The following is a 254,871-nucleotide window of genomic DNA, read 5'->3' on the forward strand; positions in this document are numbered from 1 at the left end:
GTGTTTATTTGTATATTGTAAACATTTATGTATACCTACTACCTACCCTACCTATTATTTATAAAAATATTCATCAGTTGTCTTAGTACCCATAACACCTACGCTTACTTTTGGGCTAGATGGCGATGTGTGTATTGTCGTAGTATATATAATACATTAGTTTCTAATGATTTCTCATACTCAATTTTCATTTAATATCTATGGAATAATATAGTTTTCTTTCTATTCCACTACAAGTCGCACCTAATAAAAGTGTGATAATGACCTTAGCTTGACGACCTCCACTTGAATATTGGTTAGAAGCAGGCGTTACTTTGCGGAAATCCATGATATATTATGAAAATTAAGCTTAATTTTCTATACTCCGCGAAAAGCAGAATAATCTGTGTGCTGTAATTTATATTTTTTTCAATCCTTATACTCCACACCAAACAGATCTTCGGCAATATACAGTCTACTCACGTTTCGATCCGAAACCGGAGCGTACTCCGTTGACATGTTGTTGAAATGTTGACTTTACTATGAATAATTGTTAAAAATTAACAATTATTTAAGTTTAATTTTCATAACTCCTCTTGGTTATTAATAATTGATTGGGAGTACAGGTTTAATATAACTGCCGTACCCCTAAAAGGTTAGCTCGTTAGCTCGTCTACCATGTAAGTCTTCAACATGACTGCCAGCTGGGGAGATTGCAGTCAAGAGCTAGCCTAATGACTGGAAAAAAAATAACGAATAACATAACTGTGCCACATTACGCAACATAAGCTATCTCGCGTCGACAATTAACGTCCCCTCGCCCCCCTTCCTGAGTTAGTTGACCTCTCCCCAACGGTTACTGAGGGGACGCAATAAGAGGTTAATAAGAGCTTACAAGTTATAACTGGAGATAAACTATATTTCATATTCTTATGCCTATGATCTGCCTCGGTGGTTTATTGTTTTGCGTGCTCACCAAGCCCTGGGTTCGATCCGACCAATAATTTTCACTGGTAAAAAATCTCATTAACAGCCCTGAGTTAGGAACTTGGCAGAGTCCACCTGATGTTGGGACCGATTATAATAACATACATTGTGATAGTAATTGTTAGAGTCCGCCAAAACCTAACTAAGCAACCAATTAATTTCATTTCTGACATAGGGTTAGTTGAAAGCTCAGAAAGTAACATAATATGTAAACTGTTATAAACGCACAGAATTAAGAACATACGGAATCCGTGTACACGACTTATATTGAAGCATCAAAAACCACTCCACTTCTAACAGGCGGTTAGTCACTTTATCAAATTTTTGACAGTAACTATTTAACCTCTAATTTTCTAAACATTAGCCATAAAAATGAGGAAAATGGGAAAAGTATGCGATCTACTAACATTCCGCTGCAGTGAAGTGAGACGTGCTCGGGACGCCTTTCCTTTTTTGGGCACAATGCACTGCATAAAATAATCGCTGAATGAGGATTCTGTGTGTTCTTAAATCTGAGAATAAACGCGGATGATGAATCGTAGAAAATAATTTTAGATTACCTACTTATTTTTTAATACAAAACCGAGTTACACCTTGGGGACTATCTCAATAAACTCACATTTTCTTTTCTCTTCAAAGGAAGAATCTATCTGCAATAAACCCATGCTCGATAAATAAAAATCATTCGAAACACAATAAATAATAAAATGTGATAAAGAAAAAGAAACTTTTCGGAATGGATGAAAAGCAAAGTTAGTGAAAATGGTGATACAATGGCCGGGTCCGGAAACGCTATGGTGTGCGGTGATGGTGATGGTGTTGGTGAACGAGGTGGTGACGCTGAGTGGACCAAACGTGTGCATGGTGCAGCAGAAGTGAGTAAAAATAAAGTATATAAATTTAACATTTCAAACCCCCTGACTTTATTTATATGTACCTATTATCTTATTTATATCAATTTAAGTGTTTTTTTTATTTTAATTATTTATGTATTTCATACAAATTGAGGATGTTATATGTTATATATTTACATTAATTATGGGTAATTTCATGTATGTTTATATCTTATTTGTATTTATATGTAATATATATATATATATAATATATATATATATATTTTTATTTCATATATATATATATATATATATATATATATTATTTATATATTTGTATAATTTTTAAATCTTATTTATTGAACCACCTACCTCTTACGCATTACGCATTGGTTGCCTGGAAGAAATCGCTATGTAGCGATAAGGCCACCAAATGGTACTCTCTTGCTATGTATTAATGTCTCTATAACTACATTTTTCTTCGGTGTACAATAAAAGTGTATTCATTCATTCATTCATTCATAATAAATTTATTTATGTTCTACTTCCTACCAAGCTTCCGCAATCGCCTTTGGTTGCCTGGAAGAGATCGCTGTATATTAGTGGCGTGCACTTCATAGATGCACAAAAGCACTGCATACCCTAAAATTGATATATAACTCGTATAAAAGGAGAATTTTGCCGTTTTATGCCATTTTCCTGCTGTATGCATACCCTGGTAAGAAACCCTGTGCACGCCTCTGCTGTATATATAGCGATAAGGCCGTCAAATTGTACCTTCTACCTTAACGCTCTATTATATTATATTTGTGAATTTTCTGTGGGTGGTGTACAATAAAAGTGTATTCATTCATTCATTATAGCCCTTGGAGAAATAATAGATAAGAATAAAGAATAGATTTGCGAAAAAAAAAATGTATTTCGCCAATTTGTGGTGGCGACCATCTTGTATTTTGGAAAATTTGTCGTAGTTTATAGTACTCTACTAGCCATTCTATTTAATTGTAAGAGTTGTGAAAAAATATTGTATCCGCCATTTTGTGGCGGCAGCCATTTCATTAAAAATAAAATTAAAAATTAATTTATTTCAACTAGTGACTCTACAAAGGCAAGGGGTAGGCAGATTATTCAGAGAAGAGCTGGCAAGAAAGTCAGCAGATTGCTCTTTTTTAACATCATTTTACAGTTTACAATCTTTAGAATTATTTCATAGCTAACACACTCGGCTAATTCACTTTTCAAACACAAAAAAAAAATCAAAATCGGTTCATCCTTGATCACGTAGAGACACTCCTACAACGATAATATTATGGTGTTTAAAGATACTCCGACCCAGTTGCATGGATTGCGTTCCCGTCGTGACCACGTTATCGTGGTATGTACGCATCGGACTTCTTTTAAGAAATGTTGATTATCCACTAAAATTTTAGTTTAAAATCTTTACCCACTGCCGCCATGCATTAATTATAAATACTTAAGGGTAAGCATTTTATAATTCTTGCAATGTCTATCCTTAACTTTTTTATAACTCGTACTGGAGATTTTCATCATTTTATATCATCTGCATACTCTGTGCATACCCTCTATGCACGCCACTGGATAAAGGCTATTGATTGATCATCATCATCAACAGCCTATTACAGTCCACTGCTGGACTAAAAGCCTCTCCCAACGGGAGCATTTGCCCATAATCACCACGCTGGGCAGGCGGGTTGGAGATCGCAGTAGATGGTAGTAGTACCACAGAGGACGCTGCTGCCCGCTCTCCGTTATATTCCCTTAGTCGCCTCGTACGACACCCGCGGGAAGAAGAGGGGTGGTGACAACTGTATTCTGATCTGCCGGTGGTAGAAATCCCCAAGAAATAATTCTTTGATAACAAACAATAAATTTCCACAGATACAACATAACGAAGCGTGTGAAGTACCGTGCGCCCATGTCCGTCCGTACGTACGAGTGGTGCTTCGCCATGCCGCCCAGGTGCTCCAGGTGGAACACGGAGATGAGAGACCTCACTAGACTAGAGGTGAGCACATAAGAACATTACCTACTAGTCAGTGGCGTGCATAGAGGGTATGCACAGAGTATGCAGATGATATAAAATGAACAAAATCTCCAGTACGAGTTATAAAAGACTAGATAGGATAGGTATTGTAAGAGTTATTAAAAGCCTAATCTTAAGTATTAATAACTCGTACTGGAGACTTTCTTCATCTTATATCATCTGCATATCCGGTGCATATCTTTTATGCACGCCACTGCTACTAGTAATAAAAACGATTTTGAGCAAACAAAAGTTTCAGTTTTTTAAACACCTTTTCCTCCCTTTCTTTAGTGATATAATATAAGACTTTTACCTGGTGGTAAATATAATAATAATAATTATAAATACAAACAATACACACATCGCCATCTGGCCCCAAAGTAAGTGAAGCTTGTGTTATGCGTACTAAGTTGACTGATGAATATTTTTTAATGAATAATATAGGTACATAAATACTTATAATATACATATAAACTACCAAACACTGAAACAGTAATGTTCATCACGCAAAAAATTTCCAGTTGAGGGAATCGAACCCACGGCCTTGGACTCAGAAAGCAGGGTGGCTACTCACTGCCGCGATCGGCCGTCAAACCCACGTATTTGACGTAGTTGTAACTGTAGCTATGGCCAAAGCCTCACAATAGATCATACTACAGAAAATTCAGAAATAACATATTCCTAAATTGCCCCCTCTGGAGACTTTTTTTTTTATATCTCTACAAGTTAGTCATTGACTGCAATACCACCTGGTGATAAGGTATGATGCAAGATGGCAGCGGGCTAAGCTGTTAGGGGGTACGGCAGTAATATTTAACCCGCACCCCTAATCGGTTTCTAAGCGACATCATAAACACTAAATAGCTTAAAAGCACGTCTTTGTCTGTCACCAGACAATTTGTGAAATTGACTCTGAACCTCTTACTCGTATTTTATAAAACCACAGCGATAATAAATGCGCCGGACCCACGACAATTTCCAGGTATAAAATATAAATGACTAGGATTTCACCGAATGGCCGATGATTTTAGACTGAGGAGCGGACAGCAGAAGTGGCAGTCTGTTGCCCGGGATACAAGATGAAGGAAGTCTCCTGCGTGCCCATTTGCCCCAGCGGGAAAATGGGTCACGGATGCAATGAAGGTAATGTCACATTAGCGTGTTATCATTCCATCGATATTAAAGTTATCAGAACATTTTTTCTTTTTAAGATTTAGCCATCTATCTAATACTGGCTGTTTAAGTTACAGCCCTTATGAAAACTAGCTACTAGTTGCCTGTAGCTTCTTCATAAATCCCGCGAAAATCGTAAATTTTTCCGGGATAATCCATCCACCCAAATAATCTAACTCAATTTAAAATTTCCACGTCAATGTTAAATTGCAAAATGCTAATCTTAGACTAGAAGAACTGCTGAGTTCTTCTCGGTAGAGTCTATTAAGAAGTAACCGATCTTCATCACAAAGAGACAGACTTGATGTTTTAAAAGTGCTTATCTCCATAAGCACTTGAAAAATGAATTTTGAATTCAACGTTAAATCAATTTTATTTCACCAAATGCCTTGTTAAATAAATTCGCAATTTAGTATCACCATCATTATAATATCAACCAATGCACTTCCACTGCTTGACATCAGACATGGGTCTTTTGTCTGATAACCTCGTCGAGATCTGCCAACGCTGCGTTTACCGGTGTGTTGCGCATTCCAGTACCTTAAGGTCCCAACGCCCATCTAACGAGCTAAGTGCCCCGCCTATTGCCATTTCAGATTAGCTTCAGATATTATAAAAATAACTATTATAATAAGTTATAAGTACGTATTATATAACTAGCTTCTGCCCGCGACTTCGTCTGCGTAGACTTTAGAATTGTTTCTAAATCTTCGTTTAATTCTACCACGGGAACTATTTGAGAGATCGGTATATAAATTACATGCCTTTTTCCATAGCATAGGTGACATGCATATCAAATTTCGAAGCTCTCCGCGGCTAAGGTCGTAAACAATTTTAAATTTTCCCTCGGGAACTTATTAAGGAATCGAGATAAAAGGTAGCCTATATTCTTTTACATGTTAAAGTAAAAGAGTATAAAAAATTTCATCCAAATTCGTTTAGCCTATTTTGCGTGATTGAGTACCAAACATCCGCACTTTTACATTTATATACTATAAACATACTAAACATATAGTGGGATTAGGATATATAGTGGGAGGAGTATATTAAATATATAGGATCTATTATATCAAAATCTTTTCAACCATTTTAGCATAAGTAATAACAAAAGGATCGTGCTTTAGGTTTATCCTATTGAATAATACGAAAACTGTAAAGAAACAATTATTGTTTCCAGATTGTCCCCCTGACAAGTGGGGTCCCAACTGCGTGAACGAGTGCCCGGAATGTCTGAACGGGTTCTGTGTACCCTCGACCGGAGAGTGCGACTGTGAAGAAGGATGGCAAGGTGAGAGGTGGGTTACCCCTCTTATATTTATTTGCCCAGCGGTTGCGCCCGCGTAGTTTTGTGTAATTGTCACTGCCTCGTTGGTCATTAGTGCTACTATACAGTGCGCTCTCATAAAAGAGCGAGTCGGCTATGTACGTACTATGTTTATTTTTGTAGTTATAATGGATTGGTATGTAGAAAATCATCGCCTATAAACAAAGCTACACTTCGCAAAGCATGCAAAGAAAGCTTCTTCAAAGCAGGACATGCTTTGAAGAGTTTTCTTCCATTCCAGTCCAAAATATCTTTATTCAAGTAGGCCCATAATTGGCACTTTTGATGCGTACATGAGAATTACACGGTAGTGAGATGATGGCGATAACCACATTCGTAAACTTAAAACTAAAGCTACGAGAGTGCAAAACGCGTCCTGGTCTAAGAAGCCCACAACAAACTTGCCGGGTGTTTTTTTTGTTATCACATTGTCATTTAAAAATATTAGAAGAGCAACCTGGTTAGAGCAATAATTCACACCCAAGCTTTTTATGGATTACATAGTCCTTTATACTATAATAGGAACTCGGTGATGCTGCTTGGCAACAGAAATAAGCATACCTAGTGGTAATACTTCCCCGGGCAGGCACGTGCAGAGCACGAGGGCAGAACAACACCAATTTCTTAATTCCAGGTACTAAGTTAGTGAAAGATTCTTGTTTGAATATTTATTCAAACAAGAATCTTTATCTCTAATAAATAGTGCCAATTCTGTTGTACGAAAACATTTAGTTGTACATAACATGTCTGAAAATAGTGCTATCCTAATAAAAGCACGGCACGTCTGTAAGACCTATAAATTAAGTTTATTATAACCTTTGTTATTTTATTTAGTTATAAGGTTGAAAAACACTTACAACATTAAATATTATCTATCTTTTAATAACCCGTGCACATGTACGTGTTATTGAAATGTCCCGGAAATAGAACCCAAGACTATGTGGATCATGATCAGTAGCCAACCACGCTTACCACTATACCAACGAGGCATTTTATAGAGTCAGTAATTTATTCTTACAAAAAAAATGTACTATTTTAACAATATGTTACTGTATTTTCCAGTTGTCAAATCAGCATGTCAACAGTACAAGCCGCACCCGCTTTGATGGAAGAATTACTAACTACCACCAAATCTACAATAAAAGCTCTTACCACCACTAAACCAACTGTCCCGACGGCTAGAATTACAGAAATTTCCACTTCCTCGTCAACTCCTAGAGTGACTATTAAAGATATTTCAACTACACCAACTCCTTCAACGACGACAATTATGATAACTTCAACTAAAATGACATTTACACAAACTGTTAAGACTGAAACTCCGTTATTAAAAACTCAACCTACTAAAGCTACCTCGTTTTTTATCTATGACAATGTAACAACAGCACCTTTTACAACAGAATTTGTTGAAACCGAAACGACTTCAAAAGTACCTAAAGTGACAGTTATTAATTTAATCTACAATAGAACAGAAACTCCTGAGGAAGGTACGTCGAAAACGTCAAATAACTATTCAAAAGAGCATGTTACTTCGACTGTGTTGATTCCAATAACTATTAAATCTTCTATAGCGCCATTGACTTCCCCATCAACTACAACCACCGATAACATTTCTACTACTACTACTACTACTACTACTACTACTTCTACTCCTACTACTCTTAGTACTACATCAACTACCATAACAACTCCGTCAACTTCTACCACAACCACTTCAAGCTCAACTGTAACCACTCCTAGTATCACTACGATAAAAGTAACAACTAATCTTTTGGAGGATTCTACGAAGAGTGAAACTACCAAAAAACCAGAGACAACAACTAAGAATCATTTCACTACTCTGAAGTTTAAGCCTAAAGAGATATGGATAAAACCTACTCAAAAAGGTGTGCCGATTTATATAGAAACTAAAACAAAAAATCATGAAACACATACAAAACCTAAGAGTGCCACTAATAAAAATGAAGCTGTATCAGAAAATACAACACCGAAGACAATTATAGTTTCAATAATACCCACTTCAGTGTCTCACGCTACATTTAAGAAGATAGCCTTAACTACAGCATCGTATATGTCTCACAAAGTTAACGCTGCAACGAACAATAATAAAACAGAGCAAAGTTTCACTAGATCGATGACGTCACAAGCATCAACGGCTATTCCGTTCACTATAAAATTATTAACCACTGCCAATATCCAAAAAAGCTCTTCAGCATTTTCGACTCGTTTCCCACAGAGCAATCCAACTTTTAAAGCAACAACATCAACTAAGAAAAAAATTCTGAACACGACTGTATCTGAAAAGCACACAACCTTGGCAATATTAAACTCATCTATGGCAATCTCAAACACAACTATGGCAATATTAAACTCAACTATGGCAACAAGTACGACTAACAGCATGTCAAGCACGTTGAATGCAAATAAGAAACTGAACTCTTCTACTTCCCTAACAGTCAAGCCTCCGACTAACAAATATAAACATCAAAGCTCAGATGAGGTTACAAAAGAATCTTTTGTAAATAAAAAAATATTTGTAAAAGATGAAGCGATGAATAAATCTGATAACAATTTCCATATTAATACCAACGGTACAGCAAAGGTAGAAGTTACTAAAACCAAAGAAAAACTTAGATATAAAGTAACCAACGCTACAAAACAGATTAGTACTAAATGGAGTATAACAAAAACTACTAATAAGGTTATAGTTACCACTCAGGAACCTGTAGAGGATGAAACGTTTCATATTTTAACAGAGCCTGAACACATTACCGCTGTTATGAATGAGAAGGAAAGAGACAATACATCAGTGGATCTGATATCTGTGATAAGTATTGCTGGTGGTGTGATGATGGCTGTTATCACAGTGGCTGTCATCATAGTGATGATAGAGAGGTGTAAGAGACCTAGATATGATGACGTGAGGAAAGTGAACGATATTCGCATGAATGTTATGATTGATAATAAGGACCCACCGCCATATGTGAGAAGCATTTTCCACACTCCGTTGCCAGGTGCGTGCTTTTATGATTCCTTTTTACCATTTAACTAATACTGAATGCTGAAGGCTTCGTGCCTGTAATAGGCCTACATGATTAAAGAATTTATGATTTCTAGTTAAATTTCATTAGTTACATATATAGATAGAATCACTTTAATGCAACAAAACACAAAGAAAGACAAAAGTACATAGTGTTAGGGTGCAAAGGCAGCCTTGTCGCGTAAAGTTATATTTTACAAGCAACCTAAGCGTAAGAAGGTATCAGTAAATTAGATACATAATTATATTTATTGACGTTGTGTATCTTTGAATTTAAATAATCAAACCTCGATTTGATGACAACGGTTATTTCTTTCTTGGTAGTTTAAGAAATATCACACATATTATTTATGGATTCGGATAGCAATTGCTGGATTAGTATTGTTTGAATTCTGATCCGTAGGCGAAGACTTAATTATCATACGAGTCATGTTTGAATGTCATTTAAAATAAATAACCATGTAATTATTCCGAAGGTATTATGCTAATTGGAACTGGTTTATTAAAAAAAAACTCCATAATGTCAAAGGTGTGTGAAGTCCACCAATCCGTACTTGTCCAGCGTGGTGAACTGCGGCCTAAAGCCTTCTGATTCTGAGAAGATACCCGCATTCGCTGGGTCTATAACATTGGTTTTTCAAAAAAAACATATTAACTGTCAGACGCTCTGATTCTATATTACATTATAATTCCAATTTAAATCACATTGTAACAACTTACGACGCACCGATTGTGTGTGTGGATATGTTTGTGTCAAAAAAAATTGCGTCACACGTCACACTCAAATGTATTGAATGTGTGTATGTGCTATACTTTGTATAAAAGTAATGATTATATTCCTAAATTACGCCTGTTTATTCGTCGGCCCATTAGCTCAGTTGGTTAGAGCGTCGTGCTAATAACGCGAAGGTCGCGGGTTCGATCCCCTCATGGGCCATGTTTTTTTGCCTTTTTTTTATTATACGTTTTTTTTAGATCCACCACCCTTAGACAATTGTCACTACCAGCCAATATCGACTTTGGACAGGAATTTGAAACAATTTATGAGACCTGTTGTTGTACAAGCGATATCGCCAATAATGTTGGAGAATTTCCGAGGTAAATAACAATATATTCAATAGACCTTAAATATCTACTTACATAATTAAACTAAATAAAACATTCTTTCAGGTATCCTCGAATGCCACTACGACCATTTACCGAATAGAAATCATAGTATCAACCATGAATTCGGAACAATGCCGACTCGGTGTTCAGTGTCGCCATCTATGAAGTGCGACGATGAACTGCTTAGACAACGACCGCTGTCAGTCGCGGAATACACTATCGAGGCACTAAAATGCGAAGCGAAGATGGACGTAATCGACAGTACCACATCAGAACCGTTATATGCAGAAATTCCATGCTGGAGACCCCCTTCAGAGCACGCCATTGAAGTTATGAACTTGAATGGAGAAGCTGTTACTGAATTATGACGAGTTTCCGCGAAACGAACCGTTCAGTATGATATGAACCATTGAGTTCTTCGAGTTACCACTAGATGGCGCGATTTATTTTTAAAACTCTCACTAGATGGCACATATTGATTTATGTAATAAAATTCGTTTTAAATTTTAAAACAATAACTTTGATCAGTTAATTAAATTATTTATAATTATACCAAAGACTCTAGTTAACAATTTAAGTTTTGTGAATGGTATATAAGGGCATTATTTGGCCAATGTCGTAGATAATTTAAGGTAATGAAAATAAATGATTCTAAAGATAACAATTTCGAATTATTTTAATTACCGTTCACACCGTACTTATCTATAATATTCCATTGCTGGGAATGCCTCTTCTTTCCACTTTTAACACAGTGTACATGTACTACAAGTCATACCCAAAGAATTTAAAACATACAGAATCCGTGTACATGACTAACATTGAAGCATTGCAAACCACTCTTTAGACACTGTATTCAATTAAGCAGTTAACAGTAATTATTTTACCATAAAATGGGAAAAAATTTTTTAGCTACCAGCATTCCGGGGGGGCGTTTTCACTGTTTTTGGACACAAAGCACTGTATGCAATAATTGCTAGATGGGGATTCTATTTGTTCTTAATTCTGTGGTACCCAAATTGAGGGACTTGTGAAAAATGTAAGTAGCCATTTTGTGGTGGCGGCCATCTTGGACCGAATTTCATCAAACATAGACCTAAGAACACTCCGAAGTAAAGCACCTTTCAAACAAATGAAAAAATGTCAAAATTGGTTCATCTTTTGAGAAATACAAAGCTACAGATAGTCACACACACAGATACTTCTCTGTTACAGGGGGTTTTACCTATTAGCTTTGATTCAACAAGACGCAACTACCATAAGAGAGCACTAACTCTCTCTCTCTCTCTTACTCTTATGCAAAGGATGCGGAAAGAAATTGATGAATCTTGGCGAATCTAAACAGGATAATCGGATATTTTAATCCAAATATTGTATTGGTCTTTGACAGGTTTGCAAAATTTTAATGAAATCTGGCCGTTTAAAGTGGGTCAAAAATCGCACCCTAATAAGTCGCTTACCAACATACAAACAAACATGCAAGCATACAAGTGAAGCGAATATAAAGCGTGTAAAAAAGGAAGTAAACAAGTGGGGTGTTAGTAGGAATTGGGATCAAAAGCTCAAGATTACCCAGTTGTATTAGCGAGAACCAATACAAGTAGGTAATTGTATTATTTTGCAAGATTCATGGAAGCTGATAACAGAGCGGGGTCAAGCGTGGGTGCAGTCAATCATTATCGTCTCACCGCACCGACAATAATATTTGCCTGACATGTACTTGCGTATCTATAATTTTCGGAAACCCTTCTGGACTTCTGGGCTTGTCAAATATTCAAATAGGCCGACCGATTTACGACCTCCCTGGTGCAGCCGTTATCGCGATGGTTGTAAGTGGGAGGTCCCGAGCTCGAACTCCGGCAATTTATAATTTCTGGATCTTCTCAGGTCTGGTCAAGTGGCTTCGGCTAGTTACCACCCAACGCAGACGTGCTCCTAAGCGATCTAGCGTTCTGGTACGATGTCGCTTACAAACCGATTAGGAGTGGATTATAAACCGATTAGGAGTAAATGAATTGAATATTATAACTGTCATCCTTCCTAACAGGTTAGCCCGATGCCATCTTATATCTTCTCATACTGTATGTGTGTGTGTGTGTGTGTGTGTGTGTGTGTGTGTGTGAGATCTAACTTGGAGTGGAATAAAAAATAAAAAAACCTCCCTTTAAGTTCTGGTACGATTCTGCGTAATAACTGACTGTCGCGTAAACCGACCAACCGGTTTTAAAATTATTGTCTGTCTTTCTGTCTTTTTGAATGGTCTCATATTTGAATCTGCTGAGTCGATCCTGACCGAAGGCCAAGTAGGAATAACATGGGTTAACTGAATTGGAGCATCGGTTGAGTCGTACAAAGCTTCAACTAGCCTTGGACTACAATCTCACATGATGGTAAGTGATTGCACAGTCCAAGCTGTTTGCGGGCTAAATTAGGGATATGACAGTTATATTAAACCCACACCCTTTAATATTTATACTCTACATCGTACCGGAACGTTAAATCGTTTGGTGGCATGTCTTTTGCGGTATGGAGGTACCTAATACTAGCCATGGCCAAAGCCTTTCGAACAGATCGGCGAAAATTCTGAAACTATAAATTCAAAAAAAAAAACAAAACTCATTTATTTCAAGTAGGCCTAATATAAGCACTTTTGAAACGTCAAGTCTGTCTGTGTGTAGTGACTCTACCAATTCTTAAATTATCTTAAATTATCTTCTCACTTAGAAGCTCCAGCACAGCATATAGTTGTGAGCTAACCTAACCCTACCTATAATATCAAGTAGTGACAAACGCAAAATTAAATATGCTATAGGTAAGATGTATTAGTTCATCGTAGATCTGAGCGATGACTCCTTTAACTAGAATCAGGGTTCAGTTAAACGAATTCTCATAGACCTAGAAAACAATGTAGGATCGGCTTATCCTTGCGGAATCCTCTTTTCAGAAGAGCGGTTTAAATTTAATAAGAAAATATTCCATTACTTAAATAATTTTTATATATATATTTCATGTGTGCATGTGTATGTCACTGAACTCTTCCTAGACTGAATTTTTCGGTATGCGTTTGGGTGGCGCCCTGGATGGTTTAGATTCACAAATCAGCCCGACAGATGGCGCTGCGGTCAGCTAATATAATATTTATTTAAATGAAGCACTACAAAAATGTATGCAATGTATGCCGTCCAAGATACAGACCGACAAACAAAAATGACAAAAAAAAAATCGGTTTCGGATTCAGTATCGACTCTTGAGAACACTCTAAAAAATATTTCTCAAAAACAGCCGCGGACGATCTAAACATAAAAAAATCACACATGCCCACCATAGACCGTTATGCTTGCCCCCCCAAGACCAGAAGCTGGGTACGCCTTGGTGTGTGCTACTAATAAAAAACCAGTACCAACGGCCTAACGTCCTCTCTGCGACGCGTTAGGTGAACAATCAATTTCCTGACAATTTCTAGCCCCAACCTGGATTAGAACTTAGGACCATGAGATCCGAAGTCAAGTAAGCTAACCACTAGACCAACGAGGCAGTGAACTTTAATCTATAGAGATTAAAACTATGCGGGACATCTAAATCGATCTGTGGTTCACGCTTATCGAAGTTTTGTTGTCACCATGTCATCAGCCGGCGTACTTTATATAATTATCTCAGTAAGTTGTCAGTACAGTTCTGAATGTATAAGTGTACACTGGTGTATAATTAAGTTGACATAATCGACTCCGGTAAGTGGACATGCATCAGGTCATGATATATCATAACCATCATTATCAACCTATTAAAAAAAATCAAAATTCATTTACAGCCAAACCTGGCTAAGTGAGAACTGGATAAGTGAGAAAACTCTATAAGTGAGAGTAATAGCCAGGACCCGTCATTTTAAGGTCCCAAAACCTCTATTAGCGAGAAACAGAAACCTTTGTAAGAGAGAGTCGTTTTTCCTTCATGGTCCTCCGTAAGTGAGACTGCTACTTATCTATACCTCATAAGCGACAGTCGAGCAAGCAATATTCGACAAAATTTATGAGTTAGAGAAAAACATTCAAAATACAAAAACAGACACCCAAACGAAATTGACGGATTTTTTAAAATGTAAATAAGTTCTAAAATTACATAGTGCATGAATATATGTCTTGTTATTGCTGCGTACCTCTATAAGAGAGAAACGCTACCCATGTACCTGCATTAGCGAGAAACTCGGGTTAGTGAAAAACCTCTATAAGCGAGAATGAGATTCTGCTCCCTTGAACTCTCACTTATCCAGGTTTGACTGTATTTCAAGTAGGCCTAATTAATAAGCACTTTTGAAACGTCAAGTCAGTCTGTTTGTAGTGTCTCTACCACCGGTTCGGAGAGATTCCACTGAGTAGAGCTGGCAAGAAACTCAGCAGATTGCTCTTTTCCAACATCATTTTAAAGTTAACAATCTTTATGATTTTTCTGTTTTGTGAGAGATGAGAGCGGAGTGGCCTGCTTCCAAGCAGACTTGTCGTTAAGGAGTTCATCAATCGTGTAGTAACCACGATTTTTTAAATGTGTTTTAATATATTGTTTAAACTTAGGTAAAGGTAGATCTAATATTACCTTCGGTATCATGTTATAAAAGCATATACCCATCCCCACAAAAGATTTCTGTACTTTTCTCAGACGATATGCAGATATCACTAAATTTATCCGTTTCTAGTTAGTCGACTTTTTATATCGACTTTTTGTTTATAATAACTTATGTTTTGTTTAATAAAGATTATTATATTATTATAAATATATTGCGAGGCTACTGTTAGTATACCTATTTCTTTAAATTTGGTACGAAGGGATTCGCGTGATCCAAGTTTATATATCGATCGCACAACTCTTTTCTATAGTATAAATATAGTTTCTATATCAGCAGCTCTGCTCCATAACAAGATCCCATAAGATATTACACATTCCTGGCCCACTACATGGCACGGGTCTCCCTCTAAAAATAAGAAGGTTTAATGCCGTACTCTATACTGGTTTCCTCGCAACGTTTTTTTCACCGTTACAGCTAGAGATATTTTGATTGCTTGAATTAAAAACGCACATAACTCTGCTGGTTTTTCGGCTCCGTTCCGACGTCGGCCGGGATCGAACTCGGTCCTCCCCGAAAGGGAACTCGAATCCCTTATCACTAGGCTATCACCACGTAATCACTACACGCGCACGTGTACAAATAAACATACATATAAAAGAAAAGGTGACTGACTGACTGATTGATAAACGCATAACTCAAACCTCTGAGCCAAATTTCAACCCTATCGGTCTATTAATATAAATTGGAAAATTTTGTATTTCATACAGAGTGTGGAGTTGGATTTAAATGATACTCAAATTGTGGGACAGCGATGAGATTTCAAATACTTTTTATGGAATGAAGGTCCTACAATGCAATGCTTGTGATTTTATACCGTTCAAAATGTCGATGACAAACCAGGCAAATAATACTATGAAATATTAGTTTCCGGAATGGTTTCACACCAGCGTGAGGAGTGATTCATCGTTTATCAAAACATAACACTTTGCTAATCATCTCTACAGAATTTTTTATTTTTATTAACCACAATAAAGCATACAAAAACAAAAGAATGGAGTGCAACTTTGACATTTTTTTCTGTAGAGAAAATTTTACTGAATCTTGCAAAACGGATGACCATTTAGCCAGTAATATGGTCAAGTATTACGAAAATTAAGCTTAATTTTGTTATACTCCGCAAAAAGTAGGAGAATCTGTATTGTGTAATTTATAATTTCTTTAATCTTTATACTCCACATCAAACAGATCTTCGACAATCTTAAATAAAGTTCAACGGGTACATACCACAATAATATTTTTAGATTTCAAGTTAACTATAGTCAAGTTGGACGTCACGGGCAGAATCTGACTAACCGCTTTCGTGTTCTTTTTTATTTGTATACATTGCGTAGGGGCCAGTCATTACCTTTATTGTATAGAAACTATAAAATAATTTAACTTATAATTAGGTATGATACTGTTATTCTTCGGAGCCCTGCTGATAAGCTGCGCCAGCGCCGACGATGCTCAGTGGATCAATGTGAAGTCTGGAGTGAAAGGCGGAGTCAAGGGTGGACGAGGGGGAGGCTACCCGTATTACAACCCTGGGGCACCCAATAACACGTAAGTAACTAAATACAACATAGGTAGACTATTTTTTAATGGAGGCCTTTTAACAATACATATATCTGAGTTGAGTTTGTATACTCATTGACAGTACAAGCGCGCAAGCAAAGCCGACCTGACAGTGCTGTACACGCGCTGGGTATTGATTATAATAATCACGAAGTCATTAGGGGCATTTAGATAACTAGACCTTCCTAGCTTTAGGTTTAAGTTAACCAAAGAAGATATCACCATCATCTCGCAATTATGTAAACATATTAGTATAAAAGCTTTATAAGTACCTGTGATAAGCATACATGAATATAGAATTTTTAAATTTGAATTTTTAATTGAATTCTCATTATTCCATTTCCAAAATAGCCTGTGGGTGTACTGCATATAATTTCAGCGGGCGACCAAAACCATTTGAATGTTTATTTATTTAGTTTTTTTTAGCTACCGACAAGATGACGCTTATGGCGGTTACGTCATGCGATTCAACATGACTCAACATGGCTCTGATGCCCATGGCAGAACTACAGACTTCCGTGAAGTCGGAGTATGCTATATAGAAGTGCCGTAAGTATTTTACTATGATGTTTTATAGGTGCAAATTGCATTGAGTGTTAGTTATATAGAGATGAGGAGCAAAACTAAATTCTTATGCTAAACTTTACCTTATTTTCAACATGCATTAATGCAGACACTAAGCTCCCAATGTCTTTCTAGGAGTAGGAATAAGGAAAATGAGACACGTCCTACCCTATACGCAGCAGTTAAACAACCAATATTAAATGCGAAAGTGAGTCCGTTTGTTTGTTTCTTTTCCCCGCTTTCACTGACCAGCAACTTTTAGTCTGCGCACCGAGATCGTACCTCTACCGATCGTACCTCTATCGAGCTACCTCTGGTAATTCTAGACAGAAGTACCAGAGGTAGCTCGTGTCCTGAGGGTGGATACGAAAAAATCTAAAAATTGTTTCTGCGGGATTCAAAACAATATCCTTTGTCACCTAGTTTACGCACGTCCAACTGTTAATAACTCTAAATCTTAACAACAATTTGCGTGGAGAAAAATAGTTGGAAAATCCAAATCCGCACATACAACCACACGGACGTCCAAGACAGAACATTTTTAAACAATTTTTTAATTAGTTCAAATAATAAAAAGAGATGTCAAAATATCACAAGTGTTAAAAATAGTGTTTTTTCTCAACATTTGTCTATTTATATTCACTTATAACAGCAATACTGACAGGAATACCCACCTCAACGCTTCGCTTATGAGGCGTGCAATTGCATCCTAAAGACAGTCATATAATATTCTTGGCTCTGGAAAACAAACTAAGCTTCAGCTAAGTAGTAATAGAGTCAGGAGAAGAAACATTGTGGGCAGGCTGCGAATGCTCATTGTACACGCGAGTCTCTGTCGCTTGTGTCATTCAAATAGATCATGCCCTCAATGCCTTCCCAAAATGTAGGTATAAACCTTCGCATATCATATCAACTAGACGCCAACTCGATACACATCCCACTTAAATTTGAGCACGGAAAAGTGAGCACAAAGTAAATTGTTATAAAAACTGTGAAATAGTTGACACTCGTTATTTACTTAAAACTACCTAGACAACTTACCACTCGTTGCCAACGCGATGTCAGTTCGCGTTGACCATACGCTGATGGGGTAAAAATGCTAATCCATTGACGTTGTGAACACTAGGAATACTAGACACATTGCGGGTAATTAATGAACGAAAAGTTGTCCACTCGCTGATCCTAAATCAAAAATGAAACCGGCGTTGAATCGGTGTTTATTCGATAAGTGAACGAAGGCCTTAAACATTTTGCCATTGTCATCCACGTGACCAATGCACCGTTCCGTATGTCTATGTATAAGCTGTGACGACACATATTTTAATGATATTATTAGTTTTATTGTACCTAAATACAAAGCCGATTTAATTTTCTTCACAGAACAGCATCGTTGGCTAGAGATCCCGCGCATATTCCGGCTGGAAATGGGGTAAGAATGAATTTTTCTTACCTTTTTAAAATACCCTGTTACTCATCCGTTCATAAGATTTTGTTAACAGAAATAAACATAGCACTTGCAATACTTTTGTACTCTTAAAATACATTTTTTTTACAAGAAAACCGACTTTGTTATACAACTAAAAGAAGAGAGGGCATTGTGATCACTGTATTCTGATCCACCATCTACATACGACAGTTCTAGTCTTAGCTTATTGTAATTTAAGTTTTTTATCCGTTAACTAACTAATTGCTTCCAGTCACGTCCAGATCTGAGCCGGATAAGAACATGCTGTAAAGGCTACGAGAGGAACATCGAGCTGTTCATGGTCTGCGACCCAGTCTGCAACCCGGAGTGTGTTAACGGTCTCTGCACAGCGCCTAACACCTGCTCATGCTTCCCCGATCATATCAGGGTAAGGTATAAACCCTGTTATGAAGCTTAGAGTTGCTCAGCGGACGATAGATGGAGGAAGATTCGCACATGGAAGTGATAACCTAGTGGCTTGCCTTCCAAGAGTCCAAGGTCGATTGCCGGCACGCATCTGATTTTGACGACCTTTCTGGCACTGTAGTAAGCGCTGTGTTATAACAATGGGAGATCTCCGGTTCGATCCGTGGCAAGTCTGGTCTGGTTGGATGGGAGGCTTGGGTCGTGGCTAGTTACCGCCCTACCGAGAAAGACAAACCACCGAGCGACTTAGCGATCCACTAAAAGCGGCTTGGAAATCGATTAGAGTACAGGTTTGATAAATCCGCATACCCCTAACAACTAAGCCCTTGGACTGCTTTATCTCTTAAAACAGGTGGGATGGTAATGGAGGGCTAACGTTATTACAAAATCATTACCGACCCGCTGGCATTCTGTCATACCGACATACCGTCATACCGACAGCTGTCATTCTGAGATGAGAGCCGTGCCGTGCCTCTCAGGAGGGCTAAGGCTGTAGTTCGCAACGAGCTCTAGCATTTTTGGGGGAATTAAAAAAAACGGCGAAAATGGAAAAGGCTCGCGCGTGAGTTAACGGAGGGAATAACGACTGACGCCATTATTTATTTATTTATTTATTTATTAGCTTTTCAAGGTAAACCAACAGTATAATTATAAATACATGACTTTTTTTTTCAGAACTTGGGTGGGTTTTGCATGCCGACGTGTCCGATTGGTTGTCAGAATGGCCACTGCAGTGGTGGCGAATGCTTATGCAAAGATGGATACACTTTGGATTCAGAGGGCAAGTTCTGCAAGCCAGTGTGTTTACAAAATTGTGGTGGAATAGGTAAGAATATTTTTTTATATTCGCATAAAATTTAGCGATTTTTCCTCACGCTTAATGGTAAATGGCAATTGAGTTTGTCTTTGACAATTACAAGGCTACAAGGCTAAGTAAAATAATTGTGTTTTACATTATTCATAGTAATAAATAAACATGGTTTTCGCATTTTTTTTCCTGAGACCAATATGTCTTATAAAGAATTTACTGAATAAAGTTTTCATGACGGAAACACGGTGACAACCCATCAAAATTCAAATTCTCAATTGATTTATTTCAAGTCGGCCTACTTTTAAAACTACAAGTATGTCTGTTTGTAGTATGTTTACCACCGGCTAGTAAATCAGATTCTATCGACAAGTCGGCGAGAAACTCAGCTGTTGCTCTTTGCCATCTATACTTTTCTATATTGCGGAGTATCGGCTCCGCTCTCATCTTATAGAATATAAGATCAGCTGAGTCTACATTCATACGTGCAAATCTACACGTGAAAATGCGATTAAAAGTCATTATGATTTTTTTATTCCACTATATATTTACCGCACTACACGGTGCGGGGTCACCATTCCGGCGCCTTGGCGCCCCCAACAATTGGTTCTTCGAGCTTCATGCCCCGCCCATTTCCACTTCAACTTCACAACTCGTTGTCAGCTTCCACTCAACTTCTCTCAATTGTATTTCTTCTACAAATTTGCTCATTTCTGATTTGAACACGTAGAGATAATCCTAGCATAGCGTTCTCGATCGCCCGCTGAGTGACTTTTAGCCTAAGAAAGCCTATGTAGACCTTACAACTTTTTTTTTTAATGTATTTTTTCACTAGGTAATTGCACCCAACCCAACACGTGTGACTGTAAGCCGGGCTACCAAGCGACGCCCGAAGGCAACTGCAAGTCAGTGTGTACAAACCCGTGTAAAAATGGTTGTATAACCTCTAACGAGTGCCGCTGTGAACAGGGTTACAGAAAAGATTCTCAGGGACAGTGCGAACCCGAATGTTCTCAGTAAGTATTATGCGGTCGTCAAAAAGTATTCAGTATTTTTGATTTGAAACATCTTACAAATGGTATGACTCTCCTTATGCCGCCATGTTCCATCCGCGCTCTTGTTAGTGAATTCAGAAGTAATAAGAAAAATAATAGATTAAATTTATGATAGAAACTCTTTCTTATTTTTTTTTTTTACTTTATATTTTTGTAAAAATTCAATGGGGGAGAAGCGGGAACCATCGATTTTCATAGAAAAATATCATCATCAAAACCGATTCAGCTATACGAAAGATTAACCTGTAATTTAACAAGTTACTGTACTGCACTTTCCATAAATTTTAAACTGCGTGTTTTGGTTACGCTTGCTTTTATGTTTACCTATATATCCAGTGTAATAACGTGTAATTTAATCCTTATTTTCAGGAGTTGCCCGCATGGCCATTGCGTTGCACCAAATGTCTGTAAAGACCCTTCTACATCTCGACAACCCAATGTTCCCCCATACTATCCGCCATACCAACAAAACAATCCCTTATACCCTGGCAATCAAGTACAAAATGGTACGAACCCTGCACAGACGTACCCTGGCCAAACATACCCACAACAGACATATCCTGGTCAAACATACCCCCAACAGACGTACCCTGGTCAAACATACCCTGGACAAGCAGTCCCTGGTCAGACATATCCTGGCCAGACATACCCTGGACAGATGTACCCTGGTCAAAGATACCCTTATCAGACATACCCTGGACAGCAAAACCCTGGTCAAAGATATCCTGATCAGACATATCCTGGACAGCCATCCCACGGACAGAGATACCCTGGTCAGATATACTCGGGACAGGCAACCCCTGGTCAGAGGTACCCTGGCCAGACATATCCGGGACAGACAAACCCTAATCAAACATACCCTGGTCAACAAATAAATGGAAATGAATACACTCAGGATATTTCTAGAAATCAGCTTAACACCGACAGTCAGGTATCTGGCCAAAGTCAAAGAGGTGACGTTGAGCAAACTGGATATCAAAGTCAAACTGGGTTCCAAGACCAAAGCGGGTATCACAGTCAAACTGAATACCAAGGGCAAAGTGGATACCAGGGACAAACCGGATACCAGGGACAAACCGGATACTATGGTCAAAGTGGCTACCAAGGTCAAAGTGGTTACCGAGATCAAAGCGGATACCAAGGACAAGGTGAATATCAAGGTCGCTACCCAGTTGTAGGGCCACAGTTTCCAGGTCAACCAAATTCCCAAAGCCATACTTACCCCAGTTCTCCACCACCACCGACCAGCCAGCGGCCGTTGAGCCCTGATGGGCAACCCGGCTGTACCACGCCATGTCTCAATGCCATTTGCATAGAGGACACTTGTCGGTGTAATCCTGGATATGTTCCGGACCCAACTGACGTGACTGGATCAAGGTAAACCCACTTTTTTTATTAAGTGCAACAATGGTAAAAAAAGAATAGAGCTTTACATAGACACTCATCTCACTAAGACTGCGATTTTTCTTGGCTTACCCCAATAAAATGGAAAATGTCGAGATTCCTCTTATATACATTTCTAAGGGAAGATACTTAAACCATGATAAACGCTTCTTAGATCATCCACGCGAGGTCACCTGTCTATCGGTATAAGATAAGGTATATTTCAGGAAGAGTGTTAAAGACCAAAGAGATCTTGTCTAATATTTTAAACATCGAGCTATGCGGAATCTCAATTAGTTTTTTCCGGATGAGCTCTGTCATAAAAAGCTCTACAACTAATACACCCACACATTTAGTTAGCAACGCTACTCGAATATAAAACTAGCGCTAAACGAACAAACGTTTACGTCGTTTGTAAAAAAAATTGCCAAAACAAAAATGTCATCAAGTTTGAAGGCAATATTTCGTGCTGACCTCGGATAACATGGGATAACGGCATGAAGAAGAAAAAGTAAATTAGGCTGCATAAGCATTTCTACAGTAGTAGTAGTAGTGCTTTTTGTGCCAGAGCTCGTCTGGGGAACTACTAATGCCACGCTTACTACTGCCTCCAAGCGGCATTGCTGTATTCCGGTCTAAAGGGTTAATTACAGACACTTTAAAATCAACGGCTCAGGTTGATAGACCACGGCAGTACGTTGCAGGATGTTTTCCTTACTTGCTTGTACGTACGTTGCCCTGTCTATGGGTGCCGCTTGATTCCCACTAGCCCTCCAGGTCCAGGATAAGGATAAACTGACCAAGCAGGGCTGTCAGCTTGGTCCGCCAGTCCTTACTAATATTAGTGTGTTTTTAATTTGTTTGTCCATCCTTCACGCCATACATAAGCTATCAATCAGTTTTGGTACAGACTAATTTAAAAGGACGGTTACATAGGCTACTTTTTATCCCAGAAAAATAGACGGTTCCCGCGAGTTTTGCAAAAAACCGTAATGAACGCCGACAAAGTACGCGGCAACAGCTAGAGAAAAAAGTCCAGCTCTAGTATATAAATTTTAAAAAACATTTCCAGGTGTATACCAAACTGTCCGGGAGGCTGCCCTAATGGCACCTGCTCAGCACCCCACTTCTGCATCTGTAATCCCGGCTACCGCAAGGACACCAGCGTGAAAGGTCGGCCGGCGTGCGTGAAACGTATCCGAAGGTCGATCGAGAAGCCAACACCCGAAGAAATTGCTAGTCGATTAATATTTGACATCCCGGAATACTGAACATTATCTGTACTCTTATAATTTCTGCGTTGTGCTTCAAAACATCCCGTGAGTGTGTGATGGCAAAAATAAATGTTCTAATACGAGTGCTGAAGTTATTGTTGGAGGTTATATTTGTTGGTAATAAACCAATAAAGCAATAGTTAAACTAGTATATAAAAAAATTGTTTGAATACAAATATTAAGTAATATAAGTGTTCAAAAGTACAAAGCTCAATAGATAACATATGTACGTATTGGTAAAACTCTAAAATACTCACACTAAAATTAAAGAAGTACCAATTTAACTGTTTTCTTATTGAATCCTATTAAGTTGTCCTAGTAAGTTAAAAGAACAGATGTATCAATGCCACACCTCAGACTTTCCGTTTAATATGTTGAAAGAATCATTGCATCACTATCTTTTATACCTGTACTTATATCATAAGTGTCTGTATTAGGCATTATAAGTACCCACGATTGGAAACATATTTGGGTATCTAATTTATTGAGGAAAGTTTTATACTATGTAGATGCGGCCCTTTTTTAACTCGGGCGAAGTCGCAGGGTCAAAACGACGGTTCTAAAGATCTTCAAATATCCCAAAACAATTAATTAACAACTTTGTTCCATCTTGACTACCGATTTCCATGTTATGAACTATACTATAAAAAAACTGATACGCTATCCAATTAGCCAGTTAGACAAGTACTACATGTAAACAAGTTAGAAAAATACTCTCGCAATTTAAAAAACAGTCAAATCACATTAAAAACTAGATCACATCGGAACAAATACAAATTATAAGGCATAAAGAGACTTTTATAGAAAAGTCGTTTTTCAGCTCCAAGAAAAAATTAATTGCCAAAATTTATAACTGTTTAGCTACCTAATTATTAATTATTTGTCTTTGTAAAGTATTCAACTCACTGATCGAAGCAATTAAATAATAGTGAACAGTATGTTCTTTGGAGAATAAAGTTTTATAACTAACGACCAAGAATTGGAGGGATAGAAAAATTTAATGTCCTGAGTCCTAATGATCTATAATCAATTGCGCCGATGACGTTGGCAACTTCATCGTGACGTACGTCTGAATTTCACGTCGTGCCTTTAAGTAACTTGTCATTCACAGTCAATATCACTAACAGCTTTAGTAATCTTTACCTCATTGTCTACAAAAATAAGTTTCCGAACGTTTTCGTACCATGCGTTACCGGTAAATAAAGTTCAGAGTCTTTCAACTTATATAATACTACGTTAACAATCTTCAAAATAAAAGGTCGTTTATTTTCAAAAACATATTTTATTTTATTCTCATACATTACACTAGCATGACCACCAATTGTCTTTTTCAGGGATCAAGTTTAAAAAATTCTATTCTTTTTTATATTAAATAAGATTGACAGTCAAAAAGTAAATTTTTGTCCGAGTAGGATTCGAAACTAGTGGGCATTCTTCATCGATTTATATGAATAAAAATACCAGAAAGCCCTGTTCTTCCGATCATTAAAACAAATAATTTTTGTTCTACCATTTTTCTAAATTCAGTAATAATTTATTTCATCCAGAATAAAATTATAAATGATGCTGTTTCTGCAAAATGATATTACTCTGTGAAATCTTATACATGTGATGCAACAACGTCGCGTAGTAGGTTCGCTGTTGCTGATGTTACATAACAGAATAGTAACAAGTAGAGTATCGAGATATGAGTTAAAAAAAAAAGTCGAAGAACTAAAGTTGTTAATTTTAATGTTAGCAACAACAGGCCCAGAGCTTGTATAATTTATTTAGCCCTGTTTATATAGACTAACGAAAGTAGTCGGGCACTCGCCGACGAAAATCCACAGGATTCAGCACTGTTTTATTTTACCTTATATTGCTCATCAACACTTAAATATATTTTGAGGCACCATTAATTGACCCCTGTCCTATTTTATAAAAATAAAATTTATTTAAAGCCCCCTGAGTTTTATTAGATCTTCCGTTGCCCCCTTGAGGCGGCGTTATCGCTCACATCGAGAACCTTCGATACTCCCGTGGCATATCGAAGTAGGTATATTGTAAAAAACATCGTTTAAAAATTTGCAATATAGTATGCATCAGATATAGTAGACACGTGGACAAAGTTGCGGGTAATTAATAATTAATAATTTGAATTTTTCGTTTATGAAAAGTTTTTACGTTTTTAAGTTTAAACTCTTCGGAAAGCAAAAAAGGTAGGTAGTAAAAAAAATACACCTTTACCTAAAGTGGAAATTTATTTTATTTTTTTTATTTTTAATAAATACTTTTAAAAAGTTAGTTTAAGTATAATACACATTATTGTTTTTGATAAAAAATTTGAATCAATTAATTAAGTATATAATTTATAACTCAGCATGATTAAAATCTGCTTAGGTTTTATTTAAATAAATAAACCGAAAATGAAGGATAGTCTTACAAAAAATGTGACATCATTTTTACCGAGGAGTGTTTTGTTTCGTATCCGAAGTTTCTTTAAGAATTCAAGATTTTTAAATATATAAAAAAAAATCCACTCCAGTAGGTAACAAAAAACTGTTTGGATAGGCAATGTTTTTCTGCATTCATTGAGAACCCACCACTGGCAGATAGTAATAGAAATTACATTTATCCATTAAGTAATTCTTAAGTGTTATGCTACTATTAAATAAAACTTTTAACAAAATAACACAATTATTTTGTACAAGAAACTTGACATAGGCCATAGTTAAAAACATATTATAAGATAGGAAGATTCTTCGCTGCTTCCTACAACACAATAGTTTGAAAATATTTCTAAGTACACATTGCTTCCTAATAATACAAAACAAATATGTTGATATTGAGATTAAAATATCTTTTCATATTTGAAAAGTTTGAATTTAAATACGACGTAAAATTTAAAAATTAAATAGTATTTAATTGTCATATTTGTTTATTTAATTTGAAAATTTGTCAGCGCATTGCGCAGGAGCTCGACTTTCCTTTCGGGGGGCCCAGTTCGAATCCCAGCACGCACCTCTAACTTTTTTAAGTTATGCTTTTTGATCTATCTTGATTCAACGGTGAAGGAAAACATCGTGAGGAAACCTGCATGCCTGAGAGATCTACATAATGTTCTCAAAGGTGTGTGGAGTCCACCAATCCGCACTAGTCCAGCGTGGTGGACTACGACCTTAACGCCTTCTCATTGTGGGAGGAGGCCCGTGCTCTGTAGTGAGCCGGTACTGGGTTGGTGTGATGAAATAGTATTTATTTACGATTAACTGGTAGTGGCATGCTTTGTTCTTGAAAGTCGCTACAAAATAAAATAGTGTACGTCATACATATCTCATGGTATAACCACCTTAGGTTTACGTTACTTAAAGCAAACAGTTTTAAATATAATATGTTTCGTTGAGTTCTTCCATACTAATTAACTATGTACTTCATGAAAACCGTGGTTTTGCTCGAGACATAAATCGCAATAGCTCAGATTTTTAAAAAGTACAAAACAGATTTATCTTATCTCTCACATATTTTTCGCACACTATTTCACATAATATGATTTCCATAACTTTATTGCCATTTTACTACATATATGATAAATATGCCAAAAGTTCAACAACCCTTATCGTACTTTGCACATCAGAGAACCTAGAAAATTACTCGTATAATATACTCAGGTTCTTACTCTTTATCATTGCCTACATCTTCAATGCAATATGAATTTGAAATAAGTAGTGAGATTGACAGGGCATTGTTGTATTTCTACGAAAAGTCACACGTCTTTTGAATACTAATTTAAATATTTAGCGTTAATGTTTATTAATGTCCAATTTAACGTCTATTTTGAGTCAGTTAATTATATAAATCGATTTTCAAATTCAAACTGAAGAGTCAGTTCGAATTTCGAAGTCGATTATTCAAAATACAGATAAGCTTAATTAAGGCAAATTCGGGATGTTCGGACAAATTTCGACATGGGATTAAAATAATAAATAAATCCATGAGATACACATAAGAGCTAATAATGCACCTCTTCGCTCTGCTTCTATCAAATGGTATTTTTATGTAGCGACAAGTTAGCCCTTGACTGCAATCTCATCTGGTGTTAAGTGATGATGCAGTCTAAAATGGTGGTGGGCTCACCTGTTTGGTATGGCACCCCATTCTACGCGGTAGAAACCGTCCGATCGAACTGGAACGCTAAATCGCTTAGCAACACGTCTGTGTCGGTCATGTGGTAACCTAGCCAGATCAGACCAGAGAAAATTCGGAAATTATCCATTCCCAAATAGCCCCCGCCCGGTATTGAACCCGGGGACTCCTCTTGTAATACCACAGCACTTACCAATGCGTCAGGGAATGTTTCTTTTGTGTACACTTTATTAATAATTCCTACATGCTCTCGAGAATTAGCACGAAGATGAGTCAAACATCCCAATTTATATAATAAATATTCGCTTCTCGTTATTGTCAGTACTCGGGGTTGATATGTCGGTATCGATAACATAAAGGAAGCAAATCACGTCACTATAAAATTTACGCCCCAACGATGATCGGTTTGCTTCGCTCTGATTTACAAAAATGGTATGATTAGAATTTTTTTTGAATATTATCAAAAGTTACATTACTGGTTGGTTGATAAATGTTATGTATGGTTTATTACTCTTTAAAATAATTCTTTGATTTTAGCAATTATAATTCGTAGCAACATGACGTAGTAGCGACATGGTGTACATTAGATTTGAATTTTTATTTTTTTGGTATTTTAAATTTTGATATACACCAAATATACCTATTAATGCCAATAAAACGTACCTACATGACATTATTTATCCAACTGTCCGCATATCCGCACTGGGAAAGCGTGGTGGACTACGGCCAAAACCCTTCTCATTGTGGGAGAAGATGCGTGTCCTGAAGTGGCCTGGCAATGGGTAACCATAATGATGATGCCATTCTTAAATTTTTTTTTTATTAATTTAATTATATTTGTAATTAAGTGGTGGACATGTTTAATATATTAATATACTTTAAGATTTGATATATACAATATTTTGTCATGTTTTCAGCAAATAAATGAATATGAATTTGTGTCCTATATCGAAAGTTTTTAATTGGATTGAAAAAATGGCGCCTCTTAAACAGCTGAACGAATTTAAGGTTCTTATCAGATTGTTTTTTTCAGTAAACATAAATACATATACAGCGCTGCGAGACAGTATGAGCATGTTTCTCAATGCACCGAACTGATAACCATTTTTTTTTATCCGACCCAACCCGCACTTGTGAAATGTAGTTACAAATGTACATAAACAACTCGGCTACATCTGATTAAATTAGTATTAGCAAGATCTTTGTGAAATTTACAATTTTTCGTCTTCATACCTAACATCGCCATAAAGAAGTCCTTCTGTTGTCTGTTCGTTTTTATCTTCTTCTTCGTCGTCGTATTCTTTGTCGAAACTGCTGTACCGATCTTCATCAGCTTTCTTGTCGTTGAAGATTAATGTACCAGGCGCCGTGAATCCAACGCTACCGTTCCGGCTTTCTTCTGGAATAGTATTACAATAATAACATTTATATTTTTTCTTTTTTATATTTTACTAGTGACCCGCCTCGGCTTCGCACGGGTGCAATGTATGTAAGTATGTGTGTATAATGTTTTGTCGTTGAAGATTAATGTACCAGGCGCCGTGAATCCAAGCTACCATTCCGGCTTTTTTCTGGAATAGTATTAGAATGATAACATTTATTATTTTTCTTTTTTATAATTTACTAGTGACCCGCCTCGTCTTAGCACGAGTGCAATGTATGTAAGTATGTGTGTATAATGTATGTAGTTTGATTTTCGGGAGTTAAAATTTTTTATCCGGGAATTAAAATTTATATCCACATAAAATGCAAAACGTATGTAATATATACGTGTAACCGAATTATGAAATAATTTCAACCTTTGAAATTATTTCATAATTCGGTAGTAAATTTCATAAGGAATCACCCTGTAAAAATATTCAATGAAAAGAAGCATATTTATTTTCCCATACAAACGAATTCAATACATTCTAAGTGTTAACTTATGTCAACCCTATTGAAGATAAAAGACCGACACGTGTATATAGTACCAATGCTACGCGACGCTTACCTAATAAAATGACACGAGTCACTTGATTTTACTTTTGCATGCTGTTAGGGCTGTGTCTGATAGTAAAAACTGTGGCAGTGGTTTACTCAAAAACTATTAGCGTTTCGGTTTCACAGATAAGTTTCAGAGACAGTAAATAATGTACCTCTATAGCCTCTGAAGTATTATTTCGGCTTTTATTTACACGTTGTATAATTGGATAAGTATGTATTGTTTAAAATAGTTTTGAGTTGTAAATAATCCATATTTTTTTGTGAAATGTAAAAGATAAAATTTGTTACTGTTATCCTTTGGTGATAAACTTGGGGATAAGTGGGGATATAAATTTTTTTCTCCTGCCTGTGCTAGCCCTGCTGGTGTGACGTTTTGTTATTAACGACTCGAAATGCTTCATCCTAAGTAAATAGACCATAGCATAGTATCAAATTGAGCGAATTAACTTTCTTCGAGAACGGTTTCTCACGTGGATTTTTAGTATGTAATACAGCGAACAAGGAGTACTCTAAAAATCCTGCTTCTCCAAACGTCATACTAAGCAGAGAGCCGAGCCTTACTGGAGGCATTCTTTCCTTGATGTGGTCCCGATTTCTTTGAGCATTATGCTTTCACCTTTCCAATCCGATCAAAAACTTAAACATGAGTCTTTTATTGTTGTACTAAATCTACAGGTGAAAAATAATATTTTCTTACCGGCATAAGTTGTTTTAGCGTTCGGTCTTTTTCGCCACATCTGTCCCATGATTGCGATGACAAAGATGAAGAGGAGTCCTCCGATACATGCGCCCAGGATCCATGTCAACTCCAGCCCAGCCAACCTGTATTGCAAAATTGGAATAAATATATTTTTTAATAATACGCTTTGACTGAAATCTTACCTGCTGGTAAGTTATGATTCAGTCTATAAATTAGCTTATAGAAAAGTCCTATTATACTATAAAGGACTACGTAATCGATAAAAAATCTTGGGTGTTAATTATTGCTCTAAACAGGTTGCTCTTCTAACAACTTGAAATGACAATGTGAGATGGCGATAACAGAATAACACCCGTTTAAGTTTGTTGTGGGCTTCTTCTTAGACCAGGACGCGTTTGGCGAGTTGGACCTACTATTTTTAACTTTGACTTTGACTTTGACTCTATCAATTTTAGTGTAATTAGCTCGCAGCTTCAAGTTTTGTTTTTATACCTCTACAAATAAGCGCTTGACTGCAATCTCGCTTACTGATAAGTCATGATGTAGTCTAAGATGGTGACGTGCTTACCAGTTAGGGGTATGGTTATGTTAAGACATCCTGGGTGACGGTGGTCCCGGGTTTGATTCCCGGCAGGAACAATTTGGAAATTTATAATTTCTGAATTTTCTCTGGTCAGGTCTGGTTGGAGGCTTTTGCCGTAACTAGCTACCACATTACCGACAAAAACATGCCGCCAAGCCATACACCGTTAAGCCACGATGTACGATAATAAAACTCCCATAAACCTAATAGGTTAGCCCGTTACCATCTTAGACAGCATCATCACTTACAATAAGGTAGTATTGCAGTTAAGTGCTAACTCGTAGAGAAATAAAAATCTACCTCCTGGGTGCGAGTTTACTGTGCCAATTCCACCATTAATAATGCATTCATCTTTGACAAAATATAAAAATTCTAAAGATTGTGAAACTATAAAATGATGTTGAAAGAATTATTTCTTGGTAGAATCTGCCTTACGAACCGGTGGTAGAATCACTACAAACAGACTGACTTGACTTTTCAAAAGTGCTTATAAACTAGGTCCATATGAAATAAATGATGTTTTGAATTTTAATTAAAAAAACCACAGATCGGCGATCACGTCACGTAGAATATATTGCAAAATTTTTAGGTAATAAAACCTCACTTACCCTGTTCTCTGAGCTTTAATAACCAATTCACACGTTCGGCCATCCGGGCACTTGCAAACCTCATCCGTACAGTTTCCTTTGCAGCTTTTACAATCGATCCTGCAAACAAACAACAACAGCATAACATCTTGTTATAGGCATACCCGTAACAGTGTGCCTTCTAACCAGCAAACGGTCGTATCGCAGCACGTTTAATTAAAATCCGATTGAGAACGTAGTTGCGGCCTAAACATATCCTTTACCAATCCAATACTGACGATCAGATACCTACTGACAACGCTCGCTATCAGGACACACAATCAACTTCTGACCTCATTCGGACGTGGGCTCTCACCACGGCCCCAGAGACGTGCGAATTTCTGTCACTTCAATCATCGCCTGAGCCGAGGTTCAGCCTCAAATGAGGCGCCCTTCGCTTCTTGAGCTCTAGGTTTAAAATTATTGGCAGAGCCTCATTCCGAGGCTTGCCAACAAGCCCGCGTTACGCTGTTAAATTAATTAGGGTAAATCAGATATAATCTCAAAAAAAAGGATTCCGACGGCTTGTGTATCCAAGTGGGCTGTAGTGGACGGCACTGCGACTGCGAGTACTACCTACTATGGAAAATATTTTAATCAGCTCCAACAGCAATTCTTGGAGAGCGATGGACGGTGGGGTTCCAAGGTTTTGGAATGGCGACACCGAACCGGTAAACGCACCGTTGGTGAGCCTCCGACGAGGTGGACAGACGGCATCAAACGAGTAGCTGGGAGCCGCGAGAAAGCGGCCCGGGACCATAGATTTTGGAACTCCGTACATAAGACTTATGTCCAGCATTGGATGTCAAGCGGTTGAAGTGATGGTGATATTCAGGAGGATTCCTATACTTTGAAGTAGAAGGTCAAAGGTTCTCCAAATCCTCTTAGAAGTGAGATGGAAAATATAAAAATTATATAAAAACCTTCTAGATACTTACGTTTCGTTATTCTTCTCAAGGCATCCAGTATCATTGCTGTAACCATAAGTGCAAATACATTCTCCATTGATATTACAGATTCCGTTATCACAAGGATTCAGGCATGGTTTATAACAAACTGCGGAATCCATAGTATAGTTCATTTTGTAGCCGTCGTGGCAACCACACTGGTTAGGTGACTTACAATAACCATTTATACACGGTTCTGAGCAAAAAGGTATGCATTTACCATTGCGTCTTTCATATCCTTCATTGCAGAAACACCGACCAGGGGAAGTACATTTGCCATTCTCACAATCCGCACATTCGGGTTTACAGTTAAACTTGTCGTTGTCATCTATGATGTAAGTTGGGAGACACGTGCATTTATCTGGTTCCGAGCAGAATCCGTTGACGCAAGTTTTCGAGCAAACTGGCTTGCATTTTTTACCTATCATTACATACCCTTTATGGCAACTACAGACATTAGGTCCAATGCAATCCCCATTCGTGCAATAATCGCATTTCGGTTTACAAACAGATGCGTTCTTTGTTTTAATGTAACCGGGGGCACATAAACAGTGGTTCGGTGAAATGCAAGTCGCGTTGAGACAACTAGGCTCACATACAGGACGACAGGTTAGTTTGTCTGTCGCATGGTTTGCATATCCTGCATCGCATGTACACTCACCAGGTTGCGAACAATGGCCATGGGAGCAGTTTCCTTTGCAGATTGGAACGCATTTGTCACCTTGCCTAAAATAACCTTCGTTGCATTTACAAATGTTTGGTCCAGTGCATTCACCGTTATCGCATTTATCGCAATAGGGTGCGCACTCCCATTGGTTCTTTTGTGTGTACCCACGCAAGCAACTGCATCTATCAGGAGCTGCGCAAAAGCTGTTAATGCAGGATTTTCGACATTCCGGCTCACAATACGTTGCGTTTTTGGGTACGTAGCCTACGTCACATGTACATGTATTATCCTTACATTTCCCGTTTGTACATGGAGTATCACATGTAATGGGTGGAAGGCAAGTTCTTTCTCTCCACACGTAAGGGGATATACATTTGCATTTGTTGATACCGACACACACTCCGTTTATTCCACAGCCGGGTCTACACGACGGCTTACATAACATGGTAACTTCATCCCAATAATATCCATCGCAGCATACAACCTGAAAAGTAATTCTTGCAGTAAAACTTATCTAGATATGTAATCGGGGGAAAACTCGTAGAACCGCGTACCTAGGCAATGTCCGCTGACGCGAATCATTTACAATAGTAGACTGTTCAACTAGGGGGTAAAGCAATGACTTACGGGTGGGATCCATCCTAAGAAAACGTGGAATTTTAGAGTAGCTCTCGCGTAGCGAGGGTGTTGTATCTAGAATACTGAGTGTAGCGAGGGATTTAGGGGCGCCCGAAACTGAGTTGAATCCTCTCCTTTTCACACCTTGTGAATCAATAAGAACAAGTTTTGGAGTGATGTATTTACAAGCTTTTCTCTATAGTTGTCAGGGACGCCGTCACACGTTAGAGCAAGGTAGCAATATTAGAATCAACAGATTTTATGTTCGCCTCTAAGGAATCCGATACAACGTAACTTACCCGCTTGCCTATTTACGCTTGCCCATGTAGTAAGGTATTGTAGAGCGAGTGGTGTGAAAATTTTAAAACAATGATAGTATCCTTAATTATATACCTTATCATGCTAGTTTTGGTATTATATAAAATAGGTATTCATAGCCTCCAGACGAAACTAGTTAAAGTTATTATATTTGTAGGTGTACCAATACGTCCAAAACAAATTTTAATAATTAATTATTAATACAGATTACTAGATTTTCTTATTATACTATATCTCTCAGGCAAGAAGACATCAGTGAAAGCAGTGGCGTGCATCGATGGTATGACCAGGGTATGCAGATGATATAAAATGGAGAAAATCACCAGTACAAGTTATAAAAACTTCTGCGTCGGCTTTTTATAACTCTAACAATGCCTATCCTTACTTTTCTTATAACACGTACAGGAGTTTTTTTTTTCCATTTTGTACAATCTGCCAGCTTAAATACCCTGTTACAAGCTACTGAGTAAAAGAATGGTAATTCGTAGAGAAAATGCGAGAAAATGACTTAAGATCGAGAAGCTGTGCATGTTAGCTGGCAATCAAACTTTACATACCTCGTTCGACCTGTAACAAAGAGACATTACATTGTAGCACAGTGTATTGTAATAGTCAAAAACTAAAAAACGCGGACGATGTTAAACAGCTTATAATACCTCTATATACTATACCTATTACTATCCTATAATTAAAAATACTCTAGTATTTCAGTTTGTTTATTTGTTTGTCCTTTCTTAACGCCTAAAGCAACCCATTAACTTTGTTTTAAACACAGATTAAGTTGAAAGAATGGAGTGAAACGTAGGCTTCTTTTTATTCCAGGGTCCAATCTCTCAGGGTCTCCAAGAAATTTTTAGAATAACCGTAGTAAACGCGGACAAAGAATGCGGGCAACAGCTAGTTTAAATTATTAATATGTAAGCAGTGCAGCAAAACTGTAGTAGCCTCTTTGTTACTGTAGCCACCCTCTTGACAGAGTTCGATTCCTCTAAACGGTGTTAAGTGCGTTTTAGAAAATTAAATATCTAACGGCGTCAGTGCCTTAGTGGAGGACTACATCACGTTGAAACCTGCGTGCCTGAAAGTTGTTCTCAAAGTGCCATTTCGCAATTTTCCGGTTTGCCACCTAGTGCGACCCGTGAGCGATATTCAAACCAAACTTATTTTAATTTCTCGTTATCTTCTTAACTATCGAAATTATCATCGTCATCAAAGTTAATCCATTACCGGCCCATTACAGGGTACGGGTCTCCCTGTTCGATGCCGTGGAAGTTTTTAGGTTATACCCCTTTTAGAGGAGGGAGTCCCACATAACCTCCGTCCTGCCCAAGGGTCGGAGGTAGCAATAAAGCTTTTCCACACGCCAAAAAAAAGAAGTAGTACCAGTACCCGTAACACAAGCTATTGTCGTAGTATATTTTTATTTATTTTAAACGTAATGAATGTGTCAAGTAAAATGTAACTCACTCATCAAGCTCCTCACACGTACTAACATCTTGCTGGAGATCCCCGATACACAACACAGGCACAATAGTCAAATATAACACTAATCGAAACCCATACTCCATTTTGCAAATCACTTGCTAATAATGGCGAGCAACATAATAAACTGAGCATTGAGACATAAAGCTGTGGCGATCCACGATAGCGCGTTATCACTTCCGCTGGTACCAACTATTGCACATTAAAATAATTTTAATATACATTAATTAACGGTTTCCCACATATTAGTTATCGCTAAGCGTGTATGTATCTCCGAGTATTTTCCAACAGAATGAGGCTTGCTTAAGGGACCCGAAAAACTTTTGTAAAACAACTTTTTCCTGATATCAAAACTTTAAGAGAAAGAACTGTCCAAAGTCATGAACGATACGCAGTGACGCAATTCAAACAACCATTTTTTTTATTAATCATTGACGGACCAAGTACCTGTAAACAGAGCAACACTTTGCAAGAATGAAAGTAACACTATTGGATAGAAGCAGGCGTTACTTTGCGGAAATCCACAATATATTATGAAAATTAAGCTTAATTTGCTAAACTCCGCGAACAGCAAGAGAATCTGTATGGTATAATTTATAATTACTTCAATCCGTATACATTACGTACAATTAATTCATGATGAACAATTCTGCTTAGCGGCAGAAATAAGAATGGAAGTTTTTCCCCGGATGAGCTTTGTCACAAAAACAAAGTAAAAGATTGGATGGTTATCGTCATCACCTCACTATCATGTACACAGTTTTCATTACGTAACATCAGTTGTCATTTACGGATCCTAAGTGCCATCTATGGACCTACTTGAAAAAATATATTTTGGATTTTGACTTTGATTAAATTCCAAAAGTTCGTTCTATATTAGGTTCGAGTCCCGGGTCGGCCCAACAATTGACAGGTTTTTTTTTGTTTATTTGCTTTCTCTTCTTTTTTATATAATTCCAATTAGTAAACACATAATAATAATGACAAACTGACATTAATATTTACAGAAAATATAAGCCGTCTAACAGTTCAAATTTGCAGATATAAGTTCGTAGATAATATTCCAAGAATAATTCTCACGCGACGCACATAGGTATGTATTTTTTTTGGTTACTTATGTGCACTGAAGTACACGTATTTTCTTTAAATCGGACGTTAGGGGTAGAAACCTACTTGTAGCCTTGTTAATGTAACCAAATTATTCATTACGATTCACAATGGAAAGAATATGGATGAAAGAATAAAGATATTATTAGTGAGATAATTTGCATTAGATCACAACAATAATCATGTTTTAGTTAAAATTTATGAGAAAATGTAAAGGTTAAACAAATTCTATTTTAATTTTTAAGTAAAGCCATCAAGAAGTCATTATTGAAAATAAACTATAAATTATCATGATTAACGTTTCCCACTTTAATTTAATCTACTTTTACTCAAAGAATAATAAAGCACTTAATCATTTTTAAATTAAAAAGAAATATTCTTAATAAATATAAATGTGAAGTCAGCGATTCTTAAAATTAGATTTGTGCACATTCCACTTTCTCAAAATTTAAAAATTTGATACCGCGCCAACTTTCCAAAACTTTATATCCACTAAACTTTACAAACTAGCACTCTTTAGAATAATCTACGAATAAACTAAGGACATTGACCGTAAGAATTATTAATAGTCATCCTAATAATTTAATTATATTAATATTGACAGTTACTTGTTTACGTTAGCGGCACTTGTGTTGAAAGATACTTTGATAGCGTACACACTATTAATAAATCATTTACAGATTATTATTATTATTTACTATTATATTATTAATTTATTCAAGATAATTGACTAACACGATCGGCGCCGTACGTTCCAAGGACGCAACTAAGTATAGTACACTAACTACCCTAAAACAAAATACTATGGCAGAGTCATATTAGCGTTTTTAGACATGCCAACTTCCATTCCAACTTGGATTGATATCTGACCTTTTTCACCTTCACACATTCCTTAGTTTGACAATAAAAGTTGGTGAGCTATAGCTCGTTTTATTCGCGAAGAAACGCGTAAGCCACATTTATTTTTTCAGTAAATAAATAATGAATTGAGCTTTAGGTGGAAGAAGTAGTTAAGGATTCTTTAACTTGAGCTTGACGGTTATCATGGAAGATGGAAAACAATTATAAGGTATTGGCTTATGCACGAAAGCCTATTACATAAGTAGGGTGCTCCTGAGTAATGGTTTTTGTTAACTAGATTCAATTGCCATGGTAACTTCATTTGTAAAATTTAGGATGATTATCAACGAATTAACTTTCGATTATATCTGTAGCTATATATTATATTATGCCAAAACCCAAATAAAAAGGCTGTCATCAAGTCAGAAAAGGAGGCATGCTGTACCAACACCACATAAAATGGCATAAGGGCAAGGAGAAGAATATATTTATATTTCCGGATAAAAAGTTGTCGCCGACTTGTTGGCACGTCTTTAAACGCTTTATGGGCGATTAATATACAGGACGTTGTGCGTTGTGAATCATTAAGTCGGGATCGTAAAAAAACAGTTTCTAAGCACACGGGATCCTTTGTCTGATCCGACTGAGCTTCAAGCTCATCTTTAACGATATTAAAATGCGAAAGTGTTCGTTCGGGGTCATGTTTGCATTGTAGGGATAAATGTCAAGCATCATCATCATATCAACCCATTAGCGACCCACAACAGAGGTCTCCATAGTGGGAAAGAGTAAGGCATTAGTCCACCACGCTGGCCCAGTGCGGATTGGTGTACTCCACACACCTTTGAGAACATAATGGTGAACTATCAGGCATTGTCCTTCAATGTCCAAGCAAATGATATTTTAATTGCTTAACACGCACATAACTTAAAGGTGCGTGCTGGCCGTGCATTTGAACCCGGCCCCCAGAATGTGAAGCCGAAGTTCTAACCATTAGGCCATCACCGCTTCAGGGATGAATTTCAATACAACATACAAATGTTTTTTGGTATATTGACAAATTAATTATTTATTTGATTATCTCTAAAATATAATTTTTATTAATACATAACTATAACCTAAAATAAACTATTTAAAAACTAAATAAAATCTAAAACGTCCTCGAAACCACCGCAGCGAGGCACAGTTCCTAAGATGCTGGCAGCATTGCCCCTCTGGATGGCCAAAATTGGGTCCGGAGGCAAGAGCCCTTTTCAAAGAATTATCGAAAAGGGTTATCGAGTCTACCGGTGATCCTAGAGCGGGCAGTTACCTTGGCCAACGAATTAGTTTGGTATATTTGCACAACATTTGTTGTTGTCATTATAGTATCAATTCTGTTGTACATAAACCTCAAACTTAACTTAACAGACAGATCTGAAGGAAGGGCTATCATATTTCTAAATGGTACATTGTAAAAAGTATAGCGACTTTGACGACCTTCCTGGCGCAGAGGTGAGTGCTGTGGTCTTATTAGTGGAAGATCCTAAGTTCTATCCGAAATATTGGAGCACGGCAATATTGTAATTTATAATTTCTGAGCGCCGAGTGAGTTCAGAAATTATTAATTCCTGGTCTGGTCTGGTTGGAAGCTACTTCAAACCAAGCATTCCAGTATGATGCCGCGAAACCGAATAGGAGTATGAGTTTAATATAACTGCCATACCGATAACAGAATAGCCGGCTACCATCTAAGACTCCAGCATCACTTACCACCAGGTCATTATTATCAACGGCTAACTAGAGATATAAAAAAAAATCGATTCTGTGCTAGTAATTCGACGACCTTTAGAAACGCGCATAAAAACGTCATCCGGGGACTCTTTTTATTAATACCGTCGCCACCTAACTGAATAGTTTTTTTTTTATTTGCAAATAATTTAGCAATTTAACTAGAATTGAAAATACCTTCGATCCTTTCCGCTATAAAGTTATTTACCTGTAAATTTAAAAGTTTTCTTAAAGAATTTTCTTTTTTAAATTTTAATCTCAATGGTCTTGAATAAGGGTCGGTAAGGCTCGATTTTCGTATATAATCCTTACTAATATTATAAATGCGTTTGTTTGTCCGTGTTTTACTCCCTAGCTAAGCAACCAATTGGCTTTATTTTTTGGCATAGAGTTAGTTAAAAGAACGGAGAGTATGTAACTTAAGCTACTTTTATTTCAAGAAAACTTACTGTTCTCACGGGATTTGTAAAAAACCGTTATAAACGCAGACCGAGGATTTTTTTACACTATTTTCGTTTTTTTAGATTGATATAAAAATATTACATTTTAAGGATTAATAGGTTGAAAACCGTATTTTTATTATTATCTTTGTTTAATTATCGATAGCACAACAAACATAGAGAAACTTTATTGCAACACAACACCATAGGAAAAACGCAAAGAAAACAGTAATAGTACTTAGTGCTAGGGTGCAAAGGCGGCCTTATCAATAATGGTGATCTTTAAAAGGCAACCTGAGCGTGCGAAGACTATAAGAGTATATGTGTTGCTAACAAGTCGCTAGGTGTAGCGAAACTGCGCAAAGAACAATGACATTTTGCATAACGCGAAGAAGTTTATAGACATCCGCCGGAACGTGTTTATGTTACGAGACGTGAATACTGCGCTTGCGTCGTGCACTAGTGTACACGAATGGACAGTGGGCGTCTTTTCTCCCACGGGTACAAGAAAATTTGGTTCCATACTTAGGGGTACAACAACCCTATTACTCTAAGACCCGCTGTCTGTCCGTCTGTCACTCAGATACCGTGATAGTAAGATAGTTGAAATTTTCACAGATGTATTTGTTTTTCCGCTATGATAACAAATACTTGAAAACAGAAAAAGAAATATTATTTAAGGCGGCTCCGATTCAACAGATATGTCTTTCTTTGCCATTTTTATAGATGGTACGGAATCCTTAGTTCGCAAGTTCTACTCACACTTAGCCGGTTTTTTTCTTACCTCCTATACAAGCGGTGATAGCCAAGTAGCTTTGGCTTCTCCTTGGGGGTACCGAATTCGGTCCCTGGACATCTAACTTTAACTAGTAATGTGCGTTATTAATTTAGCAGCAATTAAATATCCCCTGCTTTATACGTAAAGGAAAAGACTGTGAGTAATCTTGCGTTCAAAGACACAATGTTATAAGTTGACCGGACTAGAACAGTCCGGCCAATCTCGTGATTTGCAGTCGAAAATGATCAAAAAATTTAAAATTCAAGATTCATTTATGTCAAGTAGGCCTACTTTATAAGCACTTTTGGAACGTCAAGTATGTCTGTTTGTAGTTCAGTAGTTGCTCTTTTCCAACATCAACATCTATTTCCAATATCTTGTGGGAGATGAGAGCGAAGCTGGCTGCTTTCAATCTAACTTGATATTAAGAAATTGATCAAGTGTGTCGTAATCTCGCTGTTCACCACTAGACCTGCGAGGCAATCGCTCTAGGCATTTTACTGTATAACATTAAAGGTTGTGTTTATATCCTCTTTATAGATTATGCACGTTACTTAAACGAAGTGTGTCAAAGAACAATTTCGCATATCATAAATTAATCTAACTGATTGCCGATCGACTATAAAATTTACATTCCGCACGCGTTCCCACAAATTCGATGGGTTTAATTGCTGGCGTGGCCATTCGAATTCTAAACAGCGGCCTTAAAACAGACCAATCACAAAACACGAAATTGTTCGCGTAATAAATACACCCTGTTGACTATATGTCGATGGATATATATGCGTATCTTTCTAGCGTAGTTCGCGTTGTGACTTCTGAGTACTTTAATTATTACATGACAAGTTAGCCCTTGACTGAAATCTCACCAGTTGGTAAGTGTAACGGGCTAACCGGTTTTTAGGGGGTTTTAAGTGAGAGGTTCCTTGTCCTATCCTCAGCAGGGAAATTTAGGAATTTATTATTTCCGAATTTCCCCCGGTCTGTTCTTGTGGGAGGTTCTTAGGTCGTAGCTAGTTACCAAACCGACAAAGACGTGATTTTATGCAGTTAATTTATTTAAATAAACAAATAAATAAATAAAGGCGAGCGAGACCTACAATAACATAACGAAGTTATTAACTTCACGTAATTAACAAACTGAGTTCTTTATATGAATACAAAATCCTTTGTAATTAGCTATAATACATTGTCATTGAAACGTTTCCTTTATCCCATACCACATTACTGTTAAGTGCAGATAATATTAAAATATAAATTATTCAAAAAAACTCTAAACAAAGCCCCGCATTTGTGTAATCATGAAAGCGGGAACAAATAATCATTCATGAAGAGTCAATTATTTATAATGAGTATGATAACAAACTTCCAGCAAAGTTACCAACTAAAACAGTACCTAAATATAAAATATATTCAAATTAAAAATTCATTTATTTCAAGTAGGCCTAATTAATAGGCACTTATGAAACGTCAAGTATGTTTGTAGTGACTCTACCACCGGTTCGGAAGGCAGATTCCACTGAGAAGAGCCGGCAAGAAACTCAGCAGATTGCTCTTTTCCAACATCATTTTAAAGTTTTTCAACAATTTTTCCGTTTTGTGAGAGATGAGAGCGGAGTAGCCTGCTTCCAAGCAGCCTTGTCGTTAAGGAATTCATCAATCGTGTAACCACGATTTGTTAAATGTGTTTAATATATTGTTTAAACTTAGGTAAAGGTAGATCTAATATTACCTTCGCTATCATGTTATAAAAGCATATACCCATCCCCACAAAGGATTTCTGTACTTTTCTCAGACGATATGCAGATAGATCACTAATTTATGTCCGTTTCTAGTTAGTCGACTGTTTATATCGACTTTTTGTTTATAACTACTTATGTTTTGTTTAATAAAGATAGTAATATTATAAATATATAGCGAGGCTACTGTAAGTATACCTACTTTTTTTAAATTTGGTACGAAGGGATTCGCGTGATCTAAGTTTATATATCGATCGCACAGCTCTTTTCTGTAGTATAAATATAGTTTCTATATCAGCAGCTCTGCCCCATAACAAGATCCCATACGACATTACACTATGGAAGTATGCAAAATAAACAAGCCTAGCAGTTTTAACATCTTTTAACTGTCTAAATTTTCTGACAGCATAAGCAGCTGAGCTGAGATAACCCGCTAGTGTCTCGATATGGTCACACCCACCCATTGTCTTTATTTCTGTCAGTCATGAAAATTAAAGATGTCTCATCTGCAAACAGTACAATGTCACAAGTGTTACTGACATGGTGTGGGAGATCATTTATATACACCAAAAATAGAAAAGGACCTAAAATTGAGCCTTGTGGGACACCCATTAAGGTTGATGTACCCTGAGACTTTTATCTGTCTTTTATGCATACCTTTTGTGTTCTATCACTAAGATAAGAGGCGATCAAATTAAGTGCAACATTTTTGACGCCGTAGTGGCTTAGTTAAAGTAAAAAAGGTTTTATGTTGTAATATACAATGTTAGCGATGTAAATAATCTAAATTAAATAGATAATGAAAATTAAGCATCATTTGCTATACTCCGCGAAAAGCAGGAGAATCTGTGTGGTGTAATTTATAATTTCTTTAATCTATATACTCCACACCAAACAGATCTTCGACAATGTACCCTCTACGCACGTTTCGCTCCCAAACCGGAGCATCCTATGATCCTCAGGAGATTTTGACTTTACAATGAATAATTGTTAAGTAACAAGTGATTGTTAAGTTTAGCAATCTAATCCAAAATATTAATCCAAATAAAAAAAATCCAAAATAGTCCATGCTAATATTTTGAGCGGTGAAAGCTTTGTGGCTTTTCTTTCGGGGGTAGGTACCGAGTTCAAGCCCCGGCACGCACCTCTGACTTTGCGGAGTTATGTGCGTTTCTAATTTAAGCAATTAAATACCACTTGCTTTTCGGTAAAGGAAAACGTCCAGTGGAAACCTCTATGCCGTAGAGTTGTCCATAATGATCTTAAGAGCATCTGAACTAAACTGAATTCTACTAATAAGCACTATTCTTAAATATAGTTCAACGGGTATATAATATTTTGGATTTGTCGATATTTCGACCAAGTTGCATGGATCGTGGTCACGACGGGACAGTGTAGGTACGAGATGTCAAGTTGGATGTCACGGGCAGAATTTGACTACCCGCGGTATGAACTACATTTAAGAAATGTTGATTAACAACGAAAATCTTATTAAAAATCTTTAATAAGCACTTTTTTTTAAATAAATATACTACGTCAATATATCGCCATCACACACATCGCCATCTTGCGCCAATGTAAGCGTAGCTTGTGTTATGGGTAGTAAGATAACTGAGGATAGTTTTTATGAATAATATACATAAATACTACTATACAGATAAACACCCACTGAAAACATTCATGTTCATCACAAACATTTTTCCAGTTGCGAGTATCGAACCCACAGTGTCTGTCACTTGGCATGGTGGGCAATAACCCTTCTGAATCTGTATAAATTTAATGGGTTGATGGTGATATCATAATTCAAGAGGTACTCAACGATTTAACGAGTTACACTACTTAAATTTTTACGTCGATATTATCATCAGACAGCGAAAATACTCCAACTGACATCAATCCCTACTAATATTATAAATGTGAATGTAAGTTTGTTTGTTACGCTTTCACGCGAAAACTACTAAACCGATCATCACGAAACTTTGTACACATATTCCTGAAGGTATTAGAAGTAATATAGGATGCTTTTTATCCCGAAATTAAGCTCAGTTCTCTCGGGAGAGGGGACGAAAGTGTTTGACGATTTTACACCAGGCTGAGCTATCCTAAATACATAAAGTGCGTTTATGAGGCACATGTCTTTCGAAAAACAAAAGCAGAAGAAGTAGCGGGCAACAGCTAGTAAATAATAATTCAAATTCAAATCCAAAATTTATTTATTTCAAGTAGGCCTAATATAAGCACTTTTGAATCTTTCAGTCTGTCTGTTTGTAGTGACTCTACCACCCGTTCGGAAGGCAGATTCTACCGAGAAGAAGCCGGCAAGAAACTCAGCAGTTGCTCTTTTCCAACATCAACAATTTACGTTTTACATTTTAACATTCTATTTCCATCTTGTGGTAGATGAATGCGGAGCCGGATGCTACCAAGCAACCTTGTCATTAAGAAATTCATCAATTGTATAGTAACCTCGCTGTAATAAATGTGTTTTAACATATACAATTGTTCCATGGAATCATTAAGGTTCATCAGGTTTCCTTACAAACCGTGAAGCGATAATAGCGCATTGGATAGGAGCTCGACTTCACTTTCGGGGGGCCGAGTTCGAATCCAAGCACGCTTTTAAGTTATTAAAATATCACTTGCTTCAACGGTGAAGGAAAACATCGTGAGGAAACCTGTATGCCTGAAAGTCCTACATATTGTTATCAAGGGTGTGTGGAGTCCAATCCGCACGCACTGGGCCCACGTGCCCAGAAGTGGGCCGATAATGGATTGATGTGATGATGATGATAACCGTTATACCACATTTAATTGCATAAATAAAAAAAAACAGTTGCATAAATAGCTACTATTAATTTATTTATTCATTACGATGTACTTTATCATTATTTAAGAACATATCCTAGTTCGTTATGACGCAAGAGTATAACTTCACATAGGGAAACATAAACAGAGATTGCATTTATATAATTGCTATTTACACTGTTATGCATATTATTATCAACCTGTAACTATTCTGATAGCGAGATTCAGGCAACTATAGCCTTTATGGTATTATTTTAGGTATAAAAATCCTCTGTGCTTCTAAATGGGAGAACTATTGTTGTGGTTGGCGGTAATGAAACGATTCCATGGTGATGGAATATTTCCATGGATAAAACTTTAGCACTAATGAGTTTCCTAGTTAACTTATTACTAGGGTAAACTATTTATTAACGCCAAAACTCCTCCTGACTCCTTCACTCATAGTCAGTGGCATGTACGGGCTTTTTACCTAGACATAAAACAAGAAGATGGCATAAAATGGCGAAATCACCCTTCTATCAAAGTTAAATAAAAATATTATGATAATTAAGCTTAATTTGCTATACTCCGCGAAAAGCAGAAGAATCTGTATGGTGTAATTTATACTTTCTTCAATCCATATACACCACATCAAACAGTTCTTCGGCAATGTGATGTTTGCTTAACAATTATTCATCGTAAAGTCAACATCTCCTTGGGATGTGGTTTCGGAGCGAAACGTGCGTAGAGGGTACATTGCCGAAGAACTGTTTGGTGTGCAGTATAATGATTGAAGAAATTATAAATTACACCATACAGATTCTCCTGGTTTTCGCGGAGTATAGCCAATTAAGCTTAATTTTCATGATATATCATGGTTTTCTGCAAAGTAACACCTGCTTCTATCCAATATTTAAATAAAAATGTTAGGGTAGGCAGCGCCTGTGTGCATGTATGAAGTGCACGCCACTGCTCGAAGAATCATCCTCGTCAACTCATTACCAGCCCTCTACAGGGTCTCCTCTTAGAATGAGAAAGGTTTAGGCCGTATTCTACTACGCTGGCCATGTGCATACTGGTAGATTTCACACGCCTTTGAGAACATTATGGAGAACTCTCAGGCATATCAGGGTTCTTTCACTGTTAAAGCAAGTCATTTTTAATTAATAAAAACGCACGTAACTGCTAAAATTTAGAGGATTGAACTCTGTCCCCACGAAAGGGCAGCTTAAGCAAACTAAGAAAACGTAAAACTAATTTTTTACTATATAAAACTAGAACCAATTATGGAATGAACAGAATACTGTGAGGGAGTGCTGTTGTACTATAATGTACCTGAGATAATCGTTAACACTAAAAGTTTACCAATATTTAAAATCTTGTTTTTGAACTTTGTATTATCGCTCGCTAACTTTTTCTTTAACCACCCGCAAACATTTTTACTTTTTAATAATATTGTACATTTTTAACGCACTTGGATTGGATATTGTGTTTACTAATTTTAAAATATTATTGTATTCTCACTGTAAGTGAACTTCTTTTTGAGAAATAAATGTCTTGAAACCGAAGTCGTATATTTTCCATTAACTTTCATTTAAAAACCATACGACTGAACCAATTTTGATGAAATTTCTGCAAAGGCGGTATCGTCAGTAAAAGTTATCTTCTAAAGGCAACCTGAGCGTGAGGGAATTAAATAAAATATAAAATATAAACAGATATACTGCGACAATACACACATCGCCATCTAGCCCCAAAGTAAGCGTAGCTTGTGTTATGGATACTAAGATAGCTGTCGAATATTTTTATGAGTATAATACACATAAATACTTGTAATATACTGATAAACACCCAGACACTGAAAAACAATCATGTTCATCACACAAACATTTTCCAGTTGTGGGAATCGAACCCACGGCCATGGACTCAGAAAGCCGGGTCGCTGCCCACTTCGACAGTCGGCTGCCTAGATCCGAATCGATTGATAGGTAATCCCAGTTCTTTTATTTAAAACAATGGGGAAAACCGCGCTGGGCTAGTGAATTATATTTGATATACAGATTATTAAAAGTATAAAGGCCTCATTCGAGGAGATGACGCCTTTTTACCCGAATAGGAAAGCCCGACCAGGAAAATAAAAAACATATTCCGGGTATTGCCAGATTTGCATGGTAATACATTAGGCAATATGGCTTTATATTTTTTTGTAAAGCAAATCGCACACTTCCGCGGCGCCATCGTCCTTTTACGGATGAATGGTGATTTGAATGCTCGTCTGATGTGCGGTGATTCATACTTTTCCTATATCTACTTACTCGTTAATTATATCGCTAACGACATTGTAATTATTCCGCCCACGCAGGTTCGTCGTTGTAATATAAAGTCAAAGTCAAAAATATCTTTATTCATGTAGGCCCATAGGTGGCCCTTTTGATGCGTACATTACATGAGAAGTACGGGGTAGTGAGATGATGGCAGTAACCATATTCGTAAACTTAAAACTAAAGCTACGAGGGTTCCAAACACGTCCTGGTGTAAGAAAGAAGCCCACAACAAACTTGGCCGGGTGTTTTTCTATTGTTATCACTTATTCACATTGTCATTTAAAACTATTAGAAGAGCGACTTGGTTAGAGCAATAATTTACACCCAAGCTTTTTTATCGATTACATAGTCCTTTACACTATAATAGAACTTTTCTATAAGCTTACGTTTAATACAAACTTTGAACTTTTTAAGAGACATCAACAACAAGATGTCAATGGGTAGTTTGTTGTAGGATTGTATGCAATTTCCTTTAATTATAAATTTTATGTAACCTAGTATATTGCACTGTAAGTTTATTCTTACTTCTAATGTTCAAATTATTGCAGTCACATTTTATCTCATATTTAGAAATTGTTACAAATGTTTGACTCCAACGGTAAATTTTCAGCTTCCAATGCATAATTTTAAACTCATTTATTAAAGCTAGGTTAAGTTTGTTAACCTGACAAGTTAAACCAGGGGTGCAGATTATCACAGGGTTCTCTCGCTCTCGGCATTCGGGTCACAGCATATCAACGCAGGATGCTTATGACATTTGCATGCGCGTGCGTGCGGCGTTGACGCACTCATTTCATAAACATCATAGAAGCTGCCAACTTGCCCGGGGACATTGAATTTAAATACATCATGCTTTATGATAATACTAGTTGCCTTTCTTTGTCCGCGTTTATTACGGATTTTACAAATCTCTTGGGACCCGCTTATTTTCCACGGATAAAATGTAGCTTTTTACTAAGTTAACTTACTTAGTAAAAGGCTACAATTTATGTTATTTAGTTATGGTGTGAAATACGGACGAACAAACACACCTTCGCATTTATAACATTAGTAGGGATTACCGAACCGCCCTCACTTCGCACGGGTATACATAGCATGCACTTCCTAGACTTTGATTTATAGTTTACTATCTGTTGCCCGCGACTTCGTCTGCGTTTGATTTTGTTTTCTGATGTTGCATTCAATTTAGTAGTAGTTCTTATAAAAATTATAGTATTCAGTATCGGTATGCCTTAAATGAGGGGTTTGCTGCTGTCCGCAGAGGAGTTCTGTCCTCTATCTCTAACCACATTCAGATCAACACAAAGTTTGGGCAAAATTAAACACATATTATAACCTCTATAGTACAGAAATAATTATTTAAATCGGTTATAATTTGTCGGAGTTATGGTGTAAAATCGTCAAACACTTTCATCCCCTCTCCCAAAGGAACAGAGCTTAATGTCGGGATGAAAAATATCCTATAATACTTCTAACACTTCCAAGAATATGTGTACAAAGTTTCATGAGTATCGGTTACGTAGTTTTCGCGTGAAAGCGTAACAAACAAACTTACATTGACATTTATAATATTAGTAGGGATAGGGATAGGGATAGGGATATGGATGTTAGTCTTTCTTTCTTATCATTATTTTGATGAATTTCTTTATAATAACAATGTTTACGGCTGACTTTTAGTTACAGAATACAAACAAAATAGGCGGCTGAGCGATTCGTGTTCGTGAATATTTTTTTGGGTTGCTTTTTTAACCTATGGTTTAATCTAAGGTATTTAGATATAGTGTAACCGACGATTATAATCTATATTAAATGCCGAAGTATACTACTATATATGTACTACTACTACTTCTACTACTACTATCATATTCATCATCCACTATCATCCACTATTCCCACTTCTGGGTACAAGCCTTAACACCAACAGGTTTTCATAACATAAACCTTAGCATTTTTGCGTTCCGATACGATGCCGTATTGTAACCGATTAGGGATATATTCATATACGTTGTACCACCCGTTGGGGGTACCTGGTACCCCTAACAGGTTTGTCTAAAATATCTTAGACAGCATCAAGATGACCCTTTGAGATTGTAGTCAATGTGTAGGTTAACCGATCCAAGGGGAACTGGGAATCAAGCCCGGCACTTCGTGCTCCGTAATTGACTATACTAACCACTAGATAAAAGAGGCAGTTTAGTATGAACTAAAAAATTAATAACCACTTACCCGCAATTATTTTTGGATGTACAGTTTCCGCTAACATCACAAACTACGCAGTCTTCACGACACGGCTTATAACAACCATCACTGTCATTTTTATACCCGATAACACATTTACACTTATTTGACGTCAGATTTACGTCATTCACACACAACGGTTTACAAACACCATCACTTTTGGCATAGCCTTTTAAACAATTGCAGTTATTTGGGGCACTGCAGTTGCCATTTTCACAATTATTACATTTTGGTTGGCATGTATTGTCAACATTTTCGTAGCCACGTGAACATGTACACGTGTTGTTCGCCGTACATATTCCATTAATACATGGAGGTTGACATATAGGCAGGGAACATAAGCCATTCTTCTTTATATAGCCTTTATTACATTTGCAATGATTCGGAGATATGCACTGGCCATTTGTACAAGAATCACATTTTGGTTGGCATGTATTATCAACCTGTTCGTAGCCAAGTGAACATTTACACGTGTTGTTCACCGTACATATTCCATTAATGCATGGAGGTTGACAGATAGGAAGGGAACATAAGCCATTGTTCTTTATATATCCTTCATTACATTTGCAATTATTCGGAGATATACATTGACCATTTGTACAAGAATCACATTTTGGTTGGCATGTATTGCCAACATTTTCGTAGCCACGTGAACATGTACACGAGTTGTTCACCGTGCATGTTCCATTAATACATGGAGGTTGACAGATTGGAAGGGAACATAAGTCATTCTTCTTTATATAGCCTTCATTACATTCGCAATTATTCGGAGATATGCATTGACCATTTGTACAAGAATCACATTTTGGTTGGCATGTATTGTCAACATTTTCGTAGCCATGTGAACATGTGCATGTGTTATTCGCAGTACACAGACCGTTGATGCATTGGGGTTGACATGTGGGTAGGTAGCATGCGTTTTTGTTTTCCTGGTCCAACGTAGCTGGGGGCTCACATGTGCATACATCTGGGGCGGTACATTTACCGCCTAAGCAGCCCCTGCTACACAGAGGTGAGCAGGCGTCCAAAGTGCTTGAATACGTATAACCCGTACAGCATAATATATCGTTCTGCGTAACTATGTAATCCTGTAATAGAAAAGAAAGAGTTTTTAGTTTATTTTAAAGTAACTTTTTTTTTGTTTGTTTATTATAAATATGATTGAGCGATACGTATAATTTTTAACCGACTTACAAAAAGGAGGTTATCAATTCGGTTTCCATCTTTTTTTTTAATGTTCGTTACCTCAGAACTCTATCGTTTGTTTATAAGTTCTATGAGCAGTTGACATTTGGGACAATAGTGTAATCTATATGACATTGTTATGGACTTGTAATTGAATAAATAAATAAATATCTATTATTAATGTTAGATGAACACATACCTTTATTTTACTTCTCCTGGTGGTGCATATTTTCCTGCCGCATTTATATTTCACGATGTACACACGTCTTTGCGTTTTCTTTACACTGTAACGAAGAATAATTAATTGCATATCAGGGTCAACGAGAGGGTTAGCCCATCTTCACCGCTCATCAGGGCTAGCACGGGCATGAGAAAAATATATAAGTATATTACGATTATATTCCCTCACAAGGGATACTATAAATGAATTTTGAATTTTATAATTAAACTTTCAACTTGCCAAAGCATGTGAACATGGAATAGGAGAAGTTTACCCCGTATAATACACATATAATTAGACTTACGTAGAAACAGCAAGACTTGCTTACTTTGCGTACTTTCATAGTGTGATGTCTTACGGGATCTTATGGGGCAAAGCTGCTGATATTGAAACAATATTTTTATTGCAAAAAAGAGCTGTACGGTCAATATATAACGTTATAAACTTAAATAACGTGAATCCCTCCGAGAAAAATTTAAAGATATAGGAATACTTCCGGACTCCGGTAGCCTCAAAATATATTTATAACAATATAGTATATGTAAGACAACATATTAGTCTATATAAACAAAAAGTATAGTAAGTAAGTAAAGTAAACAGTCGACTTATAAGAAATGGTCATAAATTAGTAACATCTGCATATAGTCTGCGAAAGGTACAGAAGTCATTTGTCATTTGTATACGCTTTTTGTAATATGATTCCTAAGGTAATTTTGGACCTACCAATGCATAAGTTTAAAGAATATGTTAAAACACATTCATTACAGCGAGGTTACTATACAATTGATGAATTTCTTTATGACAAGGTAGCTAGGAAGCATCAAGCTCCGCTTTCATCTCTCACAAGATAGAAAAATGAATGTTAAAATGTTAAATGTAAATTGTTGATGTTGGTTAAGAGCAACTGCTGAGTTTCTTGCCGGCTTCTTATCGGTAGAATCTACCTTCCGAACCGGTGGTAGTCACTACACACAGACAGACTTGACGTTTCAAAAGTGCTTATATTAGGCCTACTTGAAATAAATGAATTTTGAATTTTAGTTTTTATTTCCACTTGTGCGTCAGTGCTCTGAGATTTGATAAAACTGTTTACATGTACACACACACAGTTTCCTTGACCGATTTCGATCACGTTGGTGAATCTCCAGAGATTTTACTACTACACGGTAGATTTAAGTATAATTTACTTTGGGTTGGGTTTATGTTTAATTGGGTGCGCAAAAACGGTGTGTCTATTCCCGCCCACACGTAGTCGAAAGAGATAGGCAAAGGACCGATTAACGTTCTTCCCGAGGGCTGAATCACCGCCAATTTCCAAACTGTGGGCTGGTACCAAGAATTTCTTGATAGAAAACCCCAATCTATTCATCGGCTCCGCGACTCCCGTGATCCCTGGATCGAATCCAGTACCTCGTGATCTGCAGTCGTACATGCTCACCACTGGACCAAAGGCATGTACAAAAAACAATAAAAATAAATAGTCCCGATTATTAATTGTTACTAATACCTAGCATAAATTTTGTAAATGAATACACTTTTATTGTATACCAAGAAATTTTTTTTTTTTTATATAGAAGTACGAAATGTTATAGTAATTCTTTTACAGTTAACTGTGTCAGACTCTGGAAATCTCTACCTGCTGACATACGTCAGGCCTTGCTTCTATTTAAAAGTCGTTTAAAAAAAACTATTTCTTATGTATTCGTTATAGTATGTTGTTTATTATAAAATTCAAATTTCATTTATTTCAAGTAGGCCTAATCAATAAGCACTTTTGAAACGTCAAGTCAGTCTGTTTGTAGTGGCTCTACCACCGGTTCGGAAGGCAGATTCCACTGAGAAGAGCCGGCAAGAAACTCAGCAGATTGCACTTTTCCAACATCATTTTAAAGTTTAACAATCTTAGGAATTGATTGGAAAACGGAGTGGATTACAGTGGAATTATTATATGTATGAACAATATGTATTATATATAATAACTAGCTGTTGCCCGCGACTTCGTCTGCGTTTGATTTTATTTTTAAAAGTATTCAGTATTGCTAAGCCTTAAATGAGTATAGTAGTATATATATATATATATATATATAACATGTGACTGTCAATTAATTAAAGACAAATAATTTGCAATAAAATAAAATTGCGACTATAATTAAAGATCTAAGCTATCCTATCTCTTAAGTTGGACCAGACTGCTCACGGTGTGCCAATTTAATTTAAAATCGGTTAAGTAGTTTAGGAGTCCATCGCGGACAAACATCGTGACAGGAGATTTATATATATTAAGATTATATGTGTAGTATACAGGTAGGTATACATTTTTATTTCCGCACCACTCATTCCTTATAACAACTACTTTCGCCAAAGGTTGCCTGGGAGAGATCGCTTTAGCGATAAGACCGTCTTTGCCCTCCTAAAATAGTTTTTTTTTTATTTATTTTTTTTTTATTGTATCTATTGTGTTTCTTTTTGTATTTTGTTTTTGTGTGTAATAATAATAAAGTCAATACCTTCTGGTCACGGCGCACACCCCCGTATCATTGGCCTTCAATCCATACACATAAGTGAAATGTATGAAACACAGCACTAAGACCACACCAAGAAGTTTTAACTGCATTTTACTAATCACATAACCAAAGCAATACACTTATTAAACATTGTTTAATTTATTAAAAAAAAAAAAAAGAAAACCAATCAAAAATTTCAAATTTGTCTCAATTGTTCATCGACTTAGTTCTTATAAAAATATGTAATGGTGTCTTTTTGTTCTTAGCTGTCTTATAATGTAAACTATGTTTTACACCACTTTTTAGTGTAAAGTTTATTTTTAATTTTTAAGAAAATAATAAAAACACCCAAACATAAACAGAATCTCTTTTTATTTAGTTTTTATTTTTTTGTCTTTACACTAAAATGTAAAAAATAATGTTTACATTAAAAGACAATTAAGAAAAAATGGAATATCAGTGAAAACTGTTATTATTTTGTTTAAATAAACGTATTTAAGTACGAGCAACGACTGTTATACTTGAATCCGAATTATTATTTAGTTGGCACGAATAAACAACAATCTATATTAAGGTTAACACTTTATCACCAAGAGTTATAAAAATAAACTTAAATTTAAAATTTTCCGGTTCAGTTATTATAATTATCACTAATTTAATGTAGCAAAAACCTTATTTTCAGACGAAAGATAAAATCTTATTTCGTCCTGCTGAAAACTTTGATCTCCATTTACAATACTTTATGTTTATGTATACGTAGTTATGTAATAACGAATCTATCATTCACTTTCTTGAATTTACATTTCTATTAACTTCGCTAACTAAAGCCTGTATAAACCCTTTGGTTTTTTTAAACTCACTCTACCAGTAGTGTACTGGTCAAAGACAATAACACAATAAACTATCTATCGGGAATCACAATGCCTCGTATCCTTTATGGGTGTAGGGCTCGAAATTGTATTTTAATTACACACGATAAGAATTCATTTGTAATGAAGGGTGGGGGACGCCATAAGTGTGCATAATTATAATTAGTTAAGTGCTCACACGCAGCAATTATTGGAGGAGATATCCTGAACAGATTCTTGGTATTTGGTGATTATAGGTAACGACGAAGTTTTGTATGTTTGTAATGAGAAAACTTAAAAAAAAAAAAAAAATACGATAAGAAACAAAGTGGTATCAATATATCGCTGAAGCCTTCTTTTAAGAGTAGTACATCATCTACTACTACAAATCATCTTCTAACACATGGGTAGTAACCCATGTGTTAGAAGACTCCGCTCGAAAAGTACCAACTGAGCCGATTTCAAAAAATTCTTGCACCAATGAAATGCTACATTCCTGAGTAACATACTCGTAGGCTTTATTACTAGAAAAAAAAATGAAGATTTATTATCTACCGAATTACGATGTGGCGGTGAACAAAAGGCTTTTAAAAAAAATAAAAATTTAATTATAAAAATTTATTGAAAATTACAGAAATTATTTAAATGAATAAAAATAACAATTAACAATTAAATAAAATTAACGCGTGTGCAGGTGACTTCAGACTGTCGTTCTTTTCCATTGTTCCCTGCGCGGTTCAATTTGCGCGGTGCAAGCTGGCATTCCTCTCTGGCTTTTATTATTCGTGAGGCTTGCTGCATCAGAGGGATGCCATGGTTACGGCATGCTGGACTGTAACAATTTACTGATGAACGAAAGGCCTCTCCCAATGGGAGGGTTTGCCCATACTCACCAAGCTGGGCAGACGGTTTGGTGATCGCAGTAGATGTCAAAGTCAAAAGTATCTTTATTCAAGTAGGCCCATAGGTGGCACTTTTGATGCGTACATAAGATGATGGCGATAACCACATTCGTAAACATAGCGAGCCTGATTAATTAATTTATTTATTTATACTCTTATTTGTACACCACTCAGAAAAACGAGACAAAAAAAAAAGAACAAACACATGAAGAATGAAGCAGGATACAAAAGGCAATATATAAAGGATAAATTTATTGTGTATTTTAAAGAGATTTACGGCTATACTTCAAAAACGCCCGTCCTTTATCTCCAAAAACCTTCATCAGATGTTCAGTTTCAGATCGAGCGATAATTCATTTTTCACAAAAACAAAATCCTAACTAAAAACAGATGTTTTCTGTTTATACCGAGCTACAAATAAAAAAAAAAACAAATTGTCAATCTCAGATCAATGACACACATTGTCCTGTGAACGGATGCCATATCAGAAGGGTACATCTTCAACATGACCGAATAGGACTTTGGTCTCTACTTCATTAGTATAAAGGTTGAAATAGCTTGCATATTTTTAGAAATATGACTTTATTTCAGAATTTACTTGATAAGATAAACGATTCCATTCCGGGCTTGAATGCCTTTGATTTTTTTTTACTAACACGGTTTACTTCTATTGTGGTGGTGTGGCCCAGTTCCCTTGCTGCGACGTTAAGGCCCAGGGTACAGAGATCAATTTATTACCGAGGATCAATTTACGAGCTTTATTATTATTTGATGGTTAAATAATCTTAGCTATAGTCATCATCATATCGAGACATTACTGGCCCACTACAGGGCACAACTCCTACCACAATGAGAAGGGGTTAAAGCTGTAGTCCACCACGCTGACCCAGCGCGGATTGGTAGACTCCACACCTTTGATAACATTATGTGGAACTCTCAGGATGCAGGTGTCCTCACGATTTTTTCCTTCACCGTTAAAACAAGTGATATTTTAATTACTTAAAACGCACATTACTTAGAAAAGTTAGAGGTGCTTGCTGGGATTCGAACTCGGCCATCCGAATGTTAAGTCGAGCCAATGCGCTATCACCGCTTATAACAATTAGGTGAAGGAATTTAAATTAAGATTTTCGTGGTTTATCAACATTGCTTAAATATAGTTCAAGGGGCCACGAGATAATATCTGATAATATTGAGTCCCGTCGTGACCACGATCCATGCAACTGAGTCGAAATATCAACAAATCCAAAAATATTATCGTGATATGGAGCCGTTGAAGGAAGTGAAAGGAAAACATCGTGAGGAAACCTGCACGCCTGAGAGTTCACCACAATGTACTCAAAGGCGTGTGAAGTCTACCAATCTGAAGTTATTCAGTGTGGAGGACTACGGCCTAAACCCTTCTTATTCTGGAAGGAAACCCGGGTAGTTGTCCAGTAACGGGCGAGCCTATTATTCCATTAAATTATAATAGTAATTATTCTTGATACTGGAAAAGATAGATAGATGGATAGATAAATTCTTTATTGCACACAATTAACGGACAAAGATACTATAAATTGAAAACACAAATACAAAAAGAATAAAAATGCGCAAAGGCGGTCTTATCGCTTTAAGCGATCTCCTCCAGACAACCCTTAATGAAAGAAAAAAATGATTATGGATACGGGATAGTGCAATTTTAAAAATATGTCAGAACATAAACTACATCCACTATAATATATAATTATAATACATAAATAGCTAATAGAAATTCAAATAATATAGAAATAAATACATATACATATATATATGTACAAATACATACAGAGCAAATACATAAGTTTATGACTCCGTTGATAAATAATATTCTTTTAAACGACTTTTGAAGATGCTTCATGATTTAGACTGTCTATTGTCTCTCGGCAATCCATTCCAGAGTATAACCACTTGACTGTAAAATAATTTATCCAGGTTTATATAAGTATATGAATATGAACGTTTTATGTATCTGTTAATTAATGCCTATAAATGACTAAAAATAGACACTTATTCATTTAATGATCAAAGAATAGGGAAAATGTGTATAAATTCTGTCTATACCATACACGTATGATTGTTGTACAAAATAATGTTAAGCGAATAGCTTTAGTTTAATTTTAATGGTTAAATAAAACAAATAGTGTTAAATTATTGTGTTTAAAAACATCAAACATGTGTTTAAAGAAGTCCAAAATAGTGTTTTTTTGTTTCTTGGTAAGTTCTTCTATTGTCTTTTACAACTTCTAAAAACTTTTTTGATTATTCAACCATCTTTCAATAGCCAAATGAGAATATTTCTTTTCAACTATAAAAAGCAAATTATCTATTTGGAAAGATTTCAACTGAATGTGGTTTTCATGAAGATATTCAGATGTATAAGATGGAACTCCTGCAGGGTAATTGCTCCTGCAAGCAAATCACTCGCAATCACATCAATTGTTTCTAAAATAGTAGATTTTTCAGTAGCCGGGATAAATCTCAACAAACGAGGGGTTTAAACAGCCTCCGAGCGTAGCGAGGGTTTTGCATTTAGAATCCTGAGTGTAGCGCGGGTTTTAGGGGCACCCAAACTCGAATGCAGAAAAATAGAGTATTCAAGTCAGGGTTAACCCTGACTACTCTATTGTCCACAACCCTCAAATCCATAATATTTAATTTTGGAGTGATTTTTTTACAATTCATACTCTATGGTTCGCGCTTCACAGACTCTGGTGTGTGACAGGGACGCCATCACACGTTAGAGCGAGATAGCGATATTAGAATGAACATATCTGTTATTATTCATATACGACGCGATGTTACTTATTCAAATCATAAAAGCCCCTAGGAACTCCAGTAAAACATCACTTATCCATTATCAAAATTAAGCTTAATTTGCTATACTCCGCGAAAAGCAGGAGAATCTGTGTGGTGTAATTTATAATTTCTTCAATCCTTATACCCCACACCAAACAGATCTTCGGCAATATACCCTCTACGCACGTTTCGCTCGTTGACTTTACAATGAATAATTGTTAACAATTATTCATTGTAAAGTCAACATCTCCTGATGATGCTCCGGTTTCGGAGCGAAACGTGCGTAGAGGATAAGGATTGAAGAAATTATAAATTACACCACACAGATTCTCCTGCTTTTCGCGGAGTATAGCAAATTAAGCTTAATTTTGATAATATATCATGGATTTCCGCAAAGTAACGCCTGCTTCTATCCAATACATCACTTATCCGTTGGACCTTGTATTGACGTTATTAACCTTTCAATACTAGGCTATGAAATATGACATTGTCGAGCGAGTGGTGTGAAAAAGTATTTCAAACCATTAGTACCTACCTACGATTAGTAGTACAGCTTTTGTGACAGAGTTCGTACGGGAAGTAATACCGCCATGCTTATTTTCGCTGCCAAGTAGAATTGCTCTGTTCTGGTCTGAAGGGCAGTGTAATTACACGCACATGAAGTTTAACGCCTCAGGTTAATAGACACAGATCAGAAGGCAACTTTTTTTAGACCAAGGCCGTGGGTTCGATTCCCACAACTGTAAGATGTTTGTGTGATTAACATGAATGTTTTTCAGTGTCCGGGCGTGTATATGTATATGATAAGTATTTATGTATATTATTCATAATCTTACCAATTTTACCATACTTACTAAGCCATCAGTCATCTTACTAAATATAACAGAAGTTACGCTCACTTTGGCGCTAGATGGCGGTGTGTGTATTGTCGTAGTATATTTATTAATTTATTTATTTATAATCATAGGACATGTTTCTTGCATGCCCTGCGAAGTGTTTCTTTCTTTGTAAACGTACACACAGGTGTGCCATAAGCAATTTATTTATTTCTTTAAATGCCAATTATTACTGAAAACCTTGACTGCAATCCCACCCGGTGGTAAGCGATGAAGCAGTCTAAGATGGCAGCGGGCTATTAGGGAGTATGGTAGTTATAACCTAAAAGGTTTCTACGCGACATCGTACCGGAACACTAAATCGCTAAGCGGCACGGCCAAAGCAGACCAGACCAGACCAGTGAAAATACAGAAATTCTAAATCAAACCCGGGGACTTACTTAAATTCTTAGCGCCCACCGTTGCGTCAGGGAGGTCGTCAAAATTTTTTATTAATTATTTATATATAATATTATTTATTTAATATAATATAATTATTATTTATTTCCCGTAAATGGTAAATTTAATTTCGACAGGTCTGCGTTACCTTCCGTCGAGGAACAATAGTGGCAGCTAATGAAACCCGTGTATTTGAACAAACCTTAACCAACTTGATTTTGCTATATCAGTAAGTGTTATTTCTGTCTGTCTTTCTATTCTACGCGACTTATTGTTCAATGTAAACTTAATTTAATTTTTTTTTTTTTATTAACTGCCGCCCGCGTTTTTACAAAGCGTGGAACCATTAAGTTCCAGATGAAAAAAAAACGTGTGTGTACTTATGTACACGCGTTAGAAGAATTATTTCAAAAATTTTATCTTTTGCCTTATTCTAAGTTTGTAGGAAAAACGACACTAACAATAGAAAAAAGGAATATACATTGAAAGTTTTATTATAATGCATTGTCAAATTAAATAAAGTGTATTTAAATATCACAAAAAAAAATATTTCTCATAATTAAAGAAATGGATATAATAAACATACTTAAATTGGGAATACTAATGGACTCATTATCGGACAATCAAGTTCCACTCAACATTAAAATTTGAGATTTTTGTACAATTAAATCAATTACATCACCGGAATGAGCCCGCAGACTTTGACAATTGAAAGTTTACACTGTCAAACCTTATAGCTAACTTCATGGTGACGGTTTTTTGTGACGTTGCGCGCGCGCATCATAAAGATTTACTCTCATCATTTTTCCATAATGCGCCAAAATAAGTATAACTTCGAAAAGCATGCCTTTATTACTCTACGTCATTTAAACTAACTCAATGCCTAAAGTCAAATTAATCGGTTGCTTAGTTAGGGCGTAAAGAACAAACACACTCTCGCATTTCAATTATTAGTTAGTATACACATATGCAGATCTTCCTGAATACGCTGTCTACACACGTTCCACTCCGACAGCTTTCAGCGTAAGTCTTTCAGCGTCCTCGTAACTAACAAAGGTTGCCTGTAGTAATAAGGCCGCCTTTGTATGTCTACATTGTGTACTGTATACTCCGTACTGTTTCTTTTCCGGTATGTAATACGTTCAATAAATTGTTTCTTCTTCTTCTTCTTATTCTTAATATCTCTGAACTACTTATTTAAGCTGTTTTTACATTGATATCGAGACATTTTCATAAACGCTTTAATTTAGTTGATGAATGCAAAAGTGTATTTGTTTGTTTGTCCTTCTTTTACATAATAACTAAACAACCAATATACCTACTCGATGCCTTAGCAATATGAAGTCAACGTGCGTAGAAAGTTTTTGGTCATTGTAGAAGATCTGTTTGGTGTAGACTGTGGGGTATAATGATTGAAGAAATTATAAATATGTACTCCTCTCCTGCTTTTCGCGCAGTATAACAAGTTAAGCTTAACATTCATTCTAGATAAAAATTTCAGAACCGTCAGGAATCGAACCTGCATCTGCCATTCGCGGCCTGGGTGGTTTAAAAACTAAGCTACAGCTTTCCACCGATGTTGAAATATATTAATTTTAATATGCATTTAAAAAAAAATCCTCCTTTTTTTTTAGAAAAGAAAATGCATCGAAAGAATACAATGCATCTGGTATAGACGACGCACCCGATGTATGCACAACGCCATTTCAAAAGTCTATTAGCGAAAATGATTTTATTAAAAGTAAACTTTTTGAACAGTTTCAACTCAAAGATTATTTCGCTGGTGAACCGAACTGTAGAAATCTATGTTTAAAAGTTAGTTACAAAATCGAAGAAATAGTAAATAATATTATCACCAATGATAATACACAATCTGCAAGCACAGACAATCATGCTAATGACAATAACATAACAATCAAAGAAGAAAATGCAAGCCACAACGTAACAGATAGCGAAATTAAAAATGGTAATGCCAACCATAAACAGTGTCATTCATTTACTTCAAGTAGGCTTACTCGTAGAACGAAGCTGTGATAGCGACTTCACTTTCGGGGGGCCGAGTTGAAATCCCAGCACGCACCACTAACTTTTGTGCGCTTAAAGTAATTAAAAATATCACTTGCTTCGACGGTGAAGGAAAACTTCGTGAGGAAACCTGCATGCCTGAGTGTTCTACTTATTGTTCTCAACGGTGTGTTAAGTTTACCAATCCGGACTTGGCGAGCTTGGTAGATTATTCTGAGAGATGACCCGTGCCCTGTAGTGCAATAGGTTGATGATGATGACGCAAATAGTAAACCGCACTCCTTGACAAACAATCGCAAATTACCCGCTTAACTAGCGCAGTTATAATTAAGTAAGCAGAATAACTTCTAAACACCTATAATACAACGAAGAAATACAGTTGGTATTTTGTTTTTTTAATCCTATTATGTAAGTAAGTAAAGTTACTTTAATAACTAATTAGTTAATGTGTTCAGTCATTTTAATCTTCTTAGTGCTTAATAGACTTTAATGAGAAATTTTGTCGACCACTATACCAAAGGTGAGCGCTGAGGTCCTAAAGTGGATTCATATGGTGGATTCCGGGAGCAGTTTAGGAATAAAAAAAGTGCTGTCTGTTAGAAAGCTGAGGATAATGTTAATCTTTCAATAATTAATAATGTCAATATTACAGAACACGATCACATAGAAAAGACGGAGAACCGTGAAGACAATACAAAAATAGACAAAGAAGCAGAAAATACGATAAATAGTCAAAATGTTACGGCTCGCGCAATAAATGAACCAATACAAGACGAGGGCAAAGAAGGACAAGGTATTTTGATTTTTTCATTAAGTTTGACATTTTAAAGGTATTCTATGAGCTGAATAAGAAAGCTTAAAAAGCTACGGGTGTGATAAAGAAGGAGACTCCGCTAGTTTGCTTTTCTATCGGTGTTTTAGAACGAAAAAAGGTCTTGATCAGTTTTTTGAAGTGAAAACTTTTTATGTAGGGTAAACCTAGGGAGGTAAAAAACTAACCGCTTCGTTACGGCGCCAGTTGTTCAGCTTCCCTTTCTCTTATGCATACGGCAGCAGTAGCGGCTGATTTACTCTTACACGATTAAATAAAGATACTTAAAATGTAAATACATAACGTTGGGATGAAGATATTAAAAAATTCAAAATACTTTTTTTTAAAGTAGTAGAGTATTTATAAGCACTTTTGAAATGTCACTCGGTCTAAGAGTTCTACAAAATTTTCTTAACGGTGTGTGAAGTTGACCAATCCGGACTTGGCGAGGGTGGCAGATTTTTCTGAAAGAAGGCCCTGTAGCGGCAATAAGTTGATGATGATGACTCTACTACCGGTTCGGAAGGCAGATTCCACTCAGAAGAGCCGGCAAGAAACTCAGCAGATTCCTCTTTTCCAACATCATGTCATAGTTTTAGCAATCTTTAGAATTTTTCTGTTTTGTGAGAGATGAGAGCAGAGTGGCCTGCTTCCAAGCAGCCTTGTCGTTAAGGAATTCATCAATCGTGTAGTAACCACGATTGGTTAAATGTGTTTTAATATATTGTTTAAAGTTAGGTAAAGGTAGATCTAACATGATAACGAAGGTATTACCTTCGGTATTATGTTAGATCTATCTATATATGATATGATATGAAGAATATGTGATATTCAAGAATTGTAACTGTGAATAAAATATATTTTATAATCAATAAAATAATTTATTTTCTCTTTTTTTCTCAAGTTAAACAACTTCAATATTATTAAATATTAATTGTTCAACTTAGGTTTTTTTTTATTCCACTACCAGTTAGCCCTTGACTGCAATCTCATCTGGTGGGAAGTAAAGATGCAGTCTTAGATGGTATTTTATTAGATTTTAAAAATTTAATTAGATTAAGTTATCACTTTTGTAGGGGGTATTCTGACGCACACGTTTTCTATATTATTTTAAACCCTAATACTATCCTTGGTTTTAATACTTGTTTTTTTTATTAATTTAAGGAAAAAAGACAGCAATAATCGCAGGCGCCACTGTAGCAGCAGTAGGGACAACTGCCATTGGCTCGTTTCTTGTTTATAAATGGGTGCAGACACTGCTACAAGCTGGTAGCTACAGTGAGTATAATTTATAGCAACTAAGCTACGGTTTGAAGCGGTTTGGTGGTGCACGCACCTCCAACTTTACTAAGTTATATGCGTTTTAAGTAATTAAAAAATCGCTTGCTTCGACGGTGAAGGTAAACATCGCGAGGGAACCTGCATGCCTGAGAGTTCTACATAATGTTCTCAAAGGTATGTGGAGTCCACCAATCCGCAGTGGGCCAGCGTGGTGAAATACGGCCTTAACCGCTTCTTATTGTGGGAGGAGACCTGTGCCCTGTATTGGGCCGTTAATGGGTCGATATGATGAAGCTACGTTTATAGATTTAGACTGCTGTTTTCGTTTGTTTGACTGTTGCGTGTGTGTCGGTTTTTTTTTGGTTGTGTGTTGGTTCCTTTTATATGTTTCGTTTATAGGTAATCGTATTTTAATTATTTTTTGATTGATTTTGTAAGTAGGATAAGGAGCAATAAGGGATCACATGAAATGCGTTGTTCAGAACGCCGAGGACTTCCGGGAATTCCAGTAGTTCCTCAGTATACAAAACCTGTGTAGTGTATTAGTGTTTCGTCCGCCTTTGCTTACTCTGTAATCTGTCAATGGCTCCTGTAATGGAAAGATACCTGTTTTTTGTTTGTGTTTTTGATTCCCCAGCTTTCTGCCCCCTATCAAGCGCAGTTGGTGACTCAGTTGATGGTTTAGATTAAGGAATACATCCTGAGTCTGCAGGATAACCTATCTACTGGTCTAGTTTCCTGACCTGTATAAGATGCGTTGTATAAGACCAGATGTTAATGTTGCTGCTATAGACATGGTGTTGGAGTCATCATCATCATCATCATCAGCCTATCAACGTGCTAGTTCTTGACATTGGCCTGTTTTTTAATAGTAGAAAGAGTTGTGGGGCATAAACCCACCACGCTGGTCCTATGCAGATTGGGGCTTTATCGATTACTATCACAAGTGGTGGAGTACACTTTAGTATTGAGGATATTAATGACATTCGGCCTGGCTGATAGTCTTAAGTACCTACTATGAACCTCGACTCCTAAAGAGTTACCTGCACAGATTATCACATATAAATTTTATTTCCTTTCAGGATTTCCAGCATAGAAAAAAACGTCCCTAACTAAATCTTCTGAAGAGATTCAGAAGAAATTGACTTGGAGTAAAAACTTGAAAAATATTTTTACGATTGCCCGCGACCTCGTCCACGTAGAATATCCCCATATTTCCCGTAGGATAAATTTTTTCTAATGCGGAAGTTAGTGCCCTCAAGAAAGCAAGCTACAGCCAAGTACCAAATTTCATCAAGATCGGTTTGGTGTTTGATATTTGAGAAGGGCACAAATCAATTACATGCTATTGATTTATTTATTTATACTCTTTATTCGTACACCACTCAGAAAAACGAGAAAAAAAAAAGAACAAACACACGAAGAAGGTAGCAGGATACAAAAGGCGGCCTTATCGCTAAGTAGCGATCTCTGCCAGGCAACCTTAGGATTAAGAAAACTAATTTAGATATTTTTAATGTTGCGTTGTATAAGCTTAATTTTAAAAGTAGATTCTTAATCCTTAAAAATAAACGTAATAGGACAATATTTATTGAAATATATCTTACCAAAACAAACCTTACGACCTTACTTTATTAGAATATTTAACTTGAAAGTGCTGACTGCTGAATACATAGGTTATTTTAGGTTATTTTTGTTCACTAAATAATAATTAAGAAATACACAGAAGTTATTCTATACGGTTTGACAGTGTACACTTTCAATTGTCAAAGCCTGCAGGCTCATTCCTATGATTTCATTGATTAAATCCGAACCAAAAGGTGATCACACCAAAAGGATTCTGAAATTTCAGCTTTTTTAGTTCCAGCTGGGAGCTCACTACTCTCACTTGAAGTTGTATTATTTTTATATTGTTGACGTTTTGTTTCAGACTTATAATAATCACACCAAAAGTATTCTAAAATTTCAGCTTTTTTAGTTCCAGCTGGGAGCTCACTACTGTCACTTGAAGTAGTATTATTTTTATATTGTTAACGTTTTGTTTCAGACTTATAATAATCACACCAAAAGTATTCTAAAATTTCAGCTTTTTTAGTTCCAGCTGGGAGCTCACTACTGTCACTTGAAGTAGTATTATTTTTATATTGTTGACGTTTTGTTTCAGACTTATAATAATTATATAATACTGCTTTAACCACTGGTAGCAAATATTCCATGATAACATTCAAAGAGTGAAATTTCGCTTTCAAATAAATGTATAGCCCACGAATTTTAGAATTTGGAATTCGTCCACAGAGCGCTACATAAATTATTATGATTTTAAAATATGGATTTTAGTCAACAAGAATTCGATCGATGTCACATGATACGCTGCGTAGATATATACCTAATTAACAAATTCTCAAAGGAATCAGTAATGTAACGGAATACCTATTGTATTTTTTTGTTATGTTATGTTAACGATGTTCATAAAGTAGCGTTAAATTTTTTACCTTTAAATGGTTAACTATTTTATTTCTTCATTTAAATTATAGTACAATCTATCACAAATATAAAGCAAATCACTCAAAATCATTAAACTTCCATCCGTTGGAAGTACATTACAAAAAATAAATCGGATCAGTTAATACAAATCAGACTAGTTTAGTTACTTTTGCCCAGCCGTGGGCTAATAAAACACAGGTACTTATTAACAACACACGTCTTGTGTATAACCTTTCCCATCGATGTCTTTCCAGCGCATGCTCAGTACTCCCGAACCCATTTTATCCTGACATCTGATTCAGGAGTAGTGTGCGTCTTTTCCGTCTATTAAGACAGAGTGGCGCGGGACATGGGGGGTCAAGATACAGTGGTCAAGTGTGTCTCAAGTCAGACAGGTCGCTTCGAGCGACATCGGACCCCGTCGGCTCCACTCGTAGTTAGTAGAGGCTTCGTAGTTTATGTAATGGGACGGATTCAGGAAAAATAATTTAAATTTGTCTAACCGACTTCAAAGAGATAATAAATGATTCCAAAAAATTTTGTAGCTTTAAAATAGATTTAAAAAACCAACTTATCATCATCATCATCACTTCGAGTGATTTATATTTTGTAGAGTTCCAAAATCCACAGTCCATGGAAGCTTGTTTCCAGCGATTCCCAGCGACTCCATTTTTATCATCTGTTCACCATTTTGGTCGGCCAACTCTGCGCGTACCGTAGCGGGATCGCCATTCCAGCACCATGGAACCCCCACGTCTATCGGTGTCCCGCCCATTGCCACTTTAGCTTCGCGACCTGTTGAGCTATCTCTAGATCCTCTACTGATCTCCTCATTTCTGATTGGATCACCATCACTTACGATATGGGTATATATAGTATTTATGTATATATATGTATGGTATATCGCTATGTAGCGATAAGGCCGCCAAATTGTATACTTTTCGTTAAATTCATTCATTCATCCCCATTCCCACCAACGATTCCCATTTTTATTAGCGGTTCTTGTCTAGCGCTTGGAGAAGTTTTGATCCAATAATATAATCCTGGGTATTCCTTAAACAAAATTTCGCTTTCAGGTGTCCATCCGGGTACATACTCTTTTTTTATAGCCACAGGGAATATTTTTCCTTGCAGCTTTAATTATGAGCTCGACAAATCTATAATAGTTTGCAAAGTTACATTGCGAATCTGGCCATGATGTTAACGTACTCTCCGAGGCAAGGGGGTGGGCAAAGCCGGTAGGTAAAAAAGAAAATCCTTCAGCCCCGAATCCATCCCTGCGCGGGGGTGCAGTGTTCGCGCATGCGCCCCGCCCGCACCGACTCCGCCTCGAGCGCGGCACACAGCGTGCACACACACCCCTGAAAAAGATACATTTCGCATTTTTTATCACTCGAAAAATCCTCCGGAACTAAATCAAAGAATTATACAAAACTTTTACCCCGGAAAATATAAATAATAATTACGTAAACACGCATTAACTAAGCTTATACATAATTATAGTCAGTTATCCAAAAGTCCGGACTAAAAGTGATGTGATGTATGCGATATCGTTTTATTAGTATTAAGATATTCATGAACTCGTTACATAAAGTGTTAGTAATTTGATCGCGAAGGGATGTGTCGATGTTAAGCGATAGGTTTTGTGTTGTGATATGAGGTGTTCGCCGGAGGGGCTTGCGTAACTTTGGCAGGAGTCGGTAAGTACTAATAATCGGATGTAACTTATAAATCCCGGAATATTTTAAATGCGAGACTGTTTGTTCGCCTTTTTTAGTAACAATGCAAAATATTGGCGTGTTTTCTAGCATGGAGAAAATTTATGACTATCATCTCAGTATAATTTAAAAATATATACATACTCGTACATATTATGCCTGAAAAAATGCCTTCTTTAGACCTTTTTAAATAAATAAACGTTTGACATAAAATTAAAGTGCCGTAGGGTACCATACCGCTAATTTTTATCTAATAAAAATTTAAGATTCTCATAAGATGTAATGCCAAATTTTAGTTTCAACTCTTAAACTACATTATATACTAACTAGGTTTTGGAATAATTTTCATCCAGAAACTACTGTTAGTAGTTGTTTCTTTGTTGCATATTCGAAAGTGAGTTTTTGGTTTAGTCCATCTTTGTCCAGTACATTACGCATTTATATCATTAGCACGAAATCAGTCGTATCTACTAATATAAGTGAGTCCACCAAAATCGTACTGGAACAGCGTGGTGGACTACGGCCTAAACCCTTCTTATTGTGAGAAGATCCATACCCTGCCGTGGGCCGCTAATGGCTTTATATGATGAAGTGATACTACTGGTAGTACTGCTGGACAAAGGTCTTATCTCATACGAGTGAGGATTTTGGAAGGATTCGCGAGCTAGAAGGGATACAGTACACAGTGGCCTTGCCGTGAGTTTATTTTACATACCTAGTATTCAGTGATATTATACCTCGTCCAAAAATTCAGAATCGCTAAACGTGTTATGGAGAGAGCTATATTATCAGTGTCTGAGGAAAAAATCCGTAGAACTAAAATCAAAGGATCAGTAAGCTGGATTAGGCAGTTCTGATAACTACTGGAGCGGACGAATTCTGGAGTGGGGACCATGTGCCGATAAACGTAGTATTGTACAACCCTCATCAAGATTGACCCGTGACCTTAAGAATGTGGTTTGATTCGTTAGCTTAAGTGCCAGTACGAAGGTCATGTATGTCGCAGTACAGACACCGGAGCAGACGATTCTGTTGTGGGGACCGCGTACCATTAAGCACACTGTGGTACGACTTCCAGCTCCTGATAACCTAAAGAAGGTGGTTTTATTAGAAGGTAAGCTAAAGTAGCAGTTGGCAGGTCATGTATATCGCAGACCTATGGCGGTCGTAGACGAGTTCTGGAGTGGGGACCGTGTGCAGGTAAATGCAGTGTGGGATAGCCCCATTGACCTGGACAAGGTGATTTTATCAGTAAGCTGTAATGGAAGAAAGGCAAAGAATGAATCAGAACTGATGGTCACTTAAGCAAACTTATTCTGTAATAGGGTTGCGTAGTAGTAGGCACCGTGAGGGAAGACCTCCAGCTTCATTGAATTCATATGACCTTAAGAAGGTGGTTATTAAGTAAGCTTTAGTGGAAGAGGTCAGGTTTCCACGCGATATCGTACCAGAACACAAAATCGCTTGGCCGCATGTCTTTGCCGGTAAGGTGGTACCAGGGGGGGGGGGGGGGGGGTTAATAAACATTCATCATCATCATCGCATTACCGGCCCACTACAGGGCACGATGGCCTCCACGCTGGCCCAGTTCAGATTGGTGGGTATGTGACTCAAAAGGCTTGTGACCTATAAGAAGTCTACGTATATGACTTATGAGAACATTACCGAGAAATATCAGGCATGCAGGTATCGTCACGATTTGTTCATTCACCGTTAAAGCAAGTGATATTTTTATTAGTTAAATTAAAAACGCACGTAACTTAAAAAAGTGCTGGGATTCGAACTACGGCCCCCGAATATCCGCAGTCTTACCACTAGGCTATCATCGCTTCGAATAAACATTACATCCATTATAATATATTAACAAACAAAGGATTCGACTGATTCACAGTTTGGAAACTAGGCCACACCACACTTATTCCCACCAACAATTATCTAATGAACATAAATATGATTCTGTACATACAAATAAATAAAAATGGACGGTCAGTTTGTAATTACGTAAGAACTATTTATTTATCCTGTGTCTGTTCGGGGAGGCTTTGGGCATGGCCCGTGCCCACACTCCCGACAAAGACGTGCCGATGTCGCGTGGAAATACAAATAAAACTGCCATACCCGTAACATCTTAGACTGCTTCATCGTATGAGACACTAGTAGGGCTTAACCTTGTTTCGAACTGCTTTACAAAAACAACTACCGAAAAAAAAGCAGCCTTATCGCTACTAAGCGATTAGACCGCCTTTTGTATTCTGCTATTGTCTTTGTTTTTCTATTCTTCTTTTGTTTCTTTAACCTGTAGTAATGTGCAAATAAAGACTATAAATAAACACCAGCCAGTATGGAATATTACCGTAGAGTACCGATAAGGCGGTGCTATTTTCTTTGTTCACTGATCCAGCCCATATATATATATATATATATATATATATATATATATACCTATTGATATATATATTTAACATATATATATCAATAGGTATAAATATTATATAAGTATGATCCAATGATTTGAAGTTTAGACCCATCTTTTGCAGCATGTACAATTGATGAATGTCTTAATGAAAGCAAAGCCAGGTGCAAGTGCAGCAAAAGGTTGGTTGGCTCATGAACTGGGTCATTGAACAAACAAAATATATACGTTAATATCTCATACTTGTCGATATTTATTTATACTCTTTATTTGCACATCACTACAAGCTAAAGAAACAAAAGGAGAAAAGAGAAACAAAGACAGAAGCAGAATAAAATTGCTTGATAAGGCTGCCTTTCTTTTCGGTAGTTATTTATTTATTTTTGAAAGCAGTTCGAAACAAGGTCCTTGTCGTAGGTGCGAACGAGATAGACAAATTAATGTCAAAATTTCAATTGTTAATATTAGAAAGACAAAACTTTTGCTAACTATTGCTAACTAGGTAACTACAAATATTTACTTATCGTGAGTGAAGTGGTACTAAATGAATTTTGAATTTGAATAATATAAACCTAGATAAACCTTATGAATAAATGCAATAAAATGTATCACACAAAATAAATTTAACTGAAGCGACCTTTAAAAGCTGTTAACACCGACCATATCTCTGTGATTGATGTAGAGTCGAACTTTACAGCGTTGCTCAAACCGACCCTGATGCGAATGGAGTTTATCAAATGTCACCATTTTCTGTGAAAACTTTTAATTTTTAAACTCTTGATGCAAAAAGAGGGGCGTTATAATTTGAGCGTAGTTACCTGTGTGTGCAATAGTATCTCCTTAATAAAGCAATCAATCAAAATTTTTTAGCTTACGTGATCTAGCCTTACCTTATGAAGATTTGTGGAGGCGTTTAAGGAAGATTAGCTCATTTACCACTTAACAATATCTTACCAATACAGGTCTAATTGATTAAAAATTAACCTACTGTTTGATTAATTGATTCTGCATTATCAATTCTGCGGGATACTGAACTCTGACCCAAAAATTGAGCCCTGTGAGACACCCATTAAATTATTTGAACACTGTCTCTTAAGCATAATCTTTTCGTTAGAATGTGTATAGGCTGGGCGGAACTGTACGGATGCCTGCGAATTGTTTGCAGTGAGTATTGGTGCTAAACTGCATCCTGGGAGGGATTCAATAACAAAACTCCAGCTCGACAGAGAGTTTCTTTTAATTGGTCACACGTTAGACACAAACTTGAACGCTACTATTGCACGTTTTCACTAAACCTAGGAATCGCCTTAATCAGATGCCTAGTCATCATCATCATCATCATCATCAGCCATTGTGCGTCCACTGCTGAACATAGGCCTCTTTCAAGCAGCGCCAACTTTTCCTATTTTCGGCTTTCGATGCCTAGTGATTTAGGTAATTCCTACAGAAAAAAACGATTCACGAAAAAGTTACCACATCGATTCGGCGGATCGTAAAGTTTAAGGGACTCATAAACTGACACTTGACAGATGAAAATAATATATATTTTTTTTTTTATAAGCAATAAACAATATGACAATACAAACACAAATTGTGTTCACCTTGTGGCAAGAACCACAGACAATTCGATTGGTGAATCTTCTTGTTAGGCGTTACTTTCTTAGGCATTGCCTTGTATGTCGTTAGTGAAAACGGGCATAAGTACGAAGATTTGAAGCCGCATCTTGGCCTTGCCTTTTGTAATGAGGAAACAAAGCACTTACGTACGTGTAGAAGGAATAACTGCTAAGTAGCGGTGTAGACACTTTCAATACCTCTCGGATCGATAGTCGTATATTAGTATTCCATAACTTGCTGGCAACTTAAGCTACGAGTAAACGCGCCCTAAGAAGAAGCCGCCAACGAACTCAGCCGTGTATTCTTTATTGTATTGATTGCTAGTGGTTTCGGTTATGTCAGTGACCTTGGTGGTGAACGGACAAAAAAACTGATAAAAATATCGAGCCGAGCAAATGTAGCATCGAAATAATTTTGTATACAAGATATGTTTAGGACCTATAATATCACTCATCATTTCATTTAACCCATAAGCGGGACACGGGTTTCCTCCCAGATTGAATAGGGTTTTAGGCCATATTACACCACGATGGCCCAGTGCGGAATGATGTACTACAATATACAACGTGTAACAGAATTACGAAATAATAATTAAGTATGCATAAATATATTTCAGAAGGAATCACCCTATAACAATATTAAATCAAAAGAAGCATATAAATTTTTCCATTCTAACGAATTCTTAACATTCTAAGTGTTTACTTATGACAACCCAATTGAACATAAAATACCGACATACGCATAGTACCTACTCTACGCGATGCGTACCTACTAAATTGAATATCAGGCTTTATCTGATTTATTTCATTAAAAACTATGTTACTCTAAAACTACTTGTGTCCATCAACCTGAGGCGTAGGTTAGGTAGGCAAGGGCAACCACGCCCTTCAGACCGGATACCAGTAATGCCTCTTGCAGAAATGCTGTTATGCGGTAGAATTTAATACATCAAGGTTACTATACTATTGATGAATTTCTTAATGGCAAGGTTGCCTGCAAGCTAGCCGCTTAGCTTTCATCTCACACAAGATAGAACAAAGATTGTTAAATTGTAAAACGATGTTGGAAAAGAGCAACTGCTAACTTTCTTGCCAGCTTGTTCTCGGTAGAATCTGCCTTCCGAACCGGTGGTAGAGTAACTACAATGCTTATATTAGCTACTTGAAATAAATGAAATTTGAATTTAAATATTAATTTATTAATAACAATTTAAACATTATAATCAAATTAAACGGTAGCACTTTCCCGGACGAGCTCTGCACGAAAAGTTTTACTGCAACCTCGTTAACCGGTGCGGGGTCCATTCCAGCACCTGCCAACGCATACATTAAATTGTCGTTGAAGCGTTTAAACAGTAATTGTTAAAATAGTCATCATAAGCAGTCGGCTCCGTTTTCATTTCATAGAAGAATAATGACAATTAAATCTTAAAATGTTTACATTGAATTGCTGAGTTTCACTTTCTTTTTAGTAAAATCTGCCAGCCACACCAATGTTTGAGTCACAATCAAAAGACAAACTTGTAATAAATAAAATAAAAATAAAAATAAAATAAAAAGCCTTTTATTTCTTGCATTCCATAGTACAATTTCATTTACAGTGTGCATATAGAATAGATTAGAAATAAATAAATTAAAATTAATGTGATTATGATTAGCAAATAATTACAATGTAATAATAATATATTCAAAAACTTGTAATATCCTACCTAAAATACCTACATGGTATTTTAATTTGAATGAACTTATTCATTAATAGCGACCCAATTCGGTTTTGGGAGTTAGGAATACTGTATGAGAGGCAGTTTGGAGTGATTATGATTATTCTTTCTTTCATTCTTAGTCATATTCCTTGAATTTCTTGGTTTTTTTAGAAGATAATATGCATGTCAACCATACACATATAAACCTTCCTCTTGAATCGCCCGATCTATTGCTAAAAAACTGTATTAAAATCAATCCAAATCCAAACCTACAAAACAGGGAGAACGACTTTGTTTTAGACTAAGTAAAGTCGGGGAAAAGCCGATGAAACGTAGGTCATATTTGAGATATAACATGATTCTGTCACCGAAGTAAAATGGGTCTTGTGTCGTCGACATTGAATGCGACTGTAACATCTATCGACTAATCTAAATTGACAGTTCCGAGAATAGCGCGCCAAGGAACATTGCGAGTGATACCTATCTACTACTTTTATGCCTGTCAATAATTTATTTCAGAGATTTGCGTACAAGTTAAGGTATGACCAAACCGCAACCAAGTTGAAGTAGAACCAGAAGAGCTAGCATAGGAAGGAGACAAAAATTATATCCCCCGATAATATCCCCCTGACAAGGGATATAATTAAAGTGTACACCTGCTAAAGCACGGGAACATGGAATAGGAGAAGTTTACCCTCGTTTGTTGTTACTCAGATATTCTTTGAAAATTATTTCCACTTGTGCGCCAGTGCTCTTAGAGTTGATAAGACTGTGGTAGAAGATAAATTTTCACCGGAGAGATAATTGTCACCTGCCCATGCAGTAAGTAGCTTTTCCCAATCGAGAAGTCCAGACCAGACCAGACCAGAGAAAAATCAGAAATTATAAATTTTAAAATTGCCCCGGATGCGATTCCTCCTTCTTAAATTCACAGCGCTCACCGTAGCGCCAGGGTGGTCGTCAAAATATATTATTTGAATACGAAAAAGAACAAACCAAAAATGTTATAAAAGTGTTGAGGATGCAAAGTAATAATGTAAGAATATTTTGTGAAGTTTTATTCACCAATCCGCACTGGCCAGCGTGGTGGACTACCGCCTTAACCCATTCTCATTTTTGTAATATAGAGGTATATGTGTTTACGAAACGTGGATCTGATAAATGTGGTTGGAGATAGAGGACAGAACTCCTCAGCGGGTAGCAGCAAACCCGTCATTAAGGCTTAGATATACTGAATATTTTAATTTTTTTTAGAACTACAACTAAATTGAATGCAACATCAAAAAACAAAATCAACGCAGACGAAGTCGCGGGCAACAGCCAGTAAATATATATATATTTAGACTAAGATAAAATAATAACGTTTTGGAAAGCTGCGTTTTGTTGTAATGATTTTTTATTTCATCTAGTCCGCCGTCATATCAAAGTTTTGATACCTTCTTTCTATCTCTTTTATGTCCTGATGAAACCATTTGATGGCCGATTTTTGCAGTGAGCAGCGACCCTGCTTGCTGAGTCCTGTATTATATGTGTGTGATGAACATGAATGTTTTTCAGTGACTGGATGTTTCTATCTATCTATCTATCTATCTATCTATCTATCTATCTATCTATCTATCTATAGTATAAAAGAGAGAGTGTGTGGGTATGTTCCGTATAGGCTCCGAAACGGCTGGACCGATTTCAATGAAACTTTCAGGGAATCTCCGGATTGATCTGGAGAGTAATCCTGTAAAGTTTGGTGACGATCAGAGCACTCCTATTTTTGACTGTCAAATACAGCTTTTATTTACTATGATGATATTCTATTGTTGGGTGTACATGGGTGTAGAGCCGCTCGAGAAGTGAATAGAAGAGAATGAATACGGAGATCAATAAATGATGAGACTTAAATTAAAAATTTAATGATGTAAGTTTATTGTTTAAATAAAATAAAGCAAAATCTAGCCCGGCGAAGCGGACTGTGTTCGCTAGTATATTATAAGTATTTTTGTAGTTATATTATTTATTCATCACTTATCTAAGTACCCATAACACAAGCTACGCTTACTTTGGGACTAGATAGCAATGTGTTAATTGTCGTAGTATATTTATTTATTTATTTATTTATTAACTAAGTTCTTTACTGTAGTCGCCTTTATTGTTTGGCAAACAATTAATGCGAGATTTAAAATTCAACTTTGTGATGAATTTATTTGAAAACCTTTTGCATCGGAGAGCTGTGTAACTGTTCTGTACTTCAGCCTTCAAAGTAAACTTGTAAGTCGAATCACTTCTAGTTAGTACCAGTTGCCGAACGTTTATACGCCAAGAGCCAGTGGCATTGTGCTCGGGCCTCTGAGGTGTTAGTTGCTCTTTTCCATTGAAATCGGCTTTCAGAAACCGAGTAGAAGCAAATCTGATGCATTGCGTCACACTCGACCCACTGCAGTGCTCGAAACTCTTTGAAATACGACCTTAATTTTTTATATATAGAGTCCATATTTAATTGCAATTTGTATAATTAAATTGTGGGTTTTGCCGGCTGGAAATTCGCTCGATGAACTTTGCCGTGAAGTCGTGAGTTAGGTATAATTTTTATAACACTATATAACAGCTGCTTTAATTACTTCGATGTTTCTTCAAAAATTTATTTTATTTATATTATTGAAACGAAGTTTCTTATGGGACTTCTCAAAAAATCAACAAATAGTTATCGTTTAATTAAGAGGCAACACTGTACTCCAAGTTGATTCTAATAAAGATACGTATTCGGTAAAAAACATTCAATGTAGGTGTAGTTCTAAAGATACTTTAAGGTGTAAGTATTCTTAAAAAAAAACCTTGTTGTTCGTGTATCACTGTATTGCAGAGAATGGGTAAGGTTCCAGAGGAACTCATAAGAATTAAAAGAAGAAAATTTGAATATTTTGGTCATGTGATGCGGAACACCAAAGTCAAAGTCAAATATTTCTTTATTCAAATAGGCACCTAGATGGCACTTTTGATGAGTTCATTACATGTAAAATATGACATAGAAGTGATTTGATGGCGATAACTATATTCGTCAACTAAAAACTATAGCTACGAGGGTTCCAAACGCGCCCTAAGAAGAAGCCCACAATAAACTTAGCCTTATTTTTTTTTGTTATCACCATCTCACATTGTCATTTAAAACTATTAAAGAAGCAACCTGGTTAGAGCAATAATTTACACCCAAGCATTTTTAACGTTGACGTAGTGACGTAGTAGACTTTTTCAGAGACATCTCCAAGATATCAACTGGTAGTTTATTGTAAAATTGTATACAATGTCCTTTGAATGAATTACTTATTTTATGTAGTCTAGTATATTGTTATTTCACTGCAAGTTTATTTTTGCTTCTAATGATCAAATTATTGCAGTCACATTTTCTCTTAAATTTAGTTATTTTCACCAAAAAGTATGACCTTCTTCAACTTATCATACAAGGTAAAGTGGCCAGCAGAAGAAGGCAGTCCGTAGAAGAATCAAAAAAAACTTGAGCCATGATATTCTTCTACGACAATGTTTTGTAAAGAGCACCAAATCATTATTTAGAGCACCAGTTTCCAAAGTAAGGATAGCCCTAATGATTGACGTCACCCTAAGAAAAAGAAGATTTTTAAAAACAATTTTAAAATAATAAGAGTAGCTGTAAAAACAAATGTTTTGTTTAGATGCAGTCCTTTAATATTTAGTGTGTAGATGAAAACTACTTATAATTGTGTATTAAGGAGTTTTCATCTATACATTTATCTCAGACGATCTTATCAATTTCGTCACAAAAGAGAACACTAATATACGCGTTAAGCAAAACACACCCCTATTGCCTACTACCTACGCAGACAGTGAGCTAACGCTGTCTGCGCAAATATTCCCGAACCCGACGCAGTAAACTCTGAACAGTGAACAACACAAATATGTAGCCAGTGTCGACACCTCGTAAATTGAAAAAGAATGACCCAACTGTGCTTTTACTGGGTGACAAGTAATACTTGTTTTCAACCCGCGATGCAAAAACGAGGGGGTGTTATAAGTTTGAAGTGTCTATGTGTCTTTGTGCATGTGTGTCTGTGTGTATGTGGCTGTGCGTGTGTGCGTGCGTATGCAATGCCTTTAGAGGTACACTATTTCTCTGAGACTTATCTGTGAAACCAAAACGCTAATAGTTTTTGAGTGAACCAATGACATCGTTCATCTGAAAGAAATCAGATACAGCCCCTAAAATCACATGCAAAATTAAATATCAAGTGACTCAGGTCAGGTCCAAGCGGATTACATATTTTTTCACAAATACCTCAATGTGGGTATGAAAAGAAAGGGCCGTACTAGTAGAATAAAGTCAAAGTCAAATATTTCTTTATTCAAATAGGCACATAGATGGCACTTATATGACATAGGAGTGAGTTGATGGCAAATAAATTCGTCAACTTAAAACTAAAGCTACGAGGGTTCCAAACGCGCCCTGGTCTAAGAAGAAGCCCACAACAAACTTAGCCGGTTGCTATTTTTTTTCGTTATCACCATCTCACATTGTCATTTAAAAACTATTAGAGAAGCAATCTGGTTAGAGCAATAAAATAATGTGCACTATAATAAATTATAAATCCAATATGGCCGCCACCACAAAATGGTTAGTTATTTTTTTTTAACAACCCCCTTTGCTGCCCGTTATCCGTTAAATTCTCTTAGTCGCCTCGTTTGACGCCCGCGGGAAAAGGAGGGGTGGTGATCACTGCATTCTGCTATGACACGGCACGCTTTTTTCACAAATAAGTGATAATAGTCGGGACCGAAAGCTAGTCGTGCCCTCCGAGTTACGGCTATTGACACCGCCAATTTCCTATCTCCGGTACTGAAAATTCTTTAACATAAAACACAAAAGATACCTAGAAATTTTTGTCCCGACTCGGAATTCTCTCGGTGATCAAGTACGGATCACGAGGTCTAGAGAGAATAGTAGAGAAAAAACTCCACAGACATGTTAACGTTACATAGTATTATGCCACTGCGAACATAGAATTATATTTTTTTGTTTTTAGTTTATTTAATTTAATTTAGTTACCTAATTTGAAGATCTTTTTTTGTTGTTTATATTCGAATTGATATGTAAGTATTCTTAAAAAAAAACCTTGTTGTTCGTGTATGGAATATCACTGTATTGCAGAGAATGGATAAGGTTCCAGAGGAACTCATAAGAATTAAAAGAAGAAAATTTGAATATTTTGGTCATGTGATGCAGAACACCAAAGTCAAAGCCAAATATTTCTTTATTCAAATAGGCACATAGATGGCACTTTTCATGAGTTAATTACATGTTTTTGTGTAGCGTGTAGGTACTCTATATGTTGATTCCTATGTGTTGTTTTTTTCTCAAATAAAAGATTATATATATATAACAATAGTAATATTACCGAGATTTACTCTCATGCCCGTGTTATTGTTATAAGTTGTTCCAACCACTTCCCCAACGTAACAGTCTTATCAAGTAAAAGCAATAATACCAGCCGTAAGTAACCCCATTTCCTTATGGTGTTCGTGCCGAAATAAAAATGTCGTTCACCTTTATAACAAACTAGTTATAATTTAATTAGTGTTCAGCGTAATTAACAACAATTATTATAATTTGCTTGCTTGCCATGTGGAACAAACTATTTGTGTTAATTTATTGAGTTGAGAATTATTGTTTTGCGCCTCTTAATATTGTCACGCGATACTTTTTTCTAGAATTTTAACCATCAGCATAAAAAGAGAGGTGTTAAAGTATGTCACAACACCACATTGTCTGTATGCGTCTGGACTGTTTCTTCGTCAACATCATCATATCACGACAGCCGATTGGCGCAGTGGACAGCGACCCTGCTTTCTGAGTCCAAGGCTCGATTCCCAAAACTGGAAAATATTTGTGAGATAAACATTAATATTTTTGGTGTCTGGTTGTTATTGAAAAAATAACAACCAGACACCAATTTATGTTTATGAATACACTTTTATTGTACACCACAGAGAAAATTTACAGAGATACAAATACAACAGCACAATAAGGTAGAACGTACAATTTGGCGGCCTTATCGCTAAATAGCGATCTCTTCCAGGCAACCAAAGGCATACAAGAAAATGCTATAAGAAATAAGTAGGTGGTACAACAAACATTAGTAAATATTAGGATTTAAAACTAAATTAACATAAAATAAACATAAAACATATTAAACACATAACATATTAAAGATATGTACAAAACTATAAAATATGATTATCTGTATATCATAAGTATTTATTTATAAAAAGTCATCAGTCATCTTAGTAATTTAGTACCCACAACACAAACTACGCTTACAGGGCTAGATGGCGTTGTGTGTGCGTGGAGTGGATTTTGCTCCTATATTAATAAATAATAATAATAAACATACTACGACAATATACACATCGCTATCTAGCCCCAAAGTAAGCGTAGCTTGTGTTATGGGTACTAAGCTGACTGATGAAAATGTTTATGAATTATATACATAAATGCTTAGAAAATACATATAAACACCCAGATACTGAAAAACAGTCATGCTCATCACACAAACATTTTCCAGTTGTGGTAATCGAACCCACGGCCTTGGGCTCAGAAAGCAGGGTCGCTGCTAACTGCGCAAATCGGCCGTCAATATTACAAATACAATGGATTTAGCAAAGTCTGGAGTGGTATATTCGGCTCGGGATCCCGGCGGAGAAGACCAGCATTCCCTCGCGCACCAAAAGGCTGCCCTTGCTTTTGTTTTAATCCCATGACGCGACGCTTAGTTTTTCACACAAGACTAGCTGCCAAAGAAGCCAGAATTGCTTTGCTCCGGTCTGAGGGGTGGGGTTCCCATTGTTATTACAGGAAAATGAGGCTTAACACCTACGCCTTGGGTTGATGGACATTGGACACAGGGCGGCAGTTTTTAAGAAACTTTCTCGCGTCTGTGAAGTGTAAGCTCTGCTCTTCTTGGTCTATCGATTATTACTATAAAAACGCACACACCCTCAGACACACAAACATACACTTAGATACACGAACACAAACATACACAAGCACACAGACACATAAGCACACAGTGCCAATACATATAGCACAAGTGATATTATTATGCAGGATGTTTAAAACACCTTTACAGCAAAACTTACCATTTTTCACTTGACCTACAATAGCGCCTCCATTGTATTACAAAGCATGTAACACGTTACTACAATAAAATGTTTTGTATTGTTGCTATTTAAAATATAAGCTGTAGTATAAAAAGCACTTTTAGTTTTTATATCAACCTGTTGAACACATCTGCACGATTAGAAGTCTACAAAGCGCTACGCAAACATTCATGCCCACAGTTTACATTTTCAAATCATTTTATTTTTTACCGATTTCAAGAAGAAGGTTATTGATTCCGATGTTTTCTTTTATGCATGTTCGGACATAACTTCGTCATATAGATGGATTTACAAAATTCTTTTTTTATTTGAAATGGGTTAATTCTACATGGTCCCATAACATTTAACATAGATCTATCAAAAATCTATATCGGTTCGGTCGGTCAATCGCGCGCAAATTCGTTCCAATTTCCCATCGAAATGTTTATCCCTTATCTACACCCTTACAGAGTTGTTTAAAAAAACTTTTTTCAGGTATCTTTTCTATTGTTGGTCTTTTTTTTCTATTGTAAACATTTAAAAAACTCTGCATATACGAGTATATGGTATTTTAACAAAATGGGATAAAATCTGAATTTATTTTAATCCTTCAACTTGCTATTGGGATAGTCAAGGTCAGATTGAGGAGGCTTAGTTGCTCCGAAGTCCTCGAGCCCTAGGGCTTAACAAATCGCGATGCTACATTCTCGTCTCACCTCCTAGTGACGCTGGTAAAACAGATTAGCGCTATACACATTCAAGGATTCAATCCGAATAACGTAGAAGCGTCTGCGGAATATATCAGAGCAATACCATCAATATTTGAAATTGTCATAATCATTCTTATATTCTTATAGGTACGAGCTTCTTCGACCGTTTATTCCAGTTTTTGAAAATTTGGTTGGTCGTTAAGTTAAGTTAGGTTTAAGTTAGGTTTTTGATTTTTTTTATGTTTATAGACGAGCGCTTGACTGCAATCAAACCCCACGTAAGCGATGGTGCAGCCTAAGGTCCTAGGTTTTGAAATTGAGCAAGCCCAGTTACCTAAAGGACAAATTTAACTCGTCATGATCTCTAAGTCACCATTCTTGTTGTGCTAAATGATAAACCATATCAACAAATCTTTGAAAAACACTAAGGTTAGGGTCAGCACGCGAATTATGATAAAGAAGTTTCTATGCAATGTTTACTAAAATTAAAAAGTAATCATAGTAATCCCAAGTGTTTCTTTGAGTTCTGCTCTCTTTAATTCTTGTGATGCCTGGTAATTTATGTCGTAACCAGCCGCGTTCCAACCATTATTTTCATTAGAAAAAAATATGCAAAAATTTACCTGTTGTTCGCCAATTATTTTTTGATTTCGCCACAGAAACAATTTGCACACAATTGAGCTCATATTAAACAATATTTACTATAATTTTTAAGAAAACAAACCAGTAAAATGCACTATTCAACTCAAAAAAACAATAATAAACGCCTTACAAGTAGTTACTAATCAATAATAATGAATCTGTCAAGTGTCAACTAGTTGTAACGCAAACAATAACACGCGTGAAGTTGTTTCAATTCGCTCGCTGGTCATCTTCACTTACTTCAAATCGCAATCTGGCATTTGATCTCCATACTAAATTATTAAATAATCTAGATTGTTCTGCTAAATACATTGAAATTTCTATGAGAGAAAGCAGTAAAATAAAAGCCCCATATAAGCAAATGAGTGTGAGCGAGACAGAGCGGGGCCTCCGGCCTCGGCGCGGCGCCGCGCCGTTCGGCTGGTTGCTACCACAGAGACTACCTGCCAGAGTAACGTAGTGCTTGCAGTAAAGTAGACAAAGAGTATATACAATATTAAGCAAAAGTTAAAACATTGTATTTATATCCTCATTCCTATCAAGTTTTAATTATTTTGTTAATTTCATTTCGGAATAGTCGAGAAAAATCTAAAAGAGATATTTATTGTAACGCAAGCCCGGCTTTTCCGCTTGTATGGTAGTACCGCCACTGCCTAAGGTGGAGCGCGCTTGCCTAGAAGGTTCCTATTCACTCTTGATTTGAAGGTACTCATATTGTAGGATAACAAACAGGCAAACAAAAAAGGACATTCTCGCATTTATTTAAATTATATTAAGTAAGGTTTTAAAAAATAGCCTACAACAGAATGGTATTTGTAATGAAAAGAAAACATTTTGTACACCCATTTGCAGTCGGGCGATGGTCCGTTAAATCGCTTCTTATGCCCGGCCGACTTTTATATCACGAGGTACCTAGTCGGTGAAAGAACAATAGTATTCTACACCAAAAAAACCCTATAAAAACTTCAAACAAAAGACTATCCATTAGCTATTCGTTTTCACTGGTAAGACCACTGGCGGCTGAAAGTAGAATTTATTAACATTTGTTTTGCCGAAAACAATAATTTACGGGGCTCACTTAATATATTTACCTGCTCGGGAAATTGAGGGATGAATGACTTAGCTGCGACAATATACTGAAAGCGGCCTGTTAAATCATCGTCATCTTCATCTACCTCCTCCTCCCGTCCTCCTGGCAGCGACTCGTTCTAGATACCATTATGACCGTACCTGATATGCTCTCAAGTGGCTGTGCGATCACATTGACAGCACGTCAGTACTCCACCAATTATATTGTTATACTAGTGGACCCCCGCGACTTCGTCCGCGCATGAGTCAATCGAGAAACTAGAATATATCTGATGCTAACATCATACCTACTATTATTTTACGGGGCATTTTAGTTGATACATACATACATACATCCATCCATACAGCCATCGTCACAAACTTTCGCATTTATAATATTAGTAGGATGGTACGCATGCATTCGATCGCTGTCCCATATGCCTTGCGACTAACAGTCGTTGTTTCCAAAGAGTTATGATCTTTACATCCGACAATATTTATCAGATCCTTATTAAAATAAGACCATACATACTTGATAGTCACACTTTCAAATAAAAAAAGAATTTTTAAAATCGATTCAAATTTAATGGAGCCATGAAGTAAAATTGATGAAAATTTTCATCCCATTTCCCGGAGGAAACTTATTGTTTATCGGGATAAAAAGTATCCTATATGTTGACCAGAAATATCAGCTACCACCATACCAAATTTTATTTAAATCCGTTCAGTGGTTTTCACGTGATGCCCGGACAGACAGATTGACAGACAGACAGAGAGATAAAAATTAAATAAAATCTTCCAGTTAATGTTTTATTATAAGTATAGATATGGCCGGCGACGGTCTGGACTTTACGTCTAGCATCTTGTTCAGCGGGCCTTTTAACTTCAAACTCCGATACTTTTTTTGTTTACGGAGTGTGTCCATCGCGGTCGATCTTCTGCCTCAAATTCCAACAGTGATGGGTCCTTACGTCTGACACCGGCCCACTAGAGAGCATATGTCTCCTCTCAGAAAGAGAAGGGTTCAGGCAGTACTCCACTACGCTGGTGAAGTGAAGTGACTTCCCACCTCTTTGAGAATTTTATGGAGAATTATCAGGCATGCAGGCTTCCTCACAATGTTGGATTAGCGCAGGAATTAGTTCAATTTGCACTGATGTATCCAAAAGTTTTAAAATTCATTATTCATTTACTTCATCACACCAACCCATTACCGGTCCACTACAGAGCACGGGTTTCCTCCCAAAATGAGAAAGGGTTAAGGCCGTAGTCCACTACGAAGGCCCAGTGCGGATTGGTGGACTCCGTACACCTTTGATAACATGATCTCTCAGGCATGCAGGTTTCCTCACGATATTTTCCTTCTCAATGCGCTATCACCGCTTCTCATCACCTACCTCAAGGGAAGCCAGTTGGCAAATCATTCAGATGGAACCTAACAGTGTACCATGCAGTAATAAATACACTTGTCATTTACTTCAAGTAAGCCTAATATATATCGACGGCCAATTGGCGCAGTTTGCAGCGATCCTGCTTTCTGAGTCCAAGGCCGTGGGTTCGATTCCCACAACTGGAAAATGTTCGTGTGATGAGCATGAATGTTTTTCAGTGTCTGGTTGTTTATATGTGTATTCTAAGCATTTATGTATATTATTTATAAAAATATTCAACAGTCATCTTAGTACCTATAACACGAGCTACGCTTTCTTTGGGGCTAGATGGCGATGTGTGTATTGTCGTAATATATTTATCAGCCGTTAATTTTTCCCTTTTTTGTATGTTATATACTCCGTCCGCGTACAACTAACTTTTTATAAGTTTTTCATACAAAATTCCTTGCGTTATTGACCACACCTCGGTTCTGGTTGAAGCATGATACTTATGCCCGCCCTCACTAAACCTAGACATTGCCTAAATCGAACGTTTCACCAACTCTTAAGTAATAACTATTGGTGAACGGTCGATGTATGCCTATGATGCCTGTTTTCATTAAACCTAGGCATCGCCTATATCGTATGCCTAATCGTTATTTCGGCCATCTCTATAGAAAACGTTTCACCAACTCTTTGATGAAAACTATTGGCTAACGGTTACTGTATGTCTAAGAATCTCGTTAGATTAGATGTTGGTACTTATTGAGGCATTTTTTTGGTCAGTCATTGTTTGGTAAAACGGGCATGAAACTCCTAAGATTGAGCGTTATATACTTAGGCACTGCATTGTTCGACGTTAGTGAAAAGGGCATTAATGTCCCATACCTACACCCTTAAAGTTTCATTTTTTTCGCTCTTCTACACAATATACCCCGACCCACCGCGTCGCTTAACCCACGTACGCTAAAACTAGGTTTGTTCGACTTCTAAGGGTCTTAGCGTGATACCCTTTAACCTCCCACAAGAATTGGGCTCTTGGGAGAAACAACAACAGGTAGTCCCAACAGTTTTTTTTTGGTAATATTTTAATACACATTTATATATATATTGACATTTTCACGTTTATTTATGTGAGCATGTGAGTCTCAATCTTTTGTTTTCTCCATAAAGTACTTATTTGATAAATCGAAAACACGTCATTTTTTTGTACCCTAATATCACCTACAAGTGATATTAGGGTACAAAAAAATGACGTGTTAGCGTGATACCCTTTAACCTCCCATAAGAATTGGGCTCTTGGGAGAAACAACAACAGGTAGTCCCAACAGTTTTTTTTTGGTAATATTTTAATACACATTTATATATATATTGACATTTTCACGTTTATTTATGTGAGCATGTGAGTCTCAATCTTTTGTTTTCTCCATAAAGTACTTATTTGATAAATCGAAAACACGTCATTTTTTTGTACCCTAATATCACCTACAAGTGATATTAGGGTACAAAAAAATGACGTGTATTTGTTTCAAGTTCAGTTATTTCTGTATTTAAAGTCTTTATTCTAACATAATCTACCTATTGATCTAAGGCATAAGTTGTGATACTAAATTTATCGCTATCACGAATACTGTTTCACCCCTGTCAGCTTCCTACAGCTATAGCTTGTGTTTAAAGTTCAAATGAAATCATTTTGCGCAGCGCGTCGGAGTGTCGTCGCCGTGGCGCGGTGATGTCGGCATGGAAGTGGTCGCGCTGGTGGTGTGCGCGCTGGTGGTGAGCGCGGCGCCCAACGCGACACACCGCCGCGACACGCGCGACCAGCCCGCGACTGTCGCGGCGAACAACGCGACGCACCGCCGCGACGTGCACGAGCCGCTCGCGCCCGACGAGGAGGACGACCACACCTTCGATTACTATGATGACGCAAAAATCAACATATCAGGTGGGTTCTTATATAATTTACTGTACTATACTGATTATTAAAGTAATCAATGACTTTCAACGTATTAATTATGCAGCAAGAAAACTAAATTAAAAAAATACTCTTTATAAACATAAAGCTGATATTAGGTAACAATAGAAACGGAAATAAGTTAGTGAAATCTGCATATCGTCTGTGAAAGGTGCAGAACTCTTTTGAATCATGTTGTAAAAGCGAATACTCAGGGGTTCAGTATTTCCTAAGGTATTTCTGAACCTACCAATGCATACTTTTAAAAATTTGTAAAAACACATCTATAACAGCAAGATTACTATACATGTGATGAATTTCTTTACGACAAGGTAGATTGGAAGCAGCCAGCTTCGCTCTCATCTCCCGCTAGATAGAAAAATTACTATGGTAGAGTCACACAAACATGCATAATTGACGTTTCAAAAGTGCTTATATTAGGCCTACTTGAAATAAATGAATTTTGAATTTTGAATTTTTTGAATTTTATGCATTCCAAATCGATTTCACTACTTTTTTAGTAGTTTGATAACGACTAAGACACCGGGAAGTATCTTTGCATCGTTCGAATCCATGTAGGATTGAAGTGTATCGATAATGCAGTCGTATATATATCGAAATACCTACCAACTCAAAGTCATGAACATTGGTTGTTAATCAAATATAATTTTAATTGTTGCTTGAAAACTATATATTTAATTAAATAATAGTTATAAGTGTATTTGTAAAAATACCTAATCAATATAATAAAACATCTGGCCTATATGAATTTATAGTTATCAAAAGATAGCAAAGAGATAAAGTTATTTCCTATGAGGGAGGGTCTTCTGTCTGAATAATAAAGGGTAGATTAGATAGATCACATGCGGCTAGTCGATGTTCAACGATAAAAAAAAAACAATGTGTATCAAATAAAGCAAAATCAAACACTACGTCGAATTAAAAATCAGCTGCATACGAACCGCTTGGGTTAAAAGTAGTAATTATGAAGAAGTATGTATGCAATAAGTGGTCTGACCCCGCGTGTGGAGCCAGCTTAAAGAACAAACTCTCTCGTTACTTTTCAGCGAGCCTCTCGACTTTACCGCATTACTGTTCGCGAAATAAAAAGTAAAAGAAAATTCTGAACTGAAAATTTAAACTGCGGGAAAATTGCTGAAAATTGGAGGTTATGGTTTATTTTAGTTGTAGCGGAGTGTATTTTTAACCCTAACGCAAAGAGTATTATAAGATTTACCGTTTTATCCATCTATTTTTTTTTTTAGTAAGTATTTGTATGGGTTCAGAATTGACATACTAAACATGGTGACGCGATAACCGTTGCAGTTGTATAAACTGTAACGCCTACCTCCAACTATAAATGTATGGTACCAATAACACAAAAGTAGAAAAAAATAAGAGTGAATTAATTAAGCGGTGATAGCTTATTGGGTAAGGCTTCGTCTTCGTCTTCGAATTTAAATATCACTTGCTTTAGCAAACCTGCATGCCTGAGAGTTCTCCATAATTTTCTCAACGGAGTGTGAAGTCTACCAATCCCTTCATGGCCAGCGTGGTAAAAGAAGAAGAAGAATAAGAAGAAGAAACACTTTATTGCACGTATAACATACAGGAAAAGAAACAGTAAGGAGTATACAGTACACTATGTAGATATGCAAAGGCGGCCTTATTTCTGCAAGCAATCTCTTACAGGCAACCTTTATTGATAGGACTTATAACAAGAGAACGGGATAGTGCCAAGAGTGTTGATACATAAATACCAAAATGTAAAGATACAAATACATATATCATTTAAATAAATAAACGTAATATATAAATATAAAATATACATAATATATATAAATATATAACATTATATAACATCTTAGGAACTGTGCCTCGCTGCGGTGGTTTCGAGGATGTTTTAGTTTTTATTTAGTTTTAAATAGTTTATTTTAGGTTATATTTATAAAACGATTATTTTAAAGAATAAATAAATACTGCTAATGTATATACTTAAGGTAATATATAACAAACATAATATATATAAGTATATTTTAACACACAATTTAAAAGAAAGAATATAAAGAATCTACTGCAAATTCCATCACTCAAAGAGAGGTAGTGGTCCTTCAGACGACTTTTAAATATCGGAAGGGAACTACTTCCACGGATTTCAGCAGGCAGATTGGTAGACTACGGCTAACACGCGTGCCCTGTAGTGGGCCGGTAAAGGGTTGATGATGGTGAAGAAAAATTAAATAACGTTATATGCTAAACTTCAATAGGGCCCACATATAAATAATTTAGCGAACAGTATATAAAACGTAAGCTTACATAAAAATCCTTTAATAATATTAAGGATTACTTAAACGATAAAAAAGCTTGGGTGTGAATTGCTTTAGCTTCATAGCTTAATATAAATTTACTATGAGATGGTGATATCATATAAATTTACTATGAACAAAAAAAAATTACCCGGCTAAGTTTGTTGTGGGCTCTTCTTAGACCAGGGCGCGTTTGGAACCCTCGTATCTTTAGGTTTAAGTTGGCGAACGAAGTTATAACAATCCCCTTACAATTATGTAAACATATATGTATGAATGCTTCATAAGTGCCTGTGACTGGCCTACATGAATAAAGAAATTTTGAATTTGAATTCGAATTTTGAATTTAAACAAAAAGATATAAAAATAAGTTTGTATTGCTGCCACCAAGCAGCGTCGCTGCGTTCTGGTCTGAAGGATGTGCTTGCCGGTGTTATAACATTTTTTTGGTGACGGAGTTGGGGGGAATCTCCTGATTACGAGATATTCTTCGGGGAGAATTGGGTTATGTGGGATTTCTACTCAGTAAAACCCCTTCGGTGGCCAGCCTCGGCAGATCATGGGAGGCTGCGGGATCTCATAAGAACGCACCGGTGCCTCCCTCAGTACTTTAATGCTCGCTCCATCATTAAATCCTCGTACTTTTCCCTAAATAAATAAACAATAAATAAATAAATGAGTAAATATACTACGACAGTACACACATCGCCATCTAGCCCCACAGTAAGCGTAGCCTGTGTTATGGGTACTAAGATAGCTGATGAATATTTTTTTTAATAATGTACACAAATGGGGAAATAGTAATAGGTCGTGGCGAGGCAAATCAACATTTTGTACTACAAAAAAATGCGTTCGTATTATAAAAAAAAATATTAAAAACAAGGAAAGCTGTGGGCCTCATTTTAGATCGTTAAAAATATTGACCCTGCCTTGCATAAACTTACTAGAAACATGCAAATTAATAAAAAAACATTTTGAATATTTGAAAAAAGTCCAAACATGCCCCGGCAGGATACATTGCGGCGCATGCGCAAACACGACACATGAAAAAAAAAAAAAAAAAAAAAGTGAGGCATTGTAATCCTCTGGTCGTGGATAGGCCACTCCCAAAAGATCCATTTTATTTTCTAGCCTTTGCATTTACAAAGCTATAAATAGCTCCATAGACTCAACGTCCTTGTTGCACGTGAGCTCATCAATAATGAAAACTTCGAGCTAAGAGTCAAACCTTGACTTTGATTAGAACCGAAAATAATACGTAATACCAAAACTGAAACGAAAGTTAAAAAAAAGTTTTAAAAAGTCTTATTAGATGCAGGGATTGTTCCCAAACTCCCACTGGCTGGTTTTCATTAGACATTATTGGAACATTGTTTGTTGGCGGATGGCGTTGTGCCAAAATCACATATCTATTGCATAACTACCAGTCCAAAGTTTGTCCAGATATCGTGTTTTTATCAAAGACCAGCTCTTGACTACGATCTCATTACCAGTAAACCTAGGGCTTTATCAATAAACGTGGCGTAACGACGATGCAGTTTTGTCATACTTCAAGTAAAAACAAAATCATTCTATTTCGTTTCTCCTTTAAAATTGGCAAAGCGAGAAAATCCTTTCCTTCCAAAATTCAAAATTCAAAAATGTTTTATTAAGGTCTACATGACCTCATTACAGGCACTTATGAAGCGTTCATTCATCTAAATATCACACTAATGTTATTGATGGTGATAACTGCATTCGTTAACTTAAAACTAAAGCTAGGAGGGTTCCAAACGCGCCCTGGTCTAAGAAGAGCAATAATAATATTCTAATATTCTAATCAAATCAAATTCAAATTACTAAGTTTATAATATCCAAATACTGAGTCCAAAACAGATTTTTATTTAATTTTTGTCTGTCTGTCCGTCTGTCTGTCTGTCCGGCCATCACGTGAAAACTACTGAACGGATTAAAATAAAATTTGGTACAGTGGTAGCTGATATCCCGGGACAACATAGAGGATACTTTTTATCCCGATAAACAATAAGTTTCCTCGGGAAATGGGATGATTTTTTTTATCAATTTTACTTCATATCTCCGTTATATTTGCACTGATTTTATTAATTCTTTTTTATACTACCAAGCATGTATTGTCCAATTTTAATGAAGATCTGATGAATATTTCGCGGCACGTCTTTGTCTGTAGGGTGGTAATATCCACAGCCAAAGCCTTCCACCGGACCAGAGAAAACTCAGAAATTATGAATTCCCAAATTTCCCCTGCTGGGAATCTAACCCGGGACCTCCTACTTAAATTTACAGCCCTCACGCGCGCAGTCGTCCTACAGTGGTCTGTCATAGGCTATTGATGAACGTAAGAAAAGTAACGCAGTGCCTTGTCACACTTAAACGCGTTTTTGTAGTGCTTCAAATATATTCGCCTCTGCTCCAGAATCGCTTCCTTTTCGGAACGATTACATTTTTTTATTTTTTTATTTGGAAAACAAACAGCTATAAATAAATCTCTACTATGGATAAACTTAATTATAGATCTTACACAAGCCAATAAAGTTTTCACTATTCATTAAAATTATCATAATGATACGGGAGTTTGGTTTAATTATAAATAAGTAACTTATACTAAGTAATACTAGTTACAATAAGTTAATAACGCAAAAATGATTGCTCATTTACAAAAAGTTAATCTAAGAAAAAACACACATTCAAGTGCATTTTTTGATAGCAGATACAAACTTTCCATACTTATAATAAAATTGGTCTATATGTCTATTGGTCTGGTCTACATAGCTCTAATAATGAGATTCTCCGGGCAATGTACGAGCACTTGTATTTCGCCTTCTTGCGGCATTCGTTGAAATAACATCGCAGTGCGAATCGGAAATAAACTTTATTAGAATAATTTAATTTTTTGAAATTTGTAGTTGTAGTTTTATATTCATTTAAATTTTAATATTTTTTTTTCTGTATTGTTATTATTTGTAATTTTATTTGATTTAAGTTATATTTAGGTAGTCTGTATTTTCTTGTCTTCACATTATTTTTAATTTTTGTCATACGGGTATTTGGTCTGAATTAAAAGCATTTATTATTACTATTATTATTAAACTAAGACCACCAAGTCAAAATGTGACAAAAAACTGTTTAACTAAGTATTCCAGCGTTATATCACGTTTATTTTACTCTTAAAGTCAACGAAAATTATTTTGGATTGCACACAGTCAAAAAAAATTCCCATCACGTCTCGCGTCTCTCCACCATAACTATAAACTTAAAGTAAATAACATTGCATCATTTCTTTGGACCTACGAGCTCAACGTGAGATCTCTAGAGAAATTACGAGACGCAATCTCGATGGTACGGTGAGATGGAATCGTATATCTGCCTCTGTTTTGAAATCAGTTAATATCTTATTCATCATCATGCTATAGCATGTGCCCCGTGTGCCCAACACTGGGTATAGGGCTCCTCTATGACAGGAGAATCGGATCGCAGCATTGGCTCACCACGCTGCTCCAATGATGGTTGGTGGGCTTAATTATCACATGTTAGCTAAAATTTTTACAGTTTTAACAAGATTGCAAGTTTGGAACCTTCTTTTAGATGTAGTAGTAGTAGTAACAATATTCGTTATATGCGTAAAAGAAGTAAGTTGCATTTTAAAATTAATTTAGGTACACTGAAATTTAGGTAAATTAACATAATGTGTATGAGTGTGAATGTGTGCTTGTGTGAGTGTGTATGTGATGTGTGAGGTGTGTTTGTGTGTGTGTGCGTGTGTGACAATGACAGCAGAACGTGCTCTGCAAGGCATGGACACCGCCATATTTCGTAACACCAGGCTGTAAGGTTATAAATTTACAAAACCAGATTTTTTTTACCTAGCAATCACCAGGGATTTGAACCCAGAACGTCTTAATCCGTAGCCGAATATGATAGCCACTTGACCAACCGTGGAGTTTCTAGTTCAACGAGTATTTCTCTGTAGCTAATGTAAAATGGTTGTTTAAAAAGAAAAATAAAGATCAAACGAACCAAGGACCACAAAAAAATGTGTTACCTACCTATCTAATTAAAAAACACGTACCTTTTTCTTTGTCGGGATAAGAAAAAAATAAACGAAAAAAAAAATAAGTATGTATAATTTACTGAATAAAAAAACTGTATTTCAAAAACACGACGATGTTCGAAATAAAACTCTAATAATTCTCTTATTTTAATGTTTTGAGTTTCCATTTCACTAGATTACGAATTCGTAAGCGCCCGCGGCCGTCCTTCCCTACGTATGTCTTTTTTAATCCAAAAGTGAAAATATTATTAGAGTGCTTTTGATGTTTATATCATAGTCGAATAAACTGTGCACCTGGAGTCATAATTATTTTAGAATAGAAACTAAGTACCGTGAGTAAATTTAATTTTCATCTCCAGTTCAGTCGTCTATTAAACTTACTTGATAAACTTTTTTTTTTGTGTTTTAGCCGCACTGTTATGTACGTCTTCTTCGCTTGCCCTGCGAAGTGTTGCTCTGTTTATATTCATTTTCCACTTACAATCAGATATGCAGTGGCGTTCATATAGGGTATGCACAGGTAATGCAGAGTATATAAAATGGAGAAAATCTTCATTACAAGTTACAAAAAACTTAAGGATAGGCATTGTAAGTTATAAAAAGCCTACCCTTAAGTATTACTGGAGATTTTCTTCTTTTTATATCATCTGCATACCCTGTCCATATCCTCTATGCACGCCACTGCAGATATGCCATCACATCAGCCCATTACCGGCCCAGTACAGGGTATGAGTCTCCTCCCACAATGAGAAGGGGTTAAGGCCGTAGTCAACCACGCTGGCCTACTTCAGCTTTCCTTTTGTGGAGAACGAGTTCGAGCCCCGGCCGCACCAGTCTTTTCGGAGTTATGTGCGTTTTAATTTAAGAAATTTGAATATCACTTGCTTTAAACGGTGAAAGAACACATGTGCCTCTAAAGCTACTGAAGTATTATTTCGGTTAACGTTGTATACATATGGCGTATTTTATTTATTTAGAATACTTTATTGCACAAACTTAGAAACAATACAAGAAACACACAAGAAGAAAAAAATAAGTAAAATTAAAAACAATTAAAAAAAATAATAGTAAAAAAGTTAAATACATTTGTGTGCAAAGGCGGCCTTATTGCATAGGCTTCGTACTTCGTGCCGCTAAGCGATTTAGAGTTCCGTAGAAACCGATTGGGGTGTATGGGTTAAATAAAGAAGCCACACTACCTAACGAGTTGTCCCGCTACCATCTTTGATTGATTTATCGTAAGTTTGCAGTCGAGGGCTAACTTGTAGTCTAATAAAACAAGAAACCTTTTATTTTCTGCTGTTTGAATGCCCGATTGAACTCGCTTCATCCCAATTACGAGCTAGACCTTGTTCAAACTATTCGACAAACTCGTTAACTGACCGCATAAATTATACAACTGTTGAGAGACATGACCGGATTCCATTTCAGAACATTGCAAACTAAAAAAACTAAAATACTACGTGTTCGCTTCGTAAACCTTTCCATTTCCACGTTTTATTGCATTTTTAGCTGCCTCAATAAAATTTAAAATGATCAAAATAATATATTCCTCATCTACAATATTACAGGTCTCTTCTCTGAATTTAAGCCGTAGTCCACCACGCTGGCCCAATTTGGTAGGTTTACCATGCCTTTGAGAACCTTATGAAGACGATAAAAAAACTAGGATGTGAATTGCTCTAACTTCAGCTATATATTAATTGACTGTGAGATGGTGAAAACAAAAAAGATCGTTTGGAATCCGCGTAGCTTTAGCTTTCAGTTGGCGAACGAAGTTATCACCTCACAATTATGTAAACATATATGTATGCACGCTTCATAAGTTAATAAAGGATATTTGAATTTGAACTTTGAATTTATGAAAACTCAAGCATGTCTTACGATGTTTCCCTTACCGTTATAACAAGTGGCTTTAATTGATTAAAATTAAAAACGTAAATAACTCCGAAAAATTAAAGATGCAGGCTGGAGATGGATTTGGGTCCCCATGAAAATAAAGCTTTATCCACTGAGTTATCATCTCTCGGCAATATATTACTCAAAAGTATGTCAAACTTAGTGTCAAAATTATAATAAATAAATAAAAAATCTTATTACAAATTAGCCTTACAGGCAACTTTGTAATTCGATACTAAATCATACAGTTTAGTAAAATTTTCTTTTATTTTTCGGCGAATAAGTATTTAGTCAAAAGTGTGGCAACAATAACTGCGCAATAATCAGCCTGGCTGATCAACGCGGGAATTCAGTTAGCATTCTTGGCACCTTTCCACGCGGGCATGATCTTTACAGCAACCAGTTTATATAAAAATTTATATTAAATATTAAAACTTTTATTGTTAAATAAAAAAAAAAGCAATACCCACCTTTTCTCTCTCATATTGTCCTACTCCTAAGATGACAGAGATCGCTAACGACGAGCGATAAGGTTGCCTTTTCAATTCCTCTTCCATCTTTCTATGCTTCTCTTCATTTTCCTGAATTCGGTTTACAAATAGAGTTTAAATAATGTAATAAAAATAAACTTCAAAACATTAAACGAAGATTATTTATGAAGTTTATTTTTATTCCATTATTTAAATTTAAGCTTTTATTATATTATGTTCTTATGATTCTTGGACACCTCATTTTGGAATACTCAGTATGTGAAGAAATTCACGAAAATTCGAAATACGTTATTGTATATTATTCATTAATGTTTCGCATTCCAATAAACTATGTAATATGTACACTTCAATAAGTATTTTGGTTTGTACCTTTCCTCAAAGAGTAGGTAAAAACTCTGAAGAACATTTAATTATTAGACAGTCCTCTCTGGAGCACTTGGAACGATGCTCAAGTTAGCGCTAAGCGCAAGTTGTTTTTTAAGGGAAAGTTATAGGAACTAACATAGGCCTAAGTTAATATTGTTACAACAAAATTTGGAATTTTATTCTGCAATAAAAAACATTATTATTATCATTTGACGGCCGATTGGCGCAGTTTGCAGCAACCCTGCTTTCTGAGCCCAGGGCCGTGGGTTCGATTCCCACAACTGGAAAATGTTTGTGTGATGAGCATGAATGTTTGTCAGTGTCTGGGTGTATATATGTAGGTATATTCTAAGTATTTATGTATATTATTCATAAAAATATTTATCAGTTGTCTTAGTACCCTTAACACAAGCTACGCTTACTTTGGGGCTATATGGCGGTGTGTGTATTGTCGTAGTATATTTATTTATTTATTTATTAATCATGACAAACTCGAAGTTGCGTAAAAGGGATGAAAACTTGGTAAAAATACACAACGTTGCATACTGGAAATCGAATCCGGTCGTATCACGATTTTAACCACTAAGCCATGCAAGACCACAAGTAGTAAGGGTGAGGAAGTGAATCGCTTCCGAGGGCAAATAAGATATGGCCACTCGGCCCCGACCTGCGTCCCATTTCCAACTAGCAGGGTTGAAGAATCCCCGCCTTTGTGGCTTTAAACTACTTTGACACAGTTTGTGGGTTTAGCTATTTGACACTGTTCGAATAATTTTATCCATACTTCGCTCAATTCTACAACGAGTAGTTTGGCCCGCAGTGGATTTATCAAAACGGTAGCTTAAGAGATAGAATTTTTAGAAAAAGTCAAAGCCAAATATTTCTTAAAACTAAAGCTACGATGGTTCCAAACGCACCCTGGTCAAAGAAGAAGCAAACTTAGCCGAAACTAACTAACCGAAGACTAGGTAAATAGATCTTACGAATCGTACGAATAAATAAACTTTTTGATAAAAGTGTATTTATTCGTACGATTCGTAAGATCTATTTAATCAATGCATAGCATCTATATTCAAAAACAGACTTTAAGTTATACGTAATAACAATTACAAACTAAAATAAATATTTACAATAGATATAAGCCGGCGAACTGTTCACTTATGGGCATGGTACCTAAAATGCTGGCGCTATTGCCCCTTTGAATCGCTAGACTTTGCCGTGGGGCTAAATAAGCGCCAGCTTCGACACAATGTTAATAAAAATTTTCGTGTCCGACGACCATGGGTCCAGAATCTCAAACGCAACCGCCTTAAAAACGTAGTCATTACAAATAACGGAGTATTTACGGCGCTTAAGCATTTGAGCAGATTCGGCAGCTGCTGCCGCTTATCAATGCATACAATTTGGTATTATTTCTTGCTCTGTACTAAAATTTAATTTTATACATTCAACACTCACGTGTCGCTTGGACCGTGCCTTAAATTTACCTATATTCATGTGCGGAGTTGAAACGTGGACCATGAAGGCAAGAGAAAGGCAGAGCATAGACGCATTCGAGATGGGGTGCTGGATGCGCATGTAGAGAATACCCTGGACAGCCAAGCGCACAAATGTGTCTATCCTGGCGCAGCTAGAATAGAATAAAAAATCTTTATTGCAACACAACCCAAAAAGAAAAACACAAGGAAAACAGTAATAGTACTTAGTGCTAGGGTGCAAATGCGGCCTTATCACTAAAATGATCTTTTAAAGGCAATCTGGGCGTGCGAAGTCGATGAAAAAGTGGGAAGTGGATGGTGCAAATACGTACATAATAGTATGTTAAAAAAAAACTTTCATGAACATACATTTATATACCACATTTACATAATAACTACAAAAATACCGATTTAAACTAGGAGTTAGTATTCGTCTTTCCTCTCTATGTTACCAACGTTTGCTCTAGTATTTCGGGTACATAATGCGGTGGAGGAATGATAGCCTGGAAAAAAATATAGTTACAGACGACACCGAAGCCAAAAGACCTATAGGCCGGTCCCTAACGAGATGGGCTAACCAGTTTAAAAAGTCAATCTCGCGCCGTTTCTAAGATATCGCAAAAATGTCCTCCAACAGAAGCCGATGGAGACAATTTACCCACTCGAAGAGATCTCACCAGGACCACAATCTTCAGTGATGAAAGAACGAGAGTGAGAGACCAAAATTAAAATAGATGCAAAAGTAGTGCCGCCCCGTGCGAAAACCTGTATACCTGAGAGTTCTCAATAATGTTCTCAAACGTGTGTTGAGTCCAATCCGCACTGGGCCAAGGTGCTGCACACCGCCATTAACCCCTTATCATTATGGGAGACCCGTGCTTTGTAGTGGGCCGGAAATGGGTGGATATTATGATTATATGATAATGGGAATTCCTAGGGTTTACTTGGGTGAAATTGTAGTTTGTACGTCCATCTGTCTGTTAGTAAAGTCCTTACGCGATTGTTTCGCTTGTAAAAATCCATCTCTGTGCAGTATAGCTAGCATGGGCACGGGAAATTTTTCTTTATGAAAAAGGTACTAAATTTTAATCTTCTCCAACGTTTTGTCCACTCTCTAAGGACGGGCGAACAGGTAAAAATAATATCCCTGCAAAATTGAAGCAAGTGATATTGAGCTTGCCGTCAATAATCCTTTGACACAGTTATAAGTTATAGAACTCTGACACTGTTCGAATAATGTTAGCAAAACATACGTCATGGTTCATTCAATTCAATTCTTGATTTATTGCTTTCAGTTGTTCTACTCTATAGTTCGATTCGACAACAGTGTTATGTATGACATAGCCTGGCCATTGTGTATGTATTATAAATAATGCTGCTGTCACAGGTTTCTTATTCCCCGATTTCTGACGTTACCCACTTAGGTACAATTGGAGAGTGGGAGCCACGTAGGTCTTATCCATAGTCACGAGGACGTACTCGTATGCCGAGCCGAGGAAAACAGCGTACCACGTAGTATAGTTGACGTCGCATAGGCAGAATTTCACAACTGTAGGGCACTGTTTTTTGTAGTAATTATAGACGGACCAAGCAAATTGCGCACCGTAAGTGAAAAACCATCGCTCAGCAATTCCTAACTTGTTCCTAACTTTGAAACCCACGTCAGATACCTACTTTAGAAATTTAAATTAAATTAATTATCAGATACCTACTTTAGAAATTTAAATTAACGCCTTAACCTAGCTTGCTGAAATAGAAATATATCTACGGGTTAAAATAAATTTTAATAAATAGTTTAACAAAGAATACAGAAAAATAAAACTACTGAAACTTCTGAATTATTATAGTTGGTTGTTTATAAATACAGAAGGAGCGGTTCACCATTGCACTATCCACGGCGTCCAAAAGTCAAAAGTTGAAATATCTCTATTCAAGTAGGCCCATAGATGGCACTTATGATTCGTACCTACATTACATGAGAAATGTGTACACAGTAGAGAGATGATGGATGCGATAACCATATTCGTAAACTTAAAACTAAGCTACGAGGGTTCCAAACGCGTCCTGGTCTAAGAAGAAGCCCGCGACATACCTATCCGGGTGTTCATTTTTGCAATCACCATCCCACTTTGTCATTTAAAATTATTAGAAGAGCAACCTAGTTAAAGCAATAATTCACAATAATAGGACTTTTCTATAAGCTTCCGTTTTATACAAACTTTGAACTTTTTAGGAGACGTCTCCAAGATGTCCATGGGTAGTATTGTAAAATTGTATGCAATTTCCTTGAAACGAATTATGAATTTTATGTAACCTAGTATATTACACTGCAAGTTTATTCTTGCTTCTAATGTTCAGATCATTGCAATCACATTTTTTCTTAAATTTAGAAATATTATTATGTATTGAATATATGTATCGATAAAACGCTTGGGTGTGAATTGCTCTAACTTCATAGCTTCATATGAATTTACTGTGACATGGTGATAACAAAAAAAAAATACCCAGCTAAGTTTGTTGTGGGCTCTTCTTAGAACCTTCATAGCTTAAGGTTTAAGTTTGCAAACGACATCCGTATCCCCTTACAATTATGTAAACATATTTGTATGAACGCTTCATAAGTGCCTGTGATAAGCCTACATCAATAAAGAATTTGAGAATTTATACCCTGTCATTATTTATAAATCACTTTTGAATTTATACCCTGTCATTATTTAAAAACTCTTTTGAATTTATACCCTGTCATTATTTAAAAACTCTTTTGAATTGATACCATGTCATTATTTAAAAATCTCTTTTGAATTTATACCCCATCATTATTTAAAAATCTCTTTTGAATTTATACCCTGTCATTATTTAAAAAATCTATTTTGAATTTATACCCTGTAATTATTTAAAAACTCTTTCAGGTTAGGAAGCCCTGCCATAGCCTATGAATAGAGCAACACTTTCCAGGGAATGATAAGAACTGCTATGTAGTTCAATTGTCGGAGGGACGTTATAATTCTCATCTGGTTTCATTTTAACCACCGCAATTGGCCATTTGACTGGACGAAAAAAAGTTAATTACCAACCGCAATAAATGTTGTATATGCAACAAACTATATCGTTTCTGCAGAGTTATCGTTGCCAAGAATTTATACCAGTGTTGGGTTAACGATGCAATTTTATTTTAATTGGTTGAGCTTCTGCAACTCGTCTTGACCTATTTAAAATTTTAGATAAAGTGTAGACAAATAATAAAATAAAACACAACGAAAACACCCTGCACTATCGTGGGCAGGAGACATTTTCCTCACTCGGAAAAGGATACTATTTTATCTTCTCTCTCAAAGCTTTATCAACTCTCCGAACATTGGCGCACAAGAGTTAATAATAACCAAACAATATAATCCTAATTCAAATATTCTAAATTCATGTAGGCCTATCACAGGCACTTATGAAGCGTTCATACATATCATCAGCATATCAAGCCATTACCGGCCCACTACAGGGCATGGGTTCCTCCCACAATGAGAAGGGGTTAAGGATAGTCCACCACTCTGGCCCAGTGCGGATTGGTGGACTGTTCATACATCGTTTATAGGTACGTGTAATCATAAACGTTAATTTTAACACTTGTCAGGGAATATAATGGAGATTTATAATTTTTCCCTCCTCCCTACGCTAGCCCTGCAGATCTAAAGTGATACGTTTTTATAAAAAAAACAGTAATTTGAGCAGTCGCTATTTTGAGAAATAGATAAATGGGAACAAAATATATTGCGATACCCCCTTGTGGATTATAGCCCTTAAACTGTATCTCAGAACTTTTCTAAAAACTGTTGTCCGTTGGTAAGCATAATAATAATAATATAAACTCTTTATTACACCAAATAATTGTGAACTTAATATAGGCCGTAAGGGCGGCCTTATAAGTTATAACTGGTAGTGATCTCTTCCAGGCAACCACTAAAGGTAGATAACAAAGATGAACTTGTAGATGGTTAGTTGGTTGGTTTTAAACTTACATATACTATGATAACACCCTAAATACATACATGTTTTATATAAAAATATATATTATAATCCTTAATATTGAGACTATAGAGGTTATAATAAACATGTTCCACGATCATAGATTACCAGATTGATCAATAACATTATTCGGTTGGTTTTTCTGTAATTTTTTTTTATTTTGTAACTGAAACCAACAGTTTTGGTGTAATTTATAAAAATCGATCACATTTTTGAAAAATTAATCTTTTTATCTTGAATAACTTGAACGCGTGGACGAATCAAAAAATGTTATCGGACCTTATTTGTAGAGCGTTCAATTCTCTATAAAGATTGAAACAGCGATTTATAAGTCAATCAGTCGTTTGAACGGTACAAAAATCAGAAGAAGCAAAAAAGTTTTTCCCATGTTATTCTTATGGGAAATAAAAAAAATGCGATGAGGACAATCTTAATATTAATATTAAGGGCTCATCTTTCCACTGAAATTTGTTTACACCCAATTTTTTTTTGTATAAAAATATGTGGGTATACTGTTTTAAATGTTTGACGTTGAAATAGCTAGGCTAGTTTATTTTGCGTACTTTCATAGTGTTATGTCCTATGGAATCTTGTTATGGGGTAAAGCAGCTGATATCGAAACTATATTTATATTGCAGAAAAGAGTTGTACGGTCAATATATAAACTTAAATCACGCGAATCCCTCCGTGAGAAGTTTAAAGAAATAGGCATACTTACTGTAGCTTCACAATATATTTATAACAATATAGTATTTGTAAGACAACATATTAGTCTTTATAAACAAAAAGTGGACATAAACAGTCGACTTACAAGAAATGGTCATAAATTAGTGTCATCTGCATATCGTCTGCGTAAGGTACAGGGATCATTTGTGGGATTGAGTATACGCTTTTATAATATGATTCCTAAGGTGATTTTGGACCTGCCAATGCACAAGTTTAAAGAATTTGTTAAAACACATTTATTACAGCGAGGTTACTATACAATTGATGAATTTTTTAATGACAAGGTTGCTTGGAAGCATCCGGCTCCGCTTTCAGCTCTCACAAGATAGAAAAATGAATGTTAAAATGCAAAATGTAAATTGTTGATGTAGGAAAAGAGCAACTGCTGAGTTTCTTGCCGGCTTCTTCTCGGTAGAATCTGCCTTCCGAACCGGTGGTAGAATCACTACAAACAGACAGACTTGACGTTTCAAAAGTGCTTATATTAGGCCTACTTGAAATAAATGAATTTTGAATTTTGAATTTTGAAATACTTTTCTAGGCCTTATCAACTGCCTTTCTATGTGAAAACAGTGAACAATAAAACTCTTTTCTATTCTACATCAATAAAGGGGAAATTAAGACTTCCAAAGTGACATACTTTGGTTAACGCAGTGATTTTCAGATGTCAGTGAATACCGGGAGCAACGGGTTAATTTTAATGCATATAACAAAGTAGGTAAAGGTCAAATAAAGTCCTCCAAAGTAACTAAATTTGGTCAACGCAGTGATTCGCGCTGTCCAAACTAGGCCACCGCCTACAGATAATAATTAGTAGGGTAAAAAATGCGGAATGCGGTTGGCTTTCCTCTCGAGCGCGCCGTGAAAGCCTATTTTCGCGCCACAATACCTCGCCTGCGAAAACGTCGCATTCAAAATGGATTATCTCGGTTCAGAATGGGCGGCTGTGCCAAACATTCCGCCCGCGGGTCAGTGCTCAGTTGACAATACAATTTTTCATTTTAATTGGTTTGACATCTTTGGCTAGATCGCTGATTGTTGGGATTAAACTAACTTTAAAAATGCCATTTGGGCATAACAAAGGTAATTTTGTAGTTATTCATATTAATTTTATTGTAGTAGCAGTAGGATTTTTAGCGGTGATGCGTTGTTCGTACTAGTGGGTAGTCCTTCGACTTCACTTTCGGGGGAGCGAGTTCGAATCCCTGCACCTCTAACTTTTCTAAGTTATGTGCGTTTAAAGGAATTATAATATCACTTGGTTCAACGGTGAAGGAAAGCATTGTGAGAAAACCTACATACCTGAGAGTTCTCCATAATGTTCTTAAAGGTGTGTGAAGTCTGACAACCCGCCTTAACCCTTCTCAACCGTACCCTTTAGTGGAACGGTAATAAGTTGATATCATGACTAAGAACGGAGTAGTAAACATCAATCCCCACTTGAGATCGCTACTTTAATAGCTTGTGATTAGCCACTAGGTCATGATCGTCTGACTGGAACGCAACATCTCCTGAGGATGCTCCGGTTTCGGATCGAAACGTGCATAGAGGGTATATTGCTGAAGATCTGTTTGGTGTGGAGTATAAGGATTGAAGAAATTATATATTACACCACACAGATTTTCCTGCTTTTCGCGGAGTATAGCAAATTAAGCTTAATTTTGATAATATATCATGGATTTCCGCAAAGTAACGCCTGCTTCTATCCAATATTGCAACAATGTGGCTAAGCGGGAGAAATAAGTAAGGTAATAGTAGTAATACTAGTACCTTGTATATTTTAAAGCAAAAATCCGTTATCCGACGCTTCTGCTTGAGCACTTAACTCAAATGCTAAAATAATAGAAGTGCCGGCAAAAGTTCGTTATGCAACTGCCGCCCGCTGGCGTACGCACGACTGCTCTCAATAACGAGAATTTCCGCTGAAGTCCCGTCAAGGACAACTTTTGTCGCAGTTTATTTTGATTCAGCTTTTTTTAAACTTTTTCAAATTTCCTCGCCTTTTTCACACCATTTTTTATTGGCTGTGTGATCGCTTTGATTCACGTTTGTAGATTAATTGACAGTTTCTGAATTTCACTGGCGGTGATAGCCTATTGGTTAGATTTTCGGCTTCGCTCGGGGGGCTGAGTTCGAATCCCAGCACCTCTACCTTTTATTTATTTATACTCTGTATTTGTACACATCAAGTTCAGAACATACACTTCAGGTATGTAGTAGGATACAAAAGGCGGCCTTATCGTTAAGTAGCGATCCAGGCAACCTTAGGATTAGGAAGACTAAAAAGAAAAACGAAAAGGTGGGGTACACTGTTTCAAACATGGATAGGAATAGCTACATACTAATACATAAAACAGACTACACACATACAACAATACTAGATAAATTTTAAAAACAAATAAACTATAGCATACCAAAAATACTTAAATATGAGTTAGAGTAGATGAATAATAGTCGTCTTTATTGAGCGATATAATGACCTTACCTCACCTTTTCTAAGCTTTGCGCGTTTTAATTTGGATTTGGTCCAATTAAGTAGTAAAATGCGGACCAAGTACTCTCGGTAAACTATCAACGCTCTCCGGCTATAATATGATAATGCATTCAGAGTGTTGATGAAGCTGCTCCGCTTTTGTATCGCATGTTTGCGGAAGCTAGAGTCAACTGCATTTATGCTACAATGCGCAAAAGATGTGGCTCCTTGGTGCGAAGGTGGCGGGGTTGCACCAACAGCATCCTGAAGATGATTACTGGCAGGTTGGATACGTGAGTCACTGCTTTGCTATTTCATATGGATTGGAGCGGCATTGATTCGCATATACAAATATTATTAATTTATTTTTATCTTAGGAACTGTGCCTCGATGCGGTGGTTTCGAAGACGTTTTAGATTTTATTTAGTTTGACATAGTTTATTTTAGGTTACATTTATAAAACAAATATTTTAAAGCATAAATAAATTTAACTAACCAAAAAGGTTGCAATTAGATTAGCTTAATTAACGGCTATTGGGCAAAGAATAAAGTGGTGATACCGTGGCGGTTAGGTCTTTCGCCTCCCAGTTGTGGGGACCTAGTTCGATCTCCTAACTGCTTATTTTTATTATAACTCTTTATTTTTACATTTATTTTGTTATTCTTATTTATTTTCTCAAGCGGTGATAGCATTGGGTAGGCGCTCGACTTCACTTTCGAAGGGCATAGTTCGATTCCCAGCACGCACCTCTAAGTTTTCTAAAGTTATGAGCGTTAAAAATAATTAAAATATCACTTGCTTCAACGGTGAAGGAAAACATTGTGAGGAAACCTGTATGCCTCAGAGTTCTACATAATGTTCTCAAAGGTGTGTGGAGTCCACCAATCCGCACTGGGCCAGCGTGGTGGACAGCCTTATCCCCTTTCCATAGCAGACCCTTGCTCTATAGTGGGCCCGTAATTGGTTGATGTGATGATGATGACGATGATGATTTATTATCTTTTGGTAATATAGAAATAATATCTTTTTACTAACAAAAAATATGAGCCTGAAATAAAGAGTTTTTGAATAATTCTTTTAATCATTCATGTGACTAAATAAAATGTTATTGGCCATTTCTACTACCTATAACTGCCCACCTATTAGCCTACTTTACCCTTCAAGGCTTCAACTGAAGGGCGAACCTTGTGCTAATGGATGGACCTTCCGTTACCCACAAGCAACAAGGCAGGTCTATAACAAGGATCGATTTAATTCCGTGCATCCTAGACACCTAAGAATATGTTACCCTGGTGCTTTTAAGAAAAACTTTTCTGCGGACACACATAACCAGGACGAAAAAAAATTTGCATATGCGAAAGTTCAAATTCATAAATTCTTTATTCATGTAGGCATGCACTTATGAAGTTGTCATAATCAATTTTGGTTACTATACGATTGATGAATTCCTTAACGACACTCCGCTCTCATCTCTCACAAGATAGAAAAACTCTAAAGATTTCACACTTGGCTAGCTTGAAGTGCACGCCACTGGCCGTAGACCACCTACGGCCAGTGGCGTGCACTCATACATGCACTAAAGCACTGCCTACAATAAAATGTATATATAACTTTTATAGTAGGAGGATTTTAGCTGTTTTATGCAATTTTCCTGCTGTATGCATACCCTGGTAAGAAACCAAGTGCACTCCACTGCCCTTTTTATTCAAAGACCCGTGAATATATGCATGGATAATCGTTACGGCCCGCATTGGATAAGCGTGGTGATGCAAAGCTCTAAATCCCTCTCTGTATGCCCGTTCCCAGCGGTGGGACACGGAAAATCTGAAGGCTGTAAGGGTCGATGACCTGCAATGGTGTGCACAGGGTATGGCACTCAGCGGGCAGATGAAATAAAATAGAAAAAAAACTAAAAAGTGTGTGTCAGCTCCGACGCACGACTGGACTCCTTAGTACGATTGTCGAAACATACACAAAAAGATTTTATTTAGCTGAATAAATATTAATACCATATGAAAGGAAAAATTAAAAAATCCTGTGCAATTTATTCACACACGGCGGAAGTGTAACTTCTTAAAAGTAGCCTCCAGGAAATTGAGGTGGATGTAGAGTATCAGAACTATTAGGATAAATGTAATGTTTATTATTTAGTTTCCATGGTAACAAGAATAGGAAAAAAAAATTATAATGTTTTCTATCTCACTCTGTCCCATATATTTATGTGTTTGTTTCTTTACCTGGATAATATTCGGTTTCCTTGGTAACTTAAATAGGAAAAATAAGTTAATTAAACGAAAGCGACGTTGCATGTTTGCGCATCACAGTTGCCGGGCATGCAACGTCGCAAAGCGAAAACGTAACGAGGTCATTCATCAGTACATTTTACTCCTCACATTTTTCTCATACCGGGCGCCTTATATATCAAAATCGATTCTTAAGGAGTAAACTCCAAAAATCTTTTATAAAAAACTTACTTAGGGTTGGGTCGGGTAGACATTGTAGTAACGGAAGTTAAGTTTTAGTTACCCTTAAGTTTTTATAACTCTTAATGGATTCTCTTCTATTTAATTCTCTGTATGCACGCAACTGATAGTAAAAATAAAACATAATACAACATAGCAGTTTAGTGCGCTCAATGCGAGAGGCTCTTTATTTAACGGATGCTTGTCTCAAGTCAGAAAATGAGCTAACATCCACCGTGCTTTGATTTAATGACAAAAACGTTGCCGTCGCATTATATACCTTACTCGATTGATGTAGAACACATTTTGTCTTCATTACTGTCCAGCGATGCACAATTAAATAGAGACGAGTTCACTTTATGTCGTTGTTTTTTATTTGTTTCATTTAGGTATTGTGGAAAAGTTGGGGAAAGTTTTGTATTGCGACGTGATAGTTTTATTGACACCTAGTTATGCACTGCGATTTTGTAATTTAAATTATTTTAATTTCTTAAATTATTAAAATAATTTAATAAATATCATACCTAAAGAGATTTGTCTTTCTTTTTATATCGGAATGATAGTTATTAAGCACATCCAAGGATACATAATGTTAAACCTTATAAATTAATTCCACGACAGAACAATAAATAAACAAAAGCTATTTTATATTTCGCAAGATACCAAGCCGATATATTCTTTCATCGATAGATTATTTTAAGCGAGTAAGATTTACTTAAAATGATGGCAATGTTTAAAACCTAGACTAGCCGGTCTAGGATACTTACTTGTGTGTCAAATCAATCAATCAATACGCTATAACAGTGCACTGTTGGTGTAAGGACGGCTGATCGGCGCAGTGGGCAGCGACCCTGCTTTCTGTATCTGAAGCCGAGGGTTCGATTACTGCAACTGGAAAATGTTTGTGTGATGAACATGACACAAACAGTTTTTCAATGTTTGGGTGTTTATGTCTATATTATAAGTATTTAAATTCAAATTTTCAAATTCAAAATTTCTTTATTCGTGTAGGCCAGTCACAGGCACTTATGAAGCGTTCATACATATATGTTTACATAATTGTAATGGGATGGTTATAACTTCGTTCGCCAACTTAATCCTAAAGCTACGAGGGCTCCAAACGCGCCCTGGTATAAGAAGAGCCGACAAACTTAGCCGGGTATTTTTTTTTTGTTATCTCCATCTCACAGTGAATGTATATTATTCATAAAAATATTCATCAGTTATCTTAGTACCCATAACACAAGCTACGCTTACTAGCTAGATGGTGGTGTGTGTATTGTAGTAGTATATTTATTTATTTATGTCCCTACCGTGCCTCTCCTAAGAGTAGCTAGCTGGATAGTCTCCAAGTCCAGAGCGGGCACCCAGCATTCCACAATTAAACACTTCTGGGTCACGTCCAGATTCTCCAGGTCCAAAGGTTCTCCTAACGGTAGGGTTTGCACCACACTAGGCAGATGCGTTGGTGATCGCAGTAAATGGTAGTAAGAAGTCGCAGAGAGGACGCAACTATGTTATATTCCCTTAGTCGCCTCGTACACCACCCGCGATGAGAAAAGAAGTGGCGCTTCTGTGTACTAGAAATAACCCATCACCGCCCCACTACGGGACGGGTCAAATCAAATCAAATACACTTTGTAGCAACTCGCACCTGGTGGCCCGTGCTACAGTGGGACAGACCCTTAATTTTAGGTCTGACGATGTTAAACACTTCAAATAGGCAACAACAATACAGTGCACGTACGTACCTTGGACTGCGGCTTGCACTCGCTGATCTTCCACCAGATACAATGACTTTAAGATTGATTACGATGAGTTTTGTGTTTCGTTCAAGTAACCAATGACAGCTGGTGTCACTTTTGAGTCGCACAGCTCCAACTTCCGACAAGAACCACGTGCGTGACACCAGTTTGAAGCTGTGATGCTATTGCATATAAAAACTGTCTAACATCGATAATTTCGTGGTGCAAGATATTTAGATTGTTATTAAGTTAATGGTAACGAAACACACTTTATTGCACACCAAATTAAAAAACAAACATTAAAAAAAATAAAAATTTAAATAAAGAAGAAAAGGTACAATAGGCGGCCTTATCGCTTAAAGCGATCTCTCTTGGACATCTTCAAATGCGAATTCAATTTAAAATCTTTATTAGCTTGATTACAGGTTAACAAATCTTCTCTGAAAGTGTTATCACAAGCGTATTATGAAAATTAAGCTTAATTTGCTATAGTCCGCGAAAAGCAGGAGAATCTATATGGTGTAATTTATAATTTCTTCTTTCTTTAATACTCCACACCAAACCGATCTCCGGCAATGTCCCGAAGATCTGTTTGGTTGAAGACGCACGTTTCGCTCGGAGCATCCTCAGGAGATGTTGACTTTACAATGAATAATTGTTAAGTGATTTTTTATTGAATAAGTGATAGTTTTATTGAGTATTTATTTTTTTATTTATTTAGCAACGCACCCCGTGAAGACATTACAGTTGCCCAATTCGTCTCCCCGGGGATATTAAAAGAATGTATGAAGAAATAATGACAACAAATTAAATTAAATTAAAACATAAAAATAAGCTATATAACATTAAGAATTAAAAAATAAAATAAAAAAATAATAAAAATAACCAAAAATTCAAATTCAAAATATAAATAAAACAAAACATTCAAACATATAATAAATATATTTGATTACCTACCCTCTAATAACATTTTAATTTGCTTTTGAACCTGAAGCGGCGGGGTGTGAAATATGTCCAGTTCCGAATTACTATTAGTTAGGTCATTGAGCAAGCGTAGCGCACGAGTCAGTGGGGCGTGGTCAATTTAGTTCTGCAGCATGGTAAAGCAAACAAATGACAACGACGCGCACTGGCATAGCCATCCGGTACATGAAAACCTATCGACCCTAACATAAAGGAGTCACTGGTTTTGCCCTGGACTAAATTGATCACGTATTGGAGCAACGCTACAGTACGCCTCAGTTCCAACCGGTCGTATCCCACCATACCAAGAAGAAACATACTTGTATATATTGTGGGATATCCAACAGAATACCCAAACTGTTTCCTATAAAGCCACCGTATAAACTTTTTTGAATTTTCTCTATCATGTCAATATAACTTATTTCATACGGATTCCATATAAAAGCATTGCATTCCACTTACTGCGAACATAAGCATTATACAGTAGCTTTATAACAGCGACAGATTTAAAATACCCTTATTAATTATTGTCCCTGCCCCATCCTGGTAGAATTATGTAGAAACCAACGGGTGTCAAAATCAGTTTTAAAATCATTATAATGCGACTCGCGGTGCTCATAAATATAGCGCGTCCGTTAAGCCAGGCGAAATAATTAAATTGCGTCGCCCGTAAATGTATATATCAATTTAATTGGATCATAAAACTGGGCTGAAGCTTTTACTATTAATAAAATCACGGATCAAGCCGTTACTCAGTAGATAGTCGAGTGTAGGTCGGCCGAAGGTCTCGAACTGTAACGAACTGTTACCAGTAGTAACGGAACGTAATCAATAATCGTTACAATTTTAGCGTTACTCGTTACTCGTCATATAGCTTTGCGACACTTCTTTATCGGTGGGAACTAACCAAAGTAAATTCAGAAATTATAAATTCCCAAATTGCCCCCTGCTGGGAGTCGAACCCGGGGCCTCCGACTTGAAACCAAAGCGCTCATTGCTGCGCCAAGGAGGTCGTTAAAGTTTTTAATAAATAAAATATGTACATAAAAGTACACAGCAATTGTTCAAGGTAAGTGACTGTCCTACGGGCGGAGCTTCCGCCGCCACGTCCGGTTACCTCACTTCCGCTTCTTTGTTATATTGCCTATTCGAAGTAGAACATAAGGATGTACAGAGCCAATATAGATGAAAATAGATCTTGTATGTAGTAAGCATAAGTTTATTTGCAATACATATATTTTAAGGCAGTAGGAAATAACATAAGGATGCTGTAATAGCCCAGTGGGTAGGACTTCGAATTCACTTCCAGAGAGCCGAGTTCGAATCTTCCACACACTTCTAACTTTCCAAGTTTTGGAGTTAAAATATGACTTGTGTCAACGGTGCATGAAAACCTCGTGAGGAAACCTGCATGTCTGAGAGTTCTTCATAATGTTCTCAAAGGTGGGTGGAATGGAATCCAGCAATCCGTACTAGGCAAACGTGGTGGGCTTCAACCCCTTCTTATTGTGGGAGGAGACTCATGTGCTGGGCCGGTAGTGGATTCATATGATTAGGGTCAGTGGCGTGCACTGGATTTCCTACCAGGAGATGCATACAGGAGTAAATTGCATGAAACGGCTTAAATTCTTCTCCTATACGAGTTATATATAAATTTCAGGGTATGCAGTGCTTTTGTGCATGTATGAAGTGCACGCCACTGATGAGGGTATAACAGCTGCTCGTCGTAGCAGCATCCGTTGTGCTTCACTATAACTACTACCATTCACCGCTATCAGTAAACCGTCTGTCCAGCGTGGCGATTATGACAAAACCCTCCCGTTACGAGAGGCCTCCAGTCCAGCACTGGACGGATTGTGACAATAGCATGATGACTAATTTTGAAAAACTGCCCCATGATGTTCGGAAATACCTATCTATTATTTCCAAAAAATAAATGTTACGTTGACATAAATTGCAAATTTTATCTGAAAAAAAGGTATTTCCCGCTTAAACGCTTTTCCGCGTCATAGACAAATTAGAGCTTTAGTAAGTCACTGTTCCGTAGCTAAAGATTATTAATTTTGGTATTAATAGCAAAAAATTTGCAACAGATATACGCAGAGATTTTCGAAGTTCAAACGGTACAAAATTTTGTTTATATAGACATGACGTCATGGCGGATCTCTAGATTTTTCAGTTTTATTCATCGAAAATAGATACCAATCTAATTTTGAATATAAACAGAAATACTTTTCTCATAATACATGAATCACGAATCAATGAATACACTTTTATTGTACCATACATAAAAAAACAGGAAAAATTATAAAAAAAACTAGTTTACACGATATATACAATAAGGCGGCCTTATCGCTACATAGCTATCTCTTCCAGGCAACCGATGGCGTAAAACATAAATGATTAGATAAATAATATATTTTAGCGATTCTTTGTTACTGTCATCATGCCCATTGTATTCTGATCTGCTATCTGCTGTCACCACATGGCACACACGGTACATCTTATATTAACCAAACCAAACACAAATATTTTATAGCTCAGTATACGCCATGCATTATATGACGATAATAAAAAAACATAGGTATAATAGATGACGTCACTACCACCTCTCGTGATTTTATATAACTACTTACCTGAAAATCCATGAACCTATAAAAGTTCGACGGCTAATAGATACCTACCTAAGTAACCTTCACGTCAATAAGAGTTTTGAGCGCCTCTACACGGAATGTATGAAAGCCAGATAAAAGCTTTCAACGGGCGCTTGCCGGAGACGGCGGTTAAAACAATTCTGTTTTGTTGTGTTTTTCAAATAGGTACGAACTCGCTTTTGATACTATTATTGCAATTTTATTTGCAAAGGGATGTTTATCGACTTATTCTCGGTAGAATCTGCTTTACGAAATGGCAAAACGTTTAATCTACATACAACGTGTAACCGAATTACGATATACTGTTGAAAGGTCCATAAGTATATTTCATAACGAATCACCCTGTTTAAATATTAAATGAAACGAAGCATATTTATTTTTCCATACAAACGAATTCAAATATTGAAAGTGTTTACTTATGACAACCCTATTGTAGATAAAGGACAGACACGCGCATAGTACAATCGCTATGCGATGCGTACCTTTATAATAGATTAAATAAGTGACAAGAGTCACTTGATTCTAATATTGCCTGTGATGTTAGGGCTGTATCTATATTTTTTTCGGTAAAGACTATGGCAGTGGTTTACTTACAAACTATTAGCGTTTTGGTTTCACAGATAAGTGTCAGAGGCAGTAAATAATGTGCCTCTAAAGCGCAAGTGAAGTAATATTATGGTTTTCATTTACACGTTGTATATAAATGAAATGCTGTTCGTTAGTCTCCCTACAACTCTTGAAATATTCGTGGAAGTCCAAGAAAGGTTTAAACGAAGAGAAATATTTTAAAAACTACAGCAATACCCGACTCTTCCGGACGTGTGTTTGTCACCCAATTCTGTACAGATTTTGATATTTTGTGTGTATTTCAATGGGTTCCTGGATGGTTTAAAAACAAAATGGATCCAGGAGAAGACAACATCTGCCGGTTCCGCATTAGTAGACACAAAATAAAAAATAGTTTAATAAACAATAATTTGTCAGGTAGATACATAAAAAAAGACACCAGTCCACTTCATTAAGAAATAAACTTACCTACCTACTATCGTGTTTTTAGTGTTCATTACTTTAGTTAATATTCCTCATTACCTTTCAATAAAGTGTTCATTATCCTACAACTCAAGCCTTTCATTTGATACCAATGCTCAGAGAGTTGTGAAAAAAATATCGCCATTTTATAGTGGCGGCGTATTCAGTAAATCGGGGTACACCACTGAGGTAATATGGTACACTCATATTTTCTATACAAGAAAGTTGCAGTTGCATATTTTTCGAAACCCGAAGCTTAGAGTATTTAAGCTTGATTCATGCGAGAAGTTTAGTTTTTTTTAGTGTGTGTAATATTTGTTACAGAAGTCAGTTTCTCTTTCTTAAAAAAAATTCTACGTTGTTATTTTATACCTTATCTACATCTTTTACGTTTTTTATTAATAAACTAATTGACACAATCGCTCCGGAGGGAATAGATACCACTAGATACTGCGCAATATTTTAGTGTCGTATACAGCTTTGATGTTATGAAGGTGAATATTAGGTTTCACTTAGAACTACCTAATGAACTACCGACAAACTCGCTTACTGAATTTCAAAGAAAGCCGCTATCTGAAGCCCTTCGGAAAACTAATTCCAAGGTCGAGAACTTCTCCTTGTCATAGATAAAAATAATACTTTTATTTATCTATGCCCTTGTTTACATTTTGTTCAACGTTCGTGTTGATCTAGTTTTTGATTTTATTAAGGTTTTTTTCAACGTTTATTTCTACCGCGACCACAAAAGAAATATTTTTTTTATTCGAAAGTAAATTCCCGAAATAGTCCCATTTAAATTTAATATCGATCTGATAATGAGTTTAAGAGATAGGCAACGGAACTTATAAAAAATTACAGCAAATCAACCACGATTCGTGTCACCCACATTTTCTATTAAAGTTAGTAGTAGTTGCACATTTTTACGCGGATGGAAGCTAGTTTTAGTACATAGTATTCCAGCTAGATTTTTCCAAAAAAAATATTTTTAATTACTATAAAGTATTTACAAAGACGAAGACGGTTTTTTGTTAAATTTTTTTTTTTTTTATCATTTTCTATCAAAAGTATTGGACCTATTTTAATGGGGTTTTTATGCAATGCTATCTGAAGCCCTTGGAAAATTGTTTCCAAGGTTACTAAACGTCCCTAATGATTTTCGGCCTGACTTGGGAAATGCACTAAAGACCTTGTGATATGATATAACTTGCAAACCAGTAGGCAATAGAGGCAGTTAGTTTGTTCACTTGTTTGCTTCTGTTTCACAATAAAACTAAAGAGCCGATTTTTATGCGGTTCTGTGATTGACTCACGTATTACTTCTGGACAGTTTCTATGTAGCGGGTTTTTTTATTTTTTTTTTAAATTATTAATTCATTTAGATATAAAATAAATAAATAAATATACTACGACAATACACACATCGCCATTTAGCCCCAAAGTATGCGTAGCTTGTGTTATGGGTACTAAGATAGCTGATGAATATTTTTTTATGAATACAATACACATAAATACTTATAATATACAGATTAACACCCAGACACTGAAAAACATTCATATACAAGTGATCTTACATTTAATACCAAATTATATTAATAAATTGCCAAACTGGACAGCCAGTTTGATGGCGAGTTGGCGCATATATATGCGCCAACTATTAAACCTAATGGACCTAATTACCATAAAAATAAATTATTATTAAACATTTTGGAAGAATGCCGGAGAAAAATCACAGATTTACAAACACATAGAAACCGTGTACACGACTAATGTTGAAGTATCACAAAACCTCACTTTAGTAGTGTTTCTCCAACAGGCATTTCACTCTATTTAGCAGTTGACAGTAATTATTTTAAATCTAAAGTGCTAAAACCTTTACCATAAAATGGGAAAAGTGGGAAAAGTTTCAGAGCTAACGACACACACACACACTCACACTGCGCACTCTGCGGTTGTGAAATGAGACGTGTGCGCGGCGTTTTCACGAATTCGACCCTCGGCAGGAGAAAATTGACAATTTATGATTTCTGAATTTTCTCTGGCCCGGTCTGGCCCTTTAAGTCTTTCCACCATAAAAGACCAAGGCATTAGGCGTTCCGTTACGACGCCACTTAGAAGCCAATAAGACAGATGGTTTTAATATACTTAACAGTGATTTCCCATTAGTATTATTATATATTATTTATAAAAAATATTCATCAGCCATCTCAGTACCCATAACACAAGCTACGCTTACTTTGGGGCTAGATGGCGATGTGTGTATTGTCGTAGTATATTTATTTATTTTAAATTTCATTAAAATTTAACTTGATTTAATGGTGAGGAAACCTGCAATCCTGAGAGTTCCGCATAATGTATTTAAAGGCGTCTGAAGTCCACAAATCTGCACTGGGCCAGCATGGTGGACTACAGCCCAAACCCTTCTGACTGTGGGAGGAGAGCTGTGCCTTTAAGTGGGCCGGTTAATAGATATGGTTTCAAATGATGATGTGATTATGATGATCCCTAACAGGTAACCTCGCTACCATCTTAGACTACTTTCCCACCAGTCAGATTGTTGTGTAACGTGTGCAAATATGTCTCGCCAAACCAAATTTTTCATAAATGAAAGTAGGTTTAAACAGAATTTTCCCTCGTACCGCTTAATACCCTGGCCTTCTTATCAGACACGATCTGGCAATTTGTTTTCGCTACGCTGCCGTACGGTTCCTTCGTGGTTAAAGCCGTTTGACCTTTGCCGTCTTGACAAGGTCGCCTAACGACACGTCAGGGGGAATTAACTACCTGCACCGAAGATTACCTTCTGATGGTCGCGACAGTGACCGATCGTCGAGGCGAAGCCACTAGCTTCGTCAGTAATTCTTGTAGTGCTATACCTATGTAGCCATTTCTGATTCGAAAATAACAATAAACAAACTAGAATTATAACATGATTTCATAGAATTAAGAACATAAAGAACCAGGGCATTCAGCCATTACTGCATGCAGTCCATTGTGTCCAAAACAGTGAATGTTCACGGGTATGATGCTAGCTCACAACTTTTTCGATTTTCCTGAATACTTACATAGCCATTTCAACCTAAATCAACAGAAAACTAAACAAAGATACATTAAAATTAAAAATCGCATGAAACGTGTTTATAGTTTGATTTATTTCGTCTAAAGCCGAATGATTTTTAAATCTTTTAATCTTACTATTATCTAACATTTCCGACTGCACTTTAAAATCTTAATATTTTATTATAAATTGTTTTTGATTTTACAGTGCAGTTTTTTTTATTGTTGGTTTGTTTATCTATTTTTGTAACTTCAATCATAATTTGTAGTTTTCAAACAGGAGATATATAATAATTGATCATACTAATCAGTCATTTTGTACACCTTTAAGTGGCTCAGTAAACTGAGTAGAAACATAATAAGTAACATTTCCAACGATGATAGTGAACCAGTAGTCGGTGGTCTTCTTATAAATAAGAAAATAATTACAATTGTCGCATATTTGATCTCAAGATGACTCATAAGACATTCGTACATATCCAATCATTAAGAATCCAGTGTAAAATAAGATTTGTCGTTTTACGAACACACTTTCCCGTTTTTCCAGCGAAGGAAATAGAAGTAACGAAGAATCATTTTGAACTAGTAGGAATTCTTCGATGTTGTTTCGGTCTCTATTTCTTGATTCATACTTTCGACGTCAAGCCGCTGCAAATTAATCTTTTTTTTTTATTCTATCAAATTGACTCCCAGCGCATCGTTTGATATCGTCTGTCCACCTTGTTGGGGGCTGACTAACGCTGCGTTTACCGGTACGGGGTCGCCATTCCAGCGCCTTGGGACCCGAACGTTTATCGGTTCTCCGAGCTATGTGCCCCGCTCATAGCCACTTTAGCTTCGCGACTCGTTGTGTCGGGAACCACTCAGAAATAAGGAGATTCGTTGAAGAACTAGTATTCTGAGCTTTTGTGATACGCTCGACCGTAACAATAGAAAGTTCCTCCGAGCGGGTGATCAAGCTCGGGGTCCAAGGTCTATTCATCTTTGGAAGATTGTGTATTTGGGCAATTTTTGTGAACACTTCGATATTCTCTTTCTACTTCGATCTTTGTGGCGCCATCTAGTTTAGTAATGTGGAGACCGCTACACATTATATCAATCAATAAATAACATCACGATCTTTTTAATTTTAACTGAGAAGGCTCAAAGCTTACTTTTATGTTTTCATGTTCCAGAGAAGGGCATGTACCTGGGCTCCCCGTGCGAGTTCACGTGCAACCCCAGCCTGCTGCACGTGTACTGCGAACCGCGCACCGGCTCGTGCCAGTGCGACCCCAAGCACCCCGTATCGCTCGGCGTCACCACGGGCTGCGCCAAACGTAAGGGAAAATGTTTTGCTTAGTGCTCCAAACTTCGCCACTGTGATTGCTCCCTGCCAGTGTCTAAAAGACCTGGTAGGGCGATATTTTCCATTTACCAGCATTCTTACTGGTAAATGACAACAATACGGTCCCAGCGATGAAGATCAGCAGAAACGAGTACAAGTGAACGTGCAGTTCCAGCATTCTTCTCGGTTCTTACTAGCAACTCTCCCATGCATTTTGCCAGCACTGTTAGCTCTGTATATCCACTGCTTCAACGTTCAAGACCAATATTAAATCATCACATCAACCCATTATCAGACCACTACAGAGCACGGGTCTCCTCCCGCAATGAAAAGGGATCAGGCCGTAGTCCACCACGCTGCCCAGTGCGGATCGGTGGACCCCAAACACCTTCGATAATATTTTGTAGAACTCCCAGGCATGCACGTTTCTTCACGATGTTTTCCTTCTCCGTTAAAGCAAGTGATATTTTAATTGTAAGTACAATATAAGAATATCTTGAATTTCGTAAAGATCAATCGAGGAGACATAAGGCTTCTTCCTTACGTCACGATATCTACGAGCTAACTCCTACCGCGAGCCACGTAAGAAAATGTTCCAAAAACGCATTTAAAGGAGGACATTGTATTCAAGGATAAAAGTAATTTATAACACACCTATTTCATAGTGGGTTAAAATAAACATATGAACTTACTAAATCTAAGTAATAATCTAAAGTAAATATTTACATAAAAGACCATTTTAATATTAAATGATGTGCCACCTACGACTTTTAAAAAATCAGATTCAAAATGCTTAGAGTCTTTGCATTTAGGTCTTTTGTCGATAGAACAGACAATAAGTAATCTTGCAATGCAGTAATCCGATATCGGGTGTGGTTTGACAGATTAATAACACACTTGCAACCACAGCCTACTGGACGTATATTACAAACCGCACACGTATAATGCAACCCCAAGCCCCTTGTGTCGCTCGGGGTCACCACGTGCTGCACCAAACGTAAAGGAGAATGCTTTGTTTAGTACTCCATACAGCATACTCTGCCATTACTCGAAGCCTTGCCAGTGTCTCATCTGGTAAACGACACCAGACACTCAGTATGTCTACGGTCGCAGCAATTGAGACCGACAAACCATTCCGGAGTGGCAACGACGCCTAATTGCGAATTGACTTTCAATTTCAGAATTCTTGCATCTTTCAATTTATTTCAGGTCAAGTATCAAACCAAAGCACGTTTAACTGTATCAATTCTTCAGTATTATAGTAAAAAAAAATATTTAATGAACAGAGCTGTACAAGTCTAAGTGCAGGCATTCTTAATAGCTGTTTGATCTTGCATTGTGTTACATTAAATTTTATCTGCACTTCTACGACAATTTTTTCGTTTCAGAGAGTGTTACTACTATTAAAATTTCATAAAGAATCTTGGCCTGCTTGTAAAGCGACGACGGCATATGTTAGTTATTTTACTTTACATGACTTTTTCTCCGTTCCAGCAAAGAAACTGGGAGAGCAATGTTTCTACGAGGAGACGTGCAACGCATTCGACCCGCACGCGTCGTGCGTGCAGGTCAACCACAATGCGTACTGCCAGTGCAACTCCGGCTATCACACCACTAGCCACTCCAGGCCCACGCAGAGAATATTCTGCACTGAAGGTAAGAAGATTGCAGCTTTCTATCTGTGGGTGGATGAGAAATGTTTAAATTAATTGCAATCATGGATACAGTATGAGAAGAACACGAAACGACAGAAAAAAATGTAGATGTTATTAAAAAACTTATATCTAGTTTATGAGGAAATAGTCGGTAGGAGATATAGAAGAAGAAGAAGACTTTGACTAACAAATTTATACCAACGGTACGGAAAAGTACTTTTTACAATACAATGGTTGCAAAGAGGATATATAAATTTAATTTTTTTGAATCTGTCTTCTATTTGAAAAAGCCTTTTACTTTGAAGCATAGAAACGGAGAAACACAAGAAGGAATCTTGTTAATTCAAGAAATCTCTATATCCTGAGTTACCCCTACCTGCTGAATCATAAGACTAGAAGTTTGTTTAATACGATATACCATTTTCATTCATGATGATTCTAACCTATACATAAATTATTCTTTTTGTGGCAATAAATTTTTAGCCAAACATTCTTCTGCCGTGGCCATGAGCTTCTATCGAATGGCTCGAGATTACGAAATTCACCAGCCAGTGGCAAAAATTTTATTACACGTATTTCACGCGAAAATTTAAAATTGTATTACGTATTACGTATGACTGTAACGAATACACTACTTGCTTTCTCTTTCCCCAGATTTGGTGTTGCTGACAGCGGACATGCCGACGCTGTTAGGAGTAGCGTCGGGTATCTTCGTGCTGGCCGGGCTGCTGTGCATGGTGCTACACCTGTACACGAAGGCACGCTACCACCCTGCCCACCTGGCTGACGCGAGGCTAACGCCGCCCTGCTTGTACTCGCTTAATGACACGGGTAGGTGCAATACAAATACCTGAATATTCCCAGAAGAGGAAACACGAGCAATCTTTACTCGATAGGCAGGAATTGCAAAAGCACTGATGTAAGAGTGAATAAGCCATCCATGAAAATCTGCAGTTCCGAAAGTCACAAACGCTGGTTCACAACCGGCTCGAAGGACCAAAAGGATGTTGAGTTTAGTCCTTGTTGAAGTGATGGTTCTAGATATAGATAAGTAGGCTGTATTTATTTTGATAATTGCTAAGGATATGTAAATTTTACACTTGTATGAGTGCCCGAAATGGTAGCCTGAGTCACACTGTTCTAGCTACGGCCAGGAGGCTCGACTATAATAGCTTCAACTGTTGATGGTTCTGTTAACGGAACACGCATTGGCCCGAACAATCAATACGTTGCCAGCACTCACCCCTATCACCCTGTCGCTGTCCCTATTCAAATTACAGCTTAAACTTTTGCCCATTAGCCCATTTTGCTGAGGAATATAAGGATTGAAGAAATTATAAATTACACCATACAGATTATCGTGCTTTTCGCGGAGGCAAATTGAGCATAATTTTCATAATATATCATGGTATTCCGCTAAGTAACGCTCACTTCTAATCCAATACTTGGTTTGGTTGTTGGCAGGAGGGACGCTCAGCGGGACGCGCGCGTCGTCCCGCGCGTCGTCGCGCAGCGGCATGACGAGCGGGACGCTGGAGCTGGACGGCGTGTCCCGGCGGGAGTCGCGGCGCGCGGCGTCCCGCGCAGGTGCGGCGCGCACGGCCGCCATCTTGCTAATCTCGCGCCACCTGAAGGCCGTAAGGGACGGCGGCGCGCACCCGCCCAAGTGCGCCGCCAAAGGTGATCCGGATGATGTATGCGCGCCCTATATGCACGACTCAGTGTTCAAGCGGGGGGGCGGGCGCTACCTCCTCCAACGCCCTGTATTTCGCTACACCCGCGTAAAGGTTTTAAGCTGAGCTCGATCTTTTAAAAAAGAATAATCGGCATTTTTGTAGTTCTGCTATCTCCCTCTTTAGATCAAAAATGACGTATTGTAAAAAAAAAGATATCACATAATAACAGACGATATTTATTTATTCAACTGCCAGTGACATAATTTGTAATCCGGCTTGTGACTTCTATAGTTCAAAACCAAAAATAACACCTTTAAGTAATCGAATTAATGGTGACATCACGACACCGTACACCTATTACAAGTGTACAATTCAATTAATTAATGTGTTTCAAAATGCCGAACGAAAAATCCACACCGCGTCTTAAAAGAAGTTTCACTTCCGTTATCCACTTTAATTGGTGAAACTGCTAGATTTACTTAACGTATTAATATTCCTCCGAAGGGACAACCTTTCAGTGGTAACAAATTTAAAGTTTGTTTACTTTGATCAATAAAATTATGGTCTGAGAACTAAACTTCCAAGTTAACAAGACCTTTAAAGCTCCTTTTAAATATATGAGTATTACCAAATAACCAAATTGAAGTGTGTTAACAATATGAAAAAATATAACATTAAATAAATAGAAGATCTTAAATGCCGAATTCTGTACTGTCTCAAACGAAACTAGTTTTTTACGGCCGAAACCGAAACTTTCATATAACAAGGTTATATTTAAAGTATAAATAGTCATTAATCGTAAAATTAGTCTGTATTTTAATAACTATCATATAAATAGCCAAACAAAACCTACCTAATTTAGCCAAGCAAGTCATGACTGCTATGACTTGCACTCAGTGCACAGAATATATTCCCCCCCAATGCAGTTTCGGTTTCGGCCAGATGGCAGCCGAAATCTAAACTAAGCCGGAACCTATTTTTACGGAATCCGAGAATGCGGTCGGACACTACAATTCTGGTTTATAAAGGCCTTGAAAGTTGTCGGACGTTTGGGGAGCGTCAGCGCGGTGTCGCATGATTGTCCACGTCGCTCCCGCGTTAGATGTGGCGTGTCGGTGTTAGCGGCCAGGGCGACGACGCGACTGTACTATCACCTATCAATTCCCTTCCCACTTGTACCCCTACATAACTAACAGTTCAGTTGACGAGAATTTTAAAGGGGGTTCAAATTATTTTGAGAGATGTTGTTTTTTATTTAGCTCTGGTTGTATACCACTACATAACTAACAGTTCAGTAAAGGAAGATTTAAAGGGGGATCAAATTATTTTGAGATATGTTGTTATGTATTTAGCTCTGGTTGTATATCTCTACATAACTAACAGTTCAGTCAACGAGGGTTTAAAAGGCTCAAATTATTTTGAGATATGTTGTTTTGTATTTAGCTCTGGTTGTATAAAACGATTTTCATCCTCAGGAACTAGCATGAAGAAATGGTGCAATAAACAAAATTTTGGCGCATTACTTTCGAGAACCGCTTTAGTCTTTTCATGAAACTTCTGGATGTTTACAGACCACAGAGTGGGGTCGCAATCAGTGCCATAAGCGGAATTGTGAATTAAATTCGTACCTCTAAATAAATTGCAAATAAATGGCCAAAGAACTAATTTCCTCTGGCATTGTACAACGTTGCCAATATTCTATCAGTGCGCCGTGTGGTGGCTATAGATCAGAATACAGTTGTAACAGAGGACGGGCAGCTGTGCTTCTACTAGCATCTACTCTACTCAGCGTGTTGATTATGGGCCAAACCATTAAAAAATGCCTTTAGTCCAGCAGTGGACTGTAATAGGCAATTAATGAATAAACAATATACATACTTATCTGAAAAATAATGAATACACAATGAAACACAAAAAATATAAATATAAGTATTTTAGAGATTGAAAAATTATTCAAAACAGATACCTTGTTAACTGATATAAATAATTGTGTACGTTGGAATTTTCGGGATGCCCTGAAATCTAGCGTTTTCCTAGCTTTGTAAAAGAATATTTAATGAGTTAAAATAATAAGAAATAAATTGCAAATTCACTGGAGGAATGTTATAGGCACTCAAGAACCTGTCCCTGTTCCTTTTGTCTCCTGCAGATTACTATTTATCCTGATTCTTGGTTTGAAGATACGTATTTACCTAGCTTATGGAGTATTCATGTTGTTTTGGTATTGAGCTGCTTTAATATTGTGTGATAGAATTGATTAGTGGTGTGCAAGTCGCAAGGCGCAATACGCTCTTCGTGTGGCGCGAGCAAGATGGCCGGTCCTTTGTTTCTCTCTTCTATGTATCTATCAGCTTTTGTATTGTTGAGAAACTGAAGGTTGCGTACGCCTTTATGATGTGCAGACAACAGTCCAACAAACACCAACGAAGCTCTATGTTGGATATGAGCGGTCTAGGCCAACCGTCTATGGTGGCGAGCAAATTAGCATATCTCATGAACAAAATTGTGATTTGTAGCTCGCATGACTTAAATTTGCATGTCCGTGAGAACGCAGGTTGGTTTCGCAGATTAGTGAACGAGAGAACCGCATCCAACTTGCGTCTGAAGTGACGTTCAATTTTGCGTCCTGCGTGCGACCAGGCTTGCTGATGAATCTTTTCGTGATTGGTTGTTCGCCTTTATTGCGGCAGCGCAATTTTGAACACCGCTAAGGATGCTCCCTGTTAACCTTGCCTAGAAATGATTATAATCGATCACTGTCGGCCAACGAAACGGTTGGTGTTTGTGGAATCATTGTGTTCACATCATTGTTATTTTTTTTATATATTATTCCTTTCCAAACGAAAAGCTTTTACACAGAGTGGGTACGTCTCTTATAAAGTTGAGCTATTGAAAGTATTGAAGCATCTGGCTTGTTTTATACACTATCTGTCGCTTTCACACAAAATTTCTTACTATTAACAAATATTAACACAAACATTTTGGTGATCAATAGCTCCTTAACAAAAGCTCATATTTTTCAATTGAAATTTCCAAAAACTGGGAACCATTATCGCACGTGATAACTTAACTATCAGAACCCCATTTATAAAGGCGCATATTAAATCTAAATTTGGCTAACATCTCCTTCAAATACTTCAATATCCCTTGGAAAAAATACTGCTTGCCTTTTTTAACCGATTGTTATTAAGACTGTAAGGCTATTGCAATGCTAGGGCGGGCCGAAGCTTCAGTTTCAAGCAAAGCACGTCGCTTCCTGCTTTCCGTTCGTTATCTCCACGATTGTACTGCATGGAAAATGCTTTTTGGGCACGTGATTATGTAAAATTTTGGGTAAAATACTCTAAAATTTGCTAATCTTGATTGATTACTTTGAATAGTGTTAATAGTCTAACGATATATTTTGTATGCCTAATTTATAACAGAATATTACAGAATGTTAACTCAACATCACTTTTATAATAACATATACACATTTTTATGTAAAGTAAAGATATAGTTTTGAAATTTAGACCCACTAATGTTATTTCAATTTACATATATTATATTTGATTACATTTTTAAAATAAACATCACCACGGCATGTCTCGCCTTCTATGTTTGTCGCTGTTTGTATTTGTAAGTATCGCTACATACTAACCTAAGTAAGTTTAGATAAGATAACTTATTTTTCATCTTCATTAAAAGATACATTTTTATATTAAAAGAAAATATTAAGAGTAGCAGCATTATGAATGACTATCTCAAGATTACCTTATTACTAAGTTACTAACTAAGTAGGCTTCTTCACAGTCTTTGAAGCATCACTTGTCTATAAGGTCAATGGCCTCTATAACTGAAGTTTATCTACTTATCTACTTGTTTACTTAATCGTCATCATCATCATCATCATCAACCCAGTCCACTACATGATGCTTATGAAAATAAACTTCGTGTGAGTTACTTCGTTATTTTACGTTCGTTCTTTCGTTTTTGAGACAGTCATAGCTTGATTAATATATCAAATTCCACCTTGAATTCAATTACAGCAATTTCGATTTTGATAACTTATCAACTTCTAGCAAGAACTGCTTTGCAATCGCATCAACACCAGCACTAATTTTCCATTTCTTACCATCCTCCGTGGTACCTAACTCTTTCATTAATGTCCGATCCAGGTTCGAGACGTCCAAGTCTAAGCTCGGTACAGAGCAGCTCATCATCTATTAGGAGTTATAGTGCGAAGAAGTGGGAGAGGGAAAGAGAGCAGAAAGAGAGACGGCAGATGAGCATGCGTCTCGCTCAGCTGCACGACAAAATGGCGGCGGGAAGAGAAATTCCGAAGCATGCGCCAACGCCGTCTCCTCGGTCGCCTAACAACTCTACTGATGGGCTGCTACCATCTGTGTGTGAAATTAGAGAAGTAAGGACATTTTCTTTATGGCATCCATTCCTTCATTTGACTATGCTTAGAGATATTTTCTATGCTTTTTACTCCCGGTATAAGAAATAAATTTTATAAACGTTTTTTATAGTAATTATTGAAGGAATTAGGAGCACCACCGGGTAGTTCCTAAGTGGAACCATCACATATAAACAGAGCAATACTTAACAAGGCATACAAATTCAAATTCAAAATTCTTTTATTTCAAGTAAGCTTTTATAAGCACTTTTGAAACGTCAAGTAGGTATGTTTATAGTGACTGTTCCACCGGTTCGGAAAGCAGATTCTTCCGAGAAGAGCCGGCAAGAAACTCAGTAGTTGCTCTTTTCCAGTATCAACATTTACAATCATTCTTCTATCTTGCGGGAGATGAGCTGAGCTGATGACCGAGGCTGGCTGCTTCCAATCTACCTTGTCATTAAGGGATTCATCAAATGTATTAGATGTGTTTTTATTCATTTTTATACGAGGAACACATCCTGCAAAGTGTGTCCATCAATTTGAGGCGTAGGTTGAGCCTCACGTGCACGCATCCACGATCTTCAGACCAGAAAAAATATAACAACAGATCATAAATATAACAACTGAAAAAATTACCAACTTTGTACCCATATGACTATATAGTAGCTATTACTATATCACCTTTTTTTTGTTTGTTTATCACCTTTCTCCTGAAATCTATTGAGTCAATTTGAATGCAATTTTTTTATATTACACAGTGTCCTTTTCAGGAAGGATATAAATACATGTTTTAAGGTAGCGTCGCGATAGTTCGATTTCATCATGGGTTTTGTAATTTTCAATAAGATACATAATTTTAACACGCTACAGATTTTCCATCTGGTCATTTACAATTTTTTTATGTAATGTACATACGTATCAAAAATCATCATCATCATCATCATCTATGTGCCTTCTTGAATATTTTTGGACTTTAACTGCATTTTCATGCCAAATCAATTATTTCACAGCTGGTGACCAACTCAGATCAACAGTTACAAGGCGTGGACGGGCCATGTTCCAGCACGTCACTTTACTGACAGCAAAGATCCACGACCATTAGGTCGATGGATTCCCTATCATCGGACGGTACGCCGGCCGTCGCGTGGATGTAGTTCCCAAAATTTTCATCAAAATTCATTCACTACATAGGACTCGTGTTCTTACTTCTAAGTCTACAAAGACAAGAGTCTTCCAAGTTAAGGCCATTTGAGAGTAACGTGGCAGGCCAAAAGAATCGTGTAAGTGGACACTACAAGCGAAAAGAAAGATAGTCGATTTATACTGGATCACTCTTACGACAGACAGTGTTGTATAACTTTTTTGCCAGTTGCTAGCTTTCATACTCATACAAGATTTTTCGACCAGTTCACTAGGGTTGCAGCGAGTTGGCAATCTATCAGAAACGTTACACATTATGGCAGCTGGTTGTACAAAAGTAGTCTCGACTTTTTACACTGAAGGAATTTAAAAGGCCTAGAAGAAATAGAACTTCGTTTACACGGACGTGTTCAGAGCCTCTAGTAATCTTTAAGGCTTGCGGCTATTGTGTAATTTAAATAAATTTATTGAAGCGCTGAAAGTACCTGTCTTGAGTTAAGGCATTACAATTTTCATATAACTTTAGTACATGATTGCACGACGATGTTTTTTGTCTATGTGAATTTTTTTAAACTTATGGAAACGATCGACGTTGTCGCGATCGGCATGCCGTTTTTTTTTGACACCAAATTTAGCTCGCCACTGTGAAAAGTTATCATCAAACAAAGCCCAAACCATATTTATACGTTGTGTTATATTTATATATTTATTTATTATATTATAAATAAATTTAGTATGCCTACGACATGTGTCGACAAAGTAAGCGTAGCTTGTGTTATGGGTATAAGATGATTGATGAATACTTTTATAAATAATAATATACATAAATACTTGTAATATACATATAAACCCAGACACTGAAAAATATTCATGTTCACCACACAAACATTTTCCAGTAGTGGGAATCAAACCCAGTGACTTTGGACTCAGAAAGCTTGACTTGACTTGGATCGTTGTCCACTGCCTACCTGCACTGTCCAGCCTAGATAAATCGAACTCAGTTGGAAACCTCTGAGTTTCCAGTTGAATTTTACCTAACAACCGAGATGAAACGAACTCAGTTGGAAACCTTGGTATCAGAATACAAAATATGGATTTAACGGGTTATTTGGTCGCAATTATTCACAGAGGCTAGCTAATTAGGTGTCAACTGAGATACTGCTGTATTCCAGTGGTGGATTTGCACTCGTAGCCGCCCTAGGTCTCAGCCTAGGTCTTTGAGATATCAGGGGTAGCCAATCGTGACAAAAAAAATACTTATAGCAAAAAATAGCTCAAAGTATGTTAATATTTTATATGTAAGTATATTAATATACCTACTTACATTAAAAATATTAATACGTTGAGCAATTTTTTTATATAAGTAATTTTTTGTCACGATTGGCTGCCCCTGATATCTAGCCGCTATAGACCTAGACCTACTGGGCATATTTTATATTGAAGTATGTTAATATTTTATATGTAAGTATATTAATATACCTACTTAGATATAAAATATTAACATACTTTGAGCTATTCTTGTTACGAGTAATTTTTTATCAAGATTGGCTACCCCTGTTATTTAGCCGCTATAGGCCCAGGCCTACTGGATCTTAGGGCAAATCCACCGCTGCTGCAAACTGTTCCGCACTCTTATGAGTTTGCGCTTCTTAAATGTTCAGAACAGACAGTTACATTCAGTTATGTAAATAGCAAAGGCAAGACACTAGTTAAACGTGTAGGAATTAATGAAATATGTACACAGCCCTATATAGTGAATGGAGAAATGGACAATTCATATGTAGAAGAGTAAAACGAGATCGAAGACTTAGAAGACGAGTGTCACGTGTGATCGTTCATTAAACAGTGAGATGTTATTCCCTCTGGAGGTATAAATCAAAAGCATATTATGTCCGTAATCCTAGCGCTGAAGTAGTTAATATCATATTGCGTTCTTTTCTATTTTTATTTTATGAATTAACCAGTGGCCTGCATACAGGGTATGCACTAAGCGAGTAGATAATATAAAGTGATAAAAATCTTCAGTAAGAGTTATAAAAAAAAATTTGGATAGGCATTGTAAGAGTTACAAAAATCCTACCCTGAGTTTTTATAACTCGTACTGAAGATTTTCTTCATTTTATATCATCTGCATACCCTCGGCATACCCTCTATGCACGCCACTGAAATTAACGGTGATTTAGTTTAAAACGATGTATTGTAGCCAATGTAGCACCATTGTCAGCCAGTCATTAGCAAATACGATCTACACATTGGTGCTATTTTGGCTGTAGAGGTATTTCTAAAATAAAATTATCAATATACTTCAGTATACATATTTATGTACAAGGAAAAAAGGACCATTATCACTGGAATAAACTTTCGTGGTAATCCCCATCGTAAAAATAAGCAGTGAACCTAATAATTCGAAAAACGTAAAGGAGGTTTTTGATGTTACATTACTGTGACAGTTAGGTCATTTGATAAATAATATACTTCAGCGTACTCAGTGGCGTGCAATGGGTTTCTTACCAGGGTATGCATACACCAGGAAAATCGCATAAAACGGAACAAATTCTTTCCCTATTCGAGTTATGTATCAATGTTAGGGTATGCAGTGCTTTTGTGCATGTATGGAGTGCACGCCACTGAGCGTACTAGAGTTCGACAATTCTACTTGACTGGATCCGGTAACACATCCGGTTGAATTAGTTTTGCGGGGCATTACGGACTCTAAGAGTTATTAACATCTTGCCGTTAGTAAAGTATTACCAGCGAATGAGATATCGAATAGCACAATAACAAAATCATATTGTTGTGTTATAAAAAAAAAAAACAAATCAAATAACCCCCCAATTGAAACACCATATCGAAATAGATTAATTAATAGACAATTTTAAGTTTTCTAATCAAAATGTTTGACCATCCCGTCATGTAAATTTTAGATTCTAAGATTTCAGAATGTCCGTAATAGTAAAGATAAAGTGGTTCGCACATTGGCGTAAGAGCCGCATTTGCTACGACAATATCTCATCAGAGTCACATTATTAACAAATTAGCTGTCATGATCACAGAGATTAAAACTAATAATAAGAAAACTAAGATATCAATAAGTATTGTTGGTACGACCTTTTTTTGGATGATCCTAATAACAAGGTTAACAAGCGCTTCGAAGGGCCGTATAATGATGACAAAAAGCATAGATTATTTGAGCACAAAATCTAAAATGAATGCATAGGCTGGATTCTCCATTCAAACGTAATCCTCTATTTCCGTCCTGGAAAATGCCTCAAGAGCAACGATAGTTTTACGCGTAACTCTTCGGTATGTCTACACTAGACTTAGTCTAGTATAGACTATCATATCATATCTTGAAAGCTCAATACTTTTGAAAATCTGACTCTCTTAAATGACCAACAAATCACTTTTTTCCGCCATGTACAAGAGGACTTAAGGACAGATACGATAAAGAAATACCCTGAAAGAAAGAACGCGAAACCTAGATGCAATCTATCTTAAAATTTTCATGCTAAAAATAGTTTCGGATGAGAAAATGGGAATACTTTGGACAGTAGTTATTAAGGAAGCTCTATTTTTCATCTTATATTAAATTTCGAGGTCTGATAGAGATATTAGGTAGCATAGAGATACAAGGCCTTCTTGCGTAATAAAAACGGAATGACTACTGATAAAAGTCCAGGAAAGCAGTTGCAACATAGAATGGATAGTTCTCTGTTGTGGAAACTGGTACAGAGTTCTCAATACCTTTAAGTTTTGTATGATAAATAAATCTATTGATAAAGCATAGCTCCGGCTTGAGATAAAAGTCAATGAACATTAAAACATTAAATAAATATTACTGATTCAGTGTTAGTTGGTTTTGGCTTTTTCTACCAGCAAATAAAGGACAGTCAAACGCGATATTAACTATAAAGATAATAAAAGGAAAATGTTGACTCAAGCCACTTTTTACTAAAAAAAAAAACAGTGTGAATGAAGTCGTAAACATAATCTGTCCGAGCGCATAGTAATAGATAAATTACGCGGTGGCTCGTGTGTCAATGTGCGATCGTCCTTAAAATAGCACCTAAAAAGAATTTTAGTGAAAAATAGATAATTTAAATAAAAAAAACTGTTGTAGAATAAGTTGAGAATTCAAAAAAAATGTACCTACAGATTATTAACAAATAATCAAAGATTTCAGTCGTCGCTATACAAATATTGAATATAAACTATGGCACTGTTATTATATTCAAAGTTATCTGACCACGAGTGACCGTTTGAAAATTAAAAAACCAGCCACTATTGGTATGCTAAGAAATAATGCTATACTGTCGCTATTGGTAGACCTTGTCTCAAAAGGACTCGTAAGAATGAAACTACTGATTAATATTAGATTAAGTTAAGGCAAGGCCAAGCCGTCTAACCTGCGTCATTACAGGCGTTCAAGTTTGAGTCCAGGTTGCGACCAATCACAAGAAGCGCGCATACGAACAAGCCTTGTGGTTGGTCGAACGCAGGACGCAAATCTTGCTGCCGCAAAAAACGCAGGTTGGACGCAGCCATGTGGCCTTCGCTTTATGGCGGGAGCGGTGAGAAATTCCGTGGTTATTTTTTATATATATATTATAAGTATAGATATTAACATATATAACATTTTATATTGAATACCTTGTGGTAGAATGACATTATTTCTTGCTTACCATTACTTACAGATTTTTTTTATCATCACACGGTCAGCGCTCGCGGGTTATACACTTTTTTATATTTAATGGTAAAACAACTTTGACATAGAGCGTGTTCTTTGTAATGCCGTATGTCTAAACATATCGATAACTGTTACCATTAATGGCAAATGAGTGAGCTCAGCCTTTTCATAGTACACATTAAGGTGAAGGCATATCTACCATTGAAATCTTTGCAGATAATAATTGTGATACGGTTAAATGCTGTGCAGTTAAAATAATTGATGCTGGACTTGAAAAGAGAGAAAAGTGCACACATATCTCTAAACTATAAAGGAAATTGACATGCCCTAAAATAATGCTATTCTTGTCCACGGGAAATATTGTGAAAAAGATTGCGCTGTTTTTAAGCCAGTAGTCTTAGTTTATTGGACATGACACAACCGATTATATTATCATCTGTTAACAGATTAAATGTTATCTAATGGCCTTTGCACACTAAATAATCTTAATGCGCGGTTAAACAACTTGTCCACAAAAGCTACCACCTAAAGAGGGCTATGATCGCAAAGCGCAGTAATTAATAAGAATCAAAAATTTCTCATTGGAAGTGGCTATTGCAATGGCTGATTTCGGCCTATTATTTTGTAATAAAATAAATTATGTGTATACAAATAAATAAACTTTCAACAGTTTTGTATAATACCACAGGTCACATAATAAATTTGCAATAATTGTCACAAAAAAATTGAGTGTAAGTTTTATGCGGGATATCTGCGCAGAAATTTGTTAATGTGGGAACTTATCCTTAGGTGCTAACACGCACTAACATAAGACGTGAGGTGTTTTGCTGACGTGTGGTGCTGACTTTTGTGGTTGAAATGAAAGGGATACTAATATTAATACCTACGATGTTCCAGATTCAGCATCTACATATGTATCAGTTACTGTTATGTATGTCAATCTTTTTTTTCTGTAACATGGGTAAATGATTGTATCTCGAGTACTTAAGCTCATGTTTCGCGAAGTAATAAAAAATTCCGTCGACGAAAGATGCCAAATTGGTAAATCGGATTGGTTCACTCATTTGCTTCAAAAAAATCTGCGTAATGCGAACTTGGAATGTAACCGGTTCATAGTGAAAAGCAGGCGTCAGCTGTTTCAAAGACTCAGCACGTTTGCCCGCAGAGTAATTGGTGTCGTGATTCGGAGGTTTGAGATGTATAATACGTAGTATTTTGATTTTCCGTTATTTGATTATTGTAGTTAATGTATAAAAATGGAATAAATGAGGTACTATAATTAAAGAATGTACATAGATTCAAAAGTAGCGTGTGAGTGTACTACAAACTATTTTACTGGTTGTATCTGAAACATTCGAAGGTATAAAAGTGAAGAAACGCCATTGCAAACACAATGAGCCGCCCGCATGGATAAATAGCTGTGCGTCATTGGCCTTAGCACTTAAGGCAAGGTCAAACCTACCGATATTCAACCTGCGCCCTCTGCGGCATTCAAGAGGAACGACCAATCGGGAGAAGCGCGCATACGAGCTAGTCTAGTGATTAGTATCATTAATCTGTGTGATTTGTCGCTTGACGCAAATTTGAACGCCGCTTAGAACGCAGTTTGGACGCGGCGGTTTGGTCCTCGCTTTACTAAGCAAAATATATAGAAACGAATTGCTTAAAGCTTCTAGAAAGAGGCTTTGCCCGAATTAGTATTAGGTGGACGATTATATGTACCGATTAGGTAATGTAAGAAATAATTGTAATGAAAAAACGACTAAATTTGTTAAAATGCGTTAGATATTATATAGTGGTATATAAAGTTAAATACATTTATTTGAGTTATTCCGGATAAAATCTGATGTATAAATACAGAGTTTTGATAACTTTAGCACACGTCATCAAAAAAGATAACATCCCTGTGCTAAATTCTTATGCAAAGGAAATAAAAAATAAATAAAGGTATTTTTTATGCGTGGTTATTTTATGTGATGTAGACTTCTATTTCACGACCATCATGCCTGATGGAAAGCAATAAGTAGGTATAGGTTTGGCGCGTTTACCTATAAAATGCCAATTAACTCTCGCCTTGAAGTTTCTTAAGTGAACAGGAAATATAAGTCGGAAAAGCATTCCTTACCTTAGAGACTCGTATCGGAAAATTGGATTAAGAACGTTGATTAGATGTCAATTTTACAGCACACAAGGTTGACATCGCTCTCGCTGTTCTGTGGTAGACTCGTAGCGAAAATGAGACTGTGAAGAATAAAGGTTTTTTAGGAAATAATGCAGTTTTTCTGTAACGGATATTCTACGAATTTGTATAGGTACGATGTTGGTGGTTGGGATTTTACCTTATACATTTTCTACCTTGACACCTGATTAAGCTTCATCCTTCATAGATCGGATAAAAGATTACATTTCATCCAATTTATCGATTAATGGAAATTAATTTTAAATTAAGGCGAAGGTGCAATTATGTCGTTATTTAGATAAATAGGAATGACCGGCCTAATTAGAATATATTTAAGTAAGTGAACCTAAAATAAAGCATAGCAACTTCGATATAAAATAAAACAAAAAAAAACGCCGGCATAAAAACCTGCAAAACTTACCTACAAATACATTACTATATATAAGTATACAGAAAAAAATTAGTGTATATTATAGACAAAATTTTTCTTGCTTGTCTTTATTAAGCAAACGATCTTATCATAACTTTTTAGTGAAAAGTTTGTTTTCAAAATATAATCGGTATGTTAAACTTAATCTGATTTTACTTCAATATTTTGCTTCTAGGTTAGTATTACAGATTTTCTTTGCCTTTACATTATCAGTCAATGCTAAGTAAATGCGAAGGCATAGCGTAGGACAAAATAGTTACCTTATTTTTGCGAAAATCCTATTACTGCAAAAGGAGCTGATAATAGGAAACTAAGGCAGTTCTTCTCAAATCGCAATTGCCTGAGCTCGATATATGTAGGTAGTAATTAAAAGGCAAAGACTTGATTTGTACATACATTCATCTGTATGTACCTACATTCCTGTGAATAAATTTATTTTATTTCTTGATATTTTAAATGAGATAGTGTTTGCTTATTTTGCAAAGAAGAAGTTAGAGTCGGAAGAGAACGTACTTTTTATAACGGAAAATACAGGCGAAATCGGAATTCGGTCTATAAAACAGGAAAACATTTTTCCACTGACAATGAAAAACGTCAAAGCAAGTGTGAATAGGCATCTTGTAGAAAATAACCTAGATTTTAGAATTGCTTTCTTTCAGGCATGATTAAAGTCAAGAGCGAGAGATCTCCCGTAAAAATTAGAATGAATAAATAAATGTATAAACATTCATTGACAACAGAAAAAGTGAATACAGACAAACATAATGGACAGACTTATGTATATACTCTTCCGCTTTTTGTGTTAGTTTTTTTAGTGGCCTATAACTCTATATTTTGTCTTATTGACTGAATTGACCGACTGTCTACAAAGACAGTCGGTCATTAATTTTAAGTGTAAAATTGGTTTTTAAAAAAACGAGTGTTAAATAAATAAAAAAGCGATTTTATTTATATTACTCTGTTTTTTTTTAACATTATTTACACTAAATAAGTATTAATTACGCAGGGAACTAGTGGCGTAACCAGGTATGTAATCAAGGGTCCCTGAGATAAATTTAATTGGGGCCCTATTTAAACTAAGGAATACTTTAAAGCGAGGGTCACACCGCCGCGTTCCACCTGCGTCCTCAGCGACGTTTATGTTTGCGTCCTGCGAGAGACCAATTATAAGACTCCCGCTGCTTGGACGTTAGATGGGTGCCGAAGTTTAGCCGTTCCTTAAGAATTATAAGGTATGGAGTTTTAGGTACAGTAAAAGTTCTTAGCACCTACTAACCCAGAGTTAAGAATTGGCCCAGTCCTTGAAGAACAGGCATATGCCTATAACCCTTACCCCACCACCACGACACAGGTTGTGTCTTACAGCTTGATAGGCTAATGGCTAATTGGCTAATTATGACGATGAAATACCTTAGCTGTGCAATACTACTTAAATTTTTTGTAGTTTCAATTCAGACGGTTCTAGGTTTTTTGGTCAGGGGACAAAAAGTTTTAACGACGAAATTCTTTATGAAACTAGGATTATACGAGATCTATGTACACCAGAATTGGCACAGTATTTATTATAATAAATTCGGATTCGTCGTTCATGTAGGTTGAGAAACCCCTTGAGCTTAGAGGCAGTTGTGGCGTCGAGGGACTACCGCGGATTTCTCTGGGATGTTGACTCATCTATCGCTGGAATTTGGACGCCACTAACTACCCCGCCTAGCAGTGATTTTGAGGCCAATAGCTGTCCGTCCTGTCCTGGGATGTCCACGCCTCTAACTGCCTGTCTAGCCCTGGGATTTTTACGCTATTTTCTGCCCCGCCTAGCCCTCGGGTTTTTGTGCAAGTAACGGCATAACCACTAATAGAGTGGCCTAAAAATAGCGACTAACCACACCGCCTAGTCCTGAGATTGTTGCGCTATCAAAGAGATGAAAAAGTTAAGTTATACATAAGACTTTATCCGTAATATTGTTAAACTTAATTTGTAATGATGAAATATGTGAAACGTTTAGCACTATGGTTTAGGTATGCCTTTGTACAAAATTGTGTTATATAAAAATAAATGATATTATTTAGCTGTTATGTACAGTAAGACAAATTGAATAATGACTGGGGGAAGCTTTTGTATCCTTAATTTAAGTTATTTAAGTGTTTTGAATGCCCACGACGCGACGCGACGTTAGTTAGCCCCGCATTATTTGATTAGTTGTATTGTAAATTGTAAGCCAAAGTGTTATGTTAATATTATTAAATGAATTAAATGTTATTTGTATATGCTGCAGTTTCCTTTTTAACTAACATTTAATATAAATTCTAATATGAGTTTGTTTAGTTGTTACGCAGTCATGATGAAATTTAGCAAAGCTACACGTAGACAGTGAGCAAAAAAAAAATATTTATATTAAATCAATACGTGGGGACTTTGGTCGTGGCTTGGAACAATAAAGGGTCTATTGTCCCCCGTATCTCACTTGTATATAGGACATTTAAATATTGGATCTCATATAAAACATGAATTACTCTAATTTTGCATTAGCATCTGCTGATGTTAACTGTACCATAAAGGCGCATTTTCACTAGGCGACATGTCGCAGATACTTGTCGCTCGACATTCACGTAGTTGTCTCTGCAAAAGTTGTGGGACAATGTCCCGCGACATATGACTCGTTCACATTGGCCAGTCGTGATCAGTATGTCGCCCGAGGAAGTAGTGTTGTTCAGTGCAGCTTACATAATTATTCGGAAGACATTAGCAAAACGTAAAAAAAAGAGGTGGTGGGTCCGGGAATATTTGCTCCAAAGGGAAAGTTCAAGTTTAATAACCAGTCTTCGAATGCGCGATGGATCTTTCGAAAATTTTACTAGAATGTCTAGAACCGATTTTGAGATACTTTTAAATATGGTTGGGCCGGCCGTAGTCAAGCAAGATACAAAGTTTCGGAAATCTATCGACCCTCACATCAGACTCGCTATAACATTGAGATACTTGGCAACTGGCGATAGTTATGGTTCATTGTCCTATACTTTTAGAGTGTCAAAATCAGTAATTTGTCATACTATACCAGAAGTTTGCAAAGAATTGATAAAGGCATTAAATTCTTTTGTTAAAGTAAGTATTTAATATTATTTAATCTCATGTACCCTTACTTACAGTAATAATACCATAAACGTTTACCGTAAGTAAGGGTTACGGTAAACTATATTGGTATTTTAAATTTTATATTGATACTTAATATTGTATGTTAATTTATTAATATTATTCTTGTATTTCAGACGCCAACCGATGTAAATGAATGGAAAGAGAAATCTCGTAATTTTGAAATATTATGGAATTTTCCTCACTGCATCGGAGCGATAGATGGAAAGCATGTGTTACTAGAAGCGCCACCCAATTCTGGCAGTGATTATTATAATTACAAAGAGAATTTTAGCTTAGTTCTCTTAGCAATTGTGGATGCTGAGTATAACTTTGTATATGTTAATTGTGGTGCAAAAGGGAAGTCGTCTGACAGTGGAGTATTCCAGGAGACTACATTTTATAAAGCACTTAATGAAGAGCAACTGAATTTACCAGATCCTGAGCCACTGGTCCAAGGTGGTCCGAAAATACCATACGTTCTAGTGGGAGATAGTGCATTTGCACTTTCTGAAAACATGATGAGGCCCTACCCCGGCATTCATGAAAAGGGAAGCTTAAAGCGGATTTTCAACTACAGGCTGTCAAGAGCAAGAAGAATTGTTGAAAATGTTTTTGGCATTATGTCTGTAGTGTTTCGCGTATTTCGTAAAGCTATCCCATTACGTCCAGTAAATGCTGAATTAGTTGTAATGGCTTGCGTGTACCTACATAATTTCCTGAGACGTAATACAACTTCAACCGCGAGGTATACACCAAATACCACATTTGATTTAGAAGACGCTGGTCATAATGTTGTGGAAGGTTCGTGGCGAAGGGAGTTGACAAATAATAATATGAGGAACTTAAGTAGGCAAGGCAGACCTCCTCCTCAATCCGCTCAGACAATAAGAAACCTCTTTGCTGAATATTTCTGCAGTGCTCAAGGAAGTGTCCCATGGCAAACTATTCAATCATAGGCTGCAAGAAATTTGAATGATGTTTTTTATAGCTTTGGGCTAAAGACCAAGGAATAAATGATAATAAACTTAGCATCATATAAAAAAAACTACTAACTAATAAGTTTTCATTATTTTTAAGTATTTATTAACTATTATTTTTTAAAAATCTATGTTTAAGTGACAGAAAATCAACGTTATTAGTATTATTATAAGTATTATAATTATTCTTTGTTCTGCGTTTCTGATTCAAAGTGGGAAACTAGTTCTTCAATATTCTCAATTTGTCGTAATTCTGTGAAAGTTGGTGCAGTTGGTGCTTCATTATCATTATTAACATGAGAAGCATTAGCAGTTACTATATCATCATTAACAGAATTTGTCGAATAGGATGACTGTTGAGGAGCAGAACGGTATCCATAACTTTGAGTATGGCTTGAATTACTTCCCGTTTGGTATTCTGCATAGTTGTATTTTCCCATCCTAGCCTCTAATAAGATATTATTAATAAAGTACTTCGCCTGTAGCACAGCATGTTCATTCTTTATATTTCTTAACTCAGAAGCTACATAGTCGGCGTAAACTTGAAATTCGTCTTTTGGTTGATCCATCCTGGCTTTTGCGCTCTTCATTATTTCATATACCTCACTCAGATCATCTTTTTTCCTTTTATTTTGAGTATTTGGAAGCGGCACCGGTATTGGTTGAGTTGGTAATGGCGGCGACGTTGATGCCTCTGGTGGTTGCGTTAATACTTGCGATGCCACTGGTATTTCTTCGAGTGCCACCGAACTTTCGGATGACTATAAAAGGAAAAAATCAGTGTAAAACAAACATTAAATCACAGTTTCGCAGGCGAAGAACAAAAGACAAGAAATAAAAATAAATTGTATAAAAAACTACAGAGATTTTAATTGTGCATTTATTACCAAAGGAAGATTATCTATAGAATATAAGCTGTATTTTTATACGACTGCTTGAAAAAAGGAGTATATTGTTTTCAGGGTTCAAGTATGTATGTATGTATGTGAGTTCCTATATTCCACCATAACTTCTATACGCCTGAACGGTTTTTATGAATGAGGTATTGTTAGAATCCTTAGCTTATTACATAGGCTAGTAAAATTAAAAAAAAATTGATGGGGTGACTATGGTCCCGCATTAAAGACTGAAGTTGAAAAAATTTTTCGAAAATGAGATTAAGTATACTATCATCAACTAGAAAATGATGAGTAGATTCCAAAAATATATAACACTATAGTTCAATATCCAGTGATGCACAAAAAAAAATGATTTGTAAACTGGTACAAAATAAAAAAAATAGAAACAATATTAACGGGAGCTTACCTGAGTATTCATAGTGTCCATACTGCCTGAACTTGTCGACCCTTTTACTAGGAAAAGCAGCGAATCATACGCAAACCAGGTACTTTTGTGAACATCCCCACTTCCACTTCCAGTGGATTTTGAGCTTGCAATTTTTTTTCTCTCCCTGAGAAACTGAGACCTTAAGTTATGCATTTTTCCCTCGACGTCTTTTCTAGGTATATCTAATGTAGTCGCGATAGATTCCCATGCATCATTTTTTTTAATTTTGTTTTTATAATCACGATGTGAAGTGTCCCACAATAATTGCGAATTTTGATACATCTCGATCAGGGTCAATATATTCTCGTTGGACCACACTACTGCCATTTTCGCAACACAAAGCGACACACGTTTTCACCACTCAAAGCCTGTCCGGCGACTGTCGAGGGACACGAAAGTCGCGCGCGTCGACGCTCGCAGACCATCGACTAGCGACAAGTTGCGCGACCCGTAAATGTCCCAAGCGACGTCGGACGACGTCGGGCGACATCGCGCGAGACACGTGAATTTCGTGTCGAGCGACAGAGTCGCGCTACAAATGTCCCCTAATGAAAATGCGGCATAATATTAACATGGAGAAACATGAAGTAAGACTGACGCCATGGCACCCGCGGAGCGTTCGCATGGAATAAAACACTTCTAAGAAAAAAAATTATAAGTAGGTAATTGAAAGAAATGTGAAACATCTATAGGCGGGTAAACCTGATTTTTGGCGTGGCGACACAGGCCGTGGCATCACCACGCTACGTTTGAATTTTTGTATTTCGTATGTAACAATAAAAATTAATGTCATTATTAACAGACTTACAAAAAGGAGTGGTTATCCATTTGGTTGTATTTTTTTTTTATTTGTGGAACAAATTTGTAATGCTTTATCTTTTCATTATGCAATATCTGCAATAACTTACAGAAAAAAAAATCGGTGTTTCACATCTGCCAGGCGTCCCGTGACGGCTCACACGTTTTTTTTATTTTAAGGAAAGCCTATTTTTTCTGCAGAGATTCGATATTTTTAGGAAGTAAGTAGTAGATACTTCCGCCGAAGCTCAGCAGGTTTTTAGAATCAGTCATCATGCCTATTAGGTCTTCATTATCATCATCTTACCTATTAGGTCATCTTCATCATCACAACCAACCCATTACCGGCGATCTTCATTTCTCCCCTCAGAATTACGATTTAGTCAACAACGTTGCGGATTTGTAGACTTCACAAGCCTTTGAGAACATGCAGGTTCCTAAATGCTTGAGATACGATGTTTTTATGTTTTTCTTCACCGTATGAGGAAGCTGAAGCTTTAACCACTAGGTTATCGCTGCCTATTAGGTACCTACTATTAACGACTTGGTCACTCGAAGGAAACGCTGAATGTCCCAAAGGCAATAACGTCGCAGCCATGGTCTAAAGGATACTGGGGCGCAGCGATCGATTAAATGCAAAACGCAGCGATCCATCGCAGCGATAGTCTCGTCCGCACACATGCAAATCCTTTGCATCGGGACGTGGCATTACAGAAGAGCTCGTGTGAATACATGTCGCGTGTACCAGTACCTATCTTACAAAATAGCATTCTCAAAATAAAACGCAAGCGCGGGTACAAAGTAAGAAACTCGAGCAAAACTTTTACTTGCACTAGATTGCATGATCAGAGATCGCCCGCGATTAACCTACGATTGCCCCATGGCGCTAGGACACAATGGCCGCTCTGTAGAAACACTTATCTGCAATTTAGGTTTAACGTGCCCGTCGTTTGCTACATTCCCCGCAAACTAGGGAAGATAATAAATAGCCGGTGTATAGAAATATAGATTGCCACGTGTCAATCCACTCATCAGCTTTATAAGAATCAATAGACTGTTAGCCAAAGTCTAACATTACACTATCGATAGAATTGAAAGAGTATTATTGTGCCGTAACGAAATTAGTGTAGGTAGGTACCTACTCAATATTATTGCTCGTAAGCAATTTTCGATACCCTGGTATTGACACGTGACTTGTTTAGATAGAACAATAGATTTTCCGACTAGTTTTCGTGTACAACTATCAATAGTTTTGAAACACTGGGTAAGGTAGGTAATATAATAGGCATTTCAAAAGGATAAAAGTAAAAGTAAATTTAAACAAATAAGTTCCTTTCAATTACGTTCATTTATTTAAGCTGACAGAATAATCAACAGCACAAATAGGACAGTTGGGTTATGATTGAAAAATATGGAATGTTTGGTTTAATCGACCTCCTCGATGGTGGGGCCCGCGCCGCCGGCTCCGGGCGCCGCGCCGCCGGCACCGGGCGCTCCGCCGGGGAAGCCAGGCATGCCGCCGGGCATACCGCCCGGAGCGCCGCCGGCTCCCTGGTACATCTTGGTGATGATGGGGTTGCACACGCTCTCGAGCTCCTTCTGCTTGTGCTCATACTCCTCCTTGTCGGCCAGCTGGTTGGAGTCCAGCCACTTGATGGTGTCGTTGCACTTGTCGAGCATGGTCTGCTTGTCGGCATCCGACAGCTTGTCCTTGAGCTTGTCGTCCTCCATGGTCGACTTCATGTTGAAGCAGTACGACTCGAGCGCGTTCTTGGCCTGGATGGTCTCCTTCTGCTTGTCGTCCTCGTTGCGGTACTTCTCGGCGTCGTTGACCATGCGCTCGATCTCCTCCTTGGACAGACGGCCCTTGTCGTTGGTGATGGTGATCTTGTTCTCCTTGTTGGTGGACTTCTCCACGGCGGACACGTTCAGGATGCCGTTGGCGTCGATGTCGAACGTGACCTCGATCTGAGGCACGCCGCGTGGCGCGGGCGGGATGCCTGTCAGCTCGAACTTGCCGAGGAGGTTGTTGTCCTTGGTCATGGCGCGCTCGCCCTCGAATACTTGGATGAGCACACCGGGCTGGTTGTCAGAGTAGGTGGTGAAGGTCTGAGTCTGCTTGGTGGGGATGGTGGTGTTACGCTTGATGAGGGTGGTCATGACCCCGCCCGCCGTCTCGATACCGAGCGACAGGGGTGTCACGTCCAGCAGCAGAAGGTCCTGCACCTCCTCGGACTTGTCGCCGTGCAGGATGGCGGCCTGCACCGCGGCTCCGTACGCGACGGCCTCGTCAGGGTTGATGGACTTGTTCAGCTCCTTGCCATTGAAGAAGTCTTGCAGGAGCTTCTGCACCTTGGGAATACGAGTTGAACCCCCGACCAGGACTATGTCGTGAATCTGGGATTTGTCCATTTTAGCGTCGCGAATGGACTTTTCTACAGGTTCCATGGTGGATCTGAAGAGGTCGGCATTCAACTCTTCGAAACGAGCCCTGGTGATTGAAGTGTAGAAGTCGATACCTTCGAAGAGGGAATCGATTTCGATGCTCGCCTGTGTGGAGGAGGACAGAGTTCTCTTCGCTCTCTCGCAGGCAGTGCGCAGCCTCCGGAGCGCCCTCTTGTTGGTGGTAAGATCTTTCTTGTACTTCCTCTTGAACTCCTGCACGAAGTGGTTAACCATCCGGTTATCGAAGTCTTCGCCTCCCAAGTGCGTGTCACCGGCGGTGGACTTCACTTCGAAGATACCATCCTCGATGGTCAGAATGGACACATCGAAGGTTCCGCCGCCGAGATCGAAAATAAGGACATTTCGTTCTCCACCTCCCTTCTTGTCAAGACCATACGCAATCGCAGCAGCAGTGGGCTCGTTGATGATTCGGAGAACGTTCAGACCAGAGATGGTACCCGCATCTTTCGTGGCCTGTCGCTGTGAGTCGTTAAAGTACGCTGGAACCGTGACTACTGCATTCTGCACCGTTTTACCGAGGTAAGCCTCGGCTGTTTCCTTCATCTTAGTAAGCACCATTGAGCTTACTTCTTCAGGGAAGAAGGTCTTGTCCTCGCCTTTGTACTGTACTTTTATCTTTGGCTTTCCTCCATCACTGACCACTTCAAACGGCCAATGTTTCATGTCCGCTTGAACAGTTGTGTCCTCAAATTTGCGGCCAATGAGTCGTTTGGCATCTGTAACAAGGAGACACAATTGTTACTTACTGTTGTCACCCCTATTCAACCCTTCAATGTGGATATAATATTCTCAGAATACTGATCTCATTCACTATGTTCAGAGACTCTAGTCTAGTATATTGGTTATCATCATAAACTATTTTATCTTAGCGTTTTCGAGAAACAATAATACAAAGATTTAAAGGAAATGCATTTTATCTGATAATATAATTATATTGATAAAAAATTGTATGAGTAAGTCACTTCAATGCTACACACAAGCATTGTAAAAAAATCAAGTAATGACTCATAAAAACCTTGCATCACTATTTCAAGTTAAGGAAGTGTGATTATCTTTATATGGATAACCATTCATTGTATATATGTTTATAGATTATATAGAACGTATGTTTATAGAACGAAAGAAATTATCAATGCAATAAACTAGGTATTGAAAACCCTTGTTTTAAAGTTTAAGAATGTAGTTCATTTTATTTCCATTCAGTATCAACATCCTCAGACATTATTAATACTACACTACTAATGTCTCATTAATAATAAAAGAAAAGGAATTGAAGCTTTGATCCGTCACACTTGATTGCTATGTGCAAATTTTTATTACTACTAAAATATATGTGATAACTGATAGCTAGATAAAATGGATGATCTACATAGGTTATTTGTGTTGCCACAATCTGATCTTGCATAAGAATTACAATGGAAACTCATTTATATTCAACCTTAATTCCAGAGGTATGGTTCTTAAAACTTGTAACCCTATTTAAACTTTGCAGATCCCAATACCACATGTAAAGGGGGATGGGTGATAATCTTACAAAAAAACTGAGTACTATAAAAGTAGCATTTAAGTAGAACAGCCATATTTATAAAAGATTTTCAAAAAAAATTGTAAAATGAGCAAACTCCTTGAAACCCTATTCAAACAGGCCAGCTTCAGTGGCTCAAAAGCATTAAATTGTGTACTTTAAATCTCTGGTTCCTAGCATATTGATCATGAAAAGATTTATGCTATTGAACCAAACTATAGTCAATACTTATTGTGTATACAATAAGTAGGTACTGATACTTGTGATGACTTTGACAAATCTAGATAGCATAATATCAAAAACATGTAAAATATCATAGATGTTACAAAACAATGTCTTAGCCAAATGCTAATGTCGACGGCCGCAGCAGCAACTCTGCTCTCTGCAGTTCAATTCCCACAACTGGAAAATGTTAGTGTGACGAAAATGTATGATTTTCAGTGTCTGGGTTTTTACATGTAAATCTTTGTATTAAACTTAGAAGTTTTAATGTATATTATTCATAAAACTTAATCAGTCATTTTAGTACCCATAACATGAGCTAGCTAGATGACAATGTGTGTATTGTCATAGCATATTCATTTATGTATGTTTTTGTATGTTTTTTTAAACTCTTTTCTATGTTTTTTCCTTTTACCCCATTGGTTGCCTGGAAGAAATCACTATGTAGCAATGAGGCCACCAAATTGTACTCTCTGATATGTATTTATATCTCTGTAACTACTTTTTTTCTTTGGTGTAAAATAAAAGTGTATTCATTCATTCATGTATGGAAATAACATTCAAATAATATATGTGTAATAATAAAAAGGGGTAAACTTTATTCCCTGTTGCCGTAGTTAGACATGTGGACACAATTTATCCCTTATAAGGGGATATAGTTTTTATGTCCTGCCTATTTCTAACCTTGCAGCATTAGGAAATTATACTGGACAACTGGTAACAAATTGCTGCACACACTCAAAAGTTATCATGAACTTATGTTACTCACCGAAAATAGTGTTGTTGGGGTTCATGGCAACCTGGTTCTTGGCAGCATCTCCAATGAGTCGCTCGGTGTCAGTGAACGCGACGTAGGACGGCGTGGTCCTGTTGCCCTGGTCGTTGGCGATGATCTCCACCTTGCCATGTTGGAACACTCCCACGCAGGAGTAGGTGGTCCCCAGATCGATACCTACAGCAGGTGCTTTTGCCATCTGTTAAAATAGAAAAATGTTTTTTTTAAATGTGCTTAGAACTCAATGCTTCTAATGAGGAAATGTGGCATAAATTGTACAAGGCAGCTTGAACATTAGGTCTGCATTTATAATCGACCATCAAGCTAAGACGGCTTTTTAAGTAGTCTTAGGCATAGTTTGACCAATCCTTATTTTTTTATATCACTACTAGTACAAGTTAAGACCTAGGTACCGACTCTGAGCAAGTGATAATGTCCACATGGTGACAAACTAACCTATCAGGCGTAAGGCAGACATTTAACCCGTAACCCTCCCTCATCGTCGTACCGGACCGCTAGTCATCTTTTAGTCGGTAGGGCGGTAACTAGCCACGAAAGAAAAGCCACTACAAGCCCAGGCTTGCCCCTGCAGTGTTTCGAACCAGGGACATCACACTTAAAAACACAGCGCTCACATCTACGCCCGAGGTCGTCCGTAACTTGAGAACACAGTACAGTACACAGACAGACTAAGACTAGATTCTACAGGTAAAAATGCGTTCGGAACAACGTGGTTTTGAACTTTAGGTCTGTTTCTTTAGTTTCGGGTCGCGAAAGAGGAATACTTAAATTATAATAACGGTTTTCCACGAATTAGCACTATGAGGCAATAAAATGCATCTTGAAGCGCTGCTTCATTGAACGGCATAATCCAATGCCGTTCAAAATGTTTGAATTTAGTTTAAAAAAAATTTTAAACTAACTAATAGGCGCATCGCGTGGGTAAGAAATCTATTTTCAGGTAAGTATTGAAGTTGCGTAGGAATTAGAATAATCTTTGAGAAGGTATTGATAATTCTAGCGACGCATTGGGCGGCCGTCATGCGGTAAACGCATGTCAGCCATCGCTAGTGCTATCGATCGAGGGATCGTGTCGAACATTCCCGAACAAAGAGCGATTAAACTTAGAATAATAACAAAATAACCTTAATTCACGTTGGTTTTAATGTAAAGGGTGTAATCACGTGCTAAAAATCTCGATAACAAAGGGTTTCGGCTTTCTAGAATAGGGTCAATCGTGATTTATTATAATCGAAGGTTTAACACCCGGTCAAGATGTTAATGACTTGTAACTACATATTACAAAGAAATAGACAATGACTCATCATCCAGCACTTAAGAACTAGGTAGTACCGCATTGGGAACAACCGCTAACCTTTTACGGAAAAATATGCTAAAGCAATTAGATTTCGTATTAAAAGGGATAGGAAAGTATTGACTACTATGACAAATTTAATACTCACTGTTTCCTTATTGTATAACTTCAGTAGACTTATATAGTACACTCAGCAAAGGTGCGCGATTGTCGGCCTCGTATGTCGACAGTTTTCAATAAAATGGCGGATTGAATTGGCTACTGACGCATTTGAAGCAATATAAATGCAAGCGCGTAATCGCTAGACGTCACTCGAGTTTTCTGGAATATTCCGCCTCGTCAACCAATAGGAACAAATTTCTTTTGCCACGCTTAACGCTGATTGGTGGGAAAATATTGTTCCAGAAAGCACTACTCAAGTATTGACGCGGTTTGCTAAACCTCTGAGCTGTCAAAAGCGACGGCTGGCTGTACACAAGTCGATAAAGGTCCTATCGATAATATTAATCATAAGACCATAATAGCGTATTGTATCAAGTCATACGTTTTGTTGTCAAGAAAGGATGAATAAATACTAATAATATTGGCATTATTATAAATACATTAGCTAAAACTTATAGTTTTAAGCTAAAGTGAATTAAACGTTGGAAACTTATGTAAAGTATAATAATGGAAAAAGTAGGGTCAAGGCATATTTGTATGCACCTTTTACTGGTCTGCAAACTCTAGTAGCAGTATGATCACTTTAGCTGTTTATAAATTAGCTTAATTTTACCTTGAATTTACTAACAATATAAAGCACAGATATATACGAAAGATAATCTTTTAAAGCATGCGTTTTCAGCAATTTATGCAAGTATGAAAATTAGTGGTGATGAACAAAATAAATATCACACGGGTATTAAAATTAGCCATTAACTTCGGCAACTTTTTGTTTACAATAAAGTATTACAATTGTCGACAAAAGTGGTACCTCACCAATTCTCGACCTTTATGTGCACAGATAATATTTCTCAACGAGTTGTCATTGTCATTATTTATCGCACAGACAAGAAATAATCTCACGACCACTGAACTTACAACCATGCAGGCAAATTTAATTTGAAGCTGAATGAGGATTCAGCCATTATTGCATGTAGTACATTGTGTCCAAAAACAGTCAAAGCGCCCCGCGCACGTCTGTCTCTATACCCGCGTAATGTATCTTGCTCAAAAACTTTTCCCATTTTCCCCATTTTATGGTCAACGTTTAGAACATTAGAGGTAAAATAATTACTGTCAACTGCTAAATGGAGTGAAATAACTAACCGCCTCTTCGAGAAACACTATTAAAGTGGAGTAGTTCTTGATGCTAGAATATTTGTCGCGTACGCGGTTTCTGTTCTTAATTCTGTGCCACGTTTCGAGGACATAACTTGGTGTAAGTCTTACTGGTATTCTACGTCTGCACCATAAACTCACAAGCCATCTCTTTCTTAGGACATTTCAGTAATATTCTGATCTGCCGTCGCCACGTGGCTTTTTCACAGGAACATAATACCATTGATGAGAAAAGTAAAAAAAGTTCCTTTATTTATTTTTTTCGGAACAAAACAAAAATAAGAAGTAATAATTATGTTGGTTGATGGAATTAAAATATACTAAAATAAATTCAAAACTTTTAATAAATCATCAAATGTAATAAATATCCTTACACATGGTATTGAGCTTACAAAAATTTAACAAACATAACATATAAATTCACACCACATTTATAAAATCGAAACACTTAATAAAAAAAAATGGTTTTTTTATCGATCCAGGGCATAGAATAAAGAACACGTATTACAGAAGATTAACCCTCTTAAAGAAAAATCGCACAAACATATTTCAATTATGTAAAACACAGTCAATAGACATTAACGCTTTTGTTTTTATTTGAATTTAACAGTAAAGCACTGCAATTTTTTTGCAGAAACACATTTAGTACTAGATATAAGAAATCTATTTTTCCCTCGTCTGTCAAAATTACATAGAGATTCCTATTTTACCCAACCAGGCTAAAATGTATTCATATTTTAACAATGCCGTAATAAAATAAAACTGTGCCATCTTTATTAAGACAATATTAAACCACAACGTGGTTCTTATTGACTATTATATACATAAATAATAATACTAAACACAGAAGACCCTAAAAGGAAGAATTCATGAAAACTTTACTTAAATTACGTAACGAAAAAACTTCAATAATTCCAACTTGTATAACTTTGTTATCTAAAAAAAACTAAATTTACTGTTTTTTTTAATTATTTGAAGAAATTTGCTTAATGATATTTTATACCTACGTACAGTTGCAAAATTGCGCAAAAAGTGGAAAAAAACAGTAATCCATTTTGTCTCTGTGAATTAATCTAATAAAATGCCTATTATAACTAAGGTTGACAAACTAAAATTATCTAAAATAAATAAATTAACTAAACTTGTGACTACAATGTTACCAAATCTGTTGTACAGAAATGTCTAACTACACAAACTGGCAGGTGCTATGCGCTAAATAACAGTTCAAAAATCCTCCACAATGGCGCTGGTGGATGCACACGGTATGGTATGAATGTAGCAATCGTAGATGAATTGAAGTATGCCGAGTTAAAAAAATTAATGTCATTATCGACTAAAGTAGTTAATTATTGAGAATTTCAACAACTTACGTTGTACTAAATATTGTGGTAAATATAACCTTACTTCCTTGTATCTCCATACTTCCTTGTTTATTTTTCAAGCCTACTCTAACAATATTTATATTTGGCGCTTCTTTTAAAAGTTACCCTGATGCAAATGTGGCGCCATCCTAATTTAATACATTTTGACGACACTTTTTCATATACACAGATGACTCTCCTTACTTCATAATTAAACCCTCCATAATTCGTACCTAACGAGTAATTTTTAGACCTGTCAATTTATCTGTCATAAATTATTATTAGTTTCAGGATTTTCTGCAACAGCACTAGCACAAATTTTTTGACAATGATGTTGTGAGCAAATCTCTAAATTGACAGATTTTAAAATTGTGCTGGCATTTTCCACAGATACAACTAGTATTACGTTTAGACCTGTTAATGTATTTTAGCTGGATATTTGTGTACAATAGAATTGACATCAATATAAATAGAACTTGCTACTCAGGTTGTGTATAGAATGTAACAGTCAATAAGAAATGACTGAAATTTACTATATGCCCTGGGCAACAGGAAAATATAGAGTTTATCGCAAAGGAACCGATAATAGGAAACAGAGATAAGTTTTTTTAAATTTATTTTTGGAAAATAAAAAGAGCTGAGATTTTCCGGGGAAGTTCTAACCCCATGCTTATTTTTGCCGCCAAGCAGCACTATTGCAATGCTGGGTTCCGGTGCCGGTGTAATTACAGACACACGAGACTTAACGACTACGCCCAAGTTGATGGACACAGGGCGGTACGCTGTAGGCTGTTTCCCGCGAAACGTTGCCATGTTCATAGGCGATGATTTTTCCACTAACCACCATGTGAACCATATGCTTGGTCCGTTAATTTTTACCATTAAAAAAAATATGTCCATATATATTATAGGCTAGGAGTCAACCGGAAAGTTCTGATGGGCATTAGTGCCGATTAAGACATCCGGAAGTAGGTTTGGTAGGTGGTCCCGAGGGCGGTGGTCAGGAACCAGGAGAAACAGCACCACCACGTCGCGAAACCGAACACCCCGCGATGCACGTCTTCTGTGAACACCTGGAAAACAAGAACATCCTAAATATCCTAACTAATATTACAAATATGTGTTTGTTTATTTTTACAAAATGTTTACATAGCAGTGAGTGGTGATGGCGATAACTACATTCTTAAACTTAAAATTAAAGCTACGAGGGTTGCAAACACGCCCTGGTCTAAGAAGAAGCCCACAACAAACTTAGCAGGGTGTTCTTTTTGTTATCACCATCTTACATTTTAATTTAAGAAGCAACCTGGTTAGAGCAACCACCTGTTCACAGCCAAGCTTTTTTATCGTTTACGTTTACGGTGCTTGTATTCCAGTGTCTGGGTTTTTGAATATATATTATTCATAAAAAAAATCACCAGCCATCTTAGTACACACAACACAAGCTTCGTGTACCTTTTACCTTTATTTAGGCTAGACGGCGTTGTGTGTATTGTCAATATTTGTATATATATATTTTAATTTGTTTGTTTTCCTTCCTTTGCGACCTAACTAAGCAACCAATAGACTTTATTTTTGGCATAGAGTTAGTTGAAAGGATGGAAAGTAGCAAAGGCTACTTTTTATTCCAGGACTACAAACGGTTCCGACTGGATTTCCAAGAAATCGTATTAAACGCAGATGAAGAACGCAGGCTGAGCTATGGACCAGCTAGTTACTAATAAAAATACATTCGACTATAACTTCCTCATCTAAACAATGGAAATATCACCTGAGTATTTTAATATCCCACGGCTGGGCCCGTCTTCTCTTTAAAAAAAAAAGAAAAGTTTAACCCGCCACACTGGTCCAATGCTAGTTCGCGGGCTTTAGATATTAATACCATACAAGCTGTGTCAGCAACTTCACCCGCTTTTTTTTTTTTAACCCCGAGCGGACAGCGGGAGCTTTTCCCCGTTATGAAAAGCATTCTATGTCTCCAGTACACAAGCTATCTTTATGCAATAAATGTGAAGGATCCGTGTTCGAATCCGTGTATAGGTAACAAATGCATTTTTTTTTGTCAACACCCGGAACGTTACCCTTTTGCTTTTCCGGGATAAAAAGTATCCCATCTGCTATTCTGAACTATCATATATCTCCGTGCCAATTTTAAGTTAGATCTGTCTAGCTGTTCTGGCTAGTTTAGTGATTCAGTGACAGACATCCATCCAAACTTTCGCATTTATACTAATAAGGTTGTCTCACCATTTTCAAATTCTCCCATGCCATTTGGAACTGCTCCATGTCTTCCATCGTAACGGTAGGCTTCTCGTGTTCACCGGCTGGCTCTACCCCCTGCGCGAAGAGCGAGGCCCAGGAGTACCCCCCCAGCGTCTTGTACATGAGCGCGAGATAAAGGCACATGATTATGGGGCACACGTACTGCAGCGCTACTACGCACAAGTAGTAGAACACTGACGCCACCTGGAATTAAAATTTATAAAAGTTTAACTAGTTGTCAACATCAGCTGTTTTATTGATCTGGCACAACCATAATTTAAACTAGTTATCAACATCAGCTAATAAGACAGTCCAAATCATTTAATATCTTTAAATCGCGGTTAAAAGACTATTTCCTGTCTAGTATGTAATAAATAAAATATCTATGTATTTTTATGGATATGTTTAAATAGTAATATGTATTTAAGTTTATATATTGATATATACATGGATATTTATATACATATATCCAAATGTACATGTTTTAACTTTATATATGTAGTTTTAGTATGTATTGTATATGTAATGTATATAATTAGCACAATTTGGGTATTGCACTATCTTGTTTTATGTAATGTTTCTTCAACCAAAGGTTGTCTGGAGGAGATCGCTTCAAGCGCCGCCTTTGTGAATATGTGTATTATCGTATTTTTTTGTTACCCTGGCTTTGTATTTATATGTGCAATAAAGACTTCTTCTTCTTCGTCTAATAAATATTTAACAGACTAGAGAATATTATAGTTTTGACATTTACAGTGATATTATAATTTGACATGAATAATAATAGCTAAGATATTTGTAATTTTAATATCAGTCTTAAATTTGATTCTTATTTTAATAATGTCGATTGATTTAAGATAGTATTATTATAGTGAGTAGGAATTAGTGTAAGAACATTTATATTTTTTGTATGCCATCTAAGGCGGATTGATTGTCTCTATATTTTATCTACCAACGATGTAAAACTAATCTGAAAATAAACGATTTGAATTTGAAATGAAATGAAATTTTATATTTGCTCACAAAATTGCTTACAATTGTATACAAAAATATATCTACGAACAAAAAAAAAAAAAAACAGAAAGCATGTGGACAAATAGGGTTCCGCCTCAGCACGAAGCCACAGCGAACTACGGTGCTGGTTTTCAGGGGGAACCTGTGTGCTCACTGGCGTGTTTGCGACTGCTTCATCAATGCCAAAACCTTAAGTCTATACATAATAAAAATAAAGGAGAATGCCGGAACACGGTTTCGTTTGGTGCCTCATTTAAATTGGTATCAAAAATTAAGTTTTTAAAAAAAACCTCTCAAATCCCCAGCCTTAACTTCGACGGTTAAAAAATCTTTTAATGAAATAGATTCTAATATATTGTGAACAGTACCATCAATAGGTAGGTACAATTATTGCATGTGTCAAAAATAACCTTAATCGTGAATTAACTTTGCATGTAACACTGAAATCCGGCGAGCTAGAGTTTTAATGTTTTTAGTAATGTATTGTAATTATTAAACACTACAAAATTAGATAAATGCCAAAAAGGCACCTTATAAGTACTGTGTGAAACCAAATCCTATACTACATCCGGCATTCTCCTTTAAAAATAACTCTGTACAAAATTTGAATTTGAAATTCAAATTTGAAAAATTTGAATCAGAACTACACCACACCTATAGAAAAACAAACACTACCGCAGCTATAGAAAAACTTTAGGGTAGGCAGTGCTTTTATGCGTGCATAAAGTGCCCCACCCACCTTCTTCTGCAGGTCGATGTTGGTGATCCTGCCAGCCTCCTTCTTTTGCAGGTCCAACCGGCGCTGCGCCATGTCCAGGTAGGCCTGTAGCTGCTGTGGCATGAGCGCCAGGCGCAGCGCGATGGTGCCCACCACCAGCGCCACGCGCAGGGTGTCGAACGCCTGGGACGTCATGCTGGAACAAGGTGAGGATGATGAAACAACACACCCTCATCATCATCACGGCACGGCTCTCCTCCCACAATGAGGTGCTAAGGCCGTACTGACCCACTGCGGTTCGGTGGACTCCGCACACCTTCAAGAACATTACGTAGAAATATATAATAAAAATAAATAAATATACTACGACAATACACACATCGACATCTAGCCCCAAAGTAAGCGTAGCTTGTGTTACGGGTACTGAGATAGCTGATGAATATATTTTTGTATGAATATAATACACATAAATACTTATAATATCAATAAACACCCAGACACTGAAAAACATTCATGTTCATCACACAAACACTCTCCAGTTGTGGGAATCGAACCCACGGCCTTGGACTCAAAAAGCAGGGTCGCTGCCCACTGCGCCACTCGGCCGTCAAGTAGAACTCCCAAGCATGCAGGTTTCCTCGCGATGTTTTCCTTTACCGTTGAATCAATTGATGTATTGATTGCTTAAAAACGCACATAACTTAGAAAAGTTAGAAGTGAAGAAACGTGCATAGAGGTTATGCATAGTGTATGAAGATGATATAAAATGAAGAAAATCTCCAGTACGAGTGATAAATACATAAGTGTAGGATTTTTATAAGTCTTACAATGCATATGCATTGTAAGACTTTTAAAAAGTTACCTTAAGTTTTTTATAACTTGTACTGGAGATTTTCATCATTTTATATCATCTGCATACCCTGTGCATACCCTCTATGCACGCCACTGTCTGTGAGTTACCCATAATGTTCTTAAAGATGTGTGGTGTCTACCAATCCACACAGGGAGGCTTGGTGGACTACAGCCTTAAACACTTTCCATTGTGGAAGGAAAGCCGTTAAGATGATGATCTTAACCAAAGTTATACACGTTTTCCGCACGAAAGCTTCCCGCTTTATGTACATTCTAACCCTCTCATTGATAACTGTGGTATAACGTCCCAATGTTACACCACGTTTATTACGTTTATACAAACGTTATACCATGTTTATTAAGGGGTAAATGTCTAAATAATGAGTACTCACAGGGGCTTAGTCATCCCACTGAAGACTCTTACGGCGAAATAGTGTCGAGCGATGGGCTGCACCCAGAGCAACGCGAGTACGAACGGCATCGCAAAGTTAATGTTGTGCAGTAGAGTTTTGACCTTGCTCTCGCCGTAGTACCTGCAAAAGAACACGCTTAGAGTGAGAGTGAGTAGTGGTTTGGTTACCTTGGGGCCCCAAGGGGTTCTAATGTTACGTAAGCAGATTTATTACAACTAGTAGTCACCCAGTGGTCAAAATTCGACCATAATTAATTTAAAATGTTATATTTAATAAATACTTTACTTCTATAATCACAGATTTTGCCAAGGCACTCACAATCCAAAAAAATGTGTGTGTGTGTTTGCGTGTGTGTGTATGTATGTGTGTATTTGAAATACGCGGAAATGTGCGATATGTTTTTTTAATTTAATGTATTTATTATGCATAAGCGTAAGCATACAGAAAAACCTTATTATAATGTTAAGGGTTACTTAAACGATAAAAAAAGCTTGGTTGTGAATTGCTCTAACTTCATAGCTTAACATTAATTTACTGTGTGTTGGTGATACAAAATAAATTACTTGGCTAAGTTTGTTGTGGGCTCTTCTAAGACCAACATTTATGTATAAACGCTTCATAAGTGCCTGTGATAGGTCTACATGAATAAAAAAAAATTTAATTCGAATTTTTTTAATTTAACGGAGAGCTTGCAGCAGCGTCCTCTGTACTACTACTACAATCTATTGTGATCACCAACAGGTCTGCCCAACGTGGTGATTATGGGCAAACCTTCCCATTGGGAGAACTTTAGTGAAGGACTGTTGGTGATGATGAAATGAAATCCGAAAAAGTTAGAATTATATATTATTTTTATTTTTTATTTTATTCCACTACAAGTTAGCCCTTGACTGCTATCTCATCTGGTGGTAAGTGATGATGCAGTCTAAGATGGAAGCTGTTTCTACGCGACATCACACCGGAACACTAAATCGCTTAGCGGCACGTCTTTGTCGGTAGGTGGTAACTGGCCACAGTCAAAGCCTACACCCACACCAGACCAGAGAAAATTAAGAAATTATAAATTCCCGGGAATCGAACCCGGGACCTCCTAGTTAAATTCACAGGGCTCACCGTTGCGCCAGGGAGGAGGGATAGAGGTAAGTATTTACTTCACTGTATCCCAATGCATTCTCGCAACCCGAAGGCCTGGGAAGGTGAACAGTGTGCCAATGATAGCTGCCCACACAGCGAGCGACAGTTTGATGATCACCTTCGATGCTGGCCCTCTGGAAAACACAATAAGGATATGGAAATAATACATCACTGTAGTGTATGTATTTTCTATATTTTTATTTTATATGTGTAAATTTTTTTATTTTTTTTTTCATTTACATTATATCTCTCTGACATTGGCTTTTCCAGCCATAATCAGATTGTATGTTTACATTTTTTTTTGATTTTGGTGGTATTCCAGTGAATATCATCCCCTATAGAGTTAATTATGGTCCGGTATGTGAAGTTTTATCTATCGTCGAAGTCTAGTATATGCCATATTTTCTGACGTTGAGTATTTTTGTCTGTGAAACTCTGTCAACGTGTAAATTAAAACCGAAATAATACTTCAGAGGCTTTATAGGTACATTATTTACTGTTTCTGAGACTTACTGGAAACTGAAACCCTAAAGTTTTTAATTTTAAGCATTGCCATAGTTTTTACTGAAAGAGATCAAATAAAGTCTTAACATTACTTGCAAAAGTAAAATCAAGTGATTACTTTTACTTTATTAGGTACGCGTCGCATAGCATAGGTACTATGAACAAATCGGTCTGTTATCTTCAATAGGGTTGTCACAAATAAACACTTGTAACGTTTTGAATTCATTTGTATGGAAAAATACACATTCTTCTTTTGATTTAATATTTTTACAGGGGATTATGTATGAAATATAAATATGCATCCTTCAATATTATATCGTAATTCTGTTACACATTATATATAAAAAAAAAAGATTTATTAAGGCACTACTACCCCATAAGATGTCAGCGGAAGAGAGAGAGAGAATAGAATTGATAATTTAACTTACACAGATGTTAACCCCTGATTCTCCAGGAACTTTGAAGCGTTCTCATAGAAGCTGTCATATGCGGGGTCCACACCAACCTCCAGGTTCTTCTCATCAACAATCATTACCATCATAGCTATTAACAGGAACAAGCAGAAAGCAACGATGCACGTTGAACGTTCACCCATCGACTCATCACTTGTAAAGTACTGTTTAGTTAGAGAGAGTAGAATTTTACTGTTGTAATGCTAAGGATATAATTATGTTATATTATTTTTACAGCTTGATGAAGCAACTTCCGCGATTAAAAAAATTCATTGTAATCCCCTTGAATTTTCCATATGATTAAATGTTAAATATACCTTTACATTGCGATTTGCGAACACTTCTTTTATATGGGGGAGATCCTTGCCCTATAGTAGGCCAGTAATAGGTTTAAATGATGATATTTATTCTAGTGTTGGTGATATGAGAACCGTAGCTTAGTGGTAAAGCACTCTGGTACCAAATGCCAGTGAGGCACAGGTACTTATCTGTCAAGACATTGTCCGGAATTCACAACATCAAATGTCTTGAAGATAAAGCTAACAAAAGTAAATTACCTATTGAGACCTATTTTGTATAACTTAATAAGGGAATAGACTTCATACTATGAGATGTAGTTAAGAATAACAAAAAGCATAACCTGCTGAGTTTGTTGTGAGATTCTAGATCATAGGCATATTTCAAACCTTTATAGCAATTATTTTGGGAAATTAGTTTGTTTTATACCTGTGTCTGTCAACATTTTTTGGGTATAGGCTTTCTATATTCAACATTTTTCAGTATTCACATGGTAAGAAAGGTGTCGCCCTGCTGTGTTGTATGTCTCAAACAGCACAATTAATCAGTAAGGTTCTGGGTTCTTAGTAAGATATGATAAGTATGTCTGTGTCTAACTGTGGGCAATTAGTATAAGCATCATCTCAACTGATGGAAATTGTTATTAGACATAGATCTCTTTTTTGTCTAGTGGGAGACTTCGGTTGTGATTTACTGATTACCACCTTACAAATGTGTTGCAAAATCGCTTCAGTGTTCAGGTACAATGTCACATAAGATATACAGATTAGGGGTATGGAATTAACAATAGCCTTACCCTCTAACAGGTGAACCAGTTACCATCTTAGAGTGCATCATCTCTTACCATGGTGAAATAGCAGTCAAGGGCTTACTTGTACTGGAATAAAAAATTTAAAATAACTGTAGTGATCCCAACACTCTGACACTTCTAAGTGACCATCTAGTGAAGCTCCTGTGCCCCTCTATATTGTAAATTTAGTGAAAAAGGATACAATGAAAACAATACAACCAGTAAGCACCAAACCATACTTAAATTGAACTCATCTTTTAATGGGAAGTATGCAGTGTATATCTGTAAAAGAAAAGTTATTATAATAAGTTGTTGAGTTCACTGGGGATTGAACCAGCCTGAGACTGATTGGCCATGGGTCAGATGCCTTGCAGCAATTGAATCAAAGATGTTTTAAACTTGATATTTATTAGGTTGGACTTTGTTTAATTTCATGCCTAAGCAACAATGAGAACCTAGTAAAATGAGAGTCTTAGATGGCAACTCATTCACTTATTTTGTCACTCAAGGGGCTTGATTATAACTTTTGGTTACATAGTAATCTTGCCCAGACAATCTATTTCTGGTTCACCTTTGCGTTCACTTAGTAACAGTTTTAATGGATCCACAGCCTTATTGTTGAACTTAAAGGTAGGTGTTGATTTAGGCAAGTTATGCTACATATTTAAAATATTAATACATACCTCAGACAAAATGTAAACAATAGCAGTGTACAGGGAAAAATCCACAATCCATAAGTATTCTGTATAGAACCTCAAATGAACCACATCTAAGTGGGTAACAGGGGCTGTCTCTAGCTGTATTTCAAGGCTTCGAGGCACGTGGAACGTCTCCGCTTTGCCATTTGACTCTATCTTTGAATTTTTCTTCCCTTTCGGCTTATCCTTTGGGACACCCGCCAAAGATTTTAATTCACTGTTTGTTGGATACAAATATCGATATAGTCCTTGGGAGCATAACAGCCACCGTGCAAACGAGTGATTGCCGAGTTTTTGTATCACTGATACCATTATTAATGAAATAACCAGTTGGGCACCAAGTAACGCCTAAAAAGAAGACACTTTGTTCATGTAGGTTCCATATTATTCACATAGATATATGCCAATGTATAAATAAACGTACCATTTTTGTGAAATGCGGTTACACGATTAAGTTTATCTCATCTTGGTCTAAAATTAATCCTTTATATTTTTAATTTTTTCCGGGATTTATAACCTTAATATTGACAAGCCCTTTAAAACCTCATATAAAATAGTTTCGAATGTCAAATTATAGACGAAAAAGCAAGATACATTTAACGAGGTGACAAAAAGAGACAGTTAAATAAAGACCAATGCTTTTTTATTTTAGTGGGTTGCATTTGGAGCCCACAGATTAATAAGGATGTGAGAATTTGGACTTTTTGGCAGTTGTAGACTAGTACGGCTACTTCAACTGTCTACGGAGTCTACGCCCTGACACAACTCTTCTTCTTCTTTTTTTTATTTATGGCTTTTCGTAGTGCCAAAAGACACAACAGCGTAGACAGAGAAGTAAACTTTACTTTACTTCTCTGTCTACGTCTACCTCTACCCTCCATATCTACGTCTAACAGCATTAGCATATGCTGTCAGATTGACATATAGTGTCAAATATTGACAGATCACAAACAGAGTATCACAATTTAGTGTTTCTTATAACAAAAAAATATAATCTTTTTCATTATTCTAGGATTTTTTTAAATTCTCGGCAAATGTAAGACCTAGTAAGTAAAATGTATTGGTATCGTACTGTTTACTGTGCTGCATATGTACATTGATTATTAGTATGTTCATGCATTGTAAAAAAAAATTATTGGGTGGATCGAGATTCGAGGGTGGAAAAATTTTTTTTTAGTATGGTATCCTCGCTCAAATGTCGCGTTGCGCACGAATGACGAGTCTGCTCACTGGAAAATCTTATTGATCGATTTCCATTTTATTTCGTCGCCGCCGAAGTCCGTTCGCCGACGGATGCGTCGGACGTAGTTATTAGATTGGTTTTATTTTTCCGTGAATTGTGATAGAAAAACCATCAAAATGGGGTCGTTGTTCCGCAGTGAGGAAATGACTTTGTGTCAGCTTTTTCTTCAGAGTGAAGCAGCTTATGCATGCGTGTCCGAGCTCGGAGAATTAGGGCTGGTGCAGTTTCGCGATGTAAGTATAATACGCCCCTTTCCACTACCAGATAACCACAGGTAAACTTCAATATCTTCGTCTAAATCTCCTACATTCGTTAGAGGAATATGCCTGAAAAAGAAGAGAAAGTCTTGGTTTTATGACCCAATTTCGCCGTAAACTTAACTGAGACCTCATTTTAAATAGTTTAGGAGATACAATAGATATATACTAGAACAGCTTCAACATTTTAATTATTTATATATAGTGAGTTTATTACAAATTTGTATACTAGTATTTTTATACCTGTTTTGATAACAAGCCTATAGTTACTAACTGTCGTGTTCAATGATATATTTTATTTCATTATGGCCTTTCAATAGCTATTCTTTTAGTTAAGTATATCAATGATACAGAATAAAAAGAAAGACTTAATTTTGATTTAAGTATTTTAATGATTTATAATCAGTTGAATGTTTATTGTTTATTTTGTTATTGAAGCACGAAATCATGCATGCTACTCAAATGTATATATTTATCTTTTGGAGCACCAGAATGTGTTATTTCCACTGCCTCATCCTCAACCACAGTAAATTTACACAAGCTTGGAAGGCATTTAATAATTCAAAATTATGTATATATATTATTGGCTCTCAGTGCCTTGAAAATCAGAAAATGCCACCTACACGGATTATTCCATGCCATTTCCCATCATTGGGCTCTACTTGTGGAATTCCATGCCACTTCCTACCTATGGAATGTCTTGTGGAATTTTATATATCTTTACAAGCTTCAGTGATCAATAGGTCCAACAGGGTATTGACCAATTGGAACCCTAATTTGCCTTTCTCACAGTACATTACGCACATACGTTACATTATTTAATTAAATTTATTTTAAAATTGTATTATAAATTTAACATTATGTATTGTGCTGAATAAATTGAAATTGTCATGGTTATCATGAAGTGCCACTATTTTGTTCAGATGTTATGGCTTTTGCCACTTGTCCCTACTGCCAGACATCCAATGGCGTGCACAGGGTTTTTGACCAGGGTATGTATAAAGGAGGTAAATTGTGTAAAATGGAAAAATCCTTCCCCTTTACGAGTAATACAAAATTTTTAAGGTATGCAGTTCTTTTGTGCATGTATGAAGTGCACGCCACTGCAGACATCCCAGTTTACTTCATGCAAGGGACTTCCACAGTGGATTCAATTTGATCAGTCCATCAGAGGGGTGACCTTTTGGCACTTGGGTGCCTTACACCTTCCCTGCACATAAATGCACTCTAGAGTTGTTAATCGCCGGTTGACATGTTTTTCGTACACGGAAACATAAGTATTCAACTCTGCACAGATGGTGAAATTATTTATTCCGAGTTCTTGCAGTAGAGCACATAAAAAAACTCTAAAAATACATAAATCAGCGATATTAATTTACGTGTTCATCTTGATTGTGCCAAAATTTTGTCACAACCATATAAAGAAACTTAGTAATTATTTAACTACATTTAGTTGATATACAATTGTATGCTAACATGGGTGAACTCAGCCTTGAGTAACCATTTTCGGAATTTCAAAATAATATAAACAATATGTTAAACCAATAAGTTTTTCCATATATAGGGCCTTATTAATAAGTGGTATATAGTTGGAATATGGGCTGAGGCCTTTTTCTCTCTATGTGCTTTACTAATAAACATTATATAAGGCCGGAATAGTTAAGCAGTGTTTTGACACACTTTAAAGAACAGCATTTGTTAAATTTCAGAGTGCAAAAAACCACTGATTAACTATTCTGTTGGTATTAAGGCCCATTCAGTAAGAAAGTTATCAGCCTACATTAATATCCCACTTCTGGACACTGGCCCATTCCTATAGATAGAAGAAGAGAAGAGAAGGTCATAGAGCTCCACTTCTCTAGTATGGCTCAGATTCTCTTGTCAGGTGCTAGTAATAATGACCATGATAGATAATTTTAATTGACATATCAACCAATGCCAGTGCACTGCTTGACATAGATCTTCTATACAGAGTCCACCAATTTCTACCATTTTGTGCTGCTTGCTTCAAAGCCTGATGACAACACAATTGATGCGTTATCTCAAGAAGCCAAAAATGCACTTGCCCAATATTTCTCAAATAATATATGTATATATAGTTTTAACAAAGTTAAAAAGACAGAAAAACCTTTAACATCAGTGACTAATAGAAGGTGTTACAGCAATCAAATCATGTGATTTGATTAAAGTAATTAGATCATTACCAAAATATTATCAGCTTATGAAAAAAATGGATAATTAATCAGTAAATACATCATTTACTGATAAATTTGTACCTACCTCGATATTGAATGTACTGTATGGGCAATACATATGTGTTATTATTGTATACTTATGTCACATTTACAGCATTATTCTACTTTTGTTGGGTATATACAAAAAAAAAAATCATCTCATACCTAGATCTCAAAGTATAATAATTATTTGACCTTGCCATTTAAAACCTGATTTTACAGTTTAGAATGATGTATTGTTTTATTTTGGTATCAGGAAACAGAATAAAGACAATAAAATTAAAAATGGAATGTATAAAATATAACATTATCCATTCAATCTTATTTCATCTCTTTCATCCAAACCGGGTCTAACTGCAAAAAATAAGCTTTGCTGAATAAATCATCGAATCGTGTGAACATATCTCTGGATTATTTGGTCACACGTTGTTCCAACTTTACTGGCCAAAAATATCTTTACTGCTTCTTATTTTGCCTAGTTGCTGTGAACCATTGGATAAGTACATAACTCGTATTGGTATTAGCTGGAATTATAGTCGTGAAACAGCCAACCGGAAAGCATTGTGATCCTCACATTGTCACTGTCAAAAGTAGCAGTTTTTCTTTACTTCGTTATGTCTCTTCCATAGTCGTCTTTATCAAAATCATTAGGTTCATTACCTGCATATTACAAGGCTCGGTTCTCCTCTTAGAATGCCGTAGGAGAGTTAAGGGACTAAATCCCTAGTTTACCACGATGACCAAATTGCGGATCGGTAGACTTCGAACGTCTTTGAGGACAATATAGAGAGCTTTCAGGCATAAAAGTTTCCTCACGTTGTTTTCCTTTACCGCACAAACTTAAAAAGTTTGAGGTGCGTGCCGAAGATCTAACTCGAACTTGTCGCCCTTTACTATACTCAATACTAAAGCGTAGCATAACTTCAAGTATAATTTTGTAACAGCTCAACCCAGATGTCAATGCATTCCAACGCAAGTTCGTCAACGAAGTGCGACGGTGCGATGAAATGGAACGCAAGCTCCGCTACCTCGAGAAGGAGATCAGGAGAGACGGAATACCGATGCTGGAGATACCGGGTGAAGTTCCCGAAGCGCCTCAACCGAGGGAAATGATTGACCTTGAGGTGAGAAAAACCAGAAAAGTTAAATTAAGATTTATTGTTTACGTCTAGATTCATCCGTAATTTTCCAACATATATTGTCAGTCTTTACTGACATCATACATTAGAAAATTGGTTTGTTTGCTTGTCCTTGCTTAGCGCCCTAACCAAGCGACCAATCAACTTAATTTTTGGCATACAGTTAGTTGAAGGACGGTATATTAATAGATTTTTAGTAAGCGGTTTCTACGGGATTTGTGAAAAACCGGAATCAACGCGTTCGAAGAATGCGGGAAACAGCTAGTCTTTTATAAAATAAAGTAGGTGTATGATCCCTCCCCAAGAAGCTAAATCTAAATGCCCAATTATTCTTCAGTCGCCCGTTACGTAAGAGAATTCGGACGAATTTTCTTGCGTACCTACACGCAGATCGTGTAACCAGTTCCCATAAAGGTCGGGAGCGCTATACTTTGACATGGAGTTATTTAAAAGGTGGATTTAAACAAGTTATAGAGTAACACGTGCTAGAAAAGCTATAAGTATTTATTTAAATTTTGTGTGCCAGTCTTGTTCAATACTTTATGAAATTCGCTTGAACTTGACTATTCAAATATAAAATCATTGATTTGTTGTGCTCATATAAGAACACTTATAATATATTCTAAAAGTTTATAATTCTCTATGAGCATTGATAAATCATTATAATATTTGTTTATTAAACGTAGTTACAGATAAAGATAGGTGCATGTTTGCTAAACCATGATAATAAGATATAACTACAAATTAGCGTTTAGCATTAACTTCCGTTATGCCTATAAAGTGTAACACGCGTGGCAGTCGTTATTAATCTTTATGAAGGCCGTATTATGATAACTTTGAGCACAGTAATAATACAATGATATTTAGGAATAGGGCGAAAGTATATAAGTATTCAGTCATTACAGCGGCAACCGGCTTCGCTTTCATCCCAATACAAAATCGGTTGATTATTGGATGATCGGACATCATGTCTTATAGATGAAGATGCTAAAAATAATGTTTACAGTGGAAAAGAGCAATTACTAAATTACTGGCCGGCTTCTAGAAGGGGATGTTTGAAAAGAAAATGCTTAAAATCTATGTATACCTATACCAAGCGATATCTATCTGAAGCAAAATATAAGTGTAATACTAAAGCCAATTTCTAAGAGTTATAATTGTTTCCTATATGAATAATTATGATCACATTCTAGCACCTGCTAGTCATAATTAATGGTGCCCTACAGCTTTGCGAAGAATATCTTCTTCCACCACCATGAAGCTGTCATCTCGTTCCTAGAACCATCGCCTATAAACGAAGAAACATTTCACAGGGCATGCAAGGAGCACGTCCTGCATCATGCCGCCCTGTGTCCATCAATTTCAGGCGTAGGTGTTAAGCCTGATGTACCAGAAATAAGCATGGCCATATTACTTGTCCAGACGAGCTCTGGCACAAAAATCTCACCTACTAATAACATTATGTGTATGTGTACTGGCATGTGTTTATTATTTTTTTGCAAAAATGTTTGCGGTAATAAAGCAAATGCTTCGGTATGTATATTTAATTATCCTTGTTTACAGAGTTTCAAATTCAAATTCAAAAGTTCTTTATTCATGTAGGCCTACCACAGGCACTTATGAAGCGTTCATACATATATGTTTGTATGACGATCGATCGGCGCAGTTTGCAGCGACCCTGCTTTCTGAGTCCAAGGCCGTGGGTTCGATTCCCACCACTGGAAAATGGTTGTGTGATGAGCATGAATGTGTTTCAGTGTGTGGGTGTTTATATGTATATTATAAGTAGGTATTTATGTATTATATTAATAAAAATATTCAACAGCTATCTTAGTACCCGTAACACAAGCTACGCTTACTTTGGGGCTAGATTGCGATGTGTGTATTGTCGTAGTATATTTATTTATTATTATTTATGATTACATAATTGTAAGGGGATGGTGATAACTTCGTTTTTAGAAAACAATACCTACGTTTCAAAACTAAATTAATATTTTTTGCCACAGGCCACATTTGAAAAGCTTGAAAATGAACTGCGTGAAGTGAACCAGAATGCGGAAGCATTAAAGAGGAATTACCTCGAGCTGACCGAGCTCAAACACATTCTAAGGAAGACGCAAGTATTTTTTGATGAGGTAAGCCCACACCTGTTATATCTATTTAGCCGTTGAAGATTTTATCGTTTGCGGCTGTATTGTGAAACTCTTGATTGCTAGAATTGCAATTGCTGGCATTCGTTCTTGTTGACTCTATTTCCTACCTGCATTAGGTAATTATTCTGACAGTTGCTAAGTTTCGGTGAACAGTATTATCATTTATATAAGTTATAATGATAACGTTTGCAGATGTAATTTTTTTTATGTAGACCGTGTTATAGACCAATCATATTGTGTCATTTACACGGGAAATATATTCTCCACCCGCTATTGGTGCGTACGAATTAAGGTGGCGCTGTTTACAAATTAAAGTATGGGATAGGTTTGTTATTTTATGTTATTGAATCAACATGTTCTGTATTTTATTGATGCTTAAAATCGTTTTCATTCAGAGTAAGATTTCTTACTCCTTTTACGCTAACGAACATTGTCGATGGAGCTTATAAAATTATTAAAATGTTGTTATATTTTTCTAAAAATGTCCCGACGGTAGCCTGTCAGAAAACTTACTTAAAACTACAGTGCTGCCCCCGACGCTGTCTAATCGCTGTCATCAAAAATAGCAATATGTACAAGAGTTTTGTGTGGAGAAACTTGACATTTCTGTATTGAAGAGTTGTCAAATTTGTTTAAATATGTTGTCAAAATACACTGCGCACGAGGCTAAAGCTATCCTTTTTATATTGCTTTTTTAAATTTAGCCTTGTGAAATAGAGTATACTGAAGAATCGCAATAATTGCACACAGTATAAACGGTTGGCAATACAAAGACAGTTTTTCAAATATTGTGACTTTTAATCAATCTCACAAATACCGTTTGGCTGAGATTGTTGACGTAAGTTCTTGTGCTCATGGTTATAGTCCGCGTAAACACCGGAGCTTTTCAACGACAGCTAGAGTCACTACAAGTGCAAACGGACTGACTTGTCGTTTAAAAAGTTCTTACAACCAGGCCTACTAAAGATAAATTAATTTTGATTTTATTTGATTTGTTGTATTTACGCTTCTAACGTTTTTTAAGATTTCTCACACTGACATTTTTGTTATTTATTGAACACTTAAATGTGGTTAGTTGTAGCTAAGATTCTCCTTCCGTTGTAGTATGAAAAAATGCATCTTTATTGATAAATGTTGCTATACGTAACAATATCTTAAGATAGGCGTGAATCCGCCGCCGCTTCTTCTAATTGAGAGTTTAAACAGGATAATGCGGCGCAAACTTGGAAATAATTCAGATAAGGATTTCTTGTACAGACACATAAACTGAGTGCCAAGTGTGAGATTTTCCACCTACGTTCACTTATACGATCGATCGAAAGTTAACTTCGTTAAAGTTACCATATAATGGTATCGGAAGAGCGCCATCTAGTTACAGTACTGGATAACCGTACTATCACTAGGTGCCTTTTTCGATACCATAGTAAACATAGGTGGAAAATCTCACACTTGGCACTCAGAACTGTTAGTCAGAAATGCACTTGGTGATACAAAAGTCACTCAACGGTCTTCGTGAGATAGACTGCACAAGGACTTAACAATTAACTGTTTATCGATGTAACTTCTATAATATTATAATCGTAATCTATGTAATATTTGTTGTTTACGTAAGCCACCTCGTAGTGTATTTCAGACTTGTAAATTAATCGTCCAGATAAGATACCGCAATATCCTTGCGAGGCAAGACGTGAAATTAATTATGATAGTATCAAAGTCATGTCTCGTATAGCTACGTCAGTGTTCCTAGTGTAAGTTTTCATAAGCTTACAAACTATCGTTACATTACAGACAGAAGAAAGAAGTCAATTAACGTAACTCCGAATGTCACGTTAGTTAATTCGAAAACTCACACAGAGATCTCTGAACGTTTGCAGTTAATCTGTTGCAAATTTTAGTTTGGAGAATTCTAAGAATTTTCAAAATGTACATTCATAGCCCGCGTGAATAATAATATTGCTGATCTCGACCTAGCACCAAACTTCTGAGATTTTAGGATATTAAATTAGTTTTGCCTTTCATATTTTTTAACCTATTTATAATAATATAATGTTATGAAACTACAGTACAGTTGGGGCTAACAAACGACGAATGTAAGTAAGTAAGATTACAAAATAGAGGGAAAGGTTTTTAAATTTTTCACGAGACGTTGTTTAGTTTCATAAACTATTTTGTCTAAACTCACTATCGTGAAAAATCACAGCAAAAAAAATTAAATTATGTCGTCAAAATACAGAAATTCTACACACGTGCGTACGGCTAGGTGAACAACGTGCGAACGTAAAATATGGTCTTAAAGAATCTCGTTGGTCGAGCCGCAGTGCAAAAATTTACAAAACGCTAGCCAATTGTAGAAGAGTGTTTATCAATCGAAATATTGCAATTATTGCATTGATACTATCCAAGTATGGTGCTAGGGACTCTTTGAACCCTAAATCAAAAGGGCTAAGCTGTAAATTGACTACGTAGTATTTGATGGCGTAAGTTAAAAGAATGTGAAGAACATATAATAAAAAGGCTTGAAAAAAATTACGTTTATGTTAATATAAACAGTTGATGCCATGCTGCTGTTGTAGAAAAAAACTAGCTCCAAAACGATGAAATTTATTTATTCAATCATTGGTGTTTAGTTTTAATCATTTTAATTAAGTTCTTATTTTTTTTTTATTCGTTTTTAATGTTAAGCGGATGGAACCTTGTCACAGTCGATCACAGATGACTCCTGTACAAGCAAATGAGACATAAAAAATATCATATAAATAACTTTATTATATTGTCATTTTTATTATAAACAATATTATTTAAATATTTATTACAAGCTTTCACTCTCCGATTCATCCCGTTATACGAATGGATCTTTAAAGATTCATTTATTAGTGATTCTGGACCCAGCAGTTTAACAGTCAGACAGTGTTAGTGTTTTATTAGTAAGAGTTCGAGAGTTTTTAAGTTCTACTTATGGTTCAATAAAAACTCCAAAATGATGGTAAACAAAAAAACAATAAACAACATCTAAACGTTTCAACTCACATAACTGTGTAACTGAGAAAGGAACACTAAAATTTGCATAGTCTATCAACGTTACTAAATTACAAATTCTGTCATTTGCTTAAAGTTCCTTCCGCTCAGCATTTCAACCGGATATAACAAGCAATGTTTCATAAAAAAAAAAAAAAAAAATATACGAGTAAGCCCAGAAAACGTGAAACTACTAAATAACTCACAGTACACTAAATCTCTTCGCACTGCCTCTCTGTTCAGAGTTTGTTAACACTTTCTGTCTATTAAAACTGAGGGCGTGGGTCTTCAATTAAGTATGACTCGTACATGTGTAGCGTATTGCAATTTAAAATAAACCCGATACACCGTTAGGTGTCTTTAAAGAGTTTCTAAAAGTGCAAAGTCAATGTCTTATTTTTAGTTCAATCTTTAATTATTCAATTTGATTGGCTGCTAATTGTCAGTTCAGTAATTGATTCGAATGTTCGGTGAGACTCGTTGATAATTTCGTTTCCGCTGGAATTAATTCGCCATTGGTTAATTTAAATGTGACATTGACATTGAACGCGTAACTGACCTTGGCGTCATTTCGGCGCTTCTGTACACAAGATGGCGGACCCGTCGCGCGAGGAGGAACAAGTGACGCTTCTGGGGGAGGAGGGCCTCATGGCGGGAGGGCAAGCGCTCAAGCTGGGGTATGCAGATTAACTTTAACGCCGATCGTAGACCAATCTTCGCGCGCCGCTAGCAGGCAATTTTGAGTGCTCAAAATTCTTTTGCCTTCATCAGTACCTTATCCATGCACAATTCTTTTAATTAAGTCATTTTTAAGTTCTGAAATTGCTAATTAAGGAATATCTAGGTTTTTGGCACGATCAATACTGATGAAGTCATTACAATTTTCTGTATTGAAAAATGCTTTACTTCAGCGCGTGATGATTGGTGTCTGATCAGCTTCACTGTTCTCCGACGTGCTCTGACTCCTTCAGGGGTGACGACAGGAGTCAGAACAGGTCTTGAGCGATGTTATCTTTCCAGCGCTTGTACTGTGACGCTGATACGGGAGTCTACGGCTCACCACTCAGGCAAGCATTGGAGACAGCCCGTTTATAGTACATTATCAAATTAACACCTCTATACTTCTTGTGTGATGGAATGATAGCTTAGTGTAGCACAGACGTCACCCTATAATTCCGAATTCTAATACGATGCTTATCAATAGGTTTAGTCGAGCCCCCTATCGAGTGCTAATCGACTGCTGCCTGAGTGAGTTTTTAACTAACAACGTTTGTCGAGTACGATTTATTTTTGAAGTCCATCTGCGTGATTTAATACGGGTCAACATCTTTTTCCAAAAATCTCTCCGTTTCCATGCCGTCATGCTTTCTGTATTTGTCATATTTGCATGCCATTATGAGTTCGTATTCATTATCGTAGAAACACTTTTCACATTTTCTTTTCCGAGTACCAATATAGAATTAAGAAATTGTTAATCAAAATGTGTTAAACACTTTTGTAGATGTTGTAACTACTAACACAGTAAAAGCTTTATTGAATATAAATAAAATTTCTGTAAGCAATTAAAGACGCGTTGGCGCTAATTTTTTTACTACAACAAGCAATCAATTCTCAGTCTTATCATGGACATCATCATTATAATTGTGAGTTCCGCTTCTTGTCTTGTGACGTCATTGGGGCGTTTGTCTACATATGTATTTGTCCGCTAGCACGAGGGTGGTGCCAATACCACTGAATCGATGACGCGCGCACTGATATCCGACGACCCCAACAGACATATGGGACAGGTGCAACTAGGGTATGTATTCGTGTGTACATACGGCACTAGTTGACGTTGAATTGCGGCTGATCAGCAGTTTTAATTTAGTTCCTTCATACGATGGAGTGGTAAATTTTGCTTCAAAGGCACTAAAACATTTCTTATCGCTAATGATTACATCATTTGCATCAATATTAGTCTTTATAGAAACAACTGCAAAATAAGTTTTCGAATTACTGCTTTTCAGCTCCACTTCAAGTCGATAAAGGAATTGGCTTAATCTCCACCAATCAGATGATCTATAAAATACGTTAAATGTAGCTAAAATCTAACAATTAACGTCGACCCCTTATTATTACGATGTATAATCCATCCAATATTTCACACAATCTTGACATCTTTATTATTTGTATGTTTGACAACAAACTACCTCCGATGTAAATATTTACATGAGATTAAACTACGCCACTTTGGGCAATGAAATATGAATATAAAGTTTCGTTTCTGTCTCCTTAGGACTACGTCTCTATCTATGATTGGCATGTACAAGTTACTGCATACTTATTAATCTGTAGAAAAGCTAGTCTTTGACAACGATTGATTCTACAGTGTTGTTAAAATACTAATTAAAAAATGTCAAATTGCATGCTTTCAGCTAAATTTGCAAAATTTCAAAGACTGCTCAAACTTTTGCTCAAACTTTAGTGAAGTTACATAGGACTAGTAATAATAATAAAATTAATTGACCCAGCTTTCCAGATATCAAAGAAATTATGAACTAATTTTCCGTACCTTAGATTTTGAAAGCGACCGTTAAATATAAAAGATAGCAACATTATTTAGTTTAGCCGTTTTATTTAATTGTTTTAATTTATAAGTTCTTTGATACAAATAATTAGATGTAATACTTATGACGATTTGCTAAAATGTTTGCTTGATTTACTCCCTAGTTTTCGGGATAAACAAGAATCCTTGGAATTCCTGCCTTGGTTAGTAGTTTACAATGTAAATACGTAGCTGGGATGTTGTGTGGAAATCTGGTTTGTGGTGTGGCTGATGTAAGGTTGACGCTTGTGTGGTTCTGTTTTAGAAATCGTTGAAATTGAAATCGAGAATTCTCATTTTCCGCTATTTTCAGATATTCTAACATATAACTTTATTAATATAGACTCTTAGATTTATAATTAAATATATAAACTAAATTCATATTAGAAAAAATCAAGTGCCATCTATTCGAATTATCAAGTGGCGCGATTTATCTGTTAGCCATATAATTATATTGAATGAACTTTTGCTACGTTACGTTGCACGAAGTCATTTTTGTCATATTTCCCCCTTTTAATATAGGTATTTAGACTATTGTAGCTTTTTATCAGATCAAGATTATTTGTACTAATTTTGCTATCGAATAATTCGTTTATTAGCATTACTATTAAAATATTTTGATTACTTATATTTTCAGTTTTATAAGGATTTACGTAATTGTTAACGTAATTTAACACCTCAGTCTAGATATTATTTAAGAATGACATGTGAATATAAAATCAAAACTTAAATAAACGTGTAGAGTGCTTTGTCAAATTATCTACGCTCCTTGGTGCAACGTGGCATCGTTTGCAAAACGATATATTTTGTTTAGATTTTTACTAGATAAAGTAGTATAATTTTGTCTAATATAACGAGGCTGCATCATATTTACCCAATGATGGGAGTAAAGTCACTTTGTCTACCATATCGCCGAGTGGCTGATTTAGCAAAGATTTCCTCCGTGATAGCCAGAGAGTTAACATTGGATTTTCGCTGGTTCTGCAACTTCAAAATGTATTTAGAATTTAAATCAACTTTTCATAAATCAATGTTTCAATGAAACAATCTATTAAATGAGTAATTCCGTTTCTTCAGTTTCAATTTCAACGATTAAATTAACTTTAATCTTAAAACTGTATCGACATTTTGCTTACTAACACTCACTCTATCACTATGGTATCACTAAGCGTTTCTTCGTATGTATACAAGGTAATTTGGACTTCAAGAATAGATAACGGATTAGGTGCGACAATTGTAAATGCTGAAGGTATTTGTGTTTCGTAATCACACGGTTTCAATTCGTGCTAACTTTAAAAATAAAACGTTTGCTGCGGTGCCTCAGGATGTCACATTAAATGTGTCAAAGCAGTGCCATGACACCTAGAATTTAATTTTAATAACTATATGCAACACGGCAGACCCGTCACATAAGGGAAAGACAAGAACGTATGAAGCGTCCGACTTTTCGCAGAGTTGTGCAATATGCGTCTTGAGAGCGACCAATAATAAGATTAGTTTAAAGCGACGTGCCTTATGATTGGTCATAGTTCATGCACGCCACTGCGGATGGACATCTTGGTCCTGCACTTATCTGCCGCGACGCACCTGACGGAAGTGTGACGCAATGCGTACTGTTCCTTGTAATACTACTTCTACATCACGTCATTGCAGTCACATGTTTAAAGTGTCGTTCTGCGGCAAAGCTGCAGTAAACGTTAAGTTATATTTATGCTTATTATAACACCGATAACAAAGTCCGTAAATTTGAAACATGTGTTTGTAATCGGTGAATTTTGAACGTTGTCCCTTTTAATAGTTAATTTAAGCTAGAGTTTACTAGATTACCTTGGTACGAAGTTTATTATACTTCGGAACCAACTGACCCACTACGGCATGGAATATTTAAGCGATTAAGAATAGATCAAAAGTAGTAACATTTAAGTCGAACTTCCAGTAATACTGTTTAAGGTTCACGTTTTTGTGATTTTGTACAGTCGGTTTTATTGATGTTGTTATGATATTAATTTTTCTGTTTTGAAAATCCTTGCCGTGCTGGGACAGCAAGGATAATATGCGTCACTTATGATCACATAAGGTAGAAAGACCTTTAAAATTTGAAATTGAAAAGTGTAAATAATTAGTTTGTCTTAATGTCTGAAAAAAAGGACACACGCGTTACATTTCTAGTATTCGTAACTTTCGTCATATTCTAAAAACCAACAAACCCCGCTTACGTTAGAATATTGTGTACAAATATGGGAAAAAATCTAGCTTTGCCAATGTATCTGTCTTGTATGGGTTGTTTAGTTAACAGTTACTACTTTTAGAGGGGAATTTAAACTAGAGTTCACTTCAGCGAGTGTTTCTCAACTTGCCGGTAATAGGATCCTTATTGTAAAATTAAACGCGGCATTTGGTGATACTTTCAAAACCCTGTGACTACGAAAACATTTGAATATACTTTTTCTTTTCCGAATCAAAATCTAACAGCGTCTTGGTACGAGTGTATTAGTTATTAATGTTTGTTATTTTTATTCTTCTATTTTGTGTTTTTTTTTCAGTACACTTACAATATTCATTCAGAGTTCTGACGTTTGTGTTATAAGCGTTATTTTAATCCGGAGCTTATCTTTGTGGGCTATCGAACAAAAGCGTTTTTTTATAATGACCGAAATTGCCAGTATCTCAGGAATTTATTACCGATTTGAAAAAAGTTTTTAATGGAAGATATCATTGGTCATATACATTTTAAACAAACAAACACCAATAAACTTAATAAACATAATAAACCTAATGAGCGTGATGTTTAAACACGCTTATTTCTAGAGCTACCTTATTTAAATAAACCTTTCCGCCCGTTTATTGAGGAAGGTTTTAATGGATCATAGTACCTAGTATATTATTATTGTTTTACTTTTCAAATTTCACTCTGGTGAAACTATTAATGTATTGGATAGAAGCAGGCGTTATTCATTGTAAAGTCAACATTTCCTGAGGATGCTCCGGTTTCGGAGCGAAACGTGCATAAAGGGTACATTGCCGAAGATCTATTTGGTGTTTAGTATATGGATTCAAGAAATTATAAATTGCACCATACAGATTCTCCTGCTTTTCGCGAATTATAGCAAATTAAGCTTAATTTTTATACTATTAGTGTATCTTATCTTAGTTTGGATTTCTTCTTCTGCTTAGGTTTACTATCAAAATTAGGGTGGCATTTAATAATGCATCAAAACAACAGAGGAGTCGCCGTAAGTAGCTAATTATTTCAAAGTTAGTTCAATCTAGCAAGGTGCCCGCAAAAAAGCTTCCTTTTCTCTTGATTCAAAGTTGATCTCGAGCTGACACTATTGTAAATTGTAATCTGGTTAAATGTCGTAAGAATCCAGTGTCTTGCTATATTTGCGGTAGGTATTTTGTTAGACGACCGTTGTATCCAAGAGGCGTTTAATTTTGCATCACAATGGCTTCAGAGAGGCGTCAGTGTCTTTTAAACGGCTAACAAAGAGCTATCACATTTATCTATGCCTCGTTAGTCATGCAGAAGGGTTTACAACAATGCATAGAAAATGCGGCTAAATTTCAAATTATATCGCCATATATTGCCAGCTTCTATAGCTTGATTCGGAACGGTCATTCCTTAAATAGTTCGTGAGCTTCACTACATACATATGAGGAATTTAAATTGGCCAGATTCAATGAGAAATTATTGAAATTATTTTTTAATTGAGTTTCATAGACATTTATCAGACGAAGACTTTCTGATTGCTCTAATCATACCTCGATGAAGTTAATTAATGCCGACTTTGAAGAAAATGGTCTATCATCGAACCCTGTAGGTAGCAAATGACCACACGAGACGTTACACAGAAAACAGAAGTTTTGGTAAAGATGGATAAATTCTCATAAACAGTTGTTTTGACTATTTTTAGTTAAAATTTTTCTCGCAAATATGAACTATATATATACGAGATTCAACTTTGTTTATTGCGATGAAAGATAAGCTGGCAACTTGTAAAACTGGTTTTGACCGAAAACGAATTACAATCGTCCGGACATAGTGTCCTAACCCCGAATCTTTGCTACGAATGTGATATTCATTATCAGGGAATAGGAGAGAGGTGTGCAATAACATTTAATTTTTTTGCTTTATCTCACTTAATATGTAACACTTTGCCTATTATACATTTCTGATATTTTAGGAGAACACAGCGTTTAATTGACCCTACATAGTATATTTGCACGTCACTCTGCAGGCATGTATGTTTGTTTATGTTTATGAAGTCCTAGTAGTCAAGTTGAAACAAAAGTAAGTATGCTGTTAACTTTACTGAAAGACATTTTCAAGAATAATGTTTGTTATACTCAGATTCCAATCAACCACATTTATAAAACATACATGTCGTTTTCTCAAATAAACCAAGAAACAGATCTTACCAAGAACAGAAAGGACTTCGGTCGGTCGGTCAGTGGCTAATAAACAAGTGCCGGAAAAGTATTTAGTTAAACAAAATGATACCACGTGATCAATAAACTGCTTAAAATGTTTTTCCGGTGTTTTTATATGTTTTAGTCTATCCTGACCTAAGCGGACATAAATTGTTCAAAAACATTTAAAGTTTACATTCTACGTCGTGACAAACCCATTTGCGTTAACGCGCAAAGCATGTTAATATCTTTTTTATATATTTTAACGATATTCTGATATTTTGAACAGACAAAATATTACTATCCTTCTATTCACAGTAATCTCTTCAAGTTAACACAATCCTCGTGTTTGATAACGTTATATAATTTATTGGTCAAACTCTGCGATATTAAAGGTTATAACACCACGTGGTGTCGAATGTTTTCGGTGTGATTTATGGTTTAAGTGACACTGTGAGATGGTAATAGTCCGGGTCAAGTTTTTAGTGGCACGTTTGGAGTTTTTAACGCTGTGTAGCTAAAGTTTCACGACAACAAATATAATTATTATCATCTGAACTAATCGACGGCAATTACAATATTGGTATTCGTAGGTTTTTCCATATTGTTGTGAACTTTCACTTGTGTTAAACGGCTTTCTGCGACTTATTTTATATCATCTTCTTTGTGGTTGATCTAGCAGCACTGCGTTTTTGGTAGTTGTTGCCATTCCAGGACTTGAGAACTCTCAAACGCAATCGGCTATTCAGCACATGCTGCTTTACGGCTTTCCACCTGTTTAGCTCTAGTTCGTTCTTCTTTCTACTAATTTTACCACGTAGAGTTATTCCAAGCATAGCTATATCCAACGCCTTCATATGATGCTAAGCAAAGAATAAAGCTTGCTTGATTTCATCTTAAACCTAAGAAACAGCTAATACGAGACAAAATTGTGTGTCCGACATTAATCTATCTTGTTTTAACTTCAACTTTGATTGGGTTAAACCAAACTATATAAGCCAAGCTAAGAGTCAACCAGAATGGACATTCTGGTTGACTCTTAGTTTGGCTTAAAACTTTTAAGTCATCAGTGATCATTGGTAACTTCGCTGCGCGATAATTTTGTTCTTTATGCAGTGTATTCAACCTTGAGATTTCAGCTTCGTTTCATCGATATAATAATGCGTTAAGCTCTGAATGAATACTGTAACTTGTAAGCATCATTATAGAAGAAGGATGCACCAATTTACTCTGGAGACATTGATATTGATTTTGTAACACGACCATTTAAAAAAAAATTGTCGCCAATAATTCTCCGTCGATAAACAAAATTATAAACATTACCACCTAATACTTTTAAACCACTAAAGTAATCTTCAAATCCAACCACATCTTAAAAACTTTTTTGAGTTTTTTTACTATGTTGTTTTAAGGTACGGCGATCGTCGGGTCACTGACATCTATATGACCCAAGACCTAGTATCTCGGCATCTGAAGTCTTTTGAGTTAATAGATACAGTTAAGTAGCGTAAACGTGGATGTATCTACTATTAGCTTATTATTTTTAGCTTGGAAACTTTAATTTTCAACCTACGGTTACTTACATTCTAGACTCTAGATACAGTTACCTATTTGAAACATTCAGGTTCTTTGACATACCAGATGTGACATATATACGTCTCGCGACTTATTATCATGATATGAACTAGCTTCTACATATCTGCGGGTTCTTTAACGACTGTTTAACTTACTAATAAGGCAACTGTTAATAATATAAAATCGTTTTCACTGTATAGGGGCTGACAGCGCCCTTGGCATAAGGCATGGCTCGCTTCACGCTCGTTATCGTTTCACGTAGGGTCCAAACTTCGGCGCCTCGCCGTGTGCAAAATACGAAGATTGTCGCCGCGGTTTGCTCCTATCGTCGAGCGATGGAAAATTGATCGATGAGGATAGGAATAGGCAGGAGACAAAAGTGAAGTCCCTCGGTTATATCCCCTGACAAGGTGTAAATTAACGTGTCTATCTACAAAAGCAGAGCAATAGGGAATAGGAAAAGTTTGTCCCCGTTTATGAGACGTAAATTATTTTGATATTATTTCCATCTGTGCTCGGAGAGTTTATTAAGCTATTATATATAAAGCACCTTTCCTATTTGGGGTTGGCCCTTCTGAGATTGGCCCGCCATTTTATACGGTCGTGCCATTTCACACACGTTTCCAGCCCAGGTGGTTAGTGGACGTCCTCTGCCTCTTTTGCCTTCATCTATAGCCATTAGTAGCTGTGTCATGTGGCTTTTGTTTCTACGTATTTTATGCCAGCGCAATAGGCCCTTCTGTAACTTACGCTGTCCTTGTATAACTTTAAAGAGCCTAGGAATTTTGTCCAATAAAATGTTGTCGTTTCTCCGGGAAGAAAAATGTCTCCAGCATATAATAGCCGTGCTGAGTAGTGGTTAAGTTAGGTTAGGTTCGATTAGACGGGTGTGGGCTGGTGCTCACTATGTCCAGCCGTGGACGTTGAGGAATGTGGCTTGTAAGTTCAACTAGAAAATATTTACGTTTAACAGCGTATCACCCACAAACGAAGGGTAATGTTTTATTCGTATTTGAAATTCTGACGTCATTAACATTCTAACTGCGGCCTTCGGGCGAATTCGTATGAATTTTAAAATCTGAAGGGATCCCACGTCGTCACGTCCGTACAGACTGACTTGGTGATGTGCCAAAATGAAACGAGGAAAGATCCCCCATCTTACATAATTTTAAACTTTTTAACGAAAGTTACATTCGAAATTGCACTCAATTTCGCGTGTGCCAAATAGCAAAGTTAAATAAAGCAAGATGTCCGAAAATCGGACAGTGAAATTGCGCTCTTAAATTTTATGAGTAGGGTTCAATTTACGTCGATACATGCTTTTGAGGAAATCAGAAATAAACCAGACGAATTTTATCTGTTTGCAGATTTCAAAGGTGTTTTCCCATTAATTCATGCCAAACCTGAGACTTATAAATCGAAAATTAATTTCGAATACATTGAAGTTATAAAATTATATTTTGCCCGCGGCTTCGTTCGTGTCTTTCTCTATGTCCTTCTCTAAAAGTTATTTTTACATCGGAAACAGTTTCTTTTTTAAAATTGAAAAGAATGCACCTTTATGATAGGGTACTTTCTCTATGATAAAGGTATATTGTTTTGGAATACATGCCATTAAGTGTGGAGATTGGAGTGGAGAAAGGCAAAGCAAAAAAAGGGGTGTATCTTTTTGTTCTATTAAGCTTTGTCCTTTTTTGGCAGTACCCGCAGCGGGGATCATTAATAGCCTATTTCCGGTAGAGGCCTTCCAATCTGTTCTGATCATCATTATCAACCCATACTACTAGGTATATAACTGCTTATGTCTTCTATCTATCTATATATATAAAAGAGGAAGTGTGTGGGTATGTTCCGTATAGGCTTCGAAACGGCTGGACCGATTTCAATGAAACAAATCCGGGAATCTCCGGATTGACCTGGCAAGTAATCCTGTAAAGTTTGGTGACGATCGGAGCACTCCTATTTTTGAACTGTCAAATACAGCTTTTATTTACTGTGATGATATTCTATTGTTGGGTGTACATGGGTGTAGATAATGATCTTCACCCGCTCGAGAAGAGAATAGAAGAGAATTAATACGGAGAGAAATAAATGATTTAATATATTATGAGACTTAAATTAAAAATTTAATGATGTAAGTTTATTGTTTAAATAAAATAAAGCAAAATCTAGCCCGGCGAAGCGGGCTGGGTACGCTAGTATTTTATATATACCAATAAACTCAATATGTGACGCGTAGTTATGGCAGATCAGAATACAGTTGTCACCTTCTTCCTTTGTCCGAGGAAGCTGAAGGAGTATAACGGAGCAGCATCCTCTCTACTACTACTACTGTCTACCACGATCACCAACCCTTCTGCCCAGCGTGGTGATTCTGGACCAACTTTCCTTTGGGAGAGGACTTGAGTCCTGCCGTGGACCGTTATGTTCACACCACAATCGATAAAAGTACGCGCGGCGCGACGTACGTGACGTAGGCAGTAACTTCGTAAAAACAATCATTACTCATTACTTCACGTGATTATATGAATAGCTGTCATCGTACTATCATGTCTACTGCCTTATACATATTTATAGTATGTTGGTGTGGTAACATTAAGCCAGTAAATGATATTAACTGTTTAAAGTATTAAAAATCTATATGTTTATAATACCTGTAAATATTTTAAGGAGACATGTAGGGACATCTTTAAAAAATTACAAATATTGATATTTCTGTGATCCGTTTGAAAAAATAATTATGGTAATTTCACATTAGACTAAGATGTGAAATACCAACATCGAAAAAAAACCAGAATCTTCCAACTGGAACGACGATATGGGGGTACACCAATGAGTCACGTAGATTGTACTAATAAAAGTAGGTTGCTACTTCAGATTATTTATAGCTACAGTCTCACAGTCCAGACGCAGTCCATATATTCTATATTATTGTGTGACGGTTTTTTCCCGTCTGCCATTTGGCTGTGAAACGTGACGTAAGCAAGTAACTAATTTGCCCGTGTCTTTGACTTTTGACGTAACCCAACATTCTGCTATATCGAACGGCTGTTGGACGAGATCCAAGTATTTTAAGTCACATAAGGACTCGTTTTGTCCTTTTTATAGTACTTCAGAATTCTTTCAAAGCTTGACCAAATTATAATGACCTACTACTGATTAAGTGTTGATTATTTATTGATACATAGCTCTGAATTGGATTTGTACCGTCTGCCACTAAGAACGTGACGTAACCAATTTTCCCCACGTCTTTGACATGTGACGTAACTCAACTGCTGCACTGAGCGGGTGTTGGACCAGACCCAAGTGCTATAGATCCTGCTTCATAATTCTTTTAAAGCTTGATCAAATTAGATAAAAAGATTAGAGAAATATAAGCAATTTAAGATGCATTTGTACGGTAAAAATACTCCGATTATTATAAATGCGAAAGTTTGGATGGATGGATGGTTGTATGTTTGTTACTCTTTCAAGAAAAAAACTACTAAACCAATTTGACTGACTTTTGGAATGGAGATAGATCATACCCTGGATTGCACATAAACCGCAGGATTCATGAATAACCAAAAAGCTGCGTGCGAAGCCGCATGCAACAACTAGTTTATGTGTGCAGGGTACAGAATCACGTTCAAGACGCCGTCCAGTTATATCTGTGTTCTTTGACACTGTTTTGTCCCGTCTTCAACATGGCTGTGAGACACGATTTGACTCGCGACTTCGACTTATGATTTGCTTCATTTAGTTGGTCTTGGACGAGTCCCAATTGATATTATTACGAGGATTTTTTAGATTATATTGCTTTCGAATTTATTCAAAGCCCGGCTACATCATTTTTTAATCCACCATGAAGTTCGGAAATTTGAGTTGTCTACTTCCAAATCTAAGAGCACTTTAAACTTTCGATTCCTGCAAAAATTTGGTAAAACAAGCTAACCTGCCGTGATGCAGCGATGTCCACATTCGAAATCTTTATGCGAGAGGTGGATTGTGCCCAGCGTGAGGACATTAGTAGATTGAAGACGGTTTGGTTTTCCAAGATTGTTTATAATTTTTTTTATTGTTTTAGCAGTTTTTTCGAGGATTATCTATGTCCCAAGAAATAGCTATTCTAGATAGCTAAAACTCACAATAAAGTAATTTTCCGTCACCAACTGAATATTAGTATACACACATAATACAGGTAAGTTGGCCATAGTACTATAGAACAATGGGAGACCTTGCATTATTCTGGCTCTTCAATCATTCACCGTGTATGAATCTAACAAATGTATCGAAACTTTATATTACTGGCGGTATTGGTGAGAATAAATTACGTGGGCAAGCTCGAATGCAAAATTCTCGGTACCATGTTTCTGTCCAAAAAAACTATCAGTAGGAAGGTTAAGTATCTCCTAGTACTAGGAGTTAGGAAGTAGTTTTGCGATATCTTGAATGTTAAGCTGTAAGCAGTTGCGTGCAGCGTCCTTGACTAAAGTAGGCATAGAACAGGAAGATGGCAAGAATACGAATGCCTTTCTTCTAATGCATCTATAAAGTCCAAGCTCATGGCTGTCGGTCTCGGTTCTTTTCAATAACATTAAATACTTAAGATTGAAAACTAAGAGTTTCGTGGTTCATCAACATTTCTTAAATATAGTTCAGCATGTACATACCACAACAATATTTTGGGATTTGTCGATATTTTGACCCGGTTGCATGGATCGTGGTCACGACGGCTTGCGGAGGTACGAGATGTCAAAATGGATGTCACGGGCAGAATCTGTCTTCGTGTTCTCTTGTTGGTATTTCACGAACTGTTTGGCATACTACACTAACAACGCCACTTTTAAATTGAGAAGCTATACGATGCTTTCTAGGTTTGCATAATTCTACCACTGGATTCACACGCTTGTTAATTTAAAACCGTCCTCACGATTGAGGTTTTGGTGCTTCTATATTTAAGAACTATTTAATACTTATTGAATCTTAACAGGGTTGGAACTCATAAATTAGTGACATCTGCATATCGTCTGCGAAAGGTGCAGAAGTCATTTGTGGGACTGAGTATACGCTTTTATAATATGATTCCTAAGGTAATTTTGGACCTACCAATGCATCAGTTTAAAGAATGTGTTAAAACACATTTATTACAGCGAGGTTATTATACAATTGATGAATTTCTTAATGACAAGGTTGCTTGGAAGCATCCGGCTCCGCTTTCATCTCTCACAACATAGAAAAATGAATTTTGAAATGTAAAATGTAAATTGTTAATGTTGGAATAGAGCAACTGCTGAGTTTCTTGCCGGCTTCTTCTCGGTAAAATCTGCCTTCCGAACCGGTGGTAGAGTCACTACACACAGACAGACTTAACGTTTCAAAAGTGATTATATTAGGCCTACTTGAAATAAATGAATTTTGATTTTTTTTTTTTTTTGGAACATTGTGGAGGGCGCTAGGTGTCGCTTTCTTAAAGAAGCATATTGTGCCGAACGTGGGACACGATATGCTTAGGAATGGTGACAATAGGTTCCGAATTAAGATAATGTCTCTAATTTATTTAAAAAATAACAGATTATAATATAAAGACAATGGCTAACTAACGAATGGACCGGATAGTTTCTTAATGCATGTTTGAAAAATTGAATTGGTGAGTTGTGACGTATCCCAACGATCTGCTACAGTGAGCAGGCTTTGGACGAGACTCAATTATTATAGGTTGAATTAAGACTCGACTTTACTTGTTAAATTACTTCAGAATTAATTCAGGCCGACAAAATTTTAAATTAGCGATGTCTTATCTCATGCCTCTCAGTGCATCATGCCACTCAGAGCACTTTAAACTCTCGGTTCTAGCTATTATCAAAATGTGTTAAAACCCACCAACTGTATTACTCAATATTGTCTGTATGTTATAAGTATTTATGTGTATTATGTTCATAAAAATTTTCATTAGGTATCTTAGTACCCTTGACACAAGCTACGCTTACTTTAGGGCTAGATGGCGACGTGTATTGTTGTATTATATTTAGTGTATATACAGGATTAAGGATGATTTTATTCAATCTTATACAAACCACAAATTGTAAAATGTAGAGTTTAAACAATAAACAATGACCGAAGAAATTCTTAATTAATTGCAAATCGATAGGGGGCTGAACTAAAATAGGTGTCATTACACATATTTGAAAGGGAACCAATGTAATTTTATAGAAAAAAACATTATGGTGCCAAAAAAAGTCAGTTTATTTTCTTACATCGGGAGTTCATAGGCAATAGAGAAAACACGCAGAGACATAGAAAATACATTTTTTTTAATGAGTCAGTAGCAGACAATAGGAAATTTCTGGTACCCAGACTATCTACTTAGCAAGAAGGCATTAAATGCTATAATGTATTGTAAACCACATTGGCAGGGATATGTAATACAACAAGGGGAGATAACTGCTCGGAGCTCTAAACAAAAATCACGAAAAGATGATTAGTTACAGTGTTTCCAGTCAATAAATTTTAATTACCACATGACTTGGTAATATAAATTTATCTTAATTAGTTTAAACGAAGCGTATACATACTTTATAATTTCCTGAAAACCGACACGAAATATTATCGGTTACGTAATGTATTAAACAGATAATATATTTGTAAAAATATAACGGAGCATTAATCCCTACTTCCCTACTAATATTATAAATGTGAATGTAAGTTTGTTTGTTACGCTTTCAAGCGAAAACTACCTAACCGATCTTCATGAAACTCTTCATACATATTTTTGGAGGTATTAGAAATAGTATAGTATACTTTTCATTGAAAAAAAAAAATAACGTAAGATGATTGAAAGATGATGAAATGTTTGTGAAAAAATCTAAAAATCTCATATATGACTATAGGTGTATACTATGTAGCAGTACGCTGCCTCCCAAAATTACGCGGGCGAAGCCGCAGGTTACATCTAGTAATTCATAAAACCGTTAGATTACTCACTAATATTATTTTGGTATCCATAATTCATCATTCAGGGGATATAGCCGGCAAAAGACCACCTGGCAAAGGAGAACATCGTGGCTAAAATATGAATGCCAATGGTTCGGGTAAAGTACCCGATCTTTGTTCCGTGCAGCTGCGTCCAAAGTCCAGATAGCCTTAATGGTTGCCAACCTCCGATAGGAGTCGGAAGAGGAGGGGTTGTGACAACTGTATTCTGATACGCCGTTGTATTTAAGTAATCTTACTGGCAATATTATATTATTCAAATAAATATTCAGGGAATATTTTTTGTGACAAATAAAATTTTAGTTAGTGTTCGGCCGTATATTTATCGATGACATATTATTCTATGTTCCGGTTATGTTTATTAGGCAAGCCCAATTCTAAATTTTATTTTATTAACTATAAAAAAAAGTTAATTTTTTAACGAAAATATATGAATTTCCTGGGGGCTTCGATTGCATAAAGAAGTTTTACTCTATTATTTCTTAAAAATTTCAGTATTATAATATCGTCCCTTAAATATGCATGTTAATTCTGAAACAAAAACGTCAACAATATTAATTTAAAAAAATTCAAATTCAAATTAATTTACTTGTTTAGTCATAATATATGACATGCAAATCTAAATTGAAACAAATTCATTAATGTAATAACTAAAAAAACATCAAAATATACAAAATCAAAATAATCAAAATATGTCGGCTGAATATAATAAAAATTATAATCATGGAATGTAAATTAAAAAATGACATATAAATTAAATTAGTACTTAAATAAATTATATTTTATAATCCAAGAACTCTCTTACCGAGTAATAGCATTTATCAACCAACCAGTTACGTAATTTTGTCTTGAATTTCAAAAATGGCAAATCTTTAATAGCTATATGCAATGTGTAATATCATGATGTTAAAAATGATTTGAGTGACGTTAACATGCTCTCAGTTCTACTTGAGTTATGTAATAATAAACAAAAATAACAGAAATATTAACCTAGTAGGCATATAATTAAAAGTAATAATAATATACAGAAAATCTGCTAAGCCTAAAAGATCGATTGCTTTAATCTTGATTAAACAACTAAGCTTAAAATTAATAGATAAGTTAATATTATAAATCGATGATGAAGTTATATAATAAGTTAATCATTGCAAAGAAACTAATAAATTATCAAAAAAACTAATAAATTATCGCATGAAAATTTGTAACAAAGCTACTAATTATAGAGTTATATTTATTTTATTTACATAAGCGATGAAATATAACTGCTTTCTTATGGCTTAACGTTATCTTATACGTATAAATAAAAGTTTTATATTTGTATAACATTACAAAACTGATTCTCCACATAAAAACCGTAAATTTTCAGTCATACTTCCATGACTGCGATAGTTTTGTTTAAAATATTACGACCCAGTTATAGAGATATCGCTAGCGTCTCATAATTTAAACCAGTATCGCGGTAATGTGTTAACTTAGTTCAGATTTATAACTCGTTTCTAAACTCTTTGGACTGCTGATTTATTTTTATAAATTATGGTAAGTTGGAAAATCACAGTCTATAAATAGAGCATGGCATTCGCATGCCTTCCAAAGAATACGTGGTACAAATTGCTGTCCTAATTCCGTCAACCTGAGTCGTACGATTCAAGCACCTGTAATTACTTCGGAAACCACGCCCTTCAGGCCGAAAGCAATGCTGTTTGGAGACAGGAATAAGCATGGCGGTAGTAATTCCATAAAGAAGTTGAATTTACTGACAATTATAGATATGTATAAATAAAGCGCAAACCAATGTTAACGAAGCATTTTGATTGCTGGTTGGTAAAACAGTACCGGAATATTTAGAAGCTTTGTCTTAACAATTTTGAATCAAAAGAGCCACTTATGACATCTTCCTCACGTATTTTAGTGATGCATTATAAATTTCCTTGAAATATGCAAATTGCATTTGTGGGTACCCCCAAAATTCCTAATCAAGCGGTTAGGAAAGCTCGAGACTTTTGCTATATAAACCTCCTCCGTGTGTTGGTAGAAGCCGTTGATCGTTTAGAATCGGTCTGGTTTTACTACATCGACCGAAAACTGGTTGGCTATTTTCTGAACGCCATAAAAATACCATAAACACAACAATAGATTCCCTGATCTATTTGGGCCACGGTGGTCAATTTCAGGATATGTTATAGTGCAAAAGTGTTTGCAAAAAGAGGTGCAATCTCTATTCCCTCACTGTCATAGTCCGATGGGACGTCAGCTCCGACACGACCGGAAAGAGATCATATCATATGCACGGATCACATTCTTCCAGCTGCCGGACTGCAATTTGACTCCTGTCAGTGTAAAATTTTCCATAGCAACATAATCATTACCATCGTCAAGTTATGTAGGACGAGATACGTATGGCGACAATTTCATAAACGTTTATCACATCGGTAATCAGACACCGTATCAATGTCTCCCATATGCAGTTTGTAAATAGTCAGTCCTGTGTTTACTGTACGATGTCATTGCAATGACGTATATACAACGGATTCAGCAACGGATCTTCCTTTGGAGAAACATTTCATTCCTATTTTACAAAATGAATTATTAATACATTTTATATCAAATTCAAATTCAAAAATGTTTTATTCATGTAGACCTATCACAGGCACTAATGAAGCGTTCATACTGTATATATATCGCCATTATTCGGGTGATGGTGTTTACTACCTTAACAACTTAACTAAAGGTAGGGAGGTTCCAAACGTGTCCTGGTCTAAGAAGAGCCCACAAAGAACTTAGGTGGGTTTTTTTTGTTTACATCATCTCACAGTCAAATTAGTTTTTGGCTGTGAGATGATGCACACTATGAAGTTATCTAATCAAAATTAAAATTATTTAAATAAAAAGCGATAACCGCAGTCTCTTGTATTATCAGATGACATTCGCTCTATTGGCAAAAGTACCATAAATAAAACTAATAATAACGATTGCTATAATGACTATCAAGTTTCAGGCAAAATTTAGTAAGAACTATTTCGGCTAGTTGCAATCTCTATGGATAGAAATGGACTAGTTAAGGCAAATGTAAAATTTAACGTAAAAGATTAATTGCTGAGAGCCACTACAAACTGCTAGACTGGACGTTTCAAAAGTGCTTATAGATTAAGCCTACTTGAAATAAATGTTTTTATTTTTTAAATTGGTATTTGTTTTTGCCAAAGATGACGTTGGCCAAAAGCAAAGTCACTAACACACTTCTACTTACACTCTCGATTATTTGCAAACTGCATTCCGTAAAAATGTAAAAAATATATATAAATAAAACTGAAATGTTAATCTAAACTTACTGCCAGATTAATTAAGAAATTTTTGATAATCTTCATTATATTAGTGTTATTGTAAGTTTATATTAATGTTAATACTATTAAGAAAAATTATTTTATTTATGCACTCATTTAAGGAAACTTTATAAGAATGAATGCATTTTGACAGAAAAAAGAAAATGCAGTCTTCTATATTTTTTTTGTTACAAACTTTGCATCCATTCCATCCATTTTCATTTTCTATCCACATTTTCTGTCAAAATGTATCTTATAAGCGCAATGGAAACAATTTACATTCACAAATCCCAATTTTGCATTAGTGTTCCTGATTCACAGGTTGCGCCCAAGATTTTATTAAGCTTAAACCAATAGCAAGTCCATTACCATACATTTCTTTGGGATTATATTCATAGCTACTAATATATTATTCACCGAGGCTGTTTAATGTGGGACAACTTTATTTTCTTTTAAATTCCATATTAAAAATTAAAAGAAAAACATTAATATATTTACATTAGACAATGCGTTTTTCTACAACATATAAAAGGAACAAGAGTGGTCCCAGTGTACCCCCTAGCTGAAACAGTCTTGGTGAGCCAATCATGTTCGTTTTTAATCGTATTTAACTCACAGTTTCGTTGCGGGTGTAATTCTACGAGAGCGTATTCCGGCTTTTGAACGGATGTTATGGCGTGCATGTCGTGGAAACGTTTTCCTGAGGCAGGCGGAAATTGACACACCGTTAGAAGACCCGTCATCGGTAAGTTATTTGTATTTTTTTCTAGTCATAAGGGCTAAGGCTTCTAACATATTAGGTGGTTGGATCAACATAATCTTCATAATCAAATCTTTTCGTAATCCATAAACTAGATTTTCGATTTCCATAGCAAATTACTGGTTTCACCATGTTGTGTGTATTCTTTTGAAGCATTTTGAGTGTACAAATGAAAGATTTCCATTTTGTGACCGTAGCAGGACGAACATCCTAACTCTCCTAACTAAATACTAGTATCGATGCAAAAGTATGTTTGTTTTTTGTCCTTCCATTACACCCTAGATTAGCAACCAATCACCTTGTTTGTTAGTATATGGCCGACGGAATAGTGAATAGTGAAATATTATATTTTTTAATCCCAGTAAAAGAAACGGGTACCACGAGAATTGTATCGTAATAAACGCGGATACAATTCAAAGTTACACAGGCAACCGTTTTTTGGTCCGCTCAGCGTTCAGCAATTCCCTTCGAAAAACGAACGTTGGTTGAGCATTATAATAACGACGAGGTGGGGTGGGTTTGCCTTGAATTTGCCACAGTATTTCCTCAGGGCCAAATATACGCAAAATACAAACATTATTGTATACAGGCACCGCTGTTTTCCATTCATTCTGTATAAATAAGTTTCCATACTTAAATAGTGAAGAATAATGCACGCGAGAAAATGCACATTGGTAATGACATTTGTTAAAAAACAAACGGCTATTAGTGCAAAATATTACATGCAAAAGTGGTTTCCGCCAACATAATCAAACATAAGAGCAACAGTAACTTAAGTACTTATTTTTTAAATGAAACATTATATTTGTGACGAATTTACAAAACTATGCGATACTAATAATCTTTATTTGAGGCAGTCGGTACAGTCTACCGATGGACAGTGACCTTTTATGGATTTTTTTAAGTGATTGTGCTAAAAAAAAAACTGGGCAATAAAATCAGTTATTGCTTATTTCGCGTAGTTACTCTCTTTGTGTATATACTAGAAGAAGATACTCAGAAAAGAATATGTGCCTTATATTGTAGTATTTTTTTAATTTTTAACTTTTTATTGCACAACCAAAAAAAAGCGGTTCGCAAAAGGCGGACTTAAAGCTAAACACAGAGTTTAGAACACTCAGAACCCTAATTCAGCCTTTACTGCATGCAGTGCATTGTGTCCAAAAACAGTGAAAACTTCTTGCGCAAATCTCAGTTCACACCCGCGGAATGATGCTACAAGCTCACATTTTTGCCTTTTTTTGAGAAACGCTTGGAACATTAGAGGTAAATAATTACTGTCAACTGCTAAATAGAATGAATTGACTAACCGCATGCACGCTAAACACTACTAAAGTGGAGTAATTTTCGAGGTTCAATATTTGTCGTGTAAACGGTTTCTGTGCCAATCTTTGGTCGTGAAAGAATAATGAGTATAGGTCAGTAATTACCACCGTTCATGGTAATATTTGCAGCCAGGGATTTTCCGACTTCTACGAAGCCCAGAGTTTACGACTTGAAGAGGCCCAGATTTTGTAGATTTAGATTTAACTGAACTCCATCTGGTTCATAGCCCAGATGTATAAGCGACGGTTTGTTTGAGACGTTACAGAAGGCAGTAGGTTATATTAAATACATAATATGAAGGGATAGCTCCCTACGACAGCTAGATTGGTGATTCGTTTCTATGGTTCTTACATTTTAACCCAATTTCCATCCACAGTCGGACCAGGTGTACAAGTCCGTGTTCATCATCTTCTTCCAAGGTGACCAGTTGAAGACCCGTGTGAAGAAAATATGCGAGGGCTTCCGAGCGACCCTTTACCCTTGCCCCGAGGCCCCCGCAGACCGGAGGGAGATGGCCATGGGCGTTATGACCAGGATCGAGGACTTGAACACGGTAAGCTTTCCCTTGAGGATATTACGAGGTTGACGAGTATACGACCAGCCGAAATAACCGGAGTAATTTTTTCAATTAGCTCTAAAAAAAGGGATGTCTAGGTTATATTTTTTAAGCTAAGTAAAAGATTATACTTTATTGAAGTTATTTTCATCATTTCAGCTTCTGGAACCTTTCCACAATTCACCTGGTTCTTACATATCGTCATTCGGCTAATTATAAAACAGCAGAGGTTAGAGCATTTTTAGTTCCAAGAGAATTGATTACTCATTTTGTTTTTTTTTTTTTTTTAATTTGGTGGTGACTTTGTATGACATTGTGAGTATGCACTGCTAGGAGGAAAATGCAAGCAATTAATATAAATTTACACTGAGTAATTTTGTTTCCTACAAAGTTAAAATTTTCCTTGACCAAACCACTTAGTCGTGGTCAGAGTCGATTCCGTAAGGTATATTATAATGAATAATAGTGTGGTAATTTTACGGGTAGTTGTGGTCACTAATCTTCTTCCAAGGTGACCAGTTGAAGACCCGTGTGAAGAAAATATGCGAGGGCTTCCGAGCGACCCTTTACCCTTGCCATCAATTGCAAAACTTGGTGTCATCTTTCAATAATTATTTATTAAACATATTTGACGTCCACGCTTCGTATAGGAGAGTAGTTATAAAAGAGCAGAATTGCCCATGGATAACATTCACTTTAAAATCGATGATGAGGTTACGAAATGAGAGTCACACTAGATATAAATCAACAAAAAAAGAATCACACAAAAAATACTACAAAGACCTAAAAAAAACCGTTAATGAAGCTATGGAGGCGGAAAAATGCGCATATTATAAATATTACATAAATTTGCATAGTAGAAACCCAGTAATCATGTGGAAACATTTTAAAAATATTCTGGTAATTAATAAGAAGAAGGATCACCATTTACCTACATCCCTGAGCAATCCCGACATACTTAATAACCATTTCTTAGATGTCACGTATAACACCACCACAAAGCTATCTACATACACATATTTCGAATTCCAAAGGTTTAACAACAATGACTCTTTTAGTCTTAGAACAACAAACGAGGATGAAGTCTTAAAAATTATTAAAGGACTAAAGTCTAATGCAATAGGTTCGGATCTTATCTCCTTAGATATGTTGCTACTGACACTCCCGCAAAGCCTTAGCACTTTAACAAGCATGATAAATAGGTCCATACTTACATCAACATTCCCAGACGCATGGAAAATAGCTATAGTAAAGCCACTTCCAAAAATTGACAGCCCTTCCAACTTCAAAGATCTCAGACCCATAAGTATACTGCCATGTTTATCAAAAATTTTGGAAAAGGTAGTATGTAAGCAAGTCTCCGATTATATTGAAAAGAAAAATATTTTACCAGAATTCCAATCGGGCTTTCGCAAAAGCCATAGTACAACTACTGCCGTCATGGACGTAATTGATAATATCCTCACTGCACGAGATCAAGGCATGGGAACTATACTAGTCCTACTAGACTTTTCTAGGGCTTTCGACTCAATAAATACTTCATTACTTCTATCTAAGTTGGCCTATTACGGATTTACTAACAACACAGTAAAATGGTTTGACAGCTACTTTAAGAATCGGAAACAATTTGTCGAAATAAATCAAGTTAATGGCAATAAGTTGGCCTCTGTCTCGTCTCCAGTACTCAGAGGAGTTCCTCAAGGATCAGTCTTGAGTCCTATACTCTTCGCACTGTACACTGCAGACATGGTCCGCTCCATCAAACATTGCAAATTTCACCTATACGCAGATGACGTTCAGCTGTATCACTCATTTCATCCACTAGACACAAATGAAGCTGTAATAAAAATATCGCAGGACCTTGAAAATATATCAAACTGGTCTCAAATAAACTCTCTCAATCTCAATCCTCAAAAAACAAAACTGATGATTTTAGAAGCCAGAAACTTAGGGGTAATATTTGACGCTAACTTACACTTTGAAACTCATATTAGAAATATAGTCAAAAACAGCTTATATAGGTTAAAAGTTCTATATAAAATGCGCCAATACCTCAACACCGACGTTAGAATACAGTTATGTGAAGCTCTAGTCCTCTCAAAACTTAACTATGCTGATACTGTTTACGGGCCATGTATGTTGGCCAGATCAGCAAAGTTAGTGCAAAGAGTCCAAAACGCCTGCGCCAGATTTTGTTTTTCTATAGCTCCTCGTTCTCATGTCAGCCCTTATATTAATAGCGCAAATATGCTAAACATGGAGTCTCGACGTAGACTCCATTTAGCTACTATGCTGTTTGGCATAATGTCCACAGGCAAACCAGCATATTTGCGTTCAAAAATAAAATGGGCTCACGAAAATGGAAAACGTAGCACAAGGTCTGCGCCTCGGATTTCAATGCCATGGCATAAAACTGCTGCTTTTCGTGGTACTTTTAAGTACTCTGCCTGTAAGGTCTGGAATGACCTTCCACCTCCAGCCCGTATGAGGAAGTCAATGATTTCGTTCAAGAATGCCATTAAAAAGGTATTTTTGGATAATCAAAAAACTCATCAATAAAAAGACATTCCGGATCTTTCAGACTAATTGCTTGTTGTCGGGCTTACGCGTAACATCTGTTTATATGTATATATATATATATTTTTCCTTTTATGTGGTGGTGGTTCTATTGTATCGTTTGATAATTTTATATATATATTATTTTACTTTATTTTTCCGTATACTTCCTCTTCTTGTCAAGTTCACTTCGCTTCTTTTTAAACTTTTCCCGGCAAATCCGTGACGCCAATCAAGGCTATACCTGAAAATCAGCGCTGCAGTTGTCAAATACTGCAGCAACATGCTGAGGTAGCAGCCTTTTCAGCTGAAGCACCTTTCGATAAGGCATTTAGTTTGTAAAATAGTGTAGAATTAGTTTTAATTAGTGTTAATGTAATTAGTAATTAGTTTTCATTAGTTTACTTATGTGTGGAAGCTGAATAAAGTTTATTATTATTATTATTATTATTATTATTATTATTAATAACATGCTGAAGTGCGTTTGTAGGTTTGTCAAAAGAAACAACAGTCCACTGTATTTCTTTAATTATTTATGCCATATTATTATATGACAGCAAAATTATAGCTGTTTATTATCAATAAGTTGATGAGTTCGACTTAACTTTCGGGGGCCGAATTCGAATCCCAGCGAATTCGAATTCGCATTCGAATTCCTCTGACTGTTCTAAGTTATGTGCGTTTTTAACGATTAAAATATCACTTGCTTCAACAGTGAAGAAGTAAGACATCAGAGGAACACAGCATGCCTGACAGTTCTCTATAATGTTGTCAAAGGTGTGTGGAGTCCACCAATCCGCACTGGGTCAGTGAGGTGGACTACGGTCTGAACCCCTTCTCATAGTAAGGGGGGAGACCCGTGCACTGTAGTGGGCCGGTAATGGGTCGATATGATGATGATACATTAAGTGCAATTTTACATTAATAGATATCATGGATGCTTCAAGACCGGTTTTTAAGACAAGACAAGGATATAAGTCATAACATATAAGTAGTGTTTAAATAGTAAATGGTTGTGACTAACAAATCACTTAAAACGTCACTTACGAGTCGAACGATATAACGGTGGATAATGTGACATTCCAAGTAGGACTAGGACAATACACATTACACATACAGCCTCATCGCAACGTCACCTGTGCTGGAGAAAATTTCCAATTTATAACGCCGTTTTCCTGAAGTTAGTTTCGGCCGCAAAAGACTGACTCCTAGAAGTTGTTTCTCCGGGTTCAAATCCCGGCAGCAGGGCTAGCACAGGTAGGAGATAAAAATTATATCCCCGATTATATCCAACAAGGGATATAATTCACGTATAATCTTGCTAAAGCACGGGAAAAGGGAATAGGAGAAGTTTACCCCCTTTTAATATAACATATATATTATTTGGATATTATTTCTATGTGTGCGCCAGTGCTCTGAGAGTTGATAAAGCTGTGTGAAAAGTTAAATTTTTATACTTTTCCCCGAGGATATAATTGTCTCTGCCCATGCTAGCCGTGCAAGAGCGATTTGGGCTTTTATAATATCTGGCCGCCAAATTGTACTTTCTACCTTAATGCTCTATTGCATTTGTATTTCTATGAATTTTCATACGGATTAAGACGTGCTGCTAAGCGATTTAGCGTTCCGGTACGATGTCGCGAAGAAACCGTTTAGGGATATAATATAACTGCCGTACTCCCTAACAAGTTAGCCCGTCGCCATCTTAGACTGCATCATCAATGGCTAACTTGTAGTGGAATAAAAAAAAAGCTGCAAGTGTTTAACGCCGCGATCCCATTTTGCTCTGCGGCTCTTATGCGCCGAGCCTTAATACGAGCACAATGGCAACAACGGTTCATAATAGCAGTGTATGTAATTCACCGTGTAATTAGAATTTTACAATCCGCATTATGTACCTTGTCACATGCTATGCGTTTGTTGTTACTAGCATTGCTGGAACGAGTATATTGTCCTAATACTTAACGACAGCGCACAATACAATCTTGTACACAATCGACACAAGGCCAGCAGTTAAATGTTGAAGTTATATCGAATTAATTGGACGTACTGTAATGGCCTTGAAAAATATCGTAAAATTGATTCTGACATGAAATAGACAATTTTAGGCAATGATTATACAACTTGTAACAGAATTGCGAAATAATATTGAAGGATGCAAAAGTATATTTAATTAGAAATTACCCTGTAATCAAAAGATTTATATATTTATTTTTCGTTACAAACGAATTCAAAACATTCTCAGTGTTTACTTATGACAATCCTATTGAAGATAAAACATCGACACGCGCATACATGATTTAAATTTTGCATTTGATGTTAGGGCTGTATCTGCTTTCTTTCAGTCAAAACTATGACAGTGGTTTACTCAAAAACTATTAGGTTTTCGGTTTCACAGATAAGTCTCAGAGTCAGTACATAATGTACCTTTAAAACCTGTTTACTATTTTTTCGGTTTTCATTTACATGTTTGTATAACCCGTTATTCTACGTTGGATTAAATTTCGAACGTTGAAACCTCTTGGCCGATTGATAGTGTTAAAAATCTTCTGTCGTATTTATTTATTTATTAGCTTTCATAGCTCATCATACAAAATTGTGCCATAACCATTCTCCTAAAAGTTTAAATTTTGACGTGAAAAATGTCTGTCTCACTAAATTAGTTATTGTTTTAAGTATTGCAAATAAGAGACAAAAAGTTAATCGCCGAATACCTTGTCTTCCATCTAGGCCAAAGGGAGGTTAACGTCTGTCTAGCATTTAACCTACGACATGCAAAATCAATATTACTTAGAAAAAGGTCTCAAAACACATTATGCACTTTACAATTCGATTCCGCAGTGCAAGGATTTCATCTGCGTCGGCAATTATTCTTTTGTAAAACAACAATACAAACGTAACAATTCGAAAACAATACAACATTTGTAACACCCAGAGATCGCTCTTTATATCAACACGGAAGGCACGTGTAAAAACTTGTGTACTTTCTCCCAACGACTTCATGTTTCTTATTACTAAAATTTAACTAAGAAAGTATGTTATTGTACCGACTTTACTTTGTTAAAAAATACGCCTGTTTTGTAAAACTTAACTCAAGTCAAGGTTAAATCTAAGGTTATAGAAAACAAGTTTGGGATTATGAAGTTCAAATGGTTTCGCGCTTACATGTTGATAGAGTCTGACAGTTTTGAGTCATTGCATAGTAAGTAATCTCAAGCTGATTCCCAAACGAGGAAACGAGCAAATTCCTCCTTAGTTCTACAAAATCCTACTATCCTACTAATGTTATGAATGTGAAAGTGTGGATGTTTGTTACTCAATCACGTCGCAAGGATTGAAACGATTTGGCTGAAATTTGTTACAGAGACAGATTGCAGTCTGGGGTAGCACATAGGCTATCGCGGGAAATGAGTTCCCGCGGGAATAAAAAACCTTAATCCACGCGAACGTAGTGGCGGGTATCAGCTAGTTAGTGATAAAGAAGTGCTGTGTTAAAAAATGATTTTGATGTGTATCTGTGGATCTCAACAAACTGATATTTATTTTATTTTATATTGTTTGGAGAACGTATAGAATTTATGTATGCCATGTCTATTGTTTCATCAGTCGTAACCTCTTACAAGACCAGAGTAGTCCGGATTAAGAGATTTTCTTTTTCATTAACAAGCTAAACAAACAAACAAAAAGTTAATAAGTGTGTGCCTGGGATCGAACTTGGCCCTCCTGTAATAAAATAAAATAAATAAAAATAGTTTATTTCGGTAAGAAACAAAGTGGTATCAATATATCGCTGAAGCCTTCTTTTAAGAGTAGTATAACTATCCCTGTGTAAATGGAGACCGAAGCCCTAGGCTAAATATAGTTTAACTAAGAAATAACTGTTTTTTATTTTTAACAAAGCCAAAATGAAAAATCATCACATTGTACCTAACTAAGCTTCGTCACTTTTACTACCGTACCTTGTCCCTTGGCCAAAGTGTCCGGACATGTGCCCGTTGCACTTTGATAACCTTTTCGTCTTCCAGGTCCTCGGCCAGACGCAAGACCACCGCCACCGCGTTCTGGTAGCAGCCGCTAAGAACATCAAGAACTGGTTCGTCAAAGTGCGCAAGATCAAAGCAATCTACCATACGCTAAATCTTTTTAATCTGGACGTGACCCAGAAGTGTTTAATTGCCGAATGCTGGGTGCCCGCTCTGGATTTGGAGACTATCCAGCTAGCTCTTAGGAGAGGCACGGTAAGGACATCAGTCATAAATAAATATACTACGACAGTACACATAGCCATCTAGCCCCAAAGCAAGCTTAGCTTGTGTTATGGGAACTAAGATGACTGATGAATATTTTTATGAGTAACTAGCGTACCCAGCCTTCTTTGCCGGGCTAGATTTGGCTTTATTTTATTAAATCAATAAACTTTTAATTTAAGTCTCATAATATATTAAATCATTTATTTCTCTCCGTATTCATTCTCTTCTATTCTCTTCTCGAGCGGGTGAAGATCATTATCTACACCCATGTACACCGAACAATAGAATATCATCATAGTAAATAAAAGCTGTATTTTACAGTTTGACAGTTCAAAAATAGGAGTGCTCCGATCGTCATCAAACTTTACAGGATTACTCGCCAGGTCAATCCGGAGATTCCCTGAAAGTTTCAATGAAATCGGACCAGCCGTTTCGGAGCCTATACGGAACATACCCTCAGACTTTCTCTTTTATATATATAGATAAGAAGATATACATAAATACTTTGAATATACATACAAACACCCAGACACTGAAAAATATTTACGCTCATCGCACAAACATTTTCCAGTAGTGGTAATCGAGCCCACGGCCTTGGACTCAGAAAGCAGGATCGCTGCAAACTGCGCCAATCGGCCGTCAAGTCAAGTTGCCGAAGATCTGTTTGGTGTGGAGTTTAAGGATTGACGAAATTATAAATTACACCATACAGATTCTCCTGCTTTTCGCGGAGTATAGCAAATTAAGCTTTATTTTCATTATACATCATAAATAAAGCAAGGTAACGCCTGCTTCTATCCAATGTGTGAACTGCTTGCAGGAGAGAAGCGGAAGCTCCGTGCCGCCTATCTTAAATCGTATGGAGACACTTGAAGACCCCCCTACGTACAACCGTACGAACAAGTTCACTTCGGCCTTCCAGAACCTCATCTATGCTTACGGTGTTGCCACGTACCGGGAAGTTAACCCAGGTTTGCCAATTAATTAATTAGTAATGTTAACAAAAAGAAGATATTTTAGTATGGAGTCTGCTTTGTCTATAGACCGCCATTTTTTTTCATGATAACAACCACGCAATAAAATCGCCTGTAATTAATAGCTGACATCAATACAAATCATTATTAAGTTGTATATGTATAATAAGTATATCTGTACCCTTGTAAAATGGGCCGTTATAATAAATTAGACCCAACCTGTATTTATTTTTATTTTCTTATTTAAAATATTTAGATTTGGATCAAAATCTGTAATCTGGGCATCACACTAAGAAGTCATTCATTTTCTCTATGATACAGATTATCATTCGAACAATTTAACCTTTTGAAAATAATGATATTTTTCACTTATCATATCCTCGACTGAAATATCTACTCTCGCCTTCGGCTCGGGTGACAAACCATCTTGGAATGGATTTTATGACGGAGTTACACACTCTGCTTTTCACTTCGATTGCGAGGAAATTAGTTCGAGGTGTAGTTCGATCGTCGGTCAGATCACAAATTAAAATAATTAAGTGTTATGATTGTTTAATTTAACACCAAAAGTGGTAAAAACGTATGGAGTATGCCTTGTGCTTCTTTGTCTCTTCGATTTTTCAATAAGCGTGAAATATTTCTGCTCCCCCAGCACCGTACACGATAATAACCTTCCCGTTCTTGTTCGCGGTGATGTTCGGCGACCTGGGCCACGGCGCCATCATGGCGGCCTTCGGATTCTGGATGTGCTACAAGGAAAAGCCGCTGCAGGCCAAGAAGATCGACTCGGAGGTACTGATACGGTCGATTTCACTGTCTCATCATTACTCTCTTACTCTCTTCTACTCCTCTTTACGTCATTTAACACAAATACCCTAGTTAGTTAGATTAGAACTCTCCACAGAATTAAAAACATACAGAACCCTCCTTATTGCATGCAATGCATTGTGTCCAAAAACAGTGAAAACGCCCCTCACTTCACACACGCTGATTGTCACAAACTTTTCCCATGTTCCCCATTTTGTGGAAAACGTTTCGAACATTAGAGGCAAAATAATTAATGTCAACTGCTAGATGGAACGAAGTGACCTAACCGCCTGTTCGAGAAACACTACTAAAGTGGAGTGGTTTTTCATGCTTTTACAGTACTCACCACAGAATTAAGAATATACAGAAACCAAATACTGCAACACGCACTACTACAGGCAACTGGTGATGCTTATTCAGTAACTCCTTCGACAGATCTGGAATATCTTCTTCGGCGGGCGCTACATCGTGCTCCTCATGGGGCTGTTCTCCATGTACACGGGGCTGATCTACAACGACATATTCTCGAAGAGTCTGAACGTGTTCGGCTCCTCCTGGCGCAACAACTACAACGAGTCGACCCTGTTCACCACCAAGGCGCTCCAACTGAACCCGGATTCCATGGATTACTTGCAGCATCCCTATCCGTTTGGCATAGACCCTGTGTGGCAGGTGAGTTTGAGGAATGCGAGTTTTTAGGGTTCTGCACCCGAAGGGCTATAATAATAATAAGAGTCGACCGTTATTGTTCCGATCGTCTCAGTCAATGGTCTTCTCGCGAAAAGCTCGACCAACATCTTAAGAAGCTTTAGCTTGGTTGTTGGATGATGGGTCGGATACAGAAGGCAGTTAGTTTTAATTTCTCATTGGGTGAAACTGCTTTTTTTTGAGAATAAAATGTTACTTGATATTGATTTTATTTTTTCCGCAGTTGGCCGAAGCGAACAAGATCATCTTCATGAACGCGTACAAGATGAAGATATCCATCATCATCGGCGTGTTCCACATGCTGTTCGGTGTCTGCCTGTCGCTCTGGAACCACCTGTGAGTACACCATCATCCATTTACAATGACTGGCTGGACGGCCATTTACAATAACAGTCGCCGGCTGGGCCAAAGGCCTCTGCCTACGAGACGGTTTTTTTTCCACTACAAGTTAACCCTTGACTGAAATCTCACCTGGTGGTAAGTGCAGTCTAGTATGGTAGAGCGGGCTTAACTGTTAGGGAGTATGGTGGTCATATCCCTAATCGGTTTATACGCGACATCGCACCGGAACACTAAATCGCTTAGCGGCACGTCTTTGTTGGTAGGGTGGTAACAAGCCACGGCCGAAGCCTCCCACCAGACCAGACAAGAGAAAATTCAGAAATTTTAAATTCCCAAACTGCCCTGCCCGGAATCGTATTCTCCCTATAAGGTTAGCCCGCTACCATCTTAGACTGTATTATCATTTACTATCTGGTGAGATTGCAGTCAAGGGCTAACATTAGTGGAATAAAATGTTGAAAAAAAAAATCGGTTTTCATTTACACCTCGTATACGTAGAAGTTACAGAGAATTTTGTTTAATGACTGATTTATGATGTTAATTACTTTTATAATTATTGAGAAAAACTCATAACTATTTCTAGTTTTCATTTACATTAGTTTTTTTAAGTAACTGAGATTGAATGATGAACATTTAGAATCAATAATTGTTAACAATTATTAGGAGTAAAAGGATTAAAGAAATTATTCATTGCACCATGCAGATTCTCCTGCTTTTCGCGGGTTATAGCAAATTAAGCTTAATTCTCATCTTCTATATATATAAAAGAAAGTTGGGTTAGTTACACCATTTATAACTCAAGAACGGCTGGACCAATATTTATGATATTTTATTTTTTGGATTCCTCTTAGACTGGCATAGGATAATAAGTATTAAAATATAACATTCGTAAAAAAAAAAAATTAACCGCGGTACGAAGTTCGCCAGGACAGCTAGTAATAAATAAATAACAACACTGTAATGGTGCGCAGGTACTTCAAGCGGCGCATCAGCGTGTACGTGGAGTTCGTGCCGCAGATCCTGTTCCTCGTGCTGCTGTTCTTCTACATGGTGCTGCTCATGTTCATCAAGTGGACCAGCTACGGACCCTCGCCGCCCGACTTTGGTATGCAAATTTTTAAATTCCAAATTCCAAATTCAAAAATGCTTTCTTCACGCAGTCACGTGATATCAAAAACTCACATAAAACTCAAAAAACTAAACTCATGTAATACTCATATATACTCATAACTTAATACTTTAAAATTGATATCTAGTGTTTTTCACAGCTTTGCATCATCTATCTTCCGAATGGATTAACAATTAAAAGACTAAGGGTTTAGTTCGTTCAAAATGGCTTACTCTTAGAGTGCAATGAATGAATACACTTTTATTGTACACCAAAGAGAAAAAAAAAGTAGTTACAGATATATAAATACTTATCAAGAGAGTACAATTTGGTGGCCTTATCGCTACATAGCGATTTCTTCCAGGCAACCAATGGCGTAAAAGGAAAAAACATAGAAAAGAGGTAGGTAATCCATGCACAATCCAACTACGTATGATATTAAATTCAAATTCAAAAATGTTTTATTCATGCAGACCTTATCACAGGCACCTATGAAGCATTCAATCAAACCAATCAGAAATACTTTATTGCACAAAAGAAAAAAATAAAAGAGAACAAAGGTCATTTAAATTTGTGTAACAAAGGCGGCCTTTTCACTTGTAGTGATTTCTTTCAGACAACCATTATGAGGAATTGGCTCACATATGATTCCTTATAGCGGTGCGCAAAACTCTAATATACATACATATTAATAATTACAAAAACAGTACATATATAAAATAAATAAAATAAACTATATGGTAAAATAAATAATACTAAAACTATAAATAATTATGTTAACGGTACAGAAAGTAAATGTGGAATATAATAATCATACTCACAGTGTTAGATAATAATTCTTTAGACGATTTTAAAAGATATTGTGTGATTTAGCGTAACGAATTCATACATTTAATATGTTACACTAATGTTAGTGATGGTGATAACTGCATTCGTTAACTTAAAACTAAAGCTACGAGGGTTCCAAACGCGCCCTGGTCTAAGAAGAGCCAACAACAAACTTAGCCAAGTTTTTTTTTGTTATCACCATCTCACAGTGTAGTTAATATTTAGCTATGAAGTTAGAGTAATTCATACCCAAGCTTTTTTATCATACATACAATAAAACTTAAAAATAAATAAATAAATAAATATACTAAGATAAATGATGAATATTTTTATGAATAACTAGCGTACCAAGCCCGCTTCGCCGGGCTAGATTTTGCTTTATTTTATTTAAACAATAAACATCATTACATTTTTAATTTTAGTTAAGTTTAGTTTCACTGAATTCTCATTCTCTTTATTCTCATGATCGTTTATTATATGTGTGAGGTCAACAATATTTGTAGTAATTTAAGTCTCACAATATATTAAATCATTTATTTCTCTCCGTATTCATTCTCTTCTATTCTCTTTTCGAGCGGATGAAGATCATTATCTACACCCATGTACACCCAACAATAGAATATCATCATAGTAAACAAAAGCTGTATTTGACAGTTCAATAATAGGAGTGCTCCGATCGTCACCAAACTTTACAGGATTACTCGCCAGGTCAATCCGGAGATTCCCTGCAAGTTTCATTGAAATCGGTCCAGCCGTTTCGGAGCCTATACGGAACATACCCACATACTCTCTCTTTTATATAATACTAGCTGACCCCAGCGCCATCTGTCGGGCTGATTTGTGAATCTAAACCATCCAGGGTGCCACCCAAACGCATACCGAAAAATTCATTCAAATCGGTCCGGCCGTTTAGGAGGAGTTCAGTGACATACACACGCACACAAGAAATATATATATAAAGATATAGATAGATATAGATAGATATAAATAAATACCTATAATATACAAATAATCACTCAGACACTGAAAAACATTCATGTTCATCACACAAACATTTTCCAGTTGTGGGAATCGAACCCACAGCCTTGACTCAGAAAGCAGGGTCGCTGCCCACTGCGCCAATCGGCTATCAACTTCGAACTTATTGTGAAGTTATTGTTCCCTTGCAGACGACGTGAAGACCAGCGGCTACTGCGCGCCCTCAATCCTGATCACCTTCATCAACATGATGCTGTTCAAGACCGACCCCAACACTCGCCTGGAGTGCGACGACACCATATACGCTGGACAGATTGGACTGCAGAAGGTGAGCGAGACAATCGACAAAAGAAACTGTAGCTTCACTATATATTTATAATAATACTAGCTGTTGCCCGCGACTTCATCTGCGTTTGATTTTGTTTTAGGCCTTAAATGAGGGGTTTGCTGCTGTCCGCTAAGGAGTTCTGTCCTCTATCTCTAACCACATTCATCAGATCTACACAAACTTTGGGCAAAATTAAACACATATTATAACCTCTATAGTACAAAAATAATTATTTTAATGGGTTATAATTTGTCGGAGTTATAGTGTAAAATCGTCTCCCAAAGGAACGGAGCTTAATGTTGGGATAAAAAGTATTCTATATTAACACCTCCAAGAATATGTGTACAAAGTTTCATGAGGATCGGTTAAGCAGTTTTTGCGTGAAAGCGTAACAAACAAACGTACATTGACATTTATAATATTAGTAGGGATAATATTTGTAGGACAACATCTCATTGTCTTTATAAACAAAAAGTGGATATAAACAGTCGACTTACAAAAAATGGTCATAAATTAGTGACATCTGCATACCAACAATAGAATATCATCATAGTAAATAAAAGCTGTATTTGACAGTTTGACAGTTCAAAAATAGGAGTGCTCCGATCGTCACCAAACTTTACAGGATTACTCGCCAGGTCAATCCGGAGATTCCCTGAAAGTGTCGTTGAAATCGGTCCAGCCGTTTCGGAGCCTATACGGAACATACCCACACACTTTCTCTTTTATATATATATAGATATATAATAAAGTGGTGTTAAGAACAATCGGTGTTTTTTTTTATTAACACGTCGTTCGGCTGAGCTGAGCATTTGCCCAAGAATTCTAGTTGTTGGTTCTTATTCTTGGTCGATGATCGGAGAGATTTTTGTGATGGAGCTCGTCCGGGGAAGTTCTACCACCAGAATTATTTCTGCCGCTAAGTAGAATTGCACTGGTCTCTGGCATGGGTACCGAGATATTTACAGACTCATGAGGCCAGTGGCGTGCACTTCATATATGCACAAAAGCACTGCCTACCCAAAAATGGGTATATAACTTGTATAGGAGGAGGGCACGCCACTGCATTAGGCTTAACACGGTGATGAAACGGTAATAGTCCAGTGGGTAGGAAGCTTAACTTCACTTTCGGGGGGCCGCGTTCGAATCCCAGCACCTCTAACTTTTCTTAGTGAGATGATGATGATGCCGAGGCTTAACACCTCCGAGCTTTCGTTTACACGGAAAGATCAAGAAATAATGCTCTTTTCTAGCTCTGGCTCTTTGTTCGTTTGGTGTAAACGCACCTTTACACACAACCAGTGGCGTGCACTGGGTTTCTCACCAGGGTATGCGTACAGCAGGAAAATTGCATAGAACAGCAAAAATCCTCCTTTTATACGAGTTATATATCAATTTTAGGGTATGCAGTGCTTTTGTGCATCTATGAAGTGCACGCCACTGCACACAACTATAAGTTTTCCAACATTACGCTATCATTGGATGTTTGTCCTCAGTTCTTCGTGATCGCGGCGCTGATGTGCGTGCCCGTCATGCTGTTCGGGAAGCCTTACTACATGATGAAGGAGCAGAAAGCCCGCGCCGTGAGTATACCAAGTCATTTATATACTACACAGACGGCCTATTGGCGCAGTGGGCAGCGGCCCTGCTTTCGGAGTCCAAGGCCGTGGGTTCGATTACTACTGGAAAATGATTGTGTGATGAGCATGAATGTTTTTCAGTGTGGGTGTTTATATGTATATTCAAAGTATTTATGTATATAATTAATAAAAAAAAATCATCAGGCATCTTAGTACCCATAACACAAGCTAAGCTGACTTTGGGGCTAGCTGGCGATGTGTGTATTGTTGTAGTGTATTTATTTATATATTATATCGTTTCTAAACTCCATTTTTTCTAACTTGTATTGAATATAAACCAATCTTTTCATTGCTCTTTAGTGTGAAGTGCTTTAAAAACATAAAGAAAAACAAGTGCGATAAAATAAATAAAAACAAAAACACTATAAAAAGATTTTTTTTCTAAGTGTGTATTGTTTTCTCAACAATTAGAAAATTACCTTAAGGTAAATAATTGCAAAAAGATTGTAACATTATAAAATAAGTAAGAAAAAATAGATTAGACTCAGAGCTCGTGCGGGGAAGCACTCTCGACATGCTTATTTTTTTTTTGGCAAGTAGGTACAGTAATATTCCTACGTCGTGCGCTGACTTTGAGCATGCCGTTCCACAAAACGAAGTTTTATAAGCATTCGTTCACTGTCAAAGCTACTGAATTGTGGAATGCACTCCCATTGATCATAAGACAGTCGAAGTCATTGGGCATATTTAAAAATGCTGTTAAGGCTCATTATCTCGCTCAGTAAAGACGACTATTATTATTTATTATTATTTATTTATCTACTCAAACTCATATTTAAGTATTTATGGTATATTTATTTTTTTATATTTATCAATAGTATTTTTAATTTTTTTTATTTGTGTAGTCTGGTTTATGTATTAGTATGTAGATATTTGTATGTATGTACTAAATAGTGTACCCCACCTATTTGTTTTCTTTTTAATTTTCCTAATCCTAAGGTTGCCTGGCAGAGATCGCTACTTAGCGATAAGGCCGCCTTTTGTATCCTGCTTCATTCTTCATGTGTTTGTTCTTTTTTTGTCTTGTTTCTTTGCTTGAGTGGTGTACAAATAAAGAGTATAAATAAAAAAAAAAAAAAAATATTGAGTCATAATAAAAGTTACTTAATATATATAATAACAACCTTATTACATAAACCGAAAAAATAAATATTTTGCTTATTTCTGCCATGCTGGCTGTACTCCGGTCTGACCAGACCTGGGACTGGTTGCTGGTGTAATTACAAGTTCATGAGGCTTAACCCCTACGCCTTAGGTAAAGAACATTGCATGCGACGATTTGCTTTGTGTTTAATCATATTGATGGACACAGGTCGCCACTTTGCAGACCGAATTTTCTTGCTAGCCCTGCAAAGTACGAATCTATCCGAGAATCCGAGGTAAAATTTGCACTAAAAAAAAGCTAAATTTTTAAAAATAAATTACAAACAAATCATTTATTTTCATTTATCTATGACTTTTTTTTTTGAGTCGCGGCAGGGTGCAGAATAAAAATATGTTAAGACTCATAGAAATTTATAACTCTGGGAGTTACATTATTAATTATTATAATATTAAAACTAAAGTTGTTTAAAACAAACAAATTATTTATTTTTATTTATCTATGACTTATATTTAGGGTCGCAACAGGGTGCAGAATAAAAAGATGTTCAGACTCATATAAAATTCATCTAGGAGTTACATTATTAATTTTTATAATATTAAAACTTAACTTATTAACTATGCACTAGGCCGATTTGTGGCACGAGCTCCAATCTTACAATTAATTCCCATTACACATTACATTACAGTGGTAAAAAAGTAATCACATCACGATTTCAAAGCTAGCCTCCGGAATTTGCTGCACCGACGTAACTTAAACATGATGCGATACGGCCGCTTCTTGGTTAGCACGCAGGTTGCTATGGTTATCCCGTGGCTATGCCTAACTAACACATGTTAGCATAGATATTGATATAAAAATATATTTACAGAGTCAAGGTCACCAGAGCATCGAGGCGACGGCTGAGAACGGCACCGCAGGCGGGGCGCCCGTGCCAGCTTCCGGAAACCACGATGATGACATTACCGAAGTTTTCATCCACCAGGTCCGTTGTCCCATGATATGTATTCAAAATCGAAGGTTAGCCCGGAGGAGCAGGCAGAAAGACTAAAGTTTTGATCTCCTTCAAATGAGCTTAATAAGAGTCATTATTGCAATCGGTTTGGACAGGTCTGTAGGCCTCCAGCGGACTGTTATAGGCTATTGATGATGAAAAAAACACGTTGTTTAAAAAAAAAAAAAAAAATGGTTTAAATTTGGCACAGATAAGATAACTGAAATATTGTCATTGCATTGATAACCTACTCCTAAGAGTGTTAAAATGCTCGAATCAATTAAAAAGAAAAATCTGGCTTGCCTAAGTTTGAACCTTTAACTTTTTAGGGCATGCCACTGATCCCCCAAAAAAATAGTAATACTGGCTTCGCTCGTCCAAAAATTTTAATTGTTTCCTTTTAACCTTGTAGGCCATCCACACCATCGAGTACGTGCTGGGAAGCGTGTCGCACACGGCCTCGTACCTGCGGCTGTGGGCCTTGTCACTTGCGCACGCGCAGCTGGCTGAGGTCGCCTGGAACATGCTGCTGAGGAAAGGTATCAAACCTTCTATAATTCCATAAACATATTATAAATGCTAAAGCGTGTTCGTTTGTCCTTCGTTCACGTCCTCACTATAGCAATCTATCAACTCGATTTTTGGCATAGAGTTAGTTCAACGGACTGAGACTAACATAGGCAACTATTTAGCCCAAGAAAAAAAAACGGGTTTCCATTGGATACCATAATAAACACGATTCATCTTTTCATTTTTTTTTTTTAGTTTAGTTTTTAATTTAGTTTAGTTTTTACTTATTCTATTTATGTTATAGTGTATTGCGTAGTGATGGATCATAGATACCAAATAAATAAATAAATAAAAATCATGTGTGGCGACGAGTGAATTTCAACTCACCACAAGCCGTTCTCGACTCATCGCAGTTCCCTTAGAGTCGCAATTTCAGTGGCAGTGTCGTAAACGACCGTGTACACTGTGTGCTGTGTGACAGGGCTGCAGTCGCCGGGCTACGAGGGCGGCATCTACCTGTACGTGGTGTTCGCGGGCTGGGCCGCCATCTCCGTGTCGATCCTGGTGCTGATGGAGGGGCTCTCCGCATTCCTGCACACGCTGAGGTTGCACTGGTGAGTTACCGCTATAACTAGTACTCACTAGTAGCACAGTTTTTGACGGCCGCATGGCGCAGTGGGCAGCGACCCTGCTTTCTGGGTCCAAGGCTGTGGGTTCGATTCCCACAACTGGAAAATGTTTGTGCGATGAACATGAATGTTTTTCAGTGGCTGGTTTTGTTTATTTGTACATTATAAGTATTTATGTATATTCAAAAAATATTATTCAAAAAAATATTCATCGGTCATCTTAGTACCCATAACACAAGCTACGCTTACTTTGGGGCTAGATAGCAATGTGTGTATTGTTGTAGTATATTCATTTATTTATTATTTATTTTGTAACTATTCGATCGCGTGAGATTTTACTACAATTTGTATTGAATCGAAATAGCGCCATCTACTGGCTATACTGTTTACCAGTATTGAGAATAGAACGCGCTCTAGCGCCTTCTGTTACTTATTGGATAGAAACAGGTGTTACTTTTTGTTCGATTGAATTCTATGATATATTATGAAAATTAAGCTTAATTTTGCTATACTCCGCGAAAAGCAGGAGAAACCGGAGCATCATCAGATGTTGACTTTACAATGAATAATTGTTAGGACTTTAGAATGACTAATTCTTAACAATTATTAATTGGAATTTAAAACAATTATAAAATGTCCATAGCCGAAGATCTGTTTGGTGTGGAGTATAAGGATTGAAGAAATAATAAATTACACCATACAGATTCTCCCGTTTTTCGCGATGTATAGCAGATTAAGCTTAATTTTCATAGTTTATTATAACCTACTGTTACGGTTTTCTACCTATTTAAGTTAACCACAATTTGTACGGGATCAAAAGTGCGCCACCTAGAGGCAGCAATGTTCAAAATTCATTTATTTCAAGTCTGCCTAATATAAGCACTTTTGAAACGTCAAGTCTGTCTGTATGTAATGACTCTACCACCGGTTCGGAATACAAACTACCGAGAAGAAGCCGGCAAGAAACTCCCAACTATTGTTCCCATCCATACTAGATGGCGATTTTTCGATTCCATCTGGACAAAGCAATCGTGCGGTAATAAGGTAAGATATAACGTTATTTTATCTCATTACCGCATTGTAGGTAGAACCTCAAACAGGTTAGTCAGTTGCCATCTTACACTGGTTTCTACGCGGCATCGTACCAGAATGCTAACTACTACTATATATATGAATATTTTATTTTATGTTTTTATTTGTGTATATTTTGTTTATGTATTCGTATTTAGTTATTTGAATGTAGGTTTATAATAATTTTACACCACCTTTTTGTTCTCGCTCTTGTTGTCTCCTAATCTTAAGGTTGCCTGGCAGAGATCGCTTTTAAGCGATAAGGCCGCCTTTTGTATTCTACTCCAGTTTATTTAAACTCTGTATAAAGAGTTTAAATAAAAATAAATAAATAAATACTAGTCGCTTGTCGGCTCGTATTTGTCTTGCCACGGCCGAAGCCAGGTTTTATTAATATATTTATAATACATTAACGTGGTTCCTCAGGGTGGAGTTCCAGAGCAAATTCTACGCGGGCGAGGGTTATCTTTTCCAACCCTTCTCCTTCGAGCTCATCCTGGACTCGGCCGGCCAAGCCGAGGAGTAAACGGGATACAGCACTCATTCTGTGGCTCTGTACGTTATGAGAGCTTTATAACCCTTCCCATCAGTAGATTATGCGCTTAGGACTTATTGTATTAGAGTCCTTTTCGCCTTGGCAGTTTTAGTCTTCGAACCTGCGACTATTTATTCTTTCATATATATTAACTTAAGTAGGTATTAAGGCGGTACATACTTTTAAGAGCACGATGGCCGGCGACTCCTAGTCTCAGAGTAAATGGTATGGTATAGACAAAACGAGGCAATGCGTCTTGGGTAACCGTTGTACGCCCAGCGGCCTTACTGTTAAACTAACCCACCCAAATGAGTTAATTTGTCAAAAATAATTGCATCGTTTGCAAAAGTCACATCATCACAAAGTAAAACTACGCAATCTCGGGTCATGCCGCGTGTTAAAGTTATGTTTCCGTCTTTAGGTACTCAGTAGGTTTCATATCTACCAGTATTTCAAATTAGCAAAATATACCTATTGTAATCGTTGGCGAATCTAAGGGTCGATACACACGGAGCGTTCGGACAGATATCCGAATTACTGTCAATGGGGCATATTAAAATGTGAAGCACAGTAAAAGTTATGCTGCGATACCTTTATAAATCAAGTTTGCGGCGTAAAGACAAACGTGCGACAAAATCTGCATTAATGCTAATTCACGTAGTAGTGAAAAGAAGTTGAATTTAAAACTTCGCTGAATTGTGACTTGTATTGCAAAATAATAAAATACAAAGCCCAGTTTAAAAGTTTTGGCCACATTTTTATAATGTATATGTTGTTTTTGATTTATTATTTTTTATAAAGTTTTAATAAAGTTTGTTTTCTTATTTGGTGTGTATTTGTATAAAGTTAGGTAACTTTCGTTCACAGTATCATATTCTATAAGATTTATTATCTTTTTTTCTGGTAATCCACGAAGATAAACTCTTAACTATGAATTGTCAAATTATTAAGTATTGATTACTATTTAAAAAAATCTAGAAAATCCCAAGTAAATTTGACTGTCATTTAAAAATTATCTGACTATCTACGCCTTGATATCCTAAATTCTTATCGCATACATTTGTATAGTATCGAATTAGGACCGGAAGAAATTAGAACCATTTTAATAAAATAAATGTGCTACTATGAGTACCCAACACGACTTTCAATATAAATGTTTGTTTGGATAAACCTTGTTGCTTATTGTTGGTAGTTCTATACTCCAGAGGCACATCGGCTCGATGTATGGTATGTCAAATGCCCGGCGTTTTATCGCTCCTGGTGTATGGGCCCTAATATATTAGAATAAATACTATTTTAAACCATTTACATAAAGCTTCTTAGACGTATTAGAGTTTGGCGTACTAAAAATATTTGATAGTAGACTTGTGTGAGGCATTAAGTTAATAAATGTTTTTTTATTTCTTTTTATAATTCATTTTATAAGTTCAAATGTACTTAAAAAAAAGCTGTTTTTGAATTTCGTTTTTAATCCGAGGCTCTCTTTATATGTGTAAAATAGTGGAACATTTTAGAGATTCTTTTTCCATAGAGCTAGAGTGATCAATAAATAAATGTCTTTATAACTTGTAACAAACTGTTGTAATTTATAGCCCGTGTACAGAAGTAAAAGTAGCTTCTGATTATTTAAATAAATGATATTCGTAGCGCATATTCGTGTTTTCTTTTTTCAACTTTAATACCATATTCGATAATTTCAAGGTCACGTTCAGGCACATGAGAGTTAAGGAAGTTTAGTTTTTTAAATACTTAGTAATAATTGACGCACAAAGCCGATGGCCACCTGATGGTAAGTGGAGAACAATTGCCTTTGAACAGGAACACTTCACAGGGGATGCAAGGAACACATCCCACAACTTCCCGCCCTGGTTCATCAACCTGAGGTGTTCACAACAACCACGCCCTGCCGACCGGAACACAGCATTGCAACAATTTTGCTTAGCGGCAGCTATAACCATCGTGGTAGTACTTGTCCGGACGAGCTCGGATACAAAAAGCTCATACTACTAAAAGTAAAAGTAATAAGTAGATCAAAGCAAAAAAGCATTATGCGGTGACGCTTATACTGTTACAACCCGCGCAACTTTCACACAATATACCTACGGGCGTGACATTTTTTTCTGCAAGTTCTCACATAAAGGTAAATAAATAAAGTTTCGTTCAAAAAAAAAACTTAATTTTATTTTTTTATGACAGATTTATTTATCTGTAGGCTGTATACATGTGTATAGGGTGTTTGAATATGTATTCTGTCAGTTTTTTTTAATCCTATTGAGATGGAAAGTTTATAAATACAGAGAAAATCATGCAAAACTAGTTCAAAAGTTAGTCGTATTCCGCCCCTATAGTGATGCTAATATCTCCCGGCAGCACATTCGTCTTGTGGTACCATCGATTTGTGTCCACAACCACTGTAAACAAAAATATAAATAAGATACGTATTTGTAAAAACGCAAAGTTCCTTGAAAAAACGCAAAACGTGCGTCGAGATCGCATTTTGACAGCCGGTTGGTGCAGTGGGAAGCGACTCTGCTTTCTGCGTAATGTTCATCACACAAACATTTTCCAGTTGTGGGAATCGATCCCACGGCCTTGGTCTCAGAAAGCAGGATCGCTGCCCACTGCGCACACCGGCCGTCACTATAGTATTTATTTGTATGGAGTGGGTTGGCAACTAACGGATCTCTCCCGGCTCAACGGAGAAGGTGATCCATCGGCACGCGTAGAAGCACTCTGGCGGCGGCGCCAGCTGCCATTGCTTGCGCCCGCGCACCTGCGCCTGCCACGACATGTGGCGCACGGAGTCCACCTTTACAACAATGGGGGTAGACAGTTATTCAGGTCCTTTACACGTCAGAAAATCAACCTACCTACCGCAAAATAAATCGAACTGCTTTCTAATTGTGATAAAAGAAAATGGAACTGTAGCCAGTACGCAATTGAGGAGTCGAAATATTGGGTTAGGCTCGCTTAAAAAACAGTGAATAAGTTCAGAAGTTATTTATTTACTTTTAACCACATAAAAGTAGTATAAAGATTGATGAAATTATAAATTACACCAGATTTTACTGCTTTTCGCGGAGTATAGCAAATTAAGCTTAGTTTTCATAATATATCATGGAATTCCGCAAAGTAACCTCTGCTTCTATCCAATATGTAATGTTATTATTCGGTACTAATGTATACGGTCCTTCAGCAGTTCCAACCAGATTTAAGCCACCATAGCTTATTTCTAAATAACATGTTAAACATAAAAAAAACGTCTAATAAAAATACAAATAATATCAAAATATTACGAAATGGTCACGTTACAAATTATTCGTCCAAATTATATGCAGTAAAGGAAAAGTCTTAAGTTTTGAATACTTGATTGGTAATATGACCAATGAACATGACCTAACGATTTTAATTGTTTTTTAATATAAAAATTACTTTTTGTTATACATATGCTGTCGCGGACTTTTTTGGAGGCATTATCAACCACTAGAACTTTTCTATAGAACTCAATCATATAGGTATTTCCTATCGATAAAGCCGCATTCCTAAAGGAACGTATTCGTTCGACCGTTTTTTCTCCTACTTTGCAAATCTGACTACTACGCAAAGTTCTTTTCAGTTTTCAGTTTAATATATATGGCAATTAAAAATAATGTGGCTTGATATTAAGTGAAAGAATTTTCAAAATCGGTTCTGTAGATCCGAAGATTACCCCCGACAGTGTCACAAACTTTACAGGCTCTTTATATTAAGTAATAGTAAATGAAATATCACATGCGCACCACTTTTAAGGAAAACATCGTAAGGAAATCTGCATGCCTGAGTTCCCCATAATGTTGTCGAGGGTGTGTGAATTCTGCATATACGCACTTGGCCAGTGTGGTGAACTACGGCCTAAGCTCTTCTCATTCTGAGAGAAGACCCGCGCTCTGAAGTGTGACGGTTCTAATGATGATGTAAAGGGCGCGATATGCTCAGAGCGTTAGACAGACAAATAGAAGCGGTACGTACATGCATATGCGCGCCTTGTCCCGGACCACCCATGAATATCCAGTCTACCATGTCGCTCTCCGCAGTCCTCGGTAAGAAATAGGGGCGGGTGTAGTACTGACGCAGAGCGCGCGTCTCTTCCTCGTAACACGTGCTCCAACCCACGTACCTATTTGAATACCTGACTTCATAAAACCGGACACATGGGTCTTACGTGCGTGTTTGCGTGCGTGCTTGCTTGCGTGCTTGCGTTTGTGTGTCTGTGGTATTGTATTTCCCGAGCGGATGAACCAAAAACCAACCAAAAACGAGTGATCAAATGGTAGCTAACATTTGATGAAAATCGGTCAACGATGTCCCCCACCGTAGAACGTCGGATTATATTTTTTACCTATCCTTCAATATGGGTATCAAATGAGAGAGCTTGACTAAAAGAAAACTATGACCATTTTAAATCCAAGATGGCCGCCATCATAAAATGACGAATTGCATTTTTTTCACAACTCCCTCAATATGGGTATTAAATGCAAGGGCTCGATTATTCTATAGCTTATCTCTATTAGATATCTCTTCCAGCTATCCCAGGATGTGAGTAAGGTGATTTTATTGTGGTTTAGGTCAAATGAAGGTTCAATATACCTACCAAATGATGCAATATATCAAAATATTAACAAGGTATTACAATACGGAAGTTTTTTACATTTTCAATTTATATAATACTTACGACGTTACACCCTTGTTGGCAACAAGTTCGAGGTAGGTACATACTGTTGCTCGTTACTCCAACCATCAAAGTTCGTTACAGAAGCCTTGCTTATACTAAGTGCTTTTTAACAAGAGCATAGTCATTATATTATGATAATAAAGATCTAGAAACTAGAAAATGAAATTCTAGCTTATACCATGGATCGCCTGACAAATTAGCTCGTTCATCGTCCATACTGAACACCTCATCCAATGACTTAAATCCAGATTTATAAGAGAAGTAGAAGCATTCGTTAATGCGTTTACCCATTTTGTCATTCCGGTAAAAGTCCGCGAAAAATTGGAAATTGAATTGCTGCAAAAAAGAAAAATCATTACGAATAGAATAATAAAAATGGATACCTCGGGTGGGTATCATTCCCATATCTATTTATAATTTGAGGTCAACCGCCTTTTTTATTTCAATCGAAACATGCCGCACTGATACCAGTAGGTAGATGATTTTCGTAGGTAAGTCAGAATGCGTAAAAGCCGTAACGTAATACAGCGGCCACTTCTTACGGAGTACAGACAGGTCCCTAGACACGATTCTGGGATTACGAAACTAGGAATATTTTAATTACATATTTCAAAAATATCGGCGTATCACGTCTTGACACCAAATTCATTGATATTCAAAAACTAATCTTAGATCTTCATGTGAATAGTAATAGATAATCGTAGGAGAACCTACCTCAATAGCCTTCCAGTTTTTGGTAGCATCAGTTACGATAACAGGCTGCGTAGTGTAAGCGTAGAGGTCTTCGAACTCTTCAGCGCTTATGTTAGAGAGGCGTGTGACGTCATTTACGCCTACACACATAGAACAGTCTTCTGGAGAGCGAAACAGCGACTTTGTGTCATACGGTAGTTGAAACAAACAACCCTAGAAGTAGAAATTAATGACCTCAGTTTTACAATGCGTATTTTCTTTATGTGTTCTTAAATTTAATAAAAAGTTAATATGATTACTAACAGTGATTTTAAGTTTTTCAACTCACTAGAGTCCACTTTTATTTAGTTATCGACTAGGGGTGGGTACTAATTTTAAACAGACACTGAAGATATGGTACAAAATCATGTCCAAGACCCAAAGCCAAACGGCTCTATTGGATCTGCTAGCAATTAGTGCTTGTTTTTTTTGCTATAAATGTCACAAAATGTTTAAAAAACGGACAAGCTGAAAGATTATATGAATAAAACAAGCTCAATGAAATCTTGTAAAAACTTACTGTTATCAATGATTCCGAATAAATCCACCAGCAGCCGATCACTAAAACAGCGATTATAGCTACATAGAGATGGTTTTTCGTTGTTCCTTTTAAAAATTTAAAGTTGCTTTTGCACCCCGAGGTATCTAAGCGTGATATGAAATAACTGTTAAGTTTCAAACTGTCTATCTTATGAAGAATTTTATTTAATTTCAATTCAGCTAATTTGGTTCTTTTTTCGTAGATTTTCATGCGGTCAGCGTTCATCTTAGCTTAGAAGTTTGTCGGAGAGTGAAAAGGGTTAAATCCTGTCACTGATTTTTATACTACCCTCAGATGCGTTAATGTAGAGTTAGGTAAAAGAATAGAGCGGTCTTAATCGAATTCTTATTTTTTGGTATCAAAAACATCGTCATGCTTTTAATGTCCAAATGCTGGCCTGGCCTGAGACCTTCTTTCTCATAGAACAACGGGAATAAGTTTATTCCGTGTTTATACTGAGAATTCCTTGACAATCCAAAAAAACCTCGCCATATTGCGGATAAAAATGGAACTTTTATTACTCTGACAAATGTATTGCCATGCAAAAATGGCAGGTCGGCATATTCGGCCGACTTTGGCATCGTACCCGGGACATTGTGACCTATATTTCGACGTTTAAAAAAAAGAAGGGTGAAAACAAAATTGTCAAAGAGCGTTTTTGGGCGCCACTTTTATATGCTGTCGGTTCGAGCTTCAAAGATACGAAATTAAAAAGTGAAAATTACCTACCTAAACCTACTAATGAATATCACGTTAACAGTTTCAGTAGTGATACTACAACCGTAAATAATTTTTGAGCATACCAAATTCCAACCTACAGAACTACTTTGCTATGGAAGCTCTTGGTATAGTATGAATGAATGAATGAATACACTTTTATTGTACACCAAAGAAAAAAAAAGTAGTTACAAATATATAAATACATATAAAGAGAGTACAATTTCGTGGCCTTATCGCTACATAGCGATTTCTTCCAGGCAACCAATGGCGTAAAAGGAAAAAACATAGAAAAGAGGTAGGTTGTGCAATAAATAAGATTTAAAATTATACAAATATATAAATAAAATATATATATATATATAAATATTACTATAATATGTGTATATAAATATTTTACATATAAATACAAATAAAATATATAACATCCTCAATTTATATGAAATACATAAATAATTAAAATTACACACTTAAAATGATCCGCTTCAGCGATGTTCGGCTGATAGTAATGAAAATGTTGTAAAGATGTTTATTGTAGAAATGTGGGAATCCTCTCAAAGGAATTTCTAGACCAAGATACGCTTTCTGTGTGCGTTTCGTTCCAAGATCATCAGAATAAAGAGCAATAAATTATGTATACCGTACAGATTTGTATTGTCACAGCAAATTAAATGTGAGTAATGTAGGCACAATTATAACCCCTTCTCATTGTTAACCGGTAATAGGTTGATTTCATGAGTACTGTAGGTACAAGTTCTAATTTGACCATTTACGAAAATATTTTTTATTTCAGGCCATTTATTTGTAACTTTAGTAACTCTGTGGATCGTTCACTGAGCGTTATGCGCTCGGTATAACAACCAAGTAACAAACCGATGTGAGTGCGACGGGTATGAAATTGAAATTCATTATCGGGCCGCGACACAACTGCGTCCCTTTACGCCTTAATGCTCCAATCTTCAGAATATATTATTACGCTTCAATAAGTTTTTAAATTGGGTTTCAATTATTTTTGTACTTTAAAGGAGGTGTCGCTAGTTTAACTGCCATATCTTAAGAGCTAATTGGTTAGAGTGAAATTTGCGCCGCCAGCTGAGATAACGAAACAGAACACATAATAGAACTACCGGTGTATTGATTATTCTAAAAGGACAATAATGCTTGTAATTTATTTTACCTATACTCATTGTTAAGTGAGAAAATAAAGAACATTTAGAGCATGTTAGAGCACGTACGTGTGTAATTTATCTGTGAATTAATGTCAATGTCAACAATAAATTAATTGCTAAATGTCAAATTTGTCATTTCATAACATTTCGCAACAATCCCCCAAAATTTGATTTGAATTTTGACTGAGGTCGAGTTTGTCGAACTCTTCCGTGTTGTTGGTGAATTAAAATGTATTACGAACCATATGTGACAGAACTTGTGGATTTTGTTGATTAAATATTGAATTAACACACTTTTAAGTTACATTAAAATTAATTCCGGAACGATGGCAGCTATTCTTGGTGGTGGATTAGGCGGTTTGTCAACAGGTTATTATTTGTTGAAAAATAATATAAGTAACAACAATAACTTGAAATTACTACTTCTCGAAGCGACTGACTACTGCGGCGGATGGATAAAGTCCATAAAAACTAAAGATTATATATTTGAACAGGGTCCACGCACGATCAGACCTAGAGGAACAGTCGGCCTGAATACTCTAAATATGATTCAAGATCTAGGCCTCAGTGAGCACATTTCCGCTATAAAACCGGACCACCCTGCTGCAAAGAACAGAATGATATACGTCAACAATACTTTACATCTGCTACCATCTAGTTTAAAAGGTATTTTTCAGAAAAGTGAACCATTCTCCAAACCACTCATTTACGCAGTCCTAAACGATCTCTTATCACCTCAGAAGGAGTTAAAAGACGATTCAATATATAACTTTGTTGAGAGGAGGTTTGGTAAAGAGATAGCAGATTATGCTGTTGCACCTATGATATGTGGTATTTGTGCTGGCGATGCCAAGGAAATATCAGTTAAATTCCTCATGAGGTCTCTATTTGAATATGAGCAGAATGATGGGGGTGTGATAAAGGGTGTGTTGAAATCATTATTCAAGACAAAGAACCAGGAAGAGGTAAGAAACATATTTATTTATTTTTAAATTCAAATTAGCTCTTGTGTATGTGTGAGTGAGATGGCTCATCTGGTGGCAAGTCAAGAGTCAAATATTACTTTATTTAAATAGGCACATACATCGCTCTTTTGAGGCGTTCATTACATACAAAATGTTTGCTTAGTAGTGAGATAACAGTGATAACTATAGATTCGTAAACTTAAAACTAAAGCTATGAGGGTTCAGATTGCACTCTGGTCTCAGACGAAGCCCACAACAAACTTAGCGGGGATAATTAAGTTATGATGCAGTCTAACATGGTAGTGTTAGAGTGTGGCAACTATATAAAACCCATACTTCTAATTGGTATTCATGACATTGTATTGGAAAGTTAAACTGCTTAGTGGTACATCTTTCTAAGTAGGGTGGTAACTAGCCACCGACAAAGGCAGACCAGACCATAGGGTGTTCAGAAAATTATGAAAACTATTTATAAGAGAGAGGAGGGAGGTCAACAAAGCTTATTGACCAACATTAATCATGTTATATATTTAATCTCATGTTTTAGATTAGAGCTAGTCCTTAAAAAAAATATAGAATGAACAGACATGATCATTTTTAATGACTTTTTCAGTCCCGACAGAAAGTTTCGGTTTAGTTTCAGTATGTTTTAGTTTATAAATAAATAAATATAAATATACTACGACAATACACACATCGCCACCTAGCCATAACAAAGTAAGCATAGCTTGTGTTATGGGTACTGAGATGACTGATGAATATCTTTATGAATAATATATTACATAAATAATTAGAATATGCATATAAACACCCAGACACTGGCAAACATTCATGCTCATCACACAAACATTTTCCAGTTGTGGGAATCGGACCCACGGCCTTCGGCTCAGAAAGCAAGGTTGCTGCAAACTGCGCCAATCGGCCGTCAAGTTTGTTTTTTGCAATACAAAAGTATTTATTAATCCCAGTAATTAATTTTCTTTTCTTTCAGATTGTGTTGAGTGAACTTGCAAAAAGGGCTGTGGAGGAAAAATGGAATGTGTATTCAATAAAAGGTGGCCTTGAAATTATTCCTACTGTAATGAAACAATACTTAAAAGAAAACAATGTTGATTTGCAGCTCAACAGTAAAGTAGAGGAGCTTGAATTTATTGATTCCAGCTTAGTTAATGTTAAGAAAGGAAATGGCGAAGTATTGCCAGCTAACCATGTATATTCATCTATTCCCTCGCATGCTTTGGCTAAACTTGTATCCAAACAACACCCAGAACTGTCCAAACTTTTAAGCGATATACCATTTGTAACTGTAGGTATTGTTAATTTATATTTTTCTACACAGAAACCTCTGATCACACCAGCTTTTGGTTTCCTAGTACCTCCGATTGAAAATTCTCCAATATTAGGTGTAGTATTTGATTCTTGTTGCATTCCCGATCAAAAAGGTACTGTTCTCACCGTTATGTTAGGAGGGAGATGGTTTATAGAGAAGTTTGGATCCGATATCACAAAAGAAAAGTTGTTAGAAATTGCTGTAAAAGAAATAAAAACAATTCTTAAAATCGATGAATCAGTTGCAGCGCACCATGTGAACATTTTACATAAATGTATTCCACAGTATGTAATAGGACATTATGAGCGAGTTGGTGAAATAAGAGAGTATATAAGTTGTAATAACTTGCCTATCTCATTAGTTGGTAGTAGTTACGATGGTGTTGGTATAAATGATGTCATTTATTCCGCAAAGACTCAGGTGGAGGAAGATGTTAATAAATAAGGCAAATTGTCATAATAGAAACAAAAGAGTAATTAATGTTTTACAAACTAGATTGTCTACTTTGTGGTACATTGTTACTCTAAAGTAAAAACTTGTGAATGTCCGGCGAGCGTGAGTTTTTTTGACTTTATTATTGTTTAGTTTATAGACTTGTGTATATGTATAAGAGCACTATTGTGTTTGTACCATAAATATGTGAGGTATGTATATTAAGTTGGTGTATATATCAGTACTCCTACTGTAAGATTTGTAAACTGTTTATTTTGAGGTTGATTTCGAATATCACGTTAAAGTAAAATGGAACTTATGAACTATGCTCAAAATTATTTATATTCCTATGGTCAGATGTTTTGGCCATACGTATGTAAATTAAAATGTACACTGTAGAAATTAAGTACATTTTACTTTGTGAAAGTGTACTCGAAAATTACATGATTGGGAGCCTACAAATCGTTGTACTCAGAGTACGGACTGAAGAATACTCTACGTTCATTCTAATAGGATGTGCGTTTAAAATGCTCTGGTTATTTGTAATGGTTTGCACTTGACGACATTTTCTCGGGCAGTTGTAGTGCGCCAGTGGCTGCTACTCAATCAAGTAACGAATCAGTCGCAACCCGTTTGTGTTTATATATACAAACGTAAATTAGGGTGAGATTTTTTTGCCAAAAGGTGTATCTAATCAAACGAAATATAAGCTATCTTCGGGGATTTCGTGAAGACCCCAGGAAATTCTCAAAACAAAGGATAACGTTTTCCCCTGCGATATGTACATTTCTATGTATATTTAAATCCGCCTTTAAATGCGTGAAACAATGTCGTCTTGTGCAAAGGCACTAAACGCCACTAAACTTAAATAAAAAAACTCCAATAATTAATAATAAATACGAAATATTATACATTTGTATAGGTATCTAAATCCAGTTTCTGAAAGACCAATCAAATCAACTTTTAACTATAATGGTGGTTAAAGTTAACAAGAAATGAAGTTTCATCTTATTATAAGACGAATTCAATTGATTGCTCTAATATTCATTTAATAAATTCTGTCGGTCAGTTAAAGTTATATAGCCATAAGCTTAAGAGGGCTGTTTTGCACTCAAATATTTGTTTTTTTCACTTGCTATTAGCAGTTTTAGTTATATAGTTTTCAAAATACGAACTCTTCAGTTTTATAATAATTACTCCAATAATTGATCAGCGTTTCAGAAACTGGTCGTTAGAATAATTATTGTTACTAAGGGAACCATAGATTTTATATCGAGTAGTAATATTATACAGACACATAATAAATTAAATATGTGAGAGGAGATATTTATATATTTTCTGTTTCCAAGAGTTTTTTTATATGTTAAAAAGGTACTGTTTTGTTCCAAAATTAAATAAATTATATTTTTTTAACTACTTAATTGTTTATTCGATTGTGACCCTCGTCTTAGTTTTAAATATGGGGAAAGAAAATAAAACTGCAGGTGAATAGTACTTTTTTATATTCGTTTTTAGCGTGAATTTAAAGTAATTTATTAAAAGCTTTTATTTAACACATTAACTTACAATCTACGGATTCTAAACTATTAATAAATATAACGACAAATACATTTGTATTCGCAAAACGCTTAGCAACAGGCGTCATTTAAATATTTAGCAACTGTTCATACAAACAACCATGAATTCATACAAAAGCGTATACGCGACTGGTTTAATAAGTACATAAATACCTTGATATTAAACGATATTTTTAGTTCATAATATAACCTTTGCCATTAGACTTGTTGATAGTCAGAAGTTTTAGTGATAACATCCAACACTTGTTATTAAATAAGTATAGTAGTTATATAGCTCGGATAATCGATGAACGTACGGGTGCGAAGGTGCTTGAATGGCGACCTCGCATCGGTAAAAGTAGCGACCCCCGCACCGATAATCAGATCGGACTTAGGATTTTTGTTAGCATTCCCTTGTTAAACTGCTGTGTCTATTTGGATGCGGTTTTTATGTTATATAACTACATTTCTGAGCAGATTGTTATTAAGATTAATGAAAACGAGTCTCTTCCCACGCTGTGAAGGATATGCACCCTTATTAGGTAGTAAACATAACCAAAGTACTTAACTTTATCTAGACGGACAGGAAAATAAAAATTTTTAAATGTATTATCAAAGTATTTGGGTAAATATTGACAATATATGACGAAAATAATAACTCTAAGCTGCCATACATTTACTTTTCGAGAGTTCAACCATACGTTTTATCTAAGCTCATCTTAAACCAAGGCATTTTTATGTTTCTAATATCCTCATGTAAACTCAAGTCATTCCACACGTGAGTGATATAACTGGAAACAACGGTTTCACGTGCTCTCCGAGGCACGGGAGTGGAATACTCTGTGCTGATATTGAGAATTTAGCGTCAGAAAGACCAATAACTAGCTTTAAGTCAGTCTCAGGAAATCGAGCTCAGGTATAAGTGATCCATAGTCAAGACATACTAACTATACAAATGAGACTGATACTATATACACCGGTAATACAAACATCTTATATAATAAATTGTTTTTTTAAATTCCACTACAAGTTAGCCCTTGAATGCAATCTCACCTGATGGTAGGTGATGAAGATAATGACAAGGTTGGTAGCATCCGGCTCCGCCTTCATCTCTCACAAAATAGAAAATTGAATGTTAAAATGTAAATAGCTGATGTTGGAAAAGAGCAACTGCTGAGTTTCTTGCCGGCTTCTTCTCGCCTAGATTCGCTTTTCGAACCAGTGGTAGAGTCACTACAAACAGACAGACATGACGTTTCAAAAGTACTTATATTAGGCGTACTTGAAATAAATAACAGTTATATAACGTTCAGCGGCATGTCTATGCCGGTAGGGTGGTAATTAGCCGCGGCCGAAGCCTCCCACCAGAACCCTCCAACCATAAACAACAACGCTCAGCGCTGCGCCAGGAAGGTCGTCAAAAGGTGTCTGTATTGACTATAACACAAGACAAAGTTTAAAAACTAAAATATGAAGCTTCCAGTATGCATTATAAGGTTTTAAACAGTTTAGTACAACTTATATACTTTTACTTGACGGCCGAGTGGCGCAGTGGGCAGCGACCCTGCTTTCTGAGTCCAAGGCCGTGGGTTCGATTCCCACAACTGGAGAGTGTTTGTGTGTACATGAATGTTTTTCAGTGTCTGGGTGTTTATCTGTATATTATAAGTATTTATGTGTATTATATTCATAAAAAAATAATTATCAGCTATCTCAGTACCCATAACACAAGCTACGCTTACTTTGGGGCTAGATGGCGATGTGGGTATTGTCGTAGTATATTTATTTATTTATTTATTAAATAATTAGTATAACTTATAATCTAATTTAATTCTATTTCACAGAAGAATGGTTAGGTGTCATAATTTAAATTGTATTAATATGTAGATAAAAATAACTAGCCGCGGAGATTATTGATGAGAACATTTTTATTCCGACAATTTTTTTAATCCAATTGTTTATTGTTTAATGTTAAGCGTTTAAAACAACCTCGCTCCGGTAGTTTCTGTTTATAGTGCATTTAAACATTCACTTTTCAGATTTGTAATATTGCTGAGCTTAGATATCGCTCCTTCGTTGAGGAAAGCTTTCCCCGCGAAAGATGGCGTATATGGTGTCGTTACGGGTTCTGGTTTTTTGAAGCAAATAGCAAAAATCCTTTTGGATCTTACTTTGGATGATATTTGCTTCGTGTTGGGTCATGTCGGCTCTGGGCACAAAGGTGACCGCTACACTCGTGCGGTAGGGTGGCTCCCTTGTGCGCGTCTGTCGGTCCGTGCGTGGTGTTTTGTAATCTCTCGGGAGTGAGATGGTATTGTCTAGCCTATCGCTTAGTGATCGCGTTGTACGTGTTAGCGCGAGTGTCGGGGTCCGGTTTGCGTGGTTAGCTAGCTTGTAGTAGGTAGTAGGTAGCTTGTTTTATGGGTGGGTGGCTTATAATCAGTGACGTGCACTGGGTTCATGCCATAAACCCTCCTCCTTTTCGAGTTATACATCAATTTTAGGATATGCAGTTATGAAGCAGTATTTTTTTTTTTTTTTTTCTTATATTTATAGACGAGCGCTTGACTGCAATCACACCTGATGGTAAGCGATGATGCAGCCTAAGGTGGAGCGCGCTTGCCTAGAAGATGCCTATTCACTCTTGATTTGAAGGTACTAATGTTGTAAGAACTGGGGAAAATGGAAGCTGGAAGAGCATTCCAGATCCTAGCGGTGCGAATTAGAAACGAAGATGCGAAGCGCTTCGTACGCGTCCGCGGTATATCGACCACGTAGGGATGCAGATCCTTCCGGTGCCTCGCGGTTCGATGGTAAAAAGGCGAGGGGGGAACTAGATCAAATAGTTCTTGAGCACACTCTCCGAAATATATCCTATAGAATACCGAAAGGCAGGCAACCTTGCGACGATGTTCCAAACTCTTAAGTTTTTTATTGGCTAGGTCACCGATGAGCCTTCTAGCACGGCGATCAACCGAATCCAGGGCATCAAGCTGATACTTGGCAGAGCCAAGCAGTATGCAGCTTTTGTGCATGTATGAAGTGCACGCCACTGCTTATAATATACATATAAACACCCAGACACTAAAAAAGATTCATGTCCATCACACGAAAATTTTCCAGTTGCGAGAATCTTGGACACAGAAAACAGGGTCGCTGTCCACCGCGCTGGACTGTTATAGGCTTTTGATTGATAGTACATTTAAATTATAATCATTTAACCAATCTTCTGAGGTGACATTTGTTTATAGCAGTTGCAGATTTTGTGAAAAAGAAAAGAAAGCTTCTATTCACAAACACTGCCGAGATCGAGTATCACAGTGGTGTTCAAGGTGTGGTCTCTGTGCTGAACCGACTGCGCCGAGGGGGGTACTGTGTTCCTGTACGAGTATTGCAGACGAAATGCCACTTGAGCCGGTTTTCCCACTTCTGCTGTTGGATCTGTGGTTACTTTCAACCGCAGTGCGAGCTTGTTCGACTTCCTCCACAAGATGATGCTGAAAATAAAACACATTAAAAATAAAATTTCAAAAGTTTAAATTCGTGTATTTTTTAATTCATGTAGGCACTTATGAAGCGTTCTAACATATAAGTTTTTGTAAGGGTGATAACTTCTTTCACCAACTTAAACCTAAATCCCTTTTTCTTGCTATCTACAAAGGTTGCCTGTAAGAGAGTGATTGCAGCAATAAGGCCGCCTTTGCACGTCTACATTGTGTACTGTATACTCCTTACTGTTTCTTTTCCTGCATGTTATTTGCGCGATAAAGTATTTCTTCTTCTTAAGCTACGATACTACAATGTATATGCCTTTTTATATCAGTGTAATAGCTACTGTAGCGCCATCTGGTAGGCAGTTTCGATCTTCATTTTCAAAGGTCGTATGAGAGACGTTTGAAACATGGTATAACACATAGCTTTATAATTTTGCTAATCTTGGAGGAATTAATAGAGAGATATATATTTAAAGGTTGAAAAGACTGCAAATTATTTTGATTTCATTTCAAGAATACTCACTCGCTAGTTTCATGTTGCGGATCATCGTCATACTCCGCGGCGTCATCTCTCTGCGCAAGCGTCAAAGTAACTTCCGGGACACAAATCTGACTCACTGTCGGCATTTCCGGCTTCCGTTCAATAACTTTGCTCCACGACGTGTCCTAAGGAGTTTAAAACAAAAATGACGATAGAGTCAAATAGTTACATTTGGGTTTTTGCGACCCAACTCGTATTGAATAGAAATAGAATAGAAAAACTTTCTTATAACATTAGGAAAAACACAAGGAAAACAATAATATCACTTAGTGTTAGGGTGCAAAGGCGGCCTTATCACTAAAAGTGACCTTTTAAAGGCAACCTGAGCGTGTGAAGCCGATAAAAGGGGGGAAAATAGATGGTGCGTAAAGTATGTTACAAAAAATAAAATAAACTTACATTACCATGCATATTACATATATCATTATTTGCCTATTTATTTTATAAATCTGCATTTTTGTTAAAATGAACATGGAGTATTTTGTCAGAAAATGTAAAGATAATATTATAAAATAGAAATATAAATACAATATATGTGTTCCTCAAAATAAATGTTACGTATTTGCGAAAAGTACTTATGCATGTGGTATAAAATGTTTTAACCATTTACCACTCATAATTAAATGTATTTAAAATAAGGTTAAGAATTTGGTTAATGATTAAGTAAGTCATATTATAATATTAACGAATATTGTTGTGACAGTTCTTAATTAGTCTCTGGAGTTTATATTCAAAATAATCTCGTAGTATATAAGAAAATTGCACGCAAGAAAGTGGCAAACTGTTGGCACTATTCCTCATTTCACAACACAAAAAAAAATTACTCAGTTAAAGAAATATAAAAATGTTTTTATTCTATTCTATTCGTTGCTTATGAGTAAAGGTGAAGCCGGTGAAGTGTTTTTTTTGTTTTCTTTGAAATCTCACCTTTTCCAGATTGAGAGATTTTTCCAATGACTTCTCTATGCTCCTCGGCTCCTGGTCCTCCGGCGGTGCGGGCACCTCCTCGGCGCTGTCGGCGGGTCGCAGGATGCGCAACGTCATCTCGTGCGCCGTGGGGTTGGTGACCTTCAACAGCAGGTCCGCCACCTGGCCGGCCTTCACGCTCTCGTGGGAGATTATCTTTACTTCCGGCACGTGGTAGCTGAGACATTTCCCGTTCGTATTAATTGGCGGGAGGGTACTAGGATACCATCAATAAAAGTATCACTAATACTCGATTCGGAAAAAAAATGTGTGAGCCGTCACGAGACGCCTAGCAGATATGAAACATCGAAATTGTTTTCTAGAGGTTATATGAACAGGTTGCGACCGGAATCAGATGCATAATGAAAAGATGAAGCATTACAAATTTGTTCCAAAAATATAAAATAAAATACAACCGAATGGATAACATCTCCTTCGTGTAAGTCGGTTGATAATGACTGTTTTATTACAAAATTAATATTCATTTTAATTGTTAAATACGAAACACAAAAATTCAATCATATAGCGTGGCGAAGCGTTGCCACGGCCTGTGTCGCCACGCAAACAATCAGGTGTAACCTCCGCCTATAGATGTTTCACATCAAAATCAATTCTAATTATTTTTATTGACTGGAAGTCGTAGTAACACGCGAGTGAGTGTCGTATGAACGTGTGTGTACGCAGTGGCGTGCATAGAGGGTATGCACAGGGTAGGTATTAAGTGTATCTCGAAAAATAATTGTTTTGTTTAGGTGCTCAAATTTTCTCAACTCGCTATAACTTTCAAATGTAATGTCCAATTGGAATTAATTAAAAAGTATTTTATTGCTATATAAATAACCTTGATAATAACATTATTTATTTAAATAACAATGAATACTAAATGCGATACTAATTTAAACCACTTGTTTCCAACGGCCGGTTACAATTTTAGAACACAAAAGCTGTTATAGTATAGTTAAGCTCATGTCGGAATGCGACTTAACTATAATAATCATTTATTTCAGGCTTTACCATAAACATTAAACATTGTATGAAACAATTTACAAATTAAATGAAATGCAATTAAAATAAATAAATAAATTTAGAAAGATATGTTAATAAATTACAAAACAAAATTAAAGTTAAATTACAGAACTATAAATAAAAATTGGTTGTCTGTAAAGTCGGCTTACTGACGATAGTTGAACGTGACAACGTCGTAAGAAAATACTGATGCAATGGTTGCGTTTTTCAAAAGATTTTTTTTTTATTTGTTTGGTAGATATTATCGTTGCTATAAACAATTGACACCGCATTCACTTTTCACTGCACTTCATCCTTGCCGAAAACATGTAAATGTATTATTGTATAGAAGCTGTCCACGCGGACGCATCGCTCACACAAGTAGGAGAGAGACAGATGTCGAACGCGGAGGCCGACTGTGCCTCTTTGTCGCTCGTTCCGCGCTCTCGCTTGCACTTCAAGCCTTGAATGGAACGCCTCAGAGCGAGGTAACGCCGCATACGTCATGTTTTTCGTGCGTGCAGCCGGCTCCATCGAATTACAAGACGTCACGTCAAAAAAATATAAGAATAATACTCAGATACTATGACAGTTAGACTCAATATTAACTCGATCCCTCGAGATAATAACAGTACGTTTAATGTACCATCAATAAGTAGTTTTCGAAGCGCACGCCAAGTAACACACACACACACACACACAGGCGTCTCCAACAGTACGGCTTACGGCGTAAGGCTCGTCGGTAGCGTCACTCACAAGGCCAGCAGCTCGATCTTGAACTTGATGGAGCCGGGGTTGTACTCGGGCTTGGTGAGGTTGTGGTCGCAGTCGCGGCAGCGCTGGCTGCGCTTTACGCTGAGCGGGCGCGCCACGGGCTGCAGGCGCGCCACGTCGCCGGGCTGCCACTCCGGCGCCGCCAGCCGCTGCGCCATCGTGCTCACTGCAAGCCGGCGCCCGCCCTCCGCGCTCACATCACGCACAGGTGTGCAAGAATCCAACCGTTTGTTGGACTCAGCATATTAACCCAACTAATTTTGTTTCAAGTAAAAACTTCTTTACGCGCGACTAGGGAGTAACTCAGACTTTTTTTCAACATTTTTTTTTTCGGAAGTAACGCTTACGTCAGACGTCTGCGTAGCTTCCGCTATTTAAAAATTATAATTTGGATTGATAGTAAGCATATGTCATATACTCCAAGCTTCTGGACTTATACGCCAGCTAGTGGCAAATATCATAATCAATTAGGATTATTTACTGTGGCGTGCATAGAGGGTATGCACAGGGTATGAAGGTGGTATAAAATGTAGGAAACCTCCAGTACGAGTTATAAAAAACTTAAGGATAGGCATTGTAAGAGTTATAAAAAGCCTACCCTTAAGTATTTATAACTCGTACTGGAGATTTTCTTCATTTTATATTATCTGCATACCCTCTATGCACGCCACTAATTATTTATTTCCAATATTTTCGAACGGATCAATTGTGAATGGCAAAGTGAATAAAAATTCAACAATTTAAAAAAATATATTTTTTCCGGCGGTGTCAAATCGACTGTATAGGTATAGGTGCATAGTCAGTACATATATGAAAATTTAATTTATGTCCATAAAAATATATAAAAATTTAAAAAGAAAATGCACTGTAACAATATAAATATTAGAAGCAAAAATAAACTCGTTGTGCAGTTTACTAGGCTACACAAAATTGCAAATTCATTCAAGGGCAATTGTATATTATTTTATAACAAATTACCAAATGAAATTTTGAGTTGTCTCTCAATAAGTTCAAAGTTTATATAAAACGTAAGCTTACAGAAAAATCCTATTATAATATTTGGGTGTGAATTGCTCTAGCTTCATAGCTTAATTTAAATTTACTGGAAGATGGTGATAACAAAAAAATAAATTTACCCGGCTAAGTTTGTTGTGGGCTCTTCTTAGACCAGGGCGCGTTTGGAACCCTCGTAGCTTTAGATTTAAGTTGGCGAACGAAGTTATCGCCATCCCGTTACAATTATGTAACGGGATGGTCATAACTTCGTGCCAGATACCTCATCCAAAAGGTTAAACTCACCCTGCTTTAAGTTGACCTCCCTCAAATGGTAGTCTTCAGGCAGCTCCTCAACCTCTGCGCTGGCCACACTGGGCACGAAGTTGGCGATGGCAGATGATGAACTCTCGCTGGAAGGCAGGCCAGCTATATTGCGTGCCATCGCACCGGTTAAACCTGTTTTGTCCTGTTAAAGAAAACCATAGTGAAAACCTAAACTAATAATAAATTTACACTCTCTATTGACATCCTACATTTGAAAGGTGCTGTCAGTCGAAGTCAGGTAGCACCGTTTTTCTATTGCTACATTTATTTGTAAATGTCTCAAAACTACTTCCAGGGTTTTAGCAGGGCAGCAGGATTAAAGCTTAACTGAAGGTTACATTTAACATTTTCCTGGTGTTTTAAGAAATTCGTTATTTTTTGTAGCTTATCTCATTTATTAAAACATCAATACAAATAAAGTTTGATACTATTAAACTACAATATCAGGTTATTATTAAAACAGTTAAAGCTTACAGTAAGAGTAATATATTTTCCTCTGATGGCAAACTTTTTCCGCTCTCTGTCCAACTTCTCCTGTTTCTCCTGCTGAGCTATTGCCTTGTAGTAGTCCAGTAGCTGGTTGATGCGAGCTGTGTATGGGTTGGTTCTTTCTGGCCACCCTCCGGAAGCTTTTAGAAGACATATGAACTTAATATCATTAGTATCATTGATAACAATCAAGCAAGTTTTTCGAATTGTGGCTCTTGTGATAAAAATTACTATACAAACCAACAGGTTGATCGGGGATGCCAACATCACGTGACGTCCAGCGACAATTGAAACACGACAGATAATACATCTTCTTTGCCTGTTTGTTCTCCACCTTTGCATCTCCAGCAGCAGGGTCCTGCCGCGGCTGTGCGAAGGTTGCTCGCGTCGAGAGTGTGTGGAAACAGCTGGGGCAGTCGAAACAGCTGCTACATCGGTTCTTTTTGAGCCTTGCTTCAGATGATGGCATATTTTCCAGACAATTGGCACAGTAGTGGGAATCAACCTAAAGTATAATTTGAATTTTAGTTCAGTTAACATCTTTTTCATTACGGTAAGATGATAGTGATAACTTTTATCTAAACTATAAGATTAACACTAATGTGACTTACTCTAGTAGAGTAATTTGGTGTTGGTAAGTAATCAGTTAACTTACTTATCAGGATAAGTAGGTTAGTCCTTCAAAGTCACATTGTGTTTAGATACATTTTAATTAGACTAATAAAGAACATACAATAATTAAATTATATTTTATTTTAGATTATGTTTATGTTTTATTTATTGCAACTGGACAATTTTCGGGAAATGCTGAGTATGTAGGGGTTTTCAGACCTTTTATTATAGGACTGGATGTGCCCTGCGGCTTTGTCCATGTTAATTACGGGACGCACCGTACTGCTACATTTTTGAACTTGAAATTCAAAAATTTTATTCATGTAGACCTTATCACAGGCACTTATGAAGCGTTCATATATTCAACATGTTACACTAATGTTAGTGATGGTGATAACTGTATTTGTTAACTTAAAACTAAAGCTAAAATGGTTCCAAACCCGCCCTGGTTTAAGATGAGCCCACAACAAACTTAGCCAGGTTATTTTTGTTATTACCATCTCACAGTTGACATAATGTTGAGCTATGAAGTTAGGAGCAATTCACACTTAAGCTTTTTTATCATACATGTAATCCCTAATATTATAATAGGATTTTTCTATAGGCTTACGTTTTACATAAACTTTGAACTAATTGAGAGACAATGTCTACAAACTACCTTAATAAATCAGACACCAAACGTAAACATTTTTCAATATTACTGGAAGTGCCAAAAATACAAACCTATGATACCAAGTCATTCCCAGGGAGGCATTCTCCCTGCCATAGAGGCTTATATAGAATATAACAATGTGTTATGGCGAAGGTAGGTCATGCATAAATTAGAAAATTACTCAATACAATTTTCTCTATTAAAATTACGGCGTTATACAAGTAAATATACTTTTTATTATGGTTTTCTTTATAAAGACGAAGTTTTAGTAATTAAATTACAATAGAAAATACTCACTTCGTGACAAATGCAGAATCCGCATCGTATTTTCAAGCAATGCCGGCAAAAATATAGATTTGTTATTGGTTTCAACTGCCCGCAAGAGCAAACATATTTCACATAGTCCAGTTGAGTTAAATAAGCCATGGTTATGTTTTCAAGAAAAGCTAAGTTGAATCTTGAAAGTAAAAAATCGTAACACAACTGAAAATCAAAATGTTGACTCACTGACAAATGCCATAAGTCTGAAGTCTGAAGACATTAAGCTGACAGTAGCAGGTATCAAAAAGCAACTATATTGACACTGACAGTTAGTTCTCTAAAGACAGATGACAAGAATGTTGCCACTACCGAGGAAAGAATTCGCGGATCGATTAAAAAAGAAGAGGGAGAGTCTAGTTCGGCACATTCCACAGGAGTTTTTTGATTCTCAAAGTTACCTACTTTGTTATAAATCTTACTACAGTATAAATTGTGTAATGCACGAAAGTCTAATAAAATAGAGCATTTTTTAAACAATCAACTAATACCTAATGTTAACGTAATTTAGGGAATCTACCTTGTCGATGTTGTACACATTTATTGTAATATAATGTCAATGTCGTACGAATGCGTTCCAATGTATGCATTACATGAAATGTTTTTGGTGCGTTTTTTTTCTGACTTTAAGAATCAAGTAACACTTGAATCTTGATTCATTATGTGAATGATATAACTAATGCTTAGCAAAAAAAAAAACAACTTATTTTCTATTACGCAAAATGCGTAATAGAAAATAAGTTGAAGAAACAATAAGTAAATAGAATATAGGATTAAAGTAAGATTACAGCCCACGTAATATGCCATACCTAAGTATTTTTAGGTATGGCAGGCGTAGTTTTTCTTCATAATATTAATAATTTTATGGACCAAGCAGAAGGCTCACATGATGGTAAGTGGAAAACCGGTATAACTACAAATAGAGCAACACTTCACAGGGAATGCAAAGAGTACGTCCTGCCCGCACGTGTTTCTATAAATTTGAGACAACCACGCCCTAAGACACTAACACAGCATTGAACGACGCTGCTGCAGAAATAAACATGGCGATAGTACTTCCCCGTACGAGCCGAAATAGTATATGGTACTTACCTACCTATGGTATTTACATTATTATGGCAGTAACAGGGTCACGATTATGGAAGTGCCTTTCTTTTAAAAAAACGTTGAGATGTTCGCCCTTGAAATTGGGTTTTAAATTTCGCCCGTTTACCTTGATCCAGTAACTTTACTGCCTAGGTCCGTTATTATGAAACATAAACCTTGAAGGTGAACTGAGATTATTTTGATGTGGTTTGCGTAAAGATGATATATTGAGAATGAAGCAATCGTAGTGCTGAGAAATACTTTTTTACCAGGCTACCAGTAAATGTTTAAGTTCCGAAATAGTAATTAGGAATTGTACCTATTTCACTCGCAAATATATCCAACAACGACTTTATCGTATGGATGATTTACAACATCAAAGAGCTATCACAAACTTTAGAATACTTGTTGATCGTTTTTTTTTTCATTTTAAATGATCTGCCATCAATACATTTCATTATTTCGAATAAATGCTTCAACTCTGCTTGCAGGTATTTGCATTTTTTAAATACGGGTGCGTTGCATAAATAACACTTGGAATGAATGAATTATATTTGCAAGACACGTTTTATTTTGTGATGCGTTTGTAAACTGAACAAAATCAACACCTTTATTCTTTACACACAATGATGGACGCGGAATATAAAAAAGTGTACGAATTGCGATGTCCTGATGGGGTTACCATTTCTGAAAAAACTGCATGGTATTGTGGTTAAGTGTATTAACCTAATTATTTACTTGTACTAGCTTCACCCTCGCGATCACATTTGGGTGAAGTACCTAAGCGCGGGCCAGGTTACGATATGCCCATCGGCATGGTGGGCGCGGCGCTGGCTTCATAAGTTTTCGAGCATGGTTTAGAGGCATGGATGGGTGTAATATAAATACATAAATAATAAACTGTAAAAATAATAAACTGTGTAACTAAATAAACAATACTAGAGACTACACACATCTAACCCCAAAGTAAATGTAGCTTGTGATATGGGTACTAAGATGACTGATGAATATTTTAATGAATAATATGCACAAATACTAATAATATACATATAAACATCCAGACACTGAAAAAAAATCATGTTTATCACACAGACATTTTCCATATATGGGTGTCGAACCAACGGCCTTGGACTCAGAAAGCACAAAACTGCCGTACTCTAACAGTTTAGGCTGCTACCATCTTAGACAATATAATCACATGCCAACAGGTGACATGGCAGTCAAGGGCTAACATGTAGGCGTAACAAAACAATAGATATTATTTAGATAACTAGGTATACTAACATTATTATAGTCAAATAGGAACTTTTCATTTACTTAACTCTTTTTTAGATATTTTCCCACATTATGATCCGATGACGCCTGCAGCTCCGACGATTCTCTGAGATTGGTTTATAACTTTATAAGTTTCGAGCAGCTAACTTCGTACCATGTCGTACACCCATGGTCTCTTTGGCTTCGCAAATGGTGTATCGATGGAAATCTCCACTGGCTTTAACTTCTATTTCAGATTTCGTTTATGACGTTTGTATTAGATAAATAAGTGTTAAGACTAGGTAGAGCTTTTTCTGGCAGAGTTCGTCCGGGAATGTAATACAATTTTTAGTTCTGCCGTTAAGCAGCATTTTTGCAATGCTGTGACCCGGTCTAAGGGCGAGGTTTCCGGTGAAATAACTACGCCTTAGGTTGTTGGGCACAGGGCGGAATGTTGCTGGACGTGTTCATTGCATGCCCTGCCAAGTGTCCCCATCATGCTTGGTCCTTGAATAAATATCCATTATGGTATCTATCTTTTTGTCGTGACAACGTCCTATAATTCGATGGAGCCGGCTGCACGCACGAAAAAACATGACGCATGCGGCGTTACCTCGCTCTGAGGCGTTCGGAACGAGCGACAAAGAGGCACAGTCGGCCTCCGCGTTCGACATCTGTCTCTCTCCTACTTGAGTGAGCGATGCGTCCGCGTGAAAAAAGTTTGTGAACTAGCAACATTCCGCGGGTGTAAAGGGAGACGTGTGCGGGACGTTTTCATTGTTTTTAGACACAATGCACTGCATGCAATTATGGCTGAATTAGGGTTCTGCATGTACTTAATACTATGTGTTAGGTACTTGTGTTATACTCCATGGGTGTGTGCACACCAGCACGGCTAGCATGGGCAGGAGACAATTTTATCCCCGGGGAAAGGAATTTATCTTCTCCCATAGCTTTAATCAACTCTCGGAGCACTGGCGCACAAGTGGAAATAATATGCAAAAAAAAGTGTGTGTCAGCTCCGACGCACGACTGGAGTTTACTCCTTAAGTACGATTGACGAAACATACACAAAAAGAGTTTATTTAACTGAATAAAGATTAATACCATATGAAAGGGTAAATTAAAAATCCTGTGCAATTTATTTACACACGGCGGAAGTGTAACTTCTTAAATGTAGCCTACGAGAGATTGAGGTGGATGTAGAGTATATGAACTATTAGGGTAAATGTAATGTTTATTATTATTCTAAGGTAGGTTTATTAGGTATAGTTTCGGATGGCAAAACAAATCCGTCGCACTTTTTAGGGTACTTTTTCGGATTGACACCTGCCGATATCCATCTGAGGGGTTGCTACGGCGCGGCGTCACCGGGGGAGTGGGGCGAGCGCGAAAGCTCGCCATTAGAAGAGCCCTAGGGTTTGACGAAATCGGGGGGGAAGGTGGGAGACGTCGACCGGAGGGTGCCTCGTGCGAGGACCACGGCTTGGTTCGACGTTAATCGAACTGTTATCTTTTTAAAGTAGGTATGCCAATAAGACGCTTATAAATAGCTCACAGTAAAACCCACAGACTTATTATTTTAAGGTAGGTATATTAGGTATGGTTTCGGATGGCAACACCAATCCGTTCTTTTTAAGGTATGCCAACAGGAACCGCGTCGGACCCGTCCGCGTCACCCGCGGCTTTCTAATGGCGTAACTAGTAATGTATTGCGAAACGAGGGATCCAATTATGTCACCGGTATTAATTACTCTAGACTTTTTTAGTATCATTGACGTGAATTCTTCTATCCAATTCAATTAATAAGCTCATTGGCCATGGTGCCCTAAACTATTTTGATAACTAAAAGTTTACCTTCTAGTACTAGTTAGTGTCAACAATACTACCTATGTAAACTTGCGAATCCGCACTTATATATTTCAGATACGCATGCCGGTTTGCCAGTAATTGGGTACTATAATTTTATGTTTGTCAATGTTGTATGCTTGTTGCAGTGCTCTAGGCTAGTTACAGTGTGTCCACCTTTGCGACTTTTATATATATATATATGAGACGGATACGAGTATTCAATTTTACTTTAGGTAGATTTCTCACATAAAAACTAGTCTAAGTTTCGCTGTGTAATTTCTTAGGGATAGCCTTGTGAAAAACGGTCTAATAGTTTCGGAGATTAATCTGAAAAAAACGGGACAGACCAAAAAAGTATTTGTTACAAGTAGATACCGTGCATGGTAAAATGCTGTTATTTTAACCGTCATTTTAATTTTTTCATTGGTGTAGATTATTCTTTGACAAATTTCTCCATTCAGAATGGCCAACCATCTCAAGCCAGCCTGCAGACATTTTTATAAACACAAGCTCAAAACTCAAACTACCAAATTTTCTGCCAAGTATCCTATTCCATTTCTGCGTTTGTTCAAGGGGGGAACCTTGCTAAAATAAAAAAAGCTGTAGCTAACAGGGGTTATTGTATCGGCAAGCAGAAGAGGGCTGCTTTCAGTAAGACTACACGATTTCAAGCCAGCCTGCAGACATTTTTATAAACACACGCTGGAAACTCAAACTACCAAATTTTCTGCTAAGTATCCTATCAAAAGAGCTGAGTAGGCATGTCTCTATTCTTCTACTGCGAGTATTTAGTTTCGATATCAGCAGCATAAAAGATAAATTGTTCATATTATTCCGAATCAGTTTAAGAATGAGGCGTTCTTCTATCAGAGCAATCTCTTCTTATTTCTGCACTCCTGGTATAACTATTCGCAAAAACTTATAAAAATGGCATTTCTGCGTTTGTTCAAGGGGGGGACCCTTGCTAAAATAAAAAAAGCTGTAGCTAACAGGGGTTATTGTATCGGCAAGCAGAAGAGGGCTGCTTTCAGTAAGACTACACGATTTCAAGCCAGCCTGCAGACATTTTTATAAACATAAGCTCGAAACTCAAACTACCAAATTTTCTGCCAAGTATCCTATCAAAAGAGCTGAGTAGGCATGTCTCTATTCTTCTACTGCGAGTATTTAGTTTCAATATCAGCAGCATAAAAGATAAATTGTTCATATTATTCCAAATCAGTTTAAGAATGAGGCGTTCTTCTATCAGAGCAATCTCTTTCTATTTCTGCACTCCTGGTATAACGATTCGCAAAAACTTATAAAAATGGCATTTCTGCGTTTGTTCAAGGGGGGAACCTTGCTAAAATAAAAAAGCTGTAGCTAACAGGGGTTATTGTATCGGCGAGCAGAAGTGGGCTGCTTTCAGTAAGACTACACGATTTCAAGCCAGCCTGCAGACATTTTTATAAACACACGCTGGAAACTCAAACTACCAAATTTTCTGCTAAGTATCCTATCAAAAGAGCTGAGTAGGCATGTCTCTATTCTTCTACTGCGAGTATTTAGTTTCGATATCAGCAGCATAAAAGATAAATTGTTCATATTATTCCGAATCGGTTTAAGAATGAGGCGTTTCTCTATCAGAGCAATCTCTTCTAATTTCTGCACTCCTGGTATAACGATTCGCAAAAACTTATAAAAATGGCATTTTTGCGTTTGTTCAAGGGGGGACCCTTGCTAAAATAAAAAAGCTGTAGCTAACAGGGGTTATTGTATCGGCAAGCAGAAGAGAGCTGCTATCAGTAAGACTACACGATTTCAAGCCAGCCTGCAGACTTTTTATAAAAACACGCTCGAAACTCAAACTACCAAATTTTCTGCTAAGTATCCTATCAAAAGAGATGAGTAGGCTTGTCTCTATTCTTCTACTGCGATTAATTAGTTTCAATATCAGCAGCATAAAAGATAAATTGTTCATATTATTCCAAATCAGTTTATGAATGAGGCGTTCTTCTATCAGAGCAATCTCTTCCTATTTCTGCACTCCTGGTATAACGATTCGCAAAAACTTATAAAAATGGCATTTCTGCGTTTGTTCAAGGGGGGACCCTTGCTAAAATAAAAAAGCTGTAGCTAACAGGGGTTATTGTATCGGCAAGCAGAAGAGGGCTGCTTTCAGTAAGACTAAACGATTTCAAGCCAGCCTGCAGACATTTTTATAAACATAAGCTCGAAACTCAAACTACCAAATTGTCTGCCAAGTATCCTATCAAAAGAGCTGAGTAGGCATGTCTCTATTCTTCTACTGCGAGTATTTAGTTTCAATATCAGCAGCATAAAAAAAAAATTGTTCATATTATTCCAAATCAGTTTAAGAATGAGGCGTTCTTCTATCAGAGCAATATCTTCCTATTTCTGCACTCCTGGTATAACGATTCTCAAAAACTTATAAAAATGGCATTTCTGCGTTTGTTCAAGGGGGGACCCTTGCTAAAATAAAAAAGCTGTAGCTAACAGGGATTTTTGTATCGGCAAGCAGAAGAGGGCTGCTTTCAGTAAGACTACACGATTTCAAGCCAGCCTGCAGACATTTTTATAAAAACACGCTCGAAACTCAAACTACCAAATTTTCTGCTAAGTATCGTATCAAAAGAGCTGAGTAAGCATATCTCTATTCTTCTACTGCGAGTATTTAGTTTCAATATCAGCAGCATAAAAGATAAATTGTTCATATTATTTCAAATCAGTTTAAGAATGAGGCGTTCTTCTATCAGAGCAATCTCTTCCTATTTCTGCACTCCTGGTATAACGATTCGCAAAATCTTATAAAAATGGCATTTCTGCGTTTGTTCAAGGGGGGACCCTTGCTAAAATAAAAAAGCTGTAGCTAACAAGGGTTATTTGTATGGGCAAGCAGAAGAGGGCTGCTTTCAGTAAGACTACACGATTTCAAGCCAGCCTGCAGACATTTTTATATATATATATATATATAAAAATGTCTGCAGGCTGGCTATATATATATATATATATATATATATATCCTTGCTAAAATAAAAAAGCTGTAGCTATATATATATCTATATATATTATTTATGAATATATATATGTATATAAATAAATGCGGAAACATAACCCATACACATAAGACGCATACGAGTATTCAATCTCACTTTAGGTAGATTTCTCACATAAAAATTAGTCTAAGTTTCGCTGTGTAATTTCTTAGGGATAGTCTTGTGAAAAACGGTCTAATAGTTTCGGAGATTAATCTGCTAAACGGGACAGACCAAAAAAGTATTTGTTACAAGTAGATACCGCGTATGGTAAAATGCTGTTATTTGAACCGACATTTGAATTTTTTCATTCGTGTAGATTATTCTATGACAAATTTCTCCATTCGAATGAATAATATTATTCAATAAAAATTAGTAAGGAGCTAACACAGTGTATAGATATTTATATATAATTACGATTCCATAGGGTTCTGCATTAAATTGGCGAAATGGTTCAGCATAGTAAAAACATTCGACTTATCATGAATTTAACTTTTACATAAAACATATCTTCAAATTTTATTCTGTGTTAGTATGTAGAATTTAGTTAATATTTAGATATATTGCATATATTTAGTAGTTATCACTTATTATATTTTACCTTTATTTGACCACGATAAAATAAATTTCCTCACATCCTGGGGTAGCTGGAAGAGATCTCTTATAGAGATAAGCCTTCCTTTGTACACTTCATGTATCATTTATTTATTTATTTATACTCTTTATTTGTACACCACACAGAAAAACCAGAGAAAAAAGGACAAACACATTTAGAATGAAGTAGGATATAAAAGGCGGCCTTATCGCTAAGTAGCGATCCCTGCCAGGCAACCTTAAGATTAGGAAAACTAAAAAGAAAAACACTAAACACTATTTAGAACATATACAGCTACAAAGCTAGTTTTTTTAATATTTATTATATTATATATAATTTTATTTGTGTAATCTAGTTCAAGTATTAGTATGTACTTAGTTAATAGTATGTATTTTCTTTAATTATGCACAACCTGCAGTCTGTTATCCTTTCGTTTTCCTTATCCTTAGGTTAAGAGATCGCTACTAAGTAAGCGATAAGGCCGCCTTTTGTATACTTCTGTCTGTATTTTTTTTATTCTTCTTCTGTATTTTTTCTGTGCAAATAAAGTGTATAAATAAATAAATAAAATAAATTGTTCAGAGATTGCGTTCTAAAAATAAACTTTCTAAACTAAATCTGAAATATACATTTTAATAAATCCCATTGTGAATTTTTCCATTTAAGCCAGTAAAATTACCCGGGAAATCGCCTTCAACCCCAAGGTAAGCATTTCTAAACAAAGTAGTCAATGTACAAAAATTGCCCCAAGCTTCATACAAATTTGCCCAATTATATGGAATTGTAATTGTAAATTTACGACGTTTGCAGGTCCTCAGTACAAAACGATAGATTTACGCTAACGTGGATATGTTGTCAGTTTACATAAAAACTAAAGCTACAGAACACTCGGTACACTAGTTTGTACCGAACTTAGCCGGTATTTATTTAATTTAAGTTAGATAATACTTAATTAATGCATTAACACATTCGATTAATAAAATCAAGGACAAACTAAAAGTAGGTAGGCTGGTATCTGCCTATAACACTTTTATTTATGTCCCAAGAAAATCGAATCTGCATTATCTCGTTTCGAGTGTGAGTGATAGTATAAAATATGTGTAATTTTTATGTAATAATTTAATGTGTAAACTGTAATATTACATTTCGACCTATATTTTTCGGCCAATTATATTTATGCTCGTTTCAAGGTAGGCCTACAATCTCTTTTAGGCGAAATCGCTATAAAGTCGCAGCGTTATTTGTTTGAAAGTCTTACCTAATCTCATAAATAACCGATCAATGCTAATCAAAAGTTTTCGCCAATAGGTGGTCTCGGATAGGGTTATTTATATCGAGTCTTTACCGCCGAATCAGCGTATCCGACAAATAAAAATTTTAGCATATAAGGTTTATTTGTCAAATTTGTATACTTGAATTTATATATGAAATAGTTTGGCCATCCAAAGGGGCTGCCAGCATCTTAGGAACTGTGCCTCGCTGCGGTGGTTTCGAGGATGTTTTAGATTTTATTTAGTTTTGAATAGTTAATTTTAGGTTATATTTATATTTTAAAGTTGTATAGTATTAATATTATACGGAAATTGCAAATATTGTTTCTATATTCTCAGTTCTTAAATAAATTTTATAATGATTTATATACTTTAAGCTTCTTTTCTTATAAATTTAATTTGTCGGTTACGCTAATGCGGCGGGGAAGGGTTGAAATACTGTCTACTTTTAAAACAGGTCAGTCTGGCTTTAGTTGAGCTTGTGTGACAGAGTTTTCCGGGGAAGTACTGCCGCTATGCTTATTTCTGCCGCTAAGCAGCATTATTGTGTTCCGGTCTGCAGGACATGGGTGCTGGTAGTTACAGGCACAACGCCTTGGATTGATGGACACAGGGGGCACTAATCACGACGTGTTTCCTTCTTGCTCTGCGAAGTGTTGCCATATTTATAGTTGTGTTGTGATGTTTTTCCACTTAAGACTATGTCAAAGTCAAAGTCAAAAATATCTTTATTCAATTAGGCCCATAGGTGGCACTTTTGATGCGTACATAAGAATTACACGGTGGTGAGATGATGGTGATTCCCACATTCGTAAACTTAAAACTAAAGCTACGAGGGCTCCAAACGCGTACTGGTCTAAGAAGAAGCCCACAACAAATTTAGCCGGGTGTTTTTTTTTTGTTATCACCATCTCACAATGTCATTTAAAATTATTAGAAGAGCAACCTGGATTGAGCAATAATTTACACCCAAGCTTTTTTATCGATTACGTAGTCCTTTATACTATAGAAGACTTTTCTATAAGCTTACGTTTATTACAAACTTTGAACTTCTTAAGAGACATCTCCAAGATGTGTGCCAACACCCTTGTCCGTCAATAATTACTGTAAAAAAATATTGTAGGGTATCCGTTGTAGCGATGTAGGGTATTTTGTTGTTACCATTAAACGTGGATACTGTTACAGTAACATTTAGAAAGGAAAAAAAAAAAGTAGTAACATTTAAAAAGGTACACGCAGACAAAGCTGCGGGTGAAGCTATCAGCACGGCTAGTATAGGCAGGAGTCAAAAATTATATCCCCCGATTACATCCCCTGGGGATAAAAACGTGTACACCTGCCAAAGCACGGCAACAGGGAATCATCATCATCATATAAACCCATTTCCGGCCCATTATAAGGCACGGGTCTCCTCCCACAATGAGAAGGTTAAGACCGTAGTCCACCATGCTGTCCCAGTGCGGATTGGTGGACTCCACACAGCTTTGAGAAGATTACGGAGAATTCTCAGGCAAGCAGTTTTCATCACGATATATACTTCACCGTTGAAGCAAGTGATATTTTATTTTCTTAAAACGCTCATAACTTAAAATAGTTAGAGGTGCTGGGATCCGAACTCGGCCCCCCGAAAATAGAATCGAATTCCTACTCACTGGACTATCACCAACAGGGAATGCGAGAAGTTTACCCCCGTTCATTACTAGTTACACGTATTTTATTTGTTTTTTTTAATTAAAAATATCATTTCATTCCACGGTGAAGGTAAACAACGTGACGAAAACATCATGCCTGAGAGCTGTCCAGCGCTGGGCCAGCGTGTTGGACTACTTACGACCTAAACACTTCTCACTGTGGGAGGGACCCGTGCCCCCCACAGTGGGCCGGTAATGGATTCATGACGACGATGATATTATTTGGATATTATTACCAATGTTCTTGGAGTTGATAAAGCCGAGAAACAAGATACAATTTAATCCTTACCCCGAGAGAAACGTCTCCAGCTCATTTTAGCCGACAGCCGTACAGTGTAGGTACTTGTGTACACCTACGTGGCTTAGCAAATAAATTCTTCGCACATAATGTATTATGTATGCGCAATGTGAATATACATTATTATGGGAATGTGAAAGTTTATTAACATGACTTTATTTAAATATTTTACGTAGATTTAGACATAGCGAAGATATCTGAAACGTTATAGATAGGACAGCAAAAAAATTAAAAAAGAGGCCCAGTGGCTATTTTCACACCTCACCCTGCCGCCGCGCAGGTACTTCGTACACAGGTGAAGTTTCTTAAAACAATAATTCGAAAACACGTACGTGTATTAAACATCACAACAAATGTAAACAAATGTAACAAATTTAAACACATTTTTTTATGATGTAAATGAAGACAGAAGTATATTTTATTTTCTTAACTGCATTAGTAAACCTACACTGTAAATTAGAGTAATGATTTTAATTACCTTCGATTTAAAGTCTAAATCGAGAGTTCCTGACACTTTGTATGGGATGGTGGTCCTGCAACCCAGCCAGCCTTCTATCTTAAAAATTGTACTGAAGTAGTAGGTACTAACTAATTAAGGTGGCGAGCTTATACTGATAAATGAGGCTGAAAAAACTGAAACTATAAACCATCTATGCAGTTCTTCACAGAAAGAAAGGATATGCAATCCTTGACTACAGATACGTCTAAGAGAGTACACACACACACACACACACACACACACACACACACACACACGCACGCACACACACACACGCACACACACACACGCACACACACGTACACTCAAATACACATGCAACGGGAAGAAGGAGAAAAGGAGAATGTATTATTTATTTATTTATTTATACACTTTATTTGTAAACCACAAATAGTAAAAAAAAACAATGGACACAACAAAAATAAACTTAATGTACAGAAGGATATATACAGGAAAAGACTACTAGCCCAACTACGAAATGTGCTGTTAGCCGCTGCGTTGGAGGACGTCTTTCAGCTTCTGGATTGGAACGGGCCCGACTACGACTTCTCATTTCATCTCCTCATCTCTATATATATATATCCGAATTGATAACCTCTCCTTTTTGTAAGTCGGTTAAAAAATAATATTAAATATTGCCTCACAATGAAACCGCTTTAGTGTTTACAATAATAAGGGGGCTAGTGTGTCACGTTGCAGACCAAAAAAATGTATTTTCATTGTTTTCCTTCTTTCTAATAAAAGAAAAAAACATCGAATGCACTCAAGGTCTAACTACTTATTTGAATAAAAGAAGGAAGTCGCAAAAGGGCGTTATAAAATCGAACGTTGCAACATTGGATTTTATAGCGCCCTTTTACCAATTATCAATTTTGATGCTTCGCGTGATGTAGCCACCTACTTCTTTATCGGCAATTTAAACTGTTATATTTGACTAACGGTCAGTTTAATCAGAGCCGAAAGTATTATAGTAATTAACATTATCAAAGGCGATTATGATTTATATTTGGTTGCATGTTAGTCTATAATGTGGTTCAAGCATCGCTAATTATTAGACAACAATATTTTATGACGCCGGCATTACCTAGTTTCAACAGTGCATACCTAATTTTTTATTTCCTATTATGAGTTATAAGTAGCCAAGTACCTACGTATTCGTCTGGGTAAGTACTTACGCCAGGTTATTTCTGCCGCTTAGCAGCGGTGCTTTGTCCCGGTCCGAAGGGCGTGGTTGCCGGTTTCCACTAACAAAATAATAAGACTCCAAAATCGTAGGCCACAAGATAAAATGATCATATCACATTCTTTTTTTTAAATTCTCAAACAAAATTACCAGATGACGGATTGAATCGAGTAGTCCCATCCCTTTTCTTCTCTTCTCTGCTGATAAGGATATTATTACTAAATTCAATCTGCCGTCTTAACATTTAGGATACAACACTCGAAATTATTAATGTACCTACTAAATGGTATATACTTAGTCATGCATACGCGCACTTATACACACACACACACACACACACACAAGAAAGGAAGGAGAATGTACAGAAGGATAAATGCAGGAAAAGACTTCTAGGCCACCAACGAAGTGCGACAGGGAGTTATCTTCCCGAAACTGTCTAAAGCTGCGTTGAAGGGTGGACGGGCCCGGCATCGACCTCTCATTTTATCTCCTCGTCAAATTTTTCGTCCTCGGTTTTATGTAGGTTTATTCTCCTTTGGCCTATCTGCCCGGAATTAATTATAATCAATGTAATCAAAAATCTTTAGATGTCAGATTGAATTAATTGTAACTACCCTTCTCCTGATCTTCCCTGTAGATAAGGGTAGCACTAATAAATTCAATCTATCTGATGGTTTTGGAAGCGGTGATAGCTCAGTGGGTAGGAACAAATGTGTAAAAACGCATCTAAAACAGCGAGGTTACTATACATTTGATGAATTCCTCATTCAAAAGGTAGATTGGAAGCAGCCAGCCTCACTCTCATCTCCCGCATGATAGAAAAATGATTGTAAATTTTGATGTTGGAAAAGAGCAACTACTGAGTTTCTTGCCGGCTCTTCTCGGTAGAATCTGCTTTCCGAACCGGTGGTAGAGTCACTATAAACATACAAAGTCAAAGTCAAAGTCAAAGTCAAAAATATCTATATTCAAGTAGGTGGCACTTTTGATGCGTACATAATGATGGTAGTGAGATGATGGCGATAACCACATTCGTAAACTTAAAACTAAAGCTACGAGGGTTCCAAACGCGTCCCGGTCTAAGAAGAAGCCCACAACAAACTTAGCCGGGTGTTTTTTTTTTTTGTTATCACCATCTCACAATGTCATTTTACATACTTGACCTTTAAAAAGTGCTTATAAAGTAGGCTTACTTGAATTTGAATTTAAACTGAGCTTCACTTTCGGAGGGCCGAGTTCGAATCCCAGCACGCACCAATAACTTTTATAAGTTATGCGCGTTTTAAGTAATTAAAATATCACTTGCTTCAACAGTGTAGGAGAACATCGTGAGAAAACCTGCATGCCTGAGAGTTCTACATAATGTTCTCAAAGTTAAGTCTACAAATCCAGAGGCAAAAAAGGTTATTAATTTCGATTCAGCCCTAGGGTATCTTAGCTATTTTTAAATCTTAATAACTCTACCAAGATGAAGTATTAGTAAGTATGAATTACGTATTGAATACAAGCATTTCAAATAAATATTATGTCACAGCAGTAGTTTAGGTCATCATTTACACAAAACTCGATTTTCGGGTTTTTAATTTCATTGAAGTCCGGATGTCGTTGTTACGGACAACTCTGTTAAGCCGGTACACAGTAATATTGTGGAAATTAAAAAAGTAAGGTTTTGATTTTTTTAACATCTCCTGGTACGCCACGGAGACTGTCCGGGAACAAGTTCAACGGGTTTCTAGGTCCCTCATCATCATATCGATCCATTAGCGGCCTGCTACAGGGCTCGCGTCTCCTCCCACAATGAGAAGGGGTTAAGGCCATAGTCCACCACGCTGGCCCAATGCGGATTGGTGGACTCCACACGCCTTAGAGAGCATTATGGAGAACCCTCAGGCATGCAAGCAAGAGATATTTTTTTTTTGATTCGCGCCACACACCTCTAACTTTTCAGAGTTATGTGCGTTTTTAATTTTCTTTAACGGTGAACGAAAACACCGCGAGGAAATCTGCACTCCTGAGAGTTTTCCATTATGTTCTCGAGGGCGCGTGAAGTCTACCAATCAGCACTTGGCCAGCGTGGTGGACAAAAGCCTGAATGCTTCTTACTCTGAGAGATAGCCTGAGCCATTTAGTAACCTGGTAACCTTTAGTAATTTGACGTACAAAGCCGATGGCCCAACTAATAGTAAAATGGAAACTGTTGGCGTCCCAAGGTGCTGGAATCGCAGCCCCGCACTGGTAAACACAGCGTTGGTCGACCCCCGACGAGGTGGACGGACGACATTAGGCGCGTAGCCGGTAGCTGCTGCATTCAAGCGGCACAAAACCGTGGAATTTGGAACTCCCTACAAAAGACCTATGTCCAGCAGTGGACATCTATCGGTTATGATGATGATGATGTTGGCGTTTTCACGGCCGGTTTGATGTGTATAAATGAAACTAAGTGGAGTATATAAAGCTGATTAAAATGAGAATAACAACGCTGGTAACAATTGTCTATAAAATCGTTGATCACGTCGCCAGTGGTCCGTTTGCGAGTGCCTCTCGCCGCCGCGACCGTGCGATGTACCCGACGACTCGCCTAGCCCCTGCGCGTCTTGTCCCGTGCGTTACAAACGAGAATATCGTTCCCGCACAAAAACCCATTGACTATAAACCGAGCGCCACTTCGCAGGGAATGCAAAGAACACGTTCTACAAAATGCCACCCTGTGTCCATCAACTAGAGGTGTAGGTGACAAGTCACTTGTGCCTGTAATTACACTGACAACCACGCCCTTCAGATTTGTACACAGCAATACGGCTTGACTGGATAAACCCGGTTAAAATTGTACCTCCCCGGACGAGCTCTATCATTTTTATAAATTTAAAATGCATATAAAAATTTTCGGAACCGACAGGATTTGAACCCGCGACTCACTGGCAATCGCGGCCTGAGCGCTTTCTCCAATTAAGCTACGGCTCTCCTACCGTCGATGCCGAAATTAGTTTATGCCTTTCACATCAGTCTTATAGCGACTGTATCATAAAAAACTCAACTGCTGCTAAACAATAATTTAGAACCTTGCCTGCCTTCGGAGTCGGATATAATAAATTTTAAATCATTTTCAACATTAACCCCGTTTTGATAAGTAGATACATCTTTATTTTTAATGTCTATTGCTTACAATAATTGCTTATAAATATCTGCTCAAGTAGACCTACTGATTGTTAGTTCTTATGTCATTATGAATAGATTATTTTCTAGTTTTTTGACACAGATTATGTTTATAATGTGCAATTAGTAACTTGCGAATGAAAATGGTAGGTACTTATCATTGACTTTTTTATCTCACTAGCTCTAAGGCTTTCTTTGTTGTACGCGAGCAAATTTCTATTTAGTACTAGCTCTTAGACCAGTGGGTAGGACTTCGATTTCATTTTCGGGGGGCCAAGTTTGAATCCCACCACTCAACTCTAGCTTTTCTCTTACGTAACGTGCGTTTTAAAGAATTAAAATATCACTTTCTTTAACGGTGAAGGAAAACATCAACATATATGAGAAATACTACTCCTCGGCCTCCTATCTAACAGAATAGAGAGATTTAGTGTCTATACGTGGGGGTGTTGCTCTAATAAGGGCGTAAAATTTGATATTTTATACTTGTCGTAGGACATTAAGGAAACTTGGATTTTTTTGCGAAAAACCTAGGACAACTCCAATGATTTTACAGTTTGCCTTTAAAAATGTCCTATGCTCCTTCTCACTAACAATGTCTAAGAAAGTACCGCCTAATCAAAGATTTCTAGGCATAGATATCAATAGATTTTCAGTAGGCAACTCATATAATCTAATTAGTCCATGATTCTTGCAACAAGTTGTGGTATGTGGTGTTTGTATTATTAAAGCGTTCCCGTGGTCCAATGCTACCAGGCGACGGGTTGGAACACCGAGAGGTTTTAGCCGGTACGAGTCGGATATAACCACAGTGGGAGGGACCCCATGGTGCGTAGTATCCAGGAGGATTCCCCCACGACAAAAACAAGGGTTATGTTATGTTAGAATTTGAAATGTGAAATCTTTTATATTCTTCTACTATCAGCTTTTCTGCAATCCTTCTAAGTTTTAGCAAAGGCCTCGATTGGTCTTATTGTCCAGAAACATATACAAAGCATAAAGAGCAACTACTGAGTTTCTTGCCGGCTCTTCTCGGTAGAATCTGCTTTCCGAACCGGTGGTAGAGTCACACAAACATACATACTTGACGTTTCAAAAGTGCTTATAAAGTAGGCCTACTTGAAATAAATGAATTTGAATTTGAATTTGAAAGTAGGGATCATTGGTATATACCTATCTAAGTATTTGATAATATAAATGCGAAAGTACGCAGCAACGGAGCAACGGATCGACTTCATTATTAACTACTACGATTTTTGGTGGGCACAAGTAGGTTTTGGAGACGCGCGACGCAACCTGTTCTAAAGACATGTGCAAACATTACGTTAGAAGAGTTTATATAAATAAAAATGCGATAATGCCTGTTTGCTCACGCTTTCCTTTATAATGGCCGCAGAGACGAAGCATTGAACTGTGAACAATGACCCGGACAATAATTAAGTCACACTAACATTACCTATACTTATTGTACAAAGTAAATATATCTTCCTATACTTAGATAAATAATATTGCCGACGTCTCTGACGTCTTTAGGAATATATCTGATCTGGTCTGGTGAGAGGCTTCGGTCTTGCCTAGTTAACACTCTGCCAAAAAATACCTGCTGCCAAGCTATTTAACGTTTTGGTACGATGCCGCGTGGAAACCGATTAGGCTTCAATGTAACTGCCATGCTCCTAACAGATTAGTCTGCAAAATTAAAATACCGCGGGAGCGCACTTTTTCTAGAGGGAAGTTTACGTCTATGAGTAAGGTTGCATACCTATACTCATCATCATCATCACAAGCTACGCTTACTTTGGGACGAGATGGCGATGTGTGTATTGTCGTTTACATTTATTTATTTATTTTATTTATAATATATAGATAAACACCAAGCAGAGTCGCACATCGACAGTCATACATCCATTTCGGTTTTGGGTATTGCACAGGTTCAGAGCAGGTTCTTAAGGTCATATGCTACCAGGGCGCTACGAAAGGTTGCATTGGGAGTGACCATTATATATTTTTTTTATTTTCAGATCGAATATCTTGACGGCCGACTGGCGCAGTGGGCAGCGACCCTGCTTTCTGAGTTCAAGGCCGTGGGTTCGATTCCCACAACTGGAAAAATGTTTGTGTGATGAGCATAAGTGTTTTTCAGTGTCTGGGTGTTTATATGTATTTTCTATGTGTTTATTTATATATAATTCCTAAAAATATTCATCAGTCATCTTAGTACCCATAACACAAGCTACGCTTACTTTGGGGCTAGGTGGCGATGTGTGTATTGTCTTAGTATATTTATTTATTTATCTCAGCAAGAGTTGATCGTGTAGGACTCAAAAAAGGATTTTCGGTCGTTGTGATCAAATTAAGTTTATTTCAATTTCACAATTCTATTTTCTATCTTTTAGTAGTAGAAGAGCTTTTTGTAACAGAGTTTGTCCGGGGAAGTACTACCATGCTTATTTCTGCCGCTAAGCAGCATTGTTGCAATGCTGTGTTCAGGTCAGCAGTGGCGTGCATAGAGGGTATGCACAGGGTATGCAGATTATATAAAATGAAGAAAATAGATATAAATACTTAAGGGTAGGCTTTTTATAACTCTTACAATGCCTATCCTTAAGTTTTTGGAGTTTACTCCTTAAGAATCGATATTCATTTATAAGGCGCCCGGTATGAGAAAAATGTGAGGAGTAAAATCTACTGATGAATGACATAGTTACGTTTTCTAGTTATATCTTAACCCAATCGGTTTCTACACGGCATCGTACCGGGACGTTACAACGATTGGCACATCTTTGTCTTACTTACGGCAAGCCCAGACTTATTCGGTTTTTGTAAATTCCCAACTCCCGCCTCGGGGATCGTACCTGTGACCTCCACTCATTAGACCATCGTGCTCGCCACTGCGCCACGGAGGTTGTCAAAGAATTCATGAATACTTTTTTATTGTACAAAAAACGAGCCATACCCGACCAAGCTTAAACAATTTCGTGGTCTTATCGCTACATAATATAGCCACCTCATGCATGACATTTGATGACACAGTTACGGGGTCGAACTTTATAACTACACTAGCGGATGTCAGCAACTTTGTCTGCTAAGATTTTCTGATATTCCGCGAAAACACGCGGAGCCTATTATCATCTCCAGAAAGGAAGCTACTCTCCAATCTGAAATAATTATGAATATAATTAAAAAATTAAGGACTTAAAGTAATGTTTTTCGACATCCAAATATCAAGTTTCATGGACATAGGTAATATGAAAAATTACATATTGTCACACAAACTTTCTTCACCTGTGTAATTCCCTCAGCTGTGCCGAGGGAGTATATCATTCGGGGAAATCGGGGGATTTCATTTTTTAGCCTAACAGGGCAAGGGGACATAAATCATATCCCCTGATTAGCAATTATATCCCCTGACAAAGAGAAGTTTACCCTCGTTTATTATTACACGTTTACTATTAAGATATTATTTCCCCCCGTGCACCGATGCTCGGAGAGTATCTTTTAGTAGTAGTAGAGCTACAAGAGTTGATAAAGCTGTGGGAGTACATACAATTTTGTCCCCGGTCTATGCTATGGGTACAATTTTAGAAATCCTTTCTTGGTTTACCACCAAGATTTTTTTACGTTCAGCCGTTTAAGCCGTAGGTTGTACAGACAGAGTGCTGAATGATTTATCATCATCATCATCATCATGATCATCATATTGACCCATTAGCGGCCCACTACAGGGCACGAGTCTCCTCCTACAATGAGAAGGGTAGTCCACCACGCTGGCCCAGTGCGGATTGGTGGACTCTACCCACCTTTGATAACATTATGGAAAACTCTCGGGTATGCAGGTTTCCTCACGACGTTTTCCTTCACCGTTGAAGCAATTGCTATTTTAATTGCTTAAAACGCACATAACTTAAAAGTTAGGCTGGGATTCGAACTCGTCCCCCCGAAAGTAAAGTCGAAGTCCTAACCACTAGGCTATCACCTCTTCTTCAATGATTAATCATCACAAAGCCATTAATAGTTATACATTTCTCCTAATAGAAGTTGTTTAGCTATTGAGCCTGCTTGTCTTATCCCTACTTTGAAGTCTTTTAAAAATAAGTTTTCCTTTTGTGGGCATTTATTTATTTTATTGACGCCTAAACAGTTTATTTACAACTAAGAATTAACACAGAGTAAATAGTATATAGGTACACCAGTTAAGTACCCGCTTTATTAAATTAGTTATTTTTTTAAACATAATATACCTACTTTACATTTAAAAGTAGAGAATCTTTTCATTCACTGTAAGAAAAAAATACTGCACACCCATTTGTAAAGAAGCAACGAATTTTGTGAGTGGTGACAACATGTCTAGTGAACCTCAAATACATACAAACAGTACGTAAGCGGAGTTTCGAAAGTCGAATCCGGTACTTTATAATGTAGGAATATTACATCGTGCTCAGCGGATTTGGCGGAGGGTCAACTGGCCACTAGTCGGTCAACCGACTGATTGATTAGGCGTGGGTGTCGCTAATTATTATTAAAGTTCACACCAGCTAAACGAGAAATCGCAAGTAGGTACGTATTCTCATTTTTTATCCATTGCTAGAGTTCTTTGCTGAATGGCGTAGTTAATCAAAAAAAAATGGTATCAATATATCGCTGAAGCCTTTTTTAAGTAGTAGTAGTATTACTAACTCTGTGTCATATACATAGCTCCATTCCATTACAATAAGAGGAAGGTAGACGCTATGTGTATAAATAGCGACTAGTATATCATGTTTTGTTTGTATAATATAATAGGATAGACATGTTTTACAGAAGATTATTTGTTTACAAAAAATTACAAACTATTTAATATACGAAGTAAGTATGCGTGCGTTGGTGTGCGTGTGTGTGTTTGTAGTTAGGTAGCTGGGCATTTAGCTCGTGTAAGTACCAGGGTGTAAGTGTGGTGACTGGGGATGCAGAAATGGACAATCATATATCTATTTAATATATATATATATATATATATATATATATATATATATTGAAAATATCTATCTATCGGGCAGCAAAGTCATACATCATAAAATTTACCTACTTTTATGAGACCCTGAATTCCAGTTGTTTATGTAAGTGGCGAGAACGGTGTTGCATCACCACCATCATCAACCCATTACCAGCCCAAAAGAGGCCCGGGTCTCAAGATCCCAGAGTCACCGAGGGATCAGACCGTAGTCCACCACGCTGGCCAAGCGCGGAGAAGGAGACTTCGCACGTGACGTTATGGAGACTCTCAGGCTCGCTGGATTTTCACGTTGTGTTCCTACACCGGTAAAGCAAGTCATATTAAAATGCCTTAAATTAAAAACGCACATTACAGCAAAGTAAAGGTTGCGTTCCGGGAATCGAACTCTGTTTCTCCGAAAGGTAATCTAAGTCCTAGCCACTAGGCTATTACCGCTATTGAAAATATTATATCTTACTTGATACATTTTCGATATCTCATTTTTAATATCGATATCGAGTAATAGTAGAGTTTTCTGTGGCAGATTTGGTCAGGGTAAGTACTACCACCATGCTTACTTGTGCTGCTAAGCCGCACGGTGTTAAGGGCGTGGTTGCCGGTCTAAATACAGGTCCATGGGGCATACATTTGCGCCTTAGGTGGATGGACACAGGGCAAAACGTGTTTCTTGCATGCTAAGTGTTGCTCTGTTCATAGACGATGGTTTAAGGATGGAATAAAGTCTTCTTTAAGAAAAAAATCTTTATTCAAGTAGGCCCATAGGTGGCACTTTTGATGCGTACATGAGAATTACACGGTAGTGAGATGATGGCGATAACCATATTCCACTAAAGCTACCCTTGTAGCTTAGGAATGTGGTTATCAAAGATCCCTTGATCCAAACGCGTCCTGGTCTAAGAAAAAGCTCACAACTAACTTGGCCGGTTTTTTTTTATTATCACCATCTCACATTGTCATTTAAAATTATTAGAAGAGCAACCTGGTTAGAGCAATAATTCACGCCCAAGCTTTTTTATCGATTACATAGTCCTTTATACTATAAAGTCGTGGGAAATAGCTAGCTTATGATAGTCAGAATATGTACAACAAAAGTACAACTTACGAAAGCACACGTTTTCGAGAGGTGCAAAAAAACAAGCTTTTAATCATCAGACTTTCATCGTCATGTGTTCAAGGACACAAAACTTATCCGAACACGAAGTTGCAAATCGAATAAGTGCTTTTAATGCAAAAACAAAACCGGAAAAGTTTGAGTCACGCTCGCGCACTGGGATTCCGTACCTTGAAAGGAGACTGTATTTATTGTTGTAATCATAGCTGCGTCCATAAATCTGCGACGTGTTTAGGTGCTAGGAACACAGCTTTTTTTTTTATAATATCTTTTTATCAAAAGATGCACAAATGTAATTTAAAAAATTCTCGCCAAACTGGTTAACCAGTTTGTTGGCGAGTTAGAGTTCGTCTCATGTACATCTAACATGCACCTAAAGCTAGAATATAATAAAAACTATATCTAGTATATATATAAGATAAATGAAAAAAAAGAACGTTAGTGTACTTATGTACACGCGTTAGAAGTTATATCTACTTATTTGGCGTAGGATAAAAATCTTTTCAAAAATTTTATCTTTCGCCTTATACGTTTGGAGAAAAAACGACACTAAAAATAGAAAAAAAAGTATTGTTTGAATTATTTATAGTCAACTGTCAAACCTTTTTTCTAAAAACTAAAATGTTGACTAAAGCTAACTTCATGGTGTCGGTTTTTTGTGACGGTGTGCGCGCGCATCGTAAAAATTTATACTCACCATTTTTTTGTAACGCGCCAAAAGAAGTATAACTTCAAAAAATGCTGCTTGCCGGCAGAAATTAGCATGACGATAGTATTTCCCAGGACGCGGTCGGTCACGAAAAGTTCTGCTACTACTATAAGCTCTACTACTACTACTGGAAGACGGTATATTGTGCCGATCCCACTTAGCGTGGCTTATAGGCAAGACAAACTAAAATTGAAACTTTTGACAAACTAAGTCGAAACTAAAATTCAAAATTCATTTATTTCAAGTAGGCCTAGTTTATAAGCACTTTGAAGCGTCAAGACAGTCTGTTTGTAGTCTGTGTTTGTAGTGTACTCTACCACCGGTTCGGAAGGCAGATTCTACCAAGAAGGTTCTTCGGCAAGAAACTCGGCATCAACTCTGTTTCAACATCATATTACAGTTTGCAATCTTTAGAATTTTCTATCTTGTGAGAGATGAGAGCGTAACCTGCGGAATTATTCAATCGTATGGTAACCAAGATTTATTAAATATGGTAGGTCCAAAATTACCTTAACTAAATAAATAATACTTAAAATTGACCTATTACTTTTGTTTGGTCAGCAGAATTCGATGCTAAAGATACCTGCTAATAAAAAAAACAGCTTGAAGATGTATTGGATTCAAGAGCATATTTCAATGTCTGTAACTTCAACGTGTAGTTTTTTTTCTTATTTTTTTTTTTTGCATTTGTACCTAGTGCATAAATAGAAGAAACCGTGCATACGACTCATATTGAAACATCAAAAAACCACTCCACTTGTGTAGTGTTTCTCGAACAGGCGGTTAGTCACTGCATTCAATTACCAGTTGACATTTTAGGTCGTATTTTGCAACGTTCTGAATTCGAACCCGCTAATCTCACGCTAAATTAATAATACCTTACAAAATAAGGGGGAGCAAACGTCCTAATAAACCTTTATGTGTTAAAGCTATGTTATACTCATAATCAAATCAAATCGT

At 36.6% G+C, this 254,871-nt stretch overlaps 13 protein-coding genes and 1 non-coding gene across 20 annotated transcripts; 8 read left to right on the forward strand and 6 right to left on the reverse strand.

Annotated features, from left to right (window-relative positions):
- The first annotated feature begins 1,659 nt into the window (after positions 1–1,659).
- On the forward strand, positions 1,660–10,955 carry LOC120626318 (cell wall protein DAN4). 2 transcript variants are annotated; one of them, XM_039893794.1, is made up of 8 exons: positions 1,660–1,841; positions 3,699–3,825; positions 4,875–4,986; positions 6,194–6,311; positions 7,403–7,827; positions 9,097–9,354; positions 10,356–10,478; positions 10,551–10,955. In XM_039893794.1, the coding sequence occupies exons 1-8, from the start codon at positions 1,729–1,731 to the stop codon at positions 10,853–10,855; spliced, it is 1,581 nt and encodes a 526-aa protein (XP_039749728.1). In that variant the 5' UTR covers positions 1,660–1,728; the 3' UTR covers positions 10,856–10,955. The 2 variants fall into 2 exon arrangements, with proteins under 2 accessions (XP_039749728.1, XP_039749727.1); XM_039893793.1 differs by having other exon boundaries at positions 7,403–9,354.
- Positions 10,244–10,317, forward strand: Trnai-aau. The gene has a single exon. It is a non-coding gene; the product is annotated as a tRNA-Ile (tRNA).
- Positions 10,956–14,118: 3,163 nt separating the features above from the next.
- On the forward strand, positions 14,119–23,915 carry LOC120626190. 2 transcript variants are annotated; one of them, XM_039893566.1, is made up of 9 exons: positions 14,119–14,212; positions 16,491–16,644; positions 17,083–17,205; positions 18,601–18,649; positions 18,918–19,073; positions 19,787–19,937; positions 20,755–20,935; positions 21,344–22,351; positions 23,430–23,915. In XM_039893566.1, exons 2-9 carry the CDS (start codon positions 16,493–16,495, stop codon positions 23,626–23,628), a joined length of 2,019 nt encoding a protein of 672 aa, XP_039749500.1. In that variant the 5' UTR covers positions 14,119–14,212; positions 16,491–16,492; the 3' UTR covers positions 23,629–23,915. The 2 variants fall into 2 exon arrangements, with proteins under 2 accessions (XP_039749500.1, XP_039749501.1); XM_039893567.1 differs by having other exon boundaries at positions 21,344–22,122.
- Positions 23,916–26,757: 2,842 nt separating this feature from the next.
- Positions 26,758–53,719, reverse strand: LOC120626231 (multiple epidermal growth factor-like domains protein 10). Its single transcript, XM_039893646.1, has 7 exons — positions 53,610–53,719; positions 51,082–51,166; positions 49,686–50,785; positions 32,584–33,756; positions 31,628–31,726; positions 30,434–30,558; positions 26,758–29,152 (listed from the first exon to the last, which is right to left on the reverse strand). Exons 1-7 carry the CDS (start codon positions 53,714–53,716, stop codon positions 28,965–28,967), a joined length of 2,877 nt encoding a protein of 958 aa, XP_039749580.1. The 5' UTR covers positions 53,717–53,719; the 3' UTR covers positions 26,758–28,964.
- Positions 53,720–57,505: 3,786 nt separating this feature from the next.
- LOC120626404 lies at positions 57,506–64,936 on the forward strand. The gene is made up of 6 exons (XM_039893928.1): positions 57,506–57,591; positions 59,585–59,676; positions 61,082–61,413; positions 62,125–62,265; positions 63,448–63,561; positions 64,647–64,936. The coding sequence occupies exons 1-6, from the start codon at positions 57,550–57,552 to the stop codon at positions 64,658–64,660; spliced, it is 735 nt and encodes a 244-aa protein (XP_039749862.1). The 5' UTR covers positions 57,506–57,549; the 3' UTR covers positions 64,661–64,936.
- Positions 64,937–86,183: 21,247 nt separating this feature from the next.
- Positions 86,184–126,839, forward strand: LOC120626391. The gene is made up of 7 exons (XM_039893907.1): positions 86,184–86,388; positions 117,303–117,446; positions 118,949–119,110; positions 119,764–119,940; positions 120,574–120,696; positions 124,943–125,187; positions 126,180–126,839. Exons 1-7 carry the CDS (start codon positions 86,184–86,186, stop codon positions 126,246–126,248), a joined length of 1,125 nt encoding a protein of 374 aa, XP_039749841.1. The 3' UTR covers positions 126,249–126,839.
- A 9,397-nt stretch (positions 126,840–136,236) lies between these two features.
- Positions 136,237–137,798, forward strand: LOC120626372 (protein ANTAGONIST OF LIKE HETEROCHROMATIN PROTEIN 1-like). The gene is made up of 2 exons (XM_039893878.1): positions 136,237–136,705; positions 136,870–137,798. Exons 1-2 carry the CDS (start codon positions 136,256–136,258, stop codon positions 137,689–137,691), a joined length of 1,272 nt encoding a protein of 423 aa, XP_039749812.1. The 5' UTR covers positions 136,237–136,255; the 3' UTR covers positions 137,692–137,798.
- On the reverse strand, positions 137,792–139,591 carry LOC120626374. The gene is made up of 2 exons (XM_039893879.1): positions 139,018–139,591; positions 137,792–138,473 (listed from the first exon to the last, which is right to left on the reverse strand). The coding sequence occupies exons 1-2, from the start codon at positions 139,363–139,365 to the stop codon at positions 137,895–137,897; spliced, it is 927 nt and encodes a 308-aa protein (XP_039749813.1). The 5' UTR covers positions 139,366–139,591; the 3' UTR covers positions 137,792–137,894.
- A 1,574-nt stretch (positions 139,592–141,165) lies between these two features.
- LOC120626543 (heat shock 70 kDa protein cognate 4) lies at positions 141,166–146,438 on the reverse strand. The gene is made up of 3 exons (XM_039894089.1): positions 146,288–146,438; positions 144,819–145,023; positions 141,166–143,018 (listed from the first exon to the last, which is right to left on the reverse strand). Exons 2-3 carry the CDS (start codon positions 145,021–145,023, stop codon positions 141,262–141,264), a joined length of 1,962 nt encoding a protein of 653 aa, XP_039750023.1. The 5' UTR covers positions 146,288–146,438; the 3' UTR covers positions 141,166–141,261.
- Positions 146,439–148,932: 2,494 nt separating this feature from the next.
- Positions 148,933–158,581, reverse strand: LOC120626230 (transmembrane protein 161B). Its single transcript, XM_039893645.1, has 9 exons — positions 158,379–158,581; positions 157,940–158,302; positions 157,459–157,538; positions 156,146–156,361; positions 155,231–155,347; positions 154,059–154,199; positions 152,836–153,010; positions 151,068–151,286; positions 148,933–149,893 (listed from the first exon to the last, which is right to left on the reverse strand). The coding sequence occupies exons 1-9, from the start codon at positions 158,379–158,381 to the stop codon at positions 149,774–149,776; spliced, it is 1,434 nt and encodes a 477-aa protein (XP_039749579.1). The 5' UTR covers positions 158,382–158,581; the 3' UTR covers positions 148,933–149,773.
- A 564-nt stretch (positions 158,582–159,145) lies between these two features.
- Positions 159,146–210,511, forward strand: LOC120626229 (V-type proton ATPase 116 kDa subunit a1). 4 transcript variants are annotated; one of them, XM_039893640.1, is made up of 19 exons: positions 159,314–159,430; positions 162,633–162,812; positions 164,834–164,962; positions 169,705–169,793; positions 170,705–170,743; positions 187,475–187,601; positions 189,319–189,495; positions 196,080–196,292; positions 197,125–197,275; positions 197,931–198,070; positions 198,521–198,757; positions 199,017–199,129; positions 200,107–200,240; positions 202,241–202,377; positions 203,874–203,960; positions 205,991–206,104; positions 206,526–206,652; positions 207,105–207,237; positions 208,750–210,511. In XM_039893640.1, the coding sequence occupies exons 1-19, from the start codon at positions 159,314–159,316 to the stop codon at positions 208,847–208,849; spliced, it is 2,544 nt and encodes an 847-aa protein (XP_039749574.1). In that variant the 3' UTR covers positions 208,850–210,511. The 4 variants fall into 4 exon arrangements, with proteins under 4 accessions (XP_039749577.1, XP_039749578.1, XP_039749576.1 ...); XM_039893643.1 differs by lacking the exons at positions 169,705–169,793; positions 170,705–170,743 and adding an exon at positions 168,587–168,672 and having other exon boundaries at positions 159,146–159,430; XM_039893644.1 differs by lacking the exons at positions 169,705–169,793; positions 170,705–170,743 and adding an exon at positions 169,016–169,062 and having other exon boundaries at positions 159,146–159,430.
- Positions 210,512–211,035: 524 nt separating this feature from the next.
- LOC120626369 lies at positions 211,036–215,078 on the reverse strand. The gene is made up of 6 exons (XM_039893875.1): positions 214,822–215,078; positions 214,284–214,475; positions 213,748–213,905; positions 212,867–213,014; positions 211,538–211,667; positions 211,036–211,269 (listed from the first exon to the last, which is right to left on the reverse strand). Exons 1-6 carry the CDS (start codon positions 215,065–215,067, stop codon positions 211,184–211,186), a joined length of 960 nt encoding a protein of 319 aa, XP_039749809.1. The 5' UTR covers positions 215,068–215,078; the 3' UTR covers positions 211,036–211,183.
- A 1,805-nt stretch (positions 215,079–216,883) lies between these two features.
- On the forward strand, positions 216,884–220,796 carry LOC120626534 (protoporphyrinogen oxidase). 2 transcript variants are annotated; one of them, XM_039894077.1, is made up of 3 exons: positions 217,029–217,097; positions 217,223–217,693; positions 218,685–220,796. In XM_039894077.1, exons 2-3 carry the CDS (start codon positions 217,274–217,276, stop codon positions 219,465–219,467), a joined length of 1,203 nt encoding a protein of 400 aa, XP_039750011.1. In that variant the 5' UTR covers positions 217,029–217,097; positions 217,223–217,273; the 3' UTR covers positions 219,468–220,796. The 2 variants fall into 2 exon arrangements, with proteins under 2 accessions (XP_039750010.1, XP_039750011.1); XM_039894076.1 differs by having other exon boundaries at positions 216,884–217,693.
- Positions 220,797–224,180: 3,384 nt separating this feature from the next.
- Positions 224,181–231,404, reverse strand: LOC120626581 (dynactin subunit 4). Its single transcript, XM_039894134.1, has 8 exons — positions 231,162–231,404; positions 229,841–230,105; positions 229,586–229,740; positions 229,091–229,253; positions 227,774–227,957; positions 225,974–226,190; positions 225,029–225,171; positions 224,181–224,508 (listed from the first exon to the last, which is right to left on the reverse strand). Exons 1-8 carry the CDS (start codon positions 231,288–231,290, stop codon positions 224,298–224,300), a joined length of 1,467 nt encoding a protein of 488 aa, XP_039750068.1. The 5' UTR covers positions 231,291–231,404; the 3' UTR covers positions 224,181–224,297.
- Positions 231,405–254,871: the final 23,467 nt, after the last annotated feature.

This window comes from Pararge aegeria, chromosome 9, assembly GCF_905163445.1.
Source record: "Pararge aegeria chromosome 9, ilParAegt1.1, whole genome shotgun sequence".
Classification (NCBI taxonomy): Eukaryota; Metazoa; Arthropoda; class Insecta; order Lepidoptera; family Nymphalidae; genus Pararge; species Pararge aegeria.

What these genes read in the sequence shown, in the direction of transcription:
- LOC120626318 (XM_039893793.1), top strand. Translation starts at nt 1,729, where the DNA reads ATGGTGATACAATGGCCGGGTCCGGAAACGCTATGGTGTGCGGTGATG. An exon ending in GAGACCTCACTAGACTAGAG is followed by an intron (nt 3,826 to 4,874) that starts GTGAGCACATAA and finishes CGATGATTTTAG; the next exon opens with ACTGAGGAGCGGACAGCAGA. An exon ending in GAAGGATGGCAAGGTGAGAG is followed by an intron (nt 6,312 to 7,402) that starts GTGGGTTACCCC and finishes TGTATTTTCCAG; the next exon opens with TTGTCAAATCAGCATGTCAA.
- LOC120626190 (XM_039893566.1), top strand. Translation starts at nt 16,493, where the DNA reads ATGATACTGTTATTCTTCGGAGCCCTGCTGATAAGCTGCGCCAGCGCC. An exon ending in ATATTCCGGCTGGAAATGGG is followed by an intron (nt 18,650 to 18,917) that starts GTAAGAATGAAT and finishes AATTGCTTCCAG; the next exon opens with TCACGTCCAGATCTGAGCCG. An exon ending in GCTTCCCCGATCATATCAGG is followed by an intron (nt 19,074 to 19,786) that starts GTAAGGTATAAA and finishes TTTTTTTTTCAG; the next exon opens with AACTTGGGTGGGTTTTGCAT.
- LOC120626231 (XM_039893646.1), bottom strand. Translation starts at nt 53,716, where the DNA reads ATGCAGTTAAAACTTCTTGGTGTGGTCTTAGTGCTGTGTTTCATACAT. An exon ending in CTTGAGAAGAATAACGAAAC is followed by an intron (nt 31,727 to 32,583) that starts GTAAGTATCTAG and finishes GTTTGTTTGCAG; the next exon opens with GATCGATTGTAAAAGCTGCA. An exon ending in CGCTAAAACAACTTATGCCG is followed by an intron (nt 29,153 to 30,433) that starts GTAAGAAAATAT and finishes ATACTATTCCAG; the next exon opens with AAGAAAGCCGGAACGGTAGC.
- LOC120626404 (XM_039893928.1), top strand. Translation starts at nt 57,550, where the DNA reads ATGTGTTTAAAGAAGTCCAAAATAGTGTTTTTTTGTTTCTTG. An exon ending in TAGTGTTTTTTTGTTTCTTG is followed by an intron (nt 57,592 to 59,584) that starts GTAAGTTCTTCT and finishes TAATTTCGACAG; the next exon opens with GTCTGCGTTACCTTCCGTCG. An exon ending in CGAGGGCAAAGAAGGACAAG is followed by an intron (nt 62,266 to 63,447) that starts GTATTTTGATTT and finishes TATTAATTTAAG; the next exon opens with GAAAAAAGACAGCAATAATC.
- LOC120626391 (XM_039893907.1), top strand. Translation starts at nt 86,184, where the DNA reads ATGGAAGTGGTCGCGCTGGTGGTGTGCGCGCTGGTGGTGAGCGCGGCG. An exon ending in CGCAAAAATCAACATATCAG is followed by an intron (nt 86,389 to 117,302) that starts GTGGGTTCTTAT and finishes TTCATGTTCCAG; the next exon opens with AGAAGGGCATGTACCTGGGC. An exon ending in GCGCGCGGCGTCCCGCGCAG is followed by an intron (nt 120,697 to 124,942) that starts GTGCGGCGCGCA and finishes TGTCCGATCCAG; the next exon opens with GTTCGAGACGTCCAAGTCTA.
- LOC120626372 (XM_039893878.1), top strand. Translation starts at nt 136,256, where the DNA reads ATGACTCGTTCACATTGGCCAGTCGTGATCAGTATGTCGCCCGAGGAA. An exon ending in CATTAAATTCTTTTGTTAAA is followed by an intron (nt 136,706 to 136,869) that starts GTAAGTATTTAA and finishes CTTGTATTTCAG; the next exon opens with ACGCCAACCGATGTAAATGA.
- LOC120626374 (XM_039893879.1), bottom strand. Translation starts at nt 139,365, where the DNA reads ATGGCAGTAGTGTGGTCCAACGAGAATATATTGACCCTGATCGAGATG. An exon ending in TGGACACTATGAATACTCAG is followed by an intron (nt 138,474 to 139,017) that starts GTAAGCTCCCGT and finishes TTCCTTTTATAG; the next exon opens with TCATCCGAAAGTTCGGTGGC.
- LOC120626543 (XM_039894089.1), bottom strand. Translation starts at nt 145,023, where the DNA reads ATGGCAAAAGCACCTGCTGTAGGTATCGATCTGGGGACCACCTACTCC. An exon ending in CCCCAACAACACTATTTTCG is followed by an intron (nt 143,019 to 144,818) that starts GTGAGTAACATA and finishes TCCTTGTTACAG; the next exon opens with ATGCCAAACGACTCATTGGC.
- LOC120626230 (XM_039893645.1), bottom strand. An exon ending in TTGTTTACATTTTGTCTGAG is followed by an intron (nt 157,539 to 157,939) that starts GTATGTATTAAT and finishes TTTCTTTTACAG; the next exon opens with ATATACACTGCATACTTCCC. An exon ending in AGTGGGATGACTAAGCCCCT is followed by an intron (nt 153,011 to 154,058) that starts GTGAGTACTCAT and finishes ACCTTGTTCCAG; the next exon opens with CATGACGTCCCAGGCGTTCG.
- LOC120626229 (XM_039893640.1), top strand. Translation starts at nt 159,314, where the DNA reads ATGGGGTCGTTGTTCCGCAGTGAGGAAATGACTTTGTGTCAGCTTTTT. An exon ending in ATGGGACAGGTGCAACTAGG is followed by an intron (nt 169,794 to 170,704) that starts GTATGTATTCGT and finishes TTTACTCCCTAG; the next exon opens with TTTTCGGGATAAACAAGAAT. An exon ending in CGTTAGAAGACCCGTCATCG is followed by an intron (nt 187,602 to 189,318) that starts GTAAGTTATTTG and finishes TTCCATCCACAG; the next exon opens with TCGGACCAGGTGTACAAGTC.
- LOC120626369 (XM_039893875.1), bottom strand. Translation starts at nt 215,067, where the DNA reads ATGAACGCTGACCGCATGAAAATCTACGAAAAAAGAACCAAATTAGCT. An exon ending in GACAAGGCGCGCATATGCAT is followed by an intron (nt 211,668 to 212,866) that starts GTACGTACCGCT and finishes ATTGTTGTAAAG; the next exon opens with GTGGACTCCGTGCGCCACAT. An exon ending in CGTTGAGCCGGGAGAGATCC is followed by an intron (nt 211,270 to 211,537) that starts GTTAGTTGCCAA and finishes TTTTGTTTACAG; the next exon opens with TGGTTGTGGACACAAATCGA.
- LOC120626534 (XM_039894076.1), top strand. Translation starts at nt 217,055, where the DNA reads ATGGCAGCTATTCTTGGTGGTGGATTAGGCGGTTTGTCAACAGGTTAT. An exon ending in AGACAAAGAACCAGGAAGAG is followed by an intron (nt 217,694 to 218,684) that starts GTAAGAAACATA and finishes CTTTTCTTTCAG; the next exon opens with ATTGTGTTGAGTGAACTTGC.
- LOC120626581 (XM_039894134.1), bottom strand. Translation starts at nt 231,290, where the DNA reads ATGGCTTATTTAACTCAACTGGACTATGTGAAATATGTTTGCTCTTGC. An exon ending in GATTCTGCATTTGTCACGAA is followed by an intron (nt 230,106 to 231,161) that starts GTGAGTATTTTC and finishes ATTATACTTTAG; the next exon opens with GTTGATTCCCACTACTGTGC. An exon ending in GAAAATATATTACTCTTACT is followed by an intron (nt 229,254 to 229,585) that starts GTAAGCTTTAAC and finishes TTTCTTTAACAG; the next exon opens with GACAAAACAGGTTTAACCGG.